Source organism: Prionailurus viverrinus, chromosome A3 (genome assembly GCF_022837055.1).
Source record: "Prionailurus viverrinus isolate Anna chromosome A3, UM_Priviv_1.0, whole genome shotgun sequence".
Classification (NCBI taxonomy): domain Eukaryota; kingdom Metazoa; phylum Chordata; class Mammalia; order Carnivora; family Felidae; genus Prionailurus; species Prionailurus viverrinus.
Window position 1 is genome coordinate 36,370,572 of NC_062563.1, and position 288,358 is coordinate 36,658,929.

The following is a 288,358-nucleotide window of genomic DNA, read 5'->3' on the forward strand; positions in this document are numbered from 1 at the left end:
GTGCTCAAAATGATCAGGTTTGATGATCAGTAACAGGCTGGTCCCTAAAAATAACTAGTCCTTGCTGTTTATTCATTGAGCTTTTCAAGTTTGCTTGGACTAAAGCAGCAACAGAAATGAGAACACAGTGATTTTTCCTCCTTGCTACCCCTGTTTGGTGTACTTGCAACTGCCTTTTTCTTATCTTTTCTGAATCTTTTTTTAATGCACTGATAAACAAAAAAGGTACAGGGCTCTTGGAAATATGAGAGAAGGTAAGAGAAGTAAAATTACCAAGTTTTAGCTCAACTAAAATAGCATTTAGAGTTTTACTCATTGAAATGCTTTAAGTTTAAAATACACTTAGAGGCAGTCTTCCCACAGATTATGCTTTCATATAGTCTTCTTTCAAAAATATATACCTTGCATTATTACAAAGGTTTCGTAATTTTTATCTCATTTTGTTTTCATAGGAGTTTTATGAGGCCACTTTCTGAGGAAACACTAAATGATTGATTTCCAAGATTACTGATAGTGAATTGTGGCACTCAACTTAGATTTTGGAGTTGGTCTGGTAGTCTTGGCTGGTATTCTATAAAGCTGTTTTCAAAAGTCAAGAATTAGTGACCCAGCTCTGGCAGTAGAGTTAATCAGAATTTCCTGTGCAGGATGATGGATGAGAAGAACATTCTGAGTGAATCATGCATACTTGAGAGTCACCAAGGTCAACTATCCTAATGCGTTAAGCCTGGCATGTTTTTCTGATTCTCATGTCAGGTATGTAAGGGGTTAACAGTAGTCTTGTGCCAAATCGTCCAGAATTAGAGTCTATGTCCTCCAAACACATATCTGTGACCTACTAATAGTTGAGATTAGCTGGGCTAATTTTAGTTCAGTTTTCTTTAGCGTAGTACTTAGTACAGAATGAATAGCAAGAGTTAATGAACCATAGAATGGGGAGAAGTTTGCTATATCTCTACCTTAATAAAATATTATAATCTTCTGAGTACATAGAAATATAAAAACCAAGAAAGGAAAGCACTGAGTATATTACTGAAAACTACAAATATTCTTTAAAGTTAAGGCATTACTGTGTCTAAAGCAGCAACTTTCCCAACCCTTACTTTGTATTACAGAGATTATTATCTCTTCAATTTCTACCACTAAGGCCTCTGACAGGCTTGCTGAAGCTTGTTACATTCCAAGCTAACTGAAGGTCTCTTGGTGATGGAACTGGACAGTAAGGCAAAGGACAAAACGGCAATTAAGCTTCTTATAAAATCCTAAACAGCTTGGCTCTCGCTATTAGTTTACTCTTTCTATGTAGCATCATATTAATTAGAACCATCAAGTTTTGTTATTAGCCATTACTAAATTAGGCCTACAATAACCTGGATGCAGGAAATAGTCTGAAAAAGGTTAGCATTTTGCCTACTGGGCTTGCTGGACGCCATCTGCTGGTCTTTTAGACACAGTGTAAAGGTAGATTCTTTCTGGTTTTCATTGCTGCTCTGCTTAAAGTATTTGAAAAATAGTAATTTTTAAAAACTTCCACCAAATGTAATTTAAACATGAAGAGGACATTAGAATGTTAAACAATTTAATGAGATCTTGTGCCTATGACAAGAGATGAAGTTTACTGGAACTGTATTTCTTTTACAATGTCGGCTACAGTTATTTGGGAACTCTTCATTTTTCTTTCTTTTTTTAATGTTTATTTTGAGAAAAAGCACACTAGTGGGGGAGGGGACAGAGAGAGGAGGGAGAATCTTAAGCAGGCTCCATGCTTGGCATGGAACACAATATGAGGCTCTATCCCACGACCATGAGATCATGACCTGAGCCAAAATCAAGAGTTGTGCGCTTAACCGACTGAGCCACCCAGGTGCCCTGGGAATTCTTCATTTCTGAGCTCCCAATCACTGATGCTAAAAATATCCTGTTTTTAATACGGCAGTTCAAATGTTGGCACTTTTTGTGTACATATTAGAAAGGACTGTGTACTGTCTTCATGCTTACTCAACTGGCACACTAGAGACCAACAGTTTCTTTTTTCCCCCTTTTATCAACTAAACACAGTTTGCTGAATTTTCATCTTGTCACTACTGTCAGCTCTTGATGAATTGAATGGATCATACCTGAGTTCTAAAGTTTCCATTTGGCAAAATCCTATCATGGCTCTCTCCCCTCCATTCAAGGTTGGCTTGACCTACACCCAATAGCTACAGTGCTGACAGCACAGCTGGTCAGTAGTCAAGAACACAGTGAAGGTCGGGGTGCCTGGGTGACTCAGTTGGTTAAGTGTCCAACTGTTGGTTTTGGCTTAGGTCATGATCTCATGGTTTTGTGGGTTCAAGCCCCACATTGGGTTCTGTGCTGACAGTGTGGAATCTGCTTGGGATTCTCTCCCTCACTCCCTCTCTGCCCCTCCTCCACTTGCACAGTCTCTCTGAAAATAAATAAGTAAACTTAAAAAAAAAACAAAACAGCAAAGGTCAACATAGTTATATATGAGTATTTTATGGCCTCTGCTACCCTTCTCCATTATTGTGAATTCAATGTCTTTATACATAAATAATATAGTGAAAGCATCACAAGTTTTGTAGAGGAGCTTTACTAACAGTCCAAAATGTAAACAGTGAGTGAGTGATGAGGGACTAATGGGGAAGAGAAAATCAGTTTATTGCAGGCTGTGGCTCATCGGAAAGATTGTAGTTTTTTTTTTTTAATAGACTTTATTGAGTTTATACACAACACTACAACTTTTCCATCTCCTTTCTGTTTTTAAACCTGGCTGCCATTTGATGCTGAGGTTGCTGAGGGAAGAGGAGTGGGTATCATGTTGAAAGCCAGATTGTTCCAGATTAAATGTGCAGTCAATTGACCCCTTAGGGCTACCCCTGGTTAGCTCTGATTTCTATCTTCATCATTTTCTTTTTCTTATTTAAAAAAATTTTTTTGAAAGTTTATTTATTTTGAGAGACAGAGAGAGAAAGAGAGAGAATCCCAAGCAAGCTCCACTGCAGTGCAGAACCCAATGTGGGGCTCAAACCCACAAACCATGAGATCATGACCTGAGCTGAAGTTGGACACTTAACCAACTGAGCCTCCCAGGCTCCCCTATCTTCATCATTTTTAAGAGCTCTATTTTACTCTTCACCTTTGTTTCTGCAGCTAACCTACTGGTCAGAAGAAACTGTAGTTATTGCATATCAGCACCTTCAACTTCCTGTCCCACATATAAAAACAGACCCACCCATCTTAGCTCTCATCTTAACCTTTTTCCCTGCATCTCTTCAGGGTTCTAACTCCACTACCTCTCTTACATCTCCCACCTCCCACTTATAATGGGGTCTTCCTCCTCTGCAAAACCTATTCTTCCCCATTGAAAAGAACGAAAACAAATTCCTAAAGCAACTGCTCTTTACTAGTCTCCCTTCTAGCTACTACACAATCTGATTCCTTTCAAATAATGAATCTTCTCCTAGAGTCACTTCCCACTTCCATTTTCAAACTCAAGTAACGTGCTTTTGTTCCACTCTCCATGGAAACTGCTCTGACTGTAAAGATCACCAGTCTCTCCCCTTACTTGATCTCTGAAGCATTTTGATGTGCTCCAGAAACTCCCTTAAGTACCTGGGACTCCAGTCTGTTCCTTCTCAGTCTCCTTTAACGGCCCCTCGGGTTTCCATCCCCCTTTCAACTTTATCAGAGATTTGTCCTTGGTTGTCTTTCCCCCCTGTTCCTTTCCTAGGTGGTCTCATTCACATCCAAAGCTTCTATTATAATGCATCCACTAACGACTACTGCACTTTCATCTCCAGCTTACACCCACATAGCCAACTGCTACTCTTCACCTTTACCTGAACCCACAAGCAGTCTCAACTCATCTCATATAAATATGAATCCTCTTTCATTTCCAAACTGCTGTTCAACCTTATTTCCTGTTTTGGCAAAAAAAAAAAAAAAAAAAAAAAAAAAAACCCCAAAACATAAAACATTTCCTGCTAAGCCATTCAATTCTGGATATAGTTGTCTCTACCCTTTTCCTTATATTCCTCATCCTATCAGTCACCCAGCCTTGCCATTTGACATGAAACTCTTATATATAACCTCTTCCCACAGCCATAGTCCTGACCCTCATTACTTCATATGACATCCTTGCTTATAATCCAGTGGCTCTCAAAATGTGGTCCCCCTCACCAATAGCATTAGCACCACCTGGGAACTTTTGAGAAATGCAAATTCTGTGGCCTCCTCTGACTTACCAAATCAGAAACTCTAGGGTGGGGTCCAGTAATCTGTGTTTTAACATATTCTGGAGAGTACGTTAAATTTTGAAGTTAAAGTCTGAGAATCACTGTTCTACTTTACTCTTCACTATATATACTCCACACACTTAACAGCCATCTTGCAAAATCCCCACATCTGGTTGTTATGCTTTGCTTAGAAGCCTTTAGTGATATTTTTGTTAGAAGGTGAAATCTAAATTTCTTAGTACAGCATAAGAAGCCCACCAGGATCTAGTTCCTGTCTACCAGTTTTCAGAAGGTAAAGCACAATCAATCATTTTCGTAAGAATGCACTGTCTTATAGTGTGATCAAGGGGATGAACTGTGGAATCCTACTGCCTGAGCTTTCCGTCTCCACCCCTGCACTTTACCACTAGCTGTGACCTTGGATGAGTCACTAACCTCACTAAGCCTCAGTTCCATCATCTGTAAAATGAGTGTAATGACTTCCACATCACAAACTTGTTGTGAAGTTAGCACAATACCTGGCACTTAGTCTGGACTCAGTGATTATTGGCTATTACTCTTATTTTGATTATTTCAAAAGGAATAGAGCCAACCTCGAGTGTAGTAAGAACAGAAGAGGACTGGAATGACTGCCCAGACTAAGGGATGTGGCCCCCATAAAGGAGGCCTGCTTCTCTGGGCAGTTTGAGTTAGTCTGGAGGTGAATAAAGATACCCTGATTCTCATGAAAGAGGTTCTGAGATCTTTGGGGCCATTTTGATTAGACAGGGGTGGATCGATAATCAGATTCCAGGATGTTATAGGAAAGGTAGCAAACTCCTACAGTGAGAGCCAGGAAAGCAAATTTTGAAGGAAACAGGAAAATTCAAACACAGCAAAGCAGCAAAAAATAGGGTGAATAATTTATTTGTTTCTCTGATAACAGCTAACAGAGTTGCTGTTAAATATTAGAGTCCTGAGGGGTTAAATATTAAGAGTCCTAGTGGACTATATTTTCAGAAATGTTGTTGGTTACTTAAGAGCAAAGGTATTAAGTAATGATGGGAATCCAATTCTCACTACCACAAATTAGTTATCATCTTGGGCAAGTCACTTCTCTCCTGCCTCAATTTAATAATCTGTAATATCAGCTATATTATGAAGACCACTACATATTTATATTTATTTATTGCTTACTAAAGGGTCTAGCATGTGGGAAGAGTTCAATACATGGCAACTATTATTAGTGGAAGTATATTATCTTTAATACAAATTAACAGAAAAAGGCACCTCTGGAGATTCCTGCTTGACCAAAGCAGTTGTTTATTATCACCTAATATTTCAACTAAAATACTTGGTTATAATTTATAAAACTGAGAAATATTATAAAGACATATCTCCAAACAGTGTTTATATCACTTAGGGCTTATCAATTTTCACTTCAAATATGTGTGAGATTAATTTTATTTGAATGTTTACTTAGTGTCTGTTAGGTGCTAGCAGGACACTAGGCTGGGTGGGGGATGGTGTGAGTGTGATGGTAACTACCAAACTGAATAAGGCATGTTTCCTGTTCTCAAAAGAGAATATAAGCCTGAGAAGAGAAAGGTACAATCCAAATAAAACATGATTAAATGCTGTATTCGAGCAAAAACAACAACAACAACAAAACAACCCAAACTGTAGAGATTAAAAGTCTGTACCAAGTTGACTATTTTCTCAAAACTTCCAGACTTCTCAGTTTCTCCCCTATCTTCCATCTATTTTTACATACTCCATCTTTGGTAGTAGCAGGGAGTCAATATCTATGAAAACCAGTAACAGCCACCCACTGCAGCAGGAGGTAGCAGCCATTGTTTTTTCTCGGTTATATTCTCAGCGCATAACAGGAAGTGGAGCGTCTTCCTCCTTTTGTCCTACACAGGGTTTCATTCTTGTGCTTAGTTCAGATGTCACCTACTCAGAGTCCTTCTCTGAGCACTCAGCCTAAAGTTTCTTCCCTCTCCCACCATCATTATTCTCTAGCACATCCCACCATTACTTCTGAAGCCCTCCCATTGTGGTGAATGCTGTGATGTGCCACCTCGATCCCCTTTAAGAATGAAAGGCTTATTTCCCCAGCTCTCCAGATTGCTGAGACAGATCTCAGTTGTCAGCCCCTTTACAGGACACACTTGGCTGAAGAGAAGGGAAGTCAGGCCTTCTTTCCAGGGCAATAGGCATCCAATGACCACCCAGGTATAGACTTGGCTCTTCCCTCCAACTTGGGACACCTCTGAAGGGCCAAACCATCACCTAGAGTTCCCTTGGGACTGAACTGCAGCTTAACTTTTTCTATCCACCCATTCCTGCTTCCTTTCTTCCTTGGTAAGATCCAGAAAATCCTTCCTAATAAATGTCCTGCCCACAAATCTCCTTCCCTGGGAACCCACCTAGAATAATCTGGAAACACTTTGTTCACTGTTAGCGTACTTGTTTATTGTTCCCTCTCCTATCACTAGAATATAAGCTGTATGTGGTCAGGGACTATGTCTGTCTTGGTCACTGACGAATCTGCTAACTCAGTGTGTGTGTGTGTGTGTGTGTGTGTGTGTGTGTGTGTGTGTACATACACACAATTATATATATACGTATACAACATATGTGGATATATAAATATATGGAGGAAGTTAATGAATGACTAAACTGCCAGAATTGAGAACCTCTGAGACAGTTACAGTATTTGGGCACGGTCCTATTGGAGAAGATAAACATGATGCAGGACGTCTTCATCTCAAAAGGATTCCGTCGCCCTAATGTCAAAAGTCCTGTGAGTCCTGCTTCTGCTTTCACGCAGTTGGTACTAACCCTGCTGTCCAACAGTTCTGACTTCCAGTTCCACGTCAGAGGGTGGCCGTCACCTCCCACATAGACACAGGCATAGTATGCTCTCTCCCTGAGAAGGAGTGACCAACAAGTCACACAGATTTCAGCTAGAAGGTGGCAGCGCAGGTGCAATCGGTGCTTTCACTGGAACACCTTTTCCATCTACTCCACGGCGTGGCCGCGCAGATGCGAGAGGAAGAGGGTCTACACCTGGAATTCTTAGCCGCCCTACCGCCATTCACATTCCCTCCAGCTGCAAGTATTTACTGCCCATGGCTATTTTAAGGGTAGGTCTTTAATTTTATAAGGAGCCGGCCTCCTTGTCCCCGCCCCCAAATATCCTTCAGTGAAGACACGAGTGACCTTTCTGAGAGGGGCCAAGGGGCACCAACAAGCCCACCTCCCCTCTCTTCGGCCAGGTAGAAAGCAGGTTTTTCCACCTGAGGTTCCAGAGCTCTCACCTGCCCACCAGCCGCTGAGCCTCTCTAGGCCACCGCCACCAGCTGGCCCCAGAGGCCGAGCCGCACGGAGCCGCCGCAGCCTGTCCCGGCAACCTGCGCTCGGGGCTTGGAGACGGAGCATGCGTAGTTCTGTGGTTGGCGCGTGCGCTGCTCAAAATCCGCTTCTCCGGGTTTTAGCGAGGGTCTCAGCCCTGAAAGCTTTTGGCCCAGACCGAAAAGGGCCAGGGGGCGGAGCTTATTTAGCATCAGTCTCAGCAAATGTGTTGAAACCAAAGAATTTAGCATCAAATGGGCTTGTTAGGGCACAGTATCTGCCTCATGGCCCGCGTTTAGGAGACATTTATTGAATGTATCACACAGTAGTCAATAGTTCGCGGTAGTCTTCCGTCCTCCCAGACTTGACCAATCACAAGGCGCGGTTCGTTTTCAGCGCCGGTTCCTCGCCGCCTTTTTACGTGTGCCTTCAAAACGAGGAGAAAAGGATTGGACTACCACCACTTCCCCGCATCACACTGGAAAGTGGACATGCGCAGTGCGAGGGGGCCACATCACAAAGCTTTTGCCCTCAGCTCTTTGTAGGGGGAGGTCTACGGGGAGATTAGGGGTCCGCCAACACTTGCTGTCCTCAAAGTGGATAATTTTGCCGCTCTCTCCCCATCCTGTTTCTTAGTTGGAGGACAAAACTTTAATTCTCTTGTAGCATTCAAAATAATTATGGAGGGAATTATGTTAATCGCTATTTTAGAGTTTATCTGGTATTGTGAAAGCCACCTTTACTTTCCAACCGTTTTTATAATGTAATTCTTGTGTTAGTAACTTTCCGGTATCAAGAAGCTCTGTACCACAAAAAAGTTCGGTATTCTTTTTCTCTCGATTACCTCTGCTGTCTAGCATTATGGGTAATGGAGATTCGTTACCTGCCAATCATACTCACTGCGTTCCTAGTCTCTGAATAGCCAGCCTTGGTCGCCATTTTTGTTTTGGGCTGTCCTTGAGAAATGAACGGTGGCCATTTTTCTTTCGGGCAGATCCTTCGCGCTATTCAGGCCCCTCACCCAGTGTTTCGCAGCCATCTTAACTCCTGGTTATGGCTTCAAGGCGACAGTGAGGCTGCCCAAATCATCTTGTGTTTGGGCAGCGGCAGCTTCCCCTCCCCACCCCCACCCCCCAACGCGCGGGGAGACCCTGGGAAAGGGGAAGTAAGGCCGAAGGTTGAATCCCCAAAGCACCTGAAGGTGGGCTTCAGAGCCTGCTGCCTGTGTAGTCTAAGTTTGCTCAGCCAAGTACTACTCCACCAGTGACCCTGGACAGTAACAAAACTAATAAAAGCCCGAACCCAAACCCTGCCACCATCATAGGTAAGAACATGGAACTCCTGACAACCTGAGATGGTCCTTCACTTGCACTGAACTATTTGCCCATCTCCTCTCCCCCTCTGTTTTTTTTTTTTCTTTGATTTTTGAGCCTTTTCTGAATTCTTTTTCCTGTGCTTCCACCTTTTTCTCGTTGTTTTCAAAGTGCTAAAGAGTTGTTAACAGAGGGTGCAAGAAACCTGGGCTTGAAAGTGAAAGTATTAATCTGGGTAATTTTTTGGTTTTTTCTTTAGGACAAAATCAGTGAATGGGCCAGGTATCTGTATCAAACTATGGCTGCCGACCACGATTTATACAAATACAGTTTCAGACATTTTTAGGTTGTGACATAAATACGGATTGTGTTTGTATATACTGCCCGTTCATTTATTCATTGGATTTATTGAGTACCTAATGTGTGCTAGACCATCAAGATTCTGCGGTAAACCAAACAAACAACCCCTCTCTCTCATGGAATTTACAATCCAACTGACCTCGACAGCTACTAGGTTGCAGCAAGTCACAATATTCTATGGTTCTTAAGCCACAAAACTGACAACAAGTATCCCCTGGCTTCTTTCTCAGTATCCTCACGTTTGTTTGTTTGTTTTTTCCATACTAGGGGTAAATTGTATTGACACTTGTTTCTTGGGACCTAGACACCCCCATATTTGAAGACCAGTTGGCTAATTTGATGATCAATATTCAAGGTTTAGGGTCTTGCTCAAAGTGTAGTATACTGACTCTCATCACCTGGGAGCCTGTCAGAAATGTTAGTTTCAGACTCCATCCCAAGACCCACTGACTCAGAATCTTTTCTAGAGAGTGCACCTTAAAGTTCAAGGAGCATTAATTCGGGGCATCAACTATAGACTCTTTTAAACCTGTGGTTCTTAAACAGTTCACAATGTATTGTTAGTTTATTCCGTGTTTTACATGCATCGGATATGTGACATATTTTCCTTTGCTTTTAGTTATCAGTTTGATGTCCGAATGCCAATTTAGCATTCTAAAAAGCTGAGAATTTGTCATTCTGGTATATTATGTAACTGTTGCCATGGCAACACCTGTGTGCACATTTTTCCTCTGTGCATATTTTTACTTTTAATTTATTAGAAGTTGAATTCAAAAGCCTGCATGTGTTCAGTAGTTCAGTATTGATTTGGAAAACCCTGGGCCATGCTTGACCAGTTTTTGTGGCATCTTGCTCTCTTCTGTCTTTTCAATGAGAAATCTAAATCTCATTTGTCTCAGGAATTCTCAATCCTAGCTGCTCCTGAAAATCACTTGGAAGATGGGGTGGGGACAGCATTAAAAAAAAAAAAAAAAAAAGACTGTAGGCCACTATCTGCAGAATATTAGACCCTGTGGATGGAATTTAGGAACCAATAAGGTGTTTGAGAGAACAGCAAATTACTTTTATGTTTTTCACATGCTGTATTTAGATTTTTGTCTCCCAGATAGATTTACTTAAATTAATTAGGACTTTGAAGGCATTGGAGAGAATTGGACTGGAAATGTGGTGAACCAGCTTCTCAAGAACCAGTCAACTTATCATTTATTCTGTGTGCTCAGCAAGTTGTCCAGTCTTTCTGGCTTGTCCTTTTTCCACCTATTAATTGGGAAAAGAATGAAGGTTTAAAAAAAATATTTTTATTTATTTAATTTTTTTTTTTTTTTTTTTTTTTTAATCAGAGCGTATAAGGAAGGGAGAGGGTTAAAGAATCTTAAGCAGGCTCCAAGCTCAGAGCCACCCTGACACGATCAGGACCTGAGCCAAAATAAAAGAGTCAGTGCTCAACAGACTGAGCTACCCAGGTGCTCCAATGTGTTGTTTTTTATTTAGCCTCCTGGGAGTTTTCAAAATGTAGCAAATACTTCTGTGTGTGTGTATGGAAGTATTCTTTAAGTGCAATATGTATTGCTTTTGATTTTCACATATGGTGTCTTGTGTGTGCCAGTAGAGCATAGGGGGCAAGGAAATGAACTTAAAAGTGACCTTCAGAGTCACACCCCAGGGTTCAAATCCTAGCTCTTCCACCAGCTACTAGCTGTGTGACCTTGAGCAGATTACATAACATTCTGCTTCAGGCTTCTCATCTGTAAACTAGGGTTGAAGTGAGAGTTAGATAAGTTAGTATCAGAAAAGTGCTTAAAACAATGTCTGGCACGTGATCACAGCTATGTGGATATTAACCGTTGTTATTTATTAAATCTTTAGGTTATTAAGGTTTTGTTCATGCATGGAAATCACTAAGGGAAAAAGTTCCATGGCTTTCGGATATTCACCTGTTTGGAAGAGATGGTGGTGATCTAAACAGAATGTACTAGGAATATGAATTTTTTTTTTTAATGATCTCTTTCTTTTTCAACAGCCTTATTGAGAAATAGGCATATCTTTAATGTGCTTTGCAGATACTGTGTTTTTTACAAATTGAAGGTTCAGTGCAACCCTGCACTGTGCAAGGCTATTGGTGCTATTTTTCTAACAGCATTTGTTTGCCTCATGTCTTTATGTCACATTTTGATAATTCTCAAAATATTTCAAACGTTTTCATTATATTTGTTATGGTACTTTGTGATCAGTGATTTCAACTGCTGAAAGCTCAGGTGATCATTAGCATTTTTTAGTAATAAAGCCTTATTTAATTTACATTGTTTTTAATGTACATTGTTTTTTTTAGGTATAATGCTGTGACACACTTAATAGAATAGTATAGTTTAAATATCAGTCTTACATGCACTGGGGAACCAAAAATTTATATGACTTGTTTCATTGTGATAATCACTTTTTTGTGTTGGTGTAGGGCTGAACGAGGAATATCACCATGTTATATTTGTAATTGTCATACAGTAAACTGCACATATATAAAGTATATAGTTTGATACGCTTGACATGTATATACTGGTCAAACCATCACCATAGTCAAGGTAATGAATATATCCATCATTCCCCCGAATTTCCTTTTGCTGTTTTATAATCCTTCTGGTAACTTTCTTTCAGGCAACCACTCATCCGTTCTCTGTTACTATAGATAACTTTGCATTTTGTAGTTTATCTAAAAGGAATCGTATAGTACATGATCTTTTTTGGTGGGAGTTATGGCAGTGTCTGGTTTCTTTTCATGATTTAGAGTCTTCTTTGTTGCAAGTATCAATAATTCATTTCTTTTTAATTGCTAGGTAGTATCTTGCTAGATGTACCGTAATTGGTTTACACATTTAACAGTTGAAGGGCATTTAGGTCTTTATTTTCACAGTACTCCTTTTCACATTGCTTTGTTCCTCTCTAGCTTATTTGAATTGGAAAAAAAAAAGTCTAATTATTTGGTGGCCATGCCTTCTGTGTATACTGAAACCAGGAGGTAACTGGTAAAATGTGTAAATGTGTATGTATTGGGAGGTTTTACCTTTGTGTTTGGTAGTTTATGGATGAATGTTTTCTGAGTGAAAATTTGCTTTTTTAAAATACAAAATGCATGTATTGACTTTTTAGTTATTGTATCTCTTGATGTGTACATGCCTAAACATTTTAAGCTGTGTTAAATCTTTAAAACCTACTACTTGTATATTATCTTTTGGAGATTGAAAACGATAATGGGTGCATACTAAGAACCTACTCATTAGGCAACAAAGTAGAAATGTAAATGGAGAATACCACTCATTTAGTGTTGGTGTAGGTACATTTCTAAAGTCTGCTTCTGGGGTGCCTCGGTGGCTCAGTCAGTTAAGCCTCCGACTCTTGATTTTGGCTCAGGTCATGATCTCATGGTTTGTGGGCTCAGCACTAAGCATGGAGCCTGCTTGGGATTCTCTCTCTCCCCCTTTCTTTCTGTACCCCCTCTGCTTGTGCTCTGTCTCAAAATAAATAAATAAATAAATATTTAAAAAAAAGTCTTTGCTTCTGTTATAGACAAGCAGTGACTCCTGATTAATATTGACATTTTGTGCTTGAATAAATCAGAGCTGGTAACTAAAATTGGATTTGACTTAGGTTAGTTATAAGATAATATATAGAATATTGCTGTTATGATGTCTCGGACATTTAATTTCATTTGTGTCACTATTTTTATTTCTCTAGTTAGAATTTTTTGTTTTGCAATGAAAAAAAATATTTTATATTTGCATATGGTAAAATTCATTCTTTTTGGTATACACTTTCATGAATTTTGACCAGTGCACTGAGTTTTATAACCACTGTGTCAGTCAGACTGCTGGACAGTTCCGTCACCACACCCCCACATTCCCTCCTGCTACTCCCTTGTAGTAACTCTCCCTCCAAATAGCAACTAAAGATCTGTACTCCATCTCTATAGTTTTCACGTCAAAAATATTAGATTTTAAGACAATTATGTTAATGATTATGGAAGTTATTTTGTATTGTGAAGGTGCTGGAAAACAGTTGTAATCAGAGTGGGGCTTGGGCTATGAAGTGGATTGATCAGGACCTGTCTGTCTGTGCCCTGCAATGTTTATAATGATTATGGTTAACAGAGACTGAGCAAGGAATTGCCAAATACTACATATCAGATCTTATGGAATCTTCATAGGACCCTGGAGATAGATACTCATTATTATCCCACTTCATAGATAAGAAAACGGGAGACAGAAGAATTGAGTAGCTTGTCTGAGATCACTTGAAGAGGCAGGATTTGACTGCATGTCTGTTTTACTAGAACCTGAAGACCAGGTCTGCCTCCATGGACAGGTGCCTGTGTCTTTCTGACAAAGTATTAAATAAAAATTAGATCTTTCCTATTAATGAAGCATTCCATGCCGGGCCCAGTGAGGATTTTCTATGGGCATAGCAGGATATGAGGGGCCCAGATCATGGATCTGGATTAAGGATGTAGAGTGACTGAAAGGTAGGACTGTTCTGTGGAATTATTTTTGGTAGAGGATTTCAATATCTGACCTACATTTAAAGACAAAAAGAAAAAAAGCCCTTATGTTTTTGTCACTTGTATTATCCACTTTTCACTGTTGGAGCTTCCCTGGGTTTTCGTTTTGTTTTCCTTTTTTTACAAGCTGATTTTGGAATTCAAAATGACCATTTGAGTAATAGGAAAAGCTGATTCTTTCTTACACTGAGGTCGCCTCCTTAAGCTTTATCTGAGTGGTCACCAGCAGCATCTTTGTTCATTTGTCAGTTTTCCGTGGTATTTTGTTAAAGTTTGTGATTTTTCCTTGATACTGGTTTTTGCTGTGTGTGTGTGTGTGTGTGTGTGTGTGTGTGTGTGTGTGCATTCCAACTTCAGGAGTTCTAGGGCCTTTGTTTTCTGTTTCTGCTCCCCTAGTTAGTGAAATCTTGGTAAGATGAAAAAAGGAAGTATAATAATTTTCTTGATAAAACTTGAAATCCAGAGATTAGAAACCTAAAATTAATTTCTAGTCTTCTTAATCTGGAGTAGTTGCTTTGGTTTATGACACAGGCCAGCAATTCTGAAAGGAAGACAAATGTGAATTTCAGAATGCCTTGGATTTTCCCACAGAATAATCTAGAAGGTCACTGGCTTTCTTTATTAGCGTTTATCTCTGCTTTGTATTTAAATGACAGGACAATCATGTGATAATGTTTAATCTACTTCCATTCCCTCCAAATTTTCTTAAGGATCTTAGAATCTTTCCCTCTCTGTGAAAGACATTTACGCACACATATTTTTGGAGGGGTCATGCTCTTTCAAAGTCTCTTCTTTTGAAAAGAATGCCTATTCTCAGGCCCGGGAAAGTGGGCTCAAGAATGCAGAATAGAGGATGTTATTTGTAAGATTTATAATATACATTAACTTCTTGGCATACTCACGTAAATTGTTTTCAGATATTCAGAAAATTGATCTTGTTGGATATTGTCCTGAAGTTCTTAAAATCAGGCAAATTAAATTAAAAATTCCACTGAACTTGGACTTTAACTGGAAGCTCTGATAGCAAGACTTTTTAACATTATGCTTTAAACCGTAGGCACTGAATTTGTTGCTCCCTCTTGAAGGCAACTTTAAGGACCTAGGAAAGTACTTTTTTAAGATGCATACTTGCTTTGTGTGTGTGTGTGTGTGTGTGTGTGTGTGCATGCGCACATTTAGTTTTTAATATCAGTAAAGCAAGTCTAGAAAAACCTCACTATGTTCCAGATTTAAAATTGAATGAATACAGAGACTGATAATATCTTTTCCATTCAAGTGCTTGTTAGAATGTCAATATTTTAAAAACAAAAAAAAAATTATGCAGTGAAAAACTCACATTTATGGCCTAAACTTCAACAATACCTCTGATCTGTTGCCCATTCTTTTCTTTTTTTTTTTTTTTAATTTTTTTTTTTCAACATTTATTTATTTTTGGGACAGAGAGAGACAGAGCATGAACGGGGGAGGGGAAGAGAGAGAGGGAGACACAGAATCGGAAACAGGCTCCAGGCTCTGAGCCATCAGCCCAGAGCCCGATGTGGGGCTCGAACTCCCGGACCGCAAGATAGTGACCTGGCTGAAGTCGGATGCTTAACCGACTGCGCCACCCAGGCGCCCCATGTTGCCCATTATTTTCAAGAGGAAACATTTTGATCTTCTTTTTACAAGTTTATGTGTATTACAAGGTGTTCAACTGAGGCTGGTGATACATTCAACTTAAGTCTTATTTATGTATTGAAATAGGTCCATAGTGCTTTCACCTCCTTTTAAAAAGGCTTAATGTGGGATTTGGGACTTGGGGACAGTAAGGATGCATTAGATAAATAGGTATAAATCTACAAAAATAATTAACAGTCTGTAGCCCTTATTTAGTAACATCAATAGGCTCAAGTCAGCACACTTTTGATGTATACCTGTGCCCTGCATGCACCAGGTATCAAGGAAGACAGGGTTGGACCTTGTCCTCAGGACACTTTTGGTCAGGCAGAGGAGACAGACTGAGGATCAGAATTATGTGTAATTCGCTGAACTAAGTGTGAGAGTAATGGTGGTGTAAGGTGCAGATGTGGCTCAGAGAAGAGAATGATTCATTCTGGAGATTTGTGGAGGCCTCCAAGGAGCAGGTGGTGTCTGAGTTGGGTTTCAGAGGATAACTCCTCTAGGACTGCCTGTGTGGGTGAAGGTGGGGAGGGCTGGAGCTGCATGTTCAAGGACACATGATGGAGTTGGCTGTGTGGGGCCACTGAAGCTGTGAAGTTGCCTGAGCCGTGGGATAGAGGGGTGGGCAGAGGGCCTGTGACAGTGTGGGAGATGCCAGCACACAGTTCTGCTCTGTTACCTCTAGTGATGGCTTCGGGGATGGAGAAGTATAAAGATGGAAACAGGAGGTACTTTAAAAGGCTGTGGTTGTGGCGACCTTCAGGATAACCAGCTCTTTGGGGTCTGGGACTTCCTGGCATCACCAAGTCGTGATTTTTCCTTCTTGTGGGAGGCAGACGGCTCCGCCTTTGACTGTCATCTGTTCTTCCCAGATGATGGGCTCTTTGCCTCCAGTCAGAGAAAAGAGCAGAGTGTGTGCTTTCCCCAGATTCCCTGGTAAATGGTCTTTTTGCATTTAGACTTGATGCTTCTCAGCTTTTGTGAAAGAATACTGAGAGACACACCCCTCCCACCTCCCCAAAGGAGGTAAGAGTCATGATTGGTTGTCGCACAGTGATTGTGAAGGTATAAATAATAGAAGGGATCAGGAAACTCTTTCACCTCTGTTTCCCACTACCTTGCTGGACCTGCAGATTTGGCTGGAAGACAGGGACACCTTGCTCTGAGTGTCCCTTTCCCTGTTTTTCTGTTGGATTGTTTAATTTCGGATTGTTGTCTTTTGATGATTATGTGTCTTGTATCTTGTCCCAGTTTGTCACCCCCCCATGTCTTTATGGTGTATTTTGATGAACGGAAGTTTTAATTTTTGCAAGCTTTTTATTTTGAAATAATTATAGATTCACAGGCAGAAAAGATTGGGGGGGGGGGGGTCCTGTGTACCCTGGCAAAGATTAAAGCCAGAGAATTGACATTGGTACAATGCAGAGTTCTTACATTTAAGCAGTTTTACATGTATTTATTTAGTTTTGTGCCATTTTATCACATCTGTTCATGTAACCAACACCACAATCAAGGTACAGAACTCCATTGCCATTGGCTCCTTCCTGCTACCTCTTCATATAAAACCACATACTCCTTCCACATCCTTAATCCCTGGCAACCTCTAATCTGTTTTTCACTTCTATAATTTTTTTATAGAAGCAAAATGTCTATATTATTTTATATAATTTTGTTATTTCAAGGATGTTATATAAATGGAATCATACATGAAACAACCTTTTCAGGTTGTCTTTTTTTTTCACTCAGCATAATTCCCTGAGATCCATCCAAGTTGTTACCTGTATCAACAGTTCATTCTGTTTTATTACTGACTAATATCTCATGGTATAGCTGGACCACAGTCTGTTTAACCATTCACCCATTGAAGGACATCTGGGTTGTTTCTAGTTTTGGGTTATTATGAATAAAGTTTGCTGTGAACATTTGTATACAGATTTTTTTTTAATCTTCCTAGTATTTTTATTTTACACTAAACCACAGCTTTTAAACTTCTGTATACAGATTTTTATGTGAGCCTAGGTTTCATTTCTCTGGGGATAGATTCCTAGGAGTGGTTTTGAGTCATATGGTAAGTGCATATTTAGTATTATAAGAAACCTATCTCTTCTCCATTGTGGCTGTACCACTTTTACAGTCCTACTGGCAGTGTATGAGAGATACATTTTCTCGGTATCTTCATCAACATTTGGTGTTGATATTTTATTTGGCATTTTGGTAGGTATATGGTGATACCTTATTGGGGTTTTATTTGCATTTCTCTGATGGTTGATGATGTTGAACATCTTTTCATGTACTTATTTGCCATCTGTATATCCTCTTTGGTGGGATATCTGCTCATGTCTTTTGCCCATTTTCTGACTACATTGTGTTTTTTTACTTGTAAGTTTTGAGAGTTCTTTATATGTTCTAGTTACAAGAGTTGTTGGATTTGTGAATTGCAACTATTTTCATCAGGCTGTAGGGAAGTTTTAATTTTAATATGGCTAGATCTACCATTTTTTTTTTCCTTTATGGTTTGTACTTGTTTTGTCCAGTTAAAAAACTCCTCGTATAGGGGTGCCTGGGTGGCTCAGTTAGTTAAGTGTCTGACTCTGGATTTTGATTCAGGTCATGATCTCCCAGTTTGTAACATCGAGCCCCATGTCAAGCTGTTTGTGGACTGTATGGAGCCTGCTTGGGATTCTCTCTCTCCCTCTCTCTCTGCTTTTCCCCTCCCCAAATAAATAAATAAGTAAATTGAAAACAAACAAAACAAAAACAAAAACCAACTTCTTTACTTTGAGTTCTTGAAAACTTTTGTAAGAGGTTCTGGTTTTCTACATTTGAGTTTTTAGTCCATCTGTAATTGATTTCTGTGTGTTGTGTGAAATAGTGTGCCAATTTCATCTTTTTTCAAATGGATAAACAGTTGTTCAACCACATTTTATTGAGTGAATGATCTGTCTATTTCCCACTGATGTGCAATGCCGCTTCTATCATCCATAGATGGTGGGTGGGTTTGTTTCCTTCTAGTCTGTGTGGTCTGTCCCTTTGGCCTGTTTACCCTTTTGCCAGTACAGATTATTTTATTTCCTGTAGCATTGCAATTTCGCTGTATCTAGTTAGACAAACTCCCTCCTTTGTTTTTTCTTCTTTTCTCTCCTCCAAGTATCTTAGTCCTCTTTGCTCTTTCTCAGATTCCCTATTCAGGATTGTGCTTAGAACTGTAATAAGTTGGAAGGGCAATTTGGTGAGGCCTTACACGTTTCCTATTAAATGTATTCCTAGATATTTTATATTTGTGGGATGCTAGTTTAAAAGATATTTTTTTTACTTTTTAAAAAATTTTTTAGAGAGAGAGGCTGAGATGGGGAGAGGAGCAGGGAGAGAGAGAGAGAAAGAGAGAAACTTAAGGAGGCTCTGTGCTCAGCACAGGCCCGATGTAGGGCTTGATCCTATGACCCCCTGGGATCATACCTGAGCCAAAATAAGAGTGGGACGTTCCACTGACTGAGCCACCTAGGTGCTCCTAAAAGATATTTTGAAATCTACATTTTTTTTCTTTTTTCTTTTTTAAATATAATTTATTGTCGTATTGACTTACATACAACACCCAGTGCTCATCCCTCAATGCCCATCACCTACTTTCTCCTCACCCCCACCCCCCATCCACTCTCAGTTTGTTCTCTGTATTTAAGAGTCTCTTGTGGTTTGCCTCCCTCCCTGTTTGTAACTATTTTTTTTGCTCTTCCCTTCCCCCCATGGTCTTCTGTTAAGTTACTCAAGATCCACATGAGTGAAAACATATGATATCTGTCCTTCTCTGACTGATTTCACTCAGCATAATACCTTCCATTTCCATCCATGTTGCTGCAAATGGCATGATTTCATTCTTTCTCATTGCCAAGTAGTATGAAATCTATATTTTCTACCTATTTTAAAGAAATTGCTTTTAATGATTTATTATGAAGCATGTTTGCTACATTTTTTGTAGATGCTTACATATGATTAAGAGCTTTTAAAAAAGTTTATTTAAATATTTAATTTTTTAGGGGCGCCTGGGTGGCGCAGTCGGTTAAGCGTCCGACTTCAGCCAGGTCACCATCTCGCGGTCCGTGAGTTCGAGCCCCGCATCAGGCTCTGGGCTGATGGCTCAGAGCCTGGAGCCTGTTTCCGATTCTGTGTCTCCCTCTCTCTCTTCCCCTCCCCCGTTCATGCTCTGTCTCTCTCTGTCCCAAAAATAAATAAACGTTGGAAAAAAAAATTTAAATATTTAATTTTTAAAAAAATTTTGATGTTTATTTATTTTTGAGAGAGAGACAAAGAGAGACAGAGACAGAGCATGAGCAGGGCAGGGGTAGAGAGAGAAGGAGACACAGAATCCACTGCAGGCTCTGATCTGTCAGCACAGAGCCTGATGCAGGGCTCAAACTGATGGACCATGAGGTCGTGACCTGAGCCGAAGTCGGATGCTTTACTGACTGAGCCATCCAGGTGTCCCAGTTTATTTATTTATTTAATTTTAGTAATCTCTATACCCAATGTGGGGCTGAAACTCATGATCCTGCAATCAAGAGTTGCCTGCTCTTCTGACTGAGTTGCCCATGTGCTCCTATTATTAAGACATTTCTTTTCTCAGATTTCTACTGTTCTTTATTTTTTCCTACTCCTATTAAAATGACCTTGTGTTGTTTTTTTTTCCTACATTAATTTTTTATTATGGTGATTTTTCTAGTGTTAAACCGACCTTGCACTCTTCTGATAAACTTCACTTGGTTCTGGTGTAGTTTTCATATGTTAGATTCAGTTGCTTCTATTCAGGTTTCTTGCCTCTATGTTCAGGTGTAGAATTGGCTGTGATTTTCATTTCTTATACTTCCCTTGTCAGGCTTTGCTGTCAGGACTTCATAAAATGAGTTGTGGAGGGGAGCAGCTTCCCTCTTCTTCTTGAATTTGTAAACTGGTATTATTTGTTCCTTGAACTGCTGTTGGATTTTGGATTACAAAGCAAAGGTTTTGAAATGGAAGAGACATGAGTCTACCTGTGTAACAGCCTTGTCCTACTGAGGCACAAAGAATGAAATGCTGAGGCTCAAACCCAGAGGGTACAGTCCTGTGTATCATGACTCAACCATTTCATCATTTCAGAAATCTTATAGTTAAGGCAGCAGCCATTTTGTTACCTTCACACTGAAGTCCATGCAAATCCATGTAAGAGAGGCTTGGAAAATATCCCATTAACCTGACAAACTTGGTTCCTTAAGTTTCTAGCCTTATCTGATTAAGTTGCAGAACTGAGGGGGAAAGGTAGCCTTGGAAGACAGGCACTCTGACAGCTCAAGGAAAGCCTAGATCTGCCAGAAACTTCACTGGCTCCATTGTTGAGTAGCAGCTCAGAGGGGCATTAATACAGGTATTGCCCAGTGTGATGATAGGTGGTAACTATCTTCTGAATATCAAAAAAATAATCAATATGTGGCATTTTTTTATGAAAGTCATAAAGATTCAATATACTCTTTGGAAAATTTCTCTAAAACCAGCAAAAATAAAATGGTTGGGTGCATAAATGACTTAGCTCCCATTATCTGGAGTATTTCTTCATTCAGTAGATATTTCTTGAGCGCCCTCTAGTGTCAGGCAGTGCTCTGAGGGCTGTTCACCTTTAACAACCTGTTTCTACCAGGATGATAAGTGTGCTTTTACCATATTTGGGAATTAGCAGACTGCTTCAGTTCACCGTTTAGTTCATTTCTAGCACTTGTCTCTAATGATATAATGAAACAAAAGAAATACATCTTCATTATCTGAAATGACTTCAGCGGATATGCAGGCTCAATGTCTGTGCACTTGGCTATCCAGATGTGTTATGGGCTTTATGTTGATGAACTTTATTTTTTGTTTATGAAGATATATGCCATGTTACATAGCACAATGGTAAATTTAATTCAGACCACATTTCCTTACCCATAAACTTCCTTCCTTTCTTCCATTAGCAGGAGAGAACCACTACTCATGTAGCTCTATTTGAAGTCATACTCTGTTGGGATTTTTTTTTGCCTTTGTGGGCAATGGAGGTTTGGGAATGTGGTGGTGGTGGGGGGTGGTGGTGGTGGGCTAACAGTCCAGTTAGCAATTGACCTTGGCAGTTCTGCAGATGACAGATGGTGTTAGTTTGCCCTTGGCTGAGTTGACAAGTCTCTTCTCTCGCCCTTGACCCTCAGCTGTGAGACCCTGGCCTCATCTCACAAGTATATTTGTTAGGGGAATAGATGGCAGGGCTGGGTAGATCGTTCGTAAGGTCTCTCTTAGTCCTAAAGTTGTGACTTTTGGAGCCTCCAAACATTGTGGAAACAAATGAAAAAAATTATATACACTGAGAGGAAGAATGCTATATCATATTAAAAAATGAATTGAAAATATGCAAAAGGTAAAAATATGAAATAGGTGAAGGGAATTAAGAAAAATATATATGCAAAATGTATTGTGTAGTTCCTTTTACGTGTGGCCTATTTTTACATTAGCAGACCATATTATTTTATACAAAAATATATACTTTTCAGTCCTAGATTCCTACAGATCGTATTTTTGAGATGGGACTTCAATGATACTTTTTGAAGAATCCAGTCCTTAGAAAAATTCAGCTACTCTTGCTTTACTAATAAAAATAAAAAGAAAAAAATAAGCATTTTAAAAAAGAATACTGGAACCTTATTGTGAGTTGAAAAATGTAACCTTCACTGTAACATGGCCTGTAATCTATCTAATGGCAGATATGGTTTGAAAGTCTTGCTGCAGCCTTCAGTGTGGTCTACCTGTCCTTCAGGAAAGGAAGGACATATGGGAAAATCAGAGTACAATTAAAAAGTAATTTGATCACATGCTTCAACTTGGTTGGGTACATGCTGACAAAACTCTCTTTCCCTTTTCTCTATCAGCTGAAGACCTTAAGTACCCTCCAGTGAGGGACTCCCTAAATTCTTAGCAGAAGTTATTCAAACTTAATTTAGTGTATTTAAGGGGACTGATTTTGTGTTTATCAGTCTTAAATAATACAAAGATCTACCTAAAGTTTTCAGGATGACTTTGTAAATGTTGTTTCAAACACATGTTCCTGATTCTCTAGGAACTTATTTTTGGAGTTACTAGGTGGATGTCCTTCACAATTTTTCTGAATCACCTGTATTACATCATTCAGAGAATAGAAATGAATAATTAAAGTGATTGGGTTTGGATAAAGATGTTTTTGTCCATTAAAAAAAATAGAATCAAAGGTTATCAAATTTTGAAAAAAATTAAAACATCACCATTGACTAAGTAATTGTTAACGCTTATTAAGGGCCCAGTTCATTGGGAGTTTTCATGTCATTTTATTTAATCCTTTTGATAATTTCTATCCCTATGTTATGGATTGGGAATCTGGGACACAGACATACGTGCATCTCTTGTTATAAAACCCAAGCATTCTCAAACTGCACTGTCTATTATGGTAGCCACTAACCACAGGTATGAAACACTTGTCATGTGGCCAGCTGAATGTGCTGTAAACATAAAATATCCACCTGACTTCAAAGACTTAGTTAAAACACCAAGAATGTAAATATTTTTATATTGATTACATGCTGAAATGATAATGTGTTGGATTTTTAAGTTAAATAAAAATATTATTAAAATTAATTTCCTCTGTTTCCTTTTACTTTTTTATTAACTGCTGCTACTAGAAAATTGGAAAGTACATCTGTGGCTTGCATTCTATTTCTGTTGTACAGTGCTGCTCTAAAACTTCTGTGCACATAATTTAAACAGGCAAACAGTTCCATGTACAAGGCTTATGAGTTATGGCATCCTTTTCACCTCATTCCTTCCTCCAGAGCAGCTTTCTTCAACTTACTCTTCATGTTGGAGCCAAGTTTAGCACTTAACAATTGGTCCATATCACAAACTTCCTTGCTATATTTCTGCTTTATTATTACTGAGGTAGTGGTTGTTGTTATTGTTTTTTTGTTTTTGTTTTTGTTTTTTTATCGATTTTAAGCTTTGCTTCTAATCATTCCCTTAGCATTAAAGGGAGCTTTTGCTTAGGTTAGCCCCTATGCCCCTACCATATAATACACAAATACATATATATTTCCCATCCTCATAATGTCATAAACATAATATTGTTTAGGTCAAGATTCAGTGTTTGTTATCATGACTATAAATGCTAGCCGTAGCTCAGCTGTATATGAAGTACTCTTTTTATTTTCTTGCAGTTTTTGTTTACCCTAGTATCAATAAGTTGCCTAGCTTTCCATGTTCCCATTCTCAATCTCATATTCTCCACCAGTTGTCTAAAATTAATTTTGTGCGCTTGCAGACACTTTTAAAGATGCATCTCCTGGAGACTTGTAAAATGTTGTAGCCTGTGCTGATGGTTCCCTCTTGGTCTAGCCCATGATCTCTGCTTTCACCAGATCCTGGGATTTCCTCTGCCTTTTGCCTCTCTTGGCCTTCCTGTTTCCTGTATCTTCCTATTTCTTGGTTAATTTCCTCATTTGGGTGAAGCACATCTTTAGTAGCTTCCTGAGAAAGGATGCATGGGATTTAAATTTTTTAAGACCTTGCAGGTCTAAAAATGCCTCCTCCCCCTCATGTTTAAAATGCAATTGGAGGTTGGAAACAATTTTCTTCAGAATTTTGAAGCTATTTCTCTATTGTCTTTTAGTCTCTGGATTTGGTTTGAGCAGTTTGGAGCCAAATATTTTCTTACCACTGCTACCGCTCACCTCCCACACACTTTGTATATATATGTGTGTGTGTGTGTGTGTGTGTGTGTTATATTTATATATATATTATGTATTGTATATGTTATACATATATATTACTTATATATATGTATAATATATATATAATTTTTTGTTCCCAATGCCTGATGTTTTACTGTGATATATGTCCTAATATGAGTTGTTTCCATCCTAACTTCCATGTATGGATCCTCCTGTACTGGTCCTTTAATTTTTAATGTGTTCTTATTTTTCATCTTTTTGATGAAGTTTCTGAAGGACTTGCTGAACTTGATCCTCCAGCACTTGTGTTGTTTTTTATTTCAGCTATCATAATTTTAATTTGTTGTTTTCTGAAATTCTCTTATTTTTTGTTATTGTATGTATTGCTTTTTGGTTGCAATATCTTCTATCTCCCTGATAATAACGATAGTTTCTTAAAAAATGGTTCCCTTTCCCTGCATAGTCTCGGTTTTGGCCAAGTAATTTCTTTTTCTGTTTTGTTTTCTTTCATGAAAGAGTTGTTCCTTGGATAGCAGGTGATTCCTGGTTGTTTACATGTATTTGAGAGTGGGGCTTAAAAAGATTTGGAAGTCAGTTCTCCATACAGATGTGGGGCTTGTGGGTGTGGGCTTCACTTTAGAGCCATCTGTCTAGGTTTTTCCTGAGAGTCCCTGATATCAGTATTTAGAGATCCTGCCTTTTAGGTTAGTCCAGTTCCCTGAATGGGGAGGTTTTAGTCTATTTGGAGAGGCTAGGCAGGATAGAGGGGTGTACTAGTCAAGGTTCTCTAGAAACTCAAAACCAGTATGAGGTATATATAAATATTATAGGAATTGGCTCATGCTATTATGGAGACTGAGAAGTCTCATGATATGCTGTCTGCCAGCTGGAGAACAAGGAAAGCCAGTGGTGTAATTCATTCTCCGTGCAAAGGCCTTCGAACCAGGAGTGCTTAAGACTGAGGGCAGGAGAATATGGGTGTCCCAACTCACTCTTCCTGCACCTTTTTGTTCTATTTGGGCCTTCAATGGATTAAATGATGCCCACCCACATTTGGGAGGGCCATCTGCTTTACTCAGTGCACCAATTCAAATGCTAATTTATTCCGGAAACACCTTCACAGACATATCCAGGAATAATGTCTTATTAGTTATTTGGGCATAGATAACTCAGATAAATTGACACATAAAATTAACCATCATAAGGGGCATGTGGGTTGGGGAAGTTATCAGTAAGTTTGTAAATCTTCCCTTAATTTTCTCTTTTTTTCAGTAGAGTAACCCCACTTTATGCTGTGCTTGGTGTTTTCCAGACCAGAGATCCTCTGTCTCACCCTCTCCAGAAAGTAATTCTCTAGGTTTCTGCAGGGGTGAGAGAGGGCATTTGCCTGGCTGAGCACAGTAAAGGGTCGTATAACAGTTGACTCTTTTTGTTCTTAAAATTTTTTTTAAATGTTTATTTTTGGCGGGCACCTGGGTGGCTCAGTTGGTTAAGCATCCTACTTCGGCTCAGGTCATGATCTCAACGTTCGTGGGTTTGAGCCTCTTGTCGGGCTCTGTGCTGACAGCTCAGAGCCTGGAGCCTACTTCGGATTCTGTCTCCCTCTCTCTGTCGCTCCCCTGCTCGTGCTCTGTCTCTCTCTCTCTCTCTCTCTCTCTCTCTCTCTCTCTCTCAACAATAAAAAATGTTAAAAAATTTTTTTTTCAATATTTATTTTTGAGAGAGAGAGAGAGAAAGAGAAAATGAGCAGCAGGGGAGGGGTAGAGAGAGTGGGAGACCAAGAATCCAAATTAGACTCCATGCGGTGTTAGCACAAAGTCTGACACAGGGCTCGAACCCATGAACTGTGAGATTCTGAACCGTGAGAACCTGAGCCAAAGTCAGAGGCTCAACCAACTGAGCTACCCAGGCATCCTAGAACAGTTGACTCTTTTTTTTTTTTTTAATTTTTTTTTTCAACGTTTATTTATTTTTTTTGGGGGAGAGAGACAGAGCATGAACGGGGGAGGGGTAGAGAGAGAGGGAGACACAGAATCGGAAACAGGCTCCAGGCTCTGAGCCATCAGCCCAGAGTCTGATGCGGGGCTGGAACTCACGGACCGCGAGATCGTGACCTGGCTGAAGTCGGATGCTTAACCGACTGTGCCACCCAGGCGCCCCTTTTTTTTTTTAATTTTTTTTTTTCAACGTTTATTTATTTTTTTTTGGGACAGAGAGAGACAGAGCATGAATGGGGGAGGGGCAGAGAGAGAGGGAGACACAGAATCGGAAACAGAAGAATACAATATATAATACATGTAGCATACAAAATATGTGTTAATCAACTATATGATCAGAAAGGCTTCTGGTCAACAGTAGGCTATTAGTAGTTAAGTTTTGGGGGAGTCACAAGTTATACACAGATTTTCTACTGTGTGCGGGGCCGGCGCCCCAACTTCCATGTTGTTGAAGGGTCAGTTGTATTTGATTCTTTTGTATTGCCAACGAATATGCCACTGTACGTATATACCACATTTTGTTTATTCATTCATCAATTGATGGACATTTGGGTTGTTTCCATTTTTTGGTTATTGTGAATAATGTTGTGAGCATTCCTGTATGAATTTTTATGTGGACATATGTTTTTCTTGGGTTCATACTTAGGAAATACTGGATCATATGGCAAGTGTATGTTTAACTTTTGGAAGAATTGCCAAACTGTTTTCCAAAGTGGCTGCAGCTCCCACCAGCCATGATGAGAGTTCTAATTTATCCACATCTTTGTCAACACTTGTTATTATTTGTCTTTTTTACTTGAGCCATGCTAGTGAGTGTAAAGTGGTATGTCCTTATGGTTTTGATTTGTATTTCCTTGATGGCCAATGAGTTTGAACATCTCTTCATATGCTTATTGGCCATTTGTTTTCTTTGGAGAATTGTTCAAATCCTTTGTCCACTTTTAAGTTGGGTTATTAGTCTTTCTGTTAATGAGTTGTAAGAGTTATTTATGTATTCTTGACATGAGTCCCTTATCAAATGATTTATAGTTATTTTCTCCCCTTTGGTGGGTTTTCTCTTCATTTTCTTGATAATGTCCTTTGAAGCACAGAAATTTTTAATTTCAAAGACATCTGATAATATCAGCTTTTTGTTGGCAGGGTGTCACTTGTGCCTTTCGTATCTTATCTGTGTTTTCTTCTAAGAGTTTTACGGTTTTAAAGGTGTTACATTTTGGTCTTTCATTGATTTGAAGTTAATTTTTGCATGTAGTGTGATGTAGCAGTCCACCTTTATTCCTTTGTATATGGATATCCATTTGTCCTGGCACCATTTATTGAAAAGACTATTTCCCCATTAAATTGTCATGACATGTTTGTTAAAAATCAATTGACTATAAATGTGTAAGGGTCTATTTCTGGACTCTCAATTTTATCCTATTAATCTTTCTATCCTTATGCTACTATCATCCTGTCTTGATTGTTGTAACTTTGTAGTAAATTTTCAGATGGGGAAGTGTGAGTCTTCCAACTTCTTTTTCAAGTTTGTTTTGGTGGGGTGCCTGGGTGGCTCAGTTGGTTGGGCGTCTGGCTCTTGATTTTGGCTCAGATTGTCATTTCATGGTTCCTGGGATCAAGCCTCACATCTGGTTGGGATTCTCTCCTCTCTGCTCCTCCCCTGCTCATGCTGTCTCTCTCAAAATAAATAAATAAACATTAAAAAAAGAAAAGCTTGTTTTGGTTATTCAGCTCCCTTGCATTTTCATATGAATTTTTGGATAAACTTGTCAATTTCTATAAAGAATCCAGGGATTTTGATAGAGATTGTGTTGAATCTAGATGAATTTGGGAAGTATTGCTATCTCAGCAGTATTGTCTTCCAGTGCCTGAACATGAGATGTCTGTCCATTTGCTTAAGTTTTTAATTTCATTCAGTAATGTTTTGTGATTTTTGTTGTACAAATCTCATTATCCTTCTGTTAAATTTTTTATAAGTATTCTTTTTGATGCTTTTGTAAATGGAATTGTTTTCTTTTTATTTTAATGTTTATTTATTTTGATAGCAAGAGAGAGAGAGGGATGCAAGGGGTAGAGATGGAGAGAGAGGGAGAATCACAAGCAGGTTCCACACTGTCAGCACAGAGCCTGATGGGGGGCTCAATCCCTTGAACCATGAGATCATGACCTGAGCCGAAATCAAGAATCAGATGCTTAACCAACTGAGCCTCCCAGGAGCCCCTGGAGTTGTTTTCTTAATTGCATTTGAGGATTATTCATTGCTATTATATAGAAATATACCTGCTTTAAAAACTTTTTTATTTGTTGATAATTTTTTAGTAATCTCTGTACCAAAGTGGGACTCAAACCGACTGAGCCACCGAGGCGCCCTATGCTTCTATTTTTTTTTTTTAATATTTTAACGTTTATTTATTTTTTTTGAGACAGAGAGACAGAGCATGAACAGGGGAGGGGCAGAGAGAGAGGGAGACACAGAATCTGAAACAGGCTCCAGGCTCTGAGCAGTCAGCACAGAGCCGGACACGGGGCTCAAACTCACGGACCGCGAGATTGTGACCTGAACTGAAGTCGGACGCTTAACCGACTGAGCCACCCAGGGCGCCCCTATGCTTCTATTTTTTTAATAAAGGGATGTGAAGCATTGATATTAATTCTTTAAACATTTGGTAGAATCCATCTGAGTCTGTGCTTTCCTTTGTTAGTGGTTTTTAAGTTACTAATTTAATGTATTTTTAGGACCAGTTATAAGTAAACATTTAAATTGCAAATACTTATTGATATTTGATTATTCAGTCTTCCTTTCTCCTTTATATTACCAAATAGAAAAAGATGTTTATACACCTACTTACAACTTTTTCCTTTCCATTAAAGGTCTGTAATTACTCTGGAATCAGTAAACCATGGCGTCAAAGAAATTTGCTGTTAAAGTAAGTAGCGCTTAATAGCCTTCTCTAAAATGGTTAATCATTTGCTAATATAACTGAGTTCGGTGTGCACTGACAATTGAAGCCCTGAACTTTCCTTCTCCTCTTTAAATTAGGGATTTTACTGACAACTTTAGGTGATTGAAGATTTGCATGTTAAGAATGAGATGGAGGGGGGCAGAACAGACACTAAAAGTGGAACGATGCAGAGAAGGTTAGCACGACCCCTGAACAAGGATAACATGCAAATTCATGAAGCTTCCTTATTTTTAAACTTGCTCTCCCTTGAGAAAAAAATTAAAAATGAGATAGAGGAGAAAATGAATAGTTCATGTGGTTATGAGAATTGCTTAAAATCTAGGTAAGATGCCTTTTGGTCATAACTTTGTCCTTAATGTTGAAAATTGTTATTCACGTTTGTATATCTGTGACATGATTTTTGATTATGACAAAGCAGATGAAAATAAAGAGGTAGGCAGCAAATGCTGCAGGTGGGTGAATGCCTGTACAGAGGTCTCTTGCCTGGCCGTTCTGTGTTGTTTTATTTTTGTAAGTTTCTCTTCTGTCTCTCTCGATGGCTGGGGCTGAGACCTCAAGTGTGGGGGGATGAGGGAACCGTGTGTGAGGGGTGGTAGGGAAGGAGAGGGGAAGAAGTGATAGTATAAGGTCTCTGAGATGCCTTCACCTGTGTTGGCTGTTTAGGACATCTTTTCTATACTAGTGTTACATTTAGTGCATTCAAAACACCAAAACAGGGGCACGTGGGTGACTCAGTCGGTTAAGCATCTGACTCTTGATTTCAGCTCAGGTCATGATGTCATGGTTCGTGAGTTCAAACCTCACAACAGGCTCTGTGCTGACAGTGCAGAGCCTGCTTGGGATTCTCTCTGCCCCTCCAGCGCACGTACATTCTCTCTCGCAAAATAAATAAATAAACTTAAAAACAAAAACACCAGAACAGACAAATTACAGTAGTTAGCCAGGTCAGATACTACTTAATATTGTAATTATATATTATTTTTATCAGGTCATGGCTTATTAGATTTACAACATATTTATACATTTCACTGCTTACAATTATTTCTTGTATCTATGTGTTCTGTAGTATTTCTTTTTATGAGAGATTGTTAAGTGGTGAACTTTCCCTGTTTGTCTAAGAATGTATTTTTTGTCTTAACTCTAGAAAGTTGGTTATAGAAATCTAGGTTGAGCATTATTTGTCCTCAGCACTTGGGAGATATTTTGCCATTGTCTTCTGGAATCTGTTATTGCAACTGAGAAACATTGTAGATACTGACTGATATTTAAAACCACCTTATAACTTAGTGGCTTAAAACACAAGCCATTTCATTCTTACTATTCCAGGTTGCCCAGTATCATTTGGGTCATTTCTCTTTTTGATGATGGCTGGGCTGCAGTTATCTGGGTACTCCGTTCAGCTGGAACATCAAGCATGATGTACTCACATCGCTGTCAGCTGATACCATGGTTGGGCTCTCATCTGGGGCTGTTAATTGCTGCCCTTCATTCTCATTCACATGGCTACTCTGTGTGGCTTGGGCACCAACTAGCATGGTGGCTGAGTTTTGAGGGATGGTGTCCCAGAGCAAGAGTTTCTAGAAGACAGAAGTATAATTTGCCAGTTCTTTGAAGGCCTGGGCTCAAAAGTCTCAGGTGGCACTTAGGCTGTATTCCGTTGGTCAGCACACCCAAAGGGCCCAGCCCAAGGATAGTAGCAGCTTTTGATGCAAGAAGCAGCATATGCTCATAGAGAAAGGAAGAATTGTGGGGGCTCATCTGTGGAAACTAGCCACTACAGAAGTCTGCTGTCTGCCTCATTGTGATTTCTTTCTTGGTTATCAAATTTTTTCTTTCTGGGTCCTCTTTAGATTTTATTTTTGTCTTTGAGGTTTTACAATTTCATTATGAAGTCTGAAGCTTAGGCTTGTTATTTACGTGGTTTGGGAGGCATTGTCCATTCCGACAAATGCTGCTCTGGTAGGCTTGTATGAGTGCTGCCTGGCCATTTGCCTTTTATTGTTTGTCTCTATGTCCCTACATTGTGTTCAGAGTGCTTTTTTTCTTTTCTTTTTTTTAAAGTTTATTTATTTATTCTGAGAGACAGAGGGATGGGGGTGGGGCAGAGAGAGAGGGAAAAAGAATCCCAAGCAGGCTCCATGCTGTGAGCGTGTGTAGCCCAATGCGGGTCTCAAACCCACGAACTGTGAGATCATGACCTGAGCCCAAATCAAGAGTTGGACACTTCACTGACTAAGCCACCCAGGTGCCCCCAGAGTGCTTTTTATTGGACCTCTTCCAGTTCATTAAAATCTTCTCATCTGTATTTACTTTGCTATTTAATCTGTATTGAATCTACTCTTTAACTTGTTTATTTTTAGTGACTACATTTTTCAGATGAGAATTTGTGTTTGGTTATTTATTTTAATTTTTTTAATCTTTGTTTATTTTTGAGAGAGAGAGACACAGAGAGACAGACAGACAGAGCCCGAGTTGGGGAGGGGCAGAGCAAGATGGAGACACAGAATCCAAAGCAGGCTTTAGGCTCTGAGCTGTCAGCACAGAGCCCAACATGGGACTTAACTCAGGAGCTGTGAGATCATGACCTGAGCCGAAGTCAGATGGTTAACCAACTGAGCCACCCAGGTGCCCTGGTTATTTTTTTTTTTTAATTCAAATTATACCAGTTCTTTTTTTATATATGTATATATACTTGTGCTATTTTAAAAATGTGTTTCTGTATCCTCCTTTTATCTTCTTTATAATTTTAAAGTAATTTATTTCAGCCTTTTTTAGATTATTCTGTCACTTCCACTATTATATACTAAGTGCGGAATAAATTGGTGATCAGTGTTCTTGTGTGTACTTTTTAATTGCTCATTTTCAGTCACATCCCGCACATGGTCCGTGTGCACGTGCATGCGCGCGCATGCGCGCGCACACACACACGGTGGAAGGACCTATGAGCCCTGTAGTGCAGCTGAGCACTTCCAAATTTACTTCTGCTGGAGCCACTGGCATTTCAGTGGTTTTGGACCAGGCTTTGTATTAATTTCATGGCTTGGGATTCCACCACCTTGTGGGTAGTACAACTTTGCAACCCACAATGGAGTCTGGCACGAGGTTGGTGTTTTGAGTATTTTCCAGTATTTTCCTTGCTGTTTTCCCTTCCCTTCCCCCTATTGAAGCCCTGGATTGATGGCAAGCTTCCATGTTGCTTCCTTGGTCTGCAGGCAGTGATTTTCTTTTTTTTTTTTTAGTTGCATTTTCATGAAGGTCACAGTTTATCAAGAGAATGAAGGCGAAAGCTCTGCTGAATAGTTCCCGCTCCAAGAAATTATGGACAAACTGACCCATTGTGAACCAGAGTATTTTTTTTTTTAATTTTTTTTTTCAACGTTTATTTATTTTGGGGACAGAGAGAGACAGAGCATGAACGGGGGAGGGGCAGAGAGAGAGGGAGACACAGAATCTGAAACAGGCTCCAGGCTCTGAGCCATCAGCCCAGAGCCTGACGCGGGGCTCGAACTCACGGACCGCCAGATCGTGACCTGGCTGAAGTCGGACGCTTAACCGACTGCGCCACCCAGGCGCCCCGTGAACCAGAGTATTAATATATGGGGATATCTACAAATCCAGTACTTATTTATGTGTCAAGCATTGTGCAAAGAACTGAAAGTTGAAGTTCTTAACAGCTCTGAGCTTAACCGGAATGAGTTTCTTCCCATCCCTCCTTTCTCTTTTTTCCTTTTTGGGCATTAGGATACCAGCTCTCAACTATCATGGCTCCCACATATTCTGACCAGCAGGCTTGAACCTTCCAAAGGGGTGATTTTTTTTCTCCTCCCTGCTTTATTGAGATATTACTGACATACAACACTGTGTAAGCTTAAGGTGTATAAGGCAGTGATTTGATATGTGGTGAAATGTTTACCACAAAAAAGTTAGTTGAAACATCCTTTACCTCACATAATTACCATTTTGTTGTTCTTATGTAAGAACATTAAAACTCTACTCTGGTAGCAACTTTCAAGTATACAATTACAGTATTGTTAACTGTTGTCACATTAGATCCCCAGAACCCATTCATCTTATAACTGGAAGTTTAACGCTTTGACCAACATCTTTCTGTTTTCCCCACTACTTGGCCCCTGACAACCACCATTCTGTTCTGTGTTTCTATGAGTTTGATGTTTTTAGATTCTATATATAAGTGAGAGCATACGTGATTTGTCTTTCTCTGACTTATTTTACTTAGCATAATGCCCTCAAAGTCTGTCCATTTCTCACAAACAGGATTTCCTTTTTTTTAAGCGGCTAAATCGTATTCCATTGTGTATTTATGCCACATTTTCTTTATTCATTCATTCATTGATGGACATTTAGGTTGTTAGGTTGTCACAATTCCCATTGTGAATAATGCTGCAGCAAACATGGGGTGCAGATAGTTCTTTGAGATAGTGATTTCATTTCCTTTGCATATATACCCAGAAATGGACCGGTTGGATCACAAGGTAGTTGAAGTTTTAGTTTTTTGAGGAACCTGCATACTGTTTTCCATAATGGTTACACCAGTTTGCATTCCCACCAGTCATGCACCAGCCAGGGTTCCCCTTTCTCCACAGTCCCACCAGCATTCCTTTCTCTTGGTCTTGTTGATAGTAGCCATTCTAGTAGGTGTGAGGTGATACTTGGTTTTGATTTGCATTTCCAAAGGAGGGATTATTAGTATTGTTAGGGGTTTATTTATTTACTAGGCTTCTCAGACAGAGAACCGTCTTTTGGCTTTGATTTTCTTTTTCCTGTAGTGTACTTGTTTTCTGTTTTTTGGAATTCTTTCTTATTTTATTCTGTTTGAACAAATGTGCTTTCTCCAATTTAAGGTGAAAGCTTAAATCATGAAACTTTTCTAATATATTTACTTAAAGCTATAAATTTTTCTCTCTAAATGTTTACTAGTTTAATTGTATCCTTGTTTTGTTAGAGATGCAGTTAAAGAAGGAATTTTGTTTTTCAAATAAACATATTTTCTAATTCTTTCTGTGATTTAATTTTTGATCATTGGGTTATTAAAATATAGATTATATAGTTTCTAAGTATTTGGGAGTTTTTTTGTTTTTAAGTTTATTTTGAGAGTGCATGTGTGCAAGTTGGGGAGGGTCAGAGAGAGACAGAGGGAGAGAGAGAATCCCAAGTAGGCTCCCTGCTGTCAGTGTGGAGCCCTACTCTGGGCTCTATCAGGAAGTATGAGATCATGACCCTGAGCCTTGAGATTATGACCTGAGCCGAAATCAAAAGTTGAACACTTAATCAACTGAACCACCCAGGCATCCCGAGAGTTTTCTAATAATCATTTTGTTGTTTAGCATAATTCCCCTGTTTAGGAAAATATTCCATAAGCACTTGAAAAATGTGATGGTTGTCAGATGCACTGAATTATATATGTCACTTAGAGCAGGTTTTTTAATTTTGTTATAAAAATCTAATTTTTTTTTACTAGTTATTAAATGATAATCTAATGTTTACAAATAGTGTTTTCCTCTTATTTAGGTAAATTCCTAGTAGTAGAATTTCTGGATCATATGGCGATTCTATTTTTAATTGTTTGGGGAACCTCCATACTGTTTTCCACAGTGGTCCTGCCAGTTGCATCCCTACCAGCAGAGCATGAGGGTTTCTTTTTCTTCACATCCATGCCAACACTCCTTGTTTCTTGTGTTTTTGATTTTAGCCATTCTGACAGGCAAGGCAGAACAGAGGCATTTTCAGAGATGCAGAGTCTAAAACAATTTCCTTCGAGTGTGCTCTGTTTTAGGAAGGGTTTTCCAAAATGAGGGAGTAAACAGAGCAAGAGTGAGACAGAGGGTCTGGGAAACAGGCAATCTTGCAGGTGAAGTGAATCCCATAGGATCAGCAGTGTGTTCTGCCTAGAAAACAGTCAGTTGGATTGGCACAGGATATAGGGTTCCACGAAAGAGATCTCCAACAAGAAAGGAAAGGCTGAAACACCTCACATATTTGAGGGTACAGAGAGGAGTTTTTTTAGGTCTGTCAGAGAGTGTGGGTATGATTTAGTGATAAGAATACGGGAAGCTAAACAAACAAAAAAAACGATGCAGCTCTTACCTAAGCGAATGAAAAGTTATGCAAGATAGGAAAGTGAGCACAGTACACTACATGGCTCAGCTTCGAACCAAGGGTACATTCCATACGTTGTGAACTCCAAATGTTGGAAGGCTGGGGAAGGACATGTGTGGGTGGTGCGTTGTAAGCACTGTCCTTTTCAATAGAAAATATGTGAAACTGAAATAATGAGAAATTGATAGTAATAACATAGTATTTAGAAATATGATAGTAAATACCAGATCAAATATCTGCTTTCAGTGTGGCTGCTCCTGGTGAGTGAGAGCTGGGGAAAGGTAGTGAGAAGTTAGAGCAGAAGAGGCCTCTGTTTGATAAGTAGTTGTAATCTGTGTAGATGCATTACCATAATCCATAATTGAGTGAGTAAAATTTAAAAGGAATTAAACAAATTTTCATATATATGTATGTACTTTTGGCTTTCTGGGTTGAAAAATACTTGGATAGAGCATGGTTTCTAAAGTAATAGAACACCCAATGAACACCAAATAGTTTGCCCCTTGCACCTTAGTTGTTTATTCTGAGACTTTCCCTGGAATGGTATTAATTATCCATGCAAACAGCTTATCCTTCTTCAACTGAAGAAAAAAGAAAACTCTTCTGACCTCCCTGCGTATAATAGAGCTCTTATTATTATTATTATTTGTTAAATCATTGTGTCTCTGTTCTTGAACTCTTTCTTTTAATTGTCTCCTAGGCCAGAATTCCAGGAAATGGCAATAGTGAATGAGATGAGAGCCCTTGGAACCAGAGCTTTCAAGGTCTCTTGACTTGTTGGTCACTGCAACCTGTGGCAGGGAGATAAGTCCTATACTTCCAGGACTCCTTCCTAATTTGTGCGTAGTGGTGACAGCTGACACGTCTTCCCAAGGCTCCTTAGTGATCTTAATTCTAGCTCTGCACCCACCTCAGTATTTTAGAATTTCCAAAATTATACATTGTTTAGGGGCCAGGGGTCAGCAAATTTCATCTCACAGGTTAGCTGCTTGTTTTTGTAAATAAAGTTTTATTGGAATGCAGCCACTCCCATTTGTTTACATATTGTCTCTGGCTGCTTTTATGCTACAGTGGTAGAGTTGAATAGTTGCAACAAAGACATCATTGCCTGCAAAGTCTGAAATATCTGTCTGTCTGTCTGTCTATCTTTCTGTATAAATATGTCTCTTAGAGCACATCTCAATTCCTGCTAGCCACAATTCAAGTGTTCAGGAAGCACACATGGCTAGTAGCAGCTGTGTTGGACACCATGGGTCTCAATTCATGCATCCTTATATGCCGCCACCTCTTTGCTTCTTGTCAGAGTAAGCTTTCAATGAAGTTACCTTGGTTTAAACTGGCTGCAAGGGTGGATAAATTGGCAAGCCAAGGCAAGGCCGTTTCCTTTGCAAGTGGAAACGAGAAATAGACATGGACACAAACTGTATTAATCATGGGCTTTTATCCATAAAAACACAAAGCTTTAGTAAGAAGAAAATAAATTTGAATAACAAATTATGGCTAAAAGTGTCAAATCAGTATACATGGTATTTGCTTCTGAAAAATTTATGGGTCCACCCCCTGCTTTAAAGGTATTTTTAAAAGTATGTGATGTTGCCAGGCCTCACTCCTGATAATAATTACATCTTAGGATTTAAAATTTTTAGCTTGGGTTCCAGCAAAGCAGTACTTTGAAAGGTTCCTACTTCATTGTCTGTCTCTGTTTGTAGATCATTTCCTCTGCTTCCTGCATCTGTTTTCTTGGATTAGTTAGGTATTACACCAAAGTCTAGAATTCTTTTGGCTACAAATCTTGCTCTGCTGCTTCCCCTCCCCCCAATCTACTTTATTGTGGGTGGGAAAATTTTTGTTGGGAGGGCTTGATTAATTAGAAGGGATTCCTGGCTTCCCTAGCAGTGGCAGCCTGGGAAGATTACAGAGCTTGGCTTAGTGACAGGCCAATCTGTATTTAAGGAAAAACTCGGACCAGACAGATTTCCCTGGAATGTGGATCTGGCTTTGTCTTCTTTCACAGAGAATGTGTAATGACCCCCTCCTCCTCCTTCCCACCCACTCCAGGAGACTTAAAGCTTTTACTTCTGCTGTTGATATTTGTCTACTTTTTAATTCTGGAGAGGGTGGGGAGCTGGAGTTTTGGGGCAGGAAGACTGAGTCGTTTTCTATATCTAAAGTAACAAGTTTAGGATTTTGTTAACGTTGAGGAGTAGAGGAGAGATTTTACTTTTTAAAAAAATCTCCCTGCATCTTTACTATCTATGTTTTTCTTTCTATTCCTTTGTAGCTTTTATAGTTTTATGCACTGCTCTGAATTTCAGTTAACCTTAGTCTCTGCATTCCTTAGAACAACCACAAAAAGAGAAATGTGTCCAAGAATTGACAGTAATTTCCTCTTTGTAATAAAAGTAAAAGTGAAGAGGAGCTCTTTGAACTTCTAGAGAAAGAGAGAAAGTTGAATAGCAAATGGGCTTTTGTCTTGCTGGCTTGCCTCAGTGAACCACTTCAATTCTGTGTCCTAGGCTTTTTAGTCTACCTAAAGGAGAATGTGGTATTGACTTTGTCATCACCACTGATTTGAAAGCTGGTGCTTTGGTTTTGTGTATTACATTGAAAAAAAAGATTTATACAAATGTTTTCATACCAGTTGAGTTCTAGGTAATGAATCTTATACTAAATTTTAAGAAAGAATAAAACTCAAGTGTCCTAATAAATCACAGAAGTTTTAAATGGTTACATTCTTTATTAGAAATGAATTTGAAGGAGGAGTGTGTAACCTTTATTCCTGGGAATGTTTTTAGAAAGGCATTGGTCTTTGTGAAACTTCTCAAGGTAAAAAGAAGTACCTTTGTATTTCTTCTCCATTACTTAAGCTCTTCACCTTCCAGTTTCTTCTTAATTCTGTCAATTCCTTGCGAGAGCTTTAAGTTTTCAAGACATAGAGCCAGTAAGCGTTTGCCTAGTGGTAGATGACATGCTCCAACTAAAGTAGGCTGCTCTTTTTCCCCCGTTGCATATTATCTGTTCTGTTACACTGGCCATGCAGGAAACTGTGGTCACAACTAAACATGTCCTGATTGCTTGATAGACTTGACATAAAATTCAGAGTTCACCAATAGTCACCCAGTTAAGTCTGCCTCAGGCTTAAAGCTCTTCGGTTCCTTCTCATTCAATAATAGGGCATTTGCTCTGTGTGTTGATGTCTTTGAAACAGGGTTCTTGTTGGACTTGAAATGAAACTTCCTTTTCCAAGTGTTCTCTCTTTCTGGCCAGACACCCAGTTTCTGGGCTTTATTTTTCCAATCCCTTCCTGTGTGTATAAGATCATCTATTCTTCTTCTTCTTCTTTTTTTTTTTTTTGGATGATTAGAAAGTGCTTAAGTACAGCCCTGGCTTCTCATCCTCCTTTCGATTTCAACTTTCCACCTGCCTCCATCAAATCTCTGCCTACACTGATCCCTAAAACCTCAAACTAAGAATTCAGTTTGTCATAGTTTTCTTCTGAACTGGCTTTTGGTTTGAATGTCCATGACACTACCCTCACACATCCCAGACGTGTCCAGTTATGATATCTCCTCGTCCTTTATTCCTGGTATCCTGTATAACGCATCCACCCTCTGCAGAGTATCTTGGACTTGCTGCTTCTGTCTTCTTTTCTTACAAATTCAGCCTTTATGATCCTTGTGGTTTCTATTTCTACCTTAGTCTCTGGATGATCTCTATGCCTTTCCTGTCTTGCCATCCCAGTTTATCTAGACAAGTTCCAGGATAATGTTTTCTTAACACCATTTTCATCATGTTACTTCCTTGCTTAAGTGATCAGAGTAATTCCTTCTGTTTAATCAGATCTGATCTGAACTCTCTGACTAGATTTAAGGCACTCTTATGACTATTCTCTCTTCCTCGTTAACTTTGACCCATGTTTTTATCTTGGAACTTGGGAACGTGGCCTTCTGAAACTGATGCCTTCTCATTTCCTGCAGTGACCTAGCCTGTGGTTTTCTCTCTTCTTGTTCTCTCTTACCTTTTCTTCCTTAGTCTCTATCAGCTTGTTTAGGCTTGATTAATGACTCCTTTTTCCTTTGACACACAATCTAGACTTTTCTCACATTGATTATCCTCTCACTTTGTTCCTTTGCTGTGTGCAGCTTATGTTTTCTATATGTTCTCCAATTGTTTATATATGTGTTCACACATGGTTTTACAACATACTATCCCAGCCACATTTCCTGAGAAGGACTTTTGCTCTACTTCTTTTGTATGCACACAGGTCTTGAGTAATCTGGAATATTTCAGAGGTGCTCAATAACCCCTCACTTTCCTTATTACAAAGAAAAGAAGTTTCTTTCCTCGTGGTTCATGGAGAACAGGGAAGTCACTTGAGCTTAGAATTATTTCTTATCAGTGTTTTTTTTTTTTTTTTTCAGTTCCAGACAGGGAATGTTGTAATACTCAATTTGTGGTATATTTCTTTTCTTTAAAAAATTTCATCTTGACCTATTTCTCCATTTAGGAGTCCACAGTTCCACTTTGGAAATATTTTAAGTAATAGCCTCTGTTAATAGCTAAAATGACAGTGTGGAGTTTGCTTCTGTATGTCTTTTAGGAAAGTAAATTATTTCAGTATAGTATAATGTTAATTGTTTGGACATTATTGTATTTTATTTTGATTAGCACCTTAGTTTAGCACCTTGATACTTTAATTTTTCCAACATACATACAAAGCATATACTTTGTATGTTATTCTAGTAAAAGAAAATAATTCTGGGTAGAAAAGTGAAGTCAGGATCTAGCACCAGATGCAAGAACTCGGAAAGTTCCTTGGATTCTCTCTGAAGGCTGTAGAGGGCATCATTGTTCTGTGTTTTGTTAAGTGTGTGCATCTGTAGACATTGTGATTCAAGGAAACACAGCAATTAAAGTGCTTTTAAAATCACTGGCTCATTCCTAAATTGTCATGACATCCTAAAGGCCTGTGTTTGTTTGCCCGGGGGCGTGTGCATGCTTTCATCCAGAGCCTGTTATGCCTGTGGATATTTAGTTTGCTCTGTCTTATAATTGTCCTCACCAGGAAACACCACCATTAACTGGAACAGTAGAAAACAGTCACAGCAACCCAAACTATCCAACGTGGCCTCAGAGAAAACATTCTTAGAGTGACACAAGACTCTCTCTAGTGTGCTTCCTTTCCAGATTCAGGAACTGGAAGTGATGTGTTGAGAGTGAGGATCCCCTCTCTTTATCCTTGGAAAGCTTTGGGAGCCCCGCCCAGCTCTGGTCCCAGTAGTAAAGGCTGGGGGGTTTGGTTGGGACTGGTACAAGTCCTTGAATTCATGGTGTTATTATACTTCCTGCTTTTCCTACTCCCCTTTCCTTATTGTTACCACCACCATTCATTTTGGGGATGCATGGTTGAGTCAAGAGGTAGAGTGGAGACTACAGAGTGTTCTTGCATTCTACAACCCCTGGGGATTCCATATGAAGGACATCCCACTGAAAGAGCTGTGTGTGCAGTGGTCTAGTCAACCATATGATGGAAGAATGTACAGCATTCACTTCTTGTCCTTTAAAAGCTCCTCTTGTAGTAATGTCTTGGAATGCCCGTGATTAAGTAATATAGGAAGCTAGGCCACTGCATATATCACTTTGTCACATGTGAGTAGCATGTGACAGTAAGACTACATGAAACATCAAGTAATGAGTTTTTCATGGTGACCCTACATACTCACACAGGCATGCACTGTATTTTGCAAGTGTAGTCTGAGATGTAAAAGAATGTTACGCCATTTGTTTCACAGAGGTGTGCCCTATAGATGCTGGCAAGGCATATATGCTAGACCTAACATCCCAGTTCTTATTACTTGAAAATTCACTATATGTTGTGGATAATATTGAGGTCATGTCTAGTTCTAAATTTCTTTGATTGTCTATAGTCTATGCATGTTGCTTTAGGTTCTTTTGTAGTACTTCGTGAAATTTAGATCATCAGGTACTTGAGGAAAGGATTCTGGAAGGTGAAATTAGCATCAGACATTTAATCAGGTTTCCTGAATTCACATTGTGGTTTCACTTGTGCAAATTGGATGACTTGCAGTGAATCCTGTTACCTCTCTGACCATTCTTCAACTCTAAGATAGGAATAATAGCACTATATGTCTGACAGGGTTTCTTGTGAGTATCAGATTTATAATAAAAGACAATGCCGTGGAAGTGTTTGAGAAAATAACATTTTATGAATGTCATGGCCCTCGGTGATTATTTAACAGTAACAATCTGTACAATAGTAGAGGGACTTGGCCTCAGCATCTTACTTGTTCCTGGTCTCATAGTTCTTTGGAATGAGGACTAGTCTAATTCTTTTCATATGTGAGGTGTCACTTAGAAAACTGTCATTTATCCTGGCCTGCAAGACCCTGGGTTAGGCACTGGTGATACAGACAAGGCTGATGATCACCCTTCCGTATTCTCAGGAGGATTTGCATTGAGAAATGATTGTGTTAGACCGTAAATAGCAGCAGGTCGGTAGAGCACAGAGATCAGAGTGTCCTGCTTAGCTGAGTTGTGAACAAATGAGTGCCGTAGTCCCCCTTTACCCCTTGTAATACATTCCAAGACCCCCAGTGGATGCATGAAACTGCACATAGTACTGAACCCTATATATACACTGTTTTTTGCTATACTTACATACCTATGTTAAATTTATAAATTAGGCACAGTAAGAGAGAACAATAATAAAATAGAACCGTTATAACAATAACTAATAAAAGCTATATGAACGTGGTCTTTCTCAGAATATCTTCTTGTACTGTACTCATTCTTCTCACGATGATGTGAGATGATAAAGTGTCTACATGATGAGATGAAGTGAGGTGAGAGATGTAGCACTAAGCTACTATTGGGCTTAAGCTACTACATGTTGTCAGAAGAAGGATCATCTGCTTCCTGACTTTGGGTGACTGCAGGTAACTGAAACTGTGTAAGGTGAAACTGCGGGTAACTTCTGTTCAGTGATTGTATTCAGATTTGTTTTGATGGGAAGTCATAGCAAAGCCATAGTTCAGTCATTCCGTTCGGTATCCTGTTTGTGTGTCCATTTACATGATGGACTACACTGACAGGTTGCCGGGGCTAGAAGTCAGGGGGTTTCGATGTTAGTCCTTGGTATTCCTGACTTTGGACAGGTCAGTTAACCTCTTTTTTTTTTTTTTTTCCAGTTATCTGTAGCTGTGTAACCAGCCAGCTCCAAACTTCGTGATCCCATGGGTCAGAAAATCTAGCCAGGCAGATTTTCTGCTTTACATGACATTGGTTGGGGTCACTGTCTTGGGTGCATTCAGATACAGACTAGGCTGGAAATCTCAAGGAGGCTTTGCTCACATGTTTGGTTTTCCTCCCTGATGCCTCTCTTTGTTCACAGGATGTCTCATCGTTCAGTAGTCTAGCTTGAGCTCCCTTATGGCATGGCAGCTGACTTCCCTGGGGATCATGCCAGTGGAAACTGCTAGGCTTCCTAAGGGCTGTGTCTGGAAGTAGAAAACTGTTTCTTCCACCATATTTCATTGGTCAGCTATTCACAAGGTCAGGAGAGGAAATAGACTCTGCCTCTTGATGGAAGGAGTGGTGAGCTTATACAGAGGAGGTAAGGAATTCTTAGTGGCCATCTTCAGAGATTTTTTTACCACAGTTCTCTAATCTCTCTCTTTTTTTCAATGTTTGCTAATTTTTGAGACAGTGAGTATGAATGAGGGATGGACAGAGAGGGGGGACAAAGTATCCAAAGTAGGTTCTGCGCTGACAGCAGTGAGCTTGATGCAGGGCTTGAACTCACAAACTGTATGATTATGACCTGAGCCAAAGTTGGAGGCTCAACCGACTGAGCCACCCGGTGCCCAATAGTTCTCTTATCTCTTAAATGAAGTGTTGAATTAGGGAGTCTCTAAGGACCTGCTTGCCCTACATTTTTATGATTCTATAAATTTTTATTTGAGGAATTTTCTGCATACGTTATAGTGGAAAGAATTTAGGCTTTGGAGACAAAAAGGCTGGAGTTTGATTCAGGGCCTTAACATTGACCTGCACTTTGGAAAATGACTTATTCTTTCTGAGCTTTTGTATTCATCTGTTAATTAAATAACGTTAACATAAACTCCCTTTTGGGATAATTGTCCATCTTAGCACAGAGTCATCACTCAGAAAGTGTTAGCATTCTTTTTCTTCCATGTTACCTGATAGGGGCCTTTTTCAAAGTCAGTAGTAGTTGAAGACATTAATCGCAGGTCCTATTGTTTATTCTAATACGAAGATGTTCAGGTATTTAATCACATTTTGTTGGTGGTAAAGGTATTTTTGTGAGATCAGGAGTCCCAGTCCAAACAAGACGATTCAGTTTGTTTACCTGTATTGGTATTATGAATTATCCCTAGAACAGTGTTGCTATTTAGAAAACATGCTTAAAAAGAACTAATTTGAACATGTATTTTGGTCTGTGAAGAGCTGACTTGTTTGGCATTTCTAGTATCTTTTGTCTAGAAGAAAGAAAAAACCCTGTGGGGTGGCCAGCATTCTGTCTCGCTGTTTTGGACTGTGATACTACCTCACCCATGGGCCAGGACCTGTAGGTGAACTGGGTCACATGCTTACACTGTCATGTGAAATGGGCCTAAAAGGTCATAGACTAAGGGGAGTAAGAGGAGAGAAAGACTGTTCTCTAAAGCACTGGTTCTCAGAGTGTGTTCCTTGGATCAGGAGTATTAGCATCTTATGCACTAATTATGGTGTGTATTTTCATCATAGTGTTATTGTGAGGGTTAAATGAAATGATTAATATAAAGGCCATTTTTAATAATATTAGACATTATAATATTATCATCATCATAAAAGTAATCATTTTGATTAATTTTTTCTTCCAGGGTATTTCATGAAGCAACTTATTTTGCACTTCTTCTTAAAGAAGCCAGAGTTCTTATTAGTCCTTTTTAAAGTTTTGCAGATGGTCTGTCGGTCTAGCAGTATTTCATGTTGTTAAGTAAATGAAGGCTTGTTTAAGCAATGTCTCAAGGTACTTCTTACAAAAGCTCATAATTCTGAAGAAGATATTCCTCAGTTTAAAGTGATGTTGAGAAATCATATAACATAGTTATGCAAATATGTTCAAAGCCCTAGTGTTTGTGGGAGTCATTAATACCATTTAATGAGTCCCTGGGCAATGTCTGAACTCCGGAGTTTGCTTTCAAGAGCCATTCTCTCTCTAGGTCTGCTTGCTTTCTTCATTTTAGATCTCGATGTCCTTAAACAAAAGTCTCTGTGGAGACTTTTTTTTTTCTTTTTTTTGTTTCCATTTGTGGTCACATAAGGATCATGGTTAACCCCAAAAGGAAGGCCAGCTAGGCTGTGGGGGCCTGGGCTGGGGCCTGGAGCCTCTATACCTCAGTCTGCTGCCTATTCACTTCCTCTTTTCTCCTCCTCACCACTACGTTTAAGCCATATCCCAAAGTGAAAAGCAGTTTATTTGTCTTTGGGGCTTGCTGATTCAGAGGCATGGGTGTTCTTTGGGATGTCACTGTCTGACCGCTGAGCTGTCAGCTTCCTTCTGGCGCCTCCTTCTAGGACTGGGAGTGATTGCTTTCCCTAAGGAAGCCTTGGGTTCAGGCCTTGGCCGGTGATTGGCAGTTTGCCTTGCTTGCACTTACTGGTTCTGGCTTGGTGCTCATCCTCTTGTCTTTTGCCTTCTCTCGGGCAACGTGTGGAGTGGCCCCTTTTAAGCTGCTGTTTGATCGGAGGATGAGATATTCAGGCAGAGCCAGGGGCCCCATAGAGCATTCTGCTTGGGGTTTTCAGCAGTGTTTCCTGGAAACGCTGCATTCCAGGGAGGGCCTGAGGTGGATCCCTGTTCCTGCTCTAGCTGAGTGGCCGAGCTCCTATCGGTTTAATGTATTGAGGTTCTGCACAGAATTGAATGGCGGGGAGGGGGGCTTAAAACACATTGAGGAGCACTGATGTAGTCCAGCTCCTTTGCAGAGGAGCTCTGAATCCCTATAGAGCAGAAGATGAAGATCTGAAAAGTTGCTCAAGAGAATTTTGTACCTTATTTAGAGAATAAGGACTCTATTGGACTGATGATAGTCAAGGTTCATTGGAAGAAGAAACAAAACTGGCAGACTACCAGAGCTGAAAAAGGGTCCTTACTTTATGGTAAGGGAGCAGAAGGGCCTCAGAGTATCCCAACATTGAGCTTTGTAAAGGCCTGGAGAAGCTTCCACTGCCCATGGGCCTGCTTCCAGGTAGCTCCCCAATGGGCCTTTCTTTGACAAGCAAAGCCATCATCTCTGTGTCTTCTTTGTCATTCTCCCTCTGCTGGTATCTTTCTGCTCCCCTATGCACATTATAGAACATGGTGCCCCCTCACCTCTCAAGGGATATATTTTACAGCTTGTGGAGGTGAGTTTCGGTAGGTGTCCATCTTTGCTCCAATGACTGGGACAGGGGCAGTGTCACTTAGTCCATATGTGGCTGTCCATGCCTGTACCTACCCTTGGGTATGGTGGTTGTTAGAAAAAGGGGCACAGAGTACCTCAAAAGTTATGCAGTAGTATTTTATGATTTAGAGACTTCACCATAAAGTTTCTCCTTAGCAGTCTTATAGACAGGCCTTCTTACAGAATATAATAATGAGTTTTCAAAGGTTTGTAAGAGGCCTCAGGGGCATCTGGGAGGTAGCTGGAATAATCTGGTCCTTGAGAAGGTTCTCTTAGTTACTGGGGATGAGGATGATCATAATTAGGGCTTTACTTACAGTTTGCAACTTGCCTTATTGTTGGTATGCATGTTGAGGTGTTTTAAGGTTGTTCATATCCCACAGTATTTATATGTTATGGTAATTAAACCAAAATATTGCAACAATCAAGGAAAGTATCAAAGAGGATGTCAGTCTACTAAAATTTCTGAATGTCTGCTCTACAGATGACACTGTGAGTCAGGAGAGGACCCAACCTTCAGTAGCATGCATCTGTCCTAAAATCTTAAACTCCAAAACACTGAATGCTTTCCAAAGACTCAGCTCTGAGTCTGCATGTTTGATTTTGACTCAGCATTCCATTTATACTTCCTCCAGTGTGTGAAACAACACAAACTGAATTGTAACTTGAGTATTTTTAATTGTCACCAAGTTGTGCTTCTAGACACTGTGCAAAGTCTTTTAACAGCTGATGAAATGTTTTTTTAAAGATGGCCTGATGGGATCAGATGTTGCTGCATCATTTCCAATGCTGCCTGAGTCTGTTTCACTTCCCACAATGACTGATTCTCCATCTGCCATGACAGTGCATTCCTGAGCGGCTGCCCTCACTGGGTTGGTGACTAGACTGTTTATTCTTAGGAAAAATTAAAATGATCCAGAGAAGGGTGTCTTGTGTAAAATTCACATGAATCAGTCTTTTTCACTGCAGGAGTCAGGGAGGAGGGTGTGGGGTATGTGTGTGTGTAGACCTTAAAGAACTTTTTATGGAATAAAATTTAAAACTACCAAAGGAGAGGAGTATAATGAACATTAATGTACCCATCACCCATCTTCAACATTGTTGACAGTTTTAAATTAAGTAATAGGCAAGTTGAAGGCTGGTTTAAAAAAAAGTGAGCAGTACCATGTGACATTAACACTCGTGTGTTTACACCGAATTTTCCAAATTTCAGCACTGTTAATAATTCTCCCCCAAATCAAAAGATCCTTTGTTCTTTCCTTCAGTTTTCGGTTTAAGTTCTAAGAAATATTACAAGTATAACAGATCTTATTAGGGTGTTATTGTGGATAGCCCATGACAAAAGCAGACACTAAAACTGTTGATTTTGGTTACCTGGGTTCTGAAGATACCAGTATTCCTTAGATTTCTGATTTTACTTTGAAGGGAATTCTTATTGGAGTATTGCATAATAGTATTGCATAATGACGTGGACCTCATTGCTTTTCCTACCTGTGGGATGTTTTTTTTTAAGTTTATTTATTTTGAGATAGAGGGAGAGAGAAGGAGAGAGATCAGTGGAAGAGCAACAGAGAGAAGGGGCAGAGGATCCGAAGTGGGCTCTGCGCTGACAGCAGAGAGCCCGACATGAGCTCGAACTCATCAACCAAATTGTGAGATTGTGACCTGAGCCAAAGTCAGACGCTCAGCGCTCAACTGACTGAGCCACCCATGTGCCCCCTACCTGTGGGATCCTGATTCCTTTTCTCCAACATAGGGATAATGTGTCAGCTTTTACAGCAGTGTTATATAAAAAATATCTAACCCAGTGCCTGGCAATTAGTAAGCATTCACTAAGGAAGTCTTAGCTATTAGTAATCAAGTTAAAGATACAGCTGGGAAGCAGACCAAATTTAAAATTTTGTAGGCTACTCTTACCCTCTTTAGGTATTTCATTTCAGCAGCTTAATGTGTGAAGTTCCAGTGTGTTGTGGTGGGTGGGCTTTTTTGTTACAAGCTCTCTTTTAAAAGCTTTTGTGATAGGGTCACCTGGGTTGCTCAGTCGGCTCAGACTTCGGTTCAGGTCATGTTCTTACGGTTTGTGAGTTCAAGCCCTGCACTGGGCTCTCTGCTGTCAGCACGGAGCCCGCTTTGGATCCTCTGTCCCCCTTTCCACACCTCCTTATACTCGCGCTTATGCTCTCTTTCAAAAATAAATACTTAAAAGCTTTTGTGACAGCAAAAGAAGGATACTACCGTTTACTGACTACCTGCTGAACTGGATGTTTTTCACATATTAACCTACTGAATTCTCACAACACTGCCAACTGCACTTTACTGTTGACAGTCACAGAGGTGAAGGGCATTGAGGTTGAAGAATTTGCTCAGGTTGAAAGTCAGAATGGTAAAGTCAAGCCTGCTATCTCTTATTGAAAATTGTATACTTTGATGAAGAAGATAGAGCCTGCTAGGTGCAGTCTTGTAAAGAGATTGGTTTAGAATTGCCCTATTGCCCTTGTCTGGTAATAATATGACTACTTATGTGGTTTATAATTTTTAAAGTTTAATGAACTGTATTGTAACTTTTATTAGCCACAGTAAAACCACTACCTTGGGAGATAGGCAGGGCAGATGTAATTATTAAAGAGGGGACCCTGCAGCTCCTGATGCTGGTTCTTTATTGCCCTCCCCTTTAAAAAAGTCTTTTAGGGAAGGACTTGTAGGGAAAAAGATGCATTGAAGACTATCGTTGAAGGTCAGTTTTAGGTCCTGTTCTCCTTTTAGAACCTTGCTGAAGCAGGCCACTTCTGCCAAGCCCTTCTTCAAGTGGGTGCCCCTCTCAAGGGAGAGATTGTTGAGCTCCTTTGGCTTACCAAATGGATGGGGTGAGGGAGAGTGTGAAGAGGGACAGTGAGAGAGGGAAGGAGACAGTCCTAGAGCAGAAGGCTTGTTGCCTCTGTAGTTAGGTAAAAGCAAGAGAAAACTGCCCAAGAGCTAGAATTCCAGGGACAGGCTGGCCCGTCCTCCCTCCACTAAGGCCTCTGCTCAGGTCCTGACCTAGTTTTGGGGAAGAAGTTAGGGAAACCTTGAGAAGTGGGTGGGATCATTGAGTTCCACCTGTGTGCCAGAGTGATTGGCTTCTTCCCAAGATGACAAACCTGCCTCTCAGACTGGGGACAGTCTGGGTAGTCAGCTAGTGTGGATGCAAAATAAAAACCAATGTCATATAACCTCTGTACTCTTTGCATGCTTCTTTTTTCCCTTCAGAAAATCAAAACAAGAAAAGTTTCCATATGCCCACAACTCAAATTCATATTCTGTTACTGTTAACATTATGTAGTATTAGCTTTTGTTTAAAAGCAGGCAACAGATTTGTTTTATTAAAAAAAATGACCCATTTTCATTATGAAGAATTCCAACATGAAAAAGAAAATCACTCCAGATTTTGGAAACAACTCTTGTTAGCATGAGGTGAATGTCATTCCAGATGGATACTGCAGATATATGTACAGTTAGAATGACTACAGCAAAAGGTAGAAATACTTCTGTTAAATATTGAATATTATAGCTATTATTTTATTTTATTATTTTATTAAAAAGTTTTTTTTTAATGTTTATTCATTCTTGAGAGACAGAGACAGAGACAGAGACAGTGTGAGCAGGGGAGGGAGAGAGAGAGAGAGAGAAACACACACACACACACACACACACACACACACACACACACACACAATCTGAAGCAGGCTCCAGGCTCCGAGCTACCAGCACAGAGCCTGACGTGGGGCTCAAACCCACAAACTGTGAGAGCATGACCCGAGCCCAAGTCAGACGCTTAACTGACTGAGCCACCCAGGCGCCCTTATAGCTGTTATTTTAATTAAAAACAGAAAATGTAATTTTACTTTAATAGTAGGGAAAAAAGCTGAATTGAAATGTAATGAATTGTTGAACCTTAGAGTTCTTCTCATGTAGATTTTATTTTCTAAGGTTTCTTTAAGATTAAAATAGCTTGTAAATAAGAGGTTGAACTCATTTTTTTAAATTTTTATTTATGTATTTTGAGAGGGAGAGAGCTTGAGCAGGGGGAGGCAAAGAGAGTGAGAGAGAGAATCCCAAGCAGGCCCCATGCTGTCAGTGCAGAGCCGAATGCAGGGCTCGAACCCACAAACTTCGAGACCATGACGCAAGCCAAAACCAAAAGTCATATGCTCAACCAACTGAGCCACCCAGGTGGCCCGAAGATATTTTTATTTGTTTATGTATTTTAAAGTTTTTTAAAATTTTTTTTTTGAGAGAGAGAAACAGCATTAACCATGGAGGGGCAGAGAGAGAAGGAAAGAGAAAACCCAAGCAGGCTCTACACTGACAATGAAGAGCCTGACGCAGGGCTCAAACTTATGAACTGTGAGACCGTGACTTGAGCTGAAACCAAGAGTTGGACACTTAACCTACTGAGCCACCCAGGGACTCCTTTGAACTCATTTTTTTTTATTATTTAAAGATAATTTTTAAACATATTTATTTATTTTTGAGAGAGAGAGAGCGTGCATGCGTGCGTGCGCCCACAAGTGGGGGAGGATCAAAGAGACAGACACAGAATCTGAAGCAGGCTCCAGGCTCTGGGCTGTCAGCTCAGAGCCCAATTCAGGGATTGAACTCATGAACCACGAGATCATGACCTGAGCTAAAGTCTGACACTTAACCGACTGAGCCACCCAGGTGCACCTGAACTCATATTTTAAAAGTTAAATTTCAGTCTTATACTGCAGGGATTGACTGCTTGCTGTGAGAAAGGGCAACAGTGTCTCTCCCTTTCTCCTTTCTCCTCTCTCCTCACCTCCCAATTTCTGTTGTTATTTTTATGTGTTTTATTCACATTTTTGTCCTGTGCTGTTCAGTAAGGTAGCCACTAACTGTGTGTGGCTATTTGATTTTAAATTTACATTTACATAAAATTAAAAATTGAATTCTTCAGTCTTGCCACATTTCAGGTGCTCAGTAGCCACAGGTGGCCAGTAGGTTGGTGTAGGTATTACAGAAAGTTCTGTTGGACAGCACTTTTTCTCAAGAAAGGGTTATTGGTGTTTCATATCCAAATTCTTTCATGTTTAAGAATGTCTCTTATTGCCTTCATATTTGAATGCTACCTTGGCTCATACCTTCTTTCTTTCTTTTTTTTTTTTAAGTTTATTTATTTTAGACAGAGGCAGAGAGAGAATCCTAGGCAGGCTCTGCATCATCAGTGTGGAGCCTGACGTGGGGCTCAAATCCACCAAGAGTCTGACACTTAACTGACTGAGCCACCCAGGCACCCTGCCCTGCTCATACTTTCTTTCCCTCAGAATCTGGTAACAAATCTTTCACCAGTGTCTTCTGATACTGAATTTTGATCTGAAGAAATGTAAAGCCAGCCCAGTATTCCCACACTGAACAGATGACTTGTTTTTTGTTCTCAAATATCTGAAAGATTTCATAAATATCTCTCAGCGTAGAGTACTATCGCATCTTATAAAAAATTTTTTTCTGGAACATGTGCTTTTTTTGTTTATTCTGTTCATTTTTCATTTCAGAGAGATTCTTAATGTTGTCTCTTCTGTTGTCTCTTATTCTTAGTTGTCTCATATCTTGCCTATTCCATTTCTTAAGTTGTCTCCTTAGGGGATAGGTGCTTCTATTAAATTATTTTCACTTGCCTTCTATATTTATTCCCTTTCTCTAATTGTTTTAATGTCCTTGTTTCTTTTATTTTTTTAATCTGAAATGATTATACAAGCCATATTACCCTGATTGTCAGTAAATCAATTTCCAGGGTTGTCAATTTCTTGTCAGTTTTGTTTTCACTCATTTATTCCATAATAACATTGATTTTGTTTCTTAATTTGTTTCCTTATTTTCCCCATGTTACTTATTATCGTTCACCAAATGACCCCCAAAATTAGCAGCTTAAAACAATAAACACTTGCTCACTCCCAATTTCTAGGGATCAGGAATACAGGCATGGATTAGCTGGATGCCTCATGCTCAGGATTTCTCACAAGTCTTCAATCACTGTGTCAGCTGGGACAGCTCACTTGTGGGAAGATCTTCCAAGGGCACTCATGTGATATTGGCAGAATGTCTCAAGGGGCTCACTGACTGTTAGCTGGAGACATGTTTCTCAACACATGGCCCTCTCCATAAGGCAGCTGAGTTTCCTCGGAGAGAGCAAGAGAGGGTGCCCAAGATGGAAGCCACAGCCTTTGTGTTACTTCACCTCAGTGTGACATCACATCATCACCTCTGCCACATTCTTTTTGTTAGAAGGAAGTCATTAAATCCAACCCACACTCAAGGGAAAAGGATTATATACAAGATCATAAAAACTAAGAGACAAGATTTTGGGGGACCATCTTAGTGCTGCCTATCACACCTTCATTGCCATTTAATTCTGTTTGATTGTCTTTGGGTTCTTGAGTTAATGAATTCTCTCCCTGGCCCTGAGTTTACTTGTTTCCTTTACAATTAGATACTCTGCTGTTTCTCACATTATCTCTCCTATTAAGTTTGGCATGTGCCTTTTGTTCCTTTGTTTGTTTGTTTTAGATTTTAGAGAGAAAGAGTACAAACCAGGGAGATAGGCAGAGGGAGAGAGAGAGTGGGCTCAATCCTGTGACTCTTGGGGTCATGACCTGAGCCAAAATCAAGAGTTGGACTCTCAACTGACTGAGCCATCCAGGCGCCCTCATTTGTTCCTTTTTTATATTGTGCTTTTCATAGAAATCCAAAGCCATGCCATTTATTTCGATCTTGGTTTTCTATGGCTCTGTTCACACATTCTATTTGCTTTGATTAGTGTAAATGACTTTTTTATATTTTTCCCTTTGTTTCTGATGCCAGTTGGATTTCCCTTCAAGCTAAAGGTTGAGGACTGGGTATTTTGGCCAGTCCACTTATACATAGCTCTAGAGGCCATCTAGAGGAAGAAGGCTCAGTCAGGGTGAGGAAGTTAACATCACTATGCCTGGATCCTGCTGCCTTCTGAGGTTCTGTTAGAGGTCCTGTGTCAGAGTTCATTCCTGGTTGGGGAGGAGTGGGGCAGGGCTGGGTTTTCTTCCATGAGGATGTTCTGTTGTTAACTTTGCCTCTCAAAAGGCCATTTCCCATATTTAATAGAAGGAAAGAAAAGCAAGTTTGCTGGAATAGGCAAATGGGCTGAGGGAATATTTTGGGATGATTACTCTAAAGCTAAATTATGATGACAGTTGCACAACCATATAAATTTGCTAACTTACAAACTGGCAACTTAAAACAGGTAAATTTTATGATACACAAACCAGAATAAAGCTGTTTTACAAAAGCATATTTGTTCAGTATGCTTTTTTTTTTGAGAATTAGAGGTATTAATAATTTTAAGGACAGTGATAACTCAGTAGCCCCAACCGTTCATTGTTCATGTTTATTAATTAATTTCGTGGACATGAACTACAATGGATAAGTAAAACCAGAAAGATGGTTTTATCATTATCATGGAGTTAGTTGGCTCTCTTTAGCTTCAGTAGCAAACAGTATGCTTGCTTGCTAGTATTGATCAGATGGTATATAAGTGAAAATGTCCTACCTAAATGTTGCAAAAATGTAAATTAGATTTTAATTACTTCCCAACTGTAAAAGAAAAAGTAGCAAAAAGAGGGAAAAAAAATGAACCTAATGCTTTCCAAAAAAGATTTTATGGTGAGATGGTCTTTTATTTGTGTAGTGTCAAGTGGAGTCAAATCTTGATGGTCTCAATATTACAAAGATAGATACGTTGTGGGTAGGGAATTAACAAATAACTTACATTTTTGTTTTGTTTTTTTAACTTGTTTTATTTTTCACTTTTTAAAATTTACATCCAAATTAGTTAGCATATAGTGTCCATTTATTTTAACGGTAGCTTTGTTCACTTATCTAAGGTGTATTTATTGGGGGCTCATTACTCTGGTGATCAGTTAGATGTGAAAAGAGATACGGCAAGCTTCCTACCAGTCAACCTTCCAGCAGATAGATGGGTAAAGACTTGTGTGTGCTTGTCACTGTTAGGTACTGTGGGACATACTAAAATTGTGAGGTCTTTAAGGGAAGAACTGTGTCTTATGAATTCCTTTTTATATCTCTGATCCTTTGTATATTACTGGTGTTCTGTAAATATTTAATGCATGAGTAAATGAAAGAGTCAGATGGAGTCCTTATCCTCCAATAAAGTATATTCTAGTTAGGAGCCTAAGCCATGTGCGTATGAAAAAGATAGCTGATAACACAAGGCCCCATATAAATCCCAAGTGATCACATTGTCCAAGTTGTGCCTGAGAGAGGCGAAGGATGGTACTAGGAGTGCTCAGATAAGCCTGGGGAGTTAGTGATAACCAAATGGGTCCCCCTACATCCCTGAGTAAGAGCAGAGAGTATACTTGGGAAGGCTATATGCACAAGGCTATATGCACAACATATAAATGAAGATGGTTTTTGTGGGGATCCAGGAGATAGGACCGATTCTGGTTGGAGAGGAAAGAACTGGGAAAATGGAGTTGGATGGAAAGAGTGGCTACAAGGGAAGAGATTGGGTTTGTTTCATTGGGCACTGGGGAGTTATTGGGTTCTTGAGCCAAGAAACGATTACATTAAAATTTATAAACTTACTATTAAAGTTATTGATGGACCATGTGGATAATTTGGCTATTTTTTTGCTTCTCTTATGTGCAAGATGCTTACAGATTTAAGAAGGTTTGTACATTTGGTTGTTGTATTTTCTTTCTTTTTTTTTTCTGGCACCTTATGCAGAGTAATGATCAACTCTTTTTTTTTTTTTTAATTTTCCTACATAGGGATTCTAACAGTCTTGCAAATAAAAACAAAGAGGTTTTATTTGAAACATGGAGGCAGAAATTCATTGAGGGTGTGTTTGCAGGGCACAAATGAGGAGTTTAGACATGAGGGACTGCACAGGGTGGTTAGACAATTATCAAGGGAGCGATGAAATGCTTCTGGAGAAAAAGAGAAGGTGTTGCATTGTGCTTGGGAGCCAGGGACCAAGACGGGACTTGTGTACCAGACACTTTCCTGTGTTTTTAGTTCCCGGTAAAAACTGTGATCTCTGTATACAGAGGAGAGATGAGGCTGAGGGGGCTGATTTACGTGGATGTGAGTGTCTCAGTCAAAGGTTAGGATGAATTTGTTGACGGCATGTTGATAGGAAAGGCAATCAGGACTTATAAAATAACTCAGTACTGTCGCATCTTTCCTGGATAATTGATCACACAGAGGATATAACCAAGGCAGTTCAGTGTCCCTATTTGCAAAATGTTAAACTCTACGATAATTAATAGTCCTTTAAATGTTGCTTAGAATCAAATTAGTTACAGTAAACACTCAACCCTAGTGTTTCTTAGAAAGTTTAAAGATTGCCCTTTGAAAGGATTTCTAGTCTGAAAAAAATTTCTCCTATTGGAACAAAGTGATGCCCAACATTTCGCATTCAAATGTACTTTGTTTCTTTCAAATAATCAAATGAAGGGTACAATTAAGTGTGCTGATATAGTTCACCTGATCATTTGATTTTGATTCACCTCAGTGTTGGGGTTGGTGTCCTACTCAGTAAACAGAGGTTTGCATTAGAGCAGCCTCTGGACCTTTCTTAGCTGCACACTGTCTGTCCTGTACTGTAGAAAACTGTTCCTTCAAACTGAGGGCTGATGGGGGATGGGAGGGAGGGGAGGGTGGGTGATGGGTATTGGAGAGGGCATCTTTTGGGATGAGCACTGGGTGTTGTATGGAAACCAATTTGACAATAAATTTAATATATTTAAATAAAAAAAAAACTGTTCTTAAGGCAGTAGCTCTTGGAGGGTTTACGACAACGACGACAGTAACAACAAACCCTGCATCTAGTCTAATCCTGCTCTGCTCTTACTGCTCTTATTTACTCAGATATGTTCTGGAACTGTAATAACTTGTTAGATCTTGTGCAGTAAAACCTAATTCCCAATTTTCCAAGGCCAGCTGTAGATCAGGATTCTAAAGGCCATAATGGGAAAGGGCGGGTATGTGTTTAAGAGGCCATTTAGAGAAATCAGTTCCATGTAATTTTTAATACAGTTCTTTGGATAGGTTTTTTATGACTCACTGTTACAGATGTCATTAATTTATAATGGAAAATAGACAATATGACAATTATCTTCCGGCTCAAGAATACTTAGGCACCAGGATGAGTGATGATTGAACAGAGACTGCTGTGAGGTGCCTCTGCCAGGACGAAGCCTTGAGCTGACGGGTGGGCCTGGGCCTTATTGCCTCCGACCCTGCTTGGTTAGCCAGCTGCTCACTGGATAGCCTGGGTGGCAGAAAGAAACAGGTCTGCTGAAAACCCAAGGCCCTTGAGGTCTCTTCTCACTGAGGGAAATTCTACATGTGTGTGTTTTGTTTTGTTTTGTTTTTTTCTAGGCAGGCTGGGGTGTGTGTGAGATGGGCGGTCTTGGACAATGTGGGGGGAGAGTTCATTTGTTCTTCTTCCATGGCCATGTTTCCACATACTCCCCTCCTCTGAATGGTAGACATTCTAGATGAGGGCCAGCCTGTGAGGCACGGCATTTTTGTGAAGGAGGCTGTTAAAATACGTTGCTGAACATTGACCAAATGGAATAATGTCTTCTTTCTGCTGGTTTTTGAATGCTTTATTGGCTTTTGCAAAATACCAACTTATTGTGGGTGAGAGAAGTCACACCTGACTTTGTACGTAGGGCCTGGCATCTGTGGACCCTGCAGTGTGTAACATGTGCCAGTAGCAGAGAGAATCATATAAATAAGAAAGGCTGCTGGCATGGAATTCGGAGACCTGGGGTTCCCCCCTCCCCACCGTCTTGAGTAGAGTTCTCTCATAGTCATTGACATGGGTTAAATTATGTCCCCCCCAGGAAGATATGTGGAAGTTCTAAGCCCCAGTACCTCAGAATGTAACCTTATTTGGAAATAAGGTCTGTGAAGAGGTAATCAAGTTAAAATGATGTCTTTAGGGTGAGCCCTAAGCCAGTATGACTGCTGTCTTTATAAAAAGGGGAGGGGTGCTTGGGTGGCTCAGTCTGACTTCGGCTCAGGTCATGATCTCATGGTGTGTGGGTTCGAGCCCCATGTTGGGTTCTGGGCTGATAGCTTGGAGCTCAGAGCCTAGCCCGCTTCGGATTCTATGTCTCCCTCTCTCTCTACCCCTCCCCTGCTCGTGGTCTGTCTCTCTCTCAAAAATTAAACATTAAAAAAAATTATAAAAAGGGGAAATTTGGACACACACAGACACAGGGAAGACAGAGAACATCATCTATAGGCCCAGGGATGGGCGAGGCTATCAGGAATGAGGCCTGGAACAGGTTCTCCCTCACAGTGCTCAGAGGGAACCTACCTCATGGCACCTTCATTTCGGACTTCAAGCCTCAAGAACTGCGAGACAATAAATTTCTGTTGTTTTGAGCTATCCACTTTTTGGTACTTTGATATGTATGGCAGCCCCAGGAAATGAATACAGTCCTAATCCCCCAAAAGCCACAAAACTTTGAGCGAGCCTGTCAACCTCCTGGACTTCTGCTTTCTTATTTGTCAAATAGCAGCCTTGAGTAGATGATGTCAGGACCTTCCTGCTCTGACATTTGATGATTAATACTTCACAAAGTATACTCAATTTCCAGCAAAGTAGTAATAGTTACATTTCTTAATATAGCTAAAATACGCAAAGAAGAAGTTTTTTTTCAGTTCCCAATTTTGTTCTTTTCATTCAGGAGTCATTCTTAATACTTCCCTTAAGCTAAAATATTGGGCAAGGCTGTCCCTTCCAAGTTGACACACTAAACAAATGATAGCTCGTCTGGTCTATATATAATATATAACCAAAGAACGTGTCACTTGAAAGCCTGTAGCTGTATTCCACTGGTTGGAAGTTAGCATATTTTGGATGACATTTCATTAACTTTTCTCCCCTACATCAGTAGGATGATTTCTTTTAAACGTCCACAGGCTTATTCTGTTTTTCCCAAGGGAACCTGCCACATAGATACAAGCCACTCAGGTATTTGCTAGTTGTCTCCCCTTGGTAAACAGTGCAACAAGCACCTTGCACCCAGTGAAGTGTTCTTCCTGCCAGAGTTTGACAGAAGTCCAGGAGTTCTGCATGGGGGCTTGATCTCTTCTTGCCTGACTCATCAATATAGAGTAGTGTCCACTGATGCAGCAAAATGAAGACATTGTATTTGGTGCTGTCCTAGAGGAATGCAGTGAGGAGACAGTTACCCACCTCTTTAAGAAATGTCTTTCCCCACAAAATCAGCAACTGAAGCCTATAAAATGTGTTTGAAATAATGCTACCTTTGGATCTTCTCTGCAGTTTTTTTCCTTAGTCCCTATAGTATAGTGAATGTTTTCAGTTTTTTTATGTGTCTTAAACTTGTTTCTTTTTAAATCTTTTTTAAAATGTTTATTGTTATTTTTTGTTTTGAGAGAGTGTGTGTACAAGTGGGGAGGGGCAAAGAAAAGGGGGCAGAGGATCCAAAGCAAGCTTTGTGCTGACAGCACAGAGCCCAATGTGGGGCTCAAACTCATGAACCATGAGATCATGACCTGAGCTGAAGTTGGATGCTTAGCCAACTGAGCCACCCAGGCACCCCCTTAAACTTGTTAAGGAAAGATGAGTAATGTGAAATTATTTTCCCTTTAAAAAAAAATCATTATGTATTTGATTAAGTACAGAAAGGAAATCCTTTGAAACAAGATAAATGTATAATGGCACTCGCCCTCCTATCTGAGGCTCTGTCATGTTCTTCCTCTTTTCCTCAGAACTTTTTTATATTTTCTTCCTCTGTTAGAATATTCTGTCTTCTGGGGCGCCTGGGTGGCGCAGTCGGTTAAGCGTCCGACTTCAGCCAGGTCACGATCTCGTGGTCCGTGAGTTCGAGCCCCGCGTCAGGCTCTGGGCTGATGGCTCGGAGCCTGGAGTCTGTTTCCGATTCTGTGTCTCCCTCTCTCTCTGCCCCTCCCCCATTCATGCTCTGTCTCTCTCTGTCCCAAAAAATAAAATAAAAACATTGAAAAAAAAATTAAAAAAAAAAAAAAAAGAATATTCTGTCTTCTCAGTCTGTTAGGACTAAGAGACAAGGGTCAGATTTAAGCCTAAGGAAAGAATTTTGAAAGGGAATGGGAAATAGCAGTGGTGAGATGTGGCTGGGTGCTGGGTTGGCTTTAATGGCTCTTTCTGTTTTCTTTGTACTTGTCAGTGAGAAGGATAGAGAAATGATTGACTTGAGGACAGTTTCACCATATTCAGCCAAAATAAAGGCATTGGTTTTCTTCACATTTATTCATGGTCTTATCTGGTTCTTCAAGAATTACTGTGCTATCTTCTGAAAGTGTTTTAACACATGAGGTGTTTTCATGCATGGTGTCTCACTCTTGGCATCGGTTTGATTGAAAGTGTCTTCTTCGGGGCGCCTGGGTGGCGCAGTCGGTTAAGCGTCCAACTTCAGCCAGGTCACGATCTCGCGGTCCGGGAGTTCGAGCCCCGTGTCGGGCTCTGGGCTGATGGCTCAGAGCCTTGAGCCTGTTTCCGATTCTGTGTCTCCCTCTCTCTCTGCCCCTCCCCCGTTCATGCTCTCTCTCTGTCCCAAAAATAAATAAACGTTGAAAAAAAAAATTAAAAAAAAAAAAAAGAAAGTGTCTTCTTCACATATTTCTACCCCATCCGTCTCTCTGTCTAGGTTAAAAGACAGGGAAGGACCCTAAAAATGTCCTTAGTCTTAATATTTATTCTAAAGAGGCTCCAATGAATTACCTGTGTGGATTATAAAGAACAGCACACCTTGGAAAAATACTATCACCATGAGAGGCCTTAAGAAAGAATCTGTATCATGTGAATGTAAAAACATGTTGTGTTTTGTGAAATCTCTTTTTTTTTAAAGAATAAAACTTTCTTCGTATGTCTATGCATCAGATGTTTATGATTGTAACTTTATTTTGTTTCTGAATAAAATGTAATAATTCAAATAGTCCATTTCTGGCTCTGTGCTTAGTTGTTTCCTCATGCTGGGTCTAGGTCTCTGCACTGGCTTAACTGGAATAGCAGTGATAAAAGAGATATTCAGCTAATTTGTCCATGTGATTTTCTGTAACATTTTTCTTATGGTGTCAAAAGTGGATTAAAAATAAAACTGATGAAGACTCATGGTCTCATAGATTCCTTAGATTAATTCACAGTCCCACTGATGGTTCTGACATCACATTGCTGAGACTGGCCACTCATTTTGTGAATTTTACCAACTCCTTAATTCCAGAGCCTTTTCTGGAGATCTAGTATTTTGGCATTTTATTTCTCCCCATGTACCTTTCCCAAAGTATTCTGGAAGGTCTTGGATGATAGGTCTTGAAACCCAACCTTCAGTGTTGCTATTAGTGAATAGAAGCTGAAAAGATTTGATGGGTCTGCAGTTTAAAAGTATTGGCCAAATTTTTGTTTTCATTGTTGTGTTGTTTATTTTAAAGTGTCTCTGTCAGTTTTCCTTCTCCCTGTGAACATAGTTTCTCATGCTAACAGTCCAGTTTGCATTCATTATTTGACTTGAATGCTCTGATTCAGTGGCTCCCTACTTGTTTTCTGCTCCAACACAGATGGCTTTCACATGTGTCACACACTCACAGGAGTGTATCCAAGGTTATGCAGAATTCCAAGCAAGCTACTTATAATTCCACCCCTTTCTTTCCCATTTAGGATGGTACAGTGAAAAGCAAGTGAAAGAATTGTTTTTATCACATGGCTGTCAGTTGGCTCCACTTCCTAAAAGCAAATCATTACAAACTTTGGTCTTTCTTTAGTCATCTGTAGATTTAAGTGATTTTTACAAATAATTTATTTGTATCTGACATACTTAAGTAGATAATGACATAAGCAACATGTTTGTATTCATTTTCCAATTGGAACATTTCCTAACATTTTGCCAAATATAGGCAGTATCTGTCCACTTCTATTTAAGAATATGGAGTTAATACTTTTGTGTTCTCTATTTCTCCCTCAACTTCCCTATTTTTTATATTATTATTTTAGGCAGCTGAGATTATTCATGTTTGTTCCCTATAATCATGTTTATGACAGAGTTTGGTCTTAGTTCTTTGTGTAAGTAGGTTTCATGCATAACCCTCTTTCCTTCACCTTGACGACATCTTCTCTGTTCACCTCTTGGTGGCCAGATTATTCATGCAGAAGAATTTTTGAGAGTGGATCCTGGATACCATCTTCCCTGAGGGTTTTTGCTTTTTCCTTTTTGACATGATGCCTTTCTGTTGTGTGTATTCTGGACCAGCAACTCGGATGGGTATAACTCTTTTCCTCAAAGGTTTTGGACTTTGTCCCATTGTCTTCTCCATTGACCAATGTAGAGAAGCATTAAAGTGATCACCTCAGAGTTTTACCCTCATGACTGGATTTTTCTGTGGTGGCTGAAGAATGCCTGAGTTCTATAGCCTCAACATCTTTTATGCAAGTTATACTATATCTCGATCTTCCTCAGAGCATGATGTATCTTTTACATTTGAAGATTTATTTCTTAATTTTGGAGGTGATTTTTTCTATTAAATCTTTAAACTTTTGCATTAGGTAATATTTTGATACATACAAAAGAACATATGTGATGTATCTGTAAATTGTGAAGTACTAATTTGACAAAAATTCATGATCTTGTCACCCAACATCATAGCTAGTACAGTGCCAATATCATTGGCTTAAAAATATGACAGACACATTTGAATCTCTCTGTGTACGTCTTCTCAACCTGTAACTCTGCGGCCACCCCAGAAATAATAATTTTTTTGAATTGGTATGTATTATTCCTATGTATGCTGTCATGGCTTTTCTGCAAGGGAACATGTCTGCGAACAGCATGAATACGGACATGCATGTTTTCAGACTTTATATAAATGGTAACCTGCTGTGCATAGTATCCTGCAGTTTGCTTTTACTACTCATTGTTAGGTCACTGATACAGCCACATCGGGACACGGAGCCCCAGTGATGGATCTGCTGTGTAGTTTTGTTTTCTCTTTTGTAAACTATATGCCATTTACCCATTTTTCTGGTGAATGTTTCAGTTTTTTCTGATTTTGTGCTGTTCCCATCAGTTTGCAATGCACATGCTTGCGTGTTTGGGGGAGTGGTGAGTTGTGCTGGTTGCTCTAGGAAATGGGCCCCAGATGGAATTGCTGGCCTGCAGGGGACGACTCATCCTTCACCAGACACTGCCGAGTGCTCTCCACCCTGAGGTGCCAGTTTCCTTACCACCAGCAGTGTTCGAGAATCTCCTCCTCTTCACATCCTGACGAATTCTTGGCATTGCCAGAAATTTTACTGTAACCTGTCTTACGGGTATGAAATGACATCTTACAGTTGGTTTTTATTTCTTCTACAGGTAGTCAGTTCTTATCTTTTACTCATTTTACTGCAGGATTATTTGTATTAAATTTTTGGTAAAATCTTTATCCTATATACTGATCTTTCGTCATTTGTATGTATTACAAATACTAACCTGTGACTTGTCTTTTTACTTTGTGGATGTCTATTGTTTAACAGAAGTTTTAAATTACAGTATAGTTAGATTTAACAGTCTTTATGGTTTGTGCTTTTTAGGTCTGGTTTAAAATATCCATCGTTCTAGTCAAAATGTGTTCTATATATTCTTCAAAATTTTAGAGTTTGGGTTTTCATATTTAGGTCTTAATCCACCTCGTATAATAGGTGTATGACATGAGGTAGGTGTCTACGTTTTTTGTTTCTTTTTTAAATATTTATTTACTTTGAGAAAGAGAGAGCTTGAGCGGCGGTCAGGTGGTGGTGGGTAGAGAGAGATGGAAACAGAGAAATCTCAAGCAGGCTCCATGCTGTCAGTTCAGAGCCTGATGGTGGACTTGATCTCACCAACTGTGAGATCGTAACCTGAGCTGAAATCAAGAGTAAGATGCTTAACCGACTGAGCCACCCAGGTGTCCCCTACTTTTATTTAATTCCAAATGGAAAGCCAATTGTCCCAGAGCAACTGATCCTTTCTCCACTCATCTGTAATGCTCTTCTGTCATATATTATGATTCTAAATATACATAGATGTATTTTTTTATGTTTATTTCTTTTTGAGAGAGAGAGGACAAGTGAGGGAGGGACAGAGAGAGAGAGAGGGAGACACAGAATCCCAAGCAGGCTCCAGGCTCCAAGCTGTCAGCACAGACCCTGATGCGGGGCTTGAACTCAGGAACTGTGAGATCATGACCTGAGCCGAAGTTGGATGCCCAACTGACTAAGCAGTCACCCAGGCGCCTCTGATATTTTTTCAATGTAAACACTCATCATCTACAAATAAGGTTTTATCTCTTTTAATTATTATATATCCATTTTCTATTTCTGGAAGCATTGCATTGGGTAGGACCTCTGGTACAATGATGAGTAGATGTAGTATATATTTGTGTTGTGCCTGACTTGAAAGAATTTTAGTCTTGAAGAGTATTTGCATTAGGTCTAGATAGAGACTGCTTTTCAGATCAAAGAAGTTTCCTACTGGTCTGGTCTGATTTGTGACCATGCTGTCTATGAATGAATAGAATTTTGCTAAAGTTTTTTTTTTTAAATGTTTATTTATTTTGAGAGAGAGGGAGAAAATGCAAGCAGGAGAGGAGCAGAGACAGAGAGAGAGACAGAGAGAGAGAGACAGAGAGAGAGACAGAGAGAGAGAGAGACAGAGAGAGAGAGCGAGAGAGAGAGAGAGAGAGAGAGGGAGAGAGAATCCCAAGCAGGCTCCACGCTGTTAGCCCAGAGCCCAATGCAGGACTCAGTCTCACAAACCGTGAGATGACCTGAGCCAAAATCAAGAGTTGGGCACTTACCTGACCAAGACACCCAGGTGCCCCTGACTGAAGATTTTTATAAAGCATTTGTTGAACTAATTATATTTTAATTTTTAGTCTTTCAATATATTTTATTAGTAGATATTCTGATTTTGTTGATATTATGATTCCTGAGATAAACTCTGCTTTGATTGGCCAGTGTTACATTTTAGGACTATTGAAACTATTTTAATAAATAAATAAGTGAGCTTTATCTTCAGGGTTTTGTTTTTGGGCTGCTTTTTTTTACTAATCTCACTAAATGAGTTGAGTAGTTGATCCCCCTTTTTAATATTCCTTAGTAGTTTGAAAAAGATTGGGATTATCTGTGTTTTAAAGACTTGGTAAAACTCTCTTGTAAAACTGCCTGGGTCTTTAGGGTGAAGGATGGGAATGCAGACTTTTGATTATTGGCTTGTTTTCTTTATCACTTAGGGGTTTGCACACATTTTAATATTTATTTTGAGTCCATTTTAGGAGTTAATATTTTTCTAGAAAAACAGCCATATTTTCACACGTTGCCATCAAATTGAGTTACAGCTTTTTCTTTTTTTTTAAAAACGCTACTGTATAACCTCAAAATTGTATCCAATATTATTTATTTGTGCTAGAAGTTTGCCTGCTTCATTTGGTTTTGTTAATAATATTTGCTATTTTTTCATTTTCTGTTTAACTTCTACTTTCTTCCTTTAGCCCTCTCACTTTCTCCCCGTTCTTCTGTCTCTTCCTTTTTCCTTACTTTGCTCTGTCTTAAATTGAAATTATTTCGGTTCCTTATGTTTTAGAATATACACAAAAGCTCTAAAATTATATCTAAATATCACTAATTAACTGCATGTTATGTTTTGATATGTAGTACTTTAATCGTTGTTAACTTCTGAATATTTTGTGATTTTTATTGTTATTTCCTAATTCCTGGTATATTTAGGATTGCATCTTAAATTTCTCAAACAGATACTTTTTAAGAGCATTTAAATTATTTTCTAATTTAACTGCCTATGTTCTCGTTAGAGGATGTGGTTTGTATGTTTGTAGTTATTGGACTTTTGTTGAGGCTTCCTTTATGACTTGGTACTTGATCTATTTTTGTAAATGTTGCATGTATAATTGATAAGAATTGGCATTCAGCATTTATTCAGTGCAGGCTTCTACTTAGATATCAGGTCAAGCTTATTAATTTTATTGCTCAAATATTCTGCCTGCTTCTACAGCATCTAATAGAATCTCTCACTGTGGTTATAGAGTTGTTATTTTCTCCTTATAATTTTGTCAGTTTTTGCTTCGTATATCTTGAAGCTGTGCAGCTAGATACAAATTCATGATTGTTCCATTATCCTCATGTATTTCTGCATTTTTATTATCAGATATTCTGCTTTAGTGATACTAATGTTTTTTCTCTAGGATAATATTTTTTGAGATGTTAGTATTTCTTCAGCTTTTGTTTTTGTTAAAATTTGTAAGACATTTGCTTTTCTCTGTAAAACTCTTTCTTTGCCTCTTCTCCTTTATAAGCAACAGATAACTGTTTTTTCGTTTGCTTTATTTGCCCAGTGTAATAATATGTACCTCTTCATTGGTTACATTGATTGCAAATATTGATATATTTGGGCTTATTTCAGCCACAGTAATCTTTTGCTTACCATTCATTTTCTTTATATCTTCCCCTTTCCTGCCTTCTGTGGATGAATCAAAACATTTTATGTTTCCTTCCCTCTTAAAGTCCCTCTTATGGTTTGGAATAGATATATAATAATTCCATTCTTCTGGAGCTTATTCTTAATTCTTCTTACTAAATAGATTTTAACTAATCATTTTAAGATACTCAACCACAAGTAGCAGGGAACCTGAGTAGAGAAACACAAAGGAGAAGGCCTGATTTTTCATACATAACACAAAATCTGGAGGTGGGCCTGCCTTCAGGGTCTCCGGCTCCTTCCAGTTTTCTGTTACATCAGCCGGAACTCTTGGCTTCTCCTCATTCTCACTGCTGCTTCACTGCTGGCCGCTGCACTTTCAGGCTGCACAGCCATCTATCAGGCAGGAAGAAATTGGTAAAGGGCAAATGGGTGAGGAAAGATGCACCTGCCAAGGAGTCCCTTTTTTGGTCAGAAAAACAAAGGCTTCCATTTTCTTGGCTAGGATTGTGCCATGTAGCCTTCCATAGCTAGAAAGAGGCTGGGGAGAAATTGAGAATAGGCTTTGAGGTGAGGCCATCCATGATGTCTCCCACATATACTTTATTCTAAAATTTTCTGGTGTAGTCTAAGTCTACTGTAAGACTTTATGATAGATTTTAAGCATCACAAATTTCTTTTAATTCCTGATTAAAAAGATTTTTAATGTTTATTTATTTTTGAGACAGAGCATGCGCTGGGGAGGGGCAGAGAGAGAGAGAGGGAGACACAGAATCTGAAGCAGGCTCCAAGAGGCTCTGAGCTGTCAGCACAGAGCCTGATGTGGGGCTCAAACCCATAAACTGTGAGATCATGACCTGAACTGAAGTAGAGTGCTTAACTGACTGAGCCACCCAGGTGCCCCTAATTCCTGATATGTTGTAGTTTCCTTACAGTGTATATAGGTGTGGATTTATCAGTTTGCTTTGTACCCAAAGGTATGTTCATTTATGGAATCATTTCCTCAATTTTAGAACATTCTCCAGTATACTTCTTTTCAGATAACTGTTTTTCCACCATTCTCGCCTCTTTTCTTTCCTGGAACTGTTATTCCAGCCTTACAATTTGTCTTTTATGACAGATGTGTTCTGCTAAATGTAGGATTTCTTGCTTTCTCTCTGCTGTGTTCTGGGGAAGTTCCCCAGTACTATCTACCAGCTTACTGATTTTCTTTTGTCATCTCACTATAGTCTAGACTTGATGTTCTCTAAAGATATTTCAAAATATTTCCCAAGATTTCTAATTTGTCCTTTTGGTATTTTTCATATCAGTTTCTTTTTTTTGGCACTTCCTATTTTAATTTCTTAATATTTTTAACGAAAATTATTATTTACCTCTAGAAGCTTCTCAAACACTTATTCCTAAGTCTACAAAGTTCCTCCAGAAAATTATTTTTCTTATTGATTTTGTTCACCTTTCTCAACATTAAAATTCTTCATATATTTTGGAATTTGGATTTGTAAGCTCATTTTGAGTAGGTGTTGGGCATGGCTGCTACTGCTGCTGATGCTTTTTGGTTGGTTGATTTTCCTCTATTGCCCTCTGTATGAAGCCTTTACCCCAGTTTTGCATTTTCTAAAAAGTTGCCTCTTGCCACTGAGAACCAGTGTTCTCTTCTCTTGGCTCCTCCAGCATGGGGTGTAGGGCCAAGCCAAGGAGTATGTTTCATCAATTCCAAAGCTCCCATTTTTCATGTTTTAAAATCTTTCAGATTGGGATACACAACATGCCTGCCCACGTGCATTCGTACGTGTAACTGAAAATGTCACAAAACGTTATTTTGCTTTTGTAATGTTTTAAAAATGTTTCTTTTCTTTTTTTTTCTTTTAGACATCAGTGGTATACTTTGCTTTATTCAGTTCTGGAGTGTTCACTATACTCATTTAAACAAAATACTGGGGGCGCCTGGGTGGCTTGGTCGGTTAAGCGTCCGACTTCGGCTCAGGTCATGATCTCACGGTCCGTGAGTTTGAGCCCCGTGTCAGGCTTTGTGCTGACAGCTCAGAGCCTGGAGCCTATTTCAGATTCTGTGTCTCCCTCTCTCTCTGCCCCTCCCCTGTTCATGCTCTGTCTCTCTCTGTCTCAAAAATAAATAAACGTTAAAAAAATTAAAAAAAAATAATAAACAAAATACTGATTGTAAACCCATAAGCTGATTCCAGGACCCACTAATGGGTTACTCTTTGGGAAATGAGAATTGTTGTCACTATCAAAAAAAACTTACGTTCTGGTGTATTAATTTCTTTTAATTTTCTTCTGAGACTCAGATAACTTACTTAAAAATTTAATAATTGAATACAAAATTTCATAGTCAATTTAGAAAATGTATTTCTACTTTTCAATGTTTTAACTGACTGCATAAAAATATAATGGGTACAATGCATCAGGAGTCTGATGAATGGGGTAGACCATTTCTCGTTAAGTAAAGGTGGATGTGATCATTGATTTGCATGTAGTTTCACTAAGCAAAGAATGGCAGAATTTTCATTGGGTGGTGCTGAGAAAGCAGTTAATTATTTTTTCTTTAGGATAGATACTCAGAAGGGGAGTTCAGTGACTGTACCACATTGGCCAAGATTTGTAATCCTCAGTGCTTGTGCAAGTGTGGCTGTTGCTGAAGGAGCCTCCTCCCTGGTCTCCCCTTGGTGGTGCCCCCACCCTCCATGCAGCAGCCAGAGTGATCGTCCTAAACACTTACTGATCATGTCACTCCCACAGAGTCGGAGTCCATGTCCTCAGAGCCCTCTGAGATCTGATTGCTCTCCATGTGCACGTGGCTCCATGCCCACAAACCCACTTGGCTTCAGCCTCACGAGTCTTCTTGTTATTCTTTGAAGGCTTCAGTCTGCATCTCATGGCCATTGCCTTTGCTACTCCTAGAATGCTGTCTAGAATGCTTTTTCCCCAGATATCTCCCCAGATACCTGCAGAGTGTACTCCCTCTCTTTGAGTATCACCTTCTCGTTGAGGCCTTCCTCCACCCCATTTAATCTGATAGCCACCCCTGTGCCCAGCATTTCCTCTCCTCCCCTCTGCTTTATCCTTCTCTACTCACATCCTTGTCTCCTTGTCGAGTATTTTACTTTTTTTTTTTTTTTTTACTGTCTCCATTACAACGAAAACTTATTGAAGACAAGGATTTTTACCTGATTTATTCACCGCTGTATCCTTAATGCCCAAAATAATGCTTGGTACATACTAGGTACTCAGTAAATATTTGATGAATTTGCTAGTGTGTACAGGTAGCTCTTCAAAATGTGCGTATAGCTCTTTAGACTTGATTGTCTGTATTACCTTTCTTGCTATTTTGACCTTGGCATTGGTGACTGTGAGTCTGGTTCTCTTTCTAGTTATGGTGCCCTGGGCTGTCTTAGATATACGTCCCCCCGCCCCCCAGCATTGTTATGACCATGGGTCACCACTGTCATGGCCTATCCTGTTGTCTGCCCTCCTACCTCCTGTTAACTTAGCAGGGTTCTCTCTGGGCGTAAATGGGACCCTTCTATGTGGCACGGTTTACTCCTAGGACATATATGTTGTAATCCTCTTGGGAGCTCCTGGGTCTCCTGACCTGCTATCCTCCAGAGCTTCACAGGAGTGCAATAGCTACTGAGTCTCCCTAACAGCTGGCAGGTAGGTGGCTGATGGGCAGATTTTAAGTATGCAACCAGACATTGCCAGGTGCCGAGCTGCTCTCTGGAGAAGTAGCCACACGTGTTTTTTTCTGTAAAACTGCCGTTGAGGCCAGCCTGCTGCCACGTAGCATAGGAGGATCCGGTGTGTATAACCTGTGCTTTCACAAGCAGCTTGGCTTTCATTTGAAGGACAACTCCTTTCACAAATGTCATGACTTATTTTTTCAGCTAAAGACAGAAGCTGCTCTTTGTATTAGTTTCTTGGAGCTGCCGTAACCAAGTACCACAAATTTGGTGGCTTAAAAACCACGATTTATTGCTTCAACATCCTGGAGGCTGGAAGTCCAAAATCAAGGTGTCAACCAGGCTGTACATTCTCTCAGAAGGCTACAGGGGAGGATCCTTCCTTGCCTTTTCTAGTTTCTGGTGTTTACTGGCAATCCTTGGTATTTCTTGGCTTGTAGATACATCATTCTAATCTTTGCCTCCACCATCACACAGCCCTCTTCTCTCTGTGTGTCTCTTTTTCCTCTTCTTATAAGGACAGTGGTCCTATTGGGTGAAAGGTCCACCCTACCAGCCTCATCTTCACTTGATTACGTCTGCAAAGACCCTATTTCCAAATAAGATCATATTCACAGGTATTGGAAATTAGGACTTCAACATCTTTTGGGGGTGGGCACAGTTGAACTAATAACACTATGAGGAAGAAGTAGCAGAAAGAAAGCATAGAAATTTTGTATGGGTGGAGAGCAGTGTTGACCTCTTGGCAGCCTTGAGATTCTGTAAATATGTTTGTCTTTATTGTTGGCTTATCCTAGGACCAGGGTCTTTCATCTTCAGACCCTGGAAGGGGATTCACTTAAGTATGTGTACCTTCTTTTTTCTTTGGGGTCCAGGAGCCCTAGGAGAATGGACAGATTAACTATGAATGGGGAATTCCCTGAAATAACAGGAAGAACCACCCTCCTGTAGGCTTAGGCTGGTCCCTTGAGTTAGGTAGATCTGGAATGCTGAGCAAGACAGTGGACATGGCGGAAAGATGGTTAGAGCCTTTTGAATGTGAAGAGCCCCTTCTCCAAGGCTCTCCCAGACCCTTTATGCTGCCTTCCAAAAGAGTCCTTAGTGCTCCTGGTTTTATTCATTGCTCTGTAACGTTGTTGTGTAGCAAGTGGGAGGCACCGAAGATGCTTGGTGGAGTTGGAGAGGCATATATCCACCATGCTCCTCTAATCACAGTTCTGCTTTTGGGGAAGTGAAACATTGGGCTTACTACATTCCTTTCCTTTCAGTGCAGGAGACCATTCCGGGATGTGTGTGTAGGAGTCCTAGCAGTTAGAGAGGGGCCTCTCAGAAGCTTGTGGGATTTTCCTGGCCAGAAAGATGGTGGCCGCGATGGAGGGAGGCCAGTTAAATGGCCGTGATCCACTGTCTGCAGGGAAGAGTGTGCACACACCCAACAGGGCTTGGGTAGCCGGAAATGTGGCAGCTCCATACCCCCAGAGTAAATTTTAAAGTTCACTTATTTATACTGTTGTCATAGGAACAGGAAAACTATTCTGACCTATAGCTGTGGAAGCCTCTGTAAAAGAAACTGTAGAAGGAAAAAAAAATAATGCCAGGAAAAAAAATTGTAACGAAGTACAATTCTTTCACTTATTCAGTCAACTGAGAGTAAAAATTTGTGTGTTTGGCAATTAGATGGGAAATGGCATTTCAGGTTGCAACATGAACCTGCTTACATTAAGTGATTTATTTTTTTGTTTAGACATAGTGTACTGAGAACTTTTTCGAGTGGAGAGCTATTAAAAATGTGAGAACCGGCAGTCCTCACTAACCTGAAGCATTTGGGGACTTGGAGGAATGATAAATGCAAACAGCCCAGAATCTAGAGACTGTCTTGAGCATTTAAACCCCAGACTCTGGGAATGAGTGTCTTCAGTTAGTCGGATGTAGATAATTTTTCTTTCTGTGAGGTCTTTTTTTTTCCAGTTATATCTTGTCTGGACAGGGCGGAGCCCCTGCTTAAATTCTATTTCTAGCTTGAAAAAAGACTGAATTATTGTAGACCAAAGCTAGTGCTACTTGGAAAATGGAAAGACAGAGGAGACAGGGCATGTCTTCTCGTTTGGCTGGGCCGTGAACTTGGGGTCCCTCCTCTGCTGGGTGCTCCTTGCAGGCTGCGTGAGGCCTGGGTTGAACTACTGGGCCAAGCCTGAGTAACGCATCTCATCTCCAGTGGATGAAGGTCTGTGCTTGGGAACTCTTTCCTAGATCTTCCCTCCACTTGAGTCTGGGCTTACAGGTCAACACTGTGCTCAGCAGATTTGTATATGATCTTGACTAGAAATCTATAGGCCAAAGACCTTATGAGCAATTTCTTTCTTTTTTTTTTTTTAATTTTTAAAGGTTTTATTTATTTATTTTTAAAGGTTTATTTATTTATTTTGAGAGAGAGAGAGGGCGTGAGAGAGAGCACATGAGTGCAAGTAGGGGAAAGGCAGAGAGAAGGAGAGAGAGAATCCCAGTCAGGCTCTGCCCTGCCAGCACAGAGCCCGGCATGGGGCTCAAACTCACTAACCATGAGATCATGACCTGGGCCAAAATCCAGAGTCAGATGCTCAACTGACTGAGTCACCCTGGCACCACGTTATGAACTATTTCTGTCTTCTCTCTTGTGCTCCTTCTCTCTCCCTGTTTATTATATATGTTTTTCTATATTGTGTATATACATATGTAACCCAGTTATATCAAATTATTTCTTTCTAAAAAATACATTAAACTTACATTTTTAGACACTCCTCGCACCCCCCTCCCACCCCCCCACCCCCCACCTCTTTTTCTCTTTTAACCTGCGCATTTATGAGTTAACCCTTGCATGGTTGCATCCTGATTCCCAGTTTGGCTGTGGAATTGCATCCACTAGTTTGTTGCATGCTGCTCCACTTTGTACTCATGGTTATGATATTGAAACTTCAGGACCACACACAGATAGCAAAGTCTCTGGCCACTTAAACATGTAAACAGTCTGGCTTTTTATAAAGTGGAAAAATATTTCTTGTGCACTATTTTAACATGATCAGCATGTTGAAACTTGGTGTGCAACTGTGTCAACATTTCTTTGGCTGGGAAGAACAAACCTGGAGAGCCTCTTGGTAACATATAAAACGCAAAGCTGGTTTGTTTACTACTGGGATTTGGGCAACAATTATAGTCTGGGGTTGACTTCCAACTTGGGATAGAGTAAGTGAAATAATTATTTTTGCATCATGATTATGCTAGTTAAAACAATGATTCCTTTGCAGATGGCTACGAATCTTTCAGGGAATCCAAGGAAAATGGGTAGCTGAATTCCCATGAAGTCCTTTTAAAGAAAAACTCAGGTTGGACCCAGCCCAACCATGTCTTCTTTGGTTTCAAATATTTACTGAACACCTTGAATGTGTCAGGGTCTTTTCTACGTGCTGGGTGTAGGGATTCAACAGGACAGATAGGCTGTTGCTTCACTGCTCTAGCTCTCTGACTTTCAGGGAAAATAGTAAATAAGTCGTCAGGTAAACAAAAAAGACATTATTTGTGATTGTTTAGAAATGGGTTTGTTGGACATCAGATGTTTATCGAGGGCACTGTTGAGACCCTTTAGATAACATCAGTGAACAAAACCAACCCGTTTCTTCTCTTATGGGTCTTACATTCTAGTTCAGGAGGCAGGCAAGAAGCAGTAACTGAAAGGAATATGTAAATTATTTTGTTGCAAGGTGGTCATTGCTATCCAACAAGGAAAAATAGAACAAGGTACAAGGTACCAGGAGGGGAGGGATGGGGAGCAGACAGGCTGCAGTTTTAAATTAGTGATCCCAGAAAGCCTCACTGAGAAAGCTTGAAGAAGTGAGGGAGTTAGCTCAGTGGTGCCTGTGGGCATAGGCCTGTGTGAGACCAGTTTGTTTGAGAGCAGCAAGGAAGCAAGTGTGACTGGAGGGGAATGAGCAAGACCAGGAGAGTAGGGGCCATCGACATGTAGGAAGGATATAAGTGTGTGTCAGGGGTGACAGAATGACAGGGATTGCTATTTTAGATGTAGCCTGTCAGGGGAGGCCTCTGGGGGAGGTTGGGAGAGTTGAATTAAAACCTGAAAGATCTGAAGATCCTTTCTGTTACGTAAAAACATACATACACAAAATCCCAAGAATAATATAATAGCACTATTTATATACCAGCCACGTAGGATTTACAGCACTTAGTTTTGGCACAGTTGCTTTCAGACTTTGTAAAATTAGTGTGTGTATGTGCCTGTGCGTGTGTGTGTAAGTTCTTTGCAGTTACCAGCCTCAGTTGCTTTCCCCGCCCTAGAGGCAGCCATGTTGTGAGTTGGCCTAATAACTTTTAGCCGATCCTCTGGTTTTGGTTCGCATCTGGGGGAGGGGAAGGTAGAGAGGAGAGTCTGTGTTTTCTGAGAGGCCCGTGGCAGGCATTGTGGCTCAGCATTTCCCCAGCTGGGGTCAGCAGGAGCGTCTGTGCGCACAAACCTTGCCTTGGAGCATCAGCCCTGTTCAGCAAGCCTCGGGCTTGGGCATGATGCCAACATGGGCAGAGCATACAGCAGCCCAGCCCTGAAAATCCCTGCCTTTTACCAGTCTCCTGTTAACACGATGTGACTGCCGAGAGCGTCAGCAGATGAGGTGCTCGGTGTGGGTCATTCTCTCAGATAACTGAAACGTACCCCTTTTTTCTTCGAAACACTTTTGATGGAAGTTATCCTCAAATGTCTGACAGGTTTAGATTTCCCTGTCTTCTTGAATGAGGTCTGTTAAACTTTGGTATCAGTTAATCAGGATCATTCCTTTGAACACCAGTAGCCATATCTGTAAATGCTCCCAAGTGCCATGGACAGCTTGCTCCTACAGTAAATGACCACAAACTGCTTTGCTGGAACTCTTGTGCCTGTTTTTGCTAACTTGTGCAGCCCTCCCCTCCATCAGCCGCCTGCTCTCCCTTCTTGCTGTTGTCAGTCTGCTACTAACACTCCTTCAGTCCCACTTCTCTTTACTTCTGACTTCCTGTCTGCTTTGGCCTGGGGAAGCAGATAATCAAAGTAAGAAAATTCTGGGGAAGGCCAAAGCAGACAACACATGAGTGACTCTCCACTGAGCATTTTCTTTGGGTCTCAGGGGTTAACTTAGGGCATCTGTTAGACTTCACAGCCTGACATCCTGGTACTGGCCAGCAAATGTGTTTGGATACATGGTCTCTTCCAGACAGCTGATGCTAACAGCAGGACAGCCATGTGGGGCTCTGTACTTGCTTTCCACAGTGGGTTCATTTTCCCCCTTCCATGCTGAGTCAGGGCTTTATCTCTCCTTCCCTGAGTTTTGTTTTGTTTTGTTTTGTTTTGTTTTGTTTTGTTTTGTTTTGTTTTTAAAGTTTATTGATTTATTATTTCTGGGAGAGAGAGAGAGGAGGGAGAGGGAGAGAGCGCACAAGTTGGGGAGGGACAGAGAGAGAGGGAAACACAGAATCCAAAGTAGGCTCCAGGCTCTGAGCTGTCAGCACAGAGCCCAATGTGGGACTTGAACTCACAAACCAAGAGATCATGACTTGAAGCAAAGTTGGATGCTCAACCGACTAAGCCACCCAGGCACCCCTTTCTCTGAGATTCTGACCAAGCATTTGGCGCACAGGGCCTCTCGGTAACTGCCATGATGGCCTCAAGTTGTAAATCAGCATTGGAGAAATTCAACTGTAAGATTGTTGAGGAAAGTCACTGCCGGGTCTATAAAATTCATTCTTATTTCTAAAACCAGCCATCTGGTCATAAAGGCAGCAGGAAACATGGAGATAATCTCATTCCAGCTCCCAGCCTTACAGCTGAAGAAACCAAAGCCCCAAACGAGAAATGACTTGACCAGGATCCCCCAAGTCAATAGCTGCTGACTGAGCAGTGTTCCCGCCATGTGACAGTCTGGCCACTGTGGTCAGAAGTGCCCAGCTTTTACCGTGGTGTATCTGAGCATGCTGGCTGGCAAGTGGGAATGCCGTGGCAGCAGTGTGAAGTAGGTGGTCTGCTATGCATGGTCTCCCAGGCTTGGTGGGATATCACCTCTGTGCAGACCAGATTTTCTACTGGTTTAAAAAAAGTGGTTTGGAACCTCTTCACTGTGTGGGTAGGGATTTATCCAGAAGGATGTTCGTTGTGGCATTATTTACAATAGTGGAAAAATTAGACACAGCTGGTCCAGTGTTAGGCTGATGAATACATTTTGAAATAACTGCATAATTATGCAGCCATTTGTATGCAGCCATTAAAATTACACATACAGAGTTGCTAATAACAAGGACTGTAACAGAGTCGCTGGCCATTTTTGAGCCTAATGTTATCATATGAAGTCAAACAATTAAGGAAGAAAAACAGTAGAAAAATTGAATATGGTATGACCCTAACTATATAAAAAATTTTAAAGAGAAAAAAGACTAGAGAGGAAATATTCCCAAGTGAGGCTGCTTTTTTTGTGAAGGGTTTTCTTTTTGTTACTTCCTTTATGTACTTTGCCAAACTTCTGGAAGTCCCTCTATTACTTTCATAAATTAAAAAATGTTCTTTAATGGGGTAGCAGGGATGGGGAGGCAGAAGCAGCTCTGTTTAGGGAGACAAGGTGAGAAACTTTATTTATTTATAAAGTTTGTTTTTGAGAGAGAGAGTAACAGTGGGGGAGGGACATAGAGAGAAGGAGAGAGAGAATCCCAAGCAGGCTCCGCACTGTCAGTGCAGAGCCAGACAGGGGGCTCGAACCTATGAATTGTGAGATCATGACCTGAGCCAAAGTCAGATGCTTAACCAACTGAGCCACCCAGGTGCCCTGAGAAACCGTATTTAAAGTTCCCTGGACACAATAGTGAGAAGCCGCATGGCTCACACAAATGTCACGCCCTTTGTGTAATGCTGTGTGTGATGCCACCAGACATATATGGGGTGGACTTTTCTCATAATATCCCTAAATGTAAGCTAGCTAGTTACTTAACCCAAGAAACTGTCATTTGTTTCAGCACTAGAAGGGAAAAAGAAAAAACAACAACAACAACAAAAAAAAACTGGCCACATTGGATTGATTTATACAGATAGTAGTAAACTTGTGTTTTATTTATCTTTGTGTTTAAGATATTTTCAGGAGTGAGTTTTAGTACACTCATTTCTTGGTGAATATAGAACCCAATCATCATATCCGCCCTGATTCCACTCTGTGTGCCTAATAAATGAATGTTGTTGCTCTTGGTTGCATATGCAAGCCTTGGAGGCCTTGCAATATAATCTTTGCTCTTGTGTGTTGCATTTATCAGGCTCTGAAATGAAGCCTGAGAGGGAAGGAGAACAGGGGTGAAGGGGTAGAGAAGCCTGGGGAATAGAGGATTGTTACCTTTGTATCCTACATCACCTGAGGCCAGCCCACTTCCCCTGTGTTGGGGGAAGAGGGAGAAAACACAGAGAAATAATGTTTATTCACTAGCTACTATATGCTAGACAGGACCACATTCTAGCAGATGCAATCTCACTGAATCTTTCCTGCAACATTTTGAGATAAGAATCATTATCCCCATTTTTCAGATCAGGCATCTGGGACTCAGCACTTGGTAGAGTTGGAATTCATACCCAGGTCTGCATAGGTCAAAGCCCAGATCATTCCTTCACCTCTTACAGCACCTTCAGGCAGCTCATACTCCGGGCAAGTCAGGAGAGAACCTGTAGCTGAATATTGGGGCAAGGCGGCCATTTGTTGCCTGGATGCATGGCAACGAGCCAGGTAGGGGTGCTACATAGTTCATTGTAGCCACATCCTGCTGGCCTCATGGTCCATGTTGTCTGGCTGGGAAGGCAGACATGGGGCAGGGCTCCAAAAAGCTGCAACAGAGGTTCGAACCTGATCTTCACCTCCTGCTAGTTTTCTAGAAACTTTTGAGAAGCATAGGGGAAAGCATTTCTGTGGGATCAGGACAATTTTCCCAAGTGGCAGTGAGAGCATGGGCAGGTGGGTGGAGAGGAGTCAGGTGCTGCTCCAGAGGTAAGTTGTTTTTGCTTCATTAGAGTTGAACTTCCTCTTTTCATCAAATCACAGACTAACTGCAAACCACTGATTAGTGTATTTCCCATGACTGTTTTCAGATTGGAAATTTAGAGCCTTGACTCCACTTGCTGTGGTGGCTAAGCATGCATCTGAGGTCACCCCTGTGACACATGGTGCTAGGTCCTCCAGACCATCTTATCCCTTCACCTTCCTCTCATCCCCTTTACTTCTGCCTAGATCCCTGGTCATTTCTCACCATGTCCCTTATTGCTGCTCTTGACTGAGCTCAGGCACCTGGTTCCTGAAGCTGGTAAGCATCTTATTGTGGCACAGAGCTGCCTCCAGGACTGTCCCCAGTGTCTCTCCTGCCTTGTTGCCTTCACACCTACTTTCCAGGCAGCCTTGGGGTGGGGAAAACAGCCTGGAGTTACTGCTGTCAGCTAGTCCACCTGTGATGTTGAACTTTGCCTTGCTGAGGAGTCATACACACCCAGCAGGGTTGACATCAGGATTGTGTGAAGAAATAATGTCTGAGAAAGGGCCTAGCACTCCTCCTTTCCTGTCTCCCTACTTCATTCTCCTCCCACCTGTCAGAGGATTCTAGCTCTGAAAAGCTGTCTGATAAAAAGCACCGCGGGGGGCACCTGGGTGGCGCAGTCGGTTAAGCGTCCGACTTCAGCCAGGTCTCAATCTCGCGGTCCGTGAGTTTGAGCCCCGCGTCGGGCTCTGGGCTGATGGCTCAGAGCCTGGAGCCTGTTTCCTATTCTGTGTCTCCTTCTCTCTCTGCCCCTCCCCCGTTCATGCTCTGTCTCTCTCTGTCCCCAAAATAAATAAATGTTGAAAAAAAAAATTAAAAAAAAAAAAAAAAAAAGCACCGCGGGTTGGCAGGCTGTGGTCTCCTTTAACTATGGGACATTGTCCAAGTCACTGGTCTTTTTTGAGTCTGTTTCCTCATCTACAAGAATGGGAGTAGAACTGCCCACCATACTAGTTTTTGTATGTGGTTTTGCTTTACAAACTGTCGAGTACCACACAAACGAGTAGCAGTTATTATGCATTCCAGTGCCTGTCCAGCCAGGGGCGGAGACTTGAGACCAATGGCTTGGAAGGTTCATGAAGAGTCATTTCATACTTGTAATTCAAGAAGAAAATGTGGACTGTGTGTGTTCTCATAGTATGCTTGCCTTTCTCCACCTATCTACCCCAAGCCTCTTCTTAGTGTTTCAACTGTGATTTTCTGTAGCAAGCCCATGTTTTCTCCTCCTCCTCCTCCTGTTCCTCCATTTAGAAACACAAAAACAAACAAAAAAAACCACTTTTGATTTGTATTCTGATCCTGAATTAATAACTCCCAATCCCTTAGAGCACTAAGGGGTGTGTGAGTCTATACTCCATATGGCCACACTTACTTTTCATCCTGGGTAACCGGCAGCTGGGACTGCAGGCCTGTTATATTTTGTTATAATTGGCTGTCTTCCATCTACCATGGTCAATGAGAAAGCCACCTGTTGGAGCTTGTCCACAAATGATAAGGTAGGCTGTGATGAGAGGGAGCCTGGGCCTAGCCTCAGGTGCCTGACAAATAATCAGTGGGCCCAAGTTTTTTTTTTTTCCTGTTTCTTAAATGTTTATGTATTTGTTTTTGAGAGAGAGATAGAACATGAGTGAGGGAAGGGCAGAGATAGTGAGACAGAGAATCCCAAGCTCTGACAGCGCACAGCCTGATGTGGGGCTTGAACCCATGAACTGTGAGATCATGACCTGAGCTGAAATCAAGAGTCAGACACTTAACCAGCTGAGCCACCCAGGTGCCCCATTAATGGGCCCGGGTTGAATGGACCCAGCCAGAATTGAGCACAGTGTGCCTCTGTAGGGTCCTGCTAGCCAAAACCATCAGGTCTGTTGTTTGGGAGTGGGCCACTTCCTGGGTTAATCCGTCGGTTGTGGCATTCATTGGTGCTATGTTCTTGGCCTCTCCAGTCACCTCTCTGGTGAAATGGAGCCAGATTGTTTTCTTACTCTGTTTTGAGTTGCTAGTGGTCCTTTAAAACTTAAAAAGTTTGCAATAGATTGTCCTTATAATCTTTCGATATCTGTTTAATCACTGGTGTGTCATATTTCCCTGTTAATAAGATGAAATGTACTCATCTTTCAGGCACACATAAACCTTTTTTAAACATAGTCACAGAGAAGACAACATTGAAGTCATTCAGTACAAATTAATCTTCTGCAGTCCCCGCTGCATCCTCTCTGTCATGGGGTCATGACTCCTCTGGGGGCAGGGTCAGGGATTTTGAACTCTACTTTATGAGAGTGTCCGTTTATCTGCCTACCAGGCAGGCAGGAAAGTGATAAGACTTCCCAATGTTGAGCTGAAATCTGCCTGTCTGAAACCTACCCCTGTGTGTTTTAATTTTGTGAACAGACTATGTCTACCAGCTCTTCAACAATAATAACAGTAATACAGATGATTAACTTAATGAAAGTAACAGCAGCTGGGAACTTTCCATCTCACTTGATACCACCAACCTTTGAAGACGGTATTGTTACTACCCCACGTTCACAGGCAAGGCTCCGAGGTGAGAGTCTCAGCTAGGTGGCCACACTCAAGAGCAGAGCACTGAGTCACCCTGTCATGATGGCTCCCACTCTGTGTGACAGCCCTTCCTGTGTGTCAAGACACGGTCCTGTCCTTTCCAACCCCAAATCTTTTCCCTTTCCATTTTAAATAGTTGAGTTTCCTTGGCCATTCCACATGTAATAATATTCCTAGACATGACACTCAGGATCCACTTCTTTGGATCCTTTCTAGTGTGGCAGAATCATCTGAAAATTTGGTGTCCGTGAGGAAGTTGTATTTTGATAAATTTTAGTTCATTTAAAATACGGACTTGCTACACAGTAAGAATCCCATGTTTATCATGAGAGAAGTAGTTTGTTTTTTTATTCTCGTCAAGAAATAGCACACAACTGTGTGCCTGTGAGCATGGAAGGCAGTATCTCTGAATTACTAGAGCCTAGAACAGGGGTTGGCAAACTTTTTCTGTAAATAGCCAGCTACTAAATATCTTAGGCTTTACAGACCATACGGTCTCTGTTGCATTAACTTAACTCCACCCTTGTTGATGAAAGCAGACACTGACAATGTGTAAACAAACGAGAATGGTTGTATTCTGTTAATACTTTATTTATAAAAAGCAACAGCTGGGTTTGGACCCTGGATCATAGTTTGCATTTAATGGGGTTTTCCTCGATGGTGAGAAAGTGTTTACAAGTGGGTGTTAAGTAGGACAGTCCTAGTTGTTTTGGCATAATTATTAATAGCACCCTTTGTCAGTTTCAAGTGTCTTGGTTATAAATTAATATATTGTCGCCCTAGTATTACATCACCTTAAGGTTATTAATGAGACTAAGATGAAATAGAAACTTTGGTTTTTGTCCTTCCTTCACTGAGTTATTTTGTGTTACCATAGTCAGGACCTTACTATATCAGGTAACCTTTTCATGGATTCTTTTTTTTTTTTTTTTAATGTTTGTTTATTTTGAAAGAGAGACAGAGTATGAGTGGGTGAGGGGAGAGAGAGAGGGACACACAGAATCTGAAGTAGGCTCCAGGCTCTGAGCTGTCAGCACGAGCCCTATGTGGGGCTTGAACTCATGAGCTATAAGATCATGACCTGAGCTGAAGTTGGACGCCCAACCGACTGAGCCACCCAGGCGCCCCACCTTTTCATAGATTCTTATCCTGTTCCAGTCCAGGAAGAGGGCCTGGCAGTGGAGGGACACAGGGAGGGAATATAGAGACCTCCCAGAGGAGTATCCACAGCTCACCTTTTGTGATACTGACTGTGTGCTGGGCATTTTGTCCAAGGGCTCCATATGGACCATGCCGTGAGCTATACACTAATCTCATTAAGTGTGAGTATCGTCTTCATTTTACTTGATGAGGAACCTAAGGCACAGAGGTTAGGAAATTTTCTGAGTTACAAAGCTAGTGGGTTGGATTTGGATTCAGACCTGGACTGTCTGACCCCAGAACCCAAGCTCTGAGGCTGATCAAGTATGAAATAATTAAATCTAATAAATGAGTCAAATGCAAGCAGGACAAGATTGGGATCAAGTGAAACCATGCTGTTTTCCAAGGTAGAAGAGATAGTAGCCATCCTTATTCATCTTATTCATCTTAGGTATAAATACCATGAAGGTCAGTGAGTCTCAGGTGGGACTTCTCAGTAGGAGGAAACAAATTACAACATCTTTAGGCCTTTTTGGCCAACAGAAACCTCAGGGCATTGGAGGAACTTCAGGCCAAAAGATGCCAGATGGACTAAGGGCATCCTTGAACTTTAAGGGTTATAGAGTTTGAGGGGTTTGGGGGCTACATTTGATTAGAGCTGCCTTTGGCCTACTCAGGTCTTTGGCTGGCTGGCCAAAGGATGAGAAGTGCTGGCTTTGCTTCTCACTGGTCATTGCCCCTCTCCAGCAGAGTAAAGAAGGCAGTATTCAGCACAGCATCTGCCTGGGAATTAAGATGTACGTTTCCTTAGGACACCTGTGGCTTCCAGCTGAGACAGTGGAGAGAGAATGGCCTACACTAGTTTCTGGACTCTTATAGGTTAGACCCCCAGATTTCCAGCTCAAGTGATTTAAAGAGAACACCAAGTTGTATATAATTTTCAAAGGGACTTGCCTTCTTCAGATAAACCTGTGCCAAAAGGAAATCTTTAAAAATAATTCCCATCAACTCTTATTATTTCTGGGTGGTATTTTTTTGTACAGTTTCCAAAGCAGTGACCCTAACTACAATGAGGACAGTCATTTGGAGCTTTTGCAAACTACTTACTCAGAAGTGCAAAGCAGGGTGCCTGTAGGTTTGGTTACAGAACTCCTCCCAGGGGTGGGAGGTGAGAGTGGAAAACCTTGGGTATGCCTCCTGACCCCTGCTTTTTAACATGTATTCTTCGAGGTGTATTATAGTTGGTGTATTTTCCCAGACTTTCTATGTTGCCCCAGGACAATTGTCTAAGTTCATTTTGGCATCAAGACAAATGAGAGGATGTTTCCTGTTTGCCTGACTCTTGCCCCAACTTCTTTCTCCATTCTGTTAAGCTCTTGGCTAGTTCTTTCCACATTTTTGTATTTGTATTCCACATTTTAACTGATGTTAGGGCACCAAGTGCAAAAATCTGCAAACAGTTAGCTTTCATGTTTGAGCATTCGGGTTGGAGCCTACTAAAGTTAAAGTTCTCATAGCATGGAAAGATCACCCTCTGTATAATGCATTAAACATTTAATAACTCTACTAATAATCCCAAACACTTTTAATGGGCCACATGGGAGCCTTTATGTGGTAAAAAATGTATTTCTTTACTGTCAAGTTAACTCGCATCAAATTGAGAGAAATTCTTCGAAGCAGCTTTGAGGGGTTGGAAGTTTATAAGCTTAGAAACAAATAGCACATTCTGCAAGTAATTTTTATATAAAAAGAAACAATAGAAATGAAGTGGGTATTATGAACCTAGTGCTTTGCATTTCTTTGCAGTTTAAGACTTTGTAGTTTGGGGAGAGGTGTCCCACCAGTATGGTGCATCTGCTCTGTGTCAGGTTAAGTGATTATGAGTGCAGTTAATGGCAAGACCAGTATGAGAGCACAGGTCTCTCTGGCCCCAAGATCTTCCTCTTTGATTGGGGAATATGGATTGTTTGAATTTGGCCCCTCTTGAAGTATTTTTTAAAATATAACACCTTTGGAAGGAAAAGTCAAAGGCTGATGTGCATATTGTGTTAAATTGAATTTGCATTTATTTCTAAGTAGAAGCATTTTTTAAGAAATTGTTTTCTGGTAAAATAGGTGTGCATTTGAAATGATGCAGTTGCTTTCAGAAGCTCAGAAAGGATTGATTAATACAAGGACAGGGTCCAATAATGTAATACCAATTTTACTTTGTTTTGGCTTATTTAAAATAGGCCTGGCTCCTGACAGCTACTGAAATCCAGTCAAAACACTTATAATTATAACGTGCATAAATTATAGACTTAGGAAACTGATATTTCTCAAGTATTGGGAAGGGAATGATGTCTTGTGAATAAAATTCCTGACATAAATGTAGCTCATCAGCTCTATTATACTTTTAACTAGAAGATTTTGTTGTTTACTTGAAAATGTCAGATATTTGCATATATTATTATCATTTTAGGTCTGTTTGTATGGTTGATATCAGAATATCAGTTAGTTTGTTCCTTAAAGCCTTTAAGAATGATAAAATCTTTACACCTGATTTTGCTGTGTAGTTACCTGAGATCTCACTCTCTCTCTCTCTCTCTCTCTCTCATATCTGTGAGGCTGTTTCTATCTGCTCCATCATACCTGCCCTGGTAGCACCTTCTTTGTCATGGTTAGGTGCACACACACACAAAATGTAGATGCTGGAAGTTTTTAATCTTTCAGGGGAGATGACAGTTTTTTATTTCAGAGAAAATAACAGACTATTGACTACGGTAGATAGAGAAGGTACGTAATGTTACTGAGCAAAAGCAGAGGGTTAAGACTATGAGGCTTATAAACTGATTCTGGGCACTGTTTCAAAAGAGAGATTCTTGCAAGTTGGCCACATTCAGGAATGAGCATTATGCCTTCTAAGAAGTGTGCTTGTTTGCATGCGTCAGTTTGGGGATGTCTTATAACAGGTCAGATTCTTGCTTCATGGCCCTTCTCAATCAAAGTGGCTCTAACAAGGAGGAACCCCGAATCTCATCCTGCTAAAGACAGCCATGAGATAGACATCAAGTAATAAGTGTGCTGCTTTGGTTTTTGGAAGGAAATTGCTTGCATTAGCAAGCACATCCCAGAATGGCTCAGGTTGTCTCCATTGGCTTTTATTCGTCTTTCCCTTTAACAGAGTGAAAAATGTCTGGGCAGTTACAGCTTTGTTCTAAAGTGGCCCGTAATTTTGTCAATGTTTTACATCCCAGTGGATTCCTAAGACCAAATATGGTATTGCTTCTCAGAGAAGTCCCCTTTTCTTTCCTTTCAATCTATACAATATTTAATAGATTTATTTTGAGGTCAAGATTGTCTTTTAGGTCAATGTGCAGCTTAAAACCTGATAGACCAATGGGTTTAGTAAAATAATTGCCAATGAATGCGGGAGGGACCATGTGAGGCATAGGTTATACACAGTGAGAGGGACTATGTATGTCCTTTCTGATTACTTTAAATTGTCAAGCCCTCGCATTTGCGAAAGCATTCATAAGAATTTGTGAAATCATTTAAATCAGTTTTTCTCTCGACTCCATGCCATCATCTTTTACTGGTTCTTTGTTTTCAAACAATATCACACAAAAAAGAATGTGCTTCTCTAATACCTGCGCTCGTGGTCCATGCCGTGCTGGGCACCACTGAAGGCTGGGTGTAATGCTGTGCCTCTCAGTCTGGCTTGACAAGGGGAGATTCAGAGAGAGAGAAGGGGCTGGATTCAAGACAAAAGATAGACATAGGCCAGAACTTAATTTGAGGTAGGGATAAACAGATGTTTGTTCTAACAGAAACTATGTGTAGTAAGTATCTTCCCATATATTAGAAATGTAAAATGCCAACATTTATTAAAAGAAGTGAAAAAGTAAAATGTTTGCTTTAAGGAAGTAGGCATATCTTATTGGTTAAAAGTTTAGGTTTTAGAGACAGATGGCTCAAATGAGACTTCTGGCTCCCCTCTTACTAGCTTCTTGACTGTAGGCTTCTTACTAATTTCTCACCAGTTATTTGGAGAGGCGGAGACGAGTAATAGTCCCTGCTTCATAGAGCTGATAGAGGAATAAAGGAGGAGAGCATTTCATATAGTAGTGCAGTACCTGGAAATTAGGAAGCCCTCAGTATGTGCTGACCATGGGGGCCCTGTTTCTGGGAGTGATGATAAGTGACCAGTGCTGTTGTCCATTGACAGCTTTGTCACTTTACCATCAGTGTAATCCTGAGAAAATCTTTAACTTCTCTAGGCCTCAATTTCTGTGTTTGTAAATTAAGGGGTTTGATACACGATTTCCTACCAGGATAAAAATGTGTGTGTTTTTTTTTTTTTAATCTTTTTTTAACGTTTATTTTTGCGAGACAGAGAGAGACAGAGCGTGAGCAGGGAAGGGGCAGAGAGAGAGAGACACACACACACAGAATCTGAAGAAGGCTCCAGGCTCCCAGCTGTCAGCACAGAGCCCGATATGGGGCTTGAACTCACAAACTGTGAGATCATGACCTGAGCTGAAGTCCATTGCTCAACCGACTGAGTCACCCAGGTGCCCCGAGACCAAAAATGTTTTTAAGGTGAAATAAAACCTTTGATTTGTCAGTTTGATAAAACTGACATTGTAACTTTCCTGCTGGACATTGAGTCTTGTCATTTCCTGACAGATGGACATCCTTCAACCAGTATTAGAGGACTTTCTAATGAAAGCAGACAATGTCTGCCTAATGATGATTAATGTTAGTCATGGAAAGGTAGTAATGAGTTTGATTCTTTCCTGCTTGATGTTCTGAAAATAACCTTTGTCTAAATTCAATGTAATAAAGTTATTGCATTGGAGACATTTTTAGAAATCTACTTTATTGAGGCATAGTTTATACATAGTCAAATGTACCCACTTAAGCATATAGGTAGATGAGTTTTGATGAAGGTTTACATCTGCGTAATAACCACTGCCTTATAGACTTTTAAAAACAGCTTTATTGAGATATAATTCACATACTACAAAATTCTGTGAAAAGTGTATAATCCAGTGGTTTTCAGTATATTCACAGAATTATACATCCATTACCACAGTGTAATATTAGAGCATTTTTATCACCCTAGAAAGAAACCCATGACTCTTAGCAGTCACTCTTTATTTTTTTCTCCTACTCCCTGCCCTTACTTCTAGCTCTAGGCAACCATCAATCTGCTTTCTTTTTAAATTTGTTTCTTTGGGATATTTTGCAAAAATAGAACTGTACAGTGTGTGGTCTTTTGGGACTTGCTTCTTTTGCTTAGCAAATTGTTTTCAAGGTTCATCCATGTTGTAATATACATCACTACTTCATTGCTTTTTATGATAGAATAGTATTCCATTGTATGTATATAACACAATTTATTTATCCATTCATCAGTTAATGGACATTTGGGTTGTTTGCATTTTTGGCTATTATGAATAATGCCACTATAAACATTTGTGTTAAATTTTTTGTGCACACTTGTATGTTTTCATTTCTCTTAGGTCGAATTGCTAGGTCATATGGTAACTGTGTGTTTAACTTTTGGAAGAACTGCCACATTTTTCCAAATGCCGTTTTACATTCCCACCAGCAGTGTAGGAAGGTTCTATTTTTCTCCACATCCTTGCCAATACTTATTACTGTCTGTCTTCTTGATTATAGCCATCCAGTGGCGTTAAGTGGCATCTCATTGTGGTTTTAATTTGCATTTCCTTAATGGCTAATGTTTTCAGGTACTTACTGGATATTTGTTGATCTTGTTTGGAGAAATGCCTATTGAGAACTCATTTTTAAATCGGGTTGTCTTTTTATTGTTGTAAGAATTCCTTGTATATTCTGATTAGATACATGATTTGCAAATGTTATATCCCATTCTGAGTATTGTCTCTGTTCTTTCTTGATCATGTACTTTGAAGTACAAAGGTTTTTAATTTTGACAAAGTACAATTTGTCTGTTTTTTTCTTCTTCACTTGTGCTTTTGGTATCATATTTAAGAATCACTGTCTAACCAAGGTCATGGAAGTTTATGTCTATGTTTCCTTCCAAGAGTTTCATAGTTTAGCTCTTACATTTAGATCTATGATCCATTTTGAATTAATTTTTGCATATGGTTGAGGAATGGGTCCAACTTCATGCTTTTGTGTGTGGATATCCAGGAGTCCAAACCCATCTGTATGAGCATATGTTTTCTTTTCCTTCCTTTTCTGATTCTTTCCTCATTTAATTGCCTTGACATCATAATATAGACTCTGAAAGAAAAACAGTAGTTCCCTGTCTCACTTCTCTCTTTACTCTGTTCTCCTTAGAAGTGTTCACTCTAAACTCTTTTAGCAATTTCTTCTGATTTTTACCTGCATATTTCTAAGAAGCATACTTATATGGCAATTTCATGAGTATTAAAATTAAACTCAGTATATTTAATTTTGACATATTTTATATAAATTCATAGTGTCTCATTATTATGATAATATATTATTATGACAGTATTCACTGCTGAGCTATACTCTGCATATTTTTTCTGTATCATTTCTGTTTTCCTTTGAGTTAATTCCTACCCCCCTGCTCCCTGCATGCCCCCATCGTTTTCAATCCCCTGCTCTCCAGCAGTTGGGCTGATCTGTCTTTACCTGCCAGCAGCTCTTTAAAGTGCTTGCCTTTCTGGAGCACTTGGCTGGTTCAGTTGGTGGAACATGCAACTCTTGACCTCAGGGCTGTGAGTTTGAGTCCCTGGTTGGTGTGGAGATTACTTAAAAATAAAAAATAAAAAATCTTAAAAAAAAAAAAAAGTGCCTGCCTTTTCAGTTTTCCAAATGATCAGACCCAACAGATAATCTTTCTGTTCTATTTTTCCCTCTGTCTTTCTTTTCTGGGAGTCATCCATCCTGGATTCCTCTCTGGCTCCATTCATTCAGGCTGGTCATTCTCTAGGATTGCTGTCTGACAGAGACTTCCTGTTACTCTTCTTTTAAGAGTCCCCTTCATTCTGCTCTGCCTTGGATGCCCTGCTTCCTAGCTTAGCATGAATGTTTCTGTCAGAAATCCCTTTCTGTACAGTTGAGGTACCTGATGCCCAGATTAATGAAGTTCCTTATTAATATCCTTGAGCTAATTAGCATTTTTTTCCTGCTTCTGGCTACAGAAAATGAAATAAAATCAATTAAAATCTCAAGTCAAGAATAGCACTTACCTAGAATGGCAGTTTTATTCACAGAACTATAACTCTAGGAATCAAGAAGTTACTGGGAAAAGACCAGAAATGGTGTCACATCCCCAAATATGGCCAGTAAATCTCAAACACTTTCCTCACCACTTCTGTTTTCATTCAAGTCCGCTTCTCTTTTACATGCAGCTCTAAAGTACTTGATTATTTGGCTTTCTAGGATACAGCAGATAATAAGTCAAAAAAATTAAAAATCAGGAGCGAAAGGAATGCTGGAAATAGACATACTGTGAAAAAAATGCCAGTTAGCTAAGATAATAGATGAGGGCATTATTTTAAAATCAATATATAATTAGTAAAGACCTAAAGTATGCATCATGTAATGTTATTACAGAAAGTCCTGTGTGAGTTAGAATCACATGTAATTATCACTTCATTATGGTGCTCCTCAGTGGCCTGCCTGCCCCCAACACCTTCCTTTCTGAGATATTATGCATTGTGCCGGGTGCTCTGTATGAACCCAAAGTGTAAGGCGTAAGTTTTAATTATCTGGAAAATAATTTTATGTAGAATAATCCATTTGTCACAATTACAAAAAAAAAAAAAAGGATTGTTACCTTAATACCTTTATGAGACTAGGATACTAGCTGGGTCCTGGACTAAATCCCCTTTATCTGCTTTTAAAAACACATTATAATGACTGTCCTTGTAAACGGCATTTGTGACTAAAACTATTTGTATTGAGTAAGTAAGAAAAAAAAAGGTGTGTGTATATATTAGTATATCAGTGATAGATTTAAAAAGCTTCTGTGTTCCTTCTCTCCCTCTCTTCTTCCTCCCCACCTTACTGTTGTAACATTGTCTTAGTTAACCAGGAAATCTATTATTACAGCATGCTATGATTCTAAAAAAGAGATTTGTTTAACATGTTATAATAAAAATACACTGAATATGTATATTGGGGTGCTGCCTTCAAGTCAGACCACTTCTTAGAACAAGCCATTTGGAAATGGTCTTAGCCATGATCAGGACTGCCCCCCCCCTCCCCCCCCCGCCCCGTTCAGATTGTCCAAAGGAGGAGACTGGGGTTAGGATTTTTGGAGTGAATACGGGGCTGAAGTGGAGCTGGACCTTCCTGGCTGTGCCATCATCTCTCTTACATCAAGAAGAGACAGCTTCATTTTGGGGGCTGATCAAGCCCTTGCCCAGTAAATGGAACTCATTAGAGCTTCCATTAACCACAGTCATGGAAACAGGAAGAAGCCACTATGGCGCGTGATAGAGATCACCACAGTAGACTGAGTGGCAGCTGGAGGTTAGGGAGAGTGGGCTCAACACTGCATAGGCTGAATAGGAGTTTGATCGAATGTGTTGTGACATGCAAGCATTGGAGGTAATTATTAGTACGATAAAACTGGAAAACGTCTGTTTCAATCTTCTGCTATCAATAGAAAATATAGGTTGTGTTGCAGTTAATATCAAGGGATTATTAGTTCTCCCTTAGTGTTGCCTTTTTCTTGGGGTCATAGATCTTTTTGTAAAGGCTTAATAACCCTCTCACCCCCAGCTCAGTGATACAGATCACTGTTTTTCAAACCTCTTCCCTTTGTCCCTGCACAGAGTAAAGGTGTCCTGTTGATAGGAGCCTGTCTCCTTCCCTCCCTGTTCCCTCCTCCATCCAGGCTGCTCAACAGGGAACAAGAAAGGAGGTATGAAGGAGGGAGGGAAATAACATGGCCCCTGGCCTCCTGGGCCTACAGGTACCAGTGACAGCGTATAAAATGAAAACCTGGATTTTGCTGACCCATTTTTTCTCTCCCACTTGCCTCACCCCCATTAAAATGTCCTTTGCCCACCCAGGTCTCTGTGTTCCAGGGGAAATGGGGTTGTCTCACATGTGCTCATGTGTCCACCTGGGTGGCTCCTACTGGTCTTCTTCCCCACAGAGCACCTTTCTTGTTCTTCTTCCCAGCCACTGAAGCACTTAATCCTTAAACCATCCATGCTACGGCAGCCCACCTGCGAAAATGATGAAGGGTTCATCTCTCTTGCCCTCTGGCATACCCCACTGGTTGGGAAGGGGTCCCACCATAGGGCTGCTTAGGGCTTTTATGAATACAGAGTTTGGTAGGATGGCAGGTCATGGTCATGAGGCTGGGTGCACAGCTCCCTTTCCTTCTGCCTTAAGCTTTCACTTTTTTCCTTGCTGTTTAGCTTCTAAACAGCCTTCCCTGCTTTGTCTAGATGTATCTGTGTGTGCCGGAACTCCAGGTGCAAGTAGATGTCTAATCTTTTCTTTGCTTCAGACCTCTTGGTACTGGGTGGATCAGTGGGTACAAGCATATGGGGAAGGTGGCTGTCACTGCCTCCCTGACCAGATGGGTCTCAAGTTCAGATTCACCTGGAAGGGACACTCTGCCACAGATATTGTAATGGTCACTGAGATATGGAAATTGTTGATAGCTTTCTCCTCCTGGTAGAGGTTTGTATTAAATTTGTTTCTTAATGCTTGTTGCACTAAGCTTGATTCAATTTATTCAAGTCATATTTTACTGATTTTTAGGATAATTATTAGATTAGCTAAACTTATCTCCCCCTCTGTATGGGGACATTATGAAATGCTTTTGTATTTATTTCTCCGTATCTATTGAGGTACAATCATATATAGAGAGATTAATTATAGGATAAATAAGGTAATATTCTCTTCACCCTTTTAAATGTCATGTTAAACTCTAATAACTGTTTCTAAAATACGACTGTAAGCACCAGGGAAGATGGGGACCATGGCTGCTTATTCCCATCATCCCCCCCACCCCCCAACCCAGGCACCCGATGCCGCCTTACTGAGTGAATGGAGAATTTGTTGCACGAGGTGATATGTTGGAGCTGTCTGCTGGAGGATGTATTATGTGAGAAGCTCATGTTAAGCTTTAAAATTATGAGCAGATTAAGAAGTCTTGGTAAGAATTATCTCTCATAAAAACTCACATTATCAGCTACAACTGAATTCTTTTTTGAATCTATTAAACTCATTTTTTTTAAAGGATATGAAGAGTAGGTGAAGTAGTTTTTACAAAATGAATCAGGGGGAGGAGGCAGTGAAGTTTGGTGGTTTGTTTTTGTTCCTGCCTAGCACGAGCCTGGGAGGGTTGGGCTGGCAGGGGGACCCAAAGATGCTTGGATTGGGAGATGTGGAGGAAGCAGAAAGGTCCAGCGGTGGTGGCCAGCCTGGGCTTGCCCCAGGGCTGTGTGAAGGAAGAAAGCTGCAGGCCTCACGGGGTTAGTAAAGTGGATTAGCCATGTCCATTTGGCATTTACTACATATTACGGAGATGGTTCACAGAATTCCAGGGCAGGGCTTGTGCAACATTTCTCATGTCTGCTCCTCTTTGGGCATCAGTGTGGTTCTTCTCAGGCTCTGATGCAACCCTCGTGTTTTCCAGGTTAGCAGGTTATAGGTATGGCTATGGGGGAGATGCTCTGGACCACCTGCCTTGCCCTACTTCCACATTGCTGAGAAACATGATTGGTCCATCAGCAATGGTCAGGCCTGGGGATGAAGTCAGAAGTGCACAGGGCTCCCAGGGGCCCGTTCAGTGATGATGAGAGGATAGTCATGGGGAAGACATTTAATTGGAAATCCGGTTTACTGTGGACATAAAAATGTCTTTGATGTTTAAAATAATTAATATTTTTGTGAGTTGCTTTCAAGTTTTTATTTGACCTGAGGGGGGTGTGGGATGGTAGTGGAGCCACAGACATATTAGGCAAGATGCGTATGTTCAGAAGACCACAGAGCAGTGTCGAGAAGAACTGGGGATGTTCTTGCCATTCCCTCATGCTGTAGGGCTCTTCTCTGTCTACCTGGTAGGAGTGTAGTCATCATGCTAGATGTCTGTTCAGGTGATACAATTATAATTGGGAAAGAACATTATTTCTACTGCTGTTTAGCAAAGCATGAAATGACAGTTTCCAAGCAGGCATATGGTGATTGTTGGGTTAGGATTTATCAACTGCCTTAATCCTTTTTGGGATGAGCGAACGTTCATTAGCAATATAGTTAATACTATTTCCTCAAAGGAGACAATTTCAGCATAGCGGGTAACATTAGAAAATGGTGAGCAGGCCAACAAATGCCAACTGTCCCAAACAGATCTTCAAGACTGCCATTCAGGTGTTGTTGCCCTCAAAATATTTTTGATCTTCTGAGATAGTTTCACTAGGCATCTCTATTAGTTTCCTAAGCTGCCGTAACACATTACTGCAAACTAGGTGACTTAAAACAAAAGAAGTTTATTCTCTCACAGTTCAGGAAGTCAGACATCTGAGCTAGAGTCTGAAGTTGGCAGGCATTCCTTGCCTCTCCCAGCTTCCGGTGGAGCCAGCTTCCTTGTTTTCTGACTGCATCTCTTGCTTTGTCTTTACATCACATTCTCATCTGTGTGTTTGTCTTCTCTGTGTGTGTTTTATAAGGACACTTATGATTAGATTATTAACCATCCGGATAATCCAGGATGATCTCTTCATCTCAAGATCCTAATAACACCTGCAAAGACCCTTTTTCTAAATATAGGACCTGCACAGCGGGGTGGGGGGGTGCTACCATTCAACCCAGTATAGCCTCTAAAGCAAGGTGTCCTTTGAGAGATGTCATCTCTGCTGATAATATTGTTCTCTGGTGAGAGTAATTATGAGTCAGTATTTTGCTGGTTCATTCATTCACTTAACACATAAACATACCATGAACCAGACCCACTGCTAGGTGCTGGCTTTATAAAAGCCTACACAGACAAAATCCTGGCCTTCCAGAGCCCACAGTATTAACCAGAAAGGCCAGCTTTCTCAAGATGATGCTAATCTATTATTTGAATACATTTTTGAATAACTACAGAAATAGAGTTAGAAATACAAAGGGAAATGCTGGCAAGTATAGTAGACACAAGTAGAAAGTACCGAGAGGTCTAGTCAAAGTAACTGCATTATTTTACCAACCAGAGGGATTTTGAGCAGACTTAGTATGTGTGGTGGTTTGATGATACAAACACGAACTCTTTGGTAAAGCTAGCTGTTGAACTCTACACACCATCATCTGTTTATTGAATATGAGACCTGTTACTCTTTGTTTTTTTAAGTTTCTTTATTTATTTTGAGAGAGAAAGTGTGAGTCAGGGAGGGGCAGAGAGAGAGGGGGAGAGAGAGAGAATCCTAAGCAGGCTTCTCACTGTCAGCACGGAGCCTGATGCAGGACCTGAACCCATGAACCACAATATCATGACCAGAGCTGACGTCTGATGCTTAACCTACTGAGCCATCCAGGCGCCTCCCCAATTCTTTTTAAAATTTATTTATTTATTTTGAGAGAGAGAGAGCATGCAAGTCAGGGAGGAGCAGAAAGAGAGGAGGGAGAGAGAGAGAATCAAGCCCTGTTACTTCTTGCCCTAAAAATCTGTTCTGTCCCTAAGGAAGATGTTTTTAACAAGGTAAATGGAAAGTACCCTTCAGCTTTTGGACATTTCCAAAATGTTGTTGCTTTCCATTGTTTTAGGATACTTGCTTGCATGCGAAACATTTCTTTAGGGTGTTCTTGAAGGCTCTCTTGGACTCGGTTAATAAGGAAGAATAACTTACAAATCCAAAATTATCACCTCTATTAGAGATTCTAATCTAAACTTTCTTTATAGTGTGGTGTGTTTTAGACAAATTGGTACCACAAATAGAGGACCTGAGTTTGTCAATGAATTGTTTTCTGGGGTGGGAGGGGGGACATTGACACACATTTAAGGTTATCCATTAATATAATTATGCCTTTTCTTTCACATTTCATTTTGCATTTTCATTTGGGGGTAGAAAAGGGTGGAGGGACAGCTGATGCCTCTGTAATTGCACATAACAGCCAGCCTACCTTATCTGTGCACTCCTGTGTGGGTTACAAATGTCATCCTCCTTCTTACATGTTCCAATTAAAATAACAACAACAACAACAACGTTGACAGACCCGGTGGTTCTACCATCCCCAAATAATTGAACATTATGGGTGTTGTGCAACCATTTATCAGATAAAAGTAGAATTGATTTTATTTTTAACTTTAAAAAAAATGTTTTATTTATTTATTTTGATAGAGTGAGAGCAGAGGAGGGGCAGAGAGAGTGGGAGACAGAGTCCAAAGCAGGCTCTGCGCTGACAGTGCAGACGCAGGGCTTGAACTCATGAACCGTGAGATCATGACCTGAGCCGACATCAAGAATCAGATGCTTAAACGACTGAGCCACCCAGACACCCCTATTTTTAACTTTTGAAGCTAATTAAAAAGTAGTTTAAGTTCTCAGAAGATAATTCAAAATGTGTTATTAAGAAATTTTTTGACTGTTCTCACAGTTTTTCTGAGTTTAAAATTATATCAAAACAAAAGAGCATCAAAGCAATTTTTAAAAGGCAATTTTGTTCCTATTACAAGAACTGGACCCTTCATGGGAACATGGAATTAATTTGACAAACATTTTTATAATGTAATTAATTTTCATTGTGTGATTAAATTGTTCAAGTGGGATTTGTACCTTACATAGTCACTCATCCTCTTGCCCCTCATTTTTCCTCTTCTCTTCCACTCCCCTCCCCTCCCCTCCCCTCCCCTCCCCTCCCCTCCCCTCCCCTCCCCTCCCCTCTCCTCTCCTCTCCTCTCCTCTCCTCTCCTCTCCTCTCGTCTTCACATTCCTAGGAATGTGTGTTATTGTATGAGACATAGGTCTTGGGAGTGAGCCTTAGACCTTTCTCCTTTTGTATCTGGACAAGGGAGGAAGGCCTAGACTTGTCAGCCCCCATCTGAAGACCCAGAAGACAACATCCTTGGGTCCATATGAAGACGTGTTTGACTGGTCATGTTTGATGTTTTTGCAGTTTGAGGTTTTCATTCTAAACGTGGATGCAAACATCTCAGATACCCTCAAACTATGCGACCAAATGCAGCCCAACTCAAAGTTAGGAGGCTGTCAGAGACCCCTGGAACTTTCCTTTTTGTACATGACCTATAGACACGGTGGTATTTATATTTCATTTTGATCTGTGCAAGGAGAGTGGACATAATTGTCCATCAGTGATTTGTTCAGATGGTTTTCTGGGTCTACTTGCTTTATAATTATAGGTTTAGGGTGATGTCTAACAAAAAGTGGATTCAGATTTGTCCACTGCTTTCATTTTGTTATAAATCCAGTTTTGGGGGGGGAGTATGTGGATGTAATTTCCCTCTCATGGTGATAGGTGTGGTTTTTGTAATTCGATCATATATTTTGTTCTTCAGCCTTGTGGTAGGAGAAGATAAAATAAATGGCTCGTTGTTGAAAAGCCATTCTTATCACTCACATTCTTATTTTTTTAATACTGGTTTTGTTAGAATTTTATATCACTAAGAAAAAGGAACACCAAAATCACCCAAAATTCAAAGACCCTGTTCAAGCATTCAAGGATCCTGTTCCATAATTGCTATCATGTGAAATATTCTTTTCAATTCTAGTCCACCTGGATAAAAGCTAACTTAAGCCAAAGTCAGCATTATGCTTGATGCCAGGAGAATTTCATGAGTATGGGAAGCCTTTCCATTCTCTGCCCTCAGAAGAGACTCATTTGGCAGTTGTTTCATTTCTCCACTGATGGAGAAGTCCAAGACCATATGCAGCTTACCACTGATCTCCACTGATGGAGAAGTCTAAGACCATATGCAGCTCACAGAGCTTCCACCTATGGGACAGGAGTTGGGAGTCAACCTGTGGAGTTGGCACTATGAAGATTCTGGTTCTGTACTGTAGCTTAGGCTACCGAGCCAGTACTTGGCCGTAGAGCTTGGTGCTTAGCAGAAGTTCTGGGACTCCATATTGGGACCCACTTATGAACAGGCTGACACTCTATTTAATATTGAAGGGAATTTACTTTGTAGTAAAGACCAAAAAAATGCTTAAAAAAAAAAAAACTTTGTAGGGGGATGAACCAAAGACTGTTTTGTGAAATAAAAATAGCATAAAAAAGCTTTCTTATGTTACTTGTTCCAGAGTTAGGCAAAGCAGTCTCGGAGATACAGATTTGGGGTTTTGAAGCACAGTACTGTACTGGTTGGTACTGTCATTTATTGGGGAGTATTTATTGTCTTTATGTTTCTGGTATGAGTTTGTGTGTTTGGAGGATTCAGTGAATCTTCGAGCCTTTTCCTTTGTGATGTCTGCTTGCATATTTGGAAATATCAGTGAACGTGGTACCATTGGTGTTTTGTGGCTTTGCACTTTTGATTCCCTTCTGAAGCTGCTGCCATGACGTTAACCTCTGATGAAGTCAAGAGCATTAGAGTGTAGAAGAAAATGATTACTAGTGGTTAATAACGTCCCACAGTTTTAGGAGTTCGGGAAGAGTGCCCATTTCCACGAAGCAGTTGGAGAGCTCACGTGGGGAGAATCTCCCTGACCACATGTAAATTGAGAAATAGATTTCAAAATCAGTTTTGATTAAAATGGGAATTTGAGCCTGCTTCTGAGAAGCAACCATCTTTCCATAAATTATTTATGGCATGAGCATAAGGGTTTGCTATAGAGGCTGTAGGCCTTTTTCCATTATGCTTCAAAAACTGGTTTGATTATAAAGAGAAAATAATGAATTCTGGTGTTGAAACAAATTTTGTAAAGGGAGGTTGTAGTCCCTAAAGTGATTTTAAGGTGGAAAATAAGAAATGATTACTAATACTTTTCAATAGAACCAGTGTTGCAGCTGGATTGTATGTAAAAAAGATGACAGAACCCTGATGCGAACACAGTTTATCATATTAGATACATATTGAGAGGTTTCTTACAGTGAGTACATCAGTGGCTTAAGGAGCATGTATTTGTAGAGTCCTTTGCTTATTAATAGATACTGAGATTTATTCCTGGCTAATTAGCTTATAGTATATCTTCCTGCTTAGACTGTACATGGAGAGTCCCCTGAGCAATGTGACTTGAGGGTGGAGGGTCCTAGTAGACAGATATTGGTCAGTAGTCCAATATCTTGTGTTGACCCATTTTCTGGGATCAGACCTCCCCTCACACCTCAGCTGCTATATCTTGCTCCCACCTGCTCTGCTTTTTCAGTGAAGTTCAGATTCATTTGGGAAATGGGAAGTTTAGATTGACAGATACAGAAACCATTTCATTAATGCTTGAAAAGATGGCATATTCTCTGCTTTTATTGTACACGGTTTGATACATATCTTGCAGGTCACCATTATATATTATATGCCCTCTATGATGTTATTTTTGCCTCCCTGATCTGACATGGGCTGAAAGAAATGGATTCAGTCTACTATGACTCCTCTGTTGCTTTTCCTCTTTTCAAACATTTTATTTATTCAATAAATATTTATCACTTGCTTCCTATGTACTAGAATGGTTCTCAGCTGAATAAGACTGAGAAGTTCAACGGTCTTATGGAGGTGACATTTCAGTTGGGGGGAGACATACCTGCACAAGGAAAGACACAAGATAATTTCAGATACTGAGATGTATAATGAAGAAAATAAAACCTGGTAATTTGGCAAGTGACTAGAAGTGGCTCCAGTGTAAATAGGATGGGCAGAGAGCCTCTCTGGGGAGGCACATTTGAGTTAAATAACCAAGTAAAAGAGGAAGGTGCCTCCCCAGGGATCTGGTAGGAGCGATTTCTAGTTGGGTTGCAGGGTGGGGACCACAGGAAGAGGCTTTGGAATGGAAACACATGTCACATTTTAGAGGAACAGGTTTTAAAGCTTTTCCACCAGCATTTGTCTGCTGTCTCTTAACTTGGATTCCCAGGATAGTTTTAATTTCTTGATAGCTTTTATCCTCTATCATTATAAATGCCCTCCTTTGGTCCCATTTAATTCTCATTGCTGCCAGTTAACAGTTTCTGACATTGCTTTCTTGACATTGTTTGGGTTGTATTTGCTGGCAGGGCTTTGCCTTTAAGTTACTCCTGGTCTTCTCTGAGTTGTTCAGATATTTCTCTGGTTGACTGCAGTGGTCTCCAAAGTTATGTGTGTTTGTGCCACTGTGAGGGGGCAGTTCAGTAATCCACTGTGCTGTGGAAGAAATACTAGAACATTTATCTGTATTTAGTTTGATTGACGTCAGTGCCCTAACCATGTGGGTGCACCTGAAGGTACTCTGGGAAGGTGACAGGAGGGAGGGAAGGGGTCCCCTTGTGGAGGGTGTGACTATGGTATCTTCAGTCTGCTGGCCTACTCTCATGGCTGGGATGCCAGGTGGTTATGTCATAAAATACATCCTGTCTCCAGTCCCCAGCTCATGCCACCCTCCTCCCCCCCGTTGGTGGCATATTGTGAAAATAACTAATGTTTTGAATTAGGGATTCACATCCTTTTAGTACCCCCGCCAAGGTGGGTGGCTATACCCAGGCTGAAATTTGTACTCAGAGATTTTAATCCATAATCAGTAGAAGTTGATAAAAAAGAATGGATTTTTGTAAGCCACAAGCAATATTTTTTTGTCAAGAGGGAGAAACTTTAATATTTCAAAACTTCAAGAAAGATGGTATGTCAAAATGCCTGCTTTTGATGAGGTGTTTTGGCTCAGTTTGCTCCTTTGGCTACGGTTTGCCAGGTAGACCTTCCTCTAGCCCTTTTCTGGGAGTGAGAATCTTTGTGCTGACCACAGAGTGCATCTCAACTGAGGGGTGATGATGGGGAGGGTGTGGAGGGCTTCTGCTCCCTGCCAGAACCCTGAGCCTAGGAGGGTTGGGTGAACAGGGCCCGAAGCTGACATCAGGATAGGATTTGTAAGACTCTGGGCACCTTCAGGGCCATGCTGGCACCCAGGAAGGATAGCTAGCCCAGAGTTGAGAGGCAGAGTACACCCTGTGCCTCCTTCCTTCCTGCAGTGCACTCATGAATACCTTCTATGGACCTGGCACTGCTAAGTATCGGAGCTTTAATAACTAGCAAAAATAGATGCAGACCTCTTCATCTCTTGGAAGAATCTGGTAGTCAGACCAATCACACACAAGCAGGAAAAACTGCAGTCTTGAAGCATTGTTTCCGAGAGAGGCACATGATGCTGTTGTCAAGGTTAAGGGTGGGACGCCTGGTCTGGAGCCCTCAGGAGGTTTCTAGAGGGAAGAGGCATTGAGCCAAGGCTGAAGGAAGCCCAAGTGGGAGCCCAGGGGGAGGTAGGTGCCCTCAGGGTGGAGCAGGGCCTTCCAGCAGAGCCAAGGTCCTGTCTCTTCTCTGCTCTGTGTTCAGCTCCTGGCACAGGGCTGGTGTCTGGTGTATGTTCAATAAATAAAAATTAAATGATTGAAGCTCAGTAGTGAGTGCAGGGACAGTAGACTGACATGAGGCTGGAGAAGCTGGCAAGAGCCTGACCTCACAGAAACTTGTAGCTAAAGAGACCATATATATGGGTTATTGTGGAAATCAGGACATAGGAGGGGTGCTATTAATAATTATGTTTGGACACTAGGGCATAACATGAGACTGACTCAAGGCAAACTAGGATGTATGTATGGTCAGCCTCTTCTAGGCCGCCATAAGGAATTTAGTCTTTTTTCCCCTGAGAGCTGAAGACCTTTCAAAAGGTTTTCAGCTTGAGTGGAGGGGTGGAGGTGGGACAAGACTTGATCATTCTGGCAACAGGCTGGTGACAGATTGAAGATGAGCTGACTTAGGGAATCATGGGAGACTGGTGCAGTTAAGGGCCAGGCAGGAGGAGGTGGTGGCTTGGACTGGAGGCCAGGATGGTGGAGGGGTGGGGATAGAACATAGTATGTGTGTTGCATGTGGCTGCTGAGGAAAGGGAGGTGATGGGGTCTCAGAAGTGGACAGACGTTGGGTGCTGCTAGCTGAGCCAGAACAGGGAAAAGAAGCAGGTGTGGGGAGAATGTGTAGTTTTAGATAGATTGAGAAGTCAAGGTACGAATTTAGGAGCCTTCATTCTTTGGTTTATGAATTCCTGAAGTAGGAGATAATAACGCAGCTCAACCAGTGTTGCATGGGCTCATGTCCCATCCCTCTTAAAACTACCCCCAGCCCATCTCACCTATTCACTACCTGCTTATGCCCCCAAATTTTATTAATCAAAAACAAATCCTTTCCTTTGTTAGAGGTAGACGTATTTAAAACGCAAACACTGAGTAAGCCTGCAAAGTGGTTTATAAGGGAGAGGAGGTTGGAGAATGCTTTGTTTAGAAAAGCCTGAAGACCCTAAGCTGGACAAGTGCTGTTTAGAAGATGAACTTGGAAACAATGGAGAGGTAGGGAGAAAAGGTTAGCAGAATTGAGACTCCACCCAAGGGGTCTGAAAAGCTAGGGTACTTACTAGAAGTGAATGTGCATCTGACTTTAGAATGGCTCTTAGGGTATCTATAATTTGCAGCCTTCTAAGGTACTACTTATATAATCTCTATTTGGAGATCTTTTAAGGACCCTCTGGTTTGGGGATGGGAAGAGTTTCGTGGCTGGTATGACCAGGGAGAGGGGATAACTTTAAAATATGTTGATTGGGTTGCAGTGAGCAGCATTTCTACATCATTAATTGGAAATATTGGAATGATTTGGTCTTGCAGCCACCTGTTCATTCATTCCAGAAAAAGGAAAGGCAAAGGGGCTGGTGTTTGCATGCATGGTACTTAGAAGCCAGCAGTTCCCGGGCTGTTTCCTGAGATCTGACTCTCTAGGCAGGGATTCCCTGGACTGCAGGTAACTGCCACAGCTTTGCGTAATGCTGGGCGGGCCGCCATTGCCCTCTTCTGGTAAGGGGCTCCTGCTACAAATGTACTGAGTTTACAGAGAAAGAGAATTCAAGCTCGTTTTTCACTTTTGGTCGGCTGTGCTTTGCCAGCTGGCATGAACCCCTAAAATGAAATGAGTGTTTGATTTGAAATGTTGTAATATATACTCAGACCATGGAACCATGTGAGGGTCTAACCTTATTTACAGTTTTGGCTTGTGGGCACTACCTTAGACATCCATATCATTTTCCACAGTTGGGCCACTTTCTATTTGGCAAAAAAGATTTCTTTCAGCCTCTTCTCTGCCTATGAAACCCTGTCTGACTGCTTCATTAGTTAACACATGTGTGAATTTGCATCACCGATAATGGCAGCAAATGCAAGGAACATGGTTTTAATAAAATTTTAGTATCTAATATCTCTGAAGCATTAGGACACAGAACATTATAGGCCTGGGGTAAACAATTCATATTCAGTAGGGGCTTTTTGGCATTTCTTGGTGACATATTTACAAAATGTATAATTTAGAGATGAGTTTATATTACATGGTAAAACTAAAGAATATATAAAAACAACTCCATTGGGAAGGGGCAATGAGAATATGGGATTACTGTGACGGTTTATGCCATGACCAGAGGACAGTTCTTGTTGTCCATCTGGTGCTTTATTCTTTTTGGATCTATCTTTGAGTGATAACCTCTCTTTCCCTCCCCAGTAGAAGGTAAGTGCTCAGGTGAACTAAGCTGGATTTGCTGTTGAAAGGAACCCTGTTCTTTAATTGTGAATACCTAGAATGGAAATCCTATTTTGTGAGGCATTTAAGCATGTCCTTAGTATAACCCCTTTTAAAATTTAGGTTTTTCAGGGGTGCCTGGGTGGCTCAGTCCGTTAGACTCTTGATTTTCACTCAGGTCATGATCTTGCAGTACCATGAGTTTGAGCCCTGCCCTGTGAGTGCAGAGCCTGCTTGAGATTCTTCCTCTCTCTCTGTCCTTCCCCCACTCATGCTGTCTCTCAAAATAAACAAATAAACTTTATAAAAATAAAATTTAGATTTTTCAGTAACCCATTAAGTAGCTATTTGGCATTTAAAATCCGAAGACTATCACAAATAAAAGCTACCTACCATATTTGCTTGGTAGCATATTAAGATCTAAACACATGTTAATATCTACCATATTAAGATCTAAACACATAATGTTGATCTTTTTAAGCTGGATCAATTTGATACCTCCAGTGCTGTTGAGCAATGTAATTTTTCTAAGAATTCAGTAGTCACAGGACAAACATCTAATAGTCACGATCTCATTATGATTTTCACCATGTGTGAAGAAAGTCCTTAAGCACTACCTCCATATCCCCCTATACAAACACCCCTATACAAATTGCCCAAAATAAAAATGGTTAGATAGCAGTCTCTCAAGAGAACGGGCAGTACTCTTTTGGATTTATAGTCCATTTCTAAAATATCTCTTCAAAATTCCCGCATTCCTTCCTTCCTTCCTTCCTTCCTTCCTTCCTTCCTTTCTTTTTTTTTTCTTTCTTCCTCTCATTCACTCATTCATTCATTCATTCATTGGTTTAGGCCTGGTTAAAAGTTAATAGTGATGGAAGCATGCTTCATAGAGTTGGGGGGGGGTGGGTAGTCTGTCAATTGGTCAGGTGATGAATCATGGAACAGAAGTGTTTTACCGAATTAAACCTTTAACCCTATATATTAAAAAAAAAAAACCTTCTTGACAAAGTCTGGCAAGGTCAAGATGAAGAGGACCCTCTTTCAGACAGTTGAAAAGATGGGCAGCAGCCTCAGCTCTCTCTTCTGGCTGGGCATTTTGTAGTTCTTCTTTGACTCTGGACCATTTGCCCCTCTCTCTCCCCCTCCTCCTGGTTGGCCTCAGATCCCTATAAATTCTGCAATGCCTGAAAAGTCAACTGGCTTCATATAGTAATTTCTAGAGCATGGTTTCTCTGCTTGGGCACTAATGACACTATGGGCCAGATGATTCTTTGTCGTGGGCTCTCCTGTGCATTACAGAATGTTGAGTAGCTTTTCTGTATTCTACCCCACTGGATGCCAATTGTGACAGCTCTAAATGTCTCCAGGCATTGCACATTGGGGGTGGACAGGTGGTGGAAGGTGGTAGTGATTTTGTCTCAGAGCCACAGCTGTAGATTATGAGTGATATATTCCTTCTACTTTAGCCTTATTACTTGGAGGTACACTGCACTGTCACACTTAACCAGTAGGTACTGATGTAGGGCACATGGTGTATTTTAGCCTGAAGGTTCCTTAATTTGAAGAATTCAAGGTGGGACATAGGTTTCCTGTCAAGGGTTAATGCCCAAGGCAGAGTTAACCAGGGTATACATACCAAAAATAATTTGACTTAGTTTCTTTTTTCTCACTGAGAAAAATATTTATTTTTATTAAATAAAATAATTTTTTATTAAAAAATATTTTTATTAGGAGCAGGCATCATAAAACTGTTTCATAAGAGTAACTCTGAACTTTATATTTGTCATATTAAGGCAGAGATAATAAGGGAAGACTAGAAGCAGGCAAATGATGTGTAGAGATGAGGAAACACAGAATCTGATTTGCAAAAAAAGAAAATGAATTTGAGGAGAATTGAAAAGAGTTTGAAGGAAGGAAGGTGTTAGATGATTTTGAGTGTTTAAGAATAGTTACATGCTGTTCATCTCATTGAAGTGTTATTTTAAAATTAATAATATTTTCAGGGGATTAGCAGATTTACCAGTTTTCATAGATGTTCATTTGCTATAATTTGTAAATCTTCAGAGAATTCTTGGAGAAAGAGAATGAGAGAGATCAAGAATTAGAATATGTGGTTTGCTGTTATAAGGAGGATTATTATATTTTTGTTTGTGGGGAAAAAGACCATTGAAATATCACCACCAACAGTAAGTGGAATCAAGCAAATGCCAGGATCTGCCTCCCTCTCTCTAATTTGTAAGTGTGTGTAATCTCCAAATTTAAATACTTGAAGGTGATCTGCAGGGGTTCTCAACCCAGCTAGCATATGACAATCAAACAGCTTTTAAAATGTACTGGTGTCCATCCAGGCCCCATCTTGAGAAGATCTGATTTAATTGGTCTGGGAGAGAATTTGGACATAATTTTTAAAAATTCCCCAAGTGATTGTTAAGTGCCACCAGGGATGCAAACCCCTATTTCTAGGCCTGTGATTCTCAAAGTGTGGTCTCCAGATCAGCAGCAGCAGCATCTGCCTCACCCATGAGTCTGTTAGACATGCAAATTCTTGGCCCCACCTCAAGCCTATGAAATGAGACTCTGGGAGTGAGCCTTTTTAATCTGCATTTGTGACATGCCCTCCTGGTGAATCTGATGTGCCCTCAGGTTTAAGAAACAGTATTTCAAGCATTGGGTAGTGGTGCTTGGAAGACACTGAATCCTGAGAATCAGGGGTATATATATTATAGTGATGTTGGAAATACTACTGTAGAGTCAATGATACTGTCGTTAGAGTTCAGTTGCCTCAGGAGACTCTTCACTCATCCAAGGAGGAATGCCTGGGAGCTGTAACTTTCCACTGAGAGCCTTCACAAGGCTTAATTACTAATGTGTAGGTCGCAGCTGATACCACGTTGTGCCTCCCACTTGTTCCCGTGAAGCTTTCAAGCTCACTGTCAATATTCTTAATTAATGATCTTCAGCTTCTGAAGCCATTTCATCAGTGCATCGCCTGTCCTAGCACGTTTCCCCTCAGAGCAGTCCTTGAAGAGGGTGTTATTCCCAGCAGTCAATTAGAAAAGGAAAGTAGAGGTGGCTCTAAACAAGTCCTGTGACCAATTAACCACCTCCCTTTATTCCCCTTTGTAGTTCTCTAAAAAATGGGTCAGGGGGAGAAAAACTCCGGCTCTCACCAGTGGACCTCGCCTGTGTTTGTCTAACATTCTTCTATCCCACTTGGTATTTCAATTTCCTGCCTTAGGCATGAATTGGTTGAAAATTCCCTTTGAACTCTTGCTCATTTTGTAGAAACTTGATGAAGTAGTGATGAGAGTAGTTAGGGGATTGTTTCCTGAGCTCTGAGAAGTAGAGCAGAGTAGGAAGGGAAATTCAGCACTAAACTTAAAAGGTTCATTCTTGGAGAAAGCTGTGGGATTAGGAACGATTACAGTGGCTGCAATAATAATTTTAAGAATTCTTCTTGAATCTTGTTTTCTGATTGGATGAAGTAGGGTCACAGTGAAAGGGGTGAGAGGTGAAGGGAAACTTAAACTTCTTAATCCTGTAATTGGCAGTAACAGTTTTTATTGCTTCATATTCTATTTACAAGGAAAACACCTTTACTTTAAACAGTTCTATTGGATCAGCACCATCCTTGGTAAAGTTCATAGAAATTTCCCAGGTTAGTCCCTATCATTCCCTCACATGCAGTCCTGAGGAGCCTTCTGGAATTCCCTGTGGGATGGGAATCCCCTTGCATCACTAGGCACTTCCTATTATGGGGTTCCTGATGTTGTTTGTGCTTTTGGTTTTATTCTCTTACTAAAATAATAGAACCAGGATTTCTGAGCTGGGAGTCCCTTTAGGGAAGTATCTGTGCTGTCCAGTGTGGTAGCCACTAGCTACATGCAGCTATTTAAGTTAATACGTTAATCACAAATAACCTTTTAGAATGAGAGAAATTTCAAAATTTGCACTAGCCTCGTATCAGGCGTTCTCATGGCTTGTGGCTAAGGTATCAGCACAGACAAGGAACATTTCTGTCACCAAAGAAAGTTTTTGGCTAGTGTTGGTCAGTCTTGTGACCCTCATTAGTTTCAATACTGGGACTGAGAACCATATCTTCATTTGTTAACTACTCTCAATTTATTCGCTAACTACCATTTGCCATTGTACTCTATTTTTTCCTCTTTGAATTTAATCGTAAGAATATCTCTGTGGGAGCAGGAATGATTACCCCATTTTACAGAGAAGGAATTAAGACTCAGAGGCTGAAAAACTTGCCCAGGACCAAACGACCGTAAAAGGTGCAGCCAGTGTTGGGACACTCATCTGTCTGATTCTAAAGCCCAAGCTTTCTCTGTTAAAGTGTCTCTTAGAAGACAAGTTCTCTGCTTAAAGGTCATTAGGCCCACATCTTTAGGAGTACACTAAAAAAACTCCAAACCAGTCACTGATTGTGCTTTGGATGGTTTAAGTGGCTTATCAATAAAATGGAGCAAGTCAGTTGTACATCTTTTCCTGTAGGAGTTTCATCACTTCTCACAATTAGACCAGTGACCTGTAATAACAGTGTGATATTTACGCGGTTGTCTATTTCATGTACTTTACGCTTTGATCTCCTGGGTTGGGTGGTGAGTGCACCACCTCCCATGGCATATCATTTCCTGATTGGAAGGCCGGTGGGTCCGAAAGTCTTGCCAATGTGGTTTCTCTGCTCTCACCTGGTTCTCTATTTCTTAAAGCCCAAAAGAACTAAAAAGAATTGTTCTTCCACCTTTAAAAGTCCTGTGAATATTATTTCATCCTGGTTTTTTCTTTTACTTAAAAAAGTGAATCATTCTCCTTTTTTCAGTTGATTCTTATAGGATGATTTTAAGTTGACATTCTTACTCTAATTTGTCACAGTTTGTCTATGTATTTTGAAACTAGTTGAACACTAAATGCGTAAAACATAGCCATCATTATGTTTATTTTAGCTGCTACTGTTAAAGTAGCCTAAAATGAAATTGCCATCATTGACTGCCACAGCATAATGCTGCCCACTCAGCTTACTCTTGATTAAGAGTACCTGTGTGCTCAGGCGATTAGTTTTTTAGAGCCAAAGTTTGGCCCTTACATATATCCTTATTAAATTCCACTTAGTTAGATTGATCTAACTACTTTCTTTAACTCATCCTCATAACCTAATTTTATTTGTCTCTGAGTCACAGAGATCCAGGGTTTTTTTTTGTTTTTGTTTTTGTTTTTGTTTTTGTTTTTGTTTTCCAGATCATTTTTGCTACCCCAACAAAATATTCACTATTCCATCTCATGCAGTATCATCCACCTATGTTGTTGGCACTGTATCTTCATACCTTCATCCATGTCACTGCCAAGAATGTGGACCAAGACAAGGATCAAGGAAAAAGCCATCCTGTGGTTATGGCTGTTAAACTAGTTATGAATTCACCTAATCATCGTTTCTTCCACCCCAATTTTTCTGGTTTTTCTTCACCTGGATTCATTTGTTCATTCAGAGATTCATTCAATTAATATTTATTGAGCTCTTTCCATGTCCCAGGCAGGCCCTTTTGAAAGTAGAAGCTGCTAGGGTTTTACTCATAGATTATGAGAGATTATGAGAGAAGGAGAGGCATTAAAGATGACTCCACAGTTTTTGAACTGAACAACTGGGAGAATGGAGTTGCCGTTCACCAAACCAGCTTAACTAAACCTGGTGGGAGCAGGTTTGAGGGTAAATATCAATAGTTTTGTTTTGAATTTGTTATGTTGTAGATACCTGTTAGACATCCAAGTGGAGATGTAGAGTAGTCAGCTGGATTTGTACTGTGGAGCTCGGGAGATGTCTGGACTAGATCAGGAATGCTAAGGTGTCATCAGCATGTGAACTGTCTGGAATCTGAAACCTGGAGACTGATGAGGGTGTAGGTGGAGATAGGAGAGGTTTATAGGCTGAGCCCTAGTCAGTTTAGATTCAGTATGATGGGGATGAGCCAGCACAGGAGACTGAGAAATAGTGGATAAGGAAGAGGGAAGAGAGCCAGGAAAGCATGTTATCCCAGAAATGAGAGTTGTAAGGGGCAAGTGAAAGAACCACTTTCTTAGATGGCACTGAGAGTTCAAGTAACATGAGGGCCAAGAACTGACCATTGGACTTGGTTACATGAAGGTCATTGGTAACCTTCACAGAAGCTGTTTCGGTGGAGTAGTTCAGGCAAAGGGATGTCATGGGAAACTTTGCCTGATTCCTGGTGGGGGTTCATATCTGCTTTGTCAGCCACATCTCACCAGTTGTTATCGTCTGGGAATCTTGGTGTAGTTTTTCATATTTATACTTTGGGTTTTCTTCTGGATCCCCTCTAATAATCTGTTAGAGATTAAGTTTATAGTTGGAAAATCTATCTTTTGCCCCCTTTTGCAAATTGCAATGCCATTTGCCCCCCTCTAGGATCTATTGCCACTGCAGGGATCCTCATCATCTCTGTGGCCAAGCTGTGTACAGTGCCCATCCTGTTCATGCCCTGGGACCGGTTTCCCTGGAGCCCAGTTGTCTGACCTCATTTCAAGGACTGACGTGCCACTGTATAACCTCCCTGTCTGTTTGAGGCTTACCACCTCCTTCCTTTCTATTTCTGCTAGGGCTCGATCTCAGTCTGGCAGATAGATCATGTTTTCCCTTTGGATTTCTATCACCGTCTTTATCCTAAGCCAGCGGTAAGTTTTTAAGATTCTCAGCAAGGCATTATTGTATTTGTGGTTCTCAACCCTGGCTGCACATCACATTCACCTCTAGAGGGTTATGTTTCCTTTCTAAGGAAAATCCTACTTTGAGTTTCTTACAACTCTAAGGGAATTATTTTACCATTGTGATAAAATGGTGATATTCTTGTGAGTTTTAGAATTGTAATATTTTCACAATTCTGGTGTGTTGCCACCTTCCATTGTTTTACATGGTGAAACTTGATAGGATTTTTTTTCTTCCTTTTTATTGTAACCGCCAAGAACATTCCTTTTTCATACTGAGAAAGTAATGAATTATCTTCAAGGAGACACAGTGGCCTACAGCAGTGCTTCTTAAACTTGAGCCTGAACCAGAATCACCTTGTTAAAACACAGGATACCCTTCAAATTTCTGACTGGGTAGGCCTGAATTTGCATAGGAGACAATTAGGAGATTCTAATGCTGCTGGTACTTTGAGAGCCAGGCCTCTGTCTAGGCTTCAGTGAGTAAATACCCTTCACGTTGTGCACACAGATTACTTTCCTGAACTGGCAGAACCAAGAGAATAAGTATGGCTAAGGGTAGAGATGAGGCTTGCACTTGACTTGGTTGGGCCTCGCTGACACTCAGGTAACTCTGAGCCTTGCAGAAGTGGAAGCTTTTCATGTGCAATAGGCCTCAGGAAGTCCTGACTCTGAGGTTGTGTTTTGGTTTCCAGCCATACACTTGGATTCTTTTTGCCCTCATGTAAAGTTTACATGTTAGCCTTATCTTTGGCCCCTTTAAGTTGGCTTTGGAAACACTGCTTACCCCTTTTACAGGTAGCCCCCTTTATCAACAATGTGTGGACAGTATTAATACTTGACAAAAAATCAAATGGCAACTAGATTCAACAGAGAGTGCCTGTCATACATAGCTTTATCTGGCAAGTCATTTGTTGTAGTAGAAAGTAGATGAGAGGGTTCCAGAGAAAACATACCGATGTGGGGGATTCATTAAATTATTTAATATTTAACTGAATAAACAGAATTCCTCTAAGTCACCCAGATTCCCCAAAGTAGCCATCAAAATCTCTTTGTCCTTTGCACCAACAAGGGTGGAAAATTGTGCCACGTTTTATCTCCCTTCTTCTTTCAAGAAATCTCCCTCAAGACTGGCTGTCCTTTAGAGCAATCCATGAATTCCAGGCATTGATCACTAGAGGAATATTTGCAGAGTTTTTTGTTTTCTTTTTTCTTTCTGATTCATTTTATAAGTGGTCGTAAGTTTCTTTAACTCATAGGCTACACTGCTTTTATACTTCTTGACATTGAAGACTGTCAAGATTCCTCCGGGATATAAAAGAATATTTTCTAAAATGTTAATTTTTAGAGAGTTTAAAATCAAACCCGCATCCCAGAGTTCCTTGATAACACATATGCTGGATAAAATTGTGAGCAGAGCTTGTGGGGACCTATACCCTTATTGTTTATCCAATTCCATATTCCGATTACTAAATGGTTGGCCATGATTGGTCCTGAACACACTCCTGATGGCCTCAATGTTGCTAATTATGAATGTTGCTTGTCTTTCCAGCCACCTAAGACTTTCTGAAGTACATAATAATGTCTTTCAGGTTATCTTTTCATTTCATGTTCTCTGTTGCAGAAATATGGGAGGGGAGAGCTCATAGTTTTACTCTATAATCAGCCGTGATTACAAGCCATCTGTTCTTCCAAGAAGCAGTGCATGGCCAGAGTAAAACTGTACAAAAGAGTTATGAGGCATTTATTAGCTCTTAGTAGGAATAGGTGGAAACCTGTGCCCTATCTGTTTGTAAATCTTATGGAACTGACAATTCAGAGTTCATGTGATATGCCTTGGAATTTGAGGCAAATTCTACCTTTGCAGGGGTGGGGGAAACCCACAACAACCCACTGAGCCCTTTGTATGGCTGGCACTGTGCGAAGCCTTGCACCTCTGTATTCTCTCATTTTGTCAGATACCTCCATAAGGTGGTTTTCATCCCCATTTTACATCGCAGGAACTTCCTCTGGTCTGGGGGAATTGAGGTGTAGGCCAGGGGTTTAGGTCAGATGCATTCCACCCCCAGGTCATTGTGTTCCCTGTTGCTGCACACACTCTGTACACGCCACTCCAGTCCCTGGAGGGGAAGTGGCCTACTGGTTACATTGGAAAGAATGATTTCTTGAAAACCATTAGGGAAAGTGTCTATAGCAATGAAATAGGTCCTTCTCTTTCAAAAGGAGCGACTGAAGGCTTATTCCTAACTGCACTCTTCCTAACTGCAATGGTGGGTTTTAGAGTCTGTGATTCAGCCCCAAATGCTACTTGAAGGTTCCAATGGCATATGTTAAATTTAAGCTTTGCTTTACGATATATACCACTTTAGTTGGCCTTTGCTGTATGCCCAACAGTGCTTTGCTTTTCTTCCCAAATCTTACCCACGAAGAGTGTGAGCCACTTTTGAGCACTGTAGGCCAAAACCTCAAACTCTTTCTTAATAGGAGGCCAGAAGCGGTTTACTGAAGGACATCAGCCTGTTACTCTGTTTTTTCCTCTTTGTCATCAAACTCATTAGCTCTGTTTTTTGCGTTCTTTCTCATTCCTTTGTGACTTGTTTCCCACCCATGTAGGATCTTTCCCCATCCATAACAATAAATCTGTTAAGAAACACAAACAAATGACTGGCAAGGTGTATGTCCCTGACCTGTAGCCAGAAGCCCCGCAACAGACACGAAACAGGAGAGAGAAACTCCCTCCCCTTGTGGTTCCTTTTCACCTGAGACAAGTCACATCCTCTGCTGCGTCCCTTTCAGCTGGAAAAAGTTGAGCCAAAGAACTAGTTATCTATTTGCTACCAAAGAAGCCCCCTTACATGTTCCCTTTATTGCGTTTGAATCCACACAGTCAACCAGGGTTTTGCAGATTGTTCTGCCTGGTTGGAAGGTGGGAAAGTAAGTATTTGGCATGGAGGAGTGGGTATTGCTACCTGTTTTCTGGGCTGACAATATTCTGTTCATGAATCATGCAGACTTACTTATAAGCCATGAGATTGATTCTGTGGTCTTTCCAGTTCTGAGGACAGGGTGCAGGTGAGAGGCGGATAATCCTTCCTAGAGAGAGAACAAGGCAGACACTAAAGTAATTTTTATCATTGATGTAGTTTTTAGGATTTTTTAACCAACACTCTTCACTGTCCTCTCTGTGCCAGGCCCAGTATGAGGCATTGACAACCCAAAGGTAGCGGAAGGCAGCTCCTCCCCACAGGCAGCCTATAGGAGATGGATGTAAACAGCCATGTGTTTACAGCCTGTGATGATTCCACAACAGAATCATGAAAGTGCTGTGGCAGCAAACAGGAGCTTTGTCCTGCCTGCGAGGTGTCAGAGAATGCTCAGGGGGAGGACTCATTGGTTGCTAAGATTTTTACTACTGTGCTTGCATGGCCTGTAGTGAACCGATACAGGATGAGACGATGTGCCAGACTCAGTGTGACTGTTGCATAACTTATACATCAGGGCAAACATTGTGTGTGCAAATAGAATCCAAGCCATGGTTGTTAACCCAAACACAACCAGGAGGTGGGATGTTAAAATGGAAGGCACCCTGAAGGAGATCCAGTGGTGGCCTCTCATTTTACACAGAGGGAAACTGAGGCCCAGAGAAGGGAGTTGGACACTCCTCCTAAACTGGGGCATCGTCGAAAGAGATCTGTGGCCTCGGACTTCTTGTGTTAGGCCCTTCTCCTGCTTGTCATCCTAGGGCTTTCTCGAGGCTTCTCTGTGGGTGTGCTTTTGAATTTGGGCTGGGTCTAATTCCGTTACTAAGATTATAGAATGTTCCTTCTACCTGGCCTGACCAGTATTTGCCAGGTTGGCAAGGCACCACACCAAACAGCCTACCTGTGATCACCAGGAATCTTCTAAAAGTGAAAGAGAACAGAGCTCTTAAGTTTCTCAGTGTTTCCAGAACACTGACTGGTAATGGTTTATGACTCTCTAGGTTGTCATGAGAGTCAAATGCAGTAATGTAAGGAAAGGGCTTTACCCAGAATCTGGCACACAATAAGTGCTCAGTGCATCTTAACTATTGTTACTGCCAATTTGTTTAGTAAGTTTTTGCAGTTAGATTAATGATACATTGTACTCTGATGGAATGACTCTTTATTCTTTCCTTCTCTGACCTGTTTGTTTATTGAATATGCCATCCTAAAGGTATGCTGGTTGCTTTTCTTGAATGTAAACTCCAAGCTTACATTTCTTGGGTAAGGAGAGGGCAAGTGAGTTAAGTGGACAAAAGATTTGTGTTGACTTTTCTTCTGCTTTAACTCTGGATAGGATTGTTACTGTCAGGAGACCGCCTGTCCCAACACCCCGACCCCACGTTCAGTGTGATTTATTGCCCTGGTCCTCTGCTACAGTCCTTTTCTCCCCCTTTTCTTCCCTCCCCCTCCCACCCCCGTCTCTATGCAGGGGGGCCTTTGCCACTACTCTGCACACTTATCCTAGCAGGGCACCCCACACTGACAGCTTCAGCATCAGAACTCTTAGTGCCTCTCTTCAAGCATGGAATGAGTCACTGTACAGGGAAGGGAGCTCAGTGACCCTGTTCAGAGTTCTTGGTTCAGTCCTTTGTCACTAATGGACAGACAAGCCTTCCAGCGCTCACCTTAAGAGGGAACAGGTATAGTGGGGTGGGTTCCAGGCTAGGTAGCCTTAAATATGCCTCCACATGGCTTCTGGAAAGAAGTCCTGAGTGGTCTTTTTTCAGAGGGGATATTTCTTCAAAGTAATACATGGCAGGGGGCTTTAGAGTCTAATGGATTTGGATTTGATTTCTGGTCTGTCACTTATTGACTGTGTAATATTGGACTAGTCTCTACCTTCTCAGATGCCACTTCCTTATCTATGAAATATGAGTAACAGTTGTGCTCTTTTGTAGGCTAGTGGTGAGGATTAAATGGAATACTATAGATAAAGCTTAGCACAATGCCTAGATCATAAGTGCTCTGTAAACTGTGCTTTTTCTTCAAAAACCACATGACTTTCTAATTCCATGTAACATACATGCACTTTATTTTGATAGGAAGATATTTAATATGTTCCTTAAAGCCTTTTAGTAATGTTGGTAGATACTCCAGGAAGAGAGTTGCCATGTTTTGTTTTTGTTTTTGTTTTTCATGAAAATCTTCAGGAGAAATGTCTCTCTAGATTTAATATTTAGAAATGATTGAGTTATCCTCAGTACTGATTCATTCTCATCTTACAGACTCTGATTGGCTTTTCTTGTTTTACATCAGGAACTAGCAAAGTCAGAGCCAACTGTTGCAAAGACCTATGACAATGGTGGAAATTTTGTACAGACCTACCATTGGCTTCATTTTAGATTTCTACCCTTGTTTTTCTTATTTCCTCCATCTTTCATATTTGCCTTATTAATCCAAACTGCCTTAAGTCCTTAGTGGCATGTGGTATAAAATGCCAATAACAGTTCCAGCAGACCCACATGAGTGAGTTGCCTGTGGACAGCCCATGGGCACACTGGAACCACTCACATGCCTAGGGCATCATTGTTGCCCCAAACCACATCCTCTTCTTTCTCTTTTGAGTGTGTCTCAGATCTACTCCTTCATCTTTACCCATCACCTTCCATTGTCTCTTATTTGGGTTTGGGGGTGGCTTTAAACCTGCCCGCATGGCTCTGCCGGCCCAGGCACTCCTACCTGAGGGAGCTCTCCAGCCTACAGGTCTTTTCGTTCCTCCTTGGCTTGCCCAGGGTTCCTCTGTGGTCTGAACCCTCCTGCCCTATTGGCCTCATCTGCTGACGTCCTGTTTCTGCTTATCGGACTCTGTTTTGTCCCCAGAGCATGCCAGGCTATTCAGGCCTCTTTCCTCATGTGGCTGCTGTTTTTTTTCTTTTTCTCCACCACCTGTCCTCTTCCTCAGGACTAGCTGAGAGGTCATATACCTCATCCCTGGCCTCCTTCAGGCAGAGTGGTGGCTTGGCCACCTCTGGTCCTGGGGTGTACACTGTGGTTACACTTACTACAGTAAGTGCCTCTCCCTCTCAGGGTCTGACCAGGGCTCCGGTGAAACTCAGCAGGTGTTGAATGAACGAGGAAATGGGAGAATGCACGTGGATCTCACGGTTCTGAGCCTGCTTCTCAGGTACCTTCATGTGTGAGAAGTGTTAGCATTTCCACCTTTATTTGACACTTAAGGTAAAATTACAAGATAAGATCTTCCATTCCTCAGTTGATGGACATTTAGGCTCTTTCCATAATTTGGCTCTTGTTGAAAGTGCTGCTATAAACATTGGGGCACAAGTGCCCCTATGCATTAACACTCCTGTATCCCTTGGGTAAATTCCTAGCAGTGCCATTCCTGGGTCATAGGGTAGATCTATTTTTAATTTTTTGAGGAACCTCCACACTGTTTTCCAGAGCGGCTGCACCAGTTTACATTCCCACCAACAGTGCAAGAGGGTTCCCGTTTCTCCACATCCTCTCCAGCATCTATAGTCTCCTGATTTGTTCATTTTAGCCACTCTGACTGGTGTGAGATGATATCTGAGTGTGGTTTTGATTTGTATTTCCCTGATGAGGAGCGATGTTGAGCATCTTTTCATGTGCCTGTTGGCCATCCGGATGTCTTCTTTAGAGAAGTGTCTATTAATGTCTTCTGCCCATTTCTTCACTGGATAAAGAAGTTGTGGTTTATGTAAACAATGGAATACTACTTGGCAATGAGAAAGAATGAAATATGGCCTTTTGTAGCAACGTGGATGGAACTGGAGAGTGTTATGCTAATAAGTGAAATAAGTCACACAGAGAAAGACAGATACCATATGTTTTCACTCTTACGTGGATCCTGAGAAACTTAACAGAAGACTATGGGGGAGGGGAAGGGGCAAAAAAAAGTTACAGAGAGGGAACGAGGCAAACCATAAGAGACTCTTAAAAACTGAGAATAAACTGAGGGTTGATGAGGGGTGGGAGGGAGGGGAGAGTGGGTGATGGGCATTGAGGAGGGCACCTGTTGGGATGAACACTGGGTGTTGTATGGAAACCAATTTGACAATAAATTTCATATTAAAAAAAAAAAAAGATCTTCCACCCCTGGCAGTGAGGTTAGGGTGAGATAATCATAGGATCCATCTAGTCCCTTTTTTTTCAAACTATAGAAAATCACTGGTTGTCACTGGTGATGGCATAGTTGTTGCCACTCTAGAATAAGGAGAGGGGAAATTGTTCTATGATGCATCTGTGTCCTGTGCAGAATCGGAACAGCCTTGTCCCCAGAATGGGCTCAGCACCCTCAGTTTACAGATAAGGCTGTGGTTTGCCCAAACTTCAGAGCCCATTTATACTGTCATTGTTCATTCGTTCCTTTCTTCCTTCCTTTAAATAGCACTTGCCGTGAAATCTTCCCCTTGATAAAGACTCTAAAGGCAGAGCAGTGGTGGCATGGATGTTGAAGGGCTAGGCCAGCAGGGTCTCACTGAAGATTAAAGCTGTCTGTACACAACACACACACACACACACACACACACACACACACACACACACACTATTAAGCACTTGTTGTGAGCTGGTCCCGTGCTAATTGCTGCAGTGTAGATTTGAATGAGATTGGGACCCTGTCTGTCTGCACCAAGGAGCTAACAGCCTAGCAGGGGCAGCCCCTACATAGACCAGCCATTTAGTGCAGAAATAAATAAGCATGTGAAGCATAGGCCTGATCCAGGGGACCAAGTGACAAACTGTTCAGAAAAGCTGCACTGAGATGTCCATGCTCCTCCTGGGGTTCAAGGAGGCATAAAAGTTGACAAATCCAGGAGCATCGGGGTGCATTGGAATCAGAGGGCAGAAAGCACGTATGTTAGAGATTGCTCTGGTTGGTGTTGAGAGTTCATGAGACACCAGGAGGGAGGTGACATGCAGAACGAGAGACAGAGGTGTGCTTAGCCCTTCAAGAAGTAAAACCAATAAGACTTGGTGACTGAGTGTGGAGGGTTAGGGAAAAGGAGGAGTTGGGGTTGACTCCCAGGCTTTTGGCCGAAACGTCTGGGTGGAGGGGGCTAGAAGCTGGATCAGACCCTGGCCTGTTGACTCACAACCCAGGGCATGAGATGCAAAGCTTTTACTAGTGGCCTTTGGTCTGTTAAAGAGGTAACTGGCCTGTGTAAAGTGAGCAGCTGTGGCCTAAGAAAGAAGTCATGGTTTGTGTGTTCCCCCTTTCTGAAGAGAGCTGGAGTTTCTCTGCTGAGAGATGAAATAGCCTCCTCCTAATTAAGGAGAAGTGAAGGCTGTGCTCCTGGCAGCAGTAGGAGGCTTTTTTTCCCTTAAAACTTCTGTTCACTCATGGGAGCAAAGCAGCAAAGCTATGAGAGCAGGGAACTTTAGAAAGGCAGCATACGGCTGCTTGGTATGGGAGTCTGAGAGAGCTTGCTGGAGAACTCAGAACTGCTGGCTGCAGGGGGAGAGCCCTGCTGTGTGTTGGGGGGACTGCACATGTGCCTGGTGGCAGAGTCTGGCTGAAGTCCCAGGAAAGTTTGAGCACCGGAGTAAGATTCCAAAAACAAAACTATTCTAATCGGTCTGTTTATAATCAAACGTACACTAGATTATTTGTGATCAAAGGTATGAAATGATGAGAGAATACCAAATTGGACCTTGCTATTTAATTCATTAGAAAGCTACTATTACAGGGGCGCCTGGGTGACTCAGTTGGTTAATTGCCTGCCTTTGGCTTAGGTCATCCGTGATGTCATGGTTCGTGGGTTCAAGCCCCACATCAGGCTCTGTGCTGACAGCAGAGCCTGCTTGGGATCCTCTGTCTCCCTGTCTCCCTGCCCCTCCTATGCATGTATGTTCTCTCTCTCTGTCTCTCTCAAAAATAAACATAAAAAAAATTTATAGAAAGCTACTATTACATAGTATCAATTCAAATTGTTCAAGTATCACTTTTTTTTTTTTTTTTTTTTTTTTTTTACTATTTTAAAAGCCAATTTTGCTAATGGAGAAGGGCTAGCAGAGAACTTGGTCTAAGGAGTCAGGATTAAACACTTGCAGGAAACCCAGTAAAATGTGTATAAGGCACATCCCATTGCTTCTGCGAGGTTCTTGTTCTGCCATCTGTGGTGCCTCAACAGGTTTGGGATAGAATTGAGAGGGTTGGTGAACTTGGATGGGAGCAAAAATTACATCTTTATTTTAACCAAATTCTAACCAATTTTTTTTATTAGAAATTAAGTATTCAAAACATGGTATTTGCAGGATATGTCACCAGTAGAATCATAGCTCTTTTCATGTTATCTTATAGTTGTGGCACATATCTGAAGGTATCATGTATGTTTACTATTACTTCAGATTTTTGGTAGTTATTAGATCTACCACTATGAAAAGAGCCAGTGCCTTAATAGACAAGTACATACATTACTAAATCACAATTTTTTTTTAAATTTGGATAATCGTACTTCAGTCAAATTGGTTTTCTTTTGAATCCATTGTGTTTTATCCATGGCACACAAAAAGTTAATAACCCCTGGTTAATGTCATGTAGTTGTGGCATATGACCTCCACCTGGTGGCAGCATATTCCTTAAAGGTTAAATCTATAATCAACAGTTGTGAAGAAACGTAAAGTAACAGTATACTTGAGTGTGGTTTTCAAACAGTTTTGACCACAAATCCACAGTAAGAAATAGGCTTCCCATCATAACTCAGTATACTCATACATAAGTTTCACAAAATAAGACTTGACTGTACCATGTGACATATTGATATTTTTTATTCTGTTCACATATTCCCTTTGATTCTCTTTCATTAAAATAAAATACTGGTTGTAACACACTAAGAAGCAGTTCAGTGGGTCACACTGCACTGTTTGACATCATAGGAGATCCTCTTTCACCATATTTCATTATTTTTTTTTTTAATTTTTTTTTCAACGTTTTTTATTTATTTTTGGGACAGAGAGAGACAGAGCATGAACGGGGGAGGGGCAGAGAGAGAGGGAGACACAGAATCGGAAACAGGCTCCAGGCTCTGAGCCATCATCCCAGAGCCTGACGCGGGGCTTGAACTCACGGACCGCGAGATCGTGACCTGGCTGAAGTCGGACGCTTAACCGACTGCGCCACCCAGGCGCCCCTCATTATTTTTTATCCAGTTGAACTTCACTTTGTTTTCCTCCAAAATACCCATACATTTTTAAGGACAGAGGACATTTTATATAACTGTCAGTAAATGTAAATGTGCTTTTACATAGCCTTTAAAAATTATTTATTAGCGATGTATAATTTACACTGAAATCAACTGATCTTAACCGTATACCCCACCAAGATAGAGAACCTTCCCACCACCACACAAAGTTCTTCTGTGCCTGTTCTCAGTCAATTCCTCCCTAGGTAATCACTATTCTGATTGCTTTGGCCACAGATTGAGTTTTGCTCTTCTAGAACTTCATATAGATGGAATCCTACAGTATGTATTCTTTTCGCCTGGCGTGTTTTGCTCAACGTAATGTGGAGATTAGTCCATGTTGAGTGGATCTGTAGTTTTGTGACGAGCATTCCATTGAATGAATGTACCATACTTTGTTTATTCTCCTGTTGATGGACTTGGGTTGTCTTCTGTCTTGTCTTAGCTATTATGAATAAGACTTCTATGAACATTTGCGTACAAATCTTCCTGTGCACATGTTTTATCTCTCTTGGTAAGTGCCTAAGGTGGAATTGCTGGCTTAGTCAGTAAATTAAATGTGTGTTTAAGTAAAGGAAACTGACGAACCGTTTGCCAAAGTGGTTGAGCCATTTTATATTTCCACTAGCAATGCATGAAAGTTTGGGGAGCTCCACATCCTTACCAAATTTGGTGTGTCAATCTTTTTAATTTTAGTCATTCTTGTAAGTATGTAGTTGTATCTCTTGGTGGTTTTCATTTACATTTGCCTGATGACTGATGTTGAACACTTTTTCATGTGTTATTAGCTGTTTGTTTATCTTGTGAGGTATCTGTTGAAGCTTAGGTTGTTTGTTTTTTTTTAATATTAGATTTGTACGAGTTATTTATTTTGGATGCCAGTCTTTCATGTCAGATATATGCATTTATAAATATTTTCTCTTAGCCTGTGACATACATATTCATCTTATTAATGGTGTCTTTCTTTAAAAAAATTTCTTAATGTTTATTTTTGAGAGGGGGAGAGAGCACGTGAGCGGGGAGGGGCAGAGAGAGAGAGGGAGACAGAGGATCCCAAGCAGGCTCTGTGCTGACACCTGAGAGCCTTATGTGTGGCTTGAACCCACAAACCACAAGATCATGACCTGAGCTGAAATCAGATGCTCAACCAACTGAGCCACCCAGGAGCTCAGTGGTGTCCTTTAATGAGCAAATGTTTTAAATTTTGACAGAATTCAATTTAATAATTTTTTTCTTCTATCTTTTGTGCTTTCTGGGTTCTAAGAAATTTTTTTCTACTGCAAGTTTGGCAAGATAGTTTTGGTTTTTATGTGTAGGTCTATCATCCATCTCAAATTAATTTCTGTGTCTGGTATGAGGTAAGTGTCAAATTTTATTTTCCTTCCATATTTATATTTGGTCTATTTGGGCCATTCGTTGAAAATATTTTCCTTTCATCATTGAGTTACAGCACGGAATTTAAAAACAAAAAACAAAAAAGAAAACCTGTTCAGCCAAAGAGGTACAAAAATGACATTTTCCTGTAGGTCATCACTGACCCTTTGGGCCTCTGAGACCATCCCCAACCTGCAGTCTTGGTCTTCTGTTTCTTTCTAAGTTACCTTATCCACAATTATCCAGAGATTTGCAGAAATTACTCATAAGGTGTGAAGATTTAAAGGCTATAACCTTTTACAGGGTCTATAGCCATGCCACAAATTGCCTAGCCACATGTGGCTGTTTAAGTTAAATTAATGTCAAATACAATTTAGAATTCAGCTTCTCAATCACAGTAGCCACATTTCATGTTCTCAGTAGCCATAACATGGCTATTGGCTGCCCTGATGAACATTGACAAGAAGCAGGATTTATACAGTTTAAAAAACAATTTTTTTTAATGTTTATTTATTTTTGAGAGAGACAGAGACAGAATGAGAGTGGGTTAGGGGCAGACAGAGAGGGAGACACAGAAGCAGAAGCAGGCTCCAGGCTCTAAGCTGTCAGCACAGAGCCTGAAACGGGGCTCGAACTCAAGAGCCGCGAGATCATGACCTGAGCTGAAGTCGGACGCTCAACCGACTGAGCCACCCAGGCACCCCTGGATTTGTACAGTTTTACAGCGTATTTTAATAAAACTAATTTAGTTTTGGTAACTGTCATTCAGCATCCACCTTGCTCTCCTTGCTTCTGTTTGTATTCTCAAATGTACTGTCCCAGCCAGCCATTCCTTTTCTCTGTCTGAAAATGCAGTAGCTTATATGTGTTCTTTCCTATGTCAAAGAAAGAATTCCCCTGACTGTCCATGGAACCATTCCTTTCTGGAGCCTACCCAATTCTGACCTATTGGACTTCTCTCAGTGTTTGATAGCCTTCCAGCTGCCACTGGATGCCTTGAGCATCCCCTCGAAGGTGTGGGACACAGGTTTTTTGTCTTTGCTATTATGATTAAAATTCTATTTCTCCTTAGCATTTCTGCCCTAAATATTAAACTTGCAAAAACTAGTAGGTTTATGACCTGTAGCCCTGCCCCATATTAAGATTTCTGTGCACTAGGGAACTTTGTTGCCATTTCATCATGAGCAACCACATAGGAATTTGTGAGATTTTCTCTCATTGTTTGCTGGGTGTGAGCTAACTCTGCCATTAATGTCTTTTTAGTGTGGGAATTTTGCTGTCCTGGTGGATCTTCACATATTGCCGCAAGGTTCAAACATAGATACCAGCTGGTTTTCTGAACAGAAGAAAGAGGTACCACAAAACTTTTCACTGTTTAAATGCAATAGCTGATGCTCAAAGAAATATTAACTCTTTCAGCTTTCATTTTCATCAGTAGGCAAAAAATACTGAGTGATATTTAACCCTTGAAAAATAGTTGTATTCCCAATGACAGACCTGCTTTTTTTCCTTAAGAGAGTGACACATCTATGTATTTCATATGCTATATTATTTAAACCAGAAATATTCTACCTCTTTGTTTTGGGGGAAAGGGCTCTTTATATTTAAGAAAAGAAGACATTAAAGTGACTGTTCCAGGCAACCAGGGACTTTAATCTAACTGGTTGTAAAGGACAGACCTAGCCCCTGAAGCAGGCGTGAGGTGAACACAAGGCTGATCTTTCACACCTTGAGATTAAATTCTTATTTAAATCTTAAATTCTCAATGTCTGCGCTTTTGTCTTCTACCATCCTTTTATTAACATGAGTCTTTGACAGTAAATGTGGAGGTGTTGGACTGTATTCCTTCTCACAATAGTCTGTCAGGGAAGCCTATGGCCGGATGGTCATGTGACTGGGAGCATGGTGTTTGACCTCCTGGGCCTCAGTCTCCTCATCTGCAAATGAAAAAGTTCGACCAGAGGTCAGCTGAGTCACCACTGGCTCTCCATTTCCGTGATCCCACCCAAGTGCTGCTGTGGCAGAGGGTTGGAGAGTGCATCTGGCTTTCATCACGTGCTCTGCTTCCTCCTCCATATCCTTGTCCTCCAGAGCAGGGATAGCGAGGCAGGCAGTGGCTTTCATGTAACTTTCAGAGTATTACAGCACTTTGTGTCCTCCATATTTGTCACAACAGCTTTTTAGAGCCAGAAATAAAAACAAGTTTTACTGAAAGGTAGTATACGGAGAAGAATTTGCTGATAGTGGCAACAAAAGCAAGCCCAAAATCCTTTACTGTGGTAACTGTTTTCAGTCAACTTTTGATGATTACTAGGAAAAAAAATCTCCCCCCAAGAAAATTTATAAGTAATACATTTTCACTCAAAAGGTAATGATATAATCAGCACTTGGCTGTCACGGTATTGCCAAGGATACCTGGTGGCCCAACAGCTGGGAGAAGGCAGGCACAAGATTCGGTATAATGGGATTTACCATTCAGGTTAATAAATTATCCTCTTCAGGTCTTAGCATTTAGTATGCTGGCATCTCCTACGACACTTCAACTCCATGTAATTCCAAGATTTGGCTTACCAACAACACATGTCCCTGTGGTTCAAAATGGTTCCTTTATTTCCCCCAAAGTGACTAATACTCACCTTAGGGAGACCTCACCCCAAAAGGCTTCTGATTTGACTGACATTAACAGCGTTCTAGAATCCACTGTTCTAGACCCAGCCTGTTGTCCATTTTCTTCCAGCTTTACCACCTCACCCTTAGCTCTCTCTTGTTGATATTTAGTCAGTTTTGCCAAGTCCTTTGATTTGGAGGCTTTAAAATAAAGCTACGAATATGTGAGTCACCTCCTACCCAGAGCATGAGGCTAGGTTTTTCCAGGGAGCCACACACAGCTGTGCCGCTCCACCTAGTCCTAACGTCCGGGCAGCAAGGCATGACTTAGCAAAGGTGGTCCGAGCACGATGGGACCTGCACATGGCTGGTGTTGGCTTGGCTGCAGTGTTGGCTCCAGCATTATGCCAGGAAGCCAGGCTTCCCTCTCAGAGCAAAGCAGATGGTTTGCTGCATATACTTGAAGTTGTTCCTTTAAAGTTTATTCATGGACATGAAAATTGCTCCGAGACAGAGAGAGACAGAGACAGAGAAGGAAGAAAAGCTAGTCAAGAAAGGATATGACTTTAGTCTCTATTCAGTGCCTCAGTGCTTTCATCTTTTTTTATCATTAGATCATCTCATGATTGGGATTTCATGAGCAATCAAATTGATTGCATTTAGCAGTCACTTTATATAGTGAAAGTCTTAAGAATGTCCAGTTCCTTTTCAGAAAAGGGAACTAATTGTATGGATTAAAGCCATGTTTATTTTGAGTCCAGCACGAGTAGTCTTTGTACCCAAACAGTCCAGCTCGAACTGTTTCATTTGTAAACTTGAGGAAGCATGTTGGAGCCCTTTTTAGCCTAGAAATACCCTGTATATCTCTGTCTTCTTGCTCATCGATTTCAGCGTGGTCTTTTTATCTCCCCATCCAGTTTAGCTGGGACTTTGTCTTTTCTTGCATTGCTGTGGTTCTGAAGGGAATGCTTCGCCAAGTGTGGTGTGGTCAGTTACTAGGTTATCTTGACCACATTGCACATGGTCTACCTTCCATTCGTCAAACCTGACTCATGGAAGGAAAGCCCCGTAACTATAGGGAGAAAGTTTGTGTTGTATGGGCCTTTGTTTTATTTTTGTCGTACTATTTTTAGTTCTAGCCTTATAGGGCATTTATGGCTAAATTTTAACAATCTTTGTTTCCATGTATGTCTTTCACATATTTTCTAGCTCAGTCATAGTTGAACCCTGCATGTGAAGCAAAATTCTTTAATTGTTAAAACAACAGTATGGGGCAAGGCTGCCTTTCTGTTGTGTGAACAATGCCAGAATGCTCAACTGTAAACGGATCTCTCTCGATTCCACAAGGCACTGCATCTTTGGGCTGCAAAATGAGAGCAGAAGAGAGATCAGTGTTTATATTTTATGTACAATTTCCCATTTGTGAATTAAATCAAGGATTTTCACTACTGTTGAGGAGTGTCTGTATTTGCAATAAAAGAAAAGTTTGGCTATCATTGCCTTTCAGGGCTTCTTAAAATTTTGTTCTCGTTTTAATTTTTGAAAATCATAAGAGATAAACCTGAGATGGCATTGAAGAAATTAGTGAAACAGGTTTGAGTTGACCTCGGCAACTCTGAGCCTTCTGCAGTCTGGGAATTGGACCAGAATTATTAGTCCTTACACACCAGTTCTTAATCGAAGATAAGAAATTTAGATTTGTCTGCCATTTTTTTCCCCCATTCTCTACATTGGCTACCTGCCACCTAAAGTGGACAGTGTCTTCCCATCATGTGGTGGACTTTTTAGAGTTTTGTCTTTCTTTTCATAAGTAACACTGATATATAAAAAAATAACACATTCCAGAAATTTGCTAGTGTTGTGGTACATTGACATTGAATTAAAACCATGTGTTTCTGTTGCCTAATAAATATTAATCTACTTTAAAGAAATATGAGAAGTTAAATTATTTTCACCATTAATCGGTGGATATAGTGCAGTTTTCACAAAAGCAAATGGGCACACACAGTATCAATAAGAGCATGGAAGAAAATCACATTACTGATTTCTTAGTTCTCTCTTCAGCCCATCATTCGGAGCTGTTCCTTTTTCAGTAGATTTCTAAACCTGCAGCCAGAAACTAATGAATGAAGGATGGTGGATGTTTAGGTTAAGAAAAGTATTGAACCAAGTTTGAAAAATGGGAAATATTCGCATAAAAATTGCTGTGGCCTCTTCTCTTGAACAGATCAGAAGAGCTGATGACCAGCTGATGACCCCCCTCCCCCACCTAACATCCCCACATGACAATAGTCCATTGAAGCCGTGGGCGGGGCTGCCCCTGCTGGCTGGGTGGGGTCACAGTGAGATGCTCCACCTCCTGGATCCTTCCCTCATCCACAGTCTTGCCTGGCCACAGTGGGCACTTCACTGCTTTTACCTTCCTTTTAGAAATGTGGAACTGAAGTGGAGGGAAATTAAATGAATTTCTCAGATCACAGACTGAACCAACATGGTTTTGAGCAAACCTCAGTAGCAAACTTAAACCTGGGGTGATACCCATGAGCACAGATAGCATTCTTTTCAGCTTTCACAGCTAAGTAAAAAAGCAAACGAAATGAAATGTTCAGTGTTGACTTTTTAATATGCACAATGTTGTCTCTTTGCATTTCATTAAATGAGAGAATTATATCTCATTTTTTAACTTGCTTTAGGAAGTCTGTTTACTGTTAAAAGAAACCATTGATTCAAGAGTTAAGGAGTACTTGGAAGTTCGTAAACAGCACAGGACATCAAATACAGAATTCACAAGATCCAGTCCCTTGACCTTAAAAGGTAGGCACAGAGTACTTTGATTTTGGATAAAATTTCTGCTTTGTAGAGATGGCAATTATGTTTGACTCTGACTGTCGTGTTAGTACAGTGATACATTTAAAAAATATGTTCTGGGGCGCCTGGGTGGCGCAGTCGGTTAAGCGTCCGACTTCAGCCAGGTCACGATCTCGCGGTCCGTGAGTTCGAGCCCCGCGTCCGGCTCTGGGCTGATGGCTCAGAGCCTGGAACCTGTTTCCGATTCTGTGTCTCCCTCTCTCTCTGTCCCTCCCCTGTTCATGCTTTGTCTCTCTCTGTCCCAAAAATAAAATAAACATTGAAAATAAAAAATTTAAAAAAAAAAAAAAAATAAAAAATATGTTCTAATGAAGATGCTTTGTTTGGGTAAGGAAAATTAACCAAAAAGCCCTGGAGGGCTTTTAATGGTAAGCAAAAAACATAAAAATAGAAAATAAAACATTCCTAAGGAAACTGTACTTTAAGGAACTTTTTTTTTGACAAGTAGTCTTACAAATAGATTTACATTAATACTGACTTGATTTGCGGCTTTATGCTTTTTTAAGTGCTTTCATATATATGACACCCTATTTGAGAGGTTATCAACTGGGGGTAGTCTTGCAGGAGGGGACATTTGGTAATGTCTGCAGACAGTTTTGGTTGTCATCACTGAAGTCGGAGGGGTTGGCAGGAAGCTACTGGCAGCTAGTGAGTTAGAAGCCAAGGATGTCACTAAATATCCTGCAATACACAAGACAGTCCCTCACAACAAGGCATTATCTGGCCCAAAACATCAAGGGCACTGGGGTTGAACTATCCTGCACTATTTCCTAACAACACTTTGAGAATGGTAATGTCCGAGTTGTAGGTGAAGAAGCTGAGGGTCTACAAAACTAAGAGCTCGCCCAAATAAAAGATCATCTTTTTGAGGATCGAGATAACCTTGTTTATTTGGCATCCCTCCCCCACTCCACCCCCAACGCTGTCCCCCTCCCTGCCTTACTTAGCCCAGTGCTTGATACACATATTCAGTGACCTGTTGAAGGAAAGCATACTTGGGTGACAAGTGGCAGAACCTGATCCCAGATCCAGCTCTTCTCACTCCCAGCCCACTGTTCTTTCCACCTATCATTGCCGTGTTTTTAATTTTTTCTACTTTAGGTTGGCATTTCCTAACACTCTTTTGTGGTACAAGTACAGTCAACCTTGTGTTAATCCTCAGAGGACAGGGCTGGACTGCTGTGAACCACGTTATACTAACGTGGCATCCCCCTAGGTTATGCTAATGCAGCATCCCACCCCCCCACCCCTACTTCGTAGACATACTTAAACTACAGTGTTCACCTGGGCACAGCTGATAAGTAGGCAGACAGATTAATTTAACCCAAACTCAAAGCCTTGAATGGAATTTTCAGTCTAAACAATTTTGTGTTAGGTGACATTTTCTGGAATTTCACTTAGTATTGGATAAAGCTTGAGAAAAGCCATAGGAGCCTGCATCCTTTGTACTCCAACAGACCTGGCTAGTTTCATTTTCTGACTTGTACAAAAGGAGAAGGAACACAGAAGGTTCTCAGACCTCCATTTCTGGCGTGCACGTGGCGTGGTCAGTACTGATTCTCAACTAGCCCTTCCCCTGCCTTCCTCTACTACTGAGTGGAAAATGCTAAATACTCAATTTTCCAGCCTGGTAGGGTACATGTGTTGTGTGTTGTTCTGGCCCCAAGATGAAAATCAAAGTCTTTGTTGGGCTCATGTGGGCAAGAAGTTTTTTATTTTATTTTATTTTATTTTATTTTATTTTATTTTATTTTATTTTATTTTATTTTATTTTATATATTTTTAAGAAGTTTGTTTTTAAACAGAAAAGGGATCATTCTGTACAATTTTATAACATATTTTTTTCACCTAACATAATATAGAAATCCTTTAAAACACGTACATGACCATTTTTAAAAAAAATTGTTTTAATGTGGTAAACTATACATATCATAAAATTTACCATTGTAACCATTTTCAAGTGTGTAGTTTAGTGGCATTAAGTACATTCACGTTGTTGTGCAGCCACTGCCACTTTCCATTGCCAGAACTTTTCATCGTCCCAAACTGGAATCCTTTACCCATTAAAGAATAACTCCCCATCGGGTGGGAGGGAGGGGAGGGTGGGTGATGGGTATTGGGGAGGGCACCTTTTGGGATGAGCACTGGGTGTTGTATGGAAACCAATTTGACAATAAATGTCATATTAAGAAAAAAAAAAAAAGAGTAACTCCCCCTCAGTCTCTTCCCTAGTCTCTTGTAACCAGTATTCTGCTTTCTGACTTTGTGAATTTAGGTACTTGAGGTACCTCCTATAATGGAATCATACAGTATTTATCCTTTTGTGTCCCACTTTTTCACTTAGCATAATGTTTTCAAAGTACCTCCCTATTATAGCATTTATCAGAATTTTCTTTGTTTTTAATGTTTATTTATTTTCAAGAGAGAGACAGAGACAGTGTAAGCAGGGGAGGGGCAGAGAGAGAGGGAGACACAGAATCCGAAGCAGACTCCAGGCTCTGAGCTATAAGCACAGAGCCCAACGTGGGGCTCGAACTCACAGACTGTGAGATCATGACCTGAGCCGAAGTCAGACGCTCAACCGACTGAGCTACCCAGGCGCCCCAAGAATTTTCTTTGTTTTTAAAGCCAAATAGTATTCACACACACACACACACACACACACACACACACACACATATTGTGTTTATTTGTTCATCTGTCACAGGATACTTGAGTTATTTCTACCATTTGGTTGTTGTGAATAATGCTGCTATGAACTTTTGTGTTCAGATACTTCTTTGAGTCCCTGCTTTCTGAGTCTCTGGCTGTATACCTCTCAGTGGACTTGCCAGATTATATGGTCATTATTGGTTTAATTTTTTTGAGGAACTGTTATCCTGTTTTCCACAGTGACTACGTTTTACATTCTCACCAAGAATGGATCCCAGTTTCTCCATAATCTTGCCGGTACCTATTTTCTCTGGTTTTGATAATAGCCATCCTAACAGTTGTGAAGTGGTATCTTATTGTGGCTTCAATTTGTGTTTCCCTCATGGGTAGTGATTTTGACCATCTTTTCATGTACTTATTGACTATTTGTATATCTTCTTTGGGGAAATGTCTGTCTGTGTCATTGGCCTGTTTTTTAATTGGGTTGTTTGCTTTTTTGTTTTTGAGTTGGAGGAGTTCTTTTATATATTCTGGATATTAATTCCTTATCAGGTATATGACCTGCAAATATTTTCTCCCATTGTGTGTTGCTTTTTCACTCTCGATAGTGTCCTTTGATGTGCGAATATTTTAAATTTTGATGTAGTCAATTTATATATTTCATATTTTGCCACCTGTGCTTCATTACTGAATCCAGTGACATGAAGCTTTTCAAAAATTGTGTTTTCTTCTAAGAGCTTTATAGGTTTTATAGGTTTTGTTCCTTTTCATTATGTCTTTGATCCATTTTGAGTTAATTTTAAGGAAATGGTCCAACTATATTCCTTTGCACATAGATATTCAGTTGTCCCACCACCATGTGTTGGAAAGTCTGTCCTTTCCCCCATCAAGTGGTCGTGGCACCCTTATTGGAAATCTTTGATCATAAATGTGAGAGTTTAGGAGTGCCTGGGTGGCTCAGTTGGTTAACTGTTTGACTTCAACTCAGGTTATGATCTCATGCTTCATGAGTTCGAGCCCCATGTCAGACTCTGTGCTGACAGCTCAGAGCCTGGAGCCTGCTTTCGATTCTGTGTCTCCGTCTCTCTCTCTGCCCCTCCCCGCTCATGTTCTGTCTGTCTCTCTCTGTCTCTCTCAAAAATAAACATTAGAAATTAAAAAAAATAAATAAATGTGAGAGTTTATTTCTGGGCTCTCTGTTCTATTCCATTGTTCTAGATGTCTGTCTTTATGCCAGTACCACACTGTTTTGGTTATCATAACTTTGTAGTAAATTTTGAAATTAGGAAGTAGGAGTCTTCCAACTTTCTTAATGGTTTTAAGAATTGTTTTGGCTATGCAGGGTTCACATCACCATTTTTAATGTATATAGTATTCCATTAAATATCCATACTCTCTTTTATTGGTGGGACATTTAGGTTGCATCTAATGTTTACACTGTCATAAACAGCAATACAGCAAATATCCTGATGATATATGTGTTTGCACACTTCAATTTCTTTATAATGTTTCTATTTTAATGTTCATATTTTTATTAGTTTATAAATACTCCTTAAGGATATGAATACTTTGTATGTTTTATATGCTGCAAGTTTGTCATTTGCCTTTGACTTGGTTTATTTAACTGCACAAGCACAAACAAGGAGAAGCCCGTGTTTGCCTCCTGGAGCCTCCAGTGACTGGCCACTTGTGGGATGAGCACTGGCTTCCCTGTACTGAGATAAGTAGTGAGTGCCAGAGGGAGGCAAGATGATATAATGCACCGCTCTATTGTTCACTCTGTAGGAGAAAAGCTGTGTTAAGTATTCCTCGCTGAAAGTTAACTTGGAGCGAAAGCACTATCTTCCCTTTCCTTTCTACTTCTGGTAACAGTTAATCTTTAATGGAGCATGTCTTGTGATGTTCATACCTTAGCCAGTCCCCTCCTTTGCTGCCAGCAAGCAGTCCCTGCTTCCGCCTCCCCTGGATACCTGCGCCCCCACAGCAGCCCCCTGGCTGGCTTCCTTGCGCCTGCTCTGGCCAGTGCCTCGCCTGCTCTTCACACTTCATTCAGTTCGTGTTATCCCTTAAAATCAGAGGTCTATCTTGTGAACCTCTTCTCCAAGGCTCCAAGGGTGCAAGCTAGGGTCCTTCGACTAGCTGCTTGTCCAGCCTCATCTTGTCTCACTTTTTCCTTCTTTCTTGCTCCAGTCATAGCAGCTTAATTCCTTTCTTCCAAATCTCCATTCTTCTACGCATCTTGGGGCCTCTGCCCATGTTGGAGCCCTGGTCTCCACTTTCCCTGTGCTCAGTCTTCTCTCTGCTCAAAATCACTCCTCAGGAAGCTTATCCTGGAGACAGGTCTCCTTGTTATAGACCCACAAGCATCCTGAACACTATTCCATGAATGTATGTCTCTCCACAGACATGTAAGCCGCCTGAAGACAGGCTCTGCCCCTTTTATTACCATTGTGTCTCCAGCTTGGAGGACGTTTTCTGCTTTGCAGTAGGTACTTAATAAATGCTTGTACAGATGATAAATTACACACATGTTATATCTTTCCTGTTCCTAGTAAGGTCAAGGGTTTCCATAACCTCCCCATCCTGCCTTGTCTCCTCCTGCTACTCACTTTCCTGTCTCCCACAAGCCTGCATTCCTTATCCCTCTGCCTTTACATTTACAGGTTTTACCTTTGTCTGGAAAGCTCCTACTTAACCTTTAAGACCCAACTTAAATTTTACTTCTCCAAAGTCTTTCTCAGTTTGTCTTCTTCTGGCACTTACCACCTTTAATGTATTTGTCACATTGTACTGTGACTGTGTTATAATCAGTTTACCTTTCTCCCACTCCTTCACTGGCAAAGATCGATTCTTTGCCACCCACAAAACCACTTTTCTTCTTCACTTTGCTGCATAACTCTAGAGCGTAAGCAGATAACTCTGTTTCTGGTTATAGGTGTTTAACTTCATACTCACCGGTTAATTTCCAAAAGGAAAGAGCATTGTTCATCTGTGTCTACCACAAGGTTCCTTTTCACAAAGAGGTTCATCTTGCTGTAGGCTGTGTGTACCTGCAGGGACGAAGTGGATACACGCACCGATATACTGCCACCTTATATTGTTTATTAACAGCGCCACAAAAAAATGGAATCTGAATACGTGCTTTTACTCTTGCCTCAGAGCCAAAGACATCTCTCTACATTTATCTAACTGCCTGTTCTCAGCTGTTCCCATAATCTTACTTAAATGCCTTTTTCAAGAGCAATTTCAAAGCCACTAACCGTAAGGCCTTGCCTATTTCCTCCTCAGTATCCAGTTCTTTGTCTCATGTTCCCTGAAAATAGAGTTGTCGTTACTGTTTGGTGGTTTGGATGAATGTGAGTGGTTTATGCTTTTGTGTAAAGCAGAAAACTTCTCTCATTTGCATGAGTTTCTTACCTTTTTCTATTTCTAGATCCATGTGACAATAATGTGCCTCATCACAGTACAGATACTCAGCACACAGTGCTGGCTAAGCTGAAGTCTCTAGGTAACTTTGCTGATTACTCGGATAAAATTTAGTATTATTCATGCTCTGAGTTTTTTTTTTTTTTATAAAAAAATAGCATAAATGGTTTTGAGACCATTTCCTTAATCTTAAAATATAAAGGACCACAGTAAGTATTGACAAACTCAACAGACAGCATAGCACAGACATTTGCTGATAGCTTCATCTTTGTAAAGTCACCTGTCATTTCAACAGATTCAGTAAAAATTAATGTTGTGATAAAGTTTTTTAAAAGACTTCACTGTCGATTTCTGTCAATTCTGTCTCATTAATGTTTTCCCCTTAGCCTTGCCAGTACTAGGTATTACAGTGTTTTAATTTTTCCCAGTTTGACAGGCCAAAAATCAGAAAAGGAGATGCTGTGCTTTGATTTTTGTCTTTCACTTTAATGTACATATTGACTAAACTGCATATTTACAGCTATTGCTCATCTTTGTATTGGGTTGTTTGCCTTTTTCTTCTTAATTTTTTCTCTTGTTCCCATTGTCCCTTCCTTGGTCAAGGCCTTCTTAATCAGCCCTTGAATTACTGCCACAGCCTCCTGATTTTCCTTCCAATTCATCCACACCTCTGCTGCCAGAGTGGTCTTTCAAAAACAAAACTGTGATAGTCTCCAGCTTAAAACCTTCTGTGGTCAGGAACCTTAATTGCCTAATATCCTTTATTTAATTTCATTTCTGCTTGAGACTAGCAGAATGGGTCTCGTTCTTTTTTTTTTTAATTTTTTTTTCAACGTTTATTTTATTTTTGGGACAGAGAGAGACAAAGCATGAACGGGGGAGGGACAGAGAGAGAGGGAGACACAGAATCGGAAACAGGTTCCAGGCTCTGAGCCATCAGCCCAGAGCCTGACGCGGGGCTCGAACTCACGGACCGCGAGATCGTGACCTGGCTGAAGTCGGACGCTTAACCGACTGCGCCACCCAGGCGCCCCAGGGTCTCGTTCTTAAGCAGAGTCAATTAAAGACATTATTAGATAGCTCACAGGATGTACCTGTGGGAGGCCTCCAAAGGCACACAGGCAGCAAAGCGTCAGCCATGAGATGAGGACGGCTTTGATACATGTGCCATTTCAGCTACAGTCAAGACCGGGTATCAACCTCCACCCCAGTCTGAAGAAGATTGATTTCTGGGCACGTGGCCACAGCACCATGCTGCCCCTTGTGAGCCACTGCAATGTGAAACTAGGTCCCATGGCTGTACCCTCCTTGCAGGTAAGCCACAAAGGACAGAATGTTTGTCTCTTCCCTTGGCAAAGTGAGATGTTACAACGTGGGAAGTTGCCAAAACCCAGGGAGGATGGTCAGAAGTTTTGGTGAGTGGACACAAGTTACAAAATAACCACTCAAGTTTTCCTCTTGGCTTCCTTCGTCCACAAACTTCCAAACAACAAGCTTCTGCCTAAAGACACAGTTCTCCCAATGGCAGAGGAAGTAAGCTCAGCATCTCCTCTGAGACAGACAGACAGACAGACAGACAGACAGACAGAGAGAACCCAGAGTCTCATGCCTAGTCCAAACCCAGGCTTCCTGGCTGATGTTCATTCACAGCTCACATTTGTTAATTTATTGACTAAGTTAAGAAGTTTACATACCTTGCATAGAATAGTAAGGAAACACAAAGCTAAAAAACTTAGTTAACATATAAATATATACACGATACAGCGAGGATGACAGGATAGGAAGATGCCACCATTCTAACTTTTGCAATAAATAGTTGGTGTTTGTATCTGCCTTCCTTTAACATTTATTTCATATTCCCCTGGCCCTTAGCCAGTACCTCAGCTGATCAGGATTCTTTACCTGGCAAGGTGATCCAAACTTTCATTGGGATTTGGGCCAGCGGTGGTCCTGCCTTTATGAGGTTGCCTCAGTTCTCATTAACTTTTTTTTTTTTTAATTTTTTTTTTCACCGTTTTTTATTTATTTTTGGGACAGAGAGAGACAGAGCATGAACGGGGGAGGGGCAGAGAAAGAGGGAGACACAGAATCTGAAGCAGGCTCCAGGCTCTGAGTCATCAGCCCAGAGCCTGATGCGGGGCTCGAACTCATGGACCGCGAGATCGTGACCTGGCTGAAGTCGGACGCTTAACCGACTGCGCCACCCAGGTGCCCCAATTCTCATTAACTTTTAACACTGGAAATGCGCCACTAGATAGAGCCGTTATACTCCCCGTGTTTTATCCACTTGCATCTATTGTGTCATTATGGGCCAACATTTCTACTCCCCTTTTGGTCTGTTTGTCTAATGGCGTAAAAAACCTGGAGTTATGTGGCACATTTAACCCTCAGCCTGGGTCATTGTTATCCTCTCTGTTCCAGTCTTCCTTTGAATACCAATGAAGCACAGTCATGAGGATGGAAAGCGAGCTTTTGCTGAGGTGGTCACTTCCCACTTCCACTCCCTGGTTCCAGGAATTCTTGCCAAGGGAACACATATTATTCTTCTGGTCACAGCATGTAGTAGATCTTTTAGGACTTCACCCCAGTTTGTATCACAACTGAATTTTCAGTAGACCCTTCCACCACTCTGTAAGGCCAGCTGCATTTGATCCTTGCTTGGTTGCTTATTAGGACCACTGAATTTTATGAATATACTCGCTTATTTGTAAAATGAGTTTCTTGGTTAGAAACACTGTGGCGGTGATAGTGAGTGAGGCCTTCAGTAAGTCCGTGGGTGACGTGGCTGCCAAAAACATGGCAGACATAGAAAACACATCCAAATCCCAAATAAAGGGTCCATTCCAGTGAAGGTATTGTCTCCTCTGTAATGAAAGAGGTCCATTATAATCACCCACCACCACTGACCATGGGCCCATCTTCTTACAATAAGAGAGTTGGTAGAGAGACTCCTGTTAATTGTTGCTGTTGGTAGGTTTGGCATTTGGCAGGGCTCCGTGTTGGTGAGGTTAAGTCCATGTTGTTGAGTCCAAGCATAATATTCATCCTTGCCACCAAGGCCACATGGCTCACGAGCCCTTTAAGCAGATAATCTGGCACCTGGGGTAAGAGGCTGGCCAACATCCATGTGCAGGTCATTTTGTCCAACTCATTACAAGAACTTCTTAATGGAGTCTTTTGGAGAACATTCACATAAGGTACACATACTTTCACACACACTCCACGTAGCTTTTCCCCAAATGTCCTTGTCACCAGTCCTTCTGAGTTCTTACCAGTGAATGAGTGAATGAATGTGTGTGTGTGTGTGTGTGTGCGCGCGCATGTGCGCGCACGCACACACACACACACACATACATTCTTCAGGCTATCTTTCCTTACAGGCCAAATGGACCCAAAGTGTACTCTTGAACATTCTGCCCACTGGACAGATTTTGTTTCTCCACCCCAAATGAGGTTATATCACTGCATTCATTCGCTTCTGGTTGATACTATCCTGTTGAGCAGAGCCATTGATTAGCCAGGCACAAATTTTTATCTGCTAATAAACTGGTCACTCAAGCTGTCACTCTTCCAGGTCATTTAATTAGGTCAAAGAAACACAAACATACCTACAAGTGTTTGTGCTTATTTCTTAGTAGTAAGATTTGCAGGGTGCAAAAACTTGAATGAACTCTTTGACAGAATGAACTCTTTGATTTCAAGGGATTAGTATTGCTTTTGGTTTTGATGGGGAAAGGGAACTCCAGAGACTTTTTTTTTGGCTTTTCCTTACTATGTAGCACTCCATGAGACATGGAGTCCAAGTTTAGTCCAAGTCCAACATGGTTGCAGGATAAGTTTATCGCAATTATGTACTCATCAAATGAGAAGAGAAGTACAGATTTTCATGGACCCGCCAGGCCCTCTGGGAGATTAATTGAAACAAGTTTCTACTTATCACACTCTGGGGATCATAATGGAGATCTGGAACCCCAAGAATTAGCATTGTCTCAGAGCCAATGTCTAATCATTCCAAAAATTCTGGTTATTCCCCTTTTCTCATTGCACAGGAACTGTAGTAAACAGCTGTACATCCCAAGTGAAAGATTTATAGTCCTGACTTGAGGGATGCCTGGCTTTCTATTCAAGGAGATACAGTTCTGAGAACTGAGTCAAATCTGGGGACTGGGTAAGAGGCTGTGGCTCTCCTTCAAGGTAGCCCAGGTCAGGCCCCTGTTCACCAGACCTAGACTTTTTTTCTATTATATAATGTATTAATTTGCTAGGGCTCCCATAAAAAATTACCACCAACTGGGTGACTTAGACAAATTTCATAGTTCTGGAAGCTGGAATTCTGAGATCAAGGTGTCAGCAGGGTTGGTTTCTTTTGAGGCCTCTCTCCCTGGCTTGTAGATGTGGCCATTTTCTCCCTTTGGCTTCACGTGATTTTCCCTTTATTTGTATCTGTGTTCTGTTTTCCTTTTATGTAATACAGACACCAGTCATACTGGATTCAGGCCCACTCTAATGACCTCATTTTAGCTTAATTACCTCTTTAAAGATTCTGTATCCAAATACAGTTGCCTTCTGAGGTGCTGGGGATTAGGATTTCAACATAGGAGTTTTGGAGAGATACAGTTCAGCCTATAGCATACAGTTTAAGTAAAGCCTAAAGTATGCTTTCCATTTTATTCGGAGTTATGGACATATCTGTTAACCAATAAGCCAAAGATGTCAGTGGATTGAGCCACTGACAGAGTTCCTCCCAAGGTTACTACTGAGTTGTGGCCCTCTAGTGGACCAAGTGACTTGGCCAGCCATGGGCCTTAGTTGACTGCAGATTTTAGGCTATCCAGTCACCAGATGACACATCCACTCTTGGGCTTTCATGGTCTGTAGACACCATGTCTGTCATGGTCATTAGCCTTCTCAGCAACTACCTCTCATGCCCCAAGGTGGCTGCCTGCCCAGGAACAGGCCTGGCAGTAGTGTCCTCTCCATGTTGGCCCCCCACCATTGTGCAGAGCGTTCTGGGGAACATAGGGCAATCACTTGGCACAGGCTGGGAGTGGCAAACATTTTAGTACCAGATTCAGGCACCAAGCAGTCTGACTATTCAGGAGAATGCTAGGCAAGCTAACTGCCCAGTGCTTATAGATTTTGCTAGACCTACAACTGGACCCATGGGAGGCCAAGTTCAAGAGGAGCCCCTCTCTTCCAAGAGGGAGAGGAGTCGCTGGTCCCAGATGGCTTTGGCCAGGCAATCTTGGGAGAGCTTCTGTGGTCATTTATCAACTTGTCATTGCAGCCTGACTCACAGGCCCCAGAACATCATACTCTTACCTCTGCGTCTTTGCACATGTTGCCCTCCTCTCCCTGCAACTCTCTTCTCTTTCCACGTTGGTGGGTCATCTCCTCCACCTCCTGCAGGCCTGTGCCTGGGTGTCACTCCTCCTGAGGAGCTCTATCTGATTCTGTGCACCTCTCTCTGGGAGCTGCCTCCACCCTTTCCCATGTGCTCAGTCCACCCTCAGTGGTAGCAGCACTTACCAGTCCAGTTGCTTCCTTGCTTCCCAGACAGACTTCATTTCCTTTGAGGGCCAGGGCTCTTGTGCTGTTCAGCACCCAGTGCGGAGCCTGTTACTAAGGAGGAACGCAAGCATTGGAAGAAATAAAGGAACAAATTGTAGTTTCTGTTCACCAGTCACATGTTCATTTGTCAAGGCTTTGGGGCGTGCTTCCATTGCAACATCTCTTACCCCTTCAACAAAAGGCAGAGGTGAAAGTGGTCATGAGTTACAAATTATTTTTTATAATTTTTTTAAATGTTATTTATTATTGACAGAGAGAGAGACAGAGCATAAGCAGGGGAGGGGCAGAGAGAGAGGGAGACACAGAATCCGAAGCAGGCTTCAGGCTCTGAGCTGTCAGCACAGAGCCCGATGTGTGGCTCGAACTCACAGACCGTGAGATCATGACCTGAGCCGATGTAGGACGCTCAACCGACTGAGCCACCCAGGTGCCCCAGTTACAAATTATTAAATAGTAGTTTTCAATTGGTTTTCAGAAAGTCAGAACAACATCCTACCCCAGTGTAAGATTAGCTGCATTATGTCCTGGCTTTGTGGCACCTAGGGACTAAACATAGCCTCCAGAGCCCCCCATCCCAGGTTCTGTTAGCATCCATGCCCCTACTAGTTACCTGTTTCTGAGCTTCAGCCTGCTAGCCACCAGCTCTGTGCCGGGTCTGCATACCCATGGCAGATCCTTAGGGTAGCCCCTTCTAGCCAGCATTCTTAACCCTTGATCTGAAGACAAGAAACAAACTCAAGGGTGCGAGCAACTTGCCTGAGGTCACAGAGCTAGTAAGTGTCAGAGGCTGTGTGGAAATGCGTCTGTCTGATATCTGGGCGGTCTTCACTGCTTCAGTATCCCGATTAAGGGGGGAGAGAGAGAGTGTGTGTGTATGTGTATAAATGTGTTTGTTTTCTCTTAATAAAACTTTCCTCTAATCATGAAAACAAAGCTGTCTTTCAGTTAACCATGTGAAAGCCAGGAGCAGTGTTCTGCCTGAACTACAATGTGAATATCTTTGTTTGGGTTTTATATCCCCTCTTCTCTGATCACAAGATGGAAAGGGAGAAACAGACCCCAAAACAGAGCTCATCTTTCTGCTCCAAGCACTTACCTCAGTGCATTGTCTAAATATTAGGGGTTCACTACATTTTTGTGTTTGTAGAGCAGTAATTTTTTTTTTTTACTGCCTATTATTCCATTTTGTATAACCTTGTTCTTGCATTTAACATCTAAGAAACCCAGTCTTAGGAAAATGCCATAAAATAAATTAAATTTTCCTGGGTACTGTGGTTTCTGTCTGCAGTGGCTTTCTTTTTGGCTTTTCTTCTAAGCTGAATGCGCCTCTAAAATCTTAGCTTCCATCTTTAGCCAATGCATAGAACCGTCTGCTCATTCTTTTGTGGCATCCAAGGTATCTTCTGCGAATGTTCAGGGCTGAATTACCAGGCTTCCTCTCTCTTCATCCACACCCACGCAGCATTCTGTGGTGGGGCACATTACCACCATGTTAGGAAATCAGTGGGTGTTCACACCAGAGGAGAAAAGGCAAGAATCGCCAAAACAAGCAAGTTCTTCCTATTCTTCCCTCTGTCTGAGAAATGTTCCCCTCCTTTCCCCAACGCCCAGTGTATGGTACCTGCCAAAGAAAGCTTTCTCTTTGCTCTTCAGACACAGGCCTGATTGTGAGCCCTGCTCTCCGGCGTCCCCATGAGTGCAAAGTTGTATATGTGCAGTTTGTTTTGGTTTGTATTTATTTTCCCAGCCCATTGAAAACAGGGCCTTTTCCTATTTAAAATAAATTTTGCAAGTGAAACACTTTTCCCTGTGAGCCCAGCCCTTCCTCCACATAAAGTGGCAAGCATTTCCCAAGAAGACAGGGGAAACTTGCCGTGAAACACCATCCATCCTTACACATTAACAACAGTAGAAATTACTGTACATCCAACAACTGTTAACCCTGAGAAAGCATAGGCCCTTGACAAACACTGCTCACTGCAGCGGCCACTTTTGACATCTGTCAGCTGTTCCCATGGAGTGTTAGCCTTCGTTCCTGTCCCGCACACCAGCTGTGGCCGCGGAGCTGGGCTGCAGTCACACAAGCAGACATGGAGGGGTCCTCAGACTAGGGCAGTCAGACATGGGTGACTGAAGGGGGAGAACTGGGCCCTCGCGTGGTTTGAAAAACAGCAAAACAGCACAACACATTTTCAATTACTTACTGTTCTGGTAAATATTCTTAATATTTAGGCATTGTTTTTTTATATTCGCAGCCCTTTACAAATAGAAATGGATTTCCTTAGATTTGTCCTAGGGCGCAGTGGAAACATGTGTTTTCTTTTTACACATGTGTTTAAATAGCTTTGCTTATTATTTACATTTCTTCCCATAGTGTACTCAATAAAAACATTTTCTAGGCTTTCATCCACATGAGAAGCTTAAAGGGCAGTAATGAAAGCAAGTGCCTCTAAGCCCTCTGGTGAACGTGCCACAGTGTCAGCAAAGATGATTTTTCCAGGAAGGGGCAATTTGCAGAACTTAAAGTTTTACACTTTTTACCAAAAGTGTGCTAAAAACAGGACCGACAACACAAGATGCTTTGCATTGGCAAAATCTGGGGAGACTTTGCTAACCATTTGTTGCAATAAATGGCAAGAAAATAAAATCCTTAAACCCTTTAAGCGTTAATATTTCCATTTGTTACAGTCACCTGTTGTGGAAATTGCCAGTTTCAATGGCCGATCTTTTGTTCACTTTTCAATTTTACAAGAAATTAAAATACACAAAAGTTCCCCCCCCCCCCCACAGTATACAAAGCTTCAAAACAGGTTAGGATTCTTTCTGCCACACCAAGAGGTTATCACACTTCAGTTCAACCACCTGGAAAACTTTGCCAATGTTACCGTGAACCTTACTGGATTGATCCTACTGGCCTGTGAGTAAGCTGCTTCCATCTCTCCCACCTTACTCTTCTCCCCTAACCTCCTACCACGCACACCAAAAAGGCAATGATTTTTCCCTCATAAAACAAGGTCCATATTGCCACTGCTTAGTTTCACATTACAAAGCCAGTTCTGTTGCTTTCCTGGTGATGCAATTCCAGTATTCCTTTTGAGTCTGCATGTTCACATTTACATTCAGACTCAAGGCTCCCACATTTCTGCATATTCTGGAACTGGGCAGTTCAAAACCAGTCTACCAAATCCCCTGGGACTCTGGCGTTCCAGAAAGATCTTTGTCATCAAACAGTGATTGCAAGACCTTTTTTTTTTTTTTCTCCTAAGGAGTTGTCCTAGTTGGCTGAGAGCCCTGCCTATTTACCAGCTCTGTGAAGACTGATGATTTATTACCAGATATTCATTCCAAAGGCAGATTCCATTTGGTGGTCAGGTAGAACTGGTCATCACTCTTGCCCTTCTGGGGTCCAGAGGAGAAGGGATGGAAGAGGAAGTCACTGGCCTTTCAACTGATAACAGGGCTGAGATTTAACAACAACAACAAAACAACAACAACAACAACAACAACAACAACAACAACAATGTTTCTTTTGGGGATCTGTTTTGTCACCTTATTTCTAATGGTGACAACTGAATGGGAGGCCTGTAATTCTCTCTGGTTCACCCAGTGAAAATTGTGGTTTCTCCCAGCATTCTGGGAACGTGTTCCATGTGGCACTGGCTTTGTGTTGTGCAAGTGATTTTTACGCACTTATATATTGAGGTGAGAGGTGGGGGGGGCACAAGGCTAGTGAGACTCTTGTGAAGCTCCACTTTCTTCTGGTACCTCCCAGATAAAGTCGTAACAAGTGGCCACCTCTCCTGTGTTGGGCAGATACTAATGAGGAAAAGCGCCTCTGCCCCACCCTCCCGCTGCCACTCATAAAGCAGTGGCCTTTTCTCCTAGGGGTTGCATATAATTTTTTAATGTGTGGGATGACAAGGTAGAGTGGAAACTATTTGCCTTGGCATGTACTATTCATTTCTTGGGAGTTTTATGTGCATTATGCTACAGCAGTACCCTTCCGATGTCTGGGAAGTGCCTGTAGCCCTTACCAACTTGTCTGTTCCCTTTAAATTCTTTTCCTTTGGCTGGGCTCTCCAGTCACATGCCAAGAGTTTGTAGTAATTGAGTTTCACATCACTAATATTTAATAGCCATTAAGAAGCTTGAGAGAGAAAATAGTAGTTATCTAACAGTCTAAATATCTGTAAAAACCCTTTGATTTTAAAAGGGTACAGAGGACAGACGAGTGAAGAGGCCCTTGTTCAGGAGAACATGCAGTGGTTTAACACTTTGGGACTGAGATTCGCTAACTAAATACCTTGGGAATTGTGGGGACTACAACCCAAATGATGATGAAAAACCAGAGTGCTTTCATTTTCAAATTCCCTAACATGTCACCCTAATAGAGTGAAAGTGGAAAATCTAAAATGAAAATATTTTTTTTATGGTTACGATTCTCAGTTTACTGCTTAATTGTTTTTAATCAAAATAATTTTATACTCACTGTAATAACACCTAAAACCGGGAATATCTGTCTGTCATTGAATCCACCACAGATTTCTGAGGTAGGTATTTTTTTGAAGTGCTGTGAGCTTCTGGGCTATTCCCAGGGAGTTGAGTAGAAAGCATATTTAATAACTACTCAGGTACATTTAATTGTGGACTTTGTTTACATTTGTTGTTCTAACACAGTGCTGTTATTACTTACAGCCAAAACTCCAGTCAGATTCAAATTTAACTATTTGATCATGAACCATGCAATCTAATGGGAAACTTGGCTTAACCTATTTTGTGAAATGTCTTGAGAACCAAATTATCCATGTCTGTGTCAAGCAAAAACAAAACTGGGTCCACATAATCTGAAACATAAAAAAATGGAAGCCTAGAACAAATGCTCATTTTACCTTTGAGTCCAAGATCAAATTGCCATTCTGGGGTCATAGGTTGGTGTGTTATGTACCTAAATGTTTATGTTTTCTTGTATTTCTGTGTGTCTTTAATAAATAATATACATATGTATATACCCACAAATACAAGTTGCTGTTAAAGAAAGTAAGAAGTTACAAGGGCTGAAAGGAGACACCAAAAATATGATTTCCTTACAAATATTTGCAGGAATTTTACTTAATTGCAACCAGAAGTCTGACCTGGAAGTGTAGTGTTTTGACCCCCGAGCTGTCTGGTTTCCTATTTGCGGTGTTTCACTCTCCCCTAACTGTGAGAAAATCTATTTTACACGGTTTTAACCCTGTATATTCTTAGAAACACTGCAGTAGAAATTATTCCCTTGGGGGAAAAGAAATTCTCATTATTTAAAGAATGACTTGTAAAGGCTTCTCTTAAATAGAAAACATTTTTGAAACACTTAGGAAATCTTTCTTCTTAAGATATATTTGAAAATAAAACAGCTTCTGGGTTTCCTTTCAAGGTAATGTGAACTTTTGGAAGACTAAAATTTTTGCAGTGTGCAAGTTTATCCTTATTTTAGTAAAATACTTTTTAATAGCAAAAGTATAGAGTTTATAAATAGTTCTCTTATGAGGAAGCTTTTTCATGCTCCCCACCCCCCCATTTCCAGCTTATTAAATCATTTTTTCCTCTAGTATTTTATTTTATTAAAAAATAAATTTTTTGATGTTTATTTTTGAGAGAGAGAGAGAGAGAGAGAGAGCGAGAGCACACTAGTGGGAAAGGGACAGAGAGAGAGGGAGATACAGAATCTGAAGCAGGCTCCAGGCTCTGAGCTGTCAGCACAGCTGAGTCGGACACTCAACCGACTGAGCCACCCAGACACCCCATTCCTCTAGTATTTTAGAAAAGTAAAAATTAGACTGAATAAACTTTGGGGACTTGGAATTGTATATGGTATTCTTAAAAGACACCAGTGAAATTTAATTAGGATAACTGTAGGGCAAGGAGGCCTACTATTGGAAAATTATAGAATTCACACATCAAAAGCTCATAGATGGCATTTGATGAATCTAGTAAAATGATGGGGAACATTTTTTCTGTGTAGCCTCTTAGCATTTACCAGCATGATCAACCAGTCATATACCCCATTTTAGAAGTCTCTGACATTTTCAGTTAGAGGAGAGCATTCTTCTAATTTAATTTGGGGATTTCACAATTAAGAACACTGACAGTTCCCACCAATTTAGTTGAATAGCATTTTATCCCATTCTTTTTTTGTTTGTTTAATAACAGCTTTATTGAGATATAATTTATATACCCTACAATTCACTCATTTAAAGTATACAGTTTAGGGGCACCTGGTGGCTCAGTCAGTTAAGTGTCTGACTCTTGATTTTGGCTCAGGTCATGATCTCACAGTCCTTGGGATCGAGTCCCGCATCTGGCTCTGTGCTGACAGCGTGGAGCCAGCTTGGGATTTTCTCTCTCTCCCTCTCTCTCTGCCCCTCCTTTGCTTGCTCTCTCAAAAAAATAAATAAAAATAAACTTAAAAAAAACTATCAAAAGGTAAAGTTTACAATTTATTGGCTTTTATGTATTCACAAAGTTGTGCAACTGTCACCAGAACCCCTTTTTGAACATTTTTGTTCCTCCGTAAAGAAACTCTATACCCATTAGCAGTTACTCTCCATTTTACCCCAGCATCCTTCCCATTCCCATCCCAGAGTTTCTACCAATTTAGTTCTGTCTCTACTGATTTTTCCTACTCTGGATGTTTTATATAAATGAAGTCTTACAATATGTTGTTCTTCATAACTGGCTTTCACTTAGCATATTGTTTTCAATGTTCATCCAGGTTGTAAGCATTTACTGGTAGTACTTCATTTCTTTCTGTTGCCAAATAATATTCCATTGTGTGGATATATCACATTTTGTTTATCCATTCATCAGTTGAGGGACACTTGGATTTGCACTGTTTGGCTATTGTGAATAATGCTACTATGAATATTTGCACAGGTTTTTGAGTGGATATATGTTTTCATTTCTCATGAGTATATACCTAAAGATGGAATTTCTGGGTAATTTGTTATCTCTGTGTTTAATATGTTGAGGAACTTCCGACTTTTTCAAAGCAGCTGTACCATTTGCTATTCCTACCAAAAGTGTATGAAGATTCCATTTCCTCCACATTCTTGTCAAGACTTTGTTATTTGTCGTTTTGATTATAGTCATCCTAGTGGGTATGAAGTGGCTTTGATTGCGATTTTGATTTCCATTTCCCTGATGGCTAATGATGTTTACCCTGTATCCAAGTACTTATCTGCCATTTATATATATTTTTTTGGAGAAACATCTTATTCAAATCTTTTGCTCATTTTTAAATTGACTTTTTTTTAAATTATTGAGTTGTAGGGGGTTATTTATTTATTTAAAATGTTTTATTTATTTTTCAGAGAGAGCCAGAGCACATGATGGGGAGGGGCAGAGAATAGGGGACAGAGTCTCTGAAGCAGGCTCTGCGCTGACAGCAGTGAGCTTGATGCGGGGCTCAAACTCATGAACCATAAGATAATGACCGGAGCTGGTCAGACACTCAACCAACTGAGCCACCCAGGAGCCCTGAGTTGTAGGAGTTCTTCACATATTTTAGATACAGGTCCCTTATCAGATAGATAGTTTGCAAAATTTTTCTCCTATGGACCGAAGTTTTTAATTTTGATGGTGTCCAATTTATTCAATTTTTTGTTGTTGTGGCATGTGCTTTTTGTATTATATCTAAGAAACCATTGCCTAATCCCAAGCCATGAATATTTATGCCTGTGTTTTTTCCTAAGACTTTTATAGTTTTAACTCTTACATTTGTATCTTTGATCTGAGTTAATGAGTTGATTTTGTGTATGATATGAGGTAGGGTCCAGCTTTGTTCTTTTCCATGTGGTTATCCATTTGTCCCAGTACCATTTGTTGAAAAGATCTTTCTATCCCAATTTAATTGTCTTGGCCCCCTTATTGAAAATCAGTTATCAGTAAACGCAAGGATTTATTTCTGGACTCTCAGTTCTATTTCTACATGTCTGTCCTTAGGCCAGTACCAACCTATTTTAATTAGCTTTCTAGTAATGTTATGTTATTTTTTTCCCAGCAGGATTAGAGCTGGCATTCACTAATCTGGATCAAGTGTCTCTTTTAACTTAATCAGTGTAAACATCATTTAAAATTGTTATAAACACCTTATTTTTTTTTAATTTTTTTTTCAATGTTTATTTATTTTTGGGACAGAGAGAGACAGAGCATGAACGGGGGAGGGGCAGAGAGAGAGGGAGACACAGAGTCGGAAACAGGCTCCAGGCTCTGAGCTATCAGCCCAGAGCCCGACGCGGGGCTCGAACTCACGGACCGCGAGATCGTGACCTGGCTGAAGTCGGACGCTTAACCGACTGCGCCACCCAGGCGCCCCTAAGCACCTTATTTTTAATGAATTAATAAAATAATAATTTTGCCAAAGATTTTTTCTAGGATTTTTAGATTAAATTATACTCTTCGACAAATTCATCAACTGTATTCCACTTTAACCAAATCAGTGAGGAGAAAAGTGATCCTCAGTTTAGTCAAGATCTTCATATTAATGGAAACACGCAGTGAATCATCAGTATTTGTAAGGTATGACTGGGGATGCTAATGGGTCTCAGTAACTCCTGTTAAAATCCTTTACATTAGGCTGTAAAGCTGACTACATGTCAAAGTCCAAGCACCTTTGCTTATCCCTCCCCATCTGTCCTCTGTACTTCATCTCTTCATCCTGAACTCTAAGCTTCATCTGCCTCCCAGCTGTGGTCTGACACAGACATGCCTGCAGTGCCCACCATTCTTAGCCCTTCCAGCATGGTCCTCTTGATGCCTCCAGGCTCTGCTTAGATGCTTCCCTTCCTTGGGGATGGCCTTCCCCACTTTAGTTTGTTACTCTCCCTTGTTTAGTGAGACATACCCTTTCTTGGCCCCCACAGCTCCCAATGCAGGTCTTTGTTGTAGCACTTACATTGTAACCATCATCCTTTAACTATTGTTTAACAATATTGGCCTTCCTTCCGTTTCTAAGGAATTTTCTATTTTTCCTGAGCCCAGAGAACTTTTTTTCTAGAAAAGCTGTATTTTCAGAAGAGAGCTGAGAAGAAAGTAAGGCTTTTGCTCCAATGCGTGGGAAGCGGTTTCAGGGATGGGAATCAGCAGAGTGGAGGGGTATAGGGCAGGTAGACCAGGAAAAGCAGACCCATGGAGAGTAAGCTTGAGTAGACCCCAGGGCAAGACTGAGGAGGGGGGAGGTGATAACAGGAGGTGTGGACAGGGCTGGTGTGGAGGAAGACCCTGAGAAGAAGCAGGAGAAGCTTCTTGTAGAACCTCAGTGATGGGAGAGGCCATGGAGAGGTATGCCACTGAGAAGAGATGAAGACAAACATAGCAAGCCAGTGAAGAAGACGAGGCCAGGGCAGGAAGTGGGACAGATGGTGCAGTGCACAAGACAGAAGGAAATATACACAGGGCATTGATGCCCTTGCTTAGGTGAGTATCAGTTTGAAACTCACATCCCGCTCCAGTGCCTCACTGGCATCTCCAGGACTCCCTCTCAGGGACTCCAAAGCACTGCACTGTCCAGTATTTTCAAGTCCCAAGTGTAAAGGCCTCCTATCATATGAACCTTCTACTAAAACCAGTGAAAGGAAGAGAGAAAGCTTCTATGAAGAAAAGAAGGCAGGACTGTGGCTGGCTTCCACTCCAGTCATGTGACCGAGAGCGGAGGGGCACCCTAAAAATGCTTGCCTTTGGAAGATGGGAATGAGGAACAACATGAAGAAAAGTAGTTCTGTGGGATGGGTATCCAAGAAGCTGGGAGATTTGGGACAATGAAACATTAAGAGAGACTTTTGTGGAGCCTCAGGGGCTGGTGAGTTCTCAGCATTCAACAAAAGGAAAAACACACAAATCAAGAGAGAAAGGGGTTTTTGTGGAGTGATGGAGCAGTGTCTACTCCTCGGGGCAGTGGAGACTGGGTCCTCTCCTGTGTATGTCTGATCTAAAGCTTTTCTATAGGCCGTTAGAGTGTCAGCCCATTCGTTTCCTACTCTTTACCTCTCCATTTCTGGTATTTCCTTGATATTTCCGTTTCTTTTGAGTTCTGCTATGTACTTAAGCATGTTTTTCTTTTACCCAGATTTTGTGTGTTTTTAGCAGGAGGGTCTCCTTTATCTTTGTCAGATTCCCAATTCTGCTTTTAGACATGTGCTCCTTTAAAAAAATTTTTTTAAATGTTTATTTATTTTTGAGGGACAGAGAGAGAGAGCGTGTGAGTGCAAGAGCGCAAATGGGGGAGGGACAGTGAGAGAGACACAGAATTTGAAGCAGGCTCCAGGCTCTGAGCTGTTAGCACAGAGCCCAACACGGAGCTCAAACTCGCAAACCGTGAGACCATGACCTCAGCTGAAGTTGGACACTTAACCAACTGAGCTACCCAGGTGCCCTGTGGACATGTGCTCCTTTTACTGCAAGGCTATATATTTTTTTAAGTATGGTGCACTTTTTACTCCATATGTAACAGGCTGGTAGTATGGCTTGAACCTGCAGACTATGTATATGTATCTATATGTATACCTATTTCTATAATCAGTTACATTTTCAACTTGGGCCAGTAGTCATGAAAGAACGAGGTTACCATCCCTACTTTAAATGCGATAGTGTGCTTGCTTTTAAGGCTTAAGGAAGATGAGAGCTTTACAATCACCTATTAGATCATTTCTGTTTAGGTTGCTTTTTAATTGTTATCTACTTACAAAAATTATTCTAAAGATTATGGTTATAATTCACAACACAATAAAGAATGCTTTTGCATTTTTTTGTAAAATGTTATTTTCAAAGTTAGAAAATTAGAAAAGCAAACTTTAATTGTGACTTATGTTCTGAAACTTTGAAAGAAGGATGATATTAACATAAATATTTAAAAGAAAAAATGCATCAGCTTAAGGTTCTTGAAGGTTTTCATCAAATTATGGTCTTCTTTTTTTAATTTAAGTCTTCAAAGAATTCTCTCTTTTGTTTTTAAACTTACTAGAAATTTCAGATGCATACAATAGATTATCCAATGAGTCCCCTCTTATCCATCACGCAGCATCGCATTTTTAACATATGACCAAATGTTATTTCATTTATCCCCTGACTTGTTCTTCCTGCCCCCCACTCCCACATAATTTTAGGTAAATCCTGGATATCATATATTTTACACATGAGTGATTCAATATATTTGACTCTAAAAAATAAGGTGTTTTAAATTTTTTAAGATGTTTATTTCTGAGAGAGACAGAGACCGAGTGCGAGTGGGGAGGGGCAGAGAGGGAGACAGAATCTGAAGCAGGCTCCAGGCTCCTAGCTGTCAGCACAGAGCCCAGTGCAGGTGTCTAGCCCATGAACTGAGAGATCATGACCTGAGCTGAAGTCAGATGCTTAACCGAATGAGGCACCCAGGTGCCCCTAAGTTTTCTTTTTTTTTTTTTAATGAGCAGAGTGCCATTAAGGTTTTTTTTTAATGTTTATTTATTTTGAGAAAGAGAAAGCGTGGATGTGCACAAGTGCACGAGTCGGGTTGGGGCAGAGAGCGAGGGAAAGAGAAAATCTCAAGCAGGCTCCACACTGTTAGTGCAGAGCCTGACTCAGGGCTCAATCCCACAAACCACGAGATCATGACCTGAGCCAAAATCAAGAGTTGGATGCTTAACCTACTGAGCCATCCAGGCGTCCCAAGGGAGAAAAAAAATTCTTGATGTCATCAGATATATAGTCCGTCTTCAGATTTCTCTATCTCTTCAATTCTATTATAGTTGGATTGTTCAAATGAGGGTTCAAACAAGGTTGGTCCACACATTCACTGCATTTGATTGATTCTCTTTACAATAGGTGACTATCTCTTTGAACTTAGGGGAACATCCCTCCTGTTTTTTTTTGTTTTTTTTTCTTGTTGTTTACTTATCAGAGAAACTAGGTCAAGTGTCCTCTGGAATATCCCACATTTTGGGTTTGGCTGGCTGCATCTGCATGGTGGCGTTAATATTCTTCCAGCCCCTGTATTTCCTGTAAACTGGTAGTCAGACCCACACTCTTAATGAGGTCAGATCCCTTGTATGTTGTTGTTTCTTATGCAAGAATACTTTGTGCTAGATAGGGTGTATTTCCTGTTGCCACTCATTGGGAAGCACATGTCTTGTTATATCTCTCTTAATTTCATGGTAAGAATGTGTATACGATGAAGGTGGAGGTTCTGTTTGATGATTTTTTTATATTAACCAGTATTTTTTATTTGTTCATTTGATACTTATATTATCAGTAAATACTGTGTAAGCAGAACAACATTAAAAAGTTCTCTTTACACATTCTTCTAAGTTTTTCCTTGTTTAGACAGTGAAGACAGGAATATCAAGGTAGTGTTTCGGAAATAATAAAACCTGAGTCATAGCAAACATCGTACATTTCTTGTTAATCTGAGTCTGTGTGTGATCTGATTAGCATCTTAATTACGATTATAAGTCATTGCATACCTATCACTTTAATTTTTACATATCAAATTGATGCACATTTTAGGTGAACTGTAGGGACTTGTGGAAGATAAAAAATGAAAAGTATGTGGTGATTTTTTTTTTCTGTGAAAAGGTAGATCACCTGGCAGTTAGAGGGAGAGAGAGAAAAGAAAACAAAGGAGGCATGAGACTTGTTCTTTGAAATCCTCCAGAGAGGCGATAATAATTGAGCTAATATGCATTGGCTTCTCATAAATTGCCTTGGTAGTTTGGGCCTTGAGTGCCTTAGAAATTAGCTTTCTCCCTATGCCTCTTCACTGTTGCTATAGTGCTCCTGCTAGAGGCCTCTTTGTTTGTGTTTAAGGAGCGAGGGTGATTTCTCTCTTATATTCACTTATAGGACTTGCATTTTGTGTTTATCTTCAAGAACTTTGTAATGTACCACCACCATTACTCTAGCAAGACTCTTGCTACTAATTCCATACCAGTAGATCAATAAAATAAGATTTAGAGCAGTGACTTCCAAACCTGAACTGTGCATCAGAATCCCTAGGAACCCTTTAAAAAGAATACAAGTGTCTGGCACTTTCCCAGATCTACATCAGATTCTTGGGTGCTAGGGATACAAGAATCTGTAGAGTTGAAAATGACCCCAGCCTTGGAGCTTCCGACTCCCCATGTGATTTAAATATGAGCAGTGGGCTCATGATTGGGCCTTGGAAAGACTCTAGACTAGTTGGTGGTTACTTAAACTTCATAGTGGTTTATTTAAGAACTGTGAGATAGCAGGATTGATAAACTTTGGGAATATTTACTGTTTTTGTACATGACTCAAGTGAACACATCAAAAATTGAAAAAAGACCTAGCACATTGTAAAATGGGATACAAATCCCAACTGAGGGGATTTGTTTGTTACAAATTTGAGGGGAATGTTTGTTACAAACAAATGCTGAATAGAAAATATAGAACAGAAGATAGTCTACATAAACATTGTAGGAGAAAGCAGTTCACTGCATGTCCTGAAGGACAGAGCCACAAATCTGTGATGTGCCTATTACAAAAGCTAATAAATTTGAAAACTTAGGTGAAATGGAAACAAATACTGTTCTCATTGCTAAATCACTAAAAGTGTTCCTTTTATAATCAAGGGTACCACAGCGATTCCTACTAGGAACAATATTCAACATTTACTGGAGATTCTAGCCCAAACTATAAGTCAGGAGAAAAAATACAGATGGGAAATTTGGAAATAAAGAATAAAAGTATCATGAAAAGTCTAAGGGAAATATAGTGACTAATTATTAGAATTAATAAGAGGGTTTAATAGATTTTTCAGTGGCAGGTCAGCATACAAAAGTCAATTGCAACAGCAGACAATTTGAAAATGTAATTTTTAGGAAGCAATATATGTGATGGCAACAATAAAAAATAGGAAGTACCTCATAATAAACTTAATAAAGTATGCAAGAATGTTACATAGAAAAATTCTAAACTTTACTGAAAGACGTTTTTTTAAGTCCTCAAAAATAATTGGGAGGTCTGCCATGTCAAATATATAGGAAGTCCCATTGGTCTCCAAATTGGTCTATAAATTCAGGGCCTTTCTAATCAAACTCTCAATTTTTTCATGCAACTTGACAAGCTAACATTAAAAGCTATAGGAAAGCATAAAGGACCAGGAGTAATTCTTGATGAGGACTAGAAACAGCTTTGAGGGTCAAGAAAGGAACTTGCCCTACTGGATATTAAGGTTTATTGTAAATAAAGCTTAGGTAATTAATACAGTGCATATTGACTGATAAGTCAATGGAATAAAATAACTCTAAAAGAGAGGCCTAGGGGTGCCTGGGTGGCTCATTAGGTTAGATGTCTGACCAGATTGGGTCATGATCTCGTGGTTCGTGGGTTCAAGCCCACTGTCGGGCTCTGTGCTGACATCTCGAAGCCTAAAGCCTGCTTCAGATTCTGTTGTCTCCCTCTCTCTCTGCCCCTCCCCTGCTCTGACTCTGTCTGTATCTCTCTCAAAAATAAATAAACATTAAAAAAGAGAGAGGCCTGTATATGGCAGAATCGGCTTTACAGATCAGTAGGAACTGTCTTCTAGTGAATATTAAATTGGAAAAGAGTGAAAGTGGATTCCTAAGTGGTAACATACACAAAGTTCATGTACATTGAGTTTTTTAAAGAAAAATCAGGTTATAAAGCAGCTTTTGTCATGTGATTGCATTTTTGTAAAAAGAAATAGGAATATATGTGTGTTTATATGTCTTCAGAAAAGTTCTGGAGGTCATCAAAAGTCAAGGTGACAAAAGTAACTGTTTCTGGGTGGTTGGATTATTGGTGATTTAACTTTATAAACCTTTTTATTTTTGTCTAGTTGTTTTTTTTAAAAACACATTATATATACATTACTTTGAATTAGAATTTTTTTTTCATTTTGAGTTTTTTCATGTAGCTGTTCTTATTTGTCTATTCTTCTAGATTAATTTTAGAATTAATTTGGCAACTTTGAAATTGCTCCCTACTCTTACCACGCACACACAAAAATGTTTTCATTGTGATTCTGATTGGAATTGTCTGGTACGTAATAGGCATTCAGTACATGTTTGTTAAATAAATAAATATGGGAACAATGCACATCTTTATAACAATTAGCCCTTCCAACCCAGAACTTGGTGTTTTACTCAAACCTTCCAAGTCCTTTTTTTAAAAAATGTAAGTTTTGTGATTTTTAAACTACAGACATTCATACAATTAATGATTTCTAAAATTGTATAATCTTTTCATTTTCCCCCACATTGAGTCAAACCCTTAGCTGTGTATCTTTAATGTCAGGACTTAGAGGTGTCAGAATGATTTAAATGTAGATAAACATGTCCTGTATAGTGAGGTTAAGGACCTGGGTTTATTTAGCTTAGAATAAATGACTAGATTGAAACTGACTACCTATCTCCAAGCATTTGGTAACAGCCAGCTTTCTTTCATCTCTGCTGAAAGCAGAACACAAGAAAATGAACTTCAACTGCAGTGCGAGGAATTTAGATTACAAATTGTCAACTGGTGGTGCAAAGCTGAAGCTGCCCTCAGAAAAACTGTACTTGGACTGCTATATTTTAGTTCATTGCTAATTTAAAATTTGGGAGATTTCATATAAAAATTTAGATATTTAGCTTTTCTGGAAAGGCCTAAAACCTGGTACCCTGGTGCCCTGATTTCCAGTGGCAGCTGATGCTGGAGTTCAATAGCTTCTGTCCCCTTTTAACAAGGCATGTGCTTTCTCTGGTTTCCAGAGTCCAAACCCAGCCTTTTTACTGTCTTGTCCTTTAAAGCATCAAAGTTTGCAATCTCAATTCAAATGGTAAAGGAAGAATTAAGTCACACATGCCTAGGTTTGGCGTCTTCTCATTTGGCATTTGGTGGTGTTTTTAAAATATGATTTAAATATGATCCTGGCTAATAAGCAGGAAGTGAGCTAGAGGGCTGTTCAAAGATGTTTCTTGTCCTGTGATTCTGCAATCCTGTTCGAATAGTCCAGTGGTTCATCAACTCTTTTTCTCATTGCACATGGTCATAGAATCTCAGAGTTGGAATGGACCCCCTGCAAGAGAGGGAGGCCACAGAGGATATGCTTCATCTGGCGCTTCTCATCTTATACACAGGAAGTTTGAAAGTTGTTGCAAGAGCGGCCTGCTTGAACAGCCAACAGTTCAAACAACCAGCTCCCTCATTTAGAAATAAAAGATCTGTTTCTTGGGTCACCTGGGTGACTCAGTTGAATAAACTTCCAACTCTTGATTTTGGTTCAGGTCATGATCTCACAGCTTGTGAGATCAAGCCCAATGTCAGGTTCCATGCTGACACTACAGAGCCTGCTTGGGATTCTCTCTTTTCCTCTCTCTCTTTGCTCCTCCCCCTCTTGCACTCTTTCTCTCTCTCAGAATAAATAAACAAAATCTCTGTTTCTTTTATGCATAGTTATTTAAAGGTGAGTGAAGGGTTTTGTAGGGAACTTTGAGATTTTCATAAGTGCCCAGTTCTATCGTCCTCATTATTATGCATCGTCTGGCAGAGTTATGATTGTGGGAGCCATCATTTTGAATATCATTTTGTCTGTGCTTGAACATTATCTAAACATGGTTTTCATACCTGATGTTAAGGGCATATTTTTATAAACAAAAAAAAAATAGGAAAGCAGTATGGGAAAGAAAGCTAAAGTGATAATTTTCAATTTGTTTTATTCTAATTTTTGTCTGCCTGAGCTTTCTCACTGAATGGTAACATTCTCTGATGGTCCCATAGATAGTAAAATTAATAGCACATGGGGCTAGTGGTATTGCATACAAAGCCAATGAAGTGACAGGTAGAAAATTGTTTTTCTAAGTAAATTTGGCCTCAAGTAATCATTTTGTTCGTAGGTTTTGGTTTTTTGTTTTTTTTTTTTTTCATGGAACTAACTAGTTTGCCCCATTTGTTTTGGCCTCAAATAGACATAGCTTTATTGTGACTCAGCGTCCAGTACTGTCCTTATTTAAGAACGTGAAATGTTATCTCAAGGGATCCTTTTGGAGTCTCTAAATATCTTGGGTAATAAGTGAAATTTTTAGCCCAGGACCAAATATTCCACTTACCCACCCAAATTGTTTCCCAGTTGTGGTCTTAAACTAGGATCCTGTGTGTGTGTGTTCTTAAACTTATGGTAAGACTTGTTTTTTGGTTCCCACAGAACAACCCCTGTCCCCAACCCCACCCATCACCAACAATGGTGAAGATCACACTTAGGCCTATAACATGTTTCAAAGGGCTCCATAAGGGCTTTTCCAAAGTCTCCATCTCACACCCAACCTCCCTGTATATGTTCTAAGTGATGGTATCACACTTGTGATTTCTCTACCCTTGGCCATCTTATAAGGACAGATGTGACTTACTGAATGGACAGTTTCAGAAGTAATGAGTTATAATTCATTTTTTCCTGAATGAAATAGCTTTAAAACACACATATTCTTCATTTTTTAAAATGGCTGTATATGTTCCTGGTCTAGTCTAGCATGGACGACGACATTGTCAGTACTCAGTAGCTATCAGCCCCTTTCTTCCTACCCTCTTATTAAATCTCACCAGGTCTTCAGATGGAGAATGAGAGCTGACTCATGACCTCAGACTGGAAACAGTCACAAGTCTGAACTGGTACATAGTGTGGAGCTGCTTCCAGGTCAGCACACAGTCATCTGATTGTCACAAAGTGCCCTTTCTTAGAACAAGGATGAGACCCCTACCCCACCTGCTTACCTTTGCTAAAAATTTAAGTGTTTATAAATTTAAGATCTCACTTCTTTGAAATTATCTTTAGGACTAAATCTTCAAGTCATTTGTGTTCCAGACTTTGAATTAATTACAGTGTTAGTTTGAACCTGCTCTTTCCTGCAGAACTTAAAGGAAGCTGTCAAAACTAATAAAGGGCTGGCATTGTAACAGAGCATGCAGGTTGAAAATTTGTATTTAGGCAACTGAGATCTTATTTTTTTTTAACTGCAAATTCTGAATGGAGGTCACTCTACAGGACAACTAACCTGATCCCTTTAAAAGGTCATAATTAAGAATAAAAGGAAGGGAGACATTATTCTAGATTACAGGAATGTAAGAGACATAACCAAATGCAATGCATGATCTTTGGTTGGATTCTAATTCAAGAGGAGGTTCGTTGATACACATTTTGGGGATAGTTTGGGAAATTTGAGTATGGACTGGTTATTTGACAGACCAATAATGTCATGCTCAGTTTTGATCATACTATCTTGGTGATATAGGAGGATGTCTTGTTATATGTGAGTCTGTGCTCACATATTTAGGAGTAAAGTGTCATGACATCTAATGTATTTTGAAATGGTTTGCAAAATATGTATTTGAAACATGACAGAATATTAACCATTATTGAGTTTAGATGGCGGGGTTTGGGGGGTCATGGCACTGTTTTTCTACTTTTCTGGATGTTTGACATTTTTCGTCATTGTCAGTAATGTTACTGATAATGAAGAGGTCATCTCAGGGAGAGAAGTATTATGGGACAAAATAGGTCTTCCTACTTTGAGGTTGCCTTGTTTGGGACAAGGCTTGGCTGGAGGAGAGCCAGGCTGTGTTGGGTGGGGCCAGTTAGGAAGCAGTGCTTACCTGTCCTGCAGTCCTGATGGCTCAGCAGGCCACTTGGAGGCATTTTCCCAGGCTCCACGCGGTCTCAGAAGAGCTGTGGGAGAGGGCTTCTCATTGTGATGTGCTATACCACGGACTTGCCTTGACAGCATAGGGGAAGTTCACATCACTTTGGCTATGAGTCTCTTGGAAAACAAGCGAAGCTGGATAGTTTTACAGTAAAAACTCCATGTTGGATATTTGTTCTCAGTGTCTTGGGACTATGAAATAGAACAACCCAAATACACGAGCACTCCCTTAAAAACTATTACTCACTACAACTACTTAAAACTAATCTACCGCCCTGCTAAGCCAGGGTGGAATTTGTTCAACCCATATTTGATTTTTTTGTTGTTGTTTTCCCATTTCTATTCATGAAGTCTCTGAATTTCTAATAAAGCCATTTTGGAGCGGTTTATTTAGACAGAATATGAAATAAAATAGTAGAACTCTGATTTGTCCTTAAAACATGGACTACCCTTTCTCTCATTAATATTACCGAGTCCCTACCCCTCCTCCTTTTCTTAGAGACTTAATTCTCTTTGATGAACTACCAGGTGAGTCAGAAGATGTTAATGTGGTAACAGATCATCATTTCGGGCCCCATCGGAGGTTGGGAGGTCTGTGCGAAGATAAAGCAGCAGCTCTTTACAACGTTTGGAATGCCAGAGGCATAAACTGGAGACTTTGGGGGCTGCTTGGAGGCCAGGGGAGAAGGTAGACTCTTGTTAGTACTGGATGTCAAATGACATTAAGCAGTGCAGAAATATAGATTATGTCTAGAAATACACATATCTGAAGACTCCTGGTAGAAAGATGATTCCACAACAGAATTTTCCTTCTAAGTCCCAGTCTCTTCCTGTGTCTAAAGACAGTCTTCTCAGATTTAGGAGGACCACAATAGCTGGCAAGAAAACAGACATACTTAAATGTGATTTACAAGTGCCTCAGAATCTCAGAATGCCATTGTCAGGTAGTTTTCGAGTGAAAAGATTCTCACTTTACGATTTCCATTTTGTCCCCCAACCCGAGTCTCCTACTGACTCCAGTTCTGTGCATTTAGAACACCAGTGTTAGCATGCTTGCGGTTTAGGCCCGGAGAAGGGAAAAGCAAAGGGCCTCCTGGATTCTTTGCCAAGTTGCTGTTTGATTGTAGAGAATAGTGGAACTTTGCTTTAGCTCTGAATAAGGACGAAATCTCAGTGGCCTGCTGAACTCTGTGAAGTTAATTACATTAAAGAGCAAAGATAAGAATGTAGTCTTTATCACTGCCTGCTATCTATGGATAAATGAAATACATCTCTGTAAGCATTTCGAGTCAGTATATTTCAGTGGCAGTGACTTTCTCTGTTTATATATCAAAATTAGTTTGCCATAAGAACTGAATCTTTTGTGTTTAATCTCTCTTCAAGTTCTCTTTAAACAATAAAGTTTCCTATGGCCAGGGGAATTTGGATTAAGCAGGTGAAAATCTTTTTTACATGTTAAGTTTGCCATTTCTCTTGTCGATGCCATGGTGGGGGGTATTCATTGAAATCATAACAAGTCCCCAGTTTAGGAATGATTCTCTTTAGCATAATCCTATTCTGGGGGGTGGGATGGATAGGAGATACTCAGTTCTCCTAGTAATTTCAGTCATAAATCACTTAGAATTTTCTTATACTGCTCTCTTTTTCTTTTTTTTTTTAATTTTTTTTACATTTATTTATTTTTGGTAGACAGAGAGAGACAGAGCACAAGTGGGGGAGGGGCAGAGAGAGAGAGGAAGACACAGAATCCGAAGAGGGCTCCAGGTTCTGAGCTGTCAGCTCAGAGCCCGATGCGGGGCTCGAACTCACAGATCACGAGATCATAACTTGAGCCGAAGTCGGACGCTTAACCAACTGAGCCACCCAGTCGCCCCATACTGCTCTCTTTTTCTGTAGGGAAACATATTGAGACTGTTGCTTAACTGACCAAGTAAGATTTCTTTATCACCCAAGGTATCTCCAGATACCATGCTTCCTGAATTGGAACTGTAGTTTTCATAGTCGACTTCAGATTTAGCCCCTTCCTGATAATAACATTCTATTGCTGGATATTTTGTACAGGGAAAAGATTTTTGAAAATCCGAGTCTTAATCACCTAGAGCTGTAAGTGTTACCAGCAAAGGCAGAATGACTTACAAACTGCATTTTATTGTTATTCACACCTTTGGAAGACTGACATTATAAATCATTACCTTCAAAATCACTGTAAAATTTTTCTGTCTGTATTCATAGATCCTTTCTTACAATCTCCACCAGCCCCTCCCACAGCAGTAGGACAGATAAACAGATGTGCAAATCACTTCTACTCTCTCACTGACCTAAGGAATAAAGGATTTGTTTTAAAGCACTCAGAATAATGCCCGTGGTGTACATATTTTGTTTGACGTTTTAAGCAGAAGAAAGGCACATGACCAAAATGCAATCTGTTTCAAGTGTTTTAGGAAAAAATATATTTCATCTCTGTAAATCTGGAGATTATGCTATCATAGACGTCACTCTTATTTCACAATCCCCATGACTAAAGCAGTTGTGCTGTCAAAGCTGTAGCTTGTGTAGACGGACATCAAATCTGCAGTCACTGATGTTCGGATCTTCTACAGGGGTGTGAGAAGTCTACTGAATGTAAAAGTGGGAATTTCTTTGCATTTTTTTAAAATAAAAGTTATTTCAAAAACAATTATAACCATGGACTTTGAAAAATCTGAAGGTCCTGGAGATCACCTCTTATAACACCTGGCCCTTTCAATTTCATGGATATAATACTGTCTCTGAGGTTGTTTTACAACCTGGAGATGCTTACCCTCTTTGGTAGGACAGTTTTACTTAATGTTTTTAAGAAAGTCATCAACAGAGTAGTTTATACCTGGAGGTGGGTGGAAGGGAAGGAAGAGAGGAGGGAGGGAGGAAAGCAGAGAGAGAAGAAGGAACTGTGCTGGTACTTTTTGTGAAATTCTCTTGCTACCCTATAAGATGAATGGTAATGTCTCCATTTTCATATGGAATATACTCCTTTGTACCAGTCTCCTTTACTTGACATTTTTTTTTTTTTGAGATTTTTTTTTCTGATATCGCCTGTAGTTGTAGTTTATACATTTTAGGGACAGGGTAGTATTTCACAATGACTATGCCCCCTTCCCTTTAAATGTAAGTTTCAGGTGTACATCTTTATAACTAGATATCTGTATACACTACGAAGTTTGTTTAACATCTGTCACTGTCTAGTTAACCCTCTTGACCCATTTCACTCCCCCACTCCGCCCCATAACCACTACTCTTGTTTTGTTTGTTCATTTGTTTGGTTTTTCAGACTCCATGTATGAGTGAAATAATACAGTATTTGTCTTTATCTGCCTTACTTCATTTAGCCTAATATCTTCAAGGTCCACCTGTGTTGTCGTAAATGGCAAGATTTCATTATTTTTTATGTTTGAGTAGTCCATTGTATAAATGTACCACATCCTCTTTATCCATCCGTCAATAAGCACGTAGACTGTTTCCATATCTTGGCTATTGTAAGTAATGCTGCAGTAAACATAGTGGTGCATGTATCTTTTTGAATTAGTGTTTTCATATTCTTTGGATAAATATTTCAGAGTGGAATTGAGGGGTCATACAGTAGTTCTGTTCTTAATTTTTTGAGGCCACTATAATTTCCACAGTGGCTACACCAGTTTACATTCTCACCAACAGTGCACAAAGTTTCCATTTTCTTCACATCCTCACTAACATTTGTAATTTCTTGTTTTTGTTTGTTTGTTTGTTTGTTAGTAGCCATTCTAACAGATGTGAGATGTTTTCTTATTGTGGTTTTAATATGCATTTTCCTGATAATTGGTGTTGAGCACCTTTGCATGTGCCTGTTGATCATCTGTATATCTTCTTTGGAGAAATGTTGATTCAAATCTTCTGCCCATTTTTAAATCAGGTTGGTTGATTTGTTGTTGTCAAGTTGTATGAATTATTTATGTATTTTGGATATTAACTCCTTATCAGATATATAGTTTGCAAAAATCTGCTTCCATTTAGTGGGTTGTCTGTTCGTTTTGTTGATGGTTCCTTTGTTGGGTAGAAGGTTTTAAGCTTGATGTAGCCCTATTTGTGTACTTTCACTTTTGTTTCCCTTGTCTTTGTAGTCAGATCCACAAGGATGTTGCTAAGACTGATGTCAAGGAGTTTATATTTTCTTCAAGGCATTTTATGGTTTCAGGTCTTAACATTCAAGTGTTTAATGCATTTTGAGTTAATTTTTGTGCATGGTATAAAATAGTGGTCTAGTTTTATTCTTTCGCATGTGGCTGTCCGATTTTTCCAACATCATTACTGAAGACACCATCCTTTCTCTATTGTATGTCCTTGGCTTGTTTGTCATAGACTAACTGTCCATATATGCGTGGGTTATTTCTGGGCTCTCTATTCTGTTTCATTGGTCTGTGTGTCTGTTTTTGTACTAATACCATAATGTTTTGATTTACTACAGCTTTGTAGTATAGTTTGAAATCAGAAAGTGTGATACCTCCAGCTTTTTTCTTCTTTCTCGAGATTACTTTGGCTATTTGGCATCTTTTTTGGTTCCATACAAATTTTAGAATTGTTTATTCTAGTTCTGTGAAGTATGCCACTGGAATTTTGATAGGTGTTGCCATTAATCTGTAGATTATGTTGGGTAGTATAGACATTTTCACCATATTAATTCCAATCCATGAACACAGAATATTTTTCCATTTATTTGTATCTTCTTCAATTTCTTTTGTCAGTGTCTTATAGTTATCAGTGTTCAAGTCTTTCATCTCCTTAGCTAAATTTATTACTAAGTATTTTACTCTTTTTCTGATGCAGTTGTAAATGGGATTGTTTTCTAAATTTCTTTTTCTAATGTTTTGTTAGTTATGTATAGAAATACCACAGATTTTTGTATATTGATTTTGTGTCCTGCAACTTGAATGAATTCATTGGTTCTAACAGGTTTTTTTGGTGAATTCTTTAGAGTTTTCTATATATAGTATCATGTCATCTACAAATAGAGACAGTTTTACCTCTTTTCTGATTTGGATGCCTTTTATTTATTTTTCTTCCCTAATTGCTATGGCTAGACTTCTGAGACTATGTTGAATAAAAGTGGTGAGGGTGGGCATCTTTGTCTTCATTCTGATGTTAGAGCTTTCAGCTTTTCACCATTAAGTGTGATGTTAGCTATAGGATTGTCATATGTGGTTTTGATTACACTGAGGTATATTTCCTCCATACCCACTTATTGAGAGTTTTTATCCTAGATGGGTGTTGCATTTTGTCAGATATTCTTTTTCCCCACATCTATTGAGATGATTGTGTGATTTTATCTTTAATTTTGTTAATGTGATGTTCAGTGTTGATTGATTTGCAGATGTTGGACCATCCTGGCATCACTGGAATAAATCTTACTTGATCATGGTGCATGATTCTTTTAATGTATTGTTGGATTTGTTTTGCTAATATTTGTTGTGGATTTGGGAATCTATGTTCATCAAGGATATTGAGGGTTTTGTTAGAGAGAGAATGTGCATGCCTTAGGGGAGAGGGGCAGAGGGAGAGAGAGAGAGAATCCCAAGCAGGATCTTTGCTTACTGCAGAACCCAATGCGGGGCTCCATCCCACAACCCTGGGATCTTGACCTGAACCAAAATCAAGAGTTGGATGCTCAACTGACTGAGCCACCTTTGGCGCCCCAAGGATATTGCTTTTAATTTTCTTTTTTTGTGGAGCCCTTGCTCTGGTTTTGGTATCAGGGTAATGCTCACCTTGTAAAATATGTTTGGAAGCTTTCCCTCCTTCAGTTTTTGGAAGAGTTGAAAAGGATAGGTGTTAAATTTTCTTTGAATGTTTAGTAGAATTCTCCAGTGAAGCCATCTGGTCCTGGACTTTTGTTGTTGGGAGGTTTTTCAGTACACTTTCAATATCCTTACTAGTAACTGGTGTATTTAGATTTTCTATTTCTTCATTATGCAATCTTGGGAGATTGTAGGTTTCTAGGAATTTATTCATTTCTTCAAGGTTGTACAGTTTTTTGGCATATAATTTTTCATAGCAGTTTCTTACAACCCTTTGTATTTCTGTGGTATTGGTTGTAACATCTCTGATTTTATTTGAGTTCTCTTCTGTCTTTTTTCTTGGCAAGTCTAGCTAAGATTTTTCGGTATCATTTATCTTTTCAAAGAACTAGCTCTTTCTTCATTGATTTTTTTTCTATTGTCTTTTTAGTGTCTATTTCTCTTCTAGTCATCATTATTTCCTTTCTTCTGTAAATTTAGGGTCTTGCTTGTTCTTCTTTCCTAATTCTTTAGTTGCAGAGCTAGATTGTTTATTTGAGTTGTTTGTTTATTTCTTGAGGTATGAATTTCCCTCATGGAACTGCGTTTGCTGCATCCTATGTATTTTGGTATGTCCTGTTTTTATTTTCACTGGTTGTAGATTATTTTTTAATTTCCCCTTTGGTTCCTTCAATGACCCATTGGTTGTTTAATCTTTATATTTTTATATTTTTTCTTATTTCTTCTAATGAATTTCTAGTTTTATACCATTGTGGTTGGAAGAGATGCTTGATATGATTTCAGTTTTCTTGAAATTATTGAGATTTGTTTTGTGGCCCAACTTGTGATCTGTCCTGGAGTATGTTCCATGATCGCTTGAGAAGAATGTGTATTCTTTTGGATAGAGTGTATGTATCTATTAAGTCTGTCTGGTCTAACGTGTTATTTAAAGCTGATGTTTCTGTTTTAATTTTTTGTTGATGTTGTCTGGATGATCTATCCATTGATGAAAGTGGGGTATTAAAGTCTCCTGGTATTACTGTATTGGTTTCAATTTCTCCCTTTAGGTCTGTTAGTGTTTGCTTTGTATGGTGCATATATATTTATAAATGTTACATTTTCTTGTTGGATTGACATCTTTATGTAATGCCTTCTTTTGTTTTTTATTACAGTCTTTGTTTTAAAGTTTATGTTGTTTTATCTGAGTATACCTACTCCAGCATTCTTTTCATTTCCATTTGCCTGGAATACCTTTTTCCATGCCTCACTTTCAGTCTGTGTTCTTACTTCTGAAGTGAATATCTTGTAGGCGCATATAGATGGGTCTTGTTGTTGTTTTTTGATTGTTTGTTTGTTATCCATTTAGCACTCTGTGTCTTTTGACTGGTGATTTTAGACCATTTACATTTAAAGTAATTATTGATAAGTATATGCTTATTGCCATTTTGTTAATTATTTTCTGGTTGTTTTTGTAGTTCCTCTCTATTCCTTTCTTCTCTTTCTCTCTTCTTTTTTGGTTTGATGGCTTTCTTTAGTGTTATCTTTAGATTCTTTTCTCATTTTCTTTTTGTATTTATTATGTATTTTTTCCTCATGGTTACCACAAGGTTCACGTAAAATGTCATATGTAAATAGCAGTCTGTTTTAAGTTGATAGCAACTTAATTTTAAATACGTTCCAAAACTTTACCGTATTACTCCTTTCCCATGCTTTATATATTTGATGACACATTTTACATCTTTACATTTTCTGCTGCCTGTAACTAATTATTGTAATTTGAGGGAAATTTACTACCTTTGTCTTTTAACCTTCATGCTTGTTTTGTAAGTGCTTGCTCCACTACCTGTGTTATATATTTTACTTTTCCAGTGAGATTTTTAATTTAATATATGTTTTTTGTTGTTGTTATAATTAATAGTGCCATTTCTCTTGGGCTTAAAGAAGGCCTGTTAGCATTTCTTGTACGGCCGGATTAGGGGTGATGAATTCTTTTAGCTTTTGCTTTTCTGGAAAGCTCTTAATCTCTCATACAGTTTGGAATGATAATCTTGCTGGGTAGAGAATTCTTGGTTGAATTCATTGTAACAGATAAAGTAACTGAGCCACTTAAGGCGCTGGAGACAATCCCAACCAGGTGCTCTGGCCAGTCCTCCTAGAAGAGCTCATAGTGTAATATTTACCCCTTTCTCTCATGTGAATCCCTCTATTGATTCTTTTTAATCTTTCATTTGTTAAATAATTATTGAACACATACTACATGGTAGGCACTAGGGAAGGCTGTGGGATTTAGTGGCAAACAAACTTGTAATCTAATGATACCCTCTTTTACCTTATAGGTTATGGCTTTCAAATCACAGCCTATTTTCTCAAGAGAGGGATACGCCTCCACTGTTTCAGAAGTTCACAGAATACTGGTAAGAAGCTGATATCTTGGGTTGTCAAGCATTTTGCACTATTAGCTTGTCCTAGAGAAGGAATGAAAATTAAGGAATGAATATTACAACTTTCTTCGTTGCCTTTGTAAAATTGAAATACTGATTGAGAGTATTTCTAAACATTTGTGATTTTTTTTTTTCAATTTTCACTGTTTTACTGCCTGAGAACTGTGAGCTGGGCCACATCAGGCTTTACTTTCCTGCTGCATCTCAGCACTTTCATTGAGCTTCCAGAATGATTTGACAGGCAGTTACACCATGAATCACTTCATCTTTATGCACACCAAGTCCCTGGGATACAGAGCAAGTGTGTACACGAGAAAATGCTTTCCCAGCCCAGAGCTGTCAGAGCCTTTCTTAGGTGTGTGACAAGGCCAGCTTCCCCCCTCCTTTCCCCAAGTCAAGATGTCTGCTGAGGAAATGATGTCAAACACGTCCAGCCAACAACAATAAAGTCAGATGCTAATGACAATTCTCCAAGCTGATCTGAACATTGGAAAGAAACTCTAACTGAACTTCCTTGGATGACTTTAATATATAAGATATGAAACAAGGACTTTGAAAATAAACTGTATGGAGGTTTGCTCTTGGAATCTTCACAATTATCTATACTTTTTAAACTTTAAGTGTCACTCAAATATATTACTCTCTTACTGGGGCTTTCCACTTTGTTCAATTCTCTTAGTAAAATAAGCCACTTAACCTGGTATCTGTCTGTTAAAATGAAGGCTAGTAAAGATTGCTATTGCCTAAATCTTTATTTAAATATTAAAATGATAAAAGTTTCAGTTATGACTTAAGCAAAGAAGAAGTGTACAGAGGTTGCTTTCTGTTTATATAATACCTGGCTCCAAAATGTTCAAAATTCATCATTCTAGTATTGTTACTTTTCAGAGGAAGAAATGGAAGGACAAAACAGAGAAATTATTGAATAGAACTGATCATTTTTATTTAAAAAAAAATTTTTTTTAAACATTTATTATCGAGAGACAGAGAGAGACAGAGCATGAGCGTGGGATGGGCAGAGAGAGGAGGAGACACAGAATCCAAAGCAGGCTCCAGGCTCTGAGCTGTCAGCACAGAGCCCAACACAGAGCTCGAACTCACAAATTGCGAGATCATGACCTGAGCCGAAGTCGGATGCTTAACCGACTGAGCCACCCAGGCACCCTGAACTGATCATTTTTAATTTAAATTCTGATCCGCTAGTATTTCAATGTCATGATTTTTGGCTGGCGGGGCTTAGTTCCCCCTTCCAGAAAGTGGGAAGCAGACTACTTATCACTTACTTCAATAAGAAATTTTAAGAATTAATGAATAAATATTAATGACTTTATTATTATTATTTTTTGTTTGTTTTTAAGTCTATCCCTAGTCTCTTACGAGATAGAACATGTAAGAGGGGTCGAAGTTTCAACACACTCAGGCCCTCTGAAATGGAGATTTCTACATGAGGAGGACTAGTGGGAGTGAGACCAGAAGGACAGGTTAGACCCCACTCATGTAGGGCTTTGAAGTTTTCCCATCATGTGATGGGTACTGAGGATCCACAATGGGGTTTTGAGCAGGATAAGTGGAAATATTTTTTTAGAACTGTTAACCTGCTTGCACTGAGTAGGATGAATTAGAATAGGGAAGAGTGATCACCAAGGAGACAGCAGTGGTCCAGGGGAGAGGTAAGGAGATGGCTATTACTAAAACATCAACTCATTAGGCCTTTGGTGTAATTTAACCTAGCCAGGTGGTGTGGTGTTAACTGTGTTTAAGATGAGTGTATATGTAACCACTACCTTCATGCTTAGCTTCTATCAGTCAGTCCATCACGTTGTCATTCATTGTTGGAAATGAGCAAAGTATGTGAAAAGCTTCACTTATTGGATTCATAATATCGCTCTTTAAAAATGTTGGTCATATCTAAGAAGGAAGTTTTTTAGAAAAATGTCTTTGTGTTATAAATATGATATATAAGTATTATGAAAAATATGAAAGCAATACAACCAAGTATAAAGAAAGGAGAAGATCCTTACCTCCCACCCAGAATATATACTATTAGCATCAGCTAAACACCACTCCAGACATAGGTGGAGGCTGCATACATAAGTGAATTCATGAATGGATGGACAGACAGATGAGAGGAGGAGAGATACAGATGCCATTTACCATCTTATATTCTTATTTCATTGAATGTTGGGGTGTCCAGCTCTGAGATTCCTGCAGCCCTCCCCCCAAACCAGCACTTCTTGCTTTAAGAAGTTGTAATAATAGGGGCACCCGGGTGACTCAATCAGTTGGGTGACCCACTTCGGCTCAGGTCATGATCTCACAATTTGTGAGTTCTGCCCTGCGTAGGCCTCTGTGCTGACAGCTCAGAGCCTGGAGCCTGCTTCAGATTCTGTGACTCCCTCTCCTCCTTGCACTCTGTCTCTCTCTCTCTCTCAAAAACAAATAAATGTTAGAAAAAAATAAAAGAAGTTGTAATAATAGAGTAATGTGACTGAGGTGTAATTATATCATCTTTGCTCTTGCATATTTTACTATTTCCTTATTATTCATTCATTATTATTCATTCATATTAATGACACTTCTCCTTTCATTGCCTGATTCAGATTGGGCATTTGCCCTCCAGTGTAGCAGACCCATCTAAGACCAGTTGACTAAAGAGATGATAAGTAAACTAATTAGTGAGAACACTGATGAGTCACGTTTTCAGATTTTATCCCATAGTCTTCCTCTTTCTGTATAATTCTGCACACTCGTTAGGAAACGTTGATCCTATTTCCCAAATGTGAGTTCTGGTCAGAAAACAGCAAACTGTCACAGAGGGAAGGCTGCAAGGGCCCTTCCCTGCCTGGGGGTTTCATGGGATATAATCTAATGGTCCAGGGGCTCAGGCGGACCTATCTGCAACCTCCTGACTGCTCCTTAGAGCTCTGTGCTTGCCCTGCCCTCCTGATGGCAAATACTGAAAGGAGACGAGGAGAGGAGACATGTGTCTTATGTATATATATATTTTAGCTGTAACTTAAAAATCTGAGAACAAGCATTTCTGTGTTCAGAGATTTTTGATGCCTTTAGTAACTTGATTTTTTTCATTTTGTGCAGAGCTCCGTGTATTTCCTGACAGATTTGTGGTCTGTGTAAGTCAACTTTCATTCAGTCATGATCTTATGGCAAGTCAGAATGAAGAATTGGTATGTACAAAAAAATTCTATAAATAAATTTGCTTAAAACTTACTGTAAAAATAGAAAAAAATATTGTCTTCTGTTATCCTTGGGCCTTCATTGAGCACCCAATGAATGTTTTAAGGGACCAAAAATGTCCTACCTCTTTTGCATGATAATATTAACTGATGTGTTTTGTTTATTTTGTTTTGGTTTTTTGTTTTTTTCTTCCTGAAGTCCCCTTGAAAATTCAGTTTATCAGCCGTATCTTTTAATATCATTTTTTTTTGTATCAGTTTTAATGAGAAAGGAACATATCACAAAATCTGGGATGGTGCTTATGATAATGTTCAAATGAGATAAAGCAAGGTCTTTAAATGAAATGAAGGAAAATCCACATGTTTCCACTGGAAGCTTTCATTGGGGTCAGCGGCTTTGAATTTTATTCCATGGTGAATCACTGACATTTTCATGAGAATCATACTTTTCCCCAGTGTGTTGTTTCTTTGCCGATAGGGTTTGTTTTCTCTCTCCTTTCTCAGGCTAAGTCTCAAGCTCCATCAGGTCCTGCCTGTTTCGTTTGTGTTTCATTGGAGTTCTCTCTTCAGATAAATAGATACAGAAAACTACCCCTTCATGTTGTAACTTATAGCTGTGCCTTGTAAACTTAACATATTTGAGAGTCTCCTTGGAGGGTGTGTGTGTGTGTGTGTGTGTGTGTGTGTGTGTGTGTGTGTGTGTCATTGCAGCCACAGTCCATTCTCTCTGAACTTACCTCGGTGCAAACTTTTTTTTTCATATTTTTGGATATGTCACTTGAACTTTAACAAAGAAGGAAAAAACTAGGAGACATGAAAGCTGGACATGAAGTGTGACAGGATTATGATGCTTCTAAAATAATTTATGGGAATATTAGATTACCCCTTATGTTTATTTTTTTTTAATCCATATGAAATGTGACATTTGGCCCACATGGTCTAAAACCAGATTCTTACCTCATCTGAAATAAACGGATGGAGACTAGAAGGGTGAATTAGAGACCTAGGAAAAGTAAAGAGCAGAAATGCTTTTATTTGGAGATGAGCCTTTTGGAAAAACCAGTGGGACCCTTATTTCTTCATCTGTCAATTAAATGACATAAATGAAGCAAATTTGTTGAAGAGTATTAAAAGTGTATTCTTTGAGATTTTTCCAGGATGTTAGAGTTATCTCAGTAAGTTAATAAATACAAAAATAGTAATGCTGTTGGCAAATTAATATAACTTAAGTGATTCTCAGAGCAGTGAAGAAATTGATCTTTGGTTTAAGAAAACAACAATTAACTGTACCAGGAAGTGTTACTGCTTCAGATGGAAAAAAGAAGAAATTAGATCTTATATGATATGTAATATTAATACATAATATCTTAAATTATTAAGGGTGAATTGAAACATCTCAATACAAATGAAATGTTATCCTCCTTTGGGGCACTGGTATTTATACAGATCCTGATTTTGCTATAGCTGCTGTCAAATAAATCCTATAATCTGGAGGACTTCCTAAAGGTTAAGCATTTTCATTCTGAAAACTTGACTAGTCTAGTCTGAGCCTTTTACACAAGCCAGTTCAATTTTCTTCTCTTCAGAATGTTCTGACGTTTAGTGATAACACTATCAGAGTTAACCAAAATGGCTTATAAAGAAAAGTACATTTATATCATGAGGATCGTTCATTGTTTTCAGTGACTCTCTTTAGATGTGGTCAGTCTCTGTCTCTTCAGCTGCTCTTTTCCCCACCTCTGTGCCTTCACATACACGCTGTCCCAGCCACACACGTGGGAGTCTGCTAATGCTCAGCAGCACTACACAGCTCCCTCCCTGGACATAGGCTCTGTGCATCCCTTCGGGCTGGCCAGCTCACCTGTGCACCTTCCCTCCTAACAGGCCTCTCATCCACCACTTCCTCAAGCTTGTCGCCCCCAGAAACAGTAAAATATCCAGGCCTGGAGAAGGACCCTCCTGCACACTGCCCATCGAGCTGACAACTTGGTCCCTCTACCACATGTGCCTTGGAGCTTTAGCCTCATTCATGTTTGATCTCTGAGGAGCCCACCTGTCTCAGCCATTTGAGGGTCAATAAACCATCCTTCCTTCCCAGAATTGCCTTCTGTCTGAGAGAAGGCGTGCATAGTCCTTGATATATACTTCAAATGCCCAAAGCCAGTGATATCTGGCTCCTCTGTGAATATTCCTTGAACTTCCAGAAAGCTTTGGATTCTTTATCAGTTTACACTGATATTCGCCAAAGGGCAGGATCCGTCTCATTTCTCTTGATAATTATTCTCCAGGACTATTTGACTGGAAAGGCCTGGGAAATTGGCTTCCTAAATACTGTATTGGAGATACGTTTTTGTCAAGAAACAGCAGTTATTTTCCTCTAACTGTTCACTGAACTTAGTTCTCTATGGCCCCAGAAGTGATGGGGGAGTGAGCCAGTACCCGAGCAACAGCCTGGGAACCTTGCTTGTGCCGTGAGTAGTAGATTCCTTTTCTTTCATCTTTTCCCCCCCGTTTTGGTTCCTCAGTGTCTGAATGACTGTTGGTTAGGTGATCCTGGGGGTGCCTATTCAGAACTGCTCTGCCAGGGGATTCTTTGATCCTGTACAGAAGCTGTACCCAGCTCCCCAGTTCTTAAAGGTGGCTACACAAAAGAACTGCTGATCCAGATCAAGCAGTACAAGGGGAGTAAGCCCTCTCCTTTGGGAGGCAGAATGAGTGCAACCATGCCACCCGCTAATAGCCTTCCCCCAGCACCAGGGAGGTCTGTTACCCTAATATCAGCATCTCTCTCGCCCACCAAGGGGCACTGGTGCAGCGAGATGCTCCGTGTTGCAATAGTTCTGCACCAAGTGCCCACATGCCAGGGATGTGGGAATTGTGATGTGTACTTTGGGAAGAAGGGGCATTATTATGGGATGAGTCACTGTATTTTTCTTACTACAGTTTCTCATAAGAAATCTCGAGGTCCTTGTAGCCTCAGTTTTTGGCCTATTGCTAAGAATGGAGCTGGGAAGTTGTTCTCAGAGTTTTTACCTTTTGTTTTGTTTTGTTTTGTTTCATTTTCCTAGCAATATGAAAAACATAAAGTAAATTTTGGTTGCACTCAGTTATATCCCATTTCAACAATATTTTCTTTCATATTTACACCCAGGTCCCTGTGTAGAGGCTGTTTGTTTGTTTGTTTGTTTGTTTTTCCTTTTCCTCAGATGTAAAGCTCTGGGGCTTGGGTAAATTAAAAATTATTTATTATTTTTCCTATTTCTTTATTAGAGAAAATAGCCAATAATCACCAAAATAATTACTTTAGAAAGTAATGACTTTATTGTGTAAGTAGAACTCTGTATGTATCTGGGACATTTCAGGGTCAGCACAAAGCTATTATCTCATAGAGCATTGGTTACAGGCACACTCACTCTCTGGAGATCTTTCTCATCTGTTCTTACCACCTCACTTTAACATAATTCGCTGAGTGCTGGCTCCATGCCAGGAAGTCTGCTAGGCACTAGGGAAACAAAGAAAAACTAAGAAAGTAGAGTTTGTAGTCTGCCTTCAAGGAGCTTGTAGTCTGCCAGATAGGGGGCACTGAGGGTTATCCTGGTGACCTAAAGATGTATCCCTTCTGCACTGTAATGGATCCTCTGCTATTCAGAAGAATGTCCAAAATTCTGAGTTACTTTCTTACTCTTAAACCTAAGCTATAAGTCTGTGATTCTTTTGGAAATTAACAATGGCATTTAGTATACCAGTGCTGCCTGAGAGTGTATATATAATCAAGATATGGGAGTTTTCTGCCTCATGTTTCACTGGGGTTGTGGCTGAGCTGTGACAAAAGCCATTGAGGTTCAGCAGTCATACCCAGTCACACACACTAGGCCCTCACTGTAGCATCAGCTGGGTGGAAGGATCCCTGGCGTGTTCTGACGGGAGACACTATTTAAGTACTAAATTGAACACTTAAGTCAAGCTACTGTTTAATGTTAAAGAACTCTTCTGGTTTATGAGTATAAAATTGAAATGAGAACGAGTCTAAAGAAGTAATAAACTATGCTAGCCTGGGTTATTTTTAGCTTGACTGTCCTAATTGAACCTCTGTGGGCCTTAGCCCTCATCTCTCAGTCAAGGGGGGAGGATATCAAATTATCTCAGAAATCCTTTCTCACACTGAATTTCTGTCAGAGGAAGCAGATGAAAATACAGCTAAAGAAAAACCGTAATTTTGCACAAAAGAGACCTTCACTTGTAGATTTAAAAGCTGTGATTAAAAAAAAATGGGGGGAGAGTTATATTTTATCTTAGGAAAGATAAAAGAATATATAACGAAACATTTTAGGCCTTATGTTTTCAGAAGAAATAAAATACTTAACAAATTTGACTATGCATTAACTTTATGCCCTTATTGGCAGAATTAAGTTTTTATAAGGAAACTTTGCATAAGTATAAATCAGATCATTTGAGAAAAGAACCCTCCTTTTGTATCAAAAAATTAAATAAGTAGTGGGTGTTTTTTCTAGTTTTTTCATGATGTGTCATAAGCTTTTTAAGAATCCATTCTTCTCATCTTATTGTATTTCCTGAACAATGCTAGTGGTAAATTACTTAGAAGCCATTAACCAGACATTCCTGTAGCACTAGGAAAAGTTCCTTGAGGGGGAAGAGGTTGTTTCCATATTTCACATTTCCCACAGTGTTCTGAACTTAGTTTTTTACTTAATAACTGCTTACCAAAATTGTCCATGTTCATTGTATGAAAACCCTAGAATCCAAATATAAACAAAGAAAGTAAATATTATCCACAACTCCCGACCTAAAGACAGCCTCTGTTAATGACCTAGTCTGTACCCCTCCATACTTGATACTTGATAACTGAGGTCACTATGTACTTATTTTAGCTGAGACCCATTCATTTGTGAATTGTGTGTTTGTGTCCATTTTTCTATTGGTATTTTTGTATTTCACAGACTCCCAACTATATAAAAATTCCTTAAGTAGTAAGAAAAGTAACTTTTAGTGAGTTTATCATTTACCTTTTAATTCTATGACACTGTTATGTGGTAGGTGTCTATGTCCTCAATTTTATGGTTTCCATAACAATTTCTGCCTTTGTGATTTTGCTGTTATAGTTTTCAAAGTTGGGCAGACATTTACTTATATTTCCTTGTATTTTTATGTGATTTGTTTTAATTTGTGATGCGAGGTAGTTTTTATTGTGTATATAGATCAGTATTGTGATAATTGTGGTTTTTAGGTTTAAGGGATGAACATGCTTAGTCGGCCTCTACTAATGGGGCCTCACTTTGGGGGTGCACAAAAGAAGGAGGCTTCTCCAGGGACCAGGCTCTCCTTTTGACCTATAGCAGCAGGACTTCTCCAATGGCCCTTCATCTTGCCTTCTGCCCTCCCCTTTTCCAGTCACCTGTGGCCAGTGCTCAGAGCCAGAACATGATCTACAGATAGTTGAGGAACATATTGGGCCACACCCTCAACAGGGCCTACAGACAGGCCCCTTTGCTTGGATTGAGACAGAAACTATACAGCAGCCCTTAGATGCCCACCCTTATATGGAATGTCTGAGTGAAAATGCTGGTGGTGGGGATGAGCTATTCTATTGGTTTGGTCTATCTAGAATAGTTTTTCTCGACTGTGACACAATAATAAATTTTTATCCAGTCAAATCATTTTTTTAAGATTATCCTTTGCTTATTATATGTTACAGTAAGCTGAGGTTTTATCGTCCTTTGCTAATAATAAAATTCTTTCCAATGATTAACCACCAGTTTTTGTGAATGAGATGGTTCATGCACCCCTGTCTCCAGCACCCCTAAGGAAACTGCCCTCTGCTGAATTAGAATAAGATAGGCCAGATGAGCTGGAGTAGGACATATCTAAGTTAGACTAGCTGGATAGAATAAGTTATGATACGATGTCTCTCAGCCCTCTCATCCTTTGTGCTTGTTCCCCACAAAGTACCTTTCCTGTGCACAGACCCAGGGAATGAAACAAGTAGAAAAGAGATCACACTTGAAATTAAAAGGCCTGGCTTTGGCCACTGCCTCTCTCCTCACTCCCTGGATGACCTTGGACAAATCATTTGGCCTCTCGGAGTGTTGGGCTCCTGACTTCTTGAGCAGAGGTAAAAGTGATGCCTACTATACAAGCCTTCCCAAGTTTTACTAAGGATCAAGTGAGATAGTGAATATCAAAATGTCTTCTCAACTAGAAAGTACTTATGCAGTATTAATTATATTATCATTTCCATTCTTCCCCGAAAAGGAGTTAATGTAAATGTCATTAACACCAGATTAGTAGATTGTTATATATCTTACCCTGCCTGCTAGAAATGGTAATATCCATCTGCACGTAGTATTTTGCCAAGAAGCTCAGCACTCTCATTTTTTATTTGTCTCCACTTGACAGCCCAGCTTCATTTTGCAGCTATAAAAACAAGTACCAAAAAGTTAAGTTATAAACCTTCATTTAGCCAGCAAGTCAGTGATGAAAGAGGGATACAATAAGAGTGTAAACTGGTGACCTTCAGTAGGAGCTCTGTTAACCAACATCCAGAGTAGGAGGAGGGGTGGGGACCACCAGCTAGAACACCTTTCATTTCCAGTAGCTGCCAGTAGACTCACAAGGAGATACAGCTTTGGAGGAAGGACCCACTTACTTCTCCGAGGTACACAGGAATTGGGAGTCCACAGACTTCTCAGGCCCAAATTCCGAAAAGCTCACATGTTCATCTGAACACCCACAGTAATCACACAGAGTTTGATGTGCAAGTGGATTGTGTTTAGAAAGTTCATTTAGTTAGCAGATGATTTAGAATTCAGTACACATTTTCCCAAGGAACCCATGTCATAAATGGGGTGAGGTTCCCAGACTCGTTCACAGAAGCTGTCACTGTCATGAGATGGGAGTCTTGGAAAGGGGGTCTTGCTGTCTGTTCAAGAGCAATGGGAAGAGCTCTTCCTTGTGCGTCCCTGGGCAGAGGGCCAGCTCTGAGCAGAAGTTTGAAATAAGACAGTCATCTGTGATGGCTTCTCTCTGGCTCTTCTGCCTCTTTCCCACTGGCCACCAGGGCTACTGTGGGCTGTCTTCTGGCCAGCCCTGCCACCTACGCAGCTGGATACACACTTACCCACCTTCCTCCTTACCCATCCTCTCCAGCCCCACACACTCAGCCATGGGAGATGTTAGGGAAGACAATCATCACCCTGAATAAAGGGCTAGCAACCTTCCTGCCAGGTGTTGGCATTTTTCAACCACAGATCTCTGTGTGAGGAGGTGTTTTTGAATTAGGAGACCCCCAAAGGTGGGGTATCTCTGCCTGAGGTAGTTCCCATTAAGTTTCCATTTTTCACAGATATTTCCCTTCTGCTTTTACACTGGACACTATTAACCCGTGATTCATGAATTCCCTGAAATTAAAAAAAAAGTTGTGTGTGTGTGTGTGTGTGTGTTTTAATGTTTTTCTAGTCAAAGTTAAATAGCTTTCATTCATTTCTCAGAGTGGTCAATGATCCCCACCCTACCCCTCTCCATCATGAAGAAGCACAGGTCCCAAACCTACAAATTCTTTAAAGTCTCCAAGTTTCGGGGCACCTGGGTGGCGCAGCCGGTTAAGCGTCCGACTTCAGCCAGGTCACGATCTCGCAGTCCGTGAGTTCGAGCCCTGCGTCAGGCTCTGGGCTGATGGCTCAGAGCCTGGAGCCTGTTTCCGATTCTGTGTCTCCCTCTCTCTCTCTGCCCCTCCCCCATTCATGCTCTGTCTCCCTCTGTCCCAAAAATAAAATAAACGTTAAAGTCTCCAAGTTTCATTATGCTTATGAGGCACCAGAGACTCAACAGTGGGGCCTAGGGGGGTTCAGGATTTATTTTTAGGTTCGCGAGGGTTAGGTGAATGTAAACTGGAAAATCCCTATGAAATGTGTACTTCCTGCAAAAGAACTTCCTTGATTTTTTTCACTGATTTCATTTTCAGGTTAACATTCTTTGCAACTATTTATTGGTACTTCCCTAGATCTACACAAGACAGTTTCATAGTCATCAATTCAGAATCAAAGAAAACTTCAAAATTTTTATTTAAAAACAAAACAAAACTAGAGTGTTTGCTGCTGACTCAGGCGGCAGCGGCTGCAGCAAGCCCACGTCTCCACTCTCCCTTAGAGACCTGTCCTTTCCCAGGAAGGCAGAGAAGTGGAGGGCTCAGAAGAGGGACTTGGGTGCAGAGAAACAGAATGAAGCAAAACACTTGTCCCTCACTGTAGGAGTTGGACAGATGACTTAGCCTCATAAGGCATCAGTTTCCTCATCTCTGAAATGGGGAAGGTCACGTCCGCATCTTGGGCATCTCACGAGGACTCACTTGTGCCGGTCCCTATATTGAGTGCTTTGCCTGTGGTGTCTCAATACAGGCGCCTTCCGTCCTTAGCATCTTCAGAGAAAATGACGTGACTTCACAGTGGAATTCATGAGATACCCCTTCCATTTGACCTCTTAGCCTGAGTTCCTTTGAGTCAATATGTATATATATGTCTCTCTACATTCTTTTAATTGTTCGCTACTACTCTCTCCACCTGTTTTACCCTTTTTACTTCCATAACTGATTAATTACCAAATAATTTAAGAAAATATTAGAAGTGAAATTTGGGAAAGAGAGACCTCTTCCTCATTTTAAGATGTGTGGCTTCTGTATGGTCATGGTGCATCGTGGTCTAAGATTGTGGTCACTGTCAGAATTCATACTGTGCTGGGCTGCTTTTCTGCAAGTGACTCAACCTTCTCTGGCATGTCACATTTCAGAATGCTTATGCTCCTAAAAATGGTTGGACATTGCACTAAAGTTTAAGAATAACTTTTCTTAGGGCACCTGACTGGCTCAGTCAGTGGAGCGTGCAACTCTTGATCTCGGGGATGTGGGTTCAAGCCCCATGTTGGATGTAGAGATTACTTAAAAAAAAATAAAATCTTAAAAAAAAAAGGAATAACTTTTCTTTTTGCCTTACAAAAAAGCCTTGAAGAATTGAAAGTGGCCTAGATTTATACTGTAATGTTTTATTTGCCTCCCAAATAAGTTGACAATATATTACTTTTACACCGCTTTTATTGTTTGGGAAAGACTTATTGTTTGCAGAGAGCTGTCACATACAATAACTTATTCAATGTAACAAACCTGAGAAGAGATTGTATCAGTCTTGAACCTTTTAGTTTTCAAGTGACAGGAAGGCCAACTCGAAATGGCTTAGCAAAAAAAGGAAGGTTTTTGGCTCATGTGCCTGAAAAGTCCAGACTTCAGGTATGGCTTGCTGATCAGAGGCACAAAGAATATCATCAGGACTGTTTCTCCCATCTTCTGGCTCTGTCTTCCACAGTGTTGGCTTCATTCTTAGCCAGTATGTGGTGATTGGCTCTGGTACCTGCAGGTCCATGGGAATAGAGAGCAGGGTTCTTCCCAGGGCTCCTTCAGCTCATGTATGTCTTTGAGGTTCATGAATCCAGTACTTTGCTTGGCCTGGATGGGATCACAGGCCCACCTCTGGAGCCTGGTGTGGAGACAGGGCCTCCTGAAAATGCACGGACATTGGATGGGGACTAGAGACAAAATCTGAATATTGTTTCCAGAAAATGAATGAGTGTCCACTGTAGAGATATTATTATCATTCCTCTTTTCTAGACAAGGAAACTGATGTTCAGGGAGGTAGCTTGTCCAGATCTTACTTCAGAGAAGAAACTGAGAGGGGGTTAGACCCAAGGACTTCCGACTTAGCATCCTGTACTCTTTCTACAACTCCCATCTTTGACTGTGATGGCAGAGGAACCACTGGGCACAGTGGAAAGAGCACTGCACAGAGGGCCAAGCCTTCTCGACACGCTTCTGCCCCTAGCTAAATGTGTGGGCTTAGACACTTAGTCTCTTGGGTCTCATTCTTCTTGTCTGTCAAATAGGGATGATACCTGCCTGCCAAATAACTCAGTAGATGTAGGGGAAAGGACTTTAATCGTGTAAGTTCTTTAAAAATGCAAAGCATCCTTGCCTTCTCAAAATCTATTTATGTTCTTTGTAGGTACCAGGTTTTCTTTTACAGGAATGTCAAGAAAATGTGCTTAGAACTTCCCACTTTCTAAAGTGTGCTTCACACACCTTATTGCACTTAAATTTCCCAAACAGTCCTGAAGGACAGATGGGAAACCCACCATCGGGGAGTTGAGAGATGGGCCCTGGGACAAGCAACCAATTGAATGCCAGACGTTGGCTTCCATCCCTGCTCACTGTGCTCCCTGCCTCATCCCAGGAGGGCTAACCTGTTTTGATCAACTCTGGGTATATGTGATCATGAAGAATTCAGACACAGTAACATTTTGAATGTGACCTAAGACTGTGTATTCTTTTTTAATTTTTTTTTAAATGCTTATTTATTTTTGAGAGAGAGAGACAGTGTGAGCAGGGGAACGGCAGAGAGAGGGGGATACAGAATTCAAAACACGTTCCAGGCTCTGAGCTGTCAGCACAGAGCCCATTGCAGGGCTCAAACCCACGGAAGGACCATGAGATCATGACCTGAGCCAACGTCGGACGCCCAACAAACTGAGCCACCCAGACGCCCTTTAAGACTGGGTGTATTCTAATATTTTATTATGAGTTACCTGCTTAAAAAAATTTTTTTTAATGTTTGTTTAGTTTTTGAGAGAGAGAGAGCATGAGCAGTGAAGGGGCAGAGAGAGACAGAGACACAGAATCCAAAGCAGGCTCCAGTCTCTGAGCTGTCAGCACAGAGCCCACCATGGAGCTCGAACTCACGAGCTGTGAGATCATGACCTGAGCCGAAGTTGAACACTCAATCAACTGAGCCACCCAGGCGCCCCAAGTTACCTGCTTTTAAAATATCCTGGTTGAGTTATTAATTATTTTCATTTAGCGGTGAATAAAATAGCATCAGAGGAAACTCATGTACATAACCATAAGAAAAGAGATCTCAAGAGATAAATGACTGAAAGCACCATATTACCGTGTTAAGTACTGCTGTAAGAAAGACCTTACTGGCTCTGAAAAGTTTCTTTTCCTGCCTTCTCCCTTTATTGCCTTCATATCCAGCAGGGTGTTCTGTAGTCCTAGAAACAAGATTTTGGTGGGAGAGCTCCTGTCTGTCATCCCTTCTAAGCATGGCTGTGAGGGGTGCTGGGAACACCACACTGGGGGCCACACTGGACTGCTGTACACCCACAGGGCTCTTTGACCTGCAGTCAGGTATCATGTCCCCAGGGACCTTCCCCTACAGTTCCAACCTAGGTTAATACTGATGTCCCAGGGCCTCAGGGCTGGTGCTTGAAAGGTGAAGCAAGGTTTTCCTGACAGAAGCCCCATTTATCAGATGAGAAGGGGCATTGCCATCTGTGCTGTTTGTTCATGTTGAATGAGGTCCCTGGAGTGTGGGAGCAGCAGTGTTACTTGCCTCATCAAGCTCTTCTGAGGTGACATTGATGCGTATATGCAGAGCTTCTGAAACACCCAGCTGAAACTTGGCACACGGTAGCTCATCACATCCTCCAAATATGCCCAGAATCGTCAGCAACGCACCCTCCATTAACCAACCGCCAATCTAGGCACTACCCCATTTCAGCATTCCCCCTTACTGCAGAGCCCTTCTAAAGTGCCCAGCCCTGCATGGCCTGGTACTATAGCCACTGGCCACATCTGGACATTGAGCATTAGAAATGTGGCGAGTCAGAAATGGTGTCCTGTAAATGTCAGATGCATACCAGATTCCAGACTTAGTATAAAAATATAAAATGCCTCAATATTTTTATATTACACACTGTAATAATAACATATATTTAGCAAAATAGTATATATTATTGAAATCTAATTTTACCAGTTTTCTTTTTACCTTTTTAGTGGTCCATAGAAACTTCAAAGTCACCTACAAACCATTACATTCCTACTGGAGACTTCCGGTTTCTACTGTGTCTCCACTTCGCTATTGAACCCATCCATCCCAAATAGTCTTGGGCCCTAGCACTTCACCAAAAACAGCCCTTGTCAAGTCACCTTCTATCGCTTAATTGTCACTCCTAACCGCTCGGCATATTTGTGGAAGTGCTGTCGCTTTCAGTGAAGCACTTTATTCTCTTGCCTCCAGGGACATCATGTTACCTTGATTTTTCTGTTTCTTCACTGATGATTCCCTCATGGACTCCTTTCCTTAATCCTCCTCCTCATCTTCTTTTTTCTTATCCAAACTCACTCCCCAGTGGACTTCATCCTCACTGAAGACTTTATGTACCATCTTCGTGGACTTCCCAGCTTTGTGTCTGCAGCCCAGACTTCTCTCTTCCTGAACCGGTATCTTAACTTCCTGCTCAGCATCTCTGTTTGGATACCCAGGAGGACTGTTCAAGTTTACATTATCTAAAATTGATTTCTTGGTTCCACATCCCCAAGCCTGCCCCTCCCCCAGTACTTCCTGTGTTGGTAAAGGCTAATTTCCTTCACCCACTTATTTAAACCACAAATCTTGGAGTCATTCTTGACTTTTCTTCTGACTAACTATATACAGTCCGTTGACATATTCTGTTGGGTCTTCCTTCAAATTATATTTCCAGTCTAACCATTTCTTACCATCACCAGCCTCCTGAAAGACCCCCTCCTCTCTGAGTGGACTTTTGTAGTAGTCTAATCACTGATCTCTCTGAGCCCATCTGCCCCTCAGCTGCTCCCAGAGTGATCCTTTTAAAATGCCAAGTCCATTTTCTTCCTAGAAACTTCCAATGGCACATCATCTTCCTTAGAATAAAATGTGTCATCCTTATAAAAGCCATATATGATTTGACCCTCTCACACACCACCACCAATGCGCGCGTGCGCACACACACACACACACACACACACACACACACACACACCAGTTACCTGCCCTCCACCCCCTTTCTCTGGTTTACTGCCCTGTTTCTCCTCTCCCTCCAAGCGTGCTCTGTCTTCCTCGGTGTTCATGCTTCTCCCTTCTTATGCACACTATGTTCACGTGGCTCATCCTCCACTCATCTCCGGGTAAAGCTCACCTTCTTACCTTCCCTCACCAACGTGCCTAATAAAGACTTTGGAGGTTTGTATTCCCTCATAACATCATAACCTTTTGACTTATCATATGTGTATTTGTTTCTTGTCTTCCCCATGGAATGGAGGCTCTGTGAGAGCAGGGATGTTTTCTGTGAGTCCACATAGTTTTCCACAAGGGCCTCAAAACAGTGTTTGATACAGAGTTCAGTGTTGTCTGATTGGATGGTTCTGCCAGACTCTGCTCAGTTACCACGTCCATCCATGCCCCTGTAGAGTGGGCATCAGAATCGCTTGGGAGATTGCCTAAAATGCATATATACCTTGACTCCAGCCTGTGGAGATCCAAATGCAGTAGATTCTGGGGTAGAACCCTGAACATTTTTTGACAAGCTTCCCAGGTAATTTTGATGCCTGAGGTAATTGGACCAGACTGCCAAGCACTGCCTCAGTGTACCACTTTTCATTTGTTTATCTGCTGCTCTGCTCTGTCGAGAATTATTTCATGTGTGTCAGCAGTGTTTGAATCACCTGGGAACCTAAATATAGATCCTATAGCCCCACCCTAGATCTGGTAAATCAGAACTTCCAGGGGTGGGTCTTGGGAATCTATATTTTTTGAAAAGCTCCCTTGGTGCCAGTCTTCCCAATAACCTTTGGGAGCCTCAGCTGTGTTTTACAGACTCCTTGAGGAGGTTATAAACTCAAGAGCAGGTGTTTCTTACATCTTTTTAGGCCAACTTCTCTCCTCATCCCTCATTAATCCAACAGTGTTCTATTCAGAAGTGATATTCAGTAAGTCACTATGGAGTGAACACTTTGGTTTATCCACAATTTCAATTTGCCTTTGTAACTTGTACATCAACCAGTATTCCTGACTACATTTCAGTCCAGCCCATTCTCTGATTAGAGGCAGGAAACATATCTTAGCTGCCTTGCTAATTCTGGTAGGGACTCTCTTTGCAGTCTTTTTGTCCAGAAATTTAAAATGTGTTTCCCAGGTCAGACCAGACAGCACTGAGGTAACATCACCCATTTTCATATTTAAACACTCACCTGTTCAACCTTCCTTTTGGGCCTGTACTGGAGCGCACGTGCTTTGGCTGTCCTCAACCTCAGGGTGCATCCAGTAGACTGCAGAGCATCCCTGGGGATGGCAACAAGACCCGACCTCTTGCTCTGGAAGCCTGCCTGGGCTGCTTAGTCTCTTGAGGAAAAGTATCCCCCTGCATTAGACTCCCTGTGGGGCCTATGGCCCTGTCCTACTTCTGTGTGGTTTTGTCCTGGTTTTTGTCCTAGATACCTCTTTACAGATGGAAAGTTTAAAACTAAAAGTGTTAACCAAAAATTAATAAATGGGTGGGGAGTGGATAGGGCAGCTGATAATATATGCAGAATTTTATTCCTTGGCTAGACTCAGAGCTAGCCTCTAGGTTAAGAAGAATCACTGATGAAGGCCCAAAGAAAGCCCCTTGGTTAACCTATTTCTTAAATATCCAAGTCCCCACAGAGTGTGTACTCTGAACTTTGGATGGCCAACTAGTAACCTTTTTTAATATATTGACTTTGTGTGTATTCTTTGCGGAAGATGTCAGGGTCATTATTCAAGGCAGAATCTAAAAAGGAGTCGTGTCATTTAGGTAAGCCCAAGAAGCACTTCCCAGCACACACTGTCTGTACCTTAGAATTTTGCCTCTGGATAAGCCACAATTGCATTTTGATGCCAGATGTGAGAAGCCATTAGTAATCAGGACAACTCCCTTGGGAAATTTTGTTCCCAGTCCCTGTTCCAGAGGATCACTGTTTCCTCTGGAATATTTGTTTGAGGGGCTCCGCAGGCTGCGATTTAGTGACAAAGGGGAATGAATTGACCTTAGAAAAATAAGAATGAAAGATTTCTAATGAGGTCTGACAGTTCAAGGACTGAAGACTGAAGAAGGAGTCTAAGCTTTTTTTATTTTTCTGCCCACCCAGTCTTCATACAAATGTAAATATGCCTCCTTCAACAAATTGCCAAATGTGGTTTTAATTTGTAAGCAGGAGACCCTGACTTGCCTTTTTCTTTTCTTTTTCTCTCTCTCTTTTTTTTTAAATGAAGTCACAGGTTTTGCACTTTTTGAACTGGACTTTTCCTTCTGTCACTGCGTCGCATTTTCTGTTGTCCTTTTCCTTCCAAGGACATTTTCCCTATTGTTTGTGATCAGAGGAATTTGGGATGAGAGTCAATTGTCATGTCTCTTAAAGAAGTTTTTGAAGTTCCCATAGGAAATGCATAGTGCTTTTTAAACTTAGTTTAAAAAATAAATAAATAAAGGCAGAGATTGAATCTAGTGTGAGATTTGAAGTGTCACCATCGCAGCATCATACTTTATGTGGTCGACGCAGTATCCATTGTTGTTATTTATGACCCTGTCTGCCTTCCATTGTGGACTTCTTCAAGCCTTGGGGAATTTACATCATTCCTAATAGCAAAAGGCTTTCTGGTTCCCACAGAGTTGTTCAAAGCCTGACTCATGCTCCTTATGTTAATTGTTCAGCTCTGAAAATACAGCACTTACAGGGTGTGGTCGTAAGGGGAAAATCTACTGTACTTATAGGGCATGTTTAGAAGTGTTTCACACATAAATCTCAGTCTCTCTCTCTCTCTCTCTCTTCCTCTCCCTCTCATTTAACTTTACTGTAGCTCTGTCTGGTCAACTAGTGAGTCTTAGGGGGAGAAAGGGAGAAGCATCAAAATGCAGTATAGTCCAATAAAACCTATGGTATTCTGTTTACTAACTCTTAAAACTGATTTAGGTTATACCTGGATATGACTATGAGTGACATTGATCCAGGTCTGAAACCATAGGCGGGATTGGAGGGAGCTAAAGGTTCGTGCTCAGTGGTACCCTGTACCACTGATTGGGCAAAGGTCATAGCATCAGCCTGTGGGACATCCAGGTATACTGATGGCTGCCATCTACCAGGCATTCTGGGACTGCCATTGTTAATTCCAATGTAAGTCTAAAGCAAGGGACCCACTGATAATTTCCCAAAATTCTTCCTTATTTTTACAGCATTTTACTGTGGAATTTGATGGAGAAGGATACTTAGTGTCACAGGAAATGAGAGAAGTTAACACCTTGTCTGGATTATCTACTTGCTTAACAAAAAGGAAATGATTCCAAAATTATGAAATAGGTCAATGTTGGCAAATTTGGGGAGTTTTTTTACATTTTATAAGTACTTTTTTTTTTAGCTTATTTCTTTATTTTGAGAGAGAGAGAGAGAGAGAGAGCAAGAGCGAGCATGCAGGAGGGGCAGAAAAAGGGAAAGACAGAATCCCAAGCAGGCTCTGCGCTTTTAGCAGAGCCCGACACAGGGCTCAAACTCATGAACTGTGAGATCACAGTTCTCAGATGAGCTGAGATCAAGAGCCAGACACTTAACCGATTGAGCCACCCAGGTGCCCCGTTTTTATAGGTACATGTACTTCCATATGAAGCTTCCATGGGAACATATAAGAATAGATACACAGATAATCTATGAAATATGTAAAATTGTTGCAGTGCTTAGTTTAAGAAAAACTCCCAGTTTTTTAATAGCCAAGAATCACAAACTTCAGTGTTCAAAGTATCCACTAAAATCTTAACTCTTTATGCAGCCTTGAGTATTGCAAAGGCCACATTCTGTATTTTTGTAAATAGAGAAAATGTGTGGAATTCTTAGGAATCAGGGTCCAGACCACTGTGCCAACAGATCTTAACCGTTGTCTGGAAGATCAGAGTTCACAAATATGCTGCTGCCCGGCCCTGCAGTTCTGGGCTTTGTCACAGTTTGGGCCACAGAGATATCAGATATTGGCTAAGGGGTGCCTCTGTGGCTCCGTCAGTGAAGCATTTGATTTTTGATCTCAGCTCAGGTCTTCATCTCTGGGTTGTGAGTTCAAGCCCCATGTTGGGCTCTGTGCTGTGCGTGGAGCCTACTTAAAAAAAAAAAAAAAAAGGTATTGGACAAGAGTTCCCAGATGGTCTGGAACCAGTGTCCTTTCTCTTACAGCCTTGTATGTTTGTGGTGTGTATTAACGTTATGAACTGTATTGGATAGGAGTCCAAGTAAGTGACAATTTACCAAAACGTTCTAGATTTTTTAAACGTAAAATAGCCTAACACTAAGCAGTTTCATCTGGTCTTCACAAAAATCTGTTCACTGGGGCATTCAAAGTATAACTGTTTTTTCTCACGTTCAGCTAATAGATTTCTGGTTGAACCTTTGTTATCTTTTGGAGTAGACAGAAGGAACTCTCCACGGAGCGTCTGATTATCTTGCTGAGTGTGCCGAGAGTCCACTTCCTCCCAGTGCAAAGCGCAAGAGAAATGCTCTGAAAGAAATGTAGGTCCAACAAATTCTTCTTTTTCTCCTTTTTGACTGTCCGTGTGTATGGATACATGACATGAAACCTAGAATTCCACAAGAGTTTATGGAAACCAATCACAAAACCCCCTCTGGCACCAACTTTACCCTAAGTTCCTTCCATGCTTGCTCTTCTGCCTGACTCCTGCTTTCTGGACAATGGGGAGCAAGTTCTTGCTTCACAGGTGTGTTGCAAGGACTAATTAATTACAAGCACTTTGAAGATGTAACACACCTGTTTGGTGGTGTGTTTCATACCACTTTCTGAGTGACTATAGGTCTATCTAAAAAAATACATTCCTTTCCTAAAATGCAGGTTCTCATTCTAAGATAATTATGATAATCCTCACACCCCTGATCAGGAACAATAAGAACCTCTGTGTGTGTGTGTGTGTGTGTGTGTGTGTGTGTGTGTGTTTCCAGACTAAAGCTTAGCCAAAATAAATATTTCAGCTTCAGTGTTTTGAGTTTGGTTTGGTGGTTTAAGAAATTTCTTACTATTCACAAGCCTGCAAGTCTGTGTTGAAGTCAAATCTCTAGTTTCTCAATTTTCCCCCTGCAGTTGCTATCCTGTTCCTCAAAGTGAATTTTACAAAGTGAGTGAAGTTTACATTGTCTTTTATGTGTGCTGTAGAAAAAGTGTGTGTGTGTGTGTGTGTGTGTGTGTGTGTGTGTGTGTGCAACATTCTTGCATACAAACACACACATATGCTATGCTTTGGATGTATCTGAGCATTTGCTTCTGGGGAAAAATGTCAACATATCAAATTTAGGCAATATTGACCCTTAACATCTGAAATGTATACTTGTCTTCCTTAGTTAAAATAGATCCATCATAACTCGAGTATAACTACAGTGATAACCTAGTGATCAATAAACAAAGCCTGTCCTCATATATCCTAATAACTAATCCTAGTGTGTCTGTTGCTTGATCCAGTCTGAATTTAAACATCTCACTCAGGGACTTTTCTGGATTTGCCTGGGAGGTAAGGGAGAAGGAAAGGTAGCCCAAGCTCCTTCTCCAGGGATAGGCAATGTGACAAGGGCAGCTTTACGTAAACAAAACAAAAAATCTTTCTTTGTTTTAGTGTGAGAAGAACTGAAACAAAAAGCAGCGTTGTGAGCAAATCACGGAGCAGCCGGGACATTGGGGGAACAGCTAGTGACCCAGTGATTGCAGAGATAGCGAGGAGGAGGGGTGACAGTCAGGCTTCAGCCAGTCCCCCATCAGAGTCCACAGAACAAGCAGAAGATAACATAAAGGCAGCTGAGAGCCACTGGGGGCTTCCTGTTCAAAAGCTGGAAAATGTTCATCAGACCCAGCCAGAAGACGCTAGCAGCCAGCAAAAACCTCATCATGGGGAGTGGTCAGAGACAGGGCTTCTAAGCAGGGGCCCTGTCTATAGCTGTGAGTCAGCATCGCCAGGTCCAAAACAAAGTCCACAAGGGGCCAGAACACAACAGAAACGCAGGAACCTCGGCTCTGCGGAAGACGTCGACCACCACAAGAGAGTTTCTCTTGGAAGTGATCGATTAGTCCCAAGAGAAATAATAGGGGAAAAAAGCAAAGCTGTCAGGGTTTTGCCAACTTCAGAGCTGTCGGATCCGGGGTTACTTGTGAAACAAGGTTTGGCAAAAACGGCGTCTAATGAAGAGTTGCATGTTTTGGAAAATCTCTCCTCTGGACATCTTACGAAAAATAAGTTAGGGAAGGCACAGCAAACTGGCTCAGCCACAAACACTGAAAGATTATCTGCAATCCAGGGCAGTCCAACCAAGAAAAGAAAGAAGCATGAAAGAGGCCACTAACTTACTGAAGGGGATTGCAGAGATGTAGTTGGGTCTATAGTGGCTAAAGATGTGGAAAGAGAGGGGTCTGTGTAGATGCTGTGATTTTAAAGGAATTAGAATGATTATTTTGTACCGAAAATGTGTATCTGTGTTAGTGTTAGTTTTCAATGCATTCATCTTCAGCAGGCTATATGATTTTTCTAACAACGTTGCTACTTTCTCATACTTTATAACTGTCTTCAGAAAGTTATTTTAGTGAGAAATGGCCATTCACCTTGTCAAGGATGATCCCATTCTTGAAGGACCTGCCTGAAGAAACCAGCCATGTGCTTTCTTGGCCCATCACTGTGCACACCGTATGATGGGCTATATGAAGACAGGGCCATAGTGCAATATCTAGGGGTACAATTTCTCCTCCTGTTCCTCAGCCTGAATTGAACAGAAGTGAAGGAACAGGCTAGCCGTCTTCAACATCTGGTTCTGGGCCCAGCATCACTGTCTAAAAATATGTTAGAAAGGCCCATCTTGGGCCCCACCCCAGGCCTACTGAATGAGAAACCCTGGGTGATTCTGAAACATGCTCAAGTTTGAGAACCACTGGACTAATTGGAGACTCCCTAGTGTTTCTTTCCTCAATACTGGCTACCATGGCCTCCAGCTCATCAGCTGGGGCCCATATGTGGACATGCACACCCTTGTGCTCCCTCAAACTTGTAAAACACCTGGGTTCAGCCTATGAGCAGCTCTGTTCCCAGGTTCTCTACAGCACGGTGGCCACTGCACCCACAAAACTGTTAATTACCCTAAAATTACTAGAAGTTTATGGCTAATTTGACCTTGCATTAGAGGAAGAGAGTAGAGGGACAGGCTTGCTCTTGCTTGTAGCTCAGGCATGTCCCTGCCCCTGCACTTGCCCCCACCTCTGAGATTTTGGTTAGGTTCAGGAAGGATTCGAACCAAAGGGGAGCTCAGTGGCCAGAGTTTCCGGTTTCCCATTTGGAAGGCATCACAGGCAGTTTCAGTTTCAAAACAGGAGCCTTCCGTTTGCACTGTCACCCACTAATGTCTCCAGTGGGCTTGCTGAAATGTCAGAGTGAATCATAGCAATGACTTATTTTGGATGGACACCTACTAAAGATTTTGTTAACCCAGTTTCATTCTAAAATAGGGGAAAAAAACATATTCACAGGCCACCCATCAAATACATCTTTTTTTCTACTCAACATTGTGTGGTCCTTTGAAGTAGCACCTCCCTAGTAACAAGGAAAATCAAGTATATTCCCAAAGTGTCGGAGTTAGCAGAAAAATAACCCAGAAAAAGCCTAATGTAATAAAAGAATATGGAAACAGACACAGTGTTGGTGGTTTGTGCTTAAGACTAATTATGGTTACTCCTAGCTCATTCTGTGCTTCCCTATGTCTCCTTTCCCACTTGTGTTGTAGGGTATTACTCATTAAGAGGCAGCCATATTTCATGGCACCATCTTGGATCATGAAGTTCAGTGTTGGTCACTATACTTGGCCATGAATGTAGATCCTATTCCTTTGATGTTCCCCACCTTGCCTGGAAACCTCTTCCCTTCATGTGATCCCAGCCTCATGACCTTCACTCACCGGGAACGTGGCCCCGTGCACTGGCGTCCTTTCCTCTTCCCATCCCTAGGTTTTTTTTCCTGCTCTTAGCTGATTCCAAGCAAAGCATTCTGTGGGAAAAGAGGGAACCCAACAGGATACTAACCACAGTGGAGCAGATTGTGCTCATCCAGTTGGGGTAGACTGCACAGGATGGAAACCTCAATCTCCATGGTCTGTGGGGGGCCCCTGCTGTTAGAGGGACAGCAATTCTAGGTGTGCTGTTCACTGAAGACAGGAGCACAGTGTGTCCTTGAATCTTCTTAAACAGAATTACCGGAACGGTTTCAACAGGGCACAAGTAATAACCTTGGTGACTGGCCAAGAAACAATAAGCTCCCTGGAAAAGAGTCTAGAATAAAAGACAACCATTTCAGTGCAATAGTTGCTGCCTAACGTACACCTAGAAGGAGATGTTTGAAATGGAGGCAGCAGAGAAAAGCTTTTAATTGAAAAGTTTTTATTTCATTTGTTAACGGGACAAAGCCAATACTTGTGATTTAGTGATTCTCTTTCAAGAACAGCCTTGGCTTTAGGGTTTGGTATATTCGTGAAATAACAATTACTGTGACCTAAGAGGGAAAACAGTACCTTGGGTTGTAGATTGACTGGTCTTTCTCACAGCCCTGCATGTACATGGGATTTTCACAGGGTTAATGGAGGGAACAGCTCTCCACTCCGCACTATGGCATGTGTTTAAGGAATTTTGCCTCTAAGCATTTTTCTTCCACATGTCTGAAACACCCCAGATCTCTTGTTACTTGAGTGGTTGTGTGATTCTTTGGATGTTTGGAAGTACAAAGGGGAAGATGGCTGCCAGGTTTTGCTTATTAGCTGGGAAATGCAGAATTCTCTACTCCTGGGAGTGGGGTGTGTGTTGACGTTCTTTATAATCTTATTAATTCAGCATCTGAAAATCTGAGAGCCTGTCAGTATTCTTAATCAAAAAGAACACAGTCTTCAACCACTTACTTAACAACCCAAATTAAATTTATTTTCAAGTCCCTGTAATTCTGATGCTTCAGAGAAATGTTACAGTTTGAACTCCCTAACTTTCTCAGTGTCATTATGGCTTCTAAGTCGCATCCTTGTGCTTTCAGATGGCTTTTTTAAAAATATATTGATGTCGGATTTTGTGTTGTTTTTTTAATGTCCATAAACAAGAAATGTCAGAGAACAGTCAGTGTGATTTTTCTTACACGTTTTTTTTTTTCTTTGCTGCTAGAGGTTAACTATCATCTAGATATGCATATAAATTGTCAAATGCAAAGAAGCAACCATTTGGGGAGAGAGAAGTGAGTGCTGCAGCATTTTTGTTTACTTATGTTAGTATTAAAGAAGTAAGAAAATGTATTTTATTTTTTATGACAAGAATCATTAAAAACTCTAGTTGTTTTTTTTTTTAATGTTTATTTATTTTGAGAGAGAGAGAGAGAGCGAGCGAGCATGAGCAAGCCTGAGCTGGGGAGGAGCAGAGAGAGTGAAAGAGAGAATCTCAATCAGGTTCCGTGCCCAGTTCAGAGCCTGATGTGCAGGGCTCCATCTCACAACCGTGAGAGCATGACCTGAGCCGATATCAAGAGTCAGACACTCAACCTACTGAGCCACCCAGGCGCCCCTCTAGTTTGATTTATGGAGAATATAGCTTGTTTGTGAATGAGATATCTCAAGATAGGTCTTGGGGACAACAATGGGATCACAGTCAATTGTTTGCTTCTTGTGTCATGTTTGGATTTTAGCATGAGGTGTGCGTCTTATGGCCTTTGACTTTAGAAAGAGCTTGGTGAGGGCAGAGCACATAAGGGAAGAAAACCTCTGTGCCCGAGGGAGTGGCCTGAGATCCCAGTGCCACTGTTGCCAGTTTTCTTGAACTCCCTCTTGGCAGGTCCCACCGTAGTATTTCCACAAAATTTTAGTGAGTGGCCTTCCTTTTGAGGTAACAAATGCCTTTCCCGTGAGCCAAAAATTCTCTCTTCAGTGTTCTGTGACTCGAATACGGAAATCATTTTAATTTCTTCTTTTCTCTTATGAGGAAATTTCCATGCTTGGTTTGTTAAGATGACAGAGTTCATTTCTTGTTACTGAAACACGAATGAATTGAAGCACGGTGGAGCAAGTAGAAAATCAAAATTAAGCTGATTTCCGTTAAATAGTTTAAAATCTTCCTTAAGTACAAAGTAAATCCAGCATTGTAAAGTGAAGTTAATGCAGATAATTACTCAGGACAGAAGTCTAACTGTATCATTGGTATTACAATTTAATGATACAATTAGGTTCTTAGAAATCTGTGCAACTCCTAATTTGGTTTCTATATTTATTTAACAAGATGAAGAACAAATATATGTCAATGTGTGCGCTTAACAGAGGGAACTTGAATGGATGAAGTTAGTTATTACCTTTAATTGTTTCAGAAATACTCAGTACTGGACTTTAATCATATTCAGTAAGTTTTATTATGTAGCATGATATTACCATGAATTACTTTATAATCGCCATTAGAATTACTTACCAAAAACCTTGATTCTTTAATTAAACAAAAATCAATAAAACCATACATATGACCCCAAGCATCTGATCAGGTGACTACAGGTATGGATTTGACAGGATAATTTTCTTTAGTCAAGTTAGAAAGCCAGACACTGCAGCAATCCCTAGAGGAGCTCTTTTTTTCCATTGCCCATATCCTGTCATTTGTTTTGTTTATATAAGTCGTTTAAATAGTTGTATGTGTCTGAAAGTACATGGGTGAAAGTAGTATGTAGAGGAAATGAACCTGCTTTATGAATAAAAAGTAAAATTGTTTTCAAAAAATAAATTTGTATGTATCACTTTTCTTCAAAACGAGCGACCCCCAAGGAATATACATCCCAGATGCCCTTTTCTGTACATGCTACTTAAAATTATATTCTGTTAGAGACTTCTTCCTCCTTGAAGCAACCCTGAGGTTTTGAACGCTGTGTTGAAACAATCCAAGGAGCTCTGCTTCCAAACCGCTGGTTCTAAAGTTGTAGGTTTGGAAAACCCTGTGTGGGGTGTTGTGATTAAATGGGCCCCTAAGATTTTGGGGTGGTCTTTACAATGCAGATATATTCCCACTTCTCCCAATTGTGAGCTAAGATAGATCCCTCTTGTGAGAGGTTAAAGTATGCAACCTTGACTCTGTTCCAGAGATCTTGACATCTCCCAAGCAGATTCATGTCCATTTTCTAAGTGGATCTAGTCCTTGTTCATCACTGAATGAAGTCCTGGGCCAGCTCTTTCTCTACACTGCCTTTTATGACAGGATCCCAGGCCTCTCTGATTGCTTGTATACGTATCTCCCCTTGGATCTGTACAGAATCTTTCCAAGGCATTTCAATCTGAGGTTGGAATAATACATTTGGATAGCTGTTCATGAAATGCTGAGAACCATTGCAGCTGATAAAGCAAAAGCACCTTTCATAGTGTTTTGCTTGTGCGGGCACACTGGACACCCTCGCCCACAGGCAGCTGACCTGCCTCGGACCTGGGGTCTGGCTGGGGATCCAGAGACTCTAGATGGCGTGGTGCTACCAGCTGCAACCCTGGGTTCAGGCTGCTGCTTTGCCACTAATTAATTGGTTTGTGTGCTTTGGAACAAAGTCACTTAACCTCCCGGGCCTCAGTTTCTCCCTTTGTCAAACAAAATGATCTCTAATATTTTAAGCACCACACTTAAGGTAAATATACCACTCCGATGTGTTAATTTCCGCATCCATTTAAAAACAGGTTCTTTGTACTGGCCACATATTGGGATTACCTGAGTAGCTTCCAGTTAAATCCGAATCCTTGCAATTTGGCCTGAGTATTGGCAGTTTTAAAAGCTCCTCAAATAACTGATTCTCATGAGAAGCCACAGTAAAGAATTATTGTTTTAAAATGTAGGGTGTGTGTAGGTTTAAATACTGGATGTTGAAAGAGGTAGGGTGTGCTCTGAGCGGAGAGTATCCTTTAAACGAGGGGCTTTCTGCAGGTCAGAAGTGTGCCTGCTTTCAAATGAATGAGAAAGGCTTTGGTGACGAGGTGTCAATACGAGTACATTTTAATCATACAAAGAGATGTGTCTTGTCTTCTCCATGAGGCCACGTTCGTAATGCTGCTTTCGACCCGACACATCAGAGCAACTTCATCTTTGCCAACACTGAGAAATTGTTGCCCTTGTACAGCAGATGAGGTTTTAAAGCACCTAAATAATTGTCTAAGGTTTGCCTTTGATCCATGATCATTAATATCATTAATAAGCTCTCAAAAAGTGCGTGTGAATCTCAAGTTCACATTTGGCAGGGCAGTGGAAGAATGAATGCTTTTAAAATAGTTTGGCTCAGAAAGCACATCTGAAATAACCCTGTGGGAAAATCAGGAGCATTTCTCATCCTCCAAAGGATTACCTAGGATGAGATGCTGACCTTGTATTTTAAGTTCAGTTACATTTCTTAAAACCTCATTCATTACCCAGCCTGATTTATTTTAGTGGGTGAAGTAGGCTGTGGGAGGGGACTCTGGTGATGTACAGTGTTCATGTTTGCCTTTTGTTTTCTCCACAGTTCCCAAAAGATCAGAACATATACATATATTTCTTTAAAACATGCACACAGGCCAGCTTCCTCACGAGATTTACCACAGCTTTCCTCTCAGAAATTCGAGCTGAAGATTGTCTCCTCTTCAGGCTTCTAAAGCGATCCAGCCCCAAAAGGCTGAGTGTGCACAGGGTGAGCAGAGCGCTGACCTCCACCGGGGAGAGGTCAGTTCAGCACACAGGACTCAAAAGGGAGGAAGAAAAAGCCACTCCTCAGCAGGGAGTTTGACTTGCTTTAGGGCAGAAGAGATTTTATAAATAAGTTCCCAGTCTCCCACGCCCTCTCACCAGCTCTTCTATTACTAGTCCTGTCTCTGTGCTTAGACACACACACACACACACACACACACACACACACACACACACACGTACAGATATACATGTGCTTGCACACAGACACAACTCTTACTTCCACTTGCTGCCTCACATTCCTCTCTCCACCTGCCCTGGGACCTGTGGGTTGGACTGGCAGACCCTTCTCCAGAGGAGGCAGGTGATGGATTGACTGGGAATTTTTCTAAGCCCAGTGGCTTTGAAGGACTTTTCTCTTCCTCCCTAACATGCTCAGCTGGTGAGAAGCATGCAGAGGGCTCTTTCTCAAACCCACTGTTTCTCAATCCCCAGCCTGTGAGGATGAATACCAGCCCATCATTCCATTTATCAGGGGGAGAAGGTGAAATGGTGAATTAGGGTGACCTACAGCCTTGATGTGGCAGACTGGGTGTTTGGGCTGTGTCCCAGTAGGAGGAGCCTAGAAGTCCCTTTGGTAACAATGCCAGAATGAATCGAGGCTTGTGAAACAACAGCACTACTTGGATTTGTATGTCTCCCCCCCCTTAAAATGCTTCCTGGTGAGCCTTTTCCCAGTGCTTTGTGCTCAGTTTGGTGACTGTCAGAGTGGAGGTTGCAAGGACAAAGCCTGTGACATCTAGAGAAGTGTCCTCCAGTGGCTCCCCAGTGAAAAGTACCCATCAATATGAAAGCACTCCTGGTAGCAAAAGCTCTCCATGTCAGAGTTGTAGGGGGATCTGCTCTTGGGGTTCTTGTTTTGACGCTAATTATCTCTAGCTGGAAGAGCCTTGTGGACTGCACCTAACATCTCTATACAGGCTCAAAGACAAGCATACTGTCCATCTGTGAATTTTCTGCATCAGATCAGCTTTGCTTTCTCTTGAAGATCATATTTCTCAACACTGGTTTATCAAATTGCATGTTATGGGTTCTGGCTGTTGTTCCACACATTTATAAGGTCTAATTCTAGGTCCTGGCAATGCTTTAGAAAAGCTTGCTGAATCTGAGAGAAACCTTAGCTTTCTGCCACTCGTTATGTGTGTCCACCTAGGCCAGCTGCCCGTATGAAGGCAAGCTCAGGAAAGAGAATCTGGTAGGAGAGAACGTTAGGCTTGATGTTTAGCTCCTACTCGTCCAGAGGAAATAGACACTGTGTCGTGAGGACAGCCGAGGAAGAAACTTCCATCTAGGGAAAGGATGCTTGGTGGGAGAGTCATCCAATCCTCTGATAGCATCATCTAAAAAACAAGTCAAACATTATCACCTTCCATAAGGAGAGAAAACTGGCCCAAGACCATGTGTTTTGGAGTCCTCCAAGGCCAAGTACCTGAGCTTACCTCATTTGGCTCTAATTGTGTAAAATGGTGGGGAGGATAGATATGGAAGACAGAACCATGTTCTATTATTTAGAGGCTGTAGAGATCTGTCTACATTGGCAGAACACAGACTGCGGTAGAATTTAATTGGGAACCAAGGTTTTTTGTGGTCCCTTAGTTCATTCTTGCAGGAGTTTTTCTTTCTTCTACACTGATTAGCAAGCACTGAACTGATTGGGGAAAAGCCAATGACTTGTGTTGTCAAGACCAAATACAGCACGTACATGTGACGTAACCCGGTACAACTCCCTTTGGAAGAGAACTTTGCTGTTGCTGTGTAACAGCCATAAACTTAGCAGCTCGAAATAGTGCAAATTGATTGTACCACAGGTTCTGATACTTTTTAGCTAGATCTCTGCTTCGGGTCTCCTGAGGCTGGAATTAGGGTATCAACCAAGCTAGGCTGTATCCTCATCTGGAGGCCCAACTAGGGAAGGACCTATTCCCACACTCCCTTGGGTTTCTGGCAGAATTCAGTTCCTTGCAATTGTGAGACTGGGGCTCCATTGTCCTGCTGGTGGTTTCCCATAGGAGTTCACTCAGCAGCTAGAGGCCACTCTTTGGTCCTTGCCACGTGGCCTCCTCCATCCCAAGAATGGAGAAACCTCCCTTGTGCTGAATCTCTTCCATTTTGTATCTCTGCTTCTCCTTCTGTGATCAGCCAGAGAAAACTGCTTTTAAAGAGCTCCTCCTGTGATTAGGTCAGCCCCACTTGGAAAATCTCTGTATTTTAAGGCCAACTAATTTGGGACTTTAATTACATCTGCAAAATCCCTTCACAGCAATACTTGGATTAGTGTTTGATCAAATAACCAGGGCCTAGGAATCTCTGGGGGCCATCCTGGATTTCTGTTTAACACCAGATCCAGCAGCCATTATCTAGCTCTTCTCTGAACGGGGCCAGTTTAGTGGCAAGAACAGAGAATGCCATTGGAATCTAGCTGGATTCCTTCATCTTGTAGTGGACTCGACATCCTATCCCAGGATGCTTAGAGATATAGAGCAGCAGTCTTTCTTCTTCCTGCAACCCTTGTCATGAATCTGAGCAGCACTTGGTCAGTGACCAAGTCAGTGACACTTGGTCATCACCATTTCACAGATGAGGAAACTTAGATGCAAAGAATTGTGGAAACTTTCCAAAGTTAGTAAATAGCAGAGCCTAGGATCCAGGTGTGTCCACCCCAAAACCCAGAAATTCTTTTGGGCCGCAGTTGTGTAAACCTAACACTGCACGTGGAGAAAATCCCATGCCAGGAATCGGGAAGGAAGAGCTGTGATTGGAATCAAGGAAGTCTGGCTCCAAAGCGTGTGCCGTTGCCACTCGGCACGCGGCCTGGCTCTGCACCCCGAGGAGGTGAAAGCCACCGGCCACCGGTCAGGCACATGTGGAGACACAGAGCCCTGGAGGAAACGGTCAGGACCTCTTTTGTTGAGTGTTGTGTTGAGAGCTCACAGGAAGCGCAGAAATAATGGGGCTGTGGATGTGGGGGATGCCGGAGGCTGGGGTGAGGCCTTACCCACCCCCTTTGGGCCCCTTCCCACTGGCTTTCCTTTTCCTCTCACTTTTTCCTTAGTTTTGTGCAGACTTGTAGCAGTTTCACATTCGTGCTCTCTCTTTTCTGTTTTGTGCCGATTCTTTTTTTTTAATTTAAAAAATATTTTTTTAATATAATTTATTGTCAAATTGGCTTACATACAACATCCAGTGCTCATCCCAAGTGCCCTCCTCAATGCCCTGATTCCTTTTTAAAAACACTTCCAAAAACCATCCCAGCAAAGCCAGGGACAGCCCCCTGAGGATATCTGATCGTTACTGTCCTGAACTTGGAGGGTTTATGTTTCTGTCTCCGGGACGGGATTTTTCCAAGGCATTGAGCGTGGGTGCCTCAGCTCAGAGGAAACTTTTGCATAACATGTAGTTCTGGCCTACCCTGACACGACAAACAGGTTACAGATGACTTGTGGGATGAGTTCCTAATCCCTCAGTGGTGGGTGGGGAGAGTGCGGGGGAGTAGGCTTTTTGGGGTGTTGGGTGGAAGAAGGAGAGCTGCCCACAGGCAGTTCTAGGAACTCCCAGATGTGTCTGTGCTGGCCCAGATGCACACTGAAGGTGGTGAACTTAATCACATCCAAGCGACTTGGATTTTAGCACTTTTAAATGCTGAGGTGAGTTTTCCATGAATAACCTGGCCAAGGGAAGCAGCAGTGTTTAGAGAATGTGGGATGAAGCCTAATTATAATCGCCATCCCTGACATGGGCCAGGGCCCTTCCAGTTCCCTTTCATACACAGAGCAGCACCGATGTCCTGAAGAGTGTAAGATGTGCATGCATGTACGTGTGCGTGCATGCGTGTGCTGTGTGCATGTGTGGAGAAGGATGTACTGAGTGGGGCTGTCAGTTTCTGAGCCTCCTTTCCTGCAATTTTATTTTCTAATTCTATGAAGCAGAAACTGAAAAGGAAATCTGAAACTGCCCAAGAACAAAGGGACAGGACTTAGACTGCCTTTGGTTCAGAAAATACCTATTGCTATCAGATTTATAAAGATGTCACTTTCTAGGCAAAGCCTGCAAGAGGGAGACACAGCTCAGATTGACGACAGGGTCTTTGTGGCAGCTCTCTGCAGCCTCCCTTGAGGCTTTGCAGCCTCCTTTTTGTTAATTACTGATGTCCCGATTTTTTACCTTTGAAATTCACACCAAAGGCAAGATCCAGACATAAACCTGGCAAATTCCCAGAAACTGCAGCAACCCAGGCAGCAGGAGCCTAAGGTTCTAGTTCCAGCTGTTGCCAACCCTGTGTGTGTCCTTAGACAAGTCCTTGAACCTCTCTAGACCTCAGTTTCCCCTCCTGGGAAAGTAAGGTGGGTTGGATCCTTTGACAGGTAAGGTCTCCAATTGCATGAATATCCAGTGAGTTCAGAATGAAAGCTTTTCAACTGCACGTTTCTCAGCACTGATGAAAGGAAGCAGCTCTGCACTCTTCATTCAGGTGCAGAGAGGGGGGCCAAGCCATGCAGTTGGCTGAGTAGTCATTAAGAAGCCAGCTGCAAACTTGTATCCCCCTCAGGGACTCTGGAGGAGCCCCACTGGCTCTGCCAGGAGAGCTTCTCTTTAAGACAAAGCTGTTACTTTCATGTTGCTGGCATCTTATTCTGCTCTTCGGATAAGTCAACGCTTGGGTGCCCTGGTGTGGACACTGCAGGGGAAGGTGACGGGATGGGGGTGGGGGGCAGCAGGCAGGCCACAGTTCCAGATTCTTATTGGTTTCAGAGCCCTTACTCTCCATGTTAATTTTCCTGACTTGGGCATATCACAGGTTAATACCAGACCCATGCATAATGATACATAATTTAAGACTTGTAAAAGCTGCCTAGGACTTGAAAGAAACACTCTCTAAGCCAGGAAGGTTGTGCCTGGCATGCAAGAGCAAGTAATACAGGTAGAATTTATATCAAAAGCAAGGGAACCGCGCCCTTTTGACACGATCTCAAAGGGTACCGTGCAGGTGTGCCGGCCCCTCTGCTGCCAGACAGCAGTCACCAGGGCCCCACAAGCGTCACCCCCACTTGCCCTTCTGCTTAACAGCCATCGGAAGGCACTTGTTCACATAGGGAAATTCGTTATTTTTAATAGTCCCAGAAATATCTCATGTATTTGAAGTGATGCAACAAGATTGCCCTAATGATTTCTAACCTTTGTTTTTAAGACTTCTGGGGCCAGAACCCTACAGAACTGCCTTGGGGCACCCTTGTACCTCCAATAACCAAGCTGTCTTTTGGCATTGTTGGAGACTGACATAGCCCGGGCCGGGATGTTTAGCTGCTTGTGGGGTGGAAAAAAAAAAATGTCAAGAAAAATAATTGTTGTTTTTGCAAACTATCTATTTAAAAACAGAACCTCAGGAAGCAGATTTCTGTTCCAATGCTAGGATGAATCAGAGCTCACAAAGTATAAATACACATTAGCAGGAGGAGGCTTCCCATAACCCAGTGCTTGTGTGTCTTCCCAGACCAGGAACCTCTGAACTCCCGCTTCTCATTCCCAGTAGAGGCAAGAAAGAGCCGCAGCGGAAATGACAGAACATTGCCCAGCCCAAGATGCAAGCTTCTGTAGGTCTGTGGGACCTTTTTATTCTTTAAAGGTAACTGCTTTTTAGCCTCACACTCACTTTTGGATAGACAGGTGTACACTGTTTAGAAAGGTGGGAAACCTATGCTCTGGTTTCCTTGGCACTTTGGTACATAGGAAATATTACCAAATAACTTTGCTTTGACTCACTGACCCGTCAGATCAGCCAATAAATATGACCACAACTTGCTCAAGGGGCAGTATAATTATTTTACTTAAAAATGATGTCAGGTGGCAATTTAGCAACAAACTGGCTTCCAGGGTACTTAATTCAGTTTAACAAGGAGGAAAAAACATTGTAATTAACGAAGAGCTTATACTTTAGTACTTTAGTAGGGTTGTTCTTAAATTTTACTATACATATGCCAGAGAAGGGGAGGAGGGGAGAGCTTGTTGAAAATACAGATTCCCTGGCCCCACTGATGACTCTTGCACTGGGCCTGGGAGTCTGCATTGAGAAACCTGCTTGTAAGTTATGCTTCTGATTGTCGCCCAGTCTCACCGGACTTTTAGTCAATTAAGATATACCCACCCACCCCCTTTTCTATTCTGGTTTTACACTGTATAAGTCTAGAATGACAGCACAACCAGCTTCAAGATAATTCCTTCCTAGAGTTTCATGGTATGGTCTAATGCTAGAGTCTGAGTCAGTCAAGTTTCCAGACTAAAAATTCTTTGCCTTCCAGGGTTTGCTTAAAGAAGGTCCAGAACATTCATGGGTAATGGGAAAGGTATGGATTCCCTTCTTTTCCACCCTGTCCCCAAGATAACCAGGGCTCCCTTGCCTGATTACTTCTACCTGGAGAAAGGGGGAAATTGCCCTTTACGATTAAGGTCCTGACTTTGAGCCATGCCCAGAGGAGCCTGATCTCTGCAGTCTTACTACTGAGAAGACTTCTTAAATGTGAATCTCAAGATCACTTCCCTTCTGGTATAAAGAATGGCAGAGGCTCATTAAACTTTTTTTCTTTCTTGGCACAAAAGCATTTGGCAACTACCCAAGGAATTCTGGGGTCCTGAAAACTCCAAGTTCACAAACCATCAGAGCAAGGTATTGCTTCAGGATGGTGTTTGAATTCAGCACTGCTAAAGCAGACTGTGTCCTGCCTCATTGGGTCTGTTCCAGAGCCCTTCTCCCTCCCTCTTACCCCACCTTGCAGAAACCAGCTGTCCACCGGCAGAGATCATGGACAGAAAATATTGCTACACCAGGGCAGGGAGATGTCATGGGAATCCAGCCTCGCCGGTGTCCAGGTCTTTCCAGCTATCTTCCCAGCCAGCCAAAACGCACTGTTCTGGACTCTGACTCCTCATTGCTCACGCAAAGAAAGCCAGGGATATTTTTAAAGCCCGTCGCCCCTTCTTAAACAAGATGCCCATTAGAGAACATAGTTCTTAGCCTGGTAGAAGAAAACTTTCCCAAGAATGAAAGAATAACACCACTCTGAAAACCAGAGGTGGGCAGATGGTGTGAATGGTGTGGCGCTGGGGGACAGTTCCAAGGAGGGGAAGCTTTGGAAGCTTCTGGGGAAGCTCGCTAATAAGCAGCAGGGAGCTCCTGGCAACTCCACACAGCTACTGAAAGCCATCCACATGCCCTTCACCATGGTTCATCCCTGGCTGCAGAGGTACCAGAGACCAAGCTTCCCCAACCCCACCCATGATGTAGGGGCAGGGCCATTTTGGCACCAGCAGCCACAGTGAGAACCACCGTTCTCCCATGTCCTTAATGGGTGGTGATGGCCGACCTTTGGGAGCTCACGAAGGCCAGATATCGGTCACCCTGACGCTGCATGGCGAGGCCACCCAAACACTGCCTGCCTGAGAAAGGTGATGAGTAGATGGCTCTAACTCCAGAAGCTTGTAACTATCACCTCTCAAGCAGCTAGGAAACCACCCTGGAGGCATGAGCTTGCACGGAAGCCACCAGGGTGTGGTCTCGAATGACAGCAGGACATTAATATTAATCCAAGTAGCCCAGGGCAGGGGGGGGGGGGGGTACTCGAAAGCACTGAATCTCCCTCTTCATCCCCTAAAACTAATTCCAAGCTTTTTAAAAACGCTTTTAGTGTGGTGGGCCTTTCCCATGAGTGCTCACAAACAATTCACCTTCACACTACAGGCCATTAATCCAGTGGTGTTTATTCAAGCAGTATTCACACTTGCTGTTGAATAACAAGGGAATCAAGGCCCCCTCGAGATGGGGCTCTCACAGCCCTGGCTTCTTTGGCTGAATTCTGTGGCTGACAAGGCTTTAGGTTTTTCCTCCACATCCCCATCAAGCACAGCCTATTGATCACACCCCGCTTACCAGAACAGATTTGGTGGGGTGGTGAAGGCACGAGGCAGAGCCCAAGCACCACTCCATCAGCTCAGAAGAGGCCACACTGTTCCAGGTTTCATACAAAAAATTTAATAAATATTACTTTTCAAAATTTATTGCCAGGAACAACACATCAAAGATGCATTTTTATGTTCATAACACTAATAGGACAATACAAAGTATCTTCACGGTCTCAGTGGTGAACCAATGAAATTCCTGTTTTATAAGCCTTTTGGGTCTTCAACTTTGTAAATAGCATTTGATTTCCTCACTTAAGGCAGGCAGTGTACTCTATGGCAAATCTAAACAGTGATCTTACTGGACATTTTAAGGTTCAAGTATTCAACTAGCTTATTGGAATACTCCCTAAATGCAGTAGATAACAAAAAAAAAAAAAATCAAATCTACAAGTGGTTCAGTATTAAAAGAATGGTGAAAAGAAATCAGAATTTACAAAATAAGACTGGTGTACTTCCACCTTCACACAATTGATATTTTTAATGATATTCAACCACTCATATTTTGGCTACGTTAAGTCGGAGCTCAGCTTGTTCCCTTAAACTGCTGTGTAGCCCATCACCTGCCTGTCTCTTTTCAAGTCTAAAGCAGAAAAAAAAAAAAGGAACCTGTTCTAGACTAATTTTCAAACTGCCTCAGTCAGTCCTTAAAACGTGTTTTAAAGTGATGCTATAGAAGGTGTTTTAAAACATCTGACGTCGTACAAAAAAAGAAAAAAAAAATCCGCCAGTATTCCAGGCACCGAAGGCCATCCTATTGTCTTTTAACTATTTTCAAACACCTTAATTTTGGCTTATAGGCAACACGTAATAAGAAAATAAGTTCAAAAAAATAAAGCCATACGCTTACAATGCTATCAAAAACCTTCAATTCTAAACACATACATATAAATAAAAAGGAATGATGTTTTAAGGCTCTTGATTATTAAGTTAATAAATCAAATATACACAGTGATTAATAAAAAAGAATTATTTACATAACTATACAAAATTCTACTTTTGACACATTTTTCCTCTTTAAATTCTTCATTTTACCAGCAACTGCTGACATCAAAGTCCCCCCTCCCCCAACAACAACAAAATACAATAAAAAAAATAAATAATAAACTCATTTGTGATAGTTGCTGTGGTTCTGAGCTGCAAAGGCACTTTCAAATACAGAACTACTTGTACGTCATCATAAAACCAATATACAAAAACAACTCAAGAGTCAATAAATATAAATAAAAACTACGATCCTAAGACTGCATCACCATCGGGACATCTGGCAGAGGTGGAAGCTCAGCCCAGGGGCTGGGCCTTCTCCTGGGAACCTGGTCCGAGAGGGGGCAGCTGCAGGGCCCGTGCACCAGGGCACTCGGGGCTTGTGTTTGCATAGCCGTGAGACGCAGCATGGGGTTCCCCAGCCAACCACAGCAACTACCATTGCCAGTGTAAGCCAGCTTGTCAGAACTTAAATTAACACAGGATTCTAAGTCAACGACAGCCTCAGACTGGAATAGGACACGACCGTTTAAGAACTACAAGCCCCCAGCGCCCTCAGACTCTACCTAGCAGCCACGGTGCCCACCGTCTGCTATACGATGTACTCCATCCGGTTTAAGCTCTGGGCACTTTCCAGGTCCCTGTTGTCCTGTTTGTTTGTCCAGTTTGGGTGTTTGGCCGGCGTGCCATTGGGGGGCTTCTCTTCTCTGTCTACCAGCGTGTATGCCGGCTGTTTGGCAAACCGGGCTTTCTGCTGGTGCTTGTCCATGTCGTCCTCCTCTACCTCCGAGTTGTGGGTCCTTATTTTCGACATTTTGGAGTTTTTGTTCTCGTAATCCTTGATGGGGACCGTGTTGGCCCCGTGCTTCTCGATGGGGTTTTTGATCTGGTTCAGCTGCTCCCGCACGTTGTTGGTGGTGTTGTCCTCAGAGGCCGCACGAGCGTGGCTGCTGGGCTTCCGCCGCTTCCGCACGCACCAGTAGAAGGCTGTCACCAGGCAACAGATCCAGGCCACAGTTAAGACGGAGCTCAGCAGAGGAACCAGGAAATCTGTAAGGCAGGCACAAAACCAATGAACTCTCAAAAAAGAAAAAAAAAAAAAGAAAGCTACCCCATGAACAAAAGACTACTGACAGTGGTTCCCCTGTCCTTAGTCCCTACGAGGGGTGCTATGGGGACAAGCCCCTTTTCACAATTACATATTGTCACTTCACAGGTTGATAAGCAAGTACAGGATCCGGGCCCTTGGAGACCCTGACACATTTGTCCCCAGAGACCAGGCACAGCAGCAACTCCTAGAGGCTCCTGACTCCGTGTGGAGAGAGCAGCATCTGGTTCAGTCGAGGGAAGACTGGCTCCTCAGGCAGCTGGTTATAGGGTCCAATTTTCAGAATTACCAAAAACCTGATCTGAGCATGCAGAGCTCACATGTCCCAGATGCTCATGCACCCTGTTTCTCACCTAGCTACAACAGCTATAGCCAAAAGGGGGGCCTGGATGTCCTGCAGGGCCAACGAGCTGCCTATCAAACCAGTGTCCACGGGACTTAGGCTGGGCTGTCCTACGCCACTAGAATGCCACAGCAGGGTTTGCGTGGCCAGGAGTTTGAGGTGCCTCAGTGCACTCTGCCTTAGAAACAACATGTTCTGCAGAGGTCCCCACTTTGAGAGCACAGCTTGATGGCAGGGAAAGAAGTCCGGTACTTGGTCATGGCAGCTGGCCTCAGTTTTTTCACCGGTTAAATGGCAGCCGGGGGGGGGGGGGGTGCTCCTCGAGACAGGGAACCATCAACTAACACCCCACCTGCTGCTTTTGTTGGATGGTGAGATGAGATCAGTTTGCTCGTCCTCAAAGGGACTGTTCCCACCTACCTGTTCTGTTCTTCACAGGCCGCCTCTGCACTCGCACTTCCGCAACCGCAGCAATAAGCGAGCTATTCCCATCACGTTTGCTAACGAGATCTATGATTTTGTCAGTGATTTCCTTGATAGGGTTTCCATCATCCCGTATGTCTTCAGCAGACTGGAGAAAAAGGAGAACTGTCAGATGGAGGGTCAGGGCCGCACTCCACAGTAGGCTTTATTCAAAGTTACTTAAACATGTGAGTCCAGCTTTGCTGTGTTCAGATACTGGCTAACTTAAGTTTGTTAACTACCTTGCAGTCACATAATTCTGACTGAGTCTTATACTTACAATGGCCACATGTATTTCATTGTTCGCAGAAGGGGAAGGCTCACAAGCTATGTAGATTGAGTATTCGGCGGAAACATTCTTTAAAATATTCAAATTCCTCAATTCACTGCAAATATGCTCCGTGGTAAGGCCCTAGAATCACATTTTAAAAGGACACATGTAAGATACTGGAAGAAAAAGAAAAGGCTGAGGTTTCTTTGGAAGTTAGGAATTTAAGCTAAGGAGAACAAGGTCCTAGCTGGTGACACTCTGCCTTGGAAGCAGCAGACACACCCTTCCATTCCAAAATAAAAAAGTAGTGGTTCCGTACCGGCGACATCATCTCTTTGTTGAAGGTGAATGTGATGTTTGCACAGTTATCCTGGTAGTAGGGGTCAGAAGTGCACTTGGTCTTCACGGGCTGGAGACTGGAAGACCGACACTCACCCACACCCGTGCAGGGGCGGACAAAACACTGGTCATCCAGGATAGGGATGCAGCTTTGCCCACTGGGGCACTCACTGTGCCCTTTGTGGAGCAAGCAAGGTCGAGGGCCACACCAGACCTGGAGGGGTGGGGAGGGAGAGAGAGAGAGAGAGAGAGAGAGAGAGGGAGCAGGCGGCTCAGGACAAACACCCAATGGCAACTCCAGGATGCAGGTGATCTGTGGCATCCCCCACACTGTACCTTCGAGCAGGCGATCCTTCCATTCAGGCACTGGCATGTATTGCAGTCATCGTCCCACTTGGCCCCATCTGGGATCACACTCCCCATGGTGATACAAGGTCTCCCTGAAACTGAAATGCAGGAATGCAGGAGTCCAAGGGGTTTCCTTTTCTATAGACTGTTCTCTCCACTCTTCACTCCCTCCCTGTTAGGGAAGGAATTACATCTGTGCCCTCTGCCATGGGACAACAGTTACCCCCCAACAAAGGGCAGGTGTTCTTCCCTCTCCTGCTGCCTTTGCACGTGGCATTGTGACCTCCTTGGGCCACTGCAGCATTACTGGATGTGATGGGAGCTAAGTCTCTCATGGTTGAGCTTGGATTCTTTCAGGCCTGCCATTTGCCAGATATGGCTGCTGGTCCAAGGAGGGTGAGGAAACACAGAATAGACCTGAACCCACCCTGCAACACATTATCATCCTGCCTGCCCCGCATGCCCACGATCAATACAAACAAATGCCTGCTCTAAGCCACACATTGGGGGATGGTCTGTCACACAACATAACTACGTAATTGCCCAGGAGTTGACTAAAAACAGCTACCCTGTTTGTAGGGGACCCCTTAAGTTTCCCCTTCCCTGAGGCCCCCTCTGCATATCCCCCCTCTGTGTTCTCTTCCTGAGCACAGTGCCTGCTCACCCCATAAGACGCAGCCAGCTGGGGCCTGACCCACATACCTTCTTGGCACTTGGCACCACTGTGCCCTGGGGGACAGACACACTGGTAGCCATTGATCTCATCCACACAGGTTGCCCCAAAGGCACAGGGTGAGGACTGGCATTCGTTGATGTCTAGGAGAAACGCAGTTCAAGTTTAGGCTCCAATGGGAAGCAATAATGGTTTTCTAAGTTTTTTACTGACCTAACATACAGATAGAAAAGCATATAAACCCAAGTATAAGCTTGATGAATTATCATGTAACCAGCACCCAAATAAACTGATCATCAGTACCCCAAAAAACTCCACCAGTCACTGCCCCACAAAGATCACCATTAGCCTGACTTAGCTGAAAATCTTTTCAGATCAGTTTTTTGGGTTTTTTTTTTTTTTTTTTCCTTAAGGTTTATTGTTGTGGGTTTTTTGTTTTTTTTTTTGTTTTGTTTTGTTTTTTTTTAGAGAAACAGAGCACGAGTGCAGGAGAGGCAGAGAAAGAGGGAGGCACAGAATCTGAAGCAGGCTCCGGGCTCTGAGCTGTCAGCATAGACCCTGACACAAGGCTCAAAGGTATAGACTGCGACATCATGACCTAAGCCAAAGTCGGATGCTTAACTGACTGAGCCACCCAGACACCCCAGGAGGCCACAATTTTTAGTTCTTTTTTATCAGATAGTAAAAGAGCAAGGGCTGGCAAAGTTCTTGAAAAGGGTCAAATATTTTAAGCTTTGCAGGCCATGTGAGTTCTGTCTTGACTACTCAATTCTGTTATAGCATGAAAGCAGCTTGAGACAGTATATAAATAGGTGAGTGTGGCTGTGTGCCAATAAAACTATTTACAAAAACAAGCAGTGGGCCCAGACCATAGTTTGCCAGCACAACTTAGAAACGTGCAGTAGACCAAATGTACCCTTATTTAGTGAAGACCAGTCAGTCCCAGACTTGGTGATCTCCAGCACTAGTGAAATTTCAAATAGTTTGGGTATGAAAACAAAAAAAAAAATCACTTTTTTTGGGGGGGGGGAGGGAGGGAGGAAAAAAAAGGCTTATAAAAAAGTAGGAAAAGGCTCAAAATAAAGCAACATCAAAAGCACCCTGACAAACTTCATTGCCCATCTCCCATTTTAATCATGTCACCAAGGCATGACCTTTAGAAACCACAACGCTCATCCCTTCTACTGCCCTTAGCTCCGTCCTCTGTGGGTAATGTCCACTGGCTCATAATTTTAGGGTAGTCCTGGGAAAAAGCACCCTCTTCCTTTAAGGCCTCAGAATAGATTAATGGTCAGATTCTGTGGCTTGTACCGCCTCCCCTAGAAGGGGGTTGTGCCACCCGAGGAAGGACCAGCAGATACCTGCAAATTTCCAGCCAGAGCTGTCTTAATCCCAGCTGGAGGTGGGAGGCCACTTGCCTATCAGGGCTACTTAAAGGGAGCAGTGACCTTAATTGTTTTCAAGACTGAAAGTACAGGCCAAGGGCTGGTGTTGGGGGAAAGAAAGCCACTAGGGATACCAACTAGGGCTGCTCCTTACTTATTCTGCAGTCAGGTCCAGCAAAGCCTGGGGCACACTCACACCGGTACCAGTTGTCTCCATCCACGCACGTGCCACTGTTGTAACTGAGAAGGAAAGCAAAGGCCACTCAGTAACCAGCCTACTGATCCAAGACTCCACCAGTTAACCTCAGGTAGCTGTGCCAATTACGTTCAGTGGCTCCCACCCTTGGCCGCCCTCGCCACTACTTGGGGAACTTTAAAAATACTGATGCTGGGGTCCCACCTCCGGAGAGTCTAATTTCAGTCTCCCTTGCAGTCCAGGCATTGAGACTTATAAAAACTGCCCAGGTGATTCTCATGCACAGCCAAGGTTGAGAATCACTGCTCCAAAAGAAGGCACAACCTGGCTAAAGTGTGGTCCAGACCAGCAGGATGAGCAGCACCTGGGAGCTTGTTTGACAGGCAGGGTCTGCGGCCCCACCCCAGACCTCCTGTATCAGAACCTGCATTTTAGACAAGATCCCTAGGTGATGCCCATGCACACTACAGCCAACAAGTGCTGGCTTAAAAGGTGGCCATGCTTACCAGGGGTGAGGACTGCAGTCATTGGTATCTGCAAAGTAAAAAAGACAACTTAATAGTAAGGCCTTCACCAGGCAAAGCAGTTTTAAGCTTATGGAGAAACACCACTGATCTCCATAATACCCATATGATAGACCTATAGTTAACACCAACAAAATGCGCTTAAGACCTCTGCTCAATTGGAACCAGGCCTGCAACACACTTTGTTCCATGTGCCGTGGGACACTGCACAGGAAGAGGCCCCGGTCAGGGCGGGAAGGGGGCTGTGAGAATGGAAGGAGACAGGCTGCTGGTCAGACCCACGCTGGGAAGCGAGACACCATCTGTCTCCACTTATCTCAACGGCGACTTTCTCATGCCCAGGTCAGGGCTGCAGCCCATCAAGTGCATTAGAACAGACCCAGGTGATGCAGAAGCAGACATCAAACAGCTCTGCTTCTGGTTTCCATCTCGAGTCCCCGAGGGTGTCAGGATGTGCTCCTGCAGCCCTCGGAGAGTTCAAGGCGGGTGGGGCAGGGGACACTCACTCTGAGTACAGATGGGCCCCTCCCAGCCTTCTTTGCAGACACACGTGAAGGAGTCGCCGTTGACCACACAGGTGCCCCCGTTATGGCAAGGGTTGGGCAGGCAACTACTGTTTCGGGCTACGAGACAAGAACAGACAGGACCACCCTCCCTGAGGATCCGAAAACAGTCTGGAGAGGCCAGAACCAGACCCGCCAGGGAAAGTCACAAGTGCCCAGATGGCTGTGGCGAACCCCATGTGAGGCAGAAAACTACCTATGTTGCAGGTCGTCCCTTCCCAGCCTCCAGGACACATGCACTTGAAAGCATCCCCTTCGTCATAGCAGGTGCCACCGTTGTTGCACGTGGCCTCATCACACTGGCTGTCACCTGGAGGAGGAGGATCTCAGCTTGAGCCCCTGGCCAGCCCCTCCTTGCAGAAGACGGAGGGTGGGAGGGGTCGCAGAGATGGGGCCCTAGTCAGCTACCACTTACGTGAGTGGCATGTCTTTCCTTTCCACCCGTTTTTACAGTCACAGTAAAAGTCGTTGACAAGGTCACGACACGAGCCCCCATTGTGGCAGGGATTCTGGCTGCAGTCGTTAATGTCTAGAATCAAAGAGGAGACACCCAGCTGAAGATGCTTCCAGGACCATGCCCACCCAGCATGTAAGAGCCGCACCCTTGCTATGGTGATGGCTACCTCCACCCAATGCTCTCCACTCCAAGGTCCAAGACCAGCTGAGCCATCCCAGGACATAAACACCTTCACTGCTTTCTAAGAGTGGGTTATTTCTAACACCACGAGGTGGCAAGACAGGGGCAGGCTTCTGTCACTCCCGTGGAAATTAAAATCAGGACAGGTACAAGTTACAGTCAAAACAAAAGGAAGATTACTGTCTCTGCAAGCGGGGTATTTATCCTAATCACAGCCCGGTTCTCTAGCTCCTCAGCTGCTGTTCCTTCCGGTTGGCTGTCTTCAGCATTCAACAGGACACAGGCAGTGCTATGCCATGACAAGAACTATGGGGGTCTTGTGGTTGGTCAGGCTCCCATTAAAAAGAAAAGCCTCCCGTGAAGACTCCTCTCACCCCAGCATCCCAGAGCTGTCTGGCCCATGAAGACCACAGACTCACTGGTTTCACAGTAGGCCCCCTCCCAGCCGTCACTACAGATGCACTTGTAGGAGTTGACACCATCGATGCAAGTACCGCCATTTTTACAGGGGTTGCTCTCGCAGTCATTAATGTCTGTGAAGGGAAGGTGAAGAAGCTGGTAAATAAAGGCCAACTAGTGCCATAGCTAGGCACTGGTCCAAAGGCTGCCCCCTGAGAAAACAAGGTGCCAGGTGGCACCAGAGGATGCCTTGTCTGTTTTATTTAATGCCTCATAAGCTAAGCTACTTGGAGGGAGTAGAGAAGAAACTCAGCGGGACCACCCAAACTAGTCAGATTCCAGAATATTCTAACATAAACGATCTGAAGGGTCAGAGGCGTCAGTGATCTTATAAACACAACTCTGTCTTAGGTCCTAGATCTAATAGTAAACTTTCACTGGTCTCAACTGAAACGATTCAATCTCAAATGCTTCCTGAGCTGAGCAGAGAGGCAGGGTGGGGGTACCGTGCCCCATTCCCCAAAGAGGGGTCTTACTTTCATGGCAGTACGTTCCAGTGAAGCCTTTGTTACAGTCGCAGGTGAATTTGCCTCCCGACTGACTCTTGCACTTCCCGTGGGGACCACAGACGTTCGAGGAAATATACCGCACCCCCTCAGGCGTGTCATTGGAAGCCATGGCCACAGTGCAGCTGTCAATCACTAGAAGACACACTTGGGATCAGATCACGGCCGCAGACCCATAAGACACGGCATTCCCAAGGCAAGGACCCACGCCAAGCCTGCTTTCCTAGAGACAGGCACCCCTTGGCTAATGAGGGGAATAAGTCAAGAGGCACCTCGAGGGCCAAGACTCTGGCAACGTGCCAGGTCACACTGACAGGCAAAGCGGAGACTCCAGGCAGTCAAGTGTTTTTTGTTTGTTTTTTAAGGCATTTTCTCCGTAGGTGGCTAAGAAGCCTACGTGTTGTCTGTGGGCCCCTCTCATCCTACCTTTGACATCTGTTTGACAGAAGCTTCCTAAAGGAGAAAGCCCGCTTTCCTTCCTATTTAATCACACTAAAACCAGCAAAGAACAGAGAACCTGAAGACTGTGCTACCTCCTACAACAGCCACAGGACATTGGCGGCTATTTAAATTTAAATGAATTGAAGTTCAGGAAAATAATCAGTTTCTAGGCCTGCGAGTCACACTAAAAGCTACCCTCCCTGACAGTCCACTGCTGCAGAAAGGTCTTCTGGCAGCACTGCTCTGAGGAATGTCTCAGGGTTGCAAATCCGCCCACCCTGGAACAGGACATGGCTGTCCCACTGGCGGGCCTGAGTGGATTGTTCCCACATGTTCTAGCTTCCCCCAGCCATCAGGTTAGGGGGTTTCAATCTCAGCTACACAGCTTCTGAGACTATCGAGGGGAACTGGCAAATGGGGAAAGAGGACTAAGCCCTGGAGACGAGCCAGGGCCGCAGGTGGGGGAGGTACCTTCACAGGGAGTCGTGCGGCAGTGGTCTTTAAGGTGGGAGCAATTCTTGCCTTCGTAGTCCTCAGGACACTTGCAGAAATAGTCGCTGGCGCGGTTGTAGCACTGGGCACCGTGCTGGCAGGGATTGGGTTCACAATAATCGATGTCCAGCTGCAAGGACCAGGAGCAGAGGAGGGGGAAAAGAAACAAAGGCGTGACTGTAAGTGCTCAGGGGCAGCGGATCCTGGAATCTGACCCCTTTACCTGCTTCCATGAGCAGAATGCTCTACGTAATATACAGTTATGTCCTAGAGACTGTCCAGATATGCATGGGAAAAACAGGGCAGAATGGGAGAGCATGGAGTCGGGGGCACCAAGTCAAATCAACAGGCTGCTGACACTACGAAGGAAACCACTCCTCCGTGTCCTTCCACCTGCATTTGCCTAGCAAAAGTCCCTAGTCCCTGGATGGCAACTATAGAGTCAGGAGGGGAACAGGAAAGAAGAGGAAAGGGAAGGGAAAGGACAAACACAAGGAGGAGGAGGGCGGGGGGGGGGGGGAGGAGGAAGAAGGGGGGAACCAAGGGAGGAAGAGGGGAGAGGAGGGGGGGAGGGGGAAAGAGGAGGAGGAGGAGAAGGGGGAGGGGAAAGAAGGGGAAGACAGATGGAGGAAGAGGGGAAGGGGGGGTGGAGAGGAGAGGGCAGAGAGAGGAGGCAGAGGGAGTTCTGCTGTAGAAACTTGGCCTGTGGAGGTTCTAGCACAGCTCACCTGACAGAGGTTTCCAGAGAAACCAGTGGGACACAGACACTGGAATCTGTTGATTTCATTCTGACAGTGACCCCCATTCAAACAGGGGTTGCTGGCGCATTCATCGATGTCTCTCTCACAGTGATCGCCTGCATAGCCAGGTGGACAGATACAGCGATAACCATTAACCAAATCCTGGAAGAGGAAGAAGGAGGGGGGAGAAACACATGCTTTTTTCTATGTATTCCACAAACACAGGGCTTCAGCGGTCTAGCATGACTGCTGCCGTTCCACGGATTCACTGAAATCACCAAATGCCAAGCCTCCCGAAATGCTGAAGGGGAATTTCTACATGCATGCCTTCAAGATGGCTCCCAGGAGGCTGGGGGTAACACAAGCCCAAGTGAAACTTCCAGAGAATCACTTTTCACCTGCATTTTTAAATCCCTGAGGGACAGAGCTCTCCCAGGGTCACATAAATCTCACAGACTTGGGTCAATCATTAAGGTTTTCATTTAAGCAAAGATTTACATACCCGACAGGAGGCGTCATTCTGACACTGGCCAAGGCAGTCATTAATATCTAAAAAATAAACAAGTCCTCATATTAAAGAGGCAATTTACATTGAAACTAGGCTTAATTGAAAAGTGCTCTCCACTCAGGACAGATAAAAGCCTCAAATCAGATTTCCTGTGCGCTTCCCCCTGACAGAAGGTTATTACACTGGGTGGGAACCCTCCCTAATTCCTCCAGAATGAGCGAGTGAAACTTCACATCATTGTTTTAGCCACCTTATCAGAATATGGCTGTTTTACTGGCTAATGAGCCTGATAAAGTGTATGTTTTCATTTCTGCACTGATCACTCCCTCTCCAAAAACATTCCCACTCAGGTTTTCCTTTTATCACTCAAGTCTTAGCACTGGAGCCAACGTACAGGCTGACAAAGCCTTCAATACCCAAGTTTCACAAAAATCAAAATCGAAACAAAAGGTACTCACTTATGTCACAATTCTGACCCGTCCAGCCTGGGAGGCAATCACAGTAGTAGCTGGCAATCAGATTCTTACAGGATTTGGCATTTACACAAGGTTTGGCCTCGCACTCATTTGCATCTGAAAGAAAACGCGGAGGGGTAGTGAGAAATGGAGATTTACCCCCCCTTCCCCCACCTCCCCCCAAACACCCTAGCAATAGTTTGCCTCCAATAGGAGACATGCTAATAACCTAAATCCCAGATACTAGGTTCCCGCTATTTTGAGCAGCTGATCCCTCTCCCTAGCCATTATCCAATAAGGTATGCTAATTGATAACTTTCAGGCTGCTGGTTAACAACTGGCCCCCAGCCGGAAGAGCAGAAAGCCACCAGGCATTGCTGTATAACCCTCCACGCAGCCTAGTTGCTGGGATTTAAATGTGGCAGCAAGAATGCAGACAGCTCATTCCTCATGAGACCATCCCCGTTTGGAACCCAGCTGAACACTCCTCGGACAGACGATTGACATGGTTCAAGGGATCCCACGACTTTCCCACAGGGCCTAAAAGAGCTAGGCCATCTGCATTCGAGTTCTCTCTCCCAGGCCCGCCGGACTCTTGACAATAAATTACTTTTTAGTAGGATGGTGTGCAAACTCACACCACCACAGGCTCATCTTCTATAACAGCTCTGATCATCAAAGCTAACCTCGGTGCAGGAATTTCCTTACCTAACTGGCACGTTTTGCCAGTCCACTGGGGCGGGCACACACACTTGAATCCATTAACCAAGTCCTGGCAGGTACCCCCATGGGAACAGTTATTTGGAGAACAGTCATCAATGTCTGTTGGACAAAAGGGAAAAAAGAACTGGCATTTTAATCTCAGTCCGTTTGACAATTAGATAATTTAACGCCAACCCTTACACGAGGGGCCTTCACTTAAGAGCCAGACACCTGCTAGAAGTGACCGCTATGACGATAAGGCCTGATTTTAGCTTTAAATCCTCCAGTGCCCCAGTTCATTTAATCCCCAACCTAAGCAGCAGGGAGAGCCAGCTGGATCCCCAGAGCATCAACCCATGGGTAACATGGCTCATCTAGCTCTGCCTACTCCTTATTTTTAAAGGAAAGTTCCAGCATGGCTCAGGGGTAGCTAAGTAGTAAGGAAAAAGAACTCTTCTTTACTGGTTGAAAACATTATTCTTACTTGTTCACAGAGTTTTCCCAAAATTCCATACCTGGGGTCTACACCCCACCCCACACCCTCTACACTGGACTATATACAGTGGCCTCTTCATTCACCTACTACCCACTTCTGAAGTACCAGGCTTTCTCTGGGAATTCAGTCATCGGCTCCTCACAACCCTAAGAGATGGGAATTGCTACTGTCTCCTTTAAACAGGGCCACCGGGAGGTAAAGACCGGCCCTAGGAGAGGCAGGCAGGCAGGCGCCACAGTGCCAGCCCAGGTGATCCGACCCCAGAACCCACATTCTCGACTGTGCGTGCTGCACTCAGGGTGCTGAGCACAGTGGTTCTCAGGCCTGGCCGCACCTCAGAAACCCAGGTGCTTGTTACAAAATGTGGACTCCCCAATTCCAAAGAGAAACTGTGGGAAGGACCCATCTGCATTGTCCGGCACCCAGGTGGTCCTGACGTGCAGCCAGGCCTTGCAGCCACAACAACCCTGTAGCCCAGGTCTCTCTTTGGGGGCCACCTGCACCCATGATGAAATCCAGGAGTGACAGCCTCCCCCACAGGCAGCCTCTCCATGGCTGCAGGAACCAGAACCAGAACTTGATTTGGAGGAGGCAGAGCTCCAGGGAGCACATGCAAAGGATGGAGGTCTCCCATGGAGAAGGCTCTTCAGTAGCAGCAGACACAACGTGCTAACTTAGCGCAGGAGGATGAGGGTGCAGCGCAAAGGCCGGAGAAGCCCCAGCCAGACTCCCCACCAGACCGCTGGCAGAATCCACCCCTTCCCACTGAGACCTGACCTTGAACCAAGCCCAGGCGCCTGCCCCCAACCCCATATCTGATCCTCCGGAAAAGACACAGGCCACAACCCAGACTTACTCGTGGAACACGTGGGGCCCGTCCAGCCCGGGGAACACTCACACTCAAACCCCAGCGAGGTCTCCCGGCAGCTGCCCCTGTTGTGGCAGGGGTCAGACAGGCAGGCGTGCTCCGCTGCGAAAACCAGGAGGGCAGTCAGCAAGGGGCTCCCGCTTGTCGCTACCTACGTCCTCTCCCCGCCGCCAAGTCCCACGCCTGGGCCACCAGCTCAAGCTCGCTTCGAAAAAATGAAAGCAAGCATGTGCTATAAGCCCACTGTGTCTACAGGAGACAGGAAGTCCTCTTTCTAAGTGTCTCCAGTCACATTCCAAGGCATCTGTGAGCCGGGTAGCCGCATGGCCAACACCCCACCCCCCACGCTAGCCAGCATCACCACAAACACTGGTGCTGCTCAAAGGAACTTTCAAAGACCCACAGAACTGCTGAGACAACCAGTCTTCACTTTGGAGGGTATTTTCATCTTTTTACGTGTCCTTAAGCGTGTTATTTTTTTTCTCAAGCTGAGGGTAGGGAGGGGTCTTATCCTGCCTGGGCCACTTACCGATTTCACAGTTGGGTCCTGAATACCCCTCAGGGCAGGAACACTGATACTTGTCAGGACCTGTGTTGCTGCAAGTTCCCCCGTTGAGACAGGGCTGGTGAGTCCCACAGTAGTTGAGATCTGCCAGAAAGACCCCAGGATGGGAGCAGCTCAGAGAAGACCATACAGGCTGCTAACCTGCCATGTTTCTAGCTGCACCCCTACCCCTACCCCGTTTCTGTTTCAAAAAATAAAACCTGAAGGGGCACCTGGGTGGCTCAGTCAGTTAAGCATCTGACTTTGGCTCAGGTCGTGATCTCAGTTTGTGGATTCACGTCAGGCTCTGTGCTGAGAGCTCAGAGCCTGTAGCCTGCTTCGGATTCTGTGTCTCCCTTTCTCTCTGCCCCTCCCCCACTCGTGCTTTCTCTCAAAAATAAACATTAAAAAATAAAAATAAAAAAATAAAACCAGAAAAAAATACCGCCAACCCCAGCACTAAAAGCAAATTCAAATTCAGAATTAAAAGTCCCTGCCAATAAAAATAAACAAAAGTAAAAAACTCGATTCTGGCTGCCCCACCCCTTAAATCTTCCTGTGCCCAAGGCCCCCGTCCTGCCCCGAGATCCAGTCCCCAAGGGCCCTACCTTTGTCGCAGAGCTGGCCGCCCCAGTTGGTCTCACAGAGGCACTGCCAGGGCTCGTTACAGGTGCCATGGACGCACCCCGGGTGCGGGATGCACTTGTCACAGTACAGGCCCTGCCAGCCATACTGGCACCTGGAGACAGACAGCACACTCTGCTTTAGTCCTTGGAACATTTGGGGAGCGCAACGTCATTTAAAGGCAAGGCTAAGAAGTCCAGGCCTTTCCTGTCTTGTTTCATTGTGGGGGACAGGACAGTTGACTCTCAAGGTTTACGCGGGGGCTCTGTCTAAATAAACGTTTTCAGTAGTTGGGCCAAGGTCCCCTCCCAGGCGACTCCCTACAAAAGCAGGGCTGTCTGGGAGAGGCCGGCGGGGGCTGCCCTCACAAAGCCACTCTCTTCTCAGGCTCACAAGGCTGTGCAAGGGTGGGGGCATGGAATAAATCAAGACCCCGCTGGCTACGGAGGCGAAGGAAGGACTCTCGGGTGACAATAGCCATGTGAAAGTCTTCCTAAACGCGGCACTGCTGGCAGCTTTTACACAGCGGCCAGGCTCTTTGTCTAAACAGCAAGTCACGACCCCAGCGCGCAAAAATGCAACAAGACACCCCAGTGCGGCAGGAAGCTGCCTCCCGATGAGGCTTTAGGAAATCACACAAGGCGGGGTGGGGAAGGGGGCACCCTCCTCTGGCAAAGAGGCGGCTGAGATCTCGGAACCCACTTTTGCAGGAGGGTGAGGGAGGCAACAGCACTTGGAACCAATCCCATGGATAATTTATGACCCACTACCGGAGCTGCTTAGGCTAATTCATTTTATAGTTATTTCTCACTTTGCAAAAAGAAAAAAAGGTCAACCCAGTTTATCTAGTATTGGGGAACAGAGTCGAGTTTCCTTTATAAGCGCCTCATTAATCAGACTCTTCGGAGGCCAAATGGTGCCTTTGATCCCCAAACAAAAACACAAACATAAACCTTCACCTGGGGTGGAGGAGGGGCAGGGTCTCAGCCACCAGCCCCTCAAGTTTCAAGCCCTCGGAAACTTTAACTGCCTTCTCAAAACTCAAGCTGTGACAAACAGGAGGGGCCCCTGGAAAGCCTGGTGAAGGTGGGGTGAACTTGGTACAGGGATGGGCAGAGTATTTCTATAACAGGACCTGGGAAAAGCTGAGGGAAGAACTACCACCACCCTCCCCCACCCCCAACCACTCAGCTGTAACTCTGGAAAACAAGCACCCCCAAGAAAGGAAAGCTTTCCGTTTCCAGAGAGCTGGAGGCAGGCTAGCAAATCCTTGTCATGGGAAAATTATAGGGATCCAGCTAATAGCTAATCACCCACGGCCAAGAGTCAACTTAACCCCTGAGAACACTGACTAACCACTTCCTAACTTCTACAAACAAGCCATCCACACCCCAGTTCAAAGAACCACCAGAATGCGTGGTTTAAAATGAATCAGACAGAGGATTTGGCTTTATGTAAAACAGAACATTAGTCTAAATGACAAGTGACCATTCAGAGGAGTAAAGAAAAAAATCTGGCAGAAATTTCGTTAAGAAAGTGGGACACTCAAGTTTGTGGGAGTTGGGGGGGGCAGGGTTCATTCAGTAAAAGATGAATATTCCTAGCTTGAAATATTAAGAGGGAACTGATTTGGAAATAGCAGTATTTCTTACTGTCTTCTTACTCCCTTCCAAATTAAGGATCAGTACACCTCTTCCATTTGCCTAATAAAAGCAAGAAGAGGCAGCTGAGGACCCAACCTCACCTCTTAATTAATGAGCGCTGGATCCCTAAGCATAAAAAAGAAACCACAAGAGGCCACAGATGACTTCAAAAGAAAACAAATAAAAATACTGACCCTAAAGAGGCATCCACAAAGTTATCCCAGTTAAATAATCTATGATTAAGGTTCTCATGAGAATTTGAAGTGACTGTCTTCATATGATGATTCATCATTAAGTTTGATATTATTGGCAGGCTTGCAATAAAGCAAGCATGTGCAACCAGGAGAAGGAATCTCAGTCTACTTGGGAACAACAAAACCAGTAAAGGTTTCTCATGTGAGGATAAAAAAAACAAACAAAAAAACAAACAAAAAAAACACCTCTGTAATACATAATCCAAAAGACAACTTACAGGGTAACTCGCCATTCAGCTATTTCTGGAGCAGGACACAACCTGAACCTCCTGGGCTAGAAGGTTCTGTTTTGATTTTCCTTCAAGGTAGGCAGAACAAGATGGGCTGAGGAGACTATGCAAATGACGTGTGGGAAAGTCGCACCTTAAGTAAATAAGGGCACCGGTGCGTGTCTGGGCAGGGAGTGGGAGGGGAGACTTCGAAAGAGAAAGGGCTAAATTCTGGAAACAAAGCCTGTTGTTCTGGCTGGGAGGGCCCTCCCCTGCGCAGCAGCATGCCTATTCTGATGACAGCAGCAGAAATCATGGTCGGACTCCGCTGATACCCATCTGAGCTCTGCACACGGAGCAGGCCCAGAGTGGCTAATAGCGCTGCTGATCTGACTTTCTCCAGGACACCCTTAATTATGAAGAGCACAGGTAGGTGGATTCCTGCTCAACCTTTGACAGCAATGCTGTTAAATACTACCGTCAGCTGCCACCATGGGGCTTCATATGCGAACCCACCCAGCCTTCCAGAAAATAAACTTTTCTCTCAAGTGTCAGAAGAGACAACTTCAGGTCAGCCTGGTTTTACTGGACTTCCAGCTGCCTTGGTTCTCACTTCAGTGTCAAGCCTCAGAGCTCAGTGTCCCCCCTGCATGGGAGGGGAACAGATGCCGTGGTGGAGCCATGAAGGTAAAGACCACAGAGAATTCTCTGTAGAGCGGCAGTCCTCAAAATACACTCACTTGGTAGGCTCTTCAAAATGCAGATTCTTGGGCCAACCCCTGGACTGGGGTTCAGTGGGTGGGGGGCAGTACCCAGGAATCTGAATTTTGACGGTACCCCGTCACTTCAAGGGAATTCCGACTTGAGTACTGAGGTTGGGGGCAGTGATTCCCAAAGTCCGGTCCCACCAGCAACAGCAGCAGCACTGGGGAGCTTGTTAGAAATGCAGAGACTTGGGCCCACCCAGACCTATGGAATCAGTCTCTGCATTAGAACAAGAGCCCCAGGTAACATCTGTTTGAGATGCACTGGTTTAGATTGTTTTATATGCTTCCCTTGGCTCAAACCAGGGTGGCGTCTGGGGCAAAAATGAGAGGCCCCAGGGATCCTTTTGGTGTCACCCTCAATCTGCTAATCCTGAAGATTTGGGAGGAAGGAGAGTAAAGTGGGAGATTGTGTCAAAATGCCACAGACACCAACACTATTTCCTGAAGCAAGCCTTTCCTAAATGGGCATAATGTACATTTCAAGAAGGCTCCAAAAACTGTAATCGTGAACCAGTCGGGGTGGGTCTCTGGCTTCTGCATTGTCCGGGACCATAAAAGAACAGACTTCAAAGGCCAGCAGCAAAAGTCTACATTCATCAGGCTCAACTGACAAGATTCCAGCGCAGCCATTAACCTCTCAGCACCGGCCGGCTCCCGCCTGCAAAGGGGCCAGGAGATTGTACTAATCCCATTCTAAAGAATGCTCCGCTGTCCCCTATTGATGGGAAAAGTGGGGGAGGGCTAGGAGATGGCAAACAAGGTTGGGGGAGGAGACAGACTCAAAGAAACCCACATCCCTCCATCTCATCCATTAGCACTTTAAGGGGAAGATTATAAAAACGTGTTATCAATTTACAGAACAGTTAATACATGAAGTCACTGACTATGCCCATAAGAGTTTTTTTTTTTTTCCAAGAGAGAAGTGTGCACATTCCACCAGACAGCTGGTATAATTTAATAAGCTTCGGATGTGCCTATTTGAATTTTTTTTAAAGCTTTCTTGCCCTCCAAAGAAAAAGAGGCGTATTCACAATAAATTCAGTCCCTCTCTTGCATTAAAGAATTAAAAGATAATAATAATAAGTCTAGTCATTTACCTGCAGTCACCTGGGAGTTTGCAAGACCCATGCTTGGGGCTACAGCCCTGTCGGCAAATAGCTGTAAAAAAACACAACACAGAAGGATGTGTCAAACACATGGTTTCGTGCACCACCACCATCATGAGAATGGCCTAGTGCATTAAGCCTACAAAATCCACGATTTTAAGAGATCTCATGTCAAGTCCATTGTAAGGAGAGGAAGATGGGAGGTGCCCAAATAGCAAATCCAGCTTTAAACTTCAAGGCCGTGCTAGCAGATCTTCAAAACATGATCCTACTCAGAAACAAAATGCAGGCAAGTTGATGGGGGAGGGGGATCTTCATCCAGTCTGTCTAAACAATAGCTACCCTGCTCCCTGTCAGTTCCCACCCTCTCCAAGAGAGCAGGAGCTGTGATCCTTCCTCATCTCAACCACTCAGTCCCATCCCAGCACATTCAGATGAGCTCCAGCCTTCTTAACCCCTACATCACCATCCCCTAGAATGCCTGATGTCTCAAAAATCCCATGGGACTAACAAAGCCAAGCAGGCTGGCTTCATTTGGCAGCCTAATCTGGGGGCCAGCTCTAGTGGCACTTATGTGAAGTAGCCTCACAAAGCAATTCTGCTTCCTTGATTAAAAGAAAAAAATTTGAACAGATGGTAAGAAATACTACACATGGTTTTTAAGTAATTGTTACTGATTTTTTAAAACACCAACTACTATACGTTTATCAATTCATTGATCTGGATCCCGGAAATGCCATCCTTTAAAAATTCTAGTTATTTAAGAAAAGTCCAGGAGACCTGAAGATTCCTCTTCGTCCCACTCCTTAGTCACAATTCAAAAACTCCCTTTTTGGGGATATCTTGAAAGAATTTACCAAATTATGTGAAATTAGCAGAGGACATTGAAGTTTGTGAGGGCCTAGTCTGGTCAACTAGACTTACCCATTTGCAGTGAATTAGAAGCTTTGTAAAGGTAAAGACCACAGATAATTCTGTGAACATCTGCGTCTGTGTACTAACTCACTGAATCTGGGCAGAAGGGCTGGGACAGCAGACAGCACATCTAAAAGCCTGTACTACTGTGGATGGGCCCAACTCTACACAAGTAGGAAAGCTCAGGTTCACCACTCACCTCCACCCCTCAATGCCACAGCCCCCACAGATGCACAGTGAAAGCTTGCTGTAAGGCCACCCTGAGCTCAGGGGCTGTCATTTCCTACAGGATCATAGGTTTAGGCACTGAGCTAGCCCTGTCCCATGTGGTATCTGTTTTAGGTCAGGTTCCCTTAGAAGCAGAGCCTGAGAAAGGGATTTGGGTACAGGAGAAGGGAACTGAAGGCAGCAGATGGGGGCAAGGGAAGGAGCTGAGCAGGGGTCTCAGCTGGAGTCTGGCTTCAACCTGATCCCAGGGGAAGCTCTGGAGTGTGAACGGAAGCACACAGTGCCAGCAGGGCTGGCCTTTGTACCCCCAATCCAGTCATTCACAGACTATGAGCAGTAGGGAAGGGGCAGGGAGTGGCTGTTTGGCCAAGGACAATGCTCCAGAGAAGAAACAGCTGTGAGCTGTTAGCAGCCAACATTCAGCAGTGGGGGCGGGGATGAGGGCACCAACAGCATCTTCTGTGCTCAGCATCTTTATGCCTCAGGCCTAGAAAACAGACCAAATATCCCCCCTACGCCACACTACCTGAGACAGCCACTTGACCCAGCGTGGAGAGAACTGGACACCAACAGCGACAGCCACTCCCAGCCTATTAACCCACCCAGCACAGACCCACACACCTTTGTTACATTCAGGGCCCATCCAGCCCTCCATGCAAGTTTTGTTGCCATTCTGGTCACAGGCATAGTGTCCAAAGAAGTCATCTCTGGGTCGGCAGAACTTATTGCAGCCAAAGCCATAGTAATAGTCATCACAGGTGACGCGGATCTGATACTCGAAGTGGGCAATCCCTGTGTTCTGCTTAAGCGTCTGCCACTGCCTGCTGGGGTTTATCATGCCCGAGTGAGAAGCCTTTTCAATAATGCTGTCAGGCTCTAGAGGCAGGGGGGAAAAAACAAACACACACCAAAAATAAAAAAAAGCACTGATTGCATTAACATTCACATCAGAGCCTTCTTCCCTGACCATTTTGCCTACTTTTAATAACTAAAACCCATGTGGTATAAAATTCAAACAGTACAAAAGGACAGAAAAATGAGAAGTGTGTCCCCCTCCCCAGAAGACTACACATTTATTTACCCTTTTTAATGGGTGCATAGTAGTTCACAATCTGGGAATAAAATGAAATACATTTTTCCCTCGTTCCTCACATATGTGCATTTAGGTTATTTTGGCCTTTTACAATTAAGCAAAGCCACAAAGAACATCCTTGAAACTGTCTGTCCATGTGCCTGGTTCTAGTAGTAAGAGACACCCTAGAAACGGAGTGCTGAGTCAGAAGACAGCACAACCCATCACTCCCATCCACAGACAACCCCAAACAGCCATGAGTGATGCCATCAACCTGTCCTTCTCCCTGCACAGGAAACTGGGTTTCCCAACAGCAATGCCAACATAATATACTATCAAACTTTCTGATCTTTGCCTGATAAGGAGAGAAGCTCTTATTTTAATTAGCATTTAATTAAGTGATGGTGAGCACCCCTTCACGTGGTTACAAAGCCATTTGTATCTGTTCCTGTGAACTGTAACCTGTTTCTCTCCTCTGCCAAGTTTTCTATTGCGTTATTGGTCATACAAATTTGCAAAAGCTCTTTACGTATTCTAGAAAGCACCTTATCCCAGGTAAAGGTTAGCCATCTTTCTCTTCTAGTTTTAGAGTTTCGTGTCTTGCTTTAGAAAGACTTTGCCTACTTCAAACTCTTCATTGGAGCCGAGAGGTAGAGTTACGTTCTTAAGAAGCGATAAATTTGCCACCTTTTAAGCTTGCACTTGTACCTCAAACTTGATGCGTTTCACCTTTCACCTTTGCCCAGAAGGCACACGGGAAAGTAACGCACCCTAGTTTAGCGACAGGTAGACTGAGGATTTTTCTGAGCCGAGTCATGCTCTTTAAAAGGTGCCCATTGAAAATAAACATGCCCAGAGCTCAAGCAGCTCTCAAGAGAAATAAGAAGTGGTCCCTGCCCTGAGGTCACTTATAATCTAGTCTCAGAAAAGAGACAGGTACGAAAATAAATCCAAACACTGGGTGCCAGGAATCCAGGGGAGGGCTGTGAAAAGGAAGCAAGGCACTAAGCACCCCAGCCTGGTCTTGTTTGTTTTCTTAAACCTGCCAACACCAACCCTTCACCACCTTGTCAAATTCAAGGCCACCTTGGAGAGACAGTATTAGGACCTACTAGCAATGTCTGTGATTTTTACCCACCCACACCCCTGTTTTTCTAGGCTCAGGGCCTGTGCTCATTTACAAGGTTATACAAACCCAACAGGTGACCAAGAAAGGAGGCGCTCCTGGGGTGGGGGGTGGGGAGGGCTTCATCCACATGACTCCCAGCTTCACCCCAGGGTCAACCCTCTGGGTTTAACTGCCATGTGGGCAGGACAAGCCTTGAACAAGCCCACACACCTGCAGACTTACACCCCAGCACACACAGAACCACTTGCAGATAACACTTTACTAACATTAAGTTTTGCAAATAAACACAGGCCAAAGAATGACAAAAATGTCCTTCCATTAACTGTATGTTTGCTCTGCTGGTTTAATTTGAAAATTCAGCAAGCTATTACCACGTGATTATGAGTTCTGCATAAAGGAATTACTTAAACACATGGCTCGAAGACCTCCAGCATCTCTCAGGCAGGTAACGACAACAAACAACTGAAACAGGAGTCCGGGGCAATCCTAAAGGCCCAGGCAGACAGGTTGTTTCCAGTAGTTCAGTATACTTTCCTCCCATTTCTAGGAGATGGGAGAACGATCATTTCAGAATCCTCAGAATCCTCGATGTGGCTAACAGATCTGTAGACCTACCCTCACACCTGTGTGGCAGATTTTCCCTGGCAGCTCCCAGGCAGGGAGTCAGGTGCGTCTAGGGCATGCTTTCTGGCATTTGGGTTACAAGACAGCCAGTTGGCTGCCTGCTTCTTCTAAGCTGCTGTCACCTGAATCCTACTTCCTCTCAGCTTGGGGCACAGAAGTGCATCTGGGGTAGTTCACTTGGGAGTCCAGCTTCAGGACTGGAGAAGGACATTAACAGACCCTCCTGAGACCTTAGCTGTGTGAAAGTGGAGCACAAAGCCTGCCCCGCTGCCCCCTAGCCTTGCAGGCCATGGAGGTAATGAGGTGAGTCTGAGCATAACCCTGGGGCCACACTAACCCATAAACCTACTAGACAGGAGCGTAGCCAAGATGGTGAAGCTAGAAGGAAAACCTGGTCTAAGTGTGCCAGTTTGTGTTCATGTATCTACGGAACAGTCCCATACACTGAAACCATCTGTACAGGAAAAATCTGTACCCTTATGTAGTACAGTTTTGAAACATAATGGAAATGACCTCGGAGGACTGATGCCAGGAGCGCCAGGCTCAGACAGCACTCTCTAACACACAGACAGTACCTAGGCTTTGTCTGGGCCAGGCTCTCTCTGCAGAGCTGATGGGAGAAGGAATTCTCGGTCCTAACCCTCAGGGCTCTGCCTCTAATCTGAAGACAGGATATCTCCAACTTGTTTGGCCCTCGAAGAGTAGCCAACTCCATCTGGGTTGCTACACAACCTTAGCCTCTGCCCTCATGCAGTACAGTCCCATGGGAGGGACAGAGATTGAAGAGAGTAATAAGCAAAACCTTCCAGCCTACATGAGTAGCACATGCAAAGGCCCTGTGGCAGGACAGAATGTGATGGTGCATTTGAGGACAGAAAGGTGACTGGTGGGATAGGACCAGAATATGGATATGGTAGAGGACAGTGTGGCATGCAGGCTGAAGCTAGCAGGGAAACAAGATGGCTGTGCAAGGCCTTTTGGGCCACACAGAGATGTGTCCCAAGACTATCAGGAAGCCACCAAGGGGCTCTCAGTGAAGATGATAATCGAATCAAATCCAGATGTACACTAGGACCTAATAGAAGATACTATGTTGATCATATTTCAGGTAAAAAAAAAAAAACGAAACACTCTCAAAAGACCAGGATGGCAGAAGAATGGAGGAAGCATGGGAGGTGGACGGGAGTAGATATGGATGGACTAATGTGGTCACTAGTGTAGGAGTTCAGGTGTTAGCAGATGGGGACTTGGACCAGGACAGTGGCAGGGGATGTGGCGAGAGGTGGCAGGATTCCAGTGAACTGTTGGGAGAGATTTTCAGAACTTGGAGGTGGATTAGATATGGATGCTATGGATGCTCCCTTAGAAAGGGAGGTACACAGGGTGTCTTCCAGATTTCTGGCTCATGGTTCTACGTGTTGAAATGCCGGTGCCAGTCATCCATGAAGGGCCCTAGGCAGGACCTCATCTGAAGAGAGAAGATGCCAAATTTGTTTCTGAACGTGAATTCAAGATCCCTTGGAAGCATTGTAAAAAGAGACGCTGAATAAACAAGTGGATAAAGCATTTCCTCCTCTCGGGTTCACAGAGGGAGTTCCAGTCACCTGCATGTACTGGGCATTCCATGATTTTGTGGCCATTCCTTTCTTCAAGGGTAGAGGTCTGAAGTTCTTTATCCCTGCCCTAAGCCCTTCTTGTGCTATTCCATGGACTTAGTTACTCTCTCCCCAGCGAGAAGATGCCCCAGAATCCAAAACCAGGGCCACCATGAAATGTAGACAACCATGGGCAGCTCTAGATGGGCATCCGCTTCCCAGGGGCACAGCTACCTGACCTGTGGGGTGATGGAAGGGCCAGGAAGGGCCCTGTAGGTGCTAGAGGGTCAGTGTCCTGATCCAGCTCTTACCATGAGCCAGGATCTCAAGGATGTTCACTTTATCAGACTGTTCTAACATCCAAAAGGGAAGGGAAAAGAGGACCACATGTGCACCAGAGGCTCTCTGGTCTATTTCCCTCCCTCCCCAGCTCCGAGTCTTTCCCATGCTTAGTTACCATTGTGACCAGGTCACAGTGACACAACACTCAACGTTTGTGTTGTGGGGAGGGAGGAGAGAACAAAACGGTGTCTGTGACCCTGACTGGTCATATGACCCACAACCAAGGCTGGTTACCACCCTCCCCTCCTACCACACCACAGTGGGACAGGGGTGCCCCTCGGAGAGGAAGGCCACAGATCTGGGTTTTGGATGTCAAAGCAAGAAGGGGGATCCAAATGGCCTGGAGCCTCTGGCTCACCAGGGCTCAGCAAGGGCTATGTGGCCCCCAGTGGCCCAACAAGCCATATGCAGCCTGAAGCAGCCTAGCAGGTACCAAGCCTCCAATGTGCCCACTCTGGGCATGCACCATTCTCAGATTCAATTAAAAAAAAAAAAAATGATGAGAAAATGAGGGGAAATATTAGCAGCAGCAAAAACAAACAAAAAAACCCAAATAAAACAAACAAAAGAAAAAAAAACACAAAGAAAGGGTGAGTTAGAGAAGCAAAAGGGATGAGACATTCAGAGAATGGAGGGCAAAGACAAAATGTTGGATCAACCCTTCCTCCCGCGCAGACTAAGGAATTTCAACGTGAACCACATTTTCCCAGGACGATCCTCCCAGCAAAAACGGAATGCACAGTTACTGCAGGTGAGAGAAAACACTTTTAAGTTACATGTAAGGAGCAAAGACTACACTTTATAAGCCAGGCTGCTGCCAGTTCCAGACACAGCCTCAGTGGCTTCCCCACCAAAAGCCACCCCTCGAAGCTCTGAAAAAGCAGCCTGCACTGAAACAGTCATCTTTTAGAAGGGGCCAGGCAGGTGTGGTACCTGTGAGGCTCTGGGATTCCACTTCAATGAAAGGTCTGTGGTGCACAGTGTGGGAAAGAAACCCTGACTGCCTAGAAGCTCACCTGCCCACCAAGTGAAATTCAAGGTCGGCCTTTAGATTTAGAGCCCAGCGCCACCTCCGCAGGCTTTATCTTTCCGATGAGAGATTAAACACTCACTTAAAGTTTAAATGGACTTTTAAAAAGTCACCACTTTGATCCTTTAGCAGTCTACAAGGTTTTAACGTTGTAAAACCATTAAGATCTCTATCCCAACGATAATCTAGGTCCCTTAGTCAGGGACTGAGTTAACAGGGAATCTGTCCTGGCCACTTAATGTTCCAAGCGAACGTTCTGGGAAGGTTATGGAAAAGACTCCATGGAGCAGTTTGCCCTGGAGTATGGGCCCTGGGGTAGGGACACAGGGGGCAGACAGCAGGGAGTGGTACAAGTCCTCTGAAGCATTCAGGAGATAGATTCAGCTCTGACACTGCTGTACTCTAAGCACTGTGCTTCCACAAAGACGCACCCAGAGAAAAGCCCCTTGCTGTGATACTTACGGAGAGTGTCATTGCTGGAATCCCACGCCTCCACGAGCAAAGTGTAGGACCTCTGCAACACAGATAAACAACAGCTTAGTATTCAGAAATAGAGGTCAGGGCCCAAATGTCTACCTTGCTTGGCCTCCCCACACACTCTGCCAAACAGAACCACAAAGCCAAAGTGACAACTCTGTTTGCTGTGGAATGGAGGTCACCCAACTCCCCTCCCTGGCACCCACCCTCAGGTTGATGCTTTCACCTGGTGGGGGCCCACAGTGGTCAGTCAGGGCCGTTATACGCAAGCAGCCCAAAGTCATCATGAGGAAATACCACCTCCCTATATGTGAATGCTATACGGTTTTCCAAAACTTTCCAGACCCTAACTCCAGTGCATGAGAAAAACACACAAAGAATTTATTCTAAGCTAACCTAACCAGGTATTTGTACCGGGGGAGGGGAGGCCCCCTCATCCAGTGAGGAGGGCTGGCTATTGCTAAGGTTACACTTTGGGCCCTGGTGGGGCAGTCCCTAGGGAGGCCCCCTTTTCCTTTTCAGAACCCCTTTGAAAGCCCTGTCTGTGTGAGACCATCTCGGCTCCCACAAGTATCAGGTGACTCTAGGAAGCAGGAGGGGGTAGGTGCAAAGAGACTAAGACAAAGGCGGTGACCTAACTTGGGGTGTTTAGGGGGCAGACTCTGGGGACCAGAGTACAAAAGGGAGAAATAATCACACACCCATGGGTTATAGCTATTGACGGACTTATCTGTCAATAAGATCTAACATTCCAGGAATAATCAGAGTCCACTAACTAAACAAATTCCCTGGACACTGGCAGGATGCCAGCTATTATACTGAAGGCACCTTTTATCTTCCAGGTTTATCTCAGAATTCTACCTCCCCCCCAAATCCAAGCCATTAGCAAATTCCCGCTTTTACTCAAATCTTCATTTGTAATTTAGAATGAGGTCAGTCTCACAAAACAGCAGGGTTTAAATAAACCTGCTATCTTGAAGCTGGAGAAATAGATGGGGGTTGGGGGGAGCACATGAGCCCTTCCTCCGTGTCCCTGAGCTGTCACTGTCAGATACCAATGCATCGGAAATAGTGTGCATTTCTCAAATAATCCCGTGCCACCAGACACACAGCCACCATGAGAAGGCACCCACAAGGTGAAGGCAAAAATGGAACACGAGAGGAAAAAAAAAAAAAAAAGAGCTTCATTCATAACTCTAGACAAGCTTACTGCTCAGAGACACAGCATGCCGTCTCTGAATATAAAAATATCTTGTGATAGACCCTGCTTTGGAATTCAGCCGAAATATGTTTCATACTCAAAGCAGAGCCGGATTCCATTTCGTTCACTGATAACTGTGGGAAAATGCTCTGAAAAGCAAGCAAAACCAGGCAAGCCGGGGCACATACCCAGCCCTCTCCTGTTTGGTGGCCACGGGTCCAAATTCATTGTTGTCATCGTTAATATTTTATTAGTCAAAGTTACATCTTATTTACAGCCTCTAAGTTTCCTGGGACTTCCTACAAATTACAGGACTCTTCCCTGAGAGCAGCAAGAAATTACATTTCTCTACTGATTGGAGGTGAGAGCCAAATCCAAATGAGGCCAGATGTGTATTCTGTATAATTAAGCTCTTCGTTTGCTGGCCATGTTGAGACCCACGTTCTACACTTCCACGTATTGTTGTAATTAATCCTGATTAAATGCATTGATATCCACATTTCTGACAGACTTGCACAAGCACTAAACACCTAACATCCACAAACCCCACAGAAAGGAGAAGGCGTGCCGGGACTGAGCTGGCATGACAGTCTTAACCCTGCTTAATGAATGCTCAAAGAAGGCAGCATCCTTCAAACTTGCACAAGAACCTGGAAGACCAAGCTGTGTACCTGGCTCATCCTCACCAGAACTGGTGAGACCTCAGGAGTTGCTGACCAACACCACGCAATCCTGAGGGTTGGGTGGCACAGAGTTCTGGACAGGGAGTGTCCTGATCTTCCGTGAACTGCCTTCTTGGTGGTGGACATGGGGTTTGGGCTGGGGGCTGCAGCACTGGCAACAAGGCCTTGCCAAAAAAGAAAGAAAAAGCCCTGGGCCATCTCTCTTTCTGGTTTCGGAGAAGGACTTATGGTTCTGGGCCTCACCTCCTGGAGCAGGAGGATTCCTCCCACCCAGCCTTCAGAAGAAAGGATTCCCTCCAAGGCCCCTATTAGGAGGCCCTCTTACCTCCCACTCCATCCCCACACTATAGATCAACAATCAAGATAATTTGGTAATGATTATTACTTGCTAGGAACTTTAATTTTTCCCAGGCCCACGCTTGACCTCTGTACATCCCAGAATATACTTCCAGACTCCAAGATCCAGACCACGCACACACTTTATACCATCCTATGAAGCCAGTACCAGGCCAAAAATCAGATGCAATCTGCTATGATCTTGTCACGCCCAATTTGTCACTGCAAATATGACCCCTTCCCCCGACAGCGGAGGCCAACTCACTGGGCATCCCCCACCAATGGCTCGGGGAGGGGGTGCCAGGCCAGATGATGGGCAAGTGTTCCGACTCAAGCGCCTATGAAAATACCACTCACAAGAATCACAAATAGCAAATACCGGGATTTTTCTTGGTTTCAAACTACAAAAGTAAGACTAGAAGAATCCCCTTGCTTTCATCTCTTCTCTTCAATCTCCCCAGAACAGCCTGGGGGCAAAGCAGGAGGGATGGGCAGCTAACACAACTTCAGCCTGGGCCTGTGCCCCTTCCCACCTCCAGGCCCAGGGGATGCTGGCAACAGTGGCTGGTTCTTATTCTCGTGCAGCAGGAAAGAGGGACAGCCAGCTTTCAGAAGGACTTCCACAGCCTTTTACCTAAAGGAGGGCCCCAACTTCGAAATCCCAAGGCATCCCAGGATCCCAAGGGCCTCTTCCCGCCCCGGGCACCGTGGCTGCGGGAGGGCTGTGTTCTGCGCCCATCTGACTCCTCGGTGGTTACCTTGGCACCGGGCAGAGTGGTAAGCACTTAATTGCCACATTAAGAAGGGGGATGTAAGAAACAAAGGTAATTGTGTTGGCAGCTGGGAGCTTCCTTTTCCTGGCAACAGCAGCAGCCAAACCAAGCCCTGAGAAGAGGCTGCTTCCATTCCTGCCAAGCTGACGGACACAAACAAACCGCCATCCAAACGGCACGCGTGCGGCGTCCAAAACCCCAGGCCACCGCGACAGGCGGCCGAGGAGTGCACACCCTGGGAATGCCCGATGTGCCCAGGGGGCCATTGTGCGAGTCAGTCGGCCCCCGGGTTTGTCTGGGGCCCTGTACTCTGCTGACTCAACTGTCGCTTCCTGTCGCAGGCCCTGTATTAGCAGTATTTTTGGAGAGGCCGCATTATTCTCTGTAATCCTCATTTCAGTCAATTCGGCCACACTATTGTCCTGCCTGCGTCTGGGTGGCCACAGTATAAAATATTCCAGTCACAAACATACCAAATAAAGGCTTCAGAGATCGCATGTGTGGGCACACGCACGCTCGCACGAAAAATTCACGTGTCACAGGGCGGTGGTGAGGGGAGGGCCTGAAGAAAGGACAACTTCCCCACAGCATCCAAGCCAAGACAACTTCAGCCATAGATAGCAATTCAGTGTGCAGGGCTTGACATTTCAATAGAGTCCGATCTGGTTACAAAGGGTGATTTTCTCATGAAAGCCCACCTCAAAGACTCACCGAGTGGGCCCCAAAGCTCATATCCAGATTGGAGAGGCTCAATGAGATGCCCCCACCCCCTTTCCCATCATTACCCTTACCTGTTTGAAAAGCATCCCACTGATAATTAAATGCACCAGTTACAAAAGGGTGGCGAGGTTAATAGATAGAATACCGAGAAACCAGCCAAGCACAACCGTCCGGTTCACACAGAGCAAGCCTGAACAAGAAGCCTTTCTACTTATTTACCAAAAGTGCACAAAAACTGGGCTGAGCTGGTAGAGGACTCTGAATGTTGGACTATTTATTGTACCACTTTTAACCACTGGGAGCCATGCTGCACAATTTCTTCCTTGCACATGCACCACACCAGTGACAAATGTCGCCGGCCCCGTAAAAACAAGGGCCACAGGGGCAGGGCAGTCCATGCAATGATCAGAAACCAGCAAGGAAATCACAACACAGCCACTCGGCATCACGAGCCAAGAGAAAGGTGGAACATTTCTGAATGCAAAACCCTATCCCCGCCTCTGCTACCATTCTAGAAAACATGAGAATCATCACATCCTAACACATCTTCCTCAAGTTGAAAAATTGGTTCAACTTATTCTGTTCTAGTTTTTTTTTTTTTTTTTTTTTTTAAGTATATTTAAAAGCTGGAACCAAGTGTTACTTCTCTCAGCTCAGAACCTAACCTAGGGGGTTAATAGGTAGGGGAAGGAACATGCTTATAGAAGTTTACCAAGGGGGGGGGGGGGGAATGCTCAGGAACATTTGCTTTTATGGATTATCATGCTCATTGTATGCACATCCAGATATTATGCATTCTTACATTGTAACTAATCTTGAAAAGCCTGACATTGGAACCAAGTTCTGGCCTTTACAATGGGCTGGTGGCTGCTATGAACCCAGTCAAGGCCTCTGTTTACATTCTTGTTTTCAGATCAGGAACATGATCTTTGTTGCCTTGGCTTCATTTTTTCACGAACAACATTTTGTCCACCAGGCTAAACCTTCCACATGCCTTCTATCCAAAGGGTCCCTTACCACTCTTCGCTATAAAGATTTTATGCAGTATTCAGAGCACTGATTCCAGGGAGAGGACATGCCTGAAAGTGGCTGCTGCCACTCCTCCTTATCCATCCAGCTCCCCAACAGCCTTGATGCCAAAAGCTTCACTGTTCTCTACAAATGTTTGGAGTCCCTGTAGAATTATGGGTGTGGAGTTGGTGGGCTGCAAACTCCTATAAGTATTGGAGGTTTGAATAAGTTGCTAAGAAACAACACAACAAGGAGGAAGAAAACACAGAGAAGTTTACACCTAGAAAAGAAAAAAAATTAAAAACCAAGTACCTTGCAGAAGGATTTCATGTGGGGAGCAGCCACTCTGAAGACACTTAGCACAGAGTGCAGCTCTTTCCCCCAAGCCTGGTTTTGCAATACAGACCTGTCATTTCATCACTTTGACATAGGTGTCTGGGAGCAGAAGAGGTTTTCTCCACATAAGGAAATCCCTTGCTCCAAGCCCTTATACTCACATGTGTCGTTTGCATGCATGCATGATATGGCCACATGGGTTGCACACTGGCTGTAGAAAGGAGCCAGTTCAAATGAGAACCCCATCCCTCCACCTTCTGCGTGTCCACACCACACTTACAGAGGCTCAGGGTCCAGGAAACACAACAGAGGGCATAAAGGCAAGGACACTGTCAATTACATTCTGTGATTAACCTTGTGACATCTGATTTACCCAAACCCCTGGCAGTTGCTCAATCAGGCCTTAAGTATAAAGGAGACCAAAGTTGGCATCACTCTGGTATGCAAGAAACACACTTCATTGGATTTTCCTGAAAAATTCAGCTGCTCCCAGCAAGCCTTTTATCACTGTCAATGGCATTTAAATAGGACGCCAAAGGAACAGACATCTCAACCACTTCCCCCAAAGTTTCTCTAGATTCAGTTCACTGCAGGGTCTGCAATGGATCAATACAGCGAACTGGGGTTCTGGAGTTCCTAAAAACCTTTTGGGGCTGGTTAGTAGTAACTTCATTAATGTATTCTTATTAAGCAGGTACCACTGGGATTCAGCACTAATTTGGGGGAGGCACGACCTAACCATTTCATTGATTTATAAATGGTTATTCCCAAATCACTTCCCGTTGAGCCCAACTACCTTCCATAATGTATGTTCTTATCACTAGGTCCCCCTGATTGGAGGGTCATAAATCAGGCCAGTTGCTTCAAGTCAAGACCCTGTGAGCAGCACTGGAACGGGGATTAGAAGCCACAGATGAGAACCACAGGCCAGGAGCTGGGGCAGCAGACATCAAATGGAACATAATCAGATACTATCCGATGGGCAGGCCCACCTCTACAGAGCCTCCCACATGGACACTGGAATGTGGACTAGATTTCAAATGTGGCCAAATTATTTCCTCTTCTTCCTCTCTAGAGCACGAACAGTTATTTGATTGGGGTCATAATCCCAAACAAAAGGCATGAATTACACCACCTTCCAAACTGACCTACTGTGCACCACGAACCAGGATTCTCCCACTGTCCACACATTTGGGAGGACCCATGTGGACAGTAACTAATTGTAGGGTCAGGGGCTCAAGTGGCTGGAAGTCCAAGGCGGTTTTTTTTTTTTTTTTTTTAAAGACCATATTGTCTTTCCATATTGAATTTTGTACCAAGTTCAGTTTTTACCTATTCAAGAAAGTCAGTTCTAGGGGCGCCTGGGTGGCGCAGTCGGTTAAGCATCCGACTTCAGCCAGGTCACGATCTCACGGTCCGTGAGTTCGAGCCCCGCGTCAGGCTCTGGGCTGATGGCTCAGAGCCTGGAGCCTGTTTCCGATTCTGTGTCTCCCTCTCTCTCTGCCCCTCCCTCGTTCATGCTCTGTCTCTCTCTGTCCCAAAAATAAATAAACGTTGAAAAAAAAAATTAAAAAAAAAAAAGAAAGTCAGTTCTAGATAGACATGCTTATTAATATTTAATTGCCAAACTGAACGAAGCTGCACTAACTACGTCAATACCTAAGTGCTTTCACTTCACTTAACACTCACCCTGGAATCATTCTTGAAAGTTACAGACTGTGGTGTTTCTCCAACCACACTCGGGAAAATAAACTAAAACAATACACCTAAACTCCACTTTCTCTTGGGAAGTAAAGCTTATGTTTCACAGCAGGCCTTTTAGGGGGGCAGGGTGGAGACTCATTTATGAGTGATACATGCACTTGGCCCAACTTCAAAAGAACCACACTCAGTGTAGCCCCAGCGTTCTCCCCATTCTAGAAAAGCCGAGAGTCTATTTCATGGTTGGTGACCCGTGGGCCCTGAAACCACAGAAGAGCACCAGCAAATCAATCGTCTCCCTGCCCCACACACGGCTTCCTGCTCATTCCCCATCTAGGGCTCTGCCAAGTGTCAAATGGGGACAGACACACACCTAGGTCACTTTCCAAAGCTAGGCGTGGGGGAGCAAGGCTCCTTGTTCTCATCCAAGCGGTCCTCTGACCCTACTCTCCAAAGTGAGCCTCAGCCAGGCCTGCAGCTTTTCCACATCACTAATAAGATTCCTTTTATGGTCTTGTGAAACGCAAGGGGCTCCGGACTGATCCTCAGGAGGGTGGAACCACCTGCAGGCCCCTTCCCCCTAAACTCCAAACACAAGTTCAAGGGCGGTCAGTATTCACAGTTAACTTGGGCCCAGTCAGATTAGAAAATGGCCAGCCTCTTTAAAGTTCTCCCTAGTAGGGGATTAACAAACAAGATAAACACTCTTTGTAAAATTGAAATCCGGCAACAGACGAGGCGGCCCTCGGTTCTCAGAGAACTCCACATACCACAGGTTTTTATAAGCCCCTTTTAATGGCATGTTTCTGATAACTGTCTTATCTCACCCATGGCAGAGGGCACTTTATAACGCCAGCTCCAGGAAATGTGGGCCTTGAGAGCCACCCCAAGATACACCCACACACCGGCACGCATTCACCAAAGTACCCTCCCTTTCCATCCCCTCCCAGGGATTCGAATCACAGCCCCAGCCTGCGGGTAGGAGGCAGCAGAGTGCACCCCAAGACAGCACGTGGTGGAGAGTATTCCCCTGGACATTGAGCACCGCTCCCCTCCCCTCCCCTCCCCTCCCCCCCTCCACCTCGCCACCCACCCTCACAGACTAGGCCAAGCCCCAGTCCTGGCGATGAGCCACACCTCCCGGACAGCAGGAGCTGAGCAGAGGGCACGAGCATTTTCCCCTTTCCTCCCCTTCTGCAATCACACTCATCTTCCTTCTACCCAATTTGGGATGTTGCAAGGGCCTCGTTGCAGAGTCGGCTGGCTGGCCTAGTTGCACCGGGGCGGGGGTCCACGCACTCGCACTCTCAGCGGCCGCCTCTAACAGCCCCCCCCCCCTTCCAGGCCTTGACACGCCCCCGGAGGCTAGCGGGGGCCGGGCGCCCGCCGGACTAGGGCGTACCCCCGCCCTTCCCCGGGAAGTTTGCAAACACAGCTGGTTCCAGAGCCCGGGAACCGCTGGAAGTGAGGCCACAACGGCTACACCGCGCGGGGGCGAGGGCAGGAAGGGGCCGGCAGGGGGCGGAGGCTCTCGGGTTCACAGCTCCAGCCGCAGCTTGGAGACACCCCCCCAACCCCCCACCCGTCTCTGCGGCAGCCGCCCCCGACCCCTTACATTCAGCCCAGAGCGCGTCCCCGCACGCCCCAAATCTCCCGGGGAGCAGCGGGAAACGGGCTCCCCCACACCCTCCAGGAAGGACACGCCCGCCCTCCCAGCCGCTCACGAAAAAGGGGAGGGTGACGATTTGGACGGCGTTCGAAGGCCAGAACTGCGCCGCGTCGCCTTCCATGGCGCATCAGGTTTAATTGGTTAAGCAAAGATCATCTATAATGAACTCCTAGCTCGGGGCGGGGTCACTCTAGGGCCTTCGTGTTAGTTGCAAGTTTAAACCAGACTTCCTGGGAGCTTTGCCCCACAAACCTCTGTGGGCTCCCCACTTTTGGGCGCTTAGCAAAAAAGCCACGAAGATAGGGCCTGCTGATAAGTAACTATATAGTCTCGGCCGCCCAACACCCCACCCCACCAGACTTTTCCAGTTAGCTCGGAGTTTCAAGCCAAGGTCCTTTAAATCTCTCTCGCAAGAGAGAGGCGCATGGGTACGGACCTCGGCGGGCCTCCCTCACCGCGTAGCCCACTCACCGGCCACGCGAAACTGAAAGGCAGCACGATGCGGTTGCGTTCGTTGCCACGACTGGCCTTGAGATTGAAGGTGTTGCCCCCGATGACAGGAGTGGAGCCCGAGCCGAAGCTGCAGGGCCCCCCGGCCGTGACGCGGGACTGGTACTCCTTGAGGCACACTTTGAAATACGTGTCACACTCGTCGTGGGAGCACTTGCGGTCCCCCGGGTTCCGGACGCCGCCGCAGCAGTTCCCGTTCTGCAGCTCCCCGTTCACGTTCTGCATGGACAGGATCTCCAATTCGAACTGGCCGGAGGCCCCGCACACCTGCCGGCGAGGGAGGGAGGGAGGTCAGCGCAGGGGAAAGTTGTTTTCTTCGAGGGTGGAAGTAGCGACTCCCTCCCCGCCCGCCCCGACGAGCCCTCAGCGCCAAGTGAAAATAATTTTGCAAAACTGAGTGCAAGGACTAGACGTGATTCCCGTACAAAAAAAATGCACGAGTGCAGGAGAAATCCGACGACTGCCCCCGGGGAGAAGAGCGGTGAGAACGCAGCCCCCTGCCCCGCCGGGAGGATACATTTAGGAGGCCGGAGGCTCCCCCAGCCCTTGTGCAGCCTCTCAGGCGCAGGGACCCGGCGGGGAAGCCGAACGCCCGAGGGCTCCCGAGCCCGTTCCAGGCGCCCAACCGCAGGCGTCCAGGGCGCTGCGAGGAAAAGGAGAGGGCGGGCCGGGAGGGAGGCCCGGCGGGCTCCTACCTTGGCTCGCAGGGCGCAGAGCAGGGCGAGCAGGAGGCTCAGGGGGCGCCCGGGCCGGCCGCGCGTCCGTGGGGACCGCATCGCTGCGCCGCGCGCCGCGGGCACTCGGGACGCCGCCGCTGCTGCTCGCGCTGGTGCTCCGACCGGTGCTGCCGTCGCCGCTGCCCCTGCGGCCGCCGCGTCCCGGCTCTAATATACTCCGCCGATTGGAGCATGCACGACTGGAAAACAACACCACTTTTCAAAAGCTCTTTCAAGAGCGGCGCGTTCCAGAAGGCAAAGGGCCCGGCCTCCTTTTATTATTCTGATCGCTTCTTTGAGGCGCTCCCCCTCCTCTTCCACCTCCCGGCTTTCTTTCCTTCTCTCGCGCTCCCCTTCTTTTATTATTATGATTATGCGCAGCCTTTTATTCCCTTTCAGATCAGCTGCTTAGAAAGGAGAGAGGGAGGGGAGAAAAAAAAAAAACGAGCCCAGCTCGCGGGCCGGCCGCAGGTAACACAATGACGCGTGCCCGCCCGGCTCTCGGAGAGGGACTCGGAGAGCCCGTCTGAGAGCAGCAGCCCGGGCTGGCCACCTCTACCCAGCGTGCGGGGCTGGCGCATGCGCGCTTATTAATATTCATGAGGGGGCGTGTCGTGAAAAAGACACGCCCCTTCCCTCCGGTTGATGGGGAGGGGGAGTACTGGGAGGAACTTGGAAGGGGCTGGGGGGCTTAGCGACGCGTGGTAAGACCTAGACGTCGCAGGGCCCAGCGCACACCCTCGTCCTCAGGATCTTTGGACCAGGCGGGAAGGGGGGCAGGGTGCGGCGAGGAACTTGGTAGGGCCCGCTGCTCAGGGACGCGCAGGGCCATGTAGATGGCCACGGGCCCCCTCGGACTCCTCGGGTCGGGCGCCTGTGCCCGCAGGTGGAGGCCCCAGGTGTAGGCGCCGCGGCGCTGCCTGAGCGGTCGGAGCGGGACAGCTTCCGCCTTCCAAGCCGCCTGCGTCAGCTGCGGCTTTTGCCCCAGGAGGAGGGCCTGCCCGCCGGGAGCCCGGCCCGCTTCCCGCGAGCAAGCGAGCCGCCCAGAGCGCGCTGCTGGCAGCAGTAGTGGCAGAGGCGGCGGCGGCGAGGCTGGCGTGCTTGCCGCCGTCTGCTCGCCCGGCGGAGGCGACCTGGGCAGGCGCTGCTGGGAACTTTGAAAAACTTTCCCGGAGCCAGGCTTGCCGCAGATTCGAGGGGAAGCCTCGGTCGCGCCCCACCCCCTCCCCGATCCAAGTCTGCGAAGTCCCGGAGGGCTGGCAGCTTCCCTTACAAACCGTGCCAGGGCGGAGGCTAGGGGAAACCGAGTGGGGGAGGGCGACGGACACACTGGGGTCTGCTCAGGTTTGGGGAGGGGCTGAGGGAGATGCTGATGGGCTTGGGCTCACACCCGGCTGGTCCCACTGCCCAGGCCGCAGTGCTGGGATTGCACCTGTAGGCGGCCTCCGAGCAGCTCTCTGGGTGGCGAGAGAAGAGCCTGGAAGGGTCCGTCTCACCGCCATTGCCCAGCAGCAGAACTTGGCTTCTTTGGGGATGGCAGTGGAAAGGGATGCTAGTTTCCACCTTGAGGCGAGCCTCGCAATTAACAGCGATACTCCTGGTCATAACCAAGGTCAAAGGAAACCTGCGGGTTGGACAAAGCCTCTGCCAACCCGTCTCACAGTGGACCTGCTGCTACGTTTGACGGGACCTCTTTAGGGAACAACTTGATTCCTACTGAAAGGTAGACAAGGTTTTGGCTCTTACATGTTCTGCGGAAAAGTGTGACTATTAAGGAGCAGGATCGTGGTTTGAGCCCTATGGAGCTGTGGGGTATGAAGACTTGTAATGGGTCAAGAGAAAATAGTTTCCAATATACTGAGTTATGAGAGCATAAAAGGTTGGGTAAAGTGTGGTTATTTACTGCTTTTAATGGGTGGCTCAAATGGACAATAATTTTGGTGTCAGATCTCATCACGCTGGGGAATAAAGCAGCCAGCTGACCTCTTCACATTGGTTGAAAGCCACCAAGGGTGGTTTAGCAATCTTGGCATTTTAGCCACCCAGGAAATACTCCTAAGAAAGGTACCTTCTTAATGGTAGTATGTCCCATCTTGATGATCATTGGTGAGATAATCCATATTCTGGAAGGGACATATCCAAGAGCAGAACAAATTTGCAGCTGGCATAGGCAGTAGTAACTTGGGCATTTTGTCTTCATGTGCACCAGTCCCTGCAATCATCCTAAATACAAGGCATTCAGTTGTCCAGTATAATTGCATCTAGACTTTCCTCACCACAGTTTGCAAACAAATCAGTCTCCTCTACCCCCTATCTTCGTCCTCCCCTCTACTCCCCAATGTCCTGTTGGGGTGCTAAGTAATGGTTTAAAAGCAAAATGCTGGGGCGCCTGGGTGGCGCAGTCGGTTAAGTGTCCGACTTCAGCCAGGTCACGATCTCACGGTCCCTGAGTTCGAGCCCCGCGTCAGGCTCTGGGCTGATGGCTCAGAGCCTGGAGCCTGTTTCTGATTCTGTGTCTCCCTCTCTCTCTGCCCCTCCCCCGTTCATGCTCTGTCTCTCTCTGTCCCCCCCCCAAAAAAAAAATAATAAATAAAAAAGTTGAAAAAAAATAAAAAAAAAATAAAAGCAAAATGCTTGTTTTGGGAAGAACAATTCATGAAGGCTGATGAGGTCTTAAACTGCACACTCCTTGGAGTTCTCCATGTCTGAACCTGTTTTAATCCTGTGCCCCATGGCTTGTCCCTCACACAGGCCTTGGGAAGGAGGCCGAGGCCTTCAGTTGAAGAGTTTAGATCCAGCACCTGGGTTAACCTGAAAGCGCTACCTCAGATTTCAGGTGCCTCCAGGTAGTAATCCGGACTGCATGTAAGCCGGGATCAACGTCAGGCCACAGCTGAGTTTAGCCCCCTTGTCTACTGAGAAAGAGCACATAGATTTCTGAAGGGCTGAAACTCTCTGATTAACCCTAACATAAATGTGAAATCACTAATAAACACAAAATTCTCATGCCAAAGAGCACAGTGTCCCCCACCCTTCTTGAGCTTGGGAACCTACGTTTAGAGAAGACAGTTGTGGGCTAGCGGGGATTCTTTTGAAAATTTTCTGTTGGGACTCTTCCAACTAATTGGTACTCCCCCAAAAAGCCAGTCACGTTTGCAGCAGCAGACATCGAGTGGAAGTTCTGCCCTCCACTTCCTCGCAGCCAGCTCTCAGCCTCCCTTTCTGAAGAACGGGGAACTACTGTGGAAAGAACGCAAGCACACAGATTCCCCCTTGGCCAAGTCACATCCTGCCTTTGGGTATAGCAAGTGAACATTCCAGAAAAATGTTCCTGTGGAAAGTGCCATGGTTAGCCATTACACCTACACCTGTAAAAAGGGGAGAGGTTTGTGGTCAGTGGCTGTCTGGCCTGGGTGCTCTCATGGGCTCAAATCATAACCATCCTTAGGTATCTTTAATTTTAAAAAGGTGCCTCATTTTACTTTTTTCCACGAAACTTGCCCTATTTTACCAAGCCATCAACAAACAGCAGTCCTGAACAACTCCCCCCCCCCACTAAGGCTTAATAAGACATTCAAGGGGTGCCTGGGTGGCTCAGTTGCTTAAGCATCCGACTCTTGATTTCAACTCAAGTCATGATCTCATGGTTCGTGGGTTTGAGCCCCACGCCGTGCTCTGTGCTGAAGGTCTGAGCCTGTTTAGGATTCTCTCTCTGTCCCTCTCTCTACCCCACGCACACGCTCTTTCTCTTTCTTAAATAAACTTTAAAAAACCCATCTTTAAAAAAAGATACTCAAGCTATAATTGTATGTAAATACATTTGATCAGCTTAAGTCCCTCATCACGGTGATAAAAATCAGCAAATCAATGTTACTTGAGAACTACGTTACATGAAGCAACATGGATGATCTCAAAAATATCATTTTGACAGAAGCCGGACACAGAAGACTACAAACTGTATGAAGCTGTTTATATGAAGTTCTAGGACAGGCAAAACTAATTTATGGTAAAAGAAAATGTCAATGGAAAGATGGAGATTAACTGGGATGGGCTGAGGCTTTTTCCAAGGGAGGGATAATGTTCTGTATCATGAAAAGGGTTTGGGTTACACAGGTGTATGCATTTGTCAAAATTCATTACTGCATTTAAGATTGGTGCATCTCAGTATATGTTCAAAAGAGACAAAATTGTAATATTCGACTTGAGTTAATTATATGAGTGCTGAAGTATATAGAGAAAAGTAAAATGATATTTGCAGCTTGGAAATGCATTTATTTTTTTTTAACTTTATTTTTTTAGAAAGAGCAAGCAGGGGAGGGTCAAAGAGAGAGGGAGACCGAGGATCTGAAGCAGGCTCCACACTGACAGCAGAGAGCCTGTTGCAGGACTCGAACTCATGAACGGTGAGATCATGACCTGAGCCGAGGTTGGGACACTTAACCACCTGAGCCACTCAGGCACCCCCAACTTGGAAATGCATTTTAAAAATGAGATTGGTGTGCCTGGGTGGCTCAGTTGGTCAAGCATCCGACTCTTTTTTTTCATTAATGTTTATTTAATCTTAAGAGGAAAACAGTGACAGAGCATGAGTGGGGGAGGGGCAGAGACAGAGGGAAACACAGAATTTGAAGCAGGTTCCAGGCTCTGAGCTGTCAGCCCAGAGCCCGATGCGGGGCTCCAACACACAAACCGCGAGATCATGACCTGAGCCAAAGTCAGACACTTAATCAATTGAGCCACCCAGGAGCCCCAAAGCCTCCTCCAACTCTTGATTTCAGCTCAGGTCATGATATCACGGTTCATGAGATCCAGCCCCGTGTTGGGCTCTGTGCTAACAGCATGGAGCCTGCATAGGATTCTCTCTCTCCCCCTCTCTGCCCTTCCCGACTTGCATGCACACACTCTGTCTCTGTCTCTCTCAAATAAATAAACTTTAAACAAAAATTTTTAAATGAGATTAATGGATGGATAGAGGGTGGCTGGCTGGCTGGATATATGCTAAAGCAAAATAGTGAAGAGTTAACGATAGGATCTAGATGGGGACATGCTGGTGTTTGTTCACATAAAATTCTTTCAAATTTCCCTGCTTGAAAATTTTCATATAAAATGTTGAGTAAAATATTTATAGATATGCCAAGTATTGTGGAGGATGCCATGAGTATAACAGGCAACACCAAAACATTGGACTTAAGCATTACAGAGTAGAGGGCATTCCTGTAAGGGATGATGATAGTGTAGACTGTAGTAGTGAACAAAAGGAAGGTACTTCTTTTCCTTCATCCCTTGTCTCCCTAATACCTTTTCTCTTTCCACTAAATAAGAGAGGAAGATCCAAATATAAAGGGACATGTAAAAAAAAAAAACTAATATCTTCCTTTTTCTTGTTCAAAACTTGCAGAGAAGTTAAGGCAAGTTCATGAGCCCTCTTCCATAGAAAAGCAGAAGGTGATAGCTTTCTGTTCCTTTCCAGCAGAACCAAAGGATGCTTATGTGTCCTACAAGCTCTTCTTTCCTTCTCCCACATTACCACCTGTCAACTCTGCCCTGCTAGCTCCCCAAGGAAGCACAGCATCTGAACATACAACCAGCCTCATGGATTATTCTCATTCTTCCACATCACAAGAAGTTCTGAGAAAAACAAACCTATGGGCAACAAATTAGACATTAAAAATTTCAGGATAAAGTTATAACTCCCATAGCAACCATAACCAGGCCACAAGTTTGTACATTTAAGCTTAAATTGAGTAGATCCAGCCTTTTTTTTTTTTTTTTTTTTACACAAAGCTTCATTTTACATACACAAGAGATCTGAATTAATTTTCTTTGGAAACCAGAACTATGAATTTTTTGCATTATCAACAGAAATGTTGTATGAGCTTTCATTGAAAACATTGTTTTGGTTTGGCCTTGAGCTCAGGTATTTATAATTTTGCCTGTCCTGCCCCAATGCTGCCTCACAGACATTATGTGGAAATCTATCAAGGCAAAGAGAGTTACATGTTCATGGCCCCTTTGACAAACCAATCATTGAAAGTCACAAAAAACCCAAGACGCAAAATCCAGGAACTATGGGATTAATTTCCCCATTTTACTCCTTGAATTAAAACCGGAGATTCTGTATGACCTTATTATTTAATATAGTTTTATCATTTCATAGTTTACAGTTGAGAGTCTTTTTGAAAATCAAAAATCATGGGTGTAAGTTGCTGTTAAATTGGCATTCTCAAACACTTATAAATGATTCATTCACCCTCCTTTTTTGTGGTGATGACGTAGTGAGTTTTCTTTTCTGTGAATGACACCTGAACAACTTGACCTATAGAGAGAGATTCTGGGATAGCATTTTTTTAAAACCCAAATTGGTCCATTTGTACATCTGACTGATCTAAATGCAACTAACAATTTTCTATAATTGCAAAGTATGACTGAGCTCTTACATACCTTTTCATCTCCTAAGCGGCTCTGGAAATTACACTCTCAGAAGCAGGTAGCACGTGGAAACTACCACAATACAAGTCATTCTGTGAGCACCTTTTCATCTTGTTTGCATTCACCTTTTGCAAATGTGTGCAAACCCAAGCCTGCCTCCAGATCTAAAAAAAAAAAAAAAAAGTTTTTTTAAAGAATCAAAGTAGTAAAAAAAAAAAGAATCAAAGTAGTTATTGAAACTTGGGAAAAGGAGAGCTAAATATATTCAGTTGTCTGAGAAAATGTCAAAACCTAAGTAAATGTGAGAGTCAAAGAAAGGTGATTACACCTGCCAATGGCACGAAAGCCACAGGGTTTCCAATCACAGTATTTCATGTTTGGGTTAATGGTTCTCAATAAATTACAAGACTGGGTCTGTGTTTGACACTTCTGTTCTCAAGCCAATGGTTCCTTTACTGATGCTTTCCTCTAAATTAGGAGTTACGGAGAACATGAAAAGTGGATGTTTTCAATGCTTCATTTTAGTTATTTGGAATGTAAATAGTTGTTTTTATTATTGTTTTTATGCCAAGAGTGCCCAAGGATGGCTCAAGAATAACATTCACTTGAGCACAGAAATATTGGCAAAAGTACTATCCATAAACTTCTAGATCCTTAGATATTAGTCATAACATACACAGATTTTCATAAGCATCATTTAAAAATGATTTCAGAACATATCAAAGATTCTTTTCTCTTTTGGAAATAAATTTAAGGCATAGAAAACTTAAAATAACTCTAAAGGGCAAAATTTAGTTTCCGGAAGATGGCTATTGCATCCACAGCAGTGGTAATGTTTTTTTCAAAGGCAAGTAACAACTAGAGAAGTCAATTACATTATCTTAGGATGGTTTGACAGTAATTCATGTAAAAAAGAGCTAGGAGTTTTAAGAGACCACACATGTAATATGCCTTAATGGCACAGTGTGGCTACTAAAAATATTAGGGCCACATTCTGAGGCTGCAATACTAGAAATGAAGATTAGCAATCAAGGAAAAAATCATAGCCCTTAACACTAGCCTTAACACAATTGACATGTTCTGACCAGGTCTGGGCATCATTGTTTTTTAACTGGGGTAAATAGACACAACATAAAAATTGCCGTCTTAACCATTTTTAAGTGTACAGTTCAATATTAAGTACATTCATGTTGTTGTGAAACCAATCTCCAGAACTTTTTCATCTTCCGAAACTGAAGCTCTGTACCTTTTAAACAATTCCCCATTCCTCCCTTCTCCCAACCCCTGGCATCCACCATTCTACTTTCTATGAATCTGGTACTCTAGCGACCTCATATAAGTGGAATCATACAGTATTTGTCTTTCTGGGGCTGTCATTCCATTTAGCATAGCATCCTCAACTTTGATCCATGTCATGGCATGTGTCAGAATCTCCTTCCCTTGTAAGACTAAATAATATTTCATTGTATGTATATACTACATTTTGCTTATCCATTCATTCACTGGTGGACGCTTGGGTTGTTTCCATATTTTTACTATTGTGAATAATGCTCCTATCAACATGGGTCTACAAATATCTCTTCAAGATCCTACTTTCAATTATTTTGGGTATCTATTGGGCACCATTTTTAAGAGTCATGTTGACAACTGGGTCATGCTCAGAAGAAAGTGGGGAAAGGTCTAAAAATACAGACCTTTCAGCCTAGCAGTTGAAGGACTTGGGAGGGTCTAATTGGAAGAAAGGAGAAAGGAGCCATAGCAGCTGTCTGCAATACTGGCAAGGCTGACTTGAGTAAGAGGAGACTTGAAATGCTGCAAGGGGCAGACGAGGCTCAGTGGGTGGAGGTTACAAGAAAGTTGACTTTGACTCAGCAGAAAGACAAGCTTTGTTTTTATAAGAGTGCTTTCTTGATGCAACAGGCTGCCTTAGAGATAGTGAGTCCCTGCCATTGAAGGTAATCAAACACAGCTTTCTGGGACAATTGGACAGTGGCAGGAGACAGGGAGATTCCCCATCCTGGATGAGAGGCTGAACCAGGTGATTTCCTAGGAACCTCATGTCTATGATCCCATGGCAAGATTAACAGGTAGGATGGGAATCAGGTCCATACCCACAAAGAGAATCTAGGAGCCAGTTTTAGACAAATGTGATGTTGAAGCCACTGATTGAGGCTTAGCAGAGCCTGATGTGCTGGGGTGAAAACAGCATGGACCTACTTGCTTTCTGAACTGACTTCTCAAGAATCAGTCACACACATATTTACTAAATGGGTGCAGCAAATGAGTCAAGTCTAAATGTCCCAGTTGATCATCACAACCCTGTCTCATTATTATACTCTGCCCCCTTGCTAATCTGAATGAGGTCCGAGGACCAGCAGCATTGGCGTGACAGGGGAGCTTGATAGAAATTCAGACCCTCAGGTTGCCCCAGACCTTCCAAATCACAATCTGCAATGTCACAAGATTCCCAGGCAACTTGTATGCATGATAATGTCTAATCTACATCTAATACAGAAACAGTCTATAGTTAGAAGCTATGGAATGTTCTTTCCATGGAAGGGCTGCAATACTGTGTCATCAAATAGAAGTCTCGGTTAGTCAAGTCTATGTTTCAGTTGTCTCATCACGGGCTCAGTATCATAATGGGGATTTCTCACAGTTATTTATTCAAGTATATATTTATTATAAATATTCAGGAGGCTTTCAGGTAAAATACATACATAGATAAATATCAGGACTGAGGAAAATAGAATTAAAAGAAGAAGACCAAGATCAGGGAGGAAAAATAATAAATGGAGACAAGCAGGGCAAGCACAACTACGTGAATTGAGAATTGGACGCTGAGCTCGGTGACAGCCAAGGTGACCGAGAAAGCGCAGCCAGCTACAAGATTAACTTTACCTATGCAGAGCCAGCAAGCTAGTCCCTCAGGTAAAGCAAAGCTTTTCCTGGCATTTTGTTATGAAACATGTCCACATATGTGTGGGTATATGATTATAGATATTTGGAAAACTGGGGCCTTACATATATGGAATGCTGAGAAGTACAACTGTTTTCTGAGACGAATGTACACCAGAAATTGAGGGCATGACACCAAAACACTGCTCAGGGAAAGCAGGGTGGGCTGGGGACAGGGGTAAAGCAGGAATGTGTCTTTCTGAAAGTTTTGCTTAATCCAAACAAGGCCCCTAACTAGTACAGTGGCTTTGGCTTTTTTTTTTTTTTAACTTTATTTACTTATTTCGAGAAAGAGCAGAGCAAGCCCAAGTGGGAAAGGGGCAGAGAGAGAATCCCAAACAGGTCCACACTGCCAGCACAGAGCCGGATGGGGCACTTGAACCCATGAACCATGAGATCATGACCTGAGCTGAAGTGAAGAGTTGAACGCTTAACCAGATGAGCCACCCAAGTGTCCCTGGGTTTTTCTTTTTCTTTTTCTTTCTTTCTTTTTTTTTTTTTAACTGCTTAGCAACTATTTATTGAGTCACTGAATAAATTCTCATGTATAAGAAATGATTACAGATTAATTCTTAACAACTTAATTGTTCATATTCAAAAAAACATTCACAAATCATCCTGTCCAAAGATCGATCCAATATGGGCCCTTATAGCACAGCTTTTCGGAGCTAACTAATCTTCAAGTTCATATGTTTGTGATTATTCAGGTCGGTAATACAGTGGGTCCCTCCCACCCCGCCAATTATATAAATTTCCTTCTTATGTAGATGTGTAGATTTTGATGAAATTCAGTAAACTTTTTCTGAGAAGTAAAACTATTAGGATATAAGCCCTTCTTTTTGTGAGGTAGAGTACTTATGAAAAGCCTTTTATGAGCACATAAGGAATGAAATAAGCTATTTAGCTTTCTCAAAAATGTAAATTTTACAATAATGATAATATGGCTAATCTGATATCAAAAAATACTTGAATATATGTTTTTTTTTTTAATGTCTTGATTTCTTCCAGACCTCTACTTCACACATAATGCTAATAAGCTTACAAGCTTAGCTTCCGGGAGTTTAAATTTACTTCTCAAGCTTTCTTCATCTATCCTTTCCTACTCTCATAATTACAGATGCCTCTATGATTGATTAATTGCAAAAATCACTCCAACTCTTTACCCCTCAACCCCATAGCCACAGGCCCCTTTGGGACGTGATTTTTGCAGCTCCGCCCACCAAGAGGTGTGGCCTATTTTCCCACCCCCGGAATCTGTGCTGGCCTCCTGGACTTGATTTGGCTAAGAGAATGAAGCACGAATGCCAGCGTGCCAGTGGAGAACCTAGGCCTCCAGAGATCTTGTGCATTTCTAGACTCTTTAACTTCAAGACTCTGCCATCACCATGGGACATGCTAGGCTAACCTGCTGGAGAATTAGAGATTATGTGGAGGAGAACTGAGCAGTTCCAACAGAGATCTTCCTTAACCAGGCAGCATCCATCAGTTGACAGCAGATACACCAAGAAGCTCAGATGAGATTAGCCTGCCCAGCTCATTTCAGTGGAAACCTCCAGCCAATTCACAGACTCGTGAGAAATAACAACTGGTCTGTTAAGTCACTAAGTCTGGAGCTATTTTGTTATGCAGCACTATTGTGGCAATAGATAACTGATATGACCTCCACGGGGGAAATATTAAAGAAAACAGAACCACAAAAATTGCTTACAAGCATGAAATGAGTAATAATTGCCACCAGCTAAGCATAGCCTTGGGTGACCAATCTTAACAGCCTCCACTTGAGAAAGGAAACTAACGTTATTATAGGAATCATCTTGACTCTGCTCAAATTATCTTAAATAAGTTATTTGCAGCCTTTCCTAAGACAGTCATAACAGAGAGCCTTGAAGCCATAATGTAGTTAAATGTACTTACTGGATGTCCTCCTTCCTTAATAAATACTGACCCACAGCATGGAGAGCTTTTGCAGCTAATGGACTAACTGTTATTCCCAAGAGGGGTGGGATATTATATTCTCTGATGGTCAGTTTGGATGGTTCCCAAACCTGTATATGCCTGTTGTACTTGTTATTGTAATACATCATTTAATTCACTATTACTATTACATAAACTGGTGGAATATGAGTGCTAAAAAAAGATGCTGCTTCTTTGCGAACTAAGTTGAGTATTACTTGATGAGAATAAACACGAGTAGCTAAAAATATATTCTTATTGAATGAATGTGAGAAAGACAACCTTAGAAAAATAGGGAGAAGATCAGAAAAATTTAGAAGTATTCTGTATTTAGATTGCTTCCCAGATGTCTTTTACCTTTCACTCTGATTTAAAGAAACCAAAACTGAAAATTATAAATGAGGTGCTATGGATGAGATGGGATGCAACACCAGCCACTTAAAGAGCTTTGTCTTAGAACAAAAGATGGGCAAATAAATAACCATTTATATGATTTGTGTGTGTCATGTTTTATGATTCCATCTTTAAACAGCATTTTTGATTAACCAATTACTGGTCATGATTGCATCACTTAAGGTTTTATTCTATTAGTAGAGCTTGGAGCAGTGCCTAACACATAACAGGAACGCTAGAACTAGTTGCTGAATGAATTTGTTGAATGAATGAGTTGCAAATTGCTGACAAAATTCATCATGACTAAACCAGACATGTCTGCACACACCAATGTGTTTCAATACTGAGTTTGAAAAGCAGTCACCTAGAAGCTAAAGCTTTCCAACAAATATCTTTAAATATCAATTATTTTATACCAAGTCTTTGAAAAAAGAGTGAAATTGCAGGGTTTTGGTGTTACCTGATAAGGTCTCACTAGCAAGTATCATAATCACCTGGAGGGCTTGTTAAATCACAGATTTCTAGGGTCTACCACAGAGTTTCCATTTAGTAAATCTGGTGTAGCACCCTAGAATTTGTATTTCTAACAATCTCCCAGATGATGCTATTCAGGGACCAAACTGATGGCCACTGACCTAGCATATCGTAAAAGTAGGCAATTACCAAGGTGGCTTGGGGCAACTGAGATATATAAACCTATGATACAGTAGTGTTGCCTTCATATATTACATAATTTAACCCACAGCAACACTATAAAGTTGACATTAATATCTCCATTTTACAGATGAGAAAATTGAGGTGCAAAAAGTTATATACTTTTTTTAAATTTACTTATTTTAAGAGAGAGCATGTGCAGGGAGGGGCAGAGAGAGGGAGAGAGAGAATCCCAAGCAGGCTTCACAGTGTCAGCGCAGGGCCCGATGTGGGGCTTGAACTCACAAACCGTGAGATCATGACTCCAGCTGAAATCAAGAGTAGATGCTTAACTGACTGAGCCAACCAGGTGTCCCAATAAGGTTATATGCTTTAATAACCGATCACCTAGATGGGGGACACAGCCAGAAAGCAACAGAGCTAAGAGTCATGGTTGGCTGAGACCAAAGATCCTGGTCTTTCTCCAACAGCTAATGGGGATCTAAACTATGTCATTAGGACGGACACTTGAATCTAAAGAGGGCTTCTTGGACTTTACTGTGCATGTGAATACCTGACCGTCTTGTTAAAAGCCAGATCCTTGTTCTGTCTAGGGCAGGTCTGAGCCATTTCTCTTAAGCTCCCAGGTGATGCCAAGGCAGTTGGAGAAGTGAGGCTCTCAACCCCATTGGCATCAGTGCAGAGTCTGGGCTGTCCCTAGGCAGGAAGTGGAGGTCCTTAATGCTCCTTTAATCATGCCATACACACAATACAATTTGCCTTTTATTTTGTCAATGAAGAATTTGAAGAGGGATCAAAAGGGGAATCTGTATTAAAAGAATGAGTTCAAGGAGGAATGTCAACGCCATACATTCTTCGTGACAATGCATTCAGCTGAGGGGAAGGAATTGGGTTCAGAGTAAGAAAACCCACTACTTGTGCCCTACCACGATCTCCTCTGGGAAGCAAGGAGGGCATAGGGTCAGCTGCTCACCAACTGCAGAAGCATATGATGGAAATCTAGAACTATCCACTCTACCCTCCTGGTTATCACCAATAGTGAAAGCCACTACAAGGGCTGGGAGTTTAAAAACTTCTCTTCACATCTCTCATGACATAACTGTTACAGATTTATTTTCTTGATGTACATACGGTAAAATTCACTCCTTTTGGGGCACACTTCTGTGGGTTTTGACAAATGCAGAGTCATGCAATCAGTACCACCATCAAGATGCAAATATTCCATCACCCTGCACACCTCCTCATGCTACCCCTTTGTACTCAACCCTTCCCTGTATGTCCTAGAGCTTTGCCTTTTCTAGAATGCTACAGAGATGGAGCCATACAGTGTTCAGCCTTTTGAATCTGGCTCCTTGCACTTAACATAAAGCAGCTGGGATTCATTCATGCTATTCTGTGTATCAACAGATTGATCCTTTTTTATTGCAGAGTGGTATTCCATTAAAGGGATGTACCAGTGTGTTTATCCACTCCCAGGCGAGAGATCTTTGGGCTGTTTCAGTTCTTGGTGATTATGAATAGAGAGAGTGTTACAAACATTTGTGTGCGGGTGTCTGTGTGAACCTGAGTTTTCATTTCTCTCATGTAATACCTAAGTGTGTGAATTTGCTGGGTTATTAGGTAAGGGTACATTTATAAGAACCAGATTGTTTTCTAGAGTGGCTGTACCATTTTGCAACTGCCCATTGCAGTAGCAGAGTGATCTTTCTGAGCAGCATGCCATGCACTGCCCCTAGCCTCCAGACACACACAGGACAGACAGCCTTCACTTTAGGATCTTGGGGAGGTAGCCGCCAGGAGCATAAGCCACCTGGGAGAAGGCTGAGGTCAGAGGTTTGGGGAACGTCAGGGAAGCTGGGCTTACCTCCCCCAGCTCCTCCCAGCTTCCAGCCCCATCTGTTGAGGCCTGCATGCCTCCTTGAGGGAGGCTATAAGCCCACCTCTCTCCCCGGGAAGTGTACAACCCCCAAAACACCACCCTCCTGGGTCAGGCTTTGTTGCCAGATAATGTGACTTTGAAAGGAGGCCCTTCCCCTCCCCTCAAAAGGAGGCTAAGAAAGGCTCTCAGATCAATCCTCAGCAGATACACTGAGTCACACAAAGCTCCAGCAAATCCTTTATTCTCTCCTTGGAGCAGCTGCTATAGCAGCCACCCCCCCTCCTCCTGCTCTGCCCCTAGTGGAAACCTGAAAGCTATTCATATCATTTAATCCTGTTGAAAATCCTCTTCCCTCTCTCTCTCCCTCTCTCTCTGAGGTGCATTGGCTGGAGGTAAACCTGGGCTTAATTCTTATGCTGGAAAAGAGATGAAAGGTGTCACATGATTTGACATCCTATTCAGGAAACTGATTCTTCCCTAATCTAGAAGCTTCTACTCAACCTCTGTTTCAGAGTGGTTAAAATAAGATCTTCAAGGAAAAGTAACATTTGGATTTTCTTTTAACCATGCATTCACTTCAGAAAAAAAAAAGCAAAAGAACACAGGCGAAGTAGAGATGTTTGAGAGGGGTTTGAGTAGACTTTCACCTATGGATTAAGTTCAAAGATCTCTACCAAACTTTTTGTACTCTATCCTAGACATGGCTAAAGAAAACTCTGAGACAATTTTACTCTACTGCCAAGCACAGCCACGTATCTTTTTAAAAAAGTAATCTCTACACCCACTGTGAGACTTGAACTCACGATCAAGAGTCCTATGCTCTACTGACTGAGCTAGCCAGGGGCCCCACAGCCACATAATCTTGGGTCCCCTGACACCAAGAAGTGTGAGATCTTAGAGCCAAGTTCTCTAATTTTGAGAAACTGAGTCATAAGATACTGATATATTCAGAGTGAACATCAAACCTACTTCTTTTATTCCAGAACTCATTGATACTTCTCACAAGTAACATGCTCCCAGACCTTCTCAGGTCTTTCAAGGGTGAGAAAAAGCCCCTCCTAAGAGTTCCAAAGTTCCTACAGTTATGGAGAAAGCAAAATAATATAGGAAATTTCACCCAGACTTCAAACAATACATTCCTTCTGGCTTGTTTCAGACCCCAGCAGGATTTGGAGAATAAATGATCTCAGGGGGCTAATTTAGGGTGACTTCCTCACGAGGAAAATTATTACAAGATCCTCCCCCTGCCCTGTGATAATTTCAGTGCCTTGACAGGCAATATTTATTAAGCTTCCACTAAATGTAGGATGGTCCAGGAGGCATACCAGAGAAACAAAGATGTAAGGGCTATCCAGAGGCTTTTGTAATCATAAAGTACATGAAAAAAAATATTAGAACAGGGATACAGTGCTCACAATCTTCACTGCACGTTGGAATAATCTGGGGAGCCACGAAAAGGATTGCTGCCTGGGCCCCACCCCCCGAGAGACTGGTTTGATTGGTCTATTTTGCAGCCTAGACACTGAGACCTTTGAAATCTTCCAATGTGTGGCCAAGGTTGAAACTTGGCTCTGACTTCATTAACCATGTATTAAGAAGGTGAAAAAATTAACGACAAATGAATGACATTGTCTTCCACAGAAAGCCCATCAGATGTGTGTCTCATGGCTGCAGTGGGACAGGAAAGTTGGGTGAGAGGAAGCTTCAGGACTCATAACAGGACTGGGATCTACAGTTGTGGTGAAAGAGAAACTGAGAAAATGCCACATTGTCCAGGGGGGAATAGAATTGACTTGGGGAAAAACCAGAAAGAGTGGGAGAGCCTTTGGAAGAATGTGTTTCTTGTGGATGGATAGTGCCTCACGAGGTAAAACTACTGTCACATGTATTTTCTCTTACAGCCAATAAAGCATGAAGCATACAAGATAGACGGGGTTAGAATCCCAGCTCTGGGAGGACCTGGGTGGCTTAATCAGTTGAGCATTCAACTCTTGATTTTGGCTCAGGTCATGATCTTACTGTTGAGAGATCTAGCCCAGTCAGCACAGAGCCTGCTTGGGATTCTGTCTCCCTTGCTCTCTGCCCCTCCCTGACTCATGCACGCACTTGTGCGCTCTCTCTCAAAACTAAATAAAAAAAAATATTAGAATCCCAGCTCTGCTACTGATTATCTCTGTAATGTTGGGCAAGTTACTTAACCCCTCAAAGCCCCAGTTTTCCCATCAGTAGGACGGAAATTATAGTACTTTCCTCACAGGGTGGCTAGGAGAATTAAATAGTATTGTGTAAAATGCTTAACTCAATGCCTGGCTCCTGGTAAACTCACCACAGGCTTTAACTGCCATTACCCTTATCATCACTGTGGCATGGGTTGTGGAGTGAAGACTTAAGGTCAGCTCAATTGGGGGCTATAGGGAAGGGAGAAATGAGTGGAGGCTTTTTTCTGAACGAACAGTGTAGAAAGTAAAAAATTCCAGAAACTAAGGCCAGAGGAGCTCTTTGAAAAAGACATCATGATTGATACATTATGAGAGAGGCTTTACTCACCTTTGAAGAAGTCTGTTTCTGTTGGACATCTTCAGAAAGAGCAGAGAACAGGTATAATGTAACCAGGGAGTGAGAAAGGTTCTATTGCCCAATGAAAAACTTGTTGGGTTGATTTGAGTTGAAAAGGAGGCATCTAGGGTAGCAGTGACATTGACTTTTGGATGGCGCTTGACCCTGCATGACAGCACAGCAGAGTGGGTGGGGGGCCAGGCCATGATCCATGGTGGTGAGTCCTGGGCTTAAGAGGGTACACCAGGGAAAGAGGATGGGAATGAGTGAGAAGACACTGGTGTGTGTGTTTGAGAGGTTATTAGTTGGTTACAAGCAATAGAATAGAACGGGCAGCTGGAGGGTGAAGGCAAGATAGAGCCCAAACTGAGGAAGCTGGTGAAGAGCTCGCTCTTATTTGAGAGGGTTTGTTTAGTTTTCCCACCCTTAGACCTGCTCTTCCTTGCCACTGCCACAAGAAAAATGAGAAGGATGGCAGGAAGTGTCTAGTTTTCCGCCAAAGATCAAAGTTAATGTATCCCTATTGCTTTTATGGCCTCATACTAAGGCACAGGTGGTAATGACCAACCTCCCTTTTCACTTCAGGGTCCTAAGCACCCACTTTCTCCTACCTGTCCTCCTGCTGGGTCCTTTCTGCACTTACAAAAATCCTTCAGGGGTGGGCCTCTTAGCCAACTGCTGGACCGCTGCCTACGATCTCACAATTGGGCATACGTAAGAATGACTTTGAAAAATTGTTAAGCAGATTTGCCCCCCTCTCCCCGCCACAATTCTGATTCAGCAAGTCCGAGGTGGGGCCTAGAATCTGCTTTTAACAAGCTGCAGCTGCTGGTCTGAGGTCCACACTACGAGCAGTCTCTACCCCAGCCGCCCTCAGGATTCTTGAGCGTACGCCTTTGCTTATCCGCTAGGGCAGGGATTAGACTTCAGTAAATTCTCTAGGAGATGCTATGAGAATTCTGGCCTCAAATGGGTCTTCTCAGTGGAAGTTTATTAACAGGACTCAAATGTTAGCCCTTTTAGAGGAGATTTTGTGTGTGACATTCAAGCTCTTCCAAAGAGTCACTGTGTCTTATTGTGTCCCATCAAAGTGCGTGAGATACAAAGGTGTAAGATGGGGGCAGAGGTGCCTGCAAAATTTGGTAAATTTAGTCTGTATGTTCTATATTTTTTGCACCTAGGGGATTGTTGAGACGGAAGACACTCTCTTTTTTTTTTAATGTTTATTTATTTTGAGAGAGACTATGTGAAAGGGGGAAGGGCAGAAAGAGAGGGAGACAGAGGATCTGAAGCAGGCTCTGTGCTGACAGCCGAGAGAGCCTGATGTGGGGATTGAACACACGAACCCTAAAATCATGACCTGAGCCCAAGTCAGATGCTTAACTGATTGGGCCACCCAGGCGCCCCCAACCCTCTCTTCTTTGTAATGAACTATTTGACAACTTTTGGACAATCTTGTCCACTCTGCTGAACCTACTTTGTAGTTTGAATGTCAAAACCAAAACTTTCCACAAGGGACCCCTTGGTTCCTCCTTCATCTGCCAGGATGAAATTCTCAATTCACTCTGACCCTACCATACTTTATTTCTGGACCTAGCACTTAGTGAATAGATGTCTTTTTTTTTTTTTTTTTTTTTAAGGAGCAAAGTCTAACTTAAATGTTCTGTGAAAACAAAGCCCTCTGGGTTAACAAACGTGTCCAGGTTCTTCAAACATGTGGACCCTCTGAGGCTTGGTAACAAAGGGGATGGAAGGTCCTGCTGATTCTGAAGACTCCTAGGTCTTTCTTCAGACGGCCCCACAGAGAAATCAGATCAGCCTAGGGTTTGGTGTAAACAAGTCCATCTTAATTCCTATTTGGGGTTTGTAACTGCTTGAATAGCTGAGAGATCTCAGTGTGGAGTCAGTTTACCTAACTAGTTTTATTTTGTACACTTGCCACCTGTCCCAAGGCAGCCTAAACTGAGTGAGGCCTGGTGTCCCTGCAAAAAGACATGGTTCTTTGGCAACAACTGGAGTTTATTTTGACCTCTATCTTTTGAAGCCAGAAACTGTTCATGTGTAACTTTAAAGAAAACTGTGATTTTTTTTTCTTCCTAGAGCAAAGCTGCAATTTGAAGGCAGGATTCTATTAAAAACAGACAAATAATTCCCATTCCTTCCTGGTCCTGCCTATTGTTTTCCTAAGTTTGTTTGGATTCCCAGATTGAATCCTGCTGGCTAACCCTCCAAAGAGCGGGTCCTGGCCACTGCCATCCCGTGAGGTGACGGTCTCATAAGCTCCTTGGGGAACATATCCTGTTTCTCCGTCAAAGAGGCATTTGGAGGATGTGGGAGAATGTCTCCTGTCCTCCCCATTCAGAGAGACTTTATTTCCTCTCTCTGTTTTGTCTATAGACTGCTTCAGCCTTTCTAAGAGCTGTTCCTAAGAAGAAATGTTGGTCGGGAGCCAATATCACTTATAGGTAATAAGCAGTAAACTATGGGATTGGTTTAAGAAACCCACGACCCTGCCCTCAACAAGTATTCCCTTCCCCCACCCACTAGACACATCAGAGACAATGATTTGATACAGGGTGCCTTTAGATGAATCAGCTGATGATGTCCTGTGTGTGCTATATCCTTCTGTTCCATGGCCGGCATCCCTAATCGCATGACCATGGATCCCTTTTCCCAAGGAGCCCTAATGTGCCCAATGTTCTTCATGAAGCCAGTGCTCATTGATCAGAGCTGGATGGTAGTTGCAACCTGGTATCCACCCGAGTCAAACACTGACTCTTCCTTACAAAGGAAATTTTTCTGGAAATGGCGACAGCGACATTGTCACCTGGGTGTGATTTTGACTCTCTTTTCCTACATCCACATGCTGGTATAGACAGGGAGAGCAATGAATGCCACACTATCCTAGATGTCCTTGTTCTATGGAGGGTATAGGTTCTCACCAGGAAATACAGATGTGGTTGGTTGTGCACACAAACAAGCTCATGCTTGCTGAGAAAATTCCTAATTGAGAAATAATGAGAGGAAACTCTTTTTTTCCTCAGTCTAAACATGAAAGATCCACTGCTGATTAAATATATCTGATAAAGAATCACTTCTCTTCAGCTTTAAACTGAAACCTCTAAAACCTCTTTCCCAGAATATTCCAAATGCAAATGGGCAAGTTGTATTATTTCCAAGTTGCCTTTTTCCTTAGGGAAAACGAGTGATGTCCCAGACTGGCAGACACGGAGCCCTGCGCATCCTGATAAAGATAGGGGCTTTAGGCTAGCAAAAAAATCCAAATAAACAGATTTTTCAAACAAACCAGCTTTCCTTTTGGTAGCTGAAAAGGAAACCCCACATCCAGGAGGAATGCAGATCAAAGCGGAGTCTACAAATGATGCAGAAACACATAAAATAACAAACAAGCCTGGTGGGAAGAGGGAACTTTTTGTAAAAGAATAGGCCTCTTCATGTTACACTGAAATTGAATGCAAGATTGCAGGCAAAGATACATGAGTTGGGAATACAAAGCTATAGTTTCTTTCCCCTTTTTTGGAGCCGAGGGTATACCTTTAATAGGTCAGATTGGGAGCCACTAAAAGCAACGGACAAAAGATAGGCCTCTTGTTGGAAATCTTGCCTAGTTTACCTTTTGCAGTCACCTTTGCCTTTCTCTTTCTTGGCATAAAGTGGACAGAATAATTAATCTGCTCTGGCTGTAAAGGTGGGACCCAAATTACCGTGGTCTCCATGCATTCCATGTCAAAAGCTGAGCCTTTTTCCCTCTTGCAAACCTGGTTCTATTTAAAAGTGTTCTCAGGTGACTTAGATTTTAAATTGTTGACAATGATGACGTTTTCATTCAGAGGCTGTCCTTTCCCCTGGTGTTAAAGTTTATTTGGGTTAAGCTCTCAGTTGGATCACAGTGAGCAAGGCACAAAACCACTCTTAGGACATTTTATCCTCGGGAATGAAGCTCATTTAAATCATATCTGTGTTCTGATAGTGAGGTGCTAAGTGGCCGCTGAAGACATGGAATACTATTGGATGCTATTACTATTTAAAAACCAAGATTACTGTCAGTGTTAAGTGTCTTCTCCTTTTTAAGAACCATTGGAATGAATACTTGGTCGCGTTAGAGTCCTCTTTAAAGACCTTGAGGTGTTAAGTGCACATTTAGTTGAGCTTCCAGCTCCCATGTTACCTCCGTTTGGAAAGGGGGAGTTGACTGTCGCTTTTCGGTAATATTTAGTAACTTGCCCCTCAAAGCAGCATTGGCACCACCTGGGGGCATTACCTGGGGTATGTTCCTCAGAGTGGAATTTCAAGTACTGCATATATTTATCTTAAAATATATCGGCTGGTTGCCAAGTTGCTCTTCCCAGTGATTGCATCTATTTACACTCCCACCTCTGTGTAATAATTCTGTCTCCTGTTGTTTCCTATTCTGGATGCTATTATCATACCTAAAACAGTATTCTTACTGATTTTTGATGGATGAGGAATGGTATTTTCTTTCAATTTGCCCTTTCCTGATTATTTGTGAAATCGATTACCTTTATAGATGATTATGGGATGTGTGGATTTCCTCTTCAGGGAATCACAGCCTTTGCCCTCCTTTTTTTCCCACCCCTTCTGAGTTGTCTTTTACTTGAAGATTTGTAGGAGTGAGATATACATTCTGGATAGGAGTTATCATACAAGCACTGAAACTATCCTTTTCCAGTCTGTGGCTTGACTTTTTCATTTTTTTAATGGTGTCTTTTCATAGGCAGAAATGTTAAATTTTAATGTAGTTGAATTCATTAATCTCTATTTTTGTGGTTTGTGGGGAGTTTTTGGTATGTTGTTAGGAAAATCTTCCTTACCCTAAAATCAGAAGCAGTTTCTCCTAAATCGTCACCATTAGGCCTTTTGACCACCTGGGATGGATTTTTGTGTGCAGTGTAGAGCAGGGATCTAATTTTGTCTGTAATGAGCTATCTCACCAGTATCATTAATACATGCTCCATTGTTTCCTCAATAATCTATAGTGCCTCTTCTGTTTCATGTCAAATTTTGTATGAATGGGACCATTTCAGGGTCTCTATTTTGTTCTATTGACCTCTGTTTATCTCTGTGCCAATACCACACTGCCTTCCTCACTATCCCTATACATGAAGATGCATACTAGATTTTGGTAAATGAATTTCTCCATTCACCCTCATCCTTCTCTTTCAGAATTGACTTGGCTGTTCTTTGGCCCTTGCCCAACAATCTGATTGTCAAGGTTCATGAAAAACTGTGTAGACATTTTCATTGGAATTGCATTCAAATTATATTTTAATTTGCAGATGGATGTTTTTACGATTTTGTCATCCTACCCCTGAATGTGGGATATTGCTCTGTTTATTATTTATTAATGCCCCTTGATAAAAAATTTATAAAATCCTTACATACCTTTCGTTAGATTCTTGGGTACCTTATATTTTTTGTTGCTGTCAGTTTCTCTTGTTTGCAATCGAGAACTGTGGCTGAGGGAGAAGGGGCTTCCTCTTTGAATGGGTATCACCTGAGCATTGTTTGTGGTGGCAGCAGTTAGTTGCCTCTACAGTGTACTTACCATGCCTCCCTCAGGCACTTGGGCACCAGCTGCCAGGGCCCTTCTTCAGAAAGCATTGCAGCGACTGAGTCTGATGAACAGCAGAGGCTGAGCCATGGGTCCCCCCTTATGGCATGACTCCTCGTCTTCCTACATCTCCATAATTTCATTCCCTTTCCTTTGTTCCCCCAGCCTTCAGAGTACTAGCTACTTCCTCCAGTTTCAGTCCCCTTGAGAACTTGGGTTTCTCTTTTTGCCTTTTTAGTTTACCTGGTTGGAACTTTATACTTAGCTAACAATTCTTTCTATTCTATTCTCTCTCTTCAGTCACTAGTGTGATATCTGACGCTTGACCAGACCTGAGTAGACTAGTGGTTCTCAAACTCCAAGCTGTGTCAGAATTCCCTGGATGGCTTGTTTGAACCCAGATTTCTGGCCCATCTCCAGACTTTCCTGATCCAGGAGGTATGGATGGGCTCAAGAGTGTACATTTCTAGCAAGTTCTTACATGATGCTGATGCTGGTGGTTCAGGGATCACACTTCTGAGAACCACTGTATTAGTCAAAGATAGAAGTGCGGCCCTCAAAGGGATATCTGTCCCGAGATGACTATAAAACTCCTTGGAAAGAGGAAGTAGCCCCCAAAGAAACCCTATTGGCTAATGAGTTCATGATGGTTTTATAATAACAAAGGGTGAGGCCCAGGGTGCTGCCATATGCCAATGTAGTAGGAAGGGAAGTGCAAGTTGCCATCTTTTCTGCAGTGTAATGGAGTAGGAGGTTTCACTCCAGAATGATGTGCTAGAGTGTTGCAGGATGTCATTGAGAGGATGTGACTGCCAGTTGACTCTTGAGCTGGATCCGGGGAATTGGAGGCCCTTCATCCTGCCCCTGTCCTGGAATATATATTCTACCCACGATGGTGGCCATTCTTGAGGATGCAGCCTTGAGAAAGCAATGTGTTGTTGAGGTCATGGGGGCCATATAAGTGACTAAACTCAGGTAAGGCCTCTATGTTAACTTTTAAGATTCTGGGGTGCGGAGGGGGCGGACAGGTATGGAGATCTACTCATTGTTCAGACAACCAGGACAAGCCCTGTAAGTATGTTCTCTTGCTTTTTTTTTTTTAAAGTAATCTCTACAACCAACATGGGGCTTGAACTTATGATCCCAAGGTCAAGAACTAGATGCTTTACTGACTGAGCCAGCCAAGTGTCCCAACTTCTTTGCCTTTTAAACCTGCCATCTACCAATCCAGAGGGTCAGCCTCTTTCTCTGGTCTCTTCCTGCCCCCTATGTATGGAGTCCAGCTTTAGATTTCACCTGGGAAGTTCCCAAGGTTTTGAACCAACATAGAGGTGGCATTTTAAGAACACACAGGTCTTGGATAAGGGGTTATTCAAGGAGGAACTACACTAAGTGGCACGAGACAATAGTGTATTTGAATGAATCTTTACATTTAGGATTTTTTTTTTTTTAGCAGGGGTGGGGTGTTTCAGATTTGCCTCTTGTTTATTTTGTCATGCCAACAAATGAAAATAAAAATTCAGAAGTTCCAGCCCAGATTCAAGAGAAGGGAACACAGACCCTACTTTTCAGGGTGATCAGTGGAAAGGCTCTGAACAGTTTAGGGCACCAGAGATATTGCTGTGGCCACTTTTGGAAAAAATAGTCTGCCATACCATTTACCTTAATCTGTACATCTTTATACAAGTCCCAAGGTCTCTGACACCTGACATGAGAACTGAGATAACTGAATTCTATCCTGATTGAGATTTTAAGTAATCCAGAGAATGAGAAGTTAATACTCCTGGATCTACTTCTAGTGCCAGTGCATTTTGTGGACTCTGGGGCTGGGGCAGGTGTTTTTGGTCCATGTGCACGGAGAAGCAGAAATCCAAGAGTATGTAGAGAAAGAAAAGAATAAAAAGGGAAAGAGGAGACAGCTTGTTCCTGATGATTATCCAGCTTTCTCATGATGCCCCACTAAATTATGTAATCTTGAGTTACGTGAGGCACTCTTGTAACATACAAAATAATCCTCCCTTTACTTAAACTAGTTTGTGTGGATTTCTATAATCTGGATGGATTGTAGCACAGGGCAACACACTTCGGTGGAGGGTTCCCCTATACAGCAGGCTGGTTTGCACTCAGATGTCCCTGGATCTGTGTTCCGTGGTTCTTGCCCTTTGACTTTATGCTCCCTATCAGGGGTAGCCCCACCCACCCCACCTGTTTTCCCTCAGCTGATATTGGAGGCTCAAACAAATATCTCATGGAAATAGGCCAGCGTAAGTAAGTGAGCATTTATTCGGAACCAGCAAGATTTTCAAGTTTTACTTATGCAAAAGGCCACATCGGGAGCTGTTTAACAAATACATTTTATAAAGAATAGTAAGGTAGAATACTCTGTCATATTTTTGGTCTGGGCTGCTCCCAATGTTCTCAGCCCTCTTTCACTGGTTTAAGGGTGTTCATGCCTCACCCTCTGTGTGCTTTGATTCCCAGCAGTGGGAACTACTGACCTTTTTCACAGGACAAACTTGGGCTGCTGGCACTGCTTTGCCCACACAAGTACCTGGGAGCTTCTATCCTGTTGGTGCAGCTTGTAGCCATGTAGGTGTGTGACACCCTGGCTCACTTGGCTCCAGGTGGGACAAATCCCATGGTGTGGTTTATGCTTTAGGGTAACCTACAAGATCAGTCTGAAAGTTGCTTGAAATCGGCACTTTCCTTGGCTTCTTTTGCCCTGTCCTGGTTCCCTCATTCTTTTGCTATTTCTCCTGGGAGCTCTTCCTGAATAAAGGAGGAGCTTAATAAATTTGTGCACATGCACAACCTAAGATAGGGACTCACGTTTCTTGGGGATGGAATATGTTGCTGTGGGAGAAAGGTCTTTCAAATGATCCAACTTAGAATCAAATCCCTTTTTATAGGATTGATTTATTATACAGGCATGGACCCCGTTCACTTTTCTAATTTTGTCTTCCTATCTAAAGATAGAGGTAATAATTTTTATAACAAGTCTTTATAACAAGACTATAGTCTTGTAACACATACAGATTTTATCTCTATAAATCTGTAATTATATACAAACAGGGCCTGAAAGATATAGACCAACATTGTCCATTGAAACTTTCTGTAATGATGGATACATTCTCTACACTATTCGCTAAAATAGTCTCCAGCCATATGTGGCTATTGAGTACTTTAAATGTGGCTAGTGTGACCAAGGAACTTGGTTTAATTCTTGTTTAATTCTTACTAGTTTAATATTTAAATACATTTAGTCACATGTGGCTAATGGCTACCATATTTGACAGTAGTAGATAGAATAAGTCATAGCATTATAAAGCTAATTTCCTCATTTTTAATAATTATACAGTTGGTTATTTAAGCCTTGATTTTGAAAACACACACTGAAAATTTAGGAGTAAAGAGGCCTCATGTCTATTACTTATTCTCATATGATTTAGAGGAAATATACGTATTTATGTATAAAGCAGTTATGTTAAATGTTAATATTTAGGGAATTTGGGTGAAAGGTTTATGAATTTTTGGTAGAAAGGAAAGGTATTGAAAAACCTAAATTTTTAATTGTCATAATAATAATAATCCAGAAGATAATATTTAAAACTGATTACTTAAGAGGTAGCCATATACACATATTATTTAGAACTATGGATGTAAGTACTAGAAGAGAACAATTAAATTATCTGAGATATTAAAAATGTCCATAAATTTTTCCAATCCCATTCTGTGTGCCCCTTGAAATATGATTTTGAAGGTCTGCCTATCAATAAATAGTCTGCCTATCAAGAAATTTCCCCATTTTTCCATGGAGTTAGCCATGTATCTTGCTTCAGCTAGTAGAATAGTAGCAAATACGACACAAGCAGAGAACTGAGAAATAATTGTGCTTTCGTACTTGCCTTTCTTGATACTCTTGAGCTCTTGGGAAAAGAGCAACCATTGCCATGGGAACAAGTTTTTGGCTAGTCTGCTGGAGGATGAGAGGCCATGCCATGTCGGTCATCCTGGCTCTCCTAGCTGAGTTCCCAGATGTGGGATTGAGGTCATCTGGCTCATCTAGCCACAACCTAACTGGCCAGCTGACCTCACATACTATATGAACCCGAGTGAGGTCAGCAGAAGAACTGCCCCATTGAGCCTAGCCTAAATTGCTACCCCATAGTATCATGAGCTGAGTAAGTGGCTGTTGCTTTAAGCCACCATATTTTAAGGTGGTTTGTTTCCTAGGAAAAGCTAACTGATGCAAAAAGTTCTTCCTTCTATGAAGAAAGATAAGATTTCAATGGGCAATATAACATGGTTTTTAGAAGCATGGACTATGGAGTTAGACCCTACCTTCCATTTTCTAGGTATGTGATATTGAAAAAATTCATTAACCTCTTTGTGCCTCACTTTCACATCATAAAAATGGAGACTATATAACCTCATATATTTATTCTGACATTAAAATTTAAGAAATGCATGCAAAAAACTCGGAATAGTACTTACCACATAATCAATGTTCCATTAATTGCTAGGACTGTGTGTGTGTGGTGGAAAAAGGTAAAATAAAACTGTGGGTTGTAATAAGAGATGAGGGATAATGTTGTCAAGTACATTGCATTTAGAAATTAAAAATGAGAGTTTGATTTTTCTCTCCTATATTCTGGCTGTGTGATTTTAGGGAAGTCATTTTTCTTTTCTAGACTTTGGTTACCTTGAAAAAAATTCTGCTGATGTACCACATTATCTCAGGGGATTTCTTCAACTTCCAATGACTTTGATTATATTTATCTTAATTCTATTGTTCATAAGTGTCCATTACTTTTCCAAGGATAAGTTCATGGAGACCAGAGCCAGAACTTTTAGTGTGTAAGGTGAAGCTTTAAGTTAGGGGGCAGGCAAATTCAGACACAATCATAGCTGCATAAATTAATGTTGTTGTACAAAACTAATCACTAGGGAGTTCCAGGAAGGAAGTACATCTTTTGAAGTTCATGGTGGGTAGATTTTTATAAGAAATGGTGCCTTTCAGAGGGATTAGTTATGGTCAGATCAGTGTAAAGTGAGACTTTGGGCATGTAGTCATTAAATCAAGTCACAGACTTCCTGTGAAGTTGAAAGACAGATGTGTTAAGCTCATGTTAGCTGCTGTAACAAAGAAATTCAAAATGCATGATTGTTCAAACATGATAGAAGTAGTTTCATTTCTTGCAGGTGAATTTCCCAACCTAAGATCCTTCTATCTAGTGGCTCTTCCATTTTAAACACATGGCTTGATTGCATTAAGCAGAAGAGAAAAGAGTGTGAATGATCACATGTGAGAGATTTTTTGGCACTCATCATATTCTAAATGACAGATTTGCTGGATAGAGGATTCTCGGCTGCATATTTTTTCTGTTCATCACATTGAAGATTTCCTGCCATTCCTTTCTGGCCTGCCAAGTTTCAGTAGAGAGATCCGTCACTAGTCTTATTGGTCTCCCTTTATATGTTAGAGCATGTTTATCCCTAGCTGCTTTCACAATTTTCTCTTTATCCTTGTATTTTGCCACTTTCACTATGATATGTCATGCAGAAGATCGATTCAAGTTACGTCTGAAGGGAGTTCTCTGTGCCTCTTGGATTTCAATGTCTTTTTCCTTCCCCAGATCAGGGAAGTTCTCAGCTATGATTTCTTCAAGTACACCTTCAGAACCTTTCCCTCTCTCTTCCTCCTCTGGAATATGAATTATGCATAGATTATTTCTCTTTAGTGCATCACTTAGTTCTCTAATTTTCCCCTCATACTCCTGGATTTTTTTATCTCTCTTTTTCTCAGCTTCTTCTTTTTCCATAATTTTATCTTCTAGTTCACCTATTCTCTCCTCTGCCTCTTCAATCCGAGCTGTGGTCATCTCCATTTTATTTTGCAGCTAATTAATAGCATTTTTTAGCTCCTCTTGGCTGTTCCTTAGTCCCTTGATCTCTGTAGCAAGAGATTCTCTGCTGTCCTTTATACTGTTTACAAGCCCAGAGATTAATTTTATGACTATTATTCTAAATTCACTTTCTGTTATATTGTTTAAATCGTTTTTGATCAGTTCGTTAGCTGTCGTTATTTCCTGGAGGTTTTTTTGAGGGGAATTCTTCCGTTTCGTCATTTTGGATAGTCCCTGGAGTGGTGCGGGACTGCGGGGCACTTCCCCTGTGCTGTCTTGAATAACTTGAGTTGGTGGGCGGGGCCGCAGTCAGACCTGATGTCTGCCCCTAGCCCACTGCTGGGGCCACAGTCAGACTGGTGTGTACCTTCTCTTTCCCTTTCCTAGGGGCGGGATTCACTGTGGGGTGGTGTGGCCCATCTGAGCTACTTGCATACTGCCAGGCTTGTGGTGCTGGGGATCTGGTGTATTAGCTGGGGTGGATCAGCATGGTGCACAGGGGTGGGAGGGGCATGCTTAGCTTGCTTTTCCTTCAGAGGCCCACTTCTGGAGGGGCCCTGTGGCACCGGGAGGGAGTCAGACCCGCCGGAGGGATGGACCCACAGAAGCACAACGTTGGGTGTTTGCGTGGTGCAAGCAAGTTCCCTGACAGGAACTGGTTCCCTTTGGGATTTTGGCTGGAGGATGGGCAAGGGATATGGCATTGGTGAGCACTTTTGTTCCCTGCCAAGCTGCACTCTGTCGTTTGGGGTTCAACAACTCTCCCTCCCATTGTCCTCCAGCCCTCCCGCTCTCCGAGCAGAGCTGTTAGCTTATAACCTTCCAGATGTTAAGTCCTGCTTGCTGTCCAAACACACTCGGTCAGGCCCCTCCGCTTTTGCAAGCCAGACTCGGGGGCTCTGCTTGGCCGGTGGGCTGCTCCTCCGCCCCGGCTCCCTCCCACTGGTCCGTGTAGTGCGCACTGCCTCTGCCCTTCCTACCCTTTTCCATGGGCCTCTCGTCTATGCTTGGCTCTGGAGAATCCATTCTGCTAGTCTTCTGGTGGTTTTCTGGGTTATTTAGGCAGGTGTGGGTGGAATCTAAGTGATCCACAGGACGCAGTGAGCCCAGTATCCTCCTATGCCGCCATCTTCCACAGATCATAAAGTAGCCACTCATATTCCATCGGCCAGAACACAGTCACATGACCACACTTGACTGTAAGGGAGGATAGGAGATAGAGTCTTATGTGTTCAGAAATAAGTAGAACCATGTTTTTGAGCTTCTATCTAGTTTCTGCCATGACAGATATATACCTGAGTATAAGGGTCTGGTGTATGGCAATGGGGAGTGACGAGACAGTGGAGAAGGGGAGAGTTGCTTCTGTTTCTAAAAGGGCAGCCATTACTCAGCTTTAGCTGATGCTGCCAGATGAAAATGGGACCAGAGGTGGCCAAATCCTCTAATTTCTAAAGAGCAGTTAGGCGTCTTAATTGATATATAAAATCTCTTGATTTAAAATTATTGGTGATGAATTTATAAAAACAACAACAAAAGTATAGAGCATAAATAAAATTCATTGTTAAGCCCAATGTTGCCTGCATATTTTAGGCTGCCAATTTATAGTATCTATGTTGTGCTAAATGGGGAAAGCCTAGAAAATCACATAAGAGCCTATGAGGCAGATAATCTGTAAGTGACAACTAGGCCTGGGAATGGCCTAGGCATAAGGGTAAAGGGTAAAAATTAGCTTGGAATCTTATTAGGCCTTCATCCCAGGAACAAGGAGAAGCCACATGGAGGTGGGGAAAGGCCCTTTGATCAGAGATTTCCAGAACCCTTTCAAAGGAGCAATGGCTTTACATTGCCTTCCATTGCTATGCCGGGGCAGGTAAAGAGGTTGAGAACAATGGGTAAGAAACGAGAAAAATGTGAAATGACTGTGGGTCAGGGAAATACATCTACCTGTCTTCAACCATGTCATGCCTGCCTGTATGACCCCAGAGCAGTTAGGAGAGGAGCCGGGGCGTGGTCTCAGGAAAGAAGTGATTTCACTGTTAGTCACAGATGTAGTGGGTATTTACCGGTTCAAGACAAAGGCCCTGTCTGTGTAGATATACATTTCCTGTAACCCTATGAGTGGCTGTCAGGTTTTGGGTTTATACAAAGCTATGACTGTATTCTAGTCATACTTTATGTGATATAGAAAGACTGCAAACATTAGAACTAAAAGCTTATTGTTTTCTTATTTTCTTGGTAAATTGGTGATGACCTCAAAGGTAAGCCATGGATACATATTTACATTGCATATAAGTACAACAAAATCTGTCTAGTATTTTAACCTCCAGCCTCATCAGTCAGTGACATACATATGAAATGCCAATCTGTGCTTGGTACTGCGAGGAATGGGTAGATTAAATACCACTCCATCTTATCCTTGAGGGTTTTAGATCTAGGGGAGGAAGGAAGGAATATATATAGTCTTGAAAAAAGCACAGTGTTCAGTACAGGCAGGGCATGGTAAGTGGGAGATGAATGGTGGAAATGGAAGAAGGCTGAGGGATTGACGGGAGGGGAAAAAAGGGCATTAAGGACTGGCATGGTGAGGAAGAACTTCCTGTAGGATGTAGGACCCACTTCCCATCCTTTTCAGCCATTGTGCTTAAAGATATGGTAAATATTATTGCCCTTGATTGTCCCATGTACAGATTGATTGCAACTTTAATCCCTTTCAGAAAATAAAAAGAAATGAAGGTATCTTAGATGGGCATTGGGATATTTTATTGAACTTGAGGCCCATTTTATCATAGTAAAGCTTAGCACAAAAAAGTCTCTGCTGAGATTTGAGTAGGAATCCTTCTATAGTTCTGTTCAAGATTTATGTCAAAATTAACTATATATTCTTTACTCATGATTAGAAGTATTTCAATATTTTTCATGGGTATAGCACTTTGAGACCATGTTATCCATTTGGCAGTATGATAAATTGAAAAGGGGAAGACATGCCAGTTTTGGGCAACATATGATTGTGTATTTTCAATTATGAACCAAAGTCAAAATTTGGACTGTGGAGCTGGTTCTATCTCTTTGCCAAGTTGGGCAAGCAATCTTGGCTGAACCATGCTATTTAAAGACCTGGAGTGTTGGACTGGATGTCAAGACATTTGTATTTGGGCTTCTTTGGTGCCACTGTTTGAAAAAGCAAAGGTATCCTGGCTTTGCTATTTCTTTCCATTTTAATGCAGAATGAATGATCCCTGAGCTCTCTTACAGAATATTGTATGGCTAAATCAGAACTTCATTTAGAAATATTTAGAATCTTCACTCTAAGTTGGCCGGTCTAAAGTAATTATTAATAACAATATTTCTACTATTATCATTGCTGCTGTGTTATTACATTTTTGGCAATGGTCATTATACCAACATCTCTGTTTATTATAAAAGGTGGTGCCATTCTCACTCGCTGGCTGGTATTCTCTTCAGAGAGACCAAAACTGTTCCAGAGACAGTGGAAAAGTGAAAATAATTTATGTCACTCGGCTGAAGAAATGAAATACCCGGTGGTCAAGAAATAAATACGTCAAAACTTCTAGGAAAATATTAACTGGGAATGTTGCTTCAGACTCACTGAGTGTGGGTAGTATTTGCTGTTTTTCACTCTAGGATTGGCTTTGGATATCAATATTCTGATTTATATTAACCCTCTTTAGATCTGCCTGAAGTTATAAATCAACATTGTGATTTGATTTATATTATATTAACTTTGTTTAGACTTATCTGAAGTCACATGTAGATATAGGATTTTGATATTATAATTATATTTTAGTGGATGATAATGTTTTCCCATGTCACAAATTTTGAGACAAATATGAGAATTTTAGCACCAATGTCTTCTACACTGACTGTTTGGACACTTCTATCTCTTTTGATAGGAAAAAAACCACTAAAATTTAAAAAAAAATGTCTAGGACACATGAACAGATTGCAGTAGTTAAGAGTGTATCAGCCAAGAAGTCGTGTACGGTAGATTTCAGGTGGCAGGTGAAGAGGAAGTACACAGTCAGAATGAGAAGTAGCCAACACTGCCCTTGGCTGGGAACTGGAGACCAGTGCAATAATGTGATTATGGTAATGATTCAACAAGTCATTGTCTGCTGCCTGCGTTCACCGTAATTAACTTTTTGGAATTGCACAGCCTCTGTCTCTGGCTCATCAGCTGGCCTAGCTTTTGTGTCCCTCGTCTGTCGTTTCTCCCTGGGCCCAGGAGCCTCTAAGTGCATTGCTAAATGAATTCGTTGCTGGAACAAAGATATGGTGGTCGAATAGAGATGGCTATCTTTTGTTGTCAGACATTCAATCCCATATAGCAATCCAATTACTTAAGCTGTTTCTATCAGTTTTATTAGGGCTGGCCATTGAGGCCAGCTAGAATGCTGATCACTGTGTCTCAGAAGAATGTGGTGGAACAGATTAGCGCTTTAATGAGAGACTTTCTGAAGGCCAGATCTCTTCCATTGTGTGTGTGTACACACACACACACACACACACACACACATATATATATATATATATATCTCAAGGTCTAGGAATCGTTTTTAGGTGAAGGCCCGGAGTCACTGTTACAAAGACTGATCAAAGGATGGCTGGAAATCTGTACAATTGCTTGAAGAAATTTTATGGGTTATAAAATATTGGCACGGGTTCTGTCTGTTATGGGCTATCTGATGAAAATCTCTGTAGGCTGGGAAAAGGAAATTGCTTATTGGCATTTATTCTGTGGGATGGATATCTTTGGAGTTTGCATTTGAACTCTTTCTTCACTGTGTTACAGGTCAAATTCTGTGCTTAGCACTAACATTCCAGGAATGTGGGCTGCACAAAATCAACACAAGCCCTGCTCCATAGTCTTCTACCCAGAAAAACATATTGTGGAGAGTGGCTAAGGCAAGAGTGAACAGAAAATTAGCAAGAAAAGATATCAAGGGTGGAGTAAGATTGCAGTGGTTAATGTGTAGAAGTTGAAACCTGAAGTAAAAATGAGAGCAGGAATCAAGTCAGGATACTCTTGCTGTGGCCGTTGGGAAAGGATGGTAATTGGTTTTAAAGTAGAAAGAAAGAATAACCAGATTGTATATGTCATGCCTATTGCTCTGGGAAGATTTCTGAAATATCAGATGCAAAGAGGTTTTTTATTCTGAAGGGAAGAAGTCTACTTGTATTGAGATTTTTTTAAAAATAGAGAAACCTTTTTTCTATAAATATCTTATTATTTCACAAAAGTACCCATCGTCAGCTTCAATAATTAATCATAGCTAATCTTTCAGCTATACCCTAATTAACCCTTTCTGGGCAAATTTCTGACTTGGTATTGTTTTATTCACTGCTATCACAACTCTAAAAAATAAGAACTCTTTAGAAAGGCATAAATGGCAATAGCATTATTATGCCTGAAAAAATTAACAATTTCTTAACATCCATAAATATCCACTTAATTAAATTTCTCATAAGCAAAAAGGTGTAAAAGTATTTGGCCTATTCTTGGATGTAATTTTGGTATGGCATATTTTGAATAATTTTAGATAATACCTGTTCTTTTCCTGGGAGGGTGTTGCTCACGTCCTGTTGTATATTCCAGATTCTATAAGGATATTAAAAATTAGAATAAGGATATATTATATTTGTATGAAATTTTGTAGTTTTCAAAGTATTTTTATGTGTGTGTAGATGTTTTGGTTTTTATGTTAGCCTCTACAAGCCAGCTGGATACATTAGAGATAAGGAAACAAACATAGCTGGTGCTTGAATTTAATTCTCTTGACCTCAGCATAGTGTTTCTCCTCCTTTACCCTTAATTTTCACTCTTTCTTTCTCAAATTAATGATCTCTAGCAAAAAATAAAATTCCATGGCTTTGGACGTAATCTGAGATTCAAACACTGCTCAATTATATATGACGTTAGGTAAGTTATTAACCACTTGGGAGCTTAGTTTCCTCATCTGTAAAAATGGTGAGAATAATAATGTACCTCCTAGGCTTATGGCAAAAAAAAATGAGATAGGCAAAATGTGGGAGAGAATGACTTGTTCCTTGTGTTTCCTTCCTGACTGATGGATTCACTGAGTCCCCACCTTTGATGGTGTGACTTTGTATCTTTCCCCTTGAAGAAGTAGAGTCTATTCTTTAACTCTTAAATCTGAGCTGGACTTGTGACTTTCTTGGGCAAGTAGAATGCAACAGAAAGGATGTTGTGCCATTTCCTAGGCCAGGCCTGCAGAGGCCTTATGTGTTTCTGCCTGTTCTCTTGCCCCCAGGCCTTTGCCGTACAACAAGCCTGGGCTAGCCTGCTGAGGGTGAGAAATCACATGGAGAGCCCATTTGTCTCAGGGAGACCATCCTAGGCCAGTCTCTAATCAGTCACCTTCAAAGCATATGAGAAAGCTTATTTAACATAAACACAGTGGCCTTCCCAAACCTCAGGTGACTACAGATGTGTGTGTAAGTTCTGCCAGACCAAAAGAACAACACAGCTGACCAATACACTTATGAACACTAATATGTGCTTATTGCTTTTACTCACTGAGTTTGGAGGCAATTTGTTACACAGCAGTAGCCAACTGATATGTGATTAGAGAGACAAAGTTAACATTCATTAAATTTGAGGGGAATGATATATTAGATATGGCCTTTATTTTTTACTCTCATTCAATCCATTTACCTAGTACACATCACTTTGATCACCCCAATAAAATGTTTTTTGTATGTTACTTTCTGTTGTATACAACTTTGTAGCTTTTCATTCCCTCAGGAAGAAATCTCAGACTCTTCAACATTATGTATATGGCTCAACAAAATCTGATTCCAACTACCTTTCTATTATTTTCTTCTAGAGCTTTTCTACACAAATATTTTTCTGATAACCAACTTTTTTACAAACAGATCCAACTTCAAGCTATTCCTTTTATGCTTTTACCCTGGCTTTAATTCCCTACCTAAAATTCTCTTTCTCCTGGCCACATCCTACTCAAGGGACACCTTTACTTCCTAAGAGCCATCTCAGATACCTTTAGTCACAGTATTGGCACTAAGTATTTATGTCCCTGGCTTAGTGAACTACTTTTGCATTCTGACAATTTTTGTCTCATTCTATTAATATATGATTTTCTAATTGTGTCTTTTTTGGGATATACCTAACATTCTTGATGACAGAAATCTTGTCTCATCATCTTTTATATCTCAAATTATTTCCAACACAAGGAGTTCAACAAATATCTGGTCAACATGGAATCAAGGGTTAAAGTGGACGATGGTATGTATCTGTATAGAGAAAGAGGATATCATCGTGGCATGGGATTAAATAAGGAAGGCTTCCTGGAGAAAGAGAACTTGTGTTGGGTTCAGAAGCCTGAGAAGAGCTTCAAAAAGCAAGAAGCAGAGAGAGGGCATGTGTGTTCTAAAAGGTCTTGGAGGCAGGAACTAGCATAGCAGGTTATAGTAACAACCATCCCTGAAATCTCAGTGACATGAAGCAATGGAGTAGATGTTTTGTTCATGCTAATGTTCATCACACATCAGTAGGAGGTCTCTGTTGCAACTCATCTTCACTTAGGAATCCAGGGCAATGGGGTTGCTACCATCTGGAGGATTACAGGTCTTTGTGGCAAAGGAGAGAGAAGATGAGAATAACACATAAACCCTTAAATGCTTCAATCCAGAAGTGGTACATGTCACTTCTGTCTGCTTAGAATTCATTGCCCAGAAGAGATCACGTGTTCATACCTAACTTCGTGAGTGCTCAGAAGGTGAGGTTTAATATATATTAGTAAATAGTTGTAATGTTCCTTAGAGAAAGGGATAGCAAAGGAAGAACCAGACTATTTGGATAAAAATTATGCAGCAAAGACTCTTTCCATAATTTGGCTATTGTTGAAAGCACTGCTATAAACATTGGGGTACAAGTGCCCCTATGCATCAGCACTCCTGTATCCCTTGGGTAAATTCCTAGGGTAGATCTATTTTTAATTTTTTGAGGAACCTCCACGCTGTTTTCCAGAGCAGCTGCACCAGTTTGCATTCCCAGCAGCAGTGCAAGAGGGTTCCCATTTCTCCACATCCTCTCCAGCATCTATAGTCTTCTGATTTGTTCATTTTAGCCACTCTGACCGGCATGGGGTGGTATCTGTGTCGTTTTGATTTGTATTTCCCTGATGAGGAGTGATGTTGAGCATCTTTTCATGTGCCTGTTGGCCATCTGGATGTCTTCTTTAGAGAAGTGTCTATTCATGTCTTCTGCCCATTTCTTCACTGGATTATTTGTTTTTTGGGTGTGGAGTTTGGTGAGTTCTTTATAGATTTTGGATACTAGCCCTTTATCTGATATGTCATTTGCAAATATCTTTTCCCATTCCATTGGTTGCCTTGTAGTTTTGTTGATTGTTTCCTTTGCAGTGCAAAAGCTTTTTATCTTGATGAGGTACCAATATTTCATTTTTGCTTTTAATTCCCTTGCCTTTGGAGATGTATCAAATAAGAAATTGCTGTGGGTAAGGTCAGAGAGGTTTTTTCCTGCTTTCTTCTCTAGGGTTTTGATGGTTTCCTGTCTCACATTCAGGTCCTTCATCCATTTTGAGTTTATTATGGAAACCAATTTGACAATAAATTATATGTATATATAATATATATGTATATTATATATATACATGTATATATATATAATTATATATATGTATAATATATAAAATATGCATATATATGCATATATAATGTATATATACATGTATATATACATGAATATATATAATAATGTATATATATATACATATATATATATATAATACATATATATATGTATGTGTGTGTGTATATATATATATATATATAATACCCTACATGTCAGGTCTTAGATGTTCACCTAACTCTCACCAAATCTTTCTAGTTTTCTTAAATTAATGACATCTACTGAGCACCAAAGAGGAATTTTATAATCACCTTCACTGTGAAAATAAAATCTATTAAGAGATTTAAAAAATTATGCAGCAAATAATGGATAAAATGGTACAAGATTTAGGATGATTTTAACCTAGGAAAAAGAATTTGACCTTGACATTAGAGAGTAGAAAGCCATTATAGATTCTTGAGCAGGGAAAGGACATGATGACAGCCATGGTCTAGTAAAATTAATCTTAATCTTGCAAGTAAGATGAAGAGGAGAACCTGATAGGATAGCTGTTATGCTATTCCAGAAAATTAGAGCTTAGAGTTCTGGGCAGTGGGGGCAACTGAACTAAGAAGGAGGTGCGTTTGTGTGTGTGTGTTGTCTGTGTGCATGTGCGTGTGCATTAGTGTGTGTGTGTGTGTGTGTGTGTGTGAATCTGATATTAAACACTTCAAAGGAAGATGAAGCAGGATTTGGTGATATATTGAAATAGCAGATTGATATCTGGAGAATAAATGTCTTAAATATGTGTAGCACTCTTCCTAAAAGGTAGGGAGAGAATGAGGAGAAGGCTCAAGCTAACCCATAAACTAAGCTAGTTTCGTACCTTCTGAATCTGTGTGGATTAAATACTGAAGTAAAATAGTAACTGAAATGAAACAAAACAGAAAGGATCTCATTCAAGTCACGGGTATTCAGTGTGTGTGTGTGTGTGTGTGTGTGTGTGTCTATAAGTCTGTCTGTGTGTAGAAAGAAAAGCAAATGGTCTTCCTTGGATTTCCCCAATGCCCTGTTCATTTCTTTATAAGATAGAACCACAGAATGTAACAAATTCAGAATTCTTTTTTTTTTTTTTTGCTTTTCACTAAGAAATGCAAAGCCACTGGTGTCTGCTTTCTTTTGTTAAAAAAAAAAAAAAGAGTTGGAAAGGTCGTCCAAGATAGGAATAAATAGAGGCAGAGGCAAATCAATGTTTAACTTGGAAATATTTTTCAGTTAATCATCTCTGACCGCTCACACTAAGAGGGCACTCCTAGAGTGCTGGCAAACTTGAACTGGAAGCCACTAAGCTTCTATTAAAACAGCAAAATGTCAGGATCTGTACCATCAGAAAGCCTGATCCACTGTAGGTTTAACCTAAACTGAGGAGGTAATCGTCCAAAAATATATATCTGAGGCTATTTTGACTTCTGGATTTTGCTTCCAAGTATGAGAGTTATGAAACCATAGGGTTTTCCTTGTTTTCAGATTGTCATTTAAAACTTGGGATTTATACCTGGTAGGAAGTTTGTTGAAAGGTGTGGGAAGTCGTTTTGGAATCTGTATTATATCTTGCTTTTCCTCTTTTCACTTCTGGTACATGCAATTTTATGAGATACTACATAATGAAGTTTCTTAGTCTGTGGCCATTTTGATGACTTTTTTGGGTCCTTTATTATAAGAAGCTAATCTTTAAGAAAGTTATGGAAACCTTATGGGGGCAGTGGGGCTAATATGTGCTCTAATGGGCAAATAGACTTTTTAAAAATCTTGTCTCCATTTCAGTGTGTTTGCAGATGGTCAGTGATGAGGAAACTCTATGATTTTGACAGGCTTTGTTCATTCTTCTATATAGGGTGAAATAATTATCTGCCAAACAAAAGAAGTAACTCATTTGGCCTTTGAATGTAAGGTACCCATTACATTCATGTAAAGCCTGGTTTGTAAAGAGATTCTTAGTCAGAGCGTCACCCTTGACTTCAGACCATTGTGCTCATGAACTGCTGAGCATATGGTGTGCTGTCCTGTGACCCATCACTCCAGAGTTTCCTACACCACAGACATTGCTTTACAAGCAGAGGGTAATGAAAATGGTGCCAAAACAATCAATACTCTAGGAGCTCAAAGATGTTTCTCTTACAAAAACTGTTCTTTCCATCATTCTGATTCTAGATACATAAGACATCTTGTAATAATTCAGCAGTATTAAGATTCAACCCAAACTGTATTTGAATTATTAAGGAAGTCTTAATTTTGGTTTTGCATTCGGGGAGCTTTAAAAGATCTGATTTTAAATGCTTTTGAGGAATTCATATAGATGAGATGAGTTTTACAGGAAATCTCAAAAATACCAGATTACATGTGTCTCCTTAATTTTTTAAAAGAACAAATTATATACCTTTTATGTTCTTTTAGGGTGAATGGGCAGCAAGACCCTGATGGAACACTACAAAAAATCCTTCATTTTGGCTCTAATCTTACAATGTTATTAAATAATGTCACTTTATATTTTTATTATTAACAACAGTTAACATTGTTCAGGGCCGGGATTTAACTTCTTATCTTGCACTCTCTCCTTGGCCATCACCTTGGTCCACCAGTGTTGGGAGAGCTCTGGGGCCAGGATAAAATCCAATGGTACAATTTTGGCCATGGATTTATTATTTATTTGTTTTTATTTATTTTGGCCAAAACAACAGAAGTATTTTCTTCGTGTGTAGGAATTCATGTCTCATTCAGACTTTCCTGAATAGAGGACAGATATTAGGGACTTGACTTTATGCCCCCGTTAGCCATTGTTTCATAGGAAGCTCCTCCACACTCTGTGGTCTAAAAATGTAACATTTATTGCTCTTGGGTCAGCTAAATAGTTATTCTGTTGGCTAGGCTCACTGTGCATCTCTGGCCAGCTGTGGGTCATGTAGGGAGCTCCATTTTTCTAGGTTGACTAGAAGCTGGTTCAAGGTTGCCCTGAGTGGGATGGTTGGAATCTTTTCCATGCCACCTTCATCTTCCAGCAGACTCATCTGAGCTTGTTCACATGTTAGTGGCAAGCCTGAAAATCTTCTTGAGGCTCAAACTTGGAGCTGGAACAATGACACTTCTACTGCACAGTTACAAAAAAGTCATGAGTCCAGGTCACACTCAACAGGTAGAGAGATAGACTTCCTCTTAGTGGAGGAGCTGCAGAGTCACAATACAGAGTCACACCACCTGGAATCATCAGTACAACCAATCTTCTGCATCTTAATTGGGAAGTAATCTCCAATAAGGTTAATGATCTCTACCCCAGGTAAAAGAACTATGACCTATGCCAAATGCTAGACCCATATTTATCAAAATGTGGTCTATAGATACTTTCTGTATCAGATTCACTGCGGGACTTGAGGTGCCCTGAACCTACTGAATTAGCATCTCAGGGCTGGGTCCCAGAAATCCTTATGTTAACTGGTCCCCCTACCCTACCCCATAACTCTTAAACTCAGGTTTGAGAATCTCTACATTAGGTTCTCCTGCTCAATACAATCCATGAAACATGTAGACTCAAGTAAGAGAGTATTTTCCCCAGATACAGAAAACTGATTCAGAAATGAATTACAAAAAATGTAGTTGGACTTTTCCAGTGAATTGCCTTAAACAGACTCTGACCTTTTCCCAAATTATGGTAAATATTTCATAATTAAATTAATCAATAAACTCTTATTGGCAAAGTTAGGTAAAATTAATTTGGATAATTGTTTTTGCTCTTTTGATTTTGCAAAATCAAATCTTTTGCCCCTGCAAGGGGCTCCTAAAACTACATATCTCAAAATGGGGCCATTTTCCCTTATTCAGCAATAATGTCTGAATCAACATTCCTATGGTTTCTTTCATAGAAAGAGTGATAAAACTACCTACCATTAGGTCATCCCTTCCAGAAGTCTGGGATATGGCAAAGATGAAAATTTCATAAATTTTTACTTGACAAGCAAAGAACAGAGATCTATGGATGTTATAGGTTTTGTCCAATGCCTTCTAGCAGGCAAGAAGGGAAGGAAAAAAAGATGTCCTTACATTTTAAAAATCCATATATTTATCTTCAACTCAGAAACCTTCAGTTGGAGTCATGCAGGTGCCCCTCAGGTAGAGACAACTGTGTGTGTGTGTGTGTGTGTGTGTGTGTATAAGGGAGACAGACAGAGACAAAGAGAGAGAGAGAGAGTAGTTCTATCAGACCAGAAATTTCTTTTGAGCCACTGACTGAAAATTTAACATATTCTGGAAGATTCTTTTTGGGGTCAAAAAGATATTCTAATGACAACTTGAAGGAAATAAATCTGAAAGAAGTCAAAAGAACTTAAAAAAAGGCTAATACTTGAGTTAAACTAGTCTCCTTGGTTCCAGTCTTTATTGGTACTAATTTAGCCTACACAGAGGATCAGATTAGTCATCTGAAGGCTTGAAAACCCTTAACAGCAGCCATTGCCTCACTGAATTGTCAAATTCAAATGTATCAAGGGCAGAGAAAAGAACAGTAAGTGAATGAAGCTGGATGCTTATGAGTAATAAATGGTGGTGGGGTCTGAAGGAAACTGGAAAATGCATGTCAGATTTTTAAAAATAATGGACCTAGCCACACTTTTGTGGTTCATTTCAGGCATTAGGCCATCTGTGTGCCTCTGTGGGCTGGTTCAAGTCCAAAGTTTTTAATCTGGCATTTCAGATTCTCTATGGCCTAACATAGTGTCAACAGAGTAAGACTATCACATTCATTTTTAATGCAGCAAAATATAGAGGAAAGATCATTGGGCTTTGGAAGTCTTGGGATTGAATTCCAATTCTACCACTTATTTGGTGTGCCTACAGCCTCATATGATTCATCTCATCATCTCTAATCCATGTTTGTTTTTCATATGTATAACATAACAAGTACCCTGCCTTGTTTATTTATTTCCTAGAAAAATAAAATAATATCATTCAGAGCTGTACAACCAATATGGTAGCCACCAGCCCCATGGTGCAACAGAGAAACCAGATTTTTTAGTTATATTTAATTTTAATTAATTTAAATGTAAATATACATCCTGTTTGATTTAGTTCTTGGTAAACTCTTAAGAATGGTTGGAATAACTTAAATTTGTCAACGTACTTTTTTTAAACTGTAAACTTTCATGAAATCTAAACATAGATAAAATATTTCTGATGAAAATTTAGCATCCAAATTGAGATGTCTGTACATGTAAATTACATCCTGGATTTTGAAGATGTGGTATGAAAAAAAGAACGTAAAACATCTTGTTAATAACTTTTGATATTGACTACATGTTAAATAATATTTTGGACATATTGGTTAAATTAAGTGTATTGTTAAACTAATTTCACTTATTTCTCTTTAAACAAATGTGGTTGCTGGCCATTTGAAAATTACATATATAGCTCACATTATATTTCTATTAGGCTCTGCTGATCTATATGATTAAAGCTTTCAATAAACTAAGATGTTTTAATCATCAATAAATAGTGCACAAGTAGGTTGGAATATTTGTGAGGACAGGGATTATATCTTGTTCTCCATCAAGTATCTAGGGCCTGGCCTTGTTCCTGGAACAATGTAGGGGCTTGATAAAGATTCCTTAAGCAAATAAATATTTAGATGAGTTAAAATACTTATTAAATAAACATATATTCAAATAGTGTCTTGTTGCATTGCCTGTAAAATGAAGGAGCTATAAAATCATATCTATGTTACTTCTAGCTCTGAAATACAATAAGACCTGATAAGATAGGATACCATATAACACAGTGCAATGTATTTTCATTCTGTGAAAATGTACAGTCTTTTTCATTTGTCTGTCTGTGGTGATTTTGATATAGTATTTTTACACAATATAGACCAGTACAGGAAAGACAAACAAATCTTTGTTAGATGACAAGATGTAACTCATATTGCCAGATTCTGATTAGTAATGAGGGAAGTTGGAGTTGGTCACTTTATCTTTATTGTTTTTTATTTTCAGTCAAACCCCTGTTTTGTTAGATAGTTCTCCCTTTAGTGGGCTTTCTTGCCTACAGATCAGAGAGTTTTTTTATGCACATGAATATTCTACACCTTGAAGTGAGAATCTGCCTGTTGGGAAGTAACATGCTTTCTTGGAGAATGAATTGTCACCTCACATTTTCCATCTGTGCTCAAGGAAATATGTTTATTCTTAGTGAACAAGGTGAACCCTTGAGGGGATAAGTTATAGATTCCATTAACCAGTAGGTTCCACTTTCTTTCATTTCATGTGACATTGTATAGTATTCTCTTAATAATTAACATATCAGTTTTCTGAGATCCCTGGAGCTCCTCTTATAAGGGAAAGTGTGTATGGGTGTAAATTTTATACATAATATATGCATATTTATTTCTGTTTCCATGGGAAATGTTATAATAAGTTTATTAGCCCTCCATAAAATTTAACATTTGGAAAGACTAACTTTCACTCCATGGAATTGAAGGTGAGGAACTTTACTGTAGAGTGAATTTCTTCGGAAATGAATGGCAACTTGTCATTTTCCTCTGCTTCTTACTCATGGAAGTTCTGAGGATTCCAGTGATTTCCCCTGAGAGATTATCTTCCTTTGGCTGCCATCCTAAGTTTTGAGATGTTTATTCTAGAAGCAATTTAAACAAAAGGGAGGAAATGCCCTGCACTAGTGACTGCATGTAATCATAATGAAAAATGCTTGATATTGAATCAAAGGAGTAGAAGATGGTGTCATGATTTTAGACTTGGACTCTCACTTCTGGAGATGGGACTCCTTTGGAGAAACTAGGATAAAGGAAAAGCATGTTGTGGCAAACCTGGCCCATGTGTAGTGTACATATTTTCTGCTTTCATCATTTTTATGACATCATGACCCTGTGGATGAAGAAGCTTGGTGAGTTTATGCTAATGCAATTGAAGGTTTTTTTTTTTTTCCTACCTTGTGATGGTGTTTAGTGAATTACATTTCTGCTTTGTTACTTAAATAAAAAAAGAAAACACATGACCATTAGAATAAAGATGGATTCAGGCAGGAATCATCAATGGGTACCAAATCTAGAGGTGGAGGTTCAACGAAAAGCAAAATACGTAATTGCGAAGAATCTGAAAATACAGAAGGGGAACAGTTAATTGTGCAGTGAAGACATGGAACAACGTCTTGGCAAAGTGATAGAAATTAATAGCCCCATAAAAGGGCAAGTGAATATCATGGGTCCTGAAATGAGATACTTTTGGAAGAGCACATAATTATGTACTCTTGCAGTCCCAAACCCAATGCATGAACTTAGTCACAAGGAAATATCAGAGAAGCCCAAACTGAGGGACAGTCTATGAAACAAGTGAAAGGCTGAGGGATTGCTTCCAGGTTCAAGGAGACTATAGACACGTGACAACTGAATGCAACATGTGATCCTGAACTGGATCCTTTATCTGAACAATAATTGTTATAAAGGTCATTGTGAGGGCACATGATGAAATCTATATTAGATAGACAACAAAGCATTACATCAATGTTAAATTGATTGAATTTGATTACTGTGATTATGTAAGACACTCTTTATTCTTAGGAGATAGACATGGAGGTATTGCAGAGTAAAGCATCAAATGTGCAGCCTACCGTCCCATGGTTCAGAAATATACAGGGTGGGTAGGTATGAGACAACACAGCACAATGTTAAAATTTGTTCAATTGGTGTCAATGGCATTTAAGATTTGCAACTTTTCTCTAAATTTGAAATCATTTCAAAATAAAAATTTTGAAAAATAAAGCCAACCTCCCTACCACACACACATATGCATGTATCTGTTGGTGGAGAGCTTTCATGGGAGAAGAATTTAGAATACAAACAGTTTGAATATTGAAAGAAAAATATGAAGATGAGCCATGAAAACACCTTCTCATAAATATTGTTGGAAACAGTCCTTTTACGATGACAGAACCCAGGAATTCTGTGTCCATCGGGATAATCCCATTAAAGAAATTTCAGATGGCTGCAAAGCTCCCAGAATCCAGGGTGTAGGGTGATGAAGCCCTGGTTTGAGGGTTGATTTATTGGCTGGCTTAACCTGTTTTTTATCAGGAACTTGCAGAGCAGCAGTCTGGGTCAAGCTTGTGTGCTGTGCACTGTTCCTCAACAGGGAGAGATTGAGATTGAGCCCAGGAAGAAGCACATTCATTGTACTTTAAGTGTTGCATTCCCAGGGGTGGTGGTTGGCCATACATCTTGTCTTAGTGGACTGGTGCAACAGCAGTGGGTGAGCCCCACAGTCTCTTGGGAAGCATGTGGAGGGAAAGTTGGTCCTTCATGCAAGGTCCTTTGCATCTACTCATGAGATTTCAAGTGTGCTAGCTTGGTTTTCCTGCAGACTTGAGGCTGAAGCAAGGCACCCATGTACTCTGTGCACAGAGCCTTCTAGGAAGACTAGGGCTTGTTCACCAGCCCATTAGAGTGAGAGAGAATGGAGCTGTTGTTTAACCAGTCTAGAGAAAAGTCTCAGCGGGATCTCCCTTAACAAACACCTGTAATCTGGTGTTACACCAACACACAGTTAACTCTTTATACAGACCTTTGCCGTGCTCTAGAAGCACCCTGTGGGGTTACATAGGAAGGGAAATCCAGCCTTTTATTACTTAATCACATCACTCAATGTTAGAGGTTTTCATTATCTCATAAAATGCTTGCCAGGGGTAGGGGAAGGTGGTTTGGAAAAAATTTTATTGACTTGCCTTGTTTCCAATTTTGTGAGCTTTCAAACAAAAATACTTGTTCCTCTCTTTATTTGTTGTTTTTAAAGAACACGACTTTTGTGCAGGTTTCGTTCATTTTGTTTTGTCCTAATTGTGACCTGTTTTAAGAATTATTTTTCTTAAGTGTAAATGGCATAGGGAGCTATAAATAATCAATGTGTATTTGATTATACCAATAATCGTTTCAGAGTGTCATAGATCAAAAACATAACATAGGATGGAGCTGGTTTTGGATCCAGCAAGCTTTTAAAACTGTTTGCTTTAAAAGAAGAATGAGGTCCTAAGACTAAAGTTTCTAGTTTTCAAAGTGCTGTGCAGAATTTCAACCTCATGATCTCTTAACTCTGAAAGGGAACACTTTTTTTTTTTTAATTTTTTTTTTCAACGTTTATTTATTTTTGGGACAGAGAGAGACAGAGCATGAACGGGGGAGGGGCAGAGAGAGAGGGAGACACAGAATCAGAAACAGGCTCCAGGCTCCGAGCCATCAGCCCAGAGCCCGACGCGGGGCTCGAACTCACGGACCGCGAGATCGTGACCTGGCTGAAGTCGGATGCTTAACCGACTGTGCCACCCAGGCGCCCCACTGAAAGGGGACACTTTTGTTGTCTTTGCTTAGTAACACTTTAAAAAGTTTCCATTTTTATTTCAGTGGGTAGCATTGTGGGTTTTTTTTTTTTCACATGATATGAATTGTTTTATAAGGGGCTCTCCATTCAAGTTGGGGATTACAAAGCTCTCTACTGTTCCATTTAGTACCAGGAGAAGAAGCAAAAGAACAAAAGAAAGGAGTTTTTTTTTTTTTTAAGCAGATAAGAGGATACACTAGTGACACACCCAGGCACAACCTGGGGCTTTCTTGCAGGGGGTTCATTTTCCACGAATATGATTTATTTGGTAAAGTAATATGGACCCAAGTTTTCTGATTTAAATTATCTTTAAAAATTCCATGGCTTAGGACACAAAATGAGTGTGAGATTTTTAAGGACCAATTGTGGTGGAGTCAAAAGCGTATGGAAGCCCAGTAATTAAGGCAAATTACGGAGATCTCTTCCCTGACAGAGGGATGCTGATGACTCTTTGGGAAGTGGCCTGCCTAGAGAGGAAGCAGGAGGTTGCATTTCAGGGCAGGGTAAACTGGGGCAACTATTTTGAGTTCTTGAGATGGAGCTACCCTTCAACTGGTTTTCTTGCCTGGATTGTGACTTTCTTGTGAGAGGAGGAAAAAAAGATGTCTTGGGCTTTTGGTCTTCTTCAGCTGGTGTCATGTTTTGTGATGTGTTTTGTGTGTGTGTGTGTGTGTGTGTGTGTGTGCGCGTGCGTGCACGCGCATGCTTTGAATTTGAAAATTTCTAAATCTTTTTTTCATTCAGAGTCTGGGTTTCCATACATGCCTCTACTGTGGCAGCAAGTCTCAACTGGGAGAGTGACAGGTGACAGAAGGCTTTCTCTTTTAGGGCTTAGCATGAGATCCTTTTCTTCCCAGTCACTGTTCATAGCACTGATGGAAAAGGAGATAATTTCCCTTCTCTTTCTCTTCACATTCTGGCAATTGGACAATTTTCCCTTGGGACCAAAAGCATTAAGCCTGACCCTGCATTTCCTCAATGTGGCAGATTGACTTTGGTTAAAGAATCCAGTGACACTCCCCTGTGAACCCAAGGTCCACTAACTCTCTTCCCGAAATGCTGACATTCTACATGGCTGTCCTCTACATGGTGCTTTTTTCCACCATTTCTTTTAATTGCACTGAGCTCCGGCTCTATTTTAAACTGTGTCCAGCCATTTACCATATTAAGGAAAAAGCAGGTATTTATCCCATCCCATGAGGTGCTGATTGGTTGTAAAATGCCCTTGTAAAATCTGTTCTTGCTGTTAACCTCATTTGTATAAAGGAAAAGTATTTGGAATTTGCCAAAATTGCTGAACTCAGGGCAGAGCCAGACACTTCTACAGGAATTATTAGAAAACCTTGAGCCTGTAGGGACCCCAAGAAGTCTTCTAGTATGTTCCTCTGGCTCTGGGTGAATTGGCCCCTTGAAATGGTTATGCCTGTTACTGGGCTTTGTCTGTCTCAGCGTCTCTTGGGAGGGAGAATACAAGATTTCTCTTTGTAACCTAACATGATACCTATCAACTTATACACCAAGAATTCATCCTAAAAGCTAAACTAACATATTTCTGGACTGGGTTAAAGCCAATTTTTGGTTGTTTTCTCCTTGGAGAGAGAGGACCGTGATGTAATAACACTCCATACATCACTCAATTGCTCTGAGGAGCCAATCTCAGTTTCTTTAACCACCTCTCTTCCCTGCTCTTTCTTAAATCTACAATCAGTTTACCCTTTGTCTTCTCTAAGTAATATATTTTTGTGATATCCATGACTCATTTTGTTTTTACATGCAAAATTTTGTTCTGCTTTTGCTTGAGTTTCCATATCTTCTTTATCCATGTGCCAGCTGTGCCAAGAACACACATGTTTTCCTGTGGTGGCACATCCCTGGTGACAGAGATGGTCAGGAGAAACACACACAAAGCAAATAGAAAAAGGATCAGGCATAGGAAGCTGTGCTCTTGCCTGCACCATAAATCAGACTAAAAAGTAAGTGCTCAATACACAAATTCTACATAAACAAAATTTCATTCGTATGTCATTTTGCTTGCCACCTATAGCACTTTTGTTAATAGTAAATGATGTTCTTCTTGGGATGTTTTGAAATTTAAAAGCCATCCTTTTTTTTTATGTCTTTAGAATAATAGAATAAATTATATTGGGGATTTTTTATATTGATTAAACCACTTTCTTGGGGTAAAGAATTAACAACTTGGTTGATGTCCGAATGACTGGCATTACCCAGAAGCTATTGTGTTCCCCAAAGTAACACTGATAAGATGAGACAACTCCCAGAATTCCATGGGCTTTTTCAGTTAAAACTAGGATGGGTGTAACTTCTTTACTTCCTGAAGCTGTATCAGTTACAAATATGTGGAAACAGAGCAGATTAAGCTATTATGGAGAATTTTCTTCGGAATAATTAATACTATTTTTCCTGTGTAGACCTGTTCAGTCTCCCCCTCCTCCAAGATATGAACTAAATATTAAAGGTTCATTACATTTCTAAATATCAGAATTCTAACCATGATATTAGGTTTGGGAGCAGGTGGAGTTTCTAGTGAACCAACAAACAGGATGTAATAAAAAACTCCATAAAGAGCTAACTCTTTGCCACATACTTCAAACATTATGCAACATTTGAGGGGAATTAACTTACAGTCTTAGCTTAATTATGCATGGCTCTAAAGTAAATCAAGTTCATCTTTCCAAATCATGTTTTAGTAAACATCATCCTACTCTCAACACCCCACATTTTAAATCAATGAAATTTTAGGTTTCATCTTAGTGATAAGTTTCTTTCTTTCTGGAAGCTTTGCCAGCAAACTGGCTCTCTGCGTGATTTAGTTTCCCATTGCCTTTTTTGAACACAGAACTATCTTGCTCAGTAGGAAATGAGCACATGACTCCCTATGGCCAAAGAGCTGATGTTGTTCAAGGCTTTTTGGTGCAGGGAACCCCTTGCCCGTTTAACTGTACCTGACCATTTGACTTGTCAGTCTCCCTTGTCAAGTAACTCATCTAGAGTCTTGGGTCTTTCTTCTGTCATTTTCCTGGAGATGGTGTAAGGTTTTGTGCTTTCTCATCCATGCCAAATAAAAACTTGAATCTAGACATAGAACAGCTGGAATTCTATTTAAATACCCACTACTTCATACTCATTTTCTCCCCTCCAGTGGATATAACAATCCCCGGCTTTTCATGGAAAAATATTTACAACCCCAACCCTTTCTTCCTTCCTCTCCAACTCTTCTTCCCTTTGCAGGACAATCTTTTTTTTTTTTTTAATTTTTTTTTTCAACGTTTATTTATTTTTGGGACAGAGACAGAGCATGAACGGGGGAGGGGCAGAGAGAGAGGGAGACACAGAATCGGAAACAGGCTCCAGGCTCTGAGCCATCAGCCCAGAGCCTGACGCGGGGCTCGAACTCACGGACCGCGAGATCCTGACCTGGCTGAAGTCGGACGCTTGACCGACTGCGCCACCCAGGCGCCCCTGCAGGACAATCTTAGATAGAATGATAATTTTTTGGAGTACAATGCTACAGTCTGAGTGCCTCAGTGGGGAGGGTTTGGAGGGCAGATTTTAATTACTCAAGTATTTGTTGGGTATCTATTTGATGTTAACCACTGAGGTCAACTGAGATTGGATTGTGTGTCCCTTACCTCCAGAATGGCAGCAGTAGGGGACAGGCTGAAGAAATGGTGTTCTGATGTTATTGGTGCACAAGAGTTATTAAAGATGGCTTCGCAATGGAAAATCGGAATGGAACACATGGAACCTGGCTAATGTTATCCTTTTGATACCAAGCAAAGAGCAAACAAAATTATGTCCTTCAATTAAGAGTCACAGTCATCCGAAGGAGCTCTTTCAAGTCTGTCTTTGAGGAAGAAACAGAAGTATTTACTGACCTGAACAGTCGTTAACCTGGTTGAACAGGCTTCTTAGTATAGACAAAGCCAAACAATTTGAGAAGACAATGGGCCTCTGCTGAGGTGGTGGGACAGATAGCTAATAGGAACTCTTTTTACTTATTTTGGCTCAAATGCTAAAGTCCTGCAAGAAGAAATAATAGCTAGCACTCATTGAGTATTTACTATGTGGCAGGATTTATTTTCAGGCTTTCATATACATCTAATTTAAATTTCATAGAAACCTCTTAGGTTATTATTATTATTCAATTAGATAAACTAAGATACACAAAGCATGAGATCCTTGCCTAAGTTCATGTAGCCAGCAAAAGATGAAGTCAGTCTGTCAGATTCCAGAAGCTGAGAGCCTTTAACCAGAAAATAGGGTTCCTTGGGATCAGGTTTCCTATGCTACAAACCAAGAGAAAGAAGTACAACATCTTCTTAAAAGTTAGTTTCAGAGCATTTGGGTGATTTTGTTTGTTTGTATATAGGAACCCAGTCATATGATATGGGGGCAGGGTACATGGTCATGTTTAGTGAACAAACACATTTCTTGGAAATTAGCTTGGAGTTTGGAAACTTTTCTGCCTATGAAGCTCTTGTAGGTGTTTTTCTCTTCTAGAAAAACTTGCACTCTGGATTTTGCAAAGCAGAACCCTGGACTCCCCTGGGAGAGTGGGAAGAAGTTTTCTCTTAAGCTGACCGAGTGAAAGCCCTAGCAAAGTGGCATTTTATAGAAGAGGTTCCATCAAAGCCAGTAAGGCTGAGCATAATTCCTTAAATGTATCTTTCTGTAAACAGGGAGGACTCAACAAGATTTTAAAATAACACAATCAAGTAAGTGAAACAATTGAAGATATGCATCTCATTTAAATCGAATTCACCAACTGCAACAATATTATCTTATGAGGGAGATTTTGTGTCACGTGTTCAAAGCTGGCTTTAAGTCCTTAAGAGATAACAAAATAATCAAAGTGTTTTCTTTGCTCTTAGGAATCTTGTGAAAGGATCATAAATGGTTGAAACATTTATGTTGATCAGAAACTACAGTTGAGAAGTGAAAGGAAATTGTGGAAGGAGGGAGATGGGAAGGAGGAGAGCCCATCCATTATTTAGCTTCTGTCTTAGAAATGTTATGCTCTTTCTGCCCCTGATCCCCAACTCCAGGTTGTCGGAGGCTCTTTGGAGAGGAATGTGTCTTTAATGTGAGAAGAATCAGAATTGAAAAAGGGATTCCCAAATTTGATTATCATAATCACCAGGAATGATTTTTTAAGGTACAGATTTCCAGGCTTCTCCCCCTGGAAGTTCTGATTCTGTAGGTCCAGATTGGAATCCAGGAACATGAATTTTTACAAATCTCTCTCATTGGGTATCTATGATTAACCAGAACTAGGAGCCACAATCTAATGTATACATTTCACAAATGAGTAGAGTGAGGCTTGGCTAAGATAATTAATATATTCAATTCCTTTTCTAGAGGTGGAACTGAGACTGGCATTCCTCTCTTTCCTTCCTTCCTTCCTTCCTTCCTTTCTTCCTTCCTTCCCTAGATTCAGTGCTTTTGTCAAGTCTCTGAGTACACATGCACTGGACATCTAGGGATGAGTGTGTGTGTGTGTGTATGTGTGTCTGATGTGTAGGCACATAAAGATGACAACCTATCACTTGAAGATGGTAAATATTGGGCTATTAACAATAATACTGTTTTTTAAAAATGCAGTCAGATGAGTAAAAATCTCTGATTGTTGGAATTAAAATGTTAATTTTGTGAAAATAGAATTATTTAGTACACTGTCTCCTAGAAGAAGTAAAAAGCACCCCAGAGAGAGAGAGAAAGAGAGAGAGAGAGAGAGAGAGAGAGAGAGATACTTTCTAAAGAGTTATTCAATAAAATATTAAACTTACTTTGTCCAAGGCTTCCAATT

At 41.9% G+C, this 288,358-nt stretch overlaps 2 protein-coding genes, 1 long non-coding RNA gene and 1 pseudogene across 7 annotated transcripts; 2 read left to right on the forward strand and 2 right to left on the reverse strand.

Moving 5' to 3' along the window:
- Positions 1-6,993: 6,993 nt before the first annotated feature.
- SLX4IP (SLX4 interacting protein) lies at positions 6,994-189,072 on the forward strand. Of its 2 annotated transcripts, none has more exons than XM_047851847.1 (8): positions 6,994-7,369; positions 29,062-29,117; positions 120,902-120,991; positions 124,939-125,059; positions 163,547-163,624; positions 166,748-166,836; positions 184,164-184,264; positions 185,374-189,072. In XM_047851847.1, the coding sequence occupies exons 2-8, from the start codon at positions 29,091-29,093 to the stop codon at positions 186,092-186,094; spliced, it is 1,227 nt and encodes a 408-aa protein (XP_047707803.1). In that variant the 5' UTR covers positions 6,994-7,369; positions 29,062-29,090; the 3' UTR covers positions 186,095-189,072. The 2 variants fall into 2 exon arrangements, with proteins under 2 accessions (XP_047707803.1, XP_047707802.1); XM_047851846.1 differs by lacking the exon at positions 6,994-7,369 and adding an exon at positions 8,734-8,901.
- LOC125163123 (uncharacterized) lies at positions 29,270-29,386 on the forward strand (annotated as a pseudogene).
- LOC125161777 (uncharacterized) lies at positions 121,400-136,814 on the reverse strand. Of its 2 annotated transcripts, none has more exons than XR_007150749.1 (3): positions 136,721-136,814; positions 130,721-130,815; positions 121,400-121,575 (listed from the first exon to the last, which is right to left on the reverse strand). It is a non-coding gene; the product is annotated as an uncharacterized LOC125161777 (long non-coding RNA). The 2 variants fall into 2 exon arrangements; XR_007150750.1 differs by lacking the exon at positions 121,400-121,575 and adding an exon at positions 123,470-123,608.
- An 11,419-nt stretch (positions 189,073-200,491) lies between the features above and the next one.
- Positions 200,492-236,709, reverse strand: JAG1 (jagged canonical Notch ligand 1). 3 transcript variants are annotated; one of them, XM_047851841.1, is made up of 26 exons: positions 236,133-236,709; positions 235,399-235,704; positions 226,483-226,534; positions 220,850-221,104; positions 219,077-219,137; positions 215,091-215,221; positions 214,468-214,587; positions 213,927-214,040; positions 212,581-212,694; positions 211,876-211,989; positions 211,412-211,458; positions 210,898-211,071; positions 210,149-210,299; positions 209,207-209,371; positions 208,691-208,804; positions 208,050-208,163; positions 207,831-207,944; positions 207,578-207,694; positions 207,054-207,081; positions 206,506-206,591; positions 204,996-205,109; positions 204,282-204,391; positions 203,926-204,159; positions 203,616-203,747; positions 203,294-203,444; positions 200,492-202,472 (listed from the first exon to the last, which is right to left on the reverse strand). In XM_047851841.1, the coding sequence occupies exons 1-26, from the start codon at positions 236,211-236,213 to the stop codon at positions 202,015-202,017; spliced, it is 3,657 nt and encodes a 1,218-aa protein (XP_047707797.1). In that variant the 5' UTR covers positions 236,214-236,709; the 3' UTR covers positions 200,492-202,014. The 3 variants fall into 3 exon arrangements, with proteins under 3 accessions (XP_047707797.1, XP_047707799.1, XP_047707798.1); XM_047851843.1 differs by lacking the exons at positions 235,399-235,704; positions 236,133-236,709 and adding an exon at positions 234,983-235,063; XM_047851842.1 differs by lacking the exons at positions 235,399-235,704; positions 236,133-236,709 and adding an exon at positions 228,370-228,641.
- Between the last annotated feature and the right edge of the window lie 51,649 nt (positions 236,710-288,358).

Excerpts from the sequence above, each read along its gene's own strand:
- SLX4IP (XM_047851847.1), top strand. The coding sequence starts at position 29,091 with ATGGCGTCAAAGAAATTTGCTGTTAAA. Across the intron at positions 29,118-120,901 it reads CAAAGAAATTTGCTGTTAAA|TGTGGGAATTTTGCTGTCCT; the intron begins GTAAGTAGCGCT and ends ATGTCTTTTTAG. Across the intron at positions 125,060-163,546 it reads CAGTCCCTTGACCTTAAAAG|GTTATGGCTTTCAAATCACA; the intron begins GTAGGCACAGAG and ends TTTACCTTATAG.
- JAG1 (XM_047851841.1), bottom strand. The coding sequence starts at position 236,213 with ATGCGGTCCCCACGGACGCGCGGCCGGCCCGGGCGCCCCCTGAGCCTC. Across the intron at positions 219,138-220,849 it reads GGGCCCTGAATGTAACAAAG|CTATTTGCCGACAGGGCTGT; the intron begins GTGTGTGGGTCT and ends GTTTTTTTACAG. Across the intron at positions 211,072-211,411 it reads AGAATGACGCCTCCTGTCGG|GATTTGGTTAATGGTTATCG; the intron begins GTATGTAAATCT and ends TTCCTCTTCCAG.